Source organism: Mauremys reevesii, linkage group 19 (genome assembly GCF_016161935.1).
Source record: "Mauremys reevesii isolate NIE-2019 linkage group 19, ASM1616193v1, whole genome shotgun sequence".
NCBI lineage: Eukaryota > Metazoa > Chordata > Testudines > Geoemydidae > Mauremys > Mauremys reevesii.
In genome coordinates this window covers 23,748,708-23,985,544 of record NC_052641.1, presented here as the reverse complement: position 1 = coordinate 23,985,544, position 236,837 = coordinate 23,748,708, and the positions used below count along the sequence as shown (strand labels likewise).

The 236,837-nt window shown below is 43.4% G+C and overlaps 2 protein-coding genes and 1 long non-coding RNA gene across 13 annotated transcripts; 1 reads left to right on the top strand and 2 right to left on the bottom strand.

Moving 5' to 3' along the window:
* Positions 1-1,548: 1,548 nt before the first annotated feature.
* OLFML2A (olfactomedin like 2A) lies at positions 1,549-30,853 on the bottom strand. Its single transcript, XM_039506878.1, has 8 exons — positions 30,724-30,853; positions 11,560-11,823; positions 9,966-10,073; positions 8,348-8,533; positions 7,551-7,815; positions 6,007-6,255; positions 5,319-5,504; positions 1,549-3,098 (listed from the first exon to the last, which is right to left on the bottom strand). The coding sequence occupies exons 1-8, from the start codon at positions 30,790-30,792 to the stop codon at positions 2,497-2,499; spliced, it is 1,929 nt and encodes a 642-aa protein (XP_039362812.1). The 5' UTR covers positions 30,793-30,853; the 3' UTR covers positions 1,549-2,496.
* A 9,946-nt stretch (positions 30,854-40,799) lies between these two features.
* NR6A1 (nuclear receptor subfamily 6 group A member 1) lies at positions 40,800-222,887 on the top strand. 11 transcript variants are annotated; one of them, XM_039506643.1, is made up of 12 exons: positions 40,865-40,988; positions 74,108-74,149; positions 76,873-76,969; positions 82,382-82,441; positions 189,674-189,904; positions 199,903-199,958; positions 208,414-208,571; positions 209,535-209,762; positions 210,483-210,737; positions 217,378-217,499; positions 220,084-220,236; positions 221,300-222,887. In XM_039506643.1, exons 2-12 carry the CDS (start codon positions 74,135-74,137, stop codon positions 221,386-221,388), a joined length of 1,464 nt encoding a protein of 487 aa, XP_039362577.1. In that variant the 5' UTR covers positions 40,865-40,988; positions 74,108-74,134; the 3' UTR covers positions 221,389-222,887. The 11 variants fall into 11 exon arrangements, with proteins under 11 accessions (XP_039362575.1, XP_039362585.1, XP_039362576.1 ...); XM_039506648.1 differs by lacking the exon at positions 76,873-76,969 and adding an exon at positions 79,167-80,041 and having other exon boundaries at positions 40,916-40,988; XM_039506645.1 differs by lacking the exon at positions 40,865-40,988 and adding an exon at positions 79,167-80,041 and having other exon boundaries at positions 74,107-74,149; positions 76,873-76,973.
* LOC120386805 lies at positions 157,307-167,259 on the bottom strand. Its single transcript, XR_005589925.1, has 2 exons — positions 167,153-167,259; positions 157,307-157,687 (listed from the first exon to the last, which is right to left on the bottom strand). It is a non-coding gene; the product is annotated as an uncharacterized LOC120386805 (long non-coding RNA).
* Positions 222,888-236,837: the final 13,950 nt, after the last annotated feature.

The window sequence follows — 236,837 nt, the reverse complement described above, 5'->3', positions numbered from 1 at the left end:
GAAAGGCATTTCTGTGCAAACCTCTGTGTTAGTACCAGGCCAACCCCAGGCAGGATCAAAGCCATCTGTGCCAGAGGCCAGGACTGTTTGAGGGGGTGGGAGTCAGTGCCAATCTCTGCCCTTCTTGCCTCTGCCAGCTTTGGCTTAACCTTCCCATGAGCTAGAACTAAAATGTAGCACCTGACGCAGAAGTCGAAAGTCTGTCTGGACCCTGCTGGTGAGCCTGGGCCTGGGCAAAAGCTGACGGACCTGGGGCCCGGGCTGCGCTGGCCTCCCGGGCTTATGGCACAGAGTGGGCCAGCCGCTCGTGCCTGCACATGGCTGCCGAACACAGTAGCAATGTCTGCTTAGTGCGCTTTGTGGTGGGGGAGGGCACATCAGTACCATGGACACCCAGCCACGGGGGATCACACGGATGGCCCAAAGCACACACCGCTTGCCGGGGCCATGGGGAACTGGATGGGCATGTGGGGCTGCTCCCTCCGTCTTGCTGAGTTGTGTTACGAGGCAGCTACACAGACGCAAAATATTCTCTCAACCACTGTCCCCGGGGAGTGCGCGGTGGTGCTGCTGCTGCGGAGGGGCACTCGGTGTGGGCTCCGGCAGAGGGGGCAGGGAGCACAGTGCTGTATGCAAGACCCTGAAAGGCCAGGTTGGCAAAGCCAGCTCTTACCCAACGTCCGCAAAGGCTCTGCCCTGGGCCAGTGACAGCTAGGTCTGAGGATGGAATGCTTCTAGGAAGTTTAATTGGTTGGGGGTGCTGCCAGTCTGCTCGCTGGGTGAAGTGCTGGACAGCTGGTTTGGGCTAGTCTCTAGCTTTGAGATTCTTCTGCTCCAGTAGCCGAATTCATCTAATTATCTGCTGTGTCTTTCATTCCCCTTTGGGGTCTCTACTGCAGGCAGCCATGTCACCAGGGGCTGACCACCAGCTGTTGCTGGGCTCTGGAGTGGACCATATATCTAGCCATTCTCAGACAGGATTGAGGGAAGGTAACCAAGACTTAGACCCTGGAAGGGGAAGGGAAACAGTGGGACCCCAGGGGATGTCCTGCTACAAAGAATGCTGATGTTGCAAATTTTATGCACATGAAATACTTTGAATGTGGCAGGCTCTGGGCAGAGTGGGCACCATGCAGGCTTCATGGCAAGTGCTCTGGGCATGGGGCAGGATGCCCATGTCACCAAGCCACTCTGAGACACGGCGCCTGCATTTCTGCTTGGAGGGCTGCAGCAGGTGCTGCTCACCCTGTGAATGTAACAAAGCAACTGGCAGCAGAAAGGGGAATACAGGAAAAGGATCCTAACTCTTGCTAGCAACCCAAGATGTTCAACCCTCTGGGGTTACAGCTGCAGTGCAGAGCCAGAGCAAACCCCTCCCCCCCGCTGGACACTCAGAGATAGCTCAGTCCCTTCCAGATTTACATGCAATGAGAGCTCTGCTCACCCCACACTGGCTGGGGCAGTGGACAGACGTGGAGAAGGGAGCAACAACGCTCCAAAATCTGGCAATCGGCACCACAAGCTACAGCTTCGTACAGGAATACACGGGGTCACTATTTACAGGAGCCAATGCAGAGCATAGATCAGCGGCCGGATGGCTGATCATTTAAATAAGACCTTGCCTTATGCGGACCAGCCTGGAAATGCACTGGCACCCAGTTGCCAGCAAAGTTCCTATCCCTGGTGTCAGCACCAGGACTTACAGAAAGAGATCCCCTGGCCACTTAGGTGTGGTTACATGAGACGAGCGATTTCAGCAAATGCTGAGGTGACTTTCAGGAATGAATCTAGGAGGCTGAAACACGCTGACCATTGAATGAAAAGGGCTTAAAGCCATCGGTTGGTGATGGAGGAGACTGGCTCCAATGCTTTGTGGGGACTGAGTGAATTAATACCACCATGGCTGTGCTTCTGGTGGAGGGTGTATGGGGAATTCTTCCCCCAGCCTCCAAGCTAGGGCTGGAATGTAGGGAAACGACGTCTCTGTTACCTCCACCCACCATGTAAAATCTGCAGGCGCAATACTTTAGCACTGGACTTGGACAAGAAGGGTGGAAAGCTGAGCCCAAGATGCTGAGCAAATGGCTGGTGTTAGAAACCTAGGGAGAGATCCCATTTGCACCTTCCCCCAGCTACCACCTGGCTCTGGAGGATCCAGGGAGAATGGCTAAGGCTGATTGTAGGAGGGGAATGAGATTTGGCTGGTTGGAGAGCTCTTTGGATCCAGTGCTGGGGCAGCACCGAGGTCTTCTCCTGCAAGGCACTGATCCTGGCCAAGGCCTGGCTGCACCAGGCCAGTTTGCCTGTTTTCCGGCAACGACTGACTCGCAAAGGCTGTCAAAGGTCCGTGGCAGTGGGTGGGCGAGTGTGTGGATTTGTTTGCAGCCCAAGTACAGAAGAGGTGTGAGGCACACGGAGGCGCCTTGCCCCTGGACACACAGCTAGAAGTGCTCAATGGGGTAGGACCAACATATGCCGAGACACACGGCCCGCTGCTCAGACCACAAAGTGCAGCCTGTAGGTCACTTGGTGGCCGTTGTCCCAGGCATAGAGGACCTTCTCCTTGGGGTTGTAGTCGATCTGCGTGGTGAAGGAGTACTCGTTGAGGAAGGGCAGCTTGAGGTTGGCCTCAGTATCCGTGTGGGTGTCGTAGGCATAGGAGATCTGCCCATCCTTCTGGTTGTACACATCCACGGCATACAGGATGCCACAGACGATGAAGCAGTTCCCATAGGAATTGCGCTTGAGGCTCGTCTTCCAGGTGGTTTCCTTCTTCACGGAGAGGTCGCTGGGGTCCAGCTTGCTCAGGACGATCACCTCCAGCTGGGAGTAGTCATAGTCCACTGAGGGGTAAATGACCCACAGTCCGCTCTCGTCCACTGCAAAGTCGATGTCCGAGTGGCCCCTCCACTTCCAGGGTGTGGTGTCCTCGTACATCACGTCATGAAGCAGGGCCCAGGCAGCCACGAAGCGCTGCTTCAGGTCGTACTTGATGATGTTCTTGGTGAAGGCGCGGTTGTAGTAAAACGCCCCCTGGTAGACCACGTGGCCGGTCCCGATCCAGTTGTAAGGGAGCTTGTACAGGTTGCTCCAACGACCTGTGGTGAAAGTGAAAGCTCTTTAAGGCACAAAGACTAGGCACCTGAGCCAGGAATGGCTCCTTACCTCCCACTGGCCACATTCCCTCCCCCACATCCCACTGGCCTCTTCTGCACACTCATTTTCTGCACTGCCAGCTGACTGCTCCTACCAGACAGGCCTGAGGTGCCAACCTGCACCCACCTGTCTACATGCTTCTGTGTGCACCAGCCCTGCCTGGGCTGGGCCAGCAGGCAGAAATGGAAGCAGGGACTGAGGATGTGACTAGCTGCTGCTGCTCAGCAGAGGGTGACTAGAAAAGGATTCTAGGGAGAGCAAACTGCTTTTACCGAGGCAGTTCCAGACCCGGCCAGAGCACTCTATAAACCAAAGCCCATAAACCCGCTGGCAAAGTTCCAGCACAAGTTCCCGCCTGCCTAACAGGCACTAACCCTGGGAAGAGAATAAACCAGCTTCTGTTCAAGCCGGAAGAATCTCGTGTTTGGGGTTGTGAGCTGTGCAGCATTGATAAGGGCGGTAAGTCCTGCTACAGGCAGACTCACCACTTGCTGCCTGGTGCTAAGGAGAGACCTTCTGGGCAGGTGGGCCAGGTGGCTCTGCTCTGACCCAGGATGGTGATTCCCATGGTCCTAATGGGAGAGATTCCCTCTGGCTATTGACTCTAGCCCTGGGCAGGCTCGGAAAGAGTCTGGGTCTGTTGGTGTTTCTCATCCTGGGCCACATCCGTGCTGGATGAACATGGACAGTCTGGAGGCTGGGCTCAGAGAAGCCCCAGGATAGGTGGGGGATGGATAACAGGGTGGGAAGGCTGGGACTTTCTGAGGGGTCACAAGGTGAGCTAAAGAGCCACACCCGAGAGTCTCTTCCTGCGTTGATCTGGGCTGATGAAAGCCCCGGGTTCAGTTTGGGGCAGGTGCGGGGCTCAGACTGAGTCCCATTGGTACGGCTCCTACCACAGCCCTGCAATGGGACGGGAGCTGCTTCTCATGTTCAGCCCTGGGAAATCAGCCCCGTTTCTCTACATATCTGCAGCATCCAGGCCTCATTCCTGGGACGTTCTCCCCAGGACCCCCCAGCCAAGTGAACTCGTATAACCCGACATCCAGGTGCCAGGCCCTGCCTGATTCCCCAGGCGCTGCTCCAGTCTCCCAGGCCCTGTCCAAGCCCCAGAACTTTTGAAAGCACCAGTCTCTCTTTTATCTTGTTTCAACATGCAGACCATGTGTATGGCTCCCGGCAGCTCTGCCCTCCTGTGCTGCTAACAGCGCAGTCGTGCCAGTCACCCTGATCAGCTTCCCTAGGCTGGTTTCATCTGCTGTATGGGAAAAGCGTTTCGGTGCCTGCCTTGGCACGCAAACGCAGCTCTGGGGACGCGGGGTCTGTCGAGTGGCAGCAATCCAGACGCCATCAGTGGGAAGAGGAATCCGATACACTGGGCACAGTTAACGTTTCCAGATGTGCTCTCTGCTCTGCGAGTCTTACTGCTGAGCCCTACCACAGGCCAGCTGCAGTTTGGGAACAAGTGAGGACAGCTCCCCTCCCGCAGCCCACCCCTGCCCCTCCCGAGCAGGGGGCGAGGGAAGCATGTCAGCCATTCTCCCATGAGTGATTAGAGGTGCTACATGAATTCACTGCAGCTCAGCCTTGCCCTCTTTGTGTGCGCTCCCTGCAGCTGCCCTCGCACTGGGGTTTTCAGGGGACCCCACATGCAGAGTCACCAGTGCAAGGACCCTTGGGAAGCATATTTTACATTCTCACGCCATTAGTAGTTATACTCATCCAATCAGGAGACAGAAACAGCGCCGAGCGTCTAGCGGCTGGAGCTAGCCCCAGCCCTGCTGGATGACCGTGTGCAAGTCCCTCCCCGTCTCTGCAGCTCTGTCTGCCCTCACTCCCCTGTCTTGCCCACCGAGGCTGTGAGCTCTTTGGGGCAGGGTCGGCCTCTCACTCTGGGGTGTGCAGCACCTAGCGCAGCAGGGACCTGAACTTGGCTGGGGCTCTGGGTGCTACCAGAATAAAACCGGCGTGAGAGCCAGGCTCTAAGAACCAAGCAGCACAGTGTGAATCCCCTAGTCACGATCCCCCACCCCCAAAAAACAAACCAACCTCCAACGTGCTGAGTAATCGGGGAGGCGAGGCTAACTGGGTACGTCATTCCTTGCGGCTCTGGGGCTGTGTGGGGGAGCCCCCGCCCGGCAGGCGTCCCCAGAGCACCTCACCTTGCTTAAAGTTGTCGAGGCTCCTGAACTCCACCAGGTTGTTGCCATAGTAGTAATTGGTGACGTAGATCCTGTCGTCTCTGGCCGCGGGGTCCTTCATCCACGCCCCCTCGTTACGCCCGTAGCTGTGGTGCTTCACGGGGGGCTCCACAGACTCGATGGTGCCCTCACACTGCACTTCTTTCACTGCCGAGCCAACAAGAGCAGCTAACTGCCATGCCCTGCTCCCCCAGCCAGCGTCCACAGCAGCCAGTCAGGCCCACCCTCAAGGAGACCTTTCCCCCCCCTTGGAGAGCCTCCCCCCTTTATCCTGCCAGCCGCCTTGTTTCAATGGGCCAGACAGAGGTTCAAAACATCTGCTTCTAGGAGCCTCCCCGCGCCCCCAAGTCCAGAGATGCTGCCTTCTCCTCACCGTGTGACTGGATTTCCTGCCGCCCGCCCGCCCGCCCCAGGGACTGAGCCCCTCTAGCCACAGGACAGCTACAGCACGGACGGCTTCCCTGCCCACCCCCTACCTTCCCAGGGCCCCTCAGCCCCGCCTCGGAGGGACCACAGCTCCAGCAGTGTCACCAGGGCCCACTCAGCTACGTGCCAGTAGCGGCATGTCCACAGAGCAAGTCCCCCAGCTGCAGTCTGGGCCTGGCCCCACTTGCCCACCTGAGGGACTTGTGAGGTGCCCCCAACCCACCTTGGTTAGTGGCTTCCAGCCCCTCGGTGCCTTCAGCATTGTCCCCCATGGAGAGGACAGTGACCGGTGGGCTCCGGGTGGTGGTGCTGGGGGTCCGGGTGGTGCTGGGGGTCCGGGTGGTGCTGGGAGGCTGGGCGGTGGTGGTCTCTGCCTGCTCGCCAACTCTCCCCTGGGCCTCTGCAGCAGCATAGGACTCGGGGTTCCTCTCCTCCGGTCGGTCCATCCGAGGGCTCCCCTTCCCGGGGCTTTCTGAGGAAAGAAGCAGAGCCCTTACTGCCGTTCCCTTCCTCCGCTTGGTGCTGTCGGGCAGGGAGTGCCAGGAGGGTGGGCCGGGAGCTGTGCTGAGGAACAGGCCAGGGCTGTGGGGAGTCTGTCTCCCCCCCTCCTCCACCCCACCCCCAGTCCCTACTCTCTCCTGCGCTGAGCATCTGACTCCCTCCCTTGCCCACCCCATCCTGCCCCCTCCGAGGCAGCCCATGTCCCACCCCGCTGGGAGCTGACCTTGAAGGGGAGGAGATGCCAAGAGTCCCGCCTCTCCCCTACTCCCCCGCTGTCTTGCTTCCACAGCACACTGGGGGGCAGAGGGGCAGAGGCAAGCAGGAAGGCAGGGGAACCAGGATGCAGGGCCTGGGCTCCCCAGGTTGGATTTCTGCAGCATTTAACCTACATGCACCCTCCTTTCTACCTTCTTCATTAAACTAAACCAGCTGCCCCAGACCTAGGAAAACACTGTGGGGCTCAGAGAAGGGCTGGGCCCACGGGGCCCCAAACCTGCCCGGGAGCTGTGTAAAAATGGGGGCTGCTTCCTTCTGAAATCCCTCACTCACTCCACTGAGTGTGCAAACACGGTGTTTGAGGGGAGCAGGGAGTGCAGCGCGGGCGGGGACAGGATCAGCGTCCAGGGAACGGATTTACCCCGAGGCTGGAGGCCAGGAAACTTCCCAGTGGCTGAGTGTGGGATTTGCTTTTCAACCTTTTATGCCACTAAATGTAGGGTTGCTCCCCACAGCTTTCCTGATGCATTTTGGTCTTGTCCTGCAGCCCCCCATCTAACCCAGCCCTGGGCTCCTCGCCCTCACCCACCCATCCACAGCTCTGCTGGTGCCCAGACCTGCAGCCCCTGTTGTCCCATCCCTGGGTCCCCTTTGAGACGAGCCCGTGCCTGTCTCGGTCGCTGAGGTGGTTTTGTGATGTGCCCAAATGCTGGAACTCACTTTCTCCTGTGCCCTGAGACCAGGCCTTGAAGCCAAATCCCAAGAGGTAAATGCTGAGTGCCTGGCCCCCTGCACTTCCCTGCCCCACAGGAGAGAGCGGGGGGCACACGGGGCGGGGTGCTCACAGGAGTGGGGGACCATGCAGATGGCTCGGGGGGGGGCACTATGGCGGACTGGGGGGGAAGGGTCTGAGCTCCCCGAGGATGGGTTGCCAGGGCCTCCCAGGTACACGCTCTGGCTCCCCGGCCAGCGCAGTCCTGTCCTCTCAGCCACATGCCACGCTGGGCCTGCTGAGGTGCTTGTGCCCACTCCAAGGGGCCTGGCACTTACCTCGGTTGCTGACCAGGCCCTCGGCCTCCTCCTGCTTGGCAGCCTTATAGTAGGTGATGCCCCGGATCACTGTCTGCTGGTGGACAGAGGGCTTGGGCTTGGGGGTGGGCTGCGATGCGCCCAGTCTGACCCTCAGAACCTCCTTCTTGGGCTTCTCCATTTTCGGCAGCTTCTCCTTGGGGGCTCTCACAGCTGCCTTGTCCCCCAGGCTCTTGCGGGCGCTGGGATACTTGCTCGCCTCCTTGCCTTTGCCCCTGGCCGTGTCCTAGGAGACAGAGCCAGGCTCAGAGGCTCCTCTGTGGGCAGCAGTGGTGCCGTGTCCGGCCAGGCTCTTGCACCGAGCGGGGCCGATGGCCTGGGATCACAAAGCACCTGCTGCAAAGAGAGGGGCTCCAGGCAGCGCAGGCGGCAGGAGTCCCGCTCTGAGGGGGCTCAGATACCATGGTGATGGGCACGGGATGAACTCTGAACAGAACAGAGACTACCTGCAAGATGGCAGCGGCCAGGGCAGCGAAGACGGGACGGAAGGGAGACCAGAGTATGCAACAGGCCCACTGCACGCTGGGCTTGGCCCATGTCCAGACCTGGGGGGCCCTGACTGACTCTATCAATGGGCCAAAGGGAGTTAATCATTTAGCACAGGTGCTGCCGCCCCGGCAGTGCCACAACGCAGCAACGCAGCACCTCCTCTGGGCCCTCACTCTGCCCAGTGCGGCCCCCTCAGCTCTGCAGCCAGCGCCAAAGGGACCAGGCTGGCACCTGCGAGCGTGCGCGCGGTGACGGGGGCAGGGAGTTACCTGGGCCTTGCTCTCGGGGACGGCAGCAGCATCCTTCTGCAGCAGCTGGTAGCCCAGGTTGGAGATCTCTTTCTTGATGCTGACCATGATGTCGGAGTAGTTCTCATAGCGCTTCATCTGGTTGGCCAGGTGCACGACGCTCTCCTTCATGAAGTCATTCTCCCTGCTCAGGTTGGTCTTGATGGTCTGAGCAAGAGGCGGGAAGAGAACAGGGCGTGAGTAGCTGAGCCTGATGGGGCTTCCATCATCCTTTGGTTCAGGCAAAAGGTTTCACGTTTCTCTATAAACCAAGGGCATGAAGGAAGGAGGAAACCTATCCCACTTCCAGGGGATGACAACACTGTCTACTGGCTGGGGCAGGTGGGGCTGGGAACTAGGACTCCTGGGTTCTATTCCCAGCTCTGGGAGGGGGCTGGGAACAGGCTGGACAGGGAAGTACTGTCCTGCTCAAGTCCCAGCGCCCAGGGCCCAGTGCAAACAGCCTCTCAGCTGGGAGAGGGAGCCAGCGCTGCTAACCTGCTCAGGCGATGCCTGGCGGTGACTGGGAAGCATCACTTCTGCAGGCAGCTGAAGGATCTCTAGGTAGGCGATTCCTTTCTCTTACTCCCTGCTCATAGTCACTCCCGCCCGACACCCATAATAGCCCCCAACCTGTGTAATTGACCAGGCAGAGCACAACCCCCACCTGGGTCGTTACCCTGGTGCCTATCCCTTCCCCTGCCCTTGGCTGTGTTTGCGTCAGTTTCACTGTGAGCTCTAGGGCAGGACCCACATTTCCCCGTGTTGGTGCAGTGCCCATTTCCCTCCCCGCCATGGGTCATGGTAGTGGGGGGAGGTAAGGAACTGGCCTGAGGGGCAGCACAGCCAGGGTCCCCGATTCTCCAGGTGACAGAGCCACAACGGCAGGTTACAACCTCTGCTGCCCCAGCCCTGCCTGCCAGCCCTCAGCCACTGGGAGCGCTCACAGCCCGGCTGTCACAGCGCAGCAAGGCCCATCACTGCCCAGGTGCGGGGAGCTTAGAGCAGCTGATGCACAAGCCACCAGAACCAGCGCTGGGCGGGGCCCAGGGTAAGGGTGAGCTGCCCTCGCTCAGTCTGGCGGGTGAGCAAGGGCCGACTCCCATGAACTCCTTAGCTGCCCTGGGAAAGGATACGCTCTCACAATCACTGCACGGCCCAACACACCCGTGCTGGGCAGGGGCCAGTCTTGCAGGATCAGATTCATCCCCATGTGCAGACTGTCAATACGATCCTCTCAGCCCACCCCCTGGCCAAAGCCCGGATGCCTGCACAACTGAAGTGTGAGGCGCCTGTAGCCAGCAGCTCAATGAAACAGTGAAACTTGGCTGTCTCACATCTGCCCTGGCAACGGTGAGGAGAGGCCAGGAGAGGGTTAACTCTTCCAGTGGTTCTAATGGCCTCAGTGGAGGTTTCCATCCCCAGCCAGAGGACACGGAGGAAGGACGTTATCAGCACTCGTTTCCTGCTAGCAGTCTCTGCATCCCATGGCAGAGTGGTGGCTGGGCAGCAGTAGCAGGTGCTGGCTTTTGTGTTTGCTCATCTGGCTGCACTGCTTTGGGATGGCTCCGAAACTGCAGTGCGCGGGGTCCGCTCTTACCTCCTCCAGAGTATTCATCTGGGAGACCACTTTGTTGATGTATGAATGGACCTTCATCAAATCCATGCTGTACAGCGTTCCCTCCAGCAGGTCAACCATGGACTGCAGCTGTGAAGGAAAAACCTTGAAGCTGAATTCCAAGAGCAGCAGGTGACAGTGGGGGCTGCAGTAAACAGGGACCCCAGAAGGAAGGAAAATTCAACGTGGCTTCCTGCAGATCAAAATCACACAAGTGGGCAGAGCAACCCGAATGATATAATGCAACAGGACTCAGTGTTGGGAGCACCACGGGACTGCTACGGTCGCAGCACACGATGCCATAGATGCAAAATAGGTAGGCAGCAGCTTTGTGGGGCTGAGATGCAGTGTAGAATGCGAACCTGGTGCAGGAACCCACAGAGAGAGAATGATGCCCAGCTACCATATCCTCTGGGATTTCTCACTACCAATAATTCCAACCCTGATTTTAATTTCATGCCACTTTTCTGTCTCTCCCTGTGCCCCCACGCTGCCCACATACACACACTCCAGGGAAAGGCCCCCCCCCCCCGAGCGTTACGGAACCGAGGCAGACTTAAGGAAGGGGAAACGTGGGCTGAGGAATGATAGAGGGAGGGGACACCACAGGCACTAACTCCGATGAGTCTATAGTACTTCGGCCCGCTAGGAGCTGGGATCAGTCGTGTGCCTTGCAGTGCAGTTGCCTAGGAGCTGGAAGCATTAAAGGTGAAATGTATCCTTGGGTGGGGATGAGCCCAAGCCTGGAAACTGCCCGAGGTGACTCAGACCCTCACCGAGTGACCCTACGGCCTGGACCCTCTTTGGCCTTGGTCTGTCAGACCTTGCCCATGGGATGCGGGGCAGCCCATGCTCCTCCCTGGCCACCCCTTCGATGTGGAGCCCGGCGGGCCGAGCCGGCAGCCTGCACAGCTGCGTGGAGGGAGTGAGCAGGGCACACACTGCCTATTGTTAGCTGGTGACATTTAGCCACCAGAAGCTCTCGACCCTGCGCCGTCTCTCACGCACAAAGGCCAACAGAGCCGCAGCCTCCCGGGAAGGCACAGATCTGCTCTTGTCAGAGTCAGCGCTGCTGGGAGAACCTGCTGTCTGGTCTCTGGGGAGCAGGGATTCCTGCACCGTGGAGTCACGGCCAGCTGTCGGCTCTCCCTCCCTCATCCCAGACCTCACTGATGCCACATGGCCCAGCCCTTCCCGCCTGACGTGCCCCAGCGGGGCTGGGCCGTGAAGGGCCCTTTGTGCCGTCTGCGGATGCAATCAGCCCATGATGGCTCTGGCTGGGACCGGGAGTCAGTCTCTTTTCTTTCCAGCCCCCAGGTTTCTGCCCTCCTAAGTAATGGCCTTTTCTCACCATGGCCCTGCATGAGCCTCTAGAGCAGGAGCGCTGGAACCAGCCTCTGGTGCTGGGGTACGAAGGGTTAAACACGCATGGTGCAAGGGAGGGGGTTGCAGCTCATGCGTCCATGCACCCAGGGCCGACCGTAGCGTTCAGGGACCAGGTCAGCGTGTGGGAGCGAGCCGTGGGGCGGAGGCAGAGGCTGAGGCTGGTGTGCAAGACCTGCCTGAGCCCAGGTACCTTGAAGAGCTCCGGCGCCTGCTTCTTCAGCTTCTCCATCTTCCACTCGTTCTCGCAGGGGTTGAGCGAGGAGGGCGGGGCCGTGCAGGAGCACTTGCAGTCGGCCCCCGAGCTCACTGTCTCCACCGTGTAGAAATCCTCCACCCGCATGCTGCCATCCTTGATGCGGCTGCAGGCATCCTTGCTGAGAGGCCGCAGGATGCACTTGCAGCGGCAGTCGGAGCCCTCGGACGTCATCCGCACTTGGTCCATGTCGCCAAACACCTGGGCAAGGGCAAGAGGTGGTGTGTAAGGACAGGTGGGACTTGGCCTGTCCTGGGTCACACCTTAGGCTCTGGGGTGCATGGGGGACACTGCGGGAGGGGTCAGGAGGGAATTCCTGCCAGTGTCCCAACACCTTTGGGGTTCACCTTCCACCAGAGCCACCCCGCAGCCAGGTGCCCTGCATATCCCTCGTGTCCCCGGGCTGGGGCTCCCCCAGGAAAGTCTCGGCTCTCTGGTGCACCAACGTGGAGTCCTAAAGACCCCACCCACAAGCACGAACGAAGGGCCAAAGCCCCTACTGGAAGAGTTGCCATAACCAACCCCTTGGCCATCGCCAAGGGCAGACCCTGGCTCCTCTAGAGCCCAGGTACGAGCTCTACAGCCTGAGCTAACGGACTAGCCACCCCTGGTCCATTCCGGGGCCCGTGTTACCCCGGGGCAGAGAATCTCCTTCCCCAGCTGGCTTCTCTGGGAGGTGGGCTTCACTGGAATGCCCATTCTGTCGCAGCCCGTTCCCGGGGTGCAGGGAGCCGGTTCGTTTCTCTCGCCTGCCCAGCTCAGCCCTTTTCCTTGTATTTGTTAAACGCTGATGGGTTGGGGGAGGGCAGAGGAGCACAAGGGAGCTTGCACCTCTCCTTCCCCTTCTGACACTCTCCAGGGCCTTTCTCCTCCTCCAACAGATGCCAGGGTGGCTGGCTGGCTGGGAGTGGGGCCCTCCTCCTCTGAGTGATATCAGGGCACCTGCTGGGCGTGAGGAACAGGGATTTTCAAAGTGGCCTAACTCCCAATCTGGGCACCTAAGACCCTTAGGCTCCATCAGAACCCCCAGCCTTGGCCCTGAATGTTCAGGAGCAGGACCTAGGGAGGTGGCCGACGCCTGCTCAGTCAGCGACAGCCGCCTTGTGCAGGGCGGAGAGGACTCGTTCCTAGGCAGCTGCTCAGAGCTAAGGAGCATTATTCACTATTGCTGCTCAGCTCTGCGCAAGACACAAATACCGAGTCCCTGCCTGGAGGCTCCAGCCTAGGAGACTGGCAAATAAGCCGCTGGGAAGCTCTGAGCAAGGAGTCAATGGTTAATTCCCCTCCCCCATCTCCTCTGCTGGGGGTGTTTCAAAGGCCCCAAAGCAGTGCCTGGGAGGACTGCTGGGCGAGTTCAGAAAGCAGGAAGAGGAGATGGGAGTGTAAGGCCAGAAGGGACCCCAGCTGATCGTCTAATCTGCCCTCCTGCCCAGCACAGGTCACCGGTGCCCCTCAGCTCCCGGCCGCCATTGGCAGCAGCTTGTTTTTATTTATGAGGGACTAAGGACAGCAGCAATTCCTTGTGTTTATAAAGCATCCCCTGCAAAAGCACTCGGGCTGCTGTCCAGCAATCCTAAACCAATGGCTCATGAAGTAACCCACACGCAGCGGAAGCAGCTCATTTATACTTCTCAGAAAAGCCACCGAGAGGCTCATCCGGCCAGAAGAGCCGGTCTGAATGGGTTTCTTTTCAAACCACTCTCTATGGGTCTCCAAAAAGCCAGTTCATTCTGGTCCCTGGCTGCCCATCCGCCGGGTGCTGGGCACGGCACATCTGGTACATTTCGGGGGCTCGAGCTGCTGTTCTGGAGAAAGGGGAAAAACGTTTGTGCTCTAGGGCACGAAGGTCTCGTCATCTCCCAGGAAGGAGCCGTGTGTGTGAAATGCCCCCTGTGCACCAGGCCAGCGGGAATGGGGGGCTCAGACTGGCACCCCGAGCTCCTCCCAGTGCTGTACCTATTGGTATATAAACGTACGTCCCCTTCTGAATCAGAGGCCAGTGCCCTCTCCCCAGAGCCTGCCTGTGTCTCAGCCACGGCTGAGCCGCGCTGCATTGCGGGAACTCCTGCCTTTGACAGCTCGTCCTTACCCTACAGCCACAGCCGGTGGGTGGCCCTTGGCTGCACGTAGGGCTCTGAAGGCCTTGCTTTGGCCAACTCTGCTTCACTAGCTGTGGCCATGCTCCCCTCTTGTTCCCAGGCCAGCAGATGTCGCTTCTCGCAGCGTAATCCTGGGCACGTGTGCGGCTGTCACAGAGACGATTCCCACACACCGTGATCTAAAGCAAGGACCTTTAATCTCCTCTGATGCCCTGGATCTCACAAGATGTGGCCCTCTCTCTGCTTAGCCTGGCTGACAACATGGCACATCATCTCTGACCCGGACAGGGAAATCCACCTGCCCCAGCGTCCCAGCTCCACGGGTCTCAGCCGTTAAAACCACACAGCACCACCCCTTGCGGCTGTGTGTGCAATTTGTGGTTAGCGTTTATTTGACCTACTTCTGTGAAGCTAACTGGGCAGCATGTGCAGAAAGCGCCTGCATTCCCAGATACAAGGATACTGAGCTTCCATTTCTGTAGCACTTTTCATATGGAATGATTCCAAAGCCTTGATAAATTTAAACCAATACCAACTATACACAGGAAACTTTATTTGCCACTAAAATGCAACCACCACTGGGATAGAAATCAGCTCCTGTTTGAGAGCAAACAGCTTCATGCTACCGTTTAAGGCAGGAAGTCGAAGATCATACTGCTTCCAGCCAAGGTCCTGACTGATTCTGTTCAGTGAAGATCTCAGAGACTTTTTGGCCAGATTCTCTCTGATTTCCCCCGCTATTTCAATTGGAAACAATATTCATCATCACTTCCTGTCCTAACCTATAGTGTAGGACTGTGCGCCGCTGAACAGCTGCTATGTTTCACCCCAGAGGTGGCTGCATTTCAGTGTTGAGCAAAATGATTCCAGTATGCATCTCTGCCATTCTATATGATTTGTAAAGCACTCGGGAGGTTTGGGGGTTAGCAGGTGTTTTAGAGACATTAGGGGATATTACTGCCTTTGGAGAGATCCAGCTCTGAAACTCATTACTCCCAGTTCCCTGTCTGTAATTTGCTTTAGGAAATGGACATTCAGTATTCGTCACCTGTTAATTATTAGCACTAAACTGTGTGTCCTCCACATTCCTCACCCCCTTGCCACTTGCATGGGAATGGAGACTCCAAAGGCTTCCAATGTGGCACCTCTCTGAGGAGCATGCGGGGTCCACAGACCTCTGTTTTCTGTCAGATCCCTCTCCCCTTCCTTGGTTCCAGTCTTGCCTCCCGGGCTGAAAACCTGAGCTGGTGCCAGCAATTGAGAGTGATGTGTGCGCACACACCAATCACACAGGGCTTGGGGCCTACTCAGCCACATTCAAGCTTCTTCCAATTACTGGCCTGGAAAAGCTACTCAAATGATCTGTAGGAGGTGGAACAAGCTGCTGCTCTCACTGGCTAGCTGATGAGGTGTGACACTGGCAGAGGCGGTTTAGCTTTAAAGCATTCAGTGCAACAGGACCATGTTTAAAGACTGGTTCTGCTCAAGCCAGTGATCCAGAAAAAATGGCATGTCAGTGCCCCACATTTATCCCCCATCAGTGGCCTCTCAGCTTCAGACAGGTATTCCCAGCTGCCGGCTCAGCCCGAGTGGTGGAGCCTCGACTGACCTAACGCCTCTGCTGAACACCGTGGGCCCAGCCGTAAGGGCTCAGGAGGCAGCAGGGAGCTGGCATACCCGAGACAGAACAGAAACCAAGTGCCTTTTCCACGGCTAGGCCTGTAGGGCCAGCAGGAACAAAAACTACTGGCCATATTTTCAAAAGAGCTCAGCACCCAGTAGATCCCACGAGGGGTCCTGGAGAATGCCTCCACCTCCAAAGGGAGAACAATGGGAGTTGCTGGGAGCTGAGCGCTTTTGCACTGGAGAAAAGTCAGACCTGGCGTATTGAAATCAATGGAGCTGCACTAGTCCCTACCCATTCATACAGGGGCTCATTTTTCAGTGGGAACCCCGCTGCAGGACAGTGGCATTTCAGGCTCCAGCACTGCAGGGAGTATGCATGATTGCTAAAGGCCCGTTTTCAGACTGCTGTGTAACTCTCAAAGCCAGCTAAGCAGCAGGCCAGGCCCAGCAAAGGGCACTGCACCTTTGAAAGGACTTGCTAGTCTCAGGAGATGCCAGGGTCCCAGGCCTGGTCAGCAGAACTGGCTTCCTAGTTTAGCCGAGGCAGACTGAAAGCTTAAGGGCTGTCCCAGGCCTACAGTGTCTGCTGATGCCTGAGGAAGAGTGGGTTCCTTCACAGGGTATTGCACAGAAGCCACTGGGAGCAGAAGAGGGTATGGCGGCTGCTGCTGCACATTGCGTTCATTCCTGTGGTACAAGGCAGCCCTGCAGACAGCTATTTATAGAGAATACTGTTCAGTGGCAAGAGATACCAGAGCAAAGGCTGCTAGAGAAACGTCACGGACCAGCGCAGGGGCAGGAGGGAGTTGGAATCTTTCTGCGTTACTCAATATCATCTCAATTCACACACAGCTCTGGGTTGGCACCAAGGTAATTTTCACAACTGTGAATGAGTAAATCCCAGCCAAGGACAGAGACCAGCCTCTTCACATTGTGTTCTCATGGCCTGGAGGAGGATCTCCCCAGCCGTAGGCAGGTTCTCAGCTGGGGTAAATTGGTGCAGCTCTATGGAAGTCGATGGAGCTGGGCCCACTGTGGCAACAGAGGATCTGGCAATAGGTTTGAAGGGAGAGGAGTTAAGGGGGTATAAAAGTTTCCATGCCCTCAACCTTCATTATTTTTCTTTATTGCAATTATGGCCTAGTTACAAAAGGGTGCGTGACAGACAATTTCCCCAAGGGGGGTGTGTGTGTTTTGTGTGTGGGTGGGGGGGATTAGAATTCCTTTCCTTGTCAGTTTTAAAGCTGCTGTGGGAATGCAGCACAAGGGCCGCTCCTCTGAATAAGGGATCTGGGTCCATTACAACTGCTCTTCTTGCAAACCGTCCACGCACAGCCAGAGTGTTTTCCTCATATCCTTGTTAGGTTTCCCCAAGCCACTAACCACACCTCGTGCTACATAAAACTTGACATTTTTCATGAGTTATGTATGTAACAAGCTGCTTGACTCATGCTGAAATCAACAAAATCATGGAGCAGCCGGAGTGAGGTCCATCCCTTTCAGATAATAAAGAAGCGAGGCTCAGTAATTGGTAGGTTTCCTTACTGACCTTTGAAGAGCTCACTGGAACTCCCACCTCCTAATCCCCAAGTGACCTGCATTTCCCAGGAACCAGGCCTCACATGGCCTTTAAACAATGCTGCATTTCCTGACACTTCCCCACCCCATTGAAGCTAACAGGCCAGACCTAAAAGGTGCAAGTCTCCGGGAGTGCTGAGCTATGATGCTGACATTATTCCATGCAGCGAGCTTCACTGCTGATGTGCTTCAGTGGAGTAGCACTGCCAGGGGATTGGAAACAGATGTGCACATCTTCTATCCAGAGTCATGGGAAAACCCAGGCCTGCCCAGATACTGGAACGGCCTGGTGGGCAGCAGAAACAGCAGTGACTGAGCTGCCGTATGGGAATACCCAGAGAAGTGCCAAGAGACCACAAGGAAAGCAGAAATACCAGTGTGGGACAAGCAAGTCACCAACAGGGTCATTCAGAGTGACCCTGTCTAAGCCACTCCAGAGGAGAAAACCCAGACTTAGTAACCCGTAGGTCTATCCCGCACTTTCGGTGAAGAATCATGTGGAATGCGGGGACAGTGGGAAAAAGCCTCAGGCAAATAACTCATAAGCAAAGCCCAGCTCCGGCTGGATGGCATTCGTGACCCTTTTGTATTTGCTTCCCACAAACAGAGGGGCTGTCAGGCACCGCGGCACAAAGGCTGAGGCTAAGGTCAACTGCTCGGATATTCACGAAAGCTGCCCAGAGCCAGCACAAGGTCTAGGTACGACCTATGTCCCACTACATCCCAAAGTGCCTAGCCCTCATCCCAGCTGTGATCTGTCCCCCGACCCAGCGCTGAATTCCACTCAAATTCTGAGCTGCAGATTTGACTGTGACATTAGGCCACTGACAATCGAGCTGCACTGGTTAGCTGCACCAAGTCCAACATCCAAGCTCAAACTTCAAACACTGCCCCCAAGCCATTGGGGGAGGGGGGGGTGCAAGTCCCCAAACCATTAGGAGAATTTTCCTATCAGTTCACGAACAAAGGAGGTGAATATTTTGCTCATCTCTGTCCTCCCAGCTCCTGAGCAAGGCCAGTGTCAGAGCTGGGCTTGGGCTCAGCATTCCCTGGCTGGGAACAACAAACCCAGGACAGAGTTCCAAGGCTGCGGCCAGCTGCACTTCCTCTGGGACAGATGTCTCCATACCATGTCCTTTGCCTGAGAGGTCATTCTCATTGGGCCAGATTCAGCCATGGATCTCAGTGGTATTATGGCAGCTTGCAGTGGGGCTAGATAGAGCCCTTCATAGAATCATAGAATATCCAGGTTGGAAGAGACCTCAGGAGATCATCTAGGCCAACCCCCTGCTCAAAGCAGGACCAATCCCCAGACAGATTTTTATCCCAGTTCCCTAAGTGGCCCCCTCAAGGATTGAACTCACAACCCTGGGTTTAGCTGGCCAATGCTCAAACCACTGAGCTATCCCTCTCCCCCACCCTTTGCCTTCATCTTTTACATGAAGCAGCCTGTCGTGCAAGATGAACTTCAATAAAGAAAAGTATAAAAGCACTTCGCTTTGGAAGGAAAGTCAAATGTACAAGATGGGGAATAACTGGCTAGGTGGCAGTACTGCGGAAAGAGTCTGGGGCTTAGAGTGGATCCCAAACTGAATACGAGCCAGCAATGTGATGTGGTTGTGAAAAAGGCGAGCATCATTCTAGGGTGCATTAACAGGAATGTGGTATGTGAGCCTCGGTTGGTAACTGTCCTGCTCTGCTTGGCACTGGTGAGGTCTGAGCTGGGGCACCGTGTCCAAGCCTGGGTGCTGCACTTTAAGAAAGATGTGGACAAACTGGAGATAGTCCAGAGGAGAGCAACAAAAATGATCAAAGGATGAGAAAACCTGACCCATGAGGAAAGGTTAAAAAATTGGACATGTTTAGTCTTGAGAAAAAAAAACCTGAAAGGGGACCTGAAAACAGTCTTCAAATATGTTAAGGGCTGCAATAAAGAGGACAGTGATCAGTTGTTCTCCATGTGCACTGAAGTTAGAACAAGAAGCAATGGGCTTAATCTGCAGCAAGGGAGATTAGGTGATATTAGGAAAAACTCTCTAACTCTAGGGGGAGCTAAGCTCTGGCACAGCTTCCAAGGGAGGTTGTGGAATCCCTGTCACTGGAGGTTTTTAAGACCAGTCTGGACAAACACCCGTCAGGGATGGACTAGGTTTACTTGGTCCTGCCTCAGCACAGGTGGCTGGACTAGATGACTTCTCGAGGCCCCTTCCAGTCGGATATTTCTCTGACTGTGAGGACTCTGTCCTGGCTCACTCTGGCTCATCCTAGAGCAGTGGTCCCCAACCATTTCCGGGTGGCGGGCGCCGGACGACGAGCCACCGAGGTCCGTGGCCGGCGGATAAGCATCCGCCGAAATGCCACCGAAAAGCGGCGTCATCAAGAGGCATCGCTGCCCAAATAGCGTCATCAAGACGTGTCACCGCCAAAATGCTGCCGAAAATCAGCAGCGTTTTGGCGGTGGCACCTCTTGGTGATGCTGCTTTTCGGTGGCATTTCGGCAGATGCTTGTCCGCCAGCCAGTACGCGGGTGCACATAGATGCCCCAGCGGGCACCATTGCACCCGCGGGCACCGTGTTGGGGACATCTCTGGCTTGGTTAACCTTAGTGGAGAATCTCTCTCAGCTGATAGGCTCTAAGTTCTGCTCCTGCTCCCGCCAGGGGTGAGCAAGACTTGTACGTATGTCCCCGCCTTGGCCAAAGCATCCGAGGACCCCGGCATGGAGCGCTAGCTGTCCCCAGCACAGCCCACATGTGGAGTACAGCTGGCACCAGCAGGAGCATGCTGAGCTGCAGCAGACAGGAGAGAGAGGTGCCAGCTTCTAACTGGGTGCCAGCGTGTGAACTTGCTCTGGATCTGAGGAGCTGTGGCCGCCCAGAGCAGCAGATCTACAACAAGCATCAGCATTATCAGTGCTGAGCAGAGATGGACCTGAACTTCCGGGGAATTTGGGTTTGGATCCAAATGTCACAGCTGGCCCCTGAGTCCATGACCCTTTCTAGCAGAGACATTAAGCAGTGCAGCATAGTAAGTGCGGAGCCACTTCCTGCCAAGTCTCGCAAACTAACTTAAAGTCTTGTCCTCAGAAGAGAGATGAACCCCTCAGTAAACAGCTGGAATCTGCATGGAGCCCAGTTGGAACCATTTGTCACCCACTCTGATCCTCATCCGCTGGACAAAGCTTGCTGAAGTGGTGCCATAGCAACGGCCCTTCTGAACGGCACTGCTCAGCAGAAAGGAAATGCACCGACCTTTTATCTCTGTCTGTGGCACGCCGATCCCAAACCCGCCCTGCCCAGGAGCAGGCCAGTCTCCTAGCAGCTGTTGGGGTTTTCATGCCCTTGCCATGCCACTGAATGTTCCTGCAGAGGATCTTTAAGAACGACGTCAGAGTGTTTCAGGGAGGAGGGTAAATATTCCTCAGCTTTTAAAATGTATTTTATTTTTACAAAAGATCAGGTGGACAATTGATGGCATATGGTGTGTGTGTGTGTGTGTGTGTGTGTAGGTTAATGCTGGTGTTTGAGTGAGGCCCTGTGTGTGTCTGTGCAGGCCTCAATCAGCAAGTACTTTTGTGTGTAGCTGGCAGTGTGTGCAGAACTGTGTGTAGCTGGCAGTGTGGTGGAGTGTGGATGTGTGTGCTCTGCGGGGAGGCTGATGCAGCTGTGCATGTGCTAACATTATTTAAAGCCAGGGCTTCATGGAAAGGGGCTGAGCTGAGCTTGTCTGCACAGACCCAGCAGCCGGGGCCTTTCAGACTGACAGTGTCTAGTGCACTGGGCTGCACTGCAGGGCACTCACCAGTGAGATGGGAGCCAAGTGTGGAAAGGCAGAAATGCATCTGCTTGAAAATCTTACAAAGAGACTGGAGCCAAAACAGTGCACCGAAGAGCAGACAAGGGGCGGATCATGCAGAAGAGTCTGAGACCTGGGAAGGCAGGGATGGTGTCCAGGCTGGGGGAGTAATATCAGGGGCGGCTCCAGGCACCAGCAGGCCAAGCGCGTGCTTGGGGCGGCAAGCCGCGGGAGGCGCTCTGCCGGTCGCCACGAGGGCGGCAGGCAGGTTGCCTTCGGTGGCATGCCTGTGGAGGGTCCGCTGGTCCCGCGGCTTCGGCGGACCCCCTGCAGGCTGCCGCCGAATCCGCGGGACCGGGGACCTCCCGCAGTCAAGCCAGGGAAGGCAGCCTGCCTGCCGTGCTTGGGGCAGCAAAATACCTAGAGCCGCCCCTGAGTAAAACTCTTTTTAAAACGTGGACATGAGAAGTGGACACAATATTCCAGGACTGGTCTCACCAATGCTGTAAACGGGTAAATCCCCTGGGATGAGGAGGGGAGGGGACCTTGGGCTGGGAGACAGAGATAAGGAGCTATGGGTGGCGGCGAGGGAGACTGGGACTGGGACGAGGATCTGAGGCTGTTTGAATTTGAAACCTTTTAACATAGTTTTTTGTATGTAAAATATAACAACTTTATAAACACGCACATGGTGACCAATACAGCTACCCGCTGGGCCCAATCCATCCCCAGAGCAACTGCACAGAAGCCAACGGAGTTAATCTGATGACAAATCTAGCCATACTCCACCTTCTTTGGTAGCTGGCCAGGGCTTTTTGGCCCCCTCTCCTCTGCTACCTGCCATTGACAGCCGTCCAGTTATCTCTTCTACTGAATTAAAAGAGCCAACCCACCATTGTTTGGCTAGTGCACCGAGCGCCCAGTCCTGCACCCCCGCGCGGCTGAGCACCCCAACAGCAGTGCTGTGGCAGTGGGATGATGGCTGGTGCATGCCCCTATGGGCAGCGGAGCAAAGCTGCAGTGTTCCACTGCTGCCCTTGAAATGAATGTACATTGTGCCCGGCGTCCATGTGCGGTTTGTTCTCCTCTTGTCACTGGGCACCGGGTGTCATAAGGTGACTGAAGTGATGTCTCCCTCACTGGGCAGTCTCCCAAGGGCAAACAATGGCTGGATAACAGAGTGCCTGGGTGCTGAGCAACGACACCTGCCAGCACCTTCTCATCAGCGTCTTCAGTCAGCTATGCCCACATGAGACACCGGGATCGGGGCTGGAGCAGGTTGCCTGCCCCAGCCATTGTTCTATTTCCGGGGGACAGCTCAGCGTGGTTTGCCGCCGTTTCACACACAAGCCCTGGGGGCATCACATCCGCCAGACAGCGCCAAGGGGCTGCTTCCCTCTAATCTCCCATTCTGTGAAACTGCTGTAGGGTGTGACTCCAAGCACTCTGTTTGCTTGCTGATTGAAACTGCTGAGGCAGTAAAGCCAGGACATAGTGCTGGGGACGACACTGCAACAACAGGGTCACCATGAAGGCGGCTCCATTGTCCCTCATTACAAGTGACTAAAACCTACAGACATTGTGTATCCAGCTTCCACCAGTGCCACGAGCCCTTAATACCGGAGAGAACATTTACAGGAAGACTCACACTGGGTCAGGGAGAGCATCGGTGACCAAACGAGAGCTTTGTTAGGGGGCTTTGCTCAGAAAGCCGCCTGACCTGAATCTTACATAGCCCAGACGGCAGTGCTGGCTCTTTGACCAGGGAGCTGTAACCACGAGGGTCTGGCTCCTTAGGGGAGCAAAACCACAACTCACCCAGCGGGAGTTATTCTCCTCTAATGCCTGGCTGAGAAAACAGCGAAAGCCGGTACATCCTGCTGCTCTCACCGGTGTCGAGCAAAGGGAGGGTGGATCACACTGGTAATAAGAACTGAGCTCACCCGGGGGACAGGAATTTTAAGGGATGAATATAAGGTAGTAAGAGCCCATTCCAAGACACTGATTATCACCGAGAGGCCTCAGCCAAGCTCAGGCGCCATTGTGTATGGCCCTGTACACACACCCAGGCCCTGCTCTGAAGAGCTTACAGTCTACAAAGGGTGGGGGAAAAGGTGCATTATTATCCCCGTGCTACTGATGGGAAACTGAGGCACAGAGCAATTAAATGACTTGCCCAGGGTCTCACAGGGAGTCTGTGTCAGATCTGGGAACCGATCTGGGGTCTCAAGTCCCAGTATAGGCCCTTAACCCCAAGACCCCCCTTCCTTCCATCAGACCCTCTCTCCCTTGTGAACATCTGCAGACCACACGGGCAGGAGAGAAGTGTTTGGAAGTTCTCCAGATTTCTGGGCCCACTCGTAGCAGGTGATGTGGTGCTGACAGAGGCAGATCCATGAACAATATACAAACCTCAGACTCACTGGAACTATTTCAGCCTATCTCCAGGCAGGACTCATTAGAACAGCCAGAGCAGGGCTCAGATCCTAAGCAGGTAGAGGCCTTATTGCGATGACTCACATGTAAAGCCCTTCCCTATTTCCATGCAAATCTCACCATGTTTACACTATCACTGAGATCACCATGGCCAAGAAATTGTAACCCCGGGATTACTTTCCCCTGCGTGGTTGGGCTTCCAGTGCAGCACAGAAAACGTCTGCAAGATTCCCACAATCTCTAGTAAACAATCTGCAGTGCCAGGAGCTTTCATTCATTAAACAGAGGCAAAATGTTTCCTGTGTTTTGCATTTCAAACAAGCTTCCCCCTTTTCATCTGGAAACCCCAGAAAAGAGGAGAGTGGGGGACATGTCACTAGACAGAATGAAACCAACGGGGAGAGCTGTACATTTTAACAAGCTCTAATAAGCCCCTTGCCAGGAGTGTAGCAGGAGGAGACAATGGCAGGGGGGAGAGACGGGAGAACGCAGCTGGTCAATGGGATTCTTTTACACAAACACAACTTCTCAAGGTTCCAATATTTTCCTTGTGCGTGGCCCTCTGCCCTCCCCATGGCAATGGGGCCTGTTTATACAAACAGCCATGACGATTCATAATCCCGCAGAGGGCCGTTTCGTCCTTCCTGGCACAAACAGCCAGTGCTCCTTCCACTCTCTCAGAGGTTATTTATTTTTGCTTTAATCAACGTTGTCCATCATCTCACATGGGGGCTTGACTGACGTGGATCAGTTTGCGTGTGCGATTCAGCCGGAGGCCAGCTTCCCTCCCAGCTCTACACACACAGTGCCGACTGGGTACGCTGGGAGCTCCAGGTTTTCCAGCGTAGAGCCCATGTTTCCAATGACGAACAGAGCTGAAATTAACGAAGTGCAACAAAAATACCCCTGGAACATCTGAATCGGATCCCGCCCCTTGTTGGGGTGGATGTGGTGTCTCAATTAACACCTCCAGGGAGGAATGACTCCAGCTTCCTGTACTAAAGCCACCCACTCTCAGTGGAGGAATCGAGCAGCAGCTGGGCTGGGCTGCCCTTGTTTGCTACTAGAGCTCCGTGGCAGCTTTGTCCTTCGAGGGTGAAATTCACCCCCGGATGGAGAGCCGGACCAGCCATCGCACTTCAGTGGTCCCTAAGTGGGGCACAGGCCTTCTGCTGGCCCCTCTGCCCAGGGATGAGTTTAGTGAGTTATTACTTGCATTACAAGAGCACCAGAGGACCCAGCTGAGATCAGGGCCCCATCGTGCTAGAGACGGCCCTGCCCAACAGAGCATTGCCAGCAGATGTCTGTAGTGTACAGCTGGCCACAGCCATCACCCCTAGTGCTTTTAAACCTGTATTTGAGCAAATCACTCCCTGGATCGGGGCCCCCAGGCTCTCTCCAGCTGAGACACACAAGGGCCACTTGCCGGGAGCCCAAGGGCTGCACCAAATTTGCAGCAGCCCTTCCTACCGTACCTTAGCACAGGCAATGGACAACACTGTTCAGCTCACATCAAGATGGAGTCTGGCACATTGGGCCCTGTAGCTTCTGCTGGCCGTACCTCTGGCAAAGAGAAGGGGGACTGCAAGCGGTGCCAAAGACCCTCGTAGGCTGCCTCTGGCTGCGCTTTGCCCCCTCTACCTTTGCTGTGTAAAGGGCTTCTGGGTAGGGAACCGGGGCATTCTGCTTTCCTTTACATAGAAACCAAGGCTTTGCCTTTTAAACAGCTTCCTTCAGCCGGAACCATGTGTTCTATTTATACAACAAGGCCTCCCTATAAACAAGGAAGCCTTAAAAAAAACATCTCTCTGAAGTTTATTCCACAAAGGTCACTCAGCTGCAGTGCATTGCACCCAGCTGAGAATCCATCTCTGAGCACAGCCCCCTCCTGGTCACGTCGCCCGCTCAGAGGTGTCTGGAAGGCTGCAGCAGGCACTTGCAGAGGGGCTGAGCTCAGCTGATATCACTATAAACCCGACCCCTGTGTTCAGATGGTTGTATTAAAGGCCCCCCTCTCCCTGATAACATGCAGATAGGTCATTAAACCATAAGGGCCCTGACATAAGCAGATGCCATTTCTGCTGAAGCTAGTGGGAGCTGAACCCAACTGCACAAATGATAAATTTGGCCCAACTTTTTTCAACAACGAATGTTTGGGGAGTAAGCAGTGCCGCTGTTGGGCCCAAACCATTCCTTCTGGGAGCCAGCCGCAGACGGCTTATTTCCTATGCAACCAGCACATACGACTGAAAAGAACTGAGCCAGACAGCAAGTCTGGGGAGCCACAGACATGTGGAGTAGGATACTCTCACACGCCATTTACTCCAAATGACTTGGGTGGTTAATGGGAAAGACTAAGGTGTCCTGCACTGGTGCAAGTGTTTTTTTAGCCAGCTGTCATCCCTGGTGGCAAGGGAATCCCAGGCTGGATTTTTGTGCCCAAGAACAGAAAAAAACCAATACTCAGATTCAGACTGAAACAGAAGGAGGGAGAGAGTGTGCTCTGGGCAGGGTTCCCTTGATGGGAAGGTGGAGCACTTGCAAAGTCAAGCTGTTCAAATTGACAGTGAAGAAAGAGAAGCAACTCAGCTGTCCCCTGCGTATTGCTCACTTGGCTGCTTGTATTATTTGCTGAGGAAAAGTCAGCAGACAATGTAGCAGTGTTGAAAGAAACCCTTCTGCAATGCCTCTCTCTGCAAAGCCACAGAGAATGGGCAGTCGGAAAGGTCTCCTGGGTGTGCAAGGGGTCTGTAGACAGGACAGCGTCCAACTAATTTTAGTGAGAAGAAATTCTCATCCTTTTTGATCCCTGCACTTCACTATCGCCCCATTCCCACACCCACACCCCCATTGAGATACATCTTTGTGGCTTGCTTATTCCTGAATGGAGATGCTCCCACAGTAACAGTGGTATCACATGAGACATGGGTAAGAGCCTGGGTAAGAACAATGCTTTGTCCTGTGTCCTCTAGACATGAGAATTTGGGGGCTTTCTGGCAGACTTTTGTTACATGCTATGTACATTCTCCCATCCTGTGTAAGTGTAAGAGTAATGCAGCTAGAAGTGGAGCCAACTAATCAGTGCTCCCTCTTTACTTTGTGTCACTCATTGTTCCAGATACCTACAAGGTTGCCTTCTTCAGCAGGAGACCAGATGCCCCTCACTCTGGAGAAGTTACAGGTGGGGAACGCCACTCTAGTTAGGGTTCTCCCCTTTCTACTGCAGGACTCTAGTGACTTAGCCAAGTGGTGTTTAGGCTCTGCAGTCTTTTAGCATCAGTCCTCAGCATGAACATCTAAGAGACACCATTATTTTGAGAGGCACCCTTAGTAATGAAATCTCCCCCAGCTTCTTTTATTCCACAGGCAGGGGAATAAACACTTGTGTCGACACTTCTGCAGCACAAAGACAAGCGGCTGTACTCCCATCCCGTGCAGCTGTCGGCTGCTGGAAGGATGTTCTCATCATGTGGTGGAAACCATGTAATTCTCCTCTTCCACTTCCACCTCCTACCCAGCATTCATATGCAGGCTTAGCACAAACCGTTCAACGCCATGTCGTCATGGCCCAACAGGGTCTATGAGAGAGACTACATGCAACAGAGGCAGGCTCAATGACACCAGAAGTGGCAGCAGCGCCACCTTCATCTGCATGGTGTCCTCAGGTGCAGAGCACCTGGAAAGCTCAGGCCTTTTCTCACCAGTCCATGAGGGCAAGACCCTTCAGACTCACTCCATCTGCCTACCTTGGAGAAGAATCCCTCTTTTGTGCTGGGCATAAGGAAGCCAAACGTGACAGAGCAAGAGAATCTGCTACGTACAGCCAACTTCGAGTGCCTGGATTCCTTAAAGAGGAATCTGGAAAACTTCTCTGTTTATACACCTGCCATCTTTTGACTTATGCCTCAGAGGATGAGGTACGCAGGAGGCAGCTTGGACAACTAAATGTATTCCTGAAGCCTGGACTAAATCCTGGCTTTCTGCGAAATGTCTGTAAGTGACACATCTGGTTACCAGCTGACTAGCCAGCAAAATACTGCACAAGCTGAAACACCTGAGTGCAAGACAGGCAAAGTAGTGAGTGCACTGCTATACAGCCCTCCGCAAAGCCTATCACAGGCTAACGTGCTCCTTGCACGAGCAGGCCAGGCTGTTTCTCTTGAGATGCTGTGGGCTCTTGGGCAAGGACAATATTTAAATCCTAACCCATCTCCCATGTGGGTGGCCAATGACTGACTCCTATTAAAATCACATGAGAAGAATATTCTCATGGCTGCAGTTTTCAGCTTAATTAACTTCATATGAAAAGCAACTGAAGTCCTTAATAAACAGCAGGATGGGATTTTCAAAGGCACCTTTGGCAGTTAGGTGCACACGTCAGCAGGGTGTGGGTGGACTCTTTTGAAAAGCTCATCCAAAATCCCTATTCCCCCATAAACAACCCCCGCAAGCCCATGTTAGCAATGTTCCAGTCACTTCAGAAAGAACAGATGCCAGTACTAGCTGTGCTTTAGCTTGATGACATTAATTGTTCTGGGGCCTTTAGCTTTTGTAATTCCCCTCAGCCGTGCCGGCATTCAGTCATTCCTGTAATGACTCTGCTGCTTTGCACAGCTTCTTGTGGCGTAATTGCTACAGCCCAGTCCTGGGCAGTGGATTGGAGCAGTGTCACTGTACAACAGCAGCTCCTTAAGAGTGACAGGCAGTGGGAAATCCAGAGAACAGCGTGTCTGGTATTCGCACACAGACCTTTCCCATCCCCAGGGCTCTCCCCTCCCCCAAGAGGGAGTGTCTCAGGATGCAGGCCATTCTATTTTGACATTAAAAGGGTCTAATAACAGAGCTTACAACTGCTGACCCCAACTACTAAGGCAGGGCTTCTCAAGCTTCGTTGCACCATGACCCCCTTCTGACAACAAAAATTACTACACGATCCCAGGAGTGGGGACCGAAGCCTGAGTCCACCCTGGGGGAAGAGGGGGACAAAGCCTGACCCCGCCACTGGGGGGGCTCAAAGCTGAAGCCCAAGGGGGCCTGTAACCTGAGCCATGCTGCACAGGGCTGAAGCCCTAAGCTTGGGCTTCAGCCCAGGGCGGTGGGGCTCAGGCTCTGGCCCCAGCAAGTCTAAACCAGGCCTGGCGACCCCATTAAAACAGGGTCGTGACCCACTTTGGGGTCCCGACCCACAGTTCGAGAACCGCTGTACTAAGGGATCCTGGTACTTTCCAACCCAACAAACGTCCCCCATTAAACGACCAGCGTGTCAGTCTTTTTTTACATCTTTGCACGTGCAAACTGAGTAGCCCCTATCTCCAATTAGCCAAATACACACTTGAAAACAAGCAGCCGCTATTCTGATTCTTACTCTGTTTGGAATTTGGTCTCACACCAAACATTCAACTCCACAGTCTGTCCTCTGTGGATGTCAGGATGCTCACATACTTGCTCACACTCCTTTCATTCAAGCTTGTGCTGGTGGCAGTATGATTAAACGTTTGCTAGGGCGAAATCACTGCAACAAAGAGTTCACCTCACAATTCTGCACAACCAGCAGCCGGCATGTTTTGATAGTGGGATTATTTTCTTGTAGTTCAATTCCAGGCACAGTTTGTTTAAGCAGCTTCCAACATTTCTCCCCCCCCTCCCCCGGGAAAACTGTGTGTGAGCAGGGGGTGTTGTTTCACAATCAAAGAAAGCTCATTCCTCACTGCCTGGGCTTGCTGTGTAGGGGACTTGTGAGCGCTTCACACAGTCACAGGGTTTCGCTTAAACTAAAGCAGAATGACTAGCCTCCACAATGTTATTTTTTCAGAGGAAGATGGGGGTTCTACAGGCCAAGGGCAGGGATCAGGGATGGGTGCACTGTATTTCTCCGTGAAAGGCCTTGTGTGGGGCTCCCACTTCCAAAGACAGCTGAACAGCTCCAGAACTTATATTTGCAAATCCAGAACTAGTGGCCACTCGTGAGCCACAAGAGGTCCCAAGATGTGAATCAAGGTTTTCCTTCCCCACAAGGGGCTGAGCCTACCAGTTTTCCTTTGCAGCACAATTAAGGTCATCAAGCTAAAGTACAGCCAAGATTTGCTTTTGTTCTTTTTGAAGTGAGTGGAACATCCTCACTCAGGATTCCCCACATGCATTTAGGAGCCAACAGACCACGTGTGCGCAACTGGCTGCCTGTCCTGAGCTTACTCTGGACTCTTTTGCACTGGGCAGCCAGAAACCTGCACCCTGCACTCCCTGAGTGGAGGGTTAGTGACTGCAGAGCACCCCTTAAGTGTCTTGTGTCTGAACATCTCTCCAGCACCACAGCTGCTCTCTGAGCCCCGGGGCAGCAGGAGCTGCCGTGCAGATATAAAGGGAGAAGGTCTGCTGGGCTGGTGTGGGTCTCAGCACAAACCCAGGACAGAACGAATACAGAATGCCTCAAAGCGCAGCTCGGGACAGCCAAGCGAGCCTGATGCAATGCCACTCAGACGAAAGAGCATCGAACGAATCCTACCAACGGCAGAATCTGATTCCCAGTGATAGGGCACAGGAGCAAGTCATGCTTCATGTAAACATGCTCATGTGGGTGCCCAAGTTGGGATGAAAAGCAGTGGAATTGCCCTGATTCTGCTGCTTGGGAGAAGGCCGCATAGGGGCATTTTATGCCAGGGCACAGGCTTTCCTGCAGCTCTTTCTGGGGCAGCGCAGGGAATCGGGAGAGTGGGAACGCTGGGGCTACAAACTATGTGGTGCCATTAACCCAAACCGCAGCACGACAGCAAACCACGGCCGCTCTCGTTTGGCTCTCAGCTGTCTTGGCAAGGCAACTAATAAATCCCAATGGAATTCACTGGTCCCAAATCTGCACTTTGGTGACTCAGTCTGAATAGACTGAGAACTGAAAAGTGAAAATGGCCTGGCATGAACACCGGGGCCTCTCAGCCATGAAGGGGGCCTGGGGGGTGAAGCTGGCCCTGAGGACCATGATAACATCACAGCTTGTTCATTAGGGTCTCAGCTCATCTGGTTTAAGCAGGGAAGCACAAAATACCCAGCCCGGAGGGATGAGAAGTAAAGTCAGAGCTAGTTTATGTGTCTAAAGCACAGACACCCTGTGTTTATTCAGGGGTTCCTGGCCTGGCTTCCCCTCTTGTTCTGTGTTCGCACTGGCCTGCCCGTTCCCACGCCACCCAGCAGGGCTATTCCGCACCGCATCCGTCCCCAAACCCACTAGCCCCAAGGAGCAGCGCCACCCTCGCGGGACCCACTTCTCAGCCGCACCAGGCAGCTGCCCGCGGGCCAGCCCCGGGCGCCTCCGTCTGGGAGAACCAGGCCCCGCGAGGCGCGGTTGGCCCGATCCCCAAATGCACCTTCGCTGCAGCCCGGACACGCCTGTGGGTCCCTCCCTCGCCGGGGCCGCGGGCGCAGCGAGCCCCGTGTGGACACGCCGGGGCCCTGCCCGCTGCTCTGCCCCGCCAGCAGCGAGCGGGACGTCGGGGCTTTGCCACCGCCAGGCACCTCCCGGCTCCGGCTCCGGCTCGCCCGCCCGGGGCACCTGCCCGCCCGCGGCGCCCGCTTACCTGGCCGGCGGCCTGCGCGGCGGCGGCGAGCAGCGAGAGGCGCAGCACGGCCAGGCCGAGCGCCCCCATGGCCGCGGGGAGGTGCGGGGCCGGCCCGGCCGCAGAGCCCGTCGCTCACGGCCGCCTCGTGGGCTCTGCGCCGCCCGGCCCCTTCCAGGCGGCTCCACCGGGGGCAGCGGGAGGCGGAGCCACGAGTGACAGCCCAGGGTCCGCCGCCCCGCAGGGCTCCCGGCCCAGGGCCCGGCCCGGCCCCGCCCGCCGCTCCGCAGAGCCCGGGGACCGGGCGCTGCCCGGTGCCCCCGCACGCGGCGCCCTCGGCAGCCTCTGCCCCTGAGCCCCTTGTGTCCTCTGCGCCCATGTCCCCAGTGTCCTCAGTGTCCCCTGCGCCCTGTGCCCCTTGTGTCCCCTGTGCCCCGTGTCCCCTGTGCCCCCCTGTGTCCTCTGTACCCATGTCCCCAGTGTCCCCTGCGCCCTGTGCCCCTTGTGTCCCCTGTGCCCCGTGTGTCCTGTGTCCTTTGTACCCATGTCCCCAGTGTCCCCTGCGCCCTGTGCCCCTGTGTCCTCTGCACCCGTGTCCCCTGTGTCCCCTGTGCCCCTTGTGTCCCCTGCGCCCTGTGCCCCTTGTGTCCCCTGTGCCCCGTGTCCCCTGTGCCCCCCTGTGTCCTCTGCACCCTGTGCCCCCTGTGTCCTCTGCACCCATGTCCCCAGTGTCCCCTGTGCCCTGTGTCCCCTGCCCCCTGTGCCCCCTGTGTCCTTTGTACCCATGTCCCCTATGTCCCGTGTCCCCTGTGCCCCTGTGTCCTCTGCACCCTTGTCCCCAGTGTCCCCTGTGCCCCGTGTCCTGTGCCCCCTGTGTCCAGTGTCCTCTGTACCCATGTCCCCAGTGTCCCCTGTGCCCCGTGTCCTCTGTGTCCTGTGCCCCCTGTGTCCTGTGTCCTCTGTACCCATGTCCCCAGTGTCCCCTGTGCCCCCTGTGTCCTGTGTCCTCTGCACCCATGTCCCCAGTGTCCCCTGTGCCCCGTGTCCCCTGCACCCAGTGCACAGGGTCCGTCCAAGCACTCCAGGAACGGGCAGCTCTGGGTTCTGTACCAGAGGTGCAGACACACACACAGGGAGCCAGTCCCTATGGCTGATTGAAGGGGGGTGTCACCTCACCACAGGACAGTACAGGATCGCCCCCAGGCCCAGCGGCTATATCCTTCCTGCTGCTTCTCTCGACCGAGAAGCCCCCAAGCTGAGAACCTCTGTGTGCAGTGGCCCGAATGGAGGCCCAGTCTGCCCAGAGCTCTGCTGGAGGGTAGGGTAGGGGGTCTCTGCATGGGAGGTTATGCTGGGGAATCCCCACAGCCAAGCAAGTTTCGAGAGAGCCTCCCTATGGAGCAGGGCATTCAACCAGCAAAGCTGCTTCCAAAGGCATCTCCCAAGTGGCAATGCCCAGAGGACTGTGCCCTGCTGCTACCTCCATGGGGCCAATGCTGGTGTCACTTTTGATTCCAGGAATAAGAGCTGAGGCAGTGGGTGGTTCTACGCCTGCTACATTGGCTGCCTGTGTGTCTGTCGGACTAGGTGAACAGGCTTTTGACCACCCAAGCCAGAGGGATAATTCGTGAGGGGGCAGGCTCGTAATAGGATGGCTTCCCAACCTTGACTGCGATTTTCCTGCCCCAAACTCTGATGTCATTAAAATGCTGTTGGCTCCCTATGGAGCGTACTAGGCCTGCAGGAAGGAGCCTTTCTCCTGGGGAGCTTGTAAAGTCTGCAGGAGCAAGAACCTCTGGGTGGAAATGTTCTTGCTAGGAAAGTTTTCTGCATTGAACCTTTCCTGTATAGCTCCAATAGAAATGTCGTGCCCCAGGGATGGTCCTAGTGGGAAGGGCTTTGGGTTTGAGCTTGGTACCCCAGGTAAGCCCTATACATGAGCCACACCCCATTGCTGGCGTGATTGTTAGTGTGTATATTAGGGTTAGAGACTAACCAGGTCTTTTGCCAACAGGGGATGTGGCCGGAGATGCAGAGGATAAGTCTCAATTTTTCATCAGTTAGGGAAAGCTGTTCTGTTGACTCTCCCTTGGTCCTCCGCATGTCCCTGTCCCCATTCCTGGTGCCAAGCAGGGAGAGGGATGCATTGCTGTGGTGTTCCCATCGTCCCCTAATAGACATGTTGCATTTCAAGCCAGATGTTATTACTAACAGGGCAGTCTCACATGCAGTGAAGAAAATGACATTTGTAGCAACTGTATGCGGAAAGCCACACAGAACATCAGCTAGGAAGTGGAAGACCAACCTGAGCATGGGAGAGAGGCAGTAGGGCACCAGTCTTATAAGAAGAATCTCTGGCAATGGTCACTGATGTAAATATAATTTCACTTCTATGGAGCAAGGATTAAGAGGAACCATCCGTAACTAGCTAGATGCTAATGGAGCCAGAGGTGGCTGGGATGAACTCATCAGGCCAGAGCAACTTGATTACAGAATTATGAAATCAGCTGTTCATGGGACTGTAGTGGATATTATCTCCCAGGTATAAAAAGGCAGTGGTACAATTTTGTCTGAGAACTGCATGTAGTGGTTCGGCAGTGATCCAGCTGAGCGCTGTCACATGGAAGGAAAACTGACTCAAGGACAAGAAACAAAGGGTGACTGAGGTCCAACCTTGCATCTGGACCCATGGTTTCAGTGCAGCTTTTGTAGATTCTTGCCATTGGCTGAGTGTATGTCACAGCCATATAGCTATGGGCTTTTTCACACCAGCAGGCCTATTTCTGAACAAGGCTCTGCCAGGAATTGTCACAAATGTGGCTTTTTGCAACTTCAGGTATTTTTAAAAATAGTTTATGTCCCTGATTCAGTCAGGTACTTAACGCAGGTGCCTAACTTCAACCCTGACTACACATATGCTCCAAGTGAATAGCGTCGCTGAAGTCGACGTACATAGATCTACTTACCGCTGTGTCTTCTCTGCAGTAAGTCGACAGCTGACGCTCTCCCGTTGACTGCGCTTGCGCTCCTCATTCTGGTGGAGTACCAGAGTCAATGGGAGAGCGCTAGACTAGACGTGATAAATGGACCACCACTGGATTGATCACTGCCCGCTGATCTGGGGGGTAGCGTAGACAAACCCGAGACACCTGTTTAAGTACCATGCTGAACTGGGGCCTTAAACTATCAATTGACTGGTACTGGATGATTTTAGGCAATTTATTTTTTTTTCATGACAGACAACTTAGTATTTATTGCAATATATTGTGCCATGCTTCTTTGTTTAGCTAATATTGGGACTTTTGCATTTTTGCCATGATTTTGAATTTTTTCTCACTGCGGACAACCAGCCTTGGTAGTGCTAAACAGCAATGTGTAGAAGAAGAAGAATAGACTGATAATACTTTGCATGTATCTACCACTTCATCCACAGGGTGCTGTAATGATTGGCAATAGGTCTAGTTTTATTAACATCCTCATTAATGACATGGTAGAGGGAGCAAATGGTTCTTTAATTAAATTATAGTCAACATTGCTCATGACAAGTAACTTGTGGTTTTAGGTAAAATCAGGAAATGAATATTCTAAAAGATTTAGACTGCCATCTAGTGACTCCTTCACTTATTTATGCTTCGTCTTGTAATTTTTTGGTCTGACCAACAATTTTTGATATTTTTTGGAGAGTAGGGGTTAGAAAACTGACCATTTTTCAAAACTGGAATTTTTTGGGGGGGAGGCAAATTAAAAATGTTCTCGTTTTCAATGAAACCCCCAAATGAAAAATATTTTAATCCCCCCCCATCCTCTCTCCCTTCTTCCAGGGCAAAATAGAAAATGAAAAAAGGGAAGAAGGGGAAATTGGAAAAACAAAAAGCCATTTTTGAAACTGCAGATTTTCAATACACATTTTGAATGAGTGACAAAGCACTTCTTTTTGAAACCTGCAGATTTAAACAAGAAATCCCATTTATTTTGCAAAACCTCCCATTTTTTGACCATCTACAGTAACGTTGCTTATAAGTTTTTCCTGTTCCAGAATGGTATGTGGGTTTAACTAAGAAACCACTGGTTCTGCCTTTTCAAATGTGTAATTGGGAGGTTGGAGATATGATGGTAAAAATCAAGTTGAAATTAAAATGAGGCTTCCTTATGCATTTTGCTGCACCTTCTTCTAGTCTGACCTCCAGAGAAGACATTGATGTTTTATTATGAACCAAACATTTTAACCAAGTGCAGCCAATCCATCTGCTTCCTAGAATGGGAAGGGACACATTTGTCACACATGCTTCACTTGGCAATTAGAAGTATACATTTTACTATTAAAAATGTGTGTGGCTAAAATGTAGACGAGAGAAGTCACTGATTTTTTAAATCTCTAAATGCCATTTGAGACCTTCACATGCAATACTAACACAAAGTTGTTTGATTTTATTGTATTTTAAGTGGCTTGCTTTGGGAAGTAGCTATTTTGGAAACATTAACTAAAATCACCAGTGGGCCCTGTTCTAATTTAACAATTTATTGTCTGGGTTCTTGGAGGCTGGCTGCAGCTGTCCCTGTTCATTTCAGCTTGCTTTACATTTTAGCCAAGAAAATACCATCAGAGAATGAGTTCTCCATGTATTGGTTATAAAAGCAAAAACAGAATTTCCACCAGATTTCATAGCACAATAGAACATGAAGTGCTGAGTGCAAGAAAGGACCCCCGCCTGCTTTTTACAATCAAGTGCATTTGGGAAGGATTTTTTTTCTTACATTATTTTGCAGAAAAATAAAACTCTTGTCACACTTCAGGGCTTCCCAGGGACCCTTCCCCTTCTTCCCTGCTGAAGGATTTATCTCCTCGTAGCATTGCTTTGCGACTTTTAAAAACAGATGTAGTGTTCCACACCAGAAATGGATGCATTTCAGTAGTGGGTGAAGTGATTCCTGCCTTATGTAGCGTGTGAAATCCTTTGGGATGAAAAGTGCTTTACAAATGTAAGATTTGTTTATGTATTTATTTAGGAGACCTCTTCAAGGAATGGGATGAGCAATCCCCTTCTCAGAGAAGCAAAGGACACCTGATCAGCAATGGGGGCACCTGGTAATTTAATACCCAGTGGAGGTAACATCCAGGCGATGTTGTGAAGGCCACAAGTATAACTGGGCTCAAAAAGGAATTAGGTAAGTTCATGGAGAATAGGTCCATCAATGGCGATTAGGAGCTGGGACTCACTGACAGGGGATGGATCACTAGAAATTGCCCTGTTCTGCTCACTCCCTCTGAAATGTCTGGCGCTGGCCACTTTCAGAAGTCAAGAGCTGTTGTACTGGGTCAGGATCCTATGGTCTCTAGTGGAAGAACTGCAAGTGACAGTGGACTCTGGAGGATCTTGTGCCTAAGGAAGGGAGCGCTTCAGCTCTTTATTTGCTTCTCTAGTCCTACCAGCGTTTACAGTGTTTTGGGTCTGACAATACCAAATCGGTTCAGTTCCAGTTGGGAGTGTGCCATCTAGTGGCTTTTGTGCAGAACAGTCAAAGAACAGACAAATCAAATGGCAGAACTGCATACATAAGGAATAAAAAGATATTAAGGTCATCTATCTAATCCCCTTCAACCACTGTAGGATTGTTCCCTACTGTATGTTATCCAGTCCAGTATTTAATCACTGAGCAGTGGGGCATCCACCACTCCCTTTGGAAAACCACTCCACAGCCTAGTAAATCTTGCTGTTAAGAAATTGGTCCTGGTATTGAATGGACAGTGTTCTGTAGTTATTTGCTACTCCAGCCCCACCTTATTCATTGTTTGCAAAGTTATGCATATTTGTTCCTTTTAATATTTCCTATCAGTCACTCCCTCACCCCTTTAATCATTTGTTCTCCTTCTTCTGAGTTCTGTCCAGTTGCTGGTATTAAAGTGCCCATCAGTGAATAACTTATTTATCTTCAGCCTCACTCAGGGCCGGCCCTAGACCATGTGAGGAGTGTCTTTGGTGCCCTCCCATTTGTTAAATGTTTGAATACTTTCATTTTTATTGCATTTGTAGCCCATTTCACAACTTTGATGCACAACTTGCATGCGTGATTTATCCCTGTCATATAAGACTATAAATTTTCCTGCTAGGAACTGTAAATCCGTATTTATTCATGTCATATATAAGCAAATAAAAAACTGTTTCCTCTAAGCTTATAGAAGCTTTTTAATTTTAAGAATAACTGAAATGTACTAACATCAAGAAATTGACCAGTATTAATAGTGCTTCTTATACTGAGCTCCTGAAGGCTTCTTTGGGGGCATCTTTTATTTTCTATGAGGGAAAACAAACAGTATTAGGGAGAGCAAAATCTTTGTTCCGCAGTCTTGGAAAGTCATCAAACATTATGTGTTAATCATAGCAAAAGAAGTAAAACAGTATTTCTTTTATATTGTTTGGGGTTTGATAGATATCTATGGCATCTCATTAAATATATCCTTTATTAGTCGCTACTTACACTCTTCAAGTCTTAAAACACAAGTACACTTTCACAATTACACAATAAAACAAAGTTCACACTATTGCAGCTGGGCTCTCATTCACTTGCATTTGTTTTTATATCTCACTGGCTGACTGGTGATGCCCCACCCCATATTTACCCACAAGGGCATGGCGGACAACATTCTAGGGGAGGTTCAAGGAAAAGGTAGTTCTCAGAAAGTCTGGAAAGTTCCACGAGATTCTACAAAGATCCAGAACATTCTAGGAGGTTAGTGAAAAATCCATCCACCTACAGAATACCTAAAACATTTTACTTCAAACATTCTATTTTCTCTTTTGTTGCTGACAACAAAACAATGCCCTGAGCCCAGTGCCCCCTCAAGCTGGGTACTCCAGGTGGTCAGCTGGGTCTCCTGTCCCTAAATCTAGCCCTGGCCTCACTAATGCCTTGTAGAAATAGACTCTGACTTCCCTGGTGTGTGCTGTGATGCAAATGACTTTTCTAACCACCATAAGGCCTTGCAAGTCTTTTACTGTTAGGCCCCCATCCTGCAAATACTTATGCACATTCTTAATTTTAGGAATGTGAGTAATCCCATTTAAACCAAAATTTTAACTTATGTGTAATATTTGTACGATGTTTTCCAAGTATTTCCCTCCGCTATTGGCTGTCTGGTTTGGGGTGGTTTGTCCCTGAGTGTATTAGTGTCATTCCTCAATTTATTTCCTGCCCATATTTCTGACTTTGCCTTTTTATAGTTCTCTGTCTCACCACGGTTCAGAACCCTTCATGCTTATTATCCTAAGCAAATTGAGCTACCATGCTATTTACTCTCCTCTCCTAGATCATTAAGGAATATTTTAATTAAGATTAAGTTTAACATAAATCTATGTGGTGGTATCGCATTGTACACATATCCCATCTGCATACATTGCTATTCATCATTACCCTTCTGGGTTTTTGTACTACTTAATTTTGTACTATGGTGATAGGTGTTATGTAACAATCTAAAATAGATTGTGAGATGTATGTTGTTTCAGCTAATTTTGAGTCCATGTGACAGTCTTCTCTCTCTTTTACCATCACCTCCTCCCCCCCCGCAAAAAAACCTGCCATGCATTCTTTCGTCTGACTGTGATTTCTCAGGTTTAGACATGTATCAAGACAGCAATCTATACCCATCAGCACACACTCCCTAATGGATCACTCTACACATACAGTTAGTTACTAGCGGAAGTTGCCAGTAGGAATAGTAGAGGGGTTTCTGATTCCTCAATGAAAGCGTCAGCAAAGAGGTAATAGAGCAGATTAATCTGAGTGTATCCTTGAGCTGCCGGGCTGAGAACATGTGAACTGCAATGTAAAACATGCCAGGAAGGTTGACAATAGATGCACTGAGGCAGCTAGTGGACAAATGTAGAGAAAAAAGGAAAGAATAGTCACATGGTGTTCACTGATCTGGAAAAAGCCCTGATGGAGTTCCAAGAGAAGTCATCTGGCGGTTTACAGGGGAGAAAATGGTACCGTAGATTTGTGTGTGGCTTGCTCAAGGTGCAATGTCAACAGTCAGAACTTCTAGTGGCGAAACACAAACTGTCAGTAGAGGTGGGAGTCCATCAGAGATCACTACTGAGCCCTTTCTTGTTTATCTTTATCTTGGATACCCTCCTAAGGAAGATACAGAAGGAGGCACCTTGGGCCTGCTGTTTGCATATGCTACCATTCCATGCACTGGGGAGAAAGATAGTCTAGAAGAATATCTTGATAAGGGGAGAGATGTGCTGAAGGGACATGGGTTCAAAATGAGCAGAGGAAAAGCAATGTTTGTGGAATGCAATTTCAATAATGGGAACTCTGAAGACTTAGCCTTGAATCTAGCTGGGCAGACGGTACCAACAATACAAAGTGTCAAGTTTCTGAGTTCCAGAGTCCAGGAAAAGGTGGAAATGGAGAACAAAATTAGAGCTAGGATAAATACCTGGCTGAAATGGCGAGAGATAGGTGGTGCAGTATGTGACAGGAAGATTACCAGGAAAAGGCTATAAAATAGTGATTATCTAATTTTAATGTGTGGCACTGTATGTTGGGCAACAAAGAAGAAACATGAACAAATGATCTATTTCACAGAAATGAGAATGTGGAGATGGATGAGTGGTATAAGCAAGAAAGAACACATAAGGGATACGTACAAGAGAGATATGCTCAAAGTAACACCCATAAGAAAGAAAATGAGGGAGTGCAGGCTCAGATGGTTTGGTCACATAAAATGCAGTCCCGACAACTGCGCCAGTCAGAGAGTTCAACAGATTAAGAGTGAAGGAAAAAGAGAGAGAGCGAGCCAAGAAGAAGTGGTGGGATGTCAAAAAGGAAGACATTAGCATGTGGTGTAAAGGAGGACATGGCATTGAACAGAGAAGTCCTTTGGAGGGAGAGGACTCAGAGGGGACCCCACTCCACGGGATTAACACAAAGCCAAAGAAGAATGTATTTAGTTAATTCACAAAATTCCCTCCGGCAACTCTCAGGACGACGATGGGAGAGAGACCCTGGCCTCTCACTTCTTGTGCCTGCCTCCCACCAAAACTAACACAGTATCATAGAATTGTAGGACTGGAAAGGATCTTGAAAGGTCTCTAGTTCAGTCCCCTGCACGCCTGGCAAGACTAAGCATTGCCAAGACCATCCCTGACAGGTGTTTGTCTAACATGCTCTTAAAAATCTCCAATGATTCCACAACCTCCCTAAGCAATTTATTCCAGTGCTTAACCACTTTGACAGTTAGGAAGTTTTTCCTCATGTCCAACCCAAACTGCCCTTGCTGCAATTTAAGCCCATTGCTTCTTGTCCGACCCACCGAGGTTAAAGAGCACAACTTTTCTCCCTCCTCCTTGTAACAACTTTTTATGTATGGGCCAAGACTGGATAATGCAGCAATAAAACACTCTGTAGACGTGTTAAATGCCCAGTGAAGGTGACTCTGGGCATCAGCCCCATTGCACAGTCACCAGCTGGTTGTGCATATTCATAAACTCTATTGCATATTCATGATCTATTAGAGCAGCAAAGAATCCTGTGGCACCTTATAGACTAACAGACGTTTTGCAGCATGAGCTTTCGTGGGTGAATACCCACTTCTTCGGATTCTTCTTGCATCCGAAGAAGTAGGTATTCACCCACGAAAGCTCATGCTGCAAAACGTCTGTTAGTCTATAAGGTGCCACAGGATTCTTTGCTGCTTTTACAGACCCAGACTAACAGGGCTACCCCTCTGATGATCTATTAGCTGTGCCTATGGGCACGTGGGTCCCCAGGTTCTGCCCTTGAGGAGGGGCATCCTGGAACAATCCATTGCGTTACAAGCGTGGGGGGGTCCCTGAGGCTCACAACCACAAAAGAGGCTTGTTGGTGTCCCCCATAGGGTGGCCCTACCGCCCTTTGGGATACAGCGTTCCCCTTATGCCCAGTCATGGCCCGTGCTTGGCTGGCGCATAAGCAGGTTTGGGGGGCAGTGGGGTCTTCTCTTCCCCCCGGCCCCAGATCCCAGGTGGTGCCTCCCCGCCACGCCTGGGGACTACATTTCCCGGCATGCCCGGGGGCAGCGTGGCTGTGCGTGCTGGGGGCGGGGCTCCGCCGCCGGGCTCCCAGTCAGCGCTGCCTGCGGCTGCCGGGCTGGCTGACAGGAGCGCCCCGGAGGGAGCGATGGGGGAGCGCGGCCGCCGGGGCCCCTGAGACCCCGGCCTCCGCCATGGAGCTGGAGCAGCCCGGGGAGCACCCGGAGCCGCGCGGCGCCGCCGCCGCCGGGGGCAAGGGGTCGCCCCGCAACGGTAGGTGTCGCCGAGACCCCCCTGCCGGGGTCCCGGGGCCGCCGCTCCGCGGGGCCCGGCACGGGGTGGGGCGGGCAGGCTGCGAGCGGAGCCCCACCCCGGCGGGACGGGCGCCAGGCGGGTCCCGCGGGGCGAGCTCGGGCCGGGACCCGCGCGGGAGGGTCATGACTCCGCGGCCTTTGTTGGGGGCGGGGTTGAACTTTTGAACTTGGGGGCGGCCCGGGCTGTGTCCGCCCGGCGCGGCTCTGCCGCGGGGCGCTTGGGCAGGGCGGAGCAGCCCCCCCCCCCGCCCCGCCTCTGCCTGGGAAGCTGTAGCGGGGGCGCTGCGGGGCGAAGCGCGGGGGTGGGGGGGTTGAAGGGCTTGGGGGGCTCCCCAGCTCCCGGGACTTTGTTTCCCAGGTATTCAGGGGAGCGGGGGCCAGGCGCCGCCCGCAGAGCCTGGCTTCTTATGTCAGTTACGCTCGCTTCCTATGCCTTTGTACCCGTCATTCAGCGCTGGGTTTTAAAGAACACCAATAATGGTGATTTTTGACTCCTAACCACATTCCCAGTTCTCTTTGAATGCTTCCTTCTGCTACTTCCTCCCCTGGCCAGAACCAGCTTGAGATGTCAAGTGATCAATCTCATGTGTAAATAGTATTTGAATATTTTATAACTGTAGAGTTCAGTGGTGTTCCCTCTTGTTAAACCGTGAATCAATAAACTCTATACAAATGCAACCTTATATTGTTATGTGAAACTTGACAAAGAAACCTGTAGTAACAAATGCAAAAATCATGGGCTCTTTCTGCACGTGTGCTCAATTCTTGCACGGTAAAATTCCTTGTGGCTTATTTTGCAACAAGTTTCCTTTTATATAGAAGTCTATTATCACTGTCAGGTTGTAATACAACTCAAACTGGAGTTTAACAAGAGATACTAATCTCGGTGACCTTTTAAAAGATAATAACTTGGTTAGGTAACTCAAATCAGTAAAGTTCATAGAACATTGTAAGTGCTTGAGGTAAAGAGAATGTGACTTGTAGAAATGTGGGTGAAGTTTACTGACTTTCTTCTCTGATGAAGAAGAATGTCTAGATATTAATTCCCTCCAAAAATAAAGCAGTTGGTTTTATGCAGCTGTTTCTAAACCATACTGAAGGGGTAGGAGTATACTGTATATTTGCTAAAAATGCAAAAGAGGAAACACATTTATAAACCCTGAAATGTTTCACAATTTCACTTTGGGCAAAGCTCTCTGATTGGTTTTTATCCCTCTTAAAGGGAAAAAATAGTGTTGTGTTTTTTTGGTGTATGTTCTGTTCTACTTTACCTCTATATAAGCTGTAGCTGGTCCGGTTCAAAATTTTCTCCTTTGACATTTCTGAATTTCTAGGCTGCACGGGATTGTTCTTTGATCATGTTAGATGCTTTTTCTTCCTGGCTGTGCTGTTCATCTTTTGATTTTTCAAAGGCACAGTTTTGGACATTGTTCAATTTCCAATGTTCATTTTTTTGAGGAAAGACTTGTTAGAATATTTTCTAACTACTTCAACTTGAAATCGGTTCAGTTTAAAAAAAATAGCTAAAAGTAGCAGGTACCAAACCTGCATGTGAATTCCCCTACCAATTTTTGTGGTTTGCAATCAATTTTTTTTTTAAGAAAGTATATCTTCCCAGTGTCTGTGAAGGACCCACACAAATAAGAGAAACTGACTATACAGAGGAAACAGTTGATACTAACCAGACACACGTTGCAGTAAAATGCATAAAGAAAATAATTTAAAAAATAAACCATTTTCTCTGATTTTTGTAATAGTAATGTAGGTGTTATTTGTAACAGTAAGTTTTAAAAACAATTCAGTGGGATTTTAAATAGAGTACCCCTTCTTAAAGCTGCTAAAAACAAATCTTCCTCTTAAGGAAATACTGGATTGTGTCAAATATATATTACACCTTTAATACTTTGCCACTTCTCTAAATTAGACTTAACTTTATTATTCTGTTTTGGGAAATGTGCTACTGATGATGCACACATACAGCAATAGACAACAGTATTCAAAAATGTTTTTCCCGTGAACAAAGTTTTGCCCTTAAGCAATGCACATTTTGAATAAACTATTTTAGTAGTCTGTAATAAACAAGGTTAATTGTTTTATTTAAGGATCAGAATTGCTTATTTAAGTGTAGTAGTCTTCTTAACTGCAGCCACAGCTAGTGAGCTTACCATATTAGAAGTGTTTTGAATGGATGATATAAGAATCTATTACTTTTTTTCTTTTAATAAAATGTGAAATGCTGGCATAGTATTGAGACATTGCTTAACCTTCAGTCTTTCTAAATTCCTACAGCAGGAGTGGGAGGCGGCGGCGATTATTGACTTGTCACTTTGTAAACTGAAAAAAATCAAACAATATTGAAAATATTGAGAATCTGAATATTTTATTTCCTAATAAAGATTGATATCATTAGCTTGATTAATTCCTTGAGGTACAATATTTTGATTGTTTTAATTGCATTTTCTATAAAAATGGAATCAAGAAATTTACAGTTTCCAATTTCATACTGGGTGAAATACTAAGAATATTTTAAATAGGATTGCATTATTGGTGGCTTTAGCATGTTTAGAGAAATAAGCTCTTTATGTAGTTTGTTACTGTGGTAACCTATAAAAACTTGCATCATTTAATTAACATTTTTCATGAGTAAAGCCTTGTTAGCATATGGATGTGCAGTTGTATAACTTCAGTTAAGCAATTAAAGTTACAACTCTTTAAAGAGTATTTTGCATATTTCAAAACTTAAGACAAATGGTGATTTTTTTTCTTTACCCTTTAGAGAACATGTTCTTGCCATTGTAAAACTGAGTAGAGAAACATAGGTAAAATTCATTTATCTTCACAACTTGTTTAAATGCCAGAACATGAACTATATAAGAGAACTTAACAGTCATACAGGGCTTTGACCAAGTACCTTTATGATTACAATTGATTTTAGAAAATTGGTTTAGGGCATTATATTGTGGCATGCATTCCTTCTGAACTAATGGAAAAAAGGCTGTTGAAAATTCACTTCTAAAAACCATTTTTAAAAAGTGATTTCAACTAGCATTGTTTGTCATCACAGGGGCAATGTATAATATAATTAAAACAGTTTGTGAAAACCATTATGCCCTGCCTGTATTAATGATAAAATCTGCTAGCTGAAATTGATTTTAAAACTGTTTTAAAATTATTTCTGACCGTTATCTGTTGTAGGGTGAATAAGATCTCTAAAGACCTTTACTTCTTGATTATAGTTCTAAAACAGATGTATTTATATATTAGAAAAGTGTCAAATTTTGAATAAAACAAAGGAATTTGTTGACAAACTTCTTATTTGAATGAAGCTTAGCATGGGAAGAAAGGAGACTAGTGAATGTGTGTGTGCAGGATTTTCAATGACAATTTATTTTTTAGTTCTATAGCTTTCCTGGAAACTTCATTACATATACACCAACACATTTTTTCTGCAACTTCTCAGCTATTGACTATTTTTCATCTGAGAGAAAGCATTCAATAAACAAAGACAAATTTGTTGAGGTGTAGTAAGATCTTAATTTACTTACTCTACAACTTTTCTTTGAAGTTTTAAAAAAATGAAGCTGGTGAGTTGTACAGTGGCAATGCTATCTTCAATGTCTCTGAATAAACAAAAGTTACTATGTTGTTTTAAACAGATCAGATTTGCTTGTTGAATGTGGGTGGTTCTCTTTTTGAGAAAGCAGACCCAATAACAGAACATTGGCGTGAAAGCTGGGAATGGTATGAGAAATATGTAAGCTATTACTAGTCATTAGACAATATTTAACTCATATAATTTGATTTGAGGATATAAAAATGGAAAGTATTTTCCCTGAGCAATTAAGTTAAACTTCCTGATTTTTTAAATACTGTAATCAAGAAAATGATTATTAGGTGTCTTCTATGAATGAATATAACAATAAATTAAGGTAGCCGTGTACATTCAGCAGAGGTACAATGTCAGCAATAGCTGACATTGTAACTGTATAGTTTGAAAAACCTTGTATTGCTGATATCCTATGAAGTGCTCCAAAGTTGCAAGGTGATGAGAAAATGAGGGAAATCTTTCAGTTATGCTTTCTTAATGATAGGGAAGTAACTTAATCTTCAAAATGCATTTATGGATTGTCTTAAAATGACATTTTGTGGATGCACAATGTAAACTTCTGAATTGTTATTAAATGCCTTAACCATGTGAGTGTTTGTTGTCATGATGTAAACCAGAAACTCATTTATAACAGCATTCACCAAGAATGAGAACAGAGTTTATCCTGTTGATAAACTGATTATTTAAATAAAGCCTTTAGCAGTGTAATCTGGTAATTCTAATTAACAGGCATTTACATAAAAGACTGGCTCAGGGTTTCATCAGATGGTTGCTGGTGAGCCAAAGTGCATTCTTTCCCTCCAGCTGTATTAAACTAGCCTTTTGATCCTTCTTTTGAGCCTGTAAGCTATAGTGGTTATCACTTTGGAAAGTTAATTGAGGAGAGAAATTAGTTTTGGGGGAGGAACCCTGTCAGGTTGGTCTTCAATCTTAATATTTTCAGTTATTCAAATGAAAGAATTTCAGAGGTTTTTAATGAAGAAATGACTGCCAGTGATGCCTTATAAAAGAAAAATGTGCCGCTGACTGGTTAGGTAAAATCAAAAGCTTTAATTTACCCCACTCTATAAATAACTCTCATCCCTTGCTTGATCTGAAAAATATATTGTTGACCATAGAATTGTCTTGGAAATAAGCTTAAATTTCAGAATCTCCAAAAAGTTAGGTTGGGATTTGAAAAGGTGGAATGCCCTAGTTCTGTTGAAATTCAGTGCAAGTTGAACACCTAACTCCCTTAGCCACCTTTGAAAATCTCAACTATTTATTTCTATAGAAATGGTGAACTGATAGTTGCTTAAATGATACATTTCTAGTTAATGCTTTGTATCAATATTCATTTTGTAGGGAGATGGGCACCTTAGGTTGACTATTTAGACCCTTTCCTCCTTAAGCATGCTGAAAAACCAATTTTCTTATGTCAGACTGAGGATGAGTTGGTATGGTGCACTTTTCTTGGTAAGTTTATCTTGTAGAGTGTACATGGAGTATTTTTTAAAATATCTTGTAAATATATCCTGGAATTGTCCAGCCCTTGGGACCTAATCACAACAAATTCTCCTGTTATATTGAATCACAGAAGCTGTTCAAGGAGAAAGCGCAGATGGCAGTAGTAGTATATATTTGTCCTAGAGTCTGAGATTGTATTCAGGTTAGTGTGAGGCATTCCTTATGCACTGTTGATTGATCAGCTGGCAGGTGTAATATTGCCAAAATTGAAAAAATGCTCAGCATCGGGGTGGTTTTTTAAAATTGTGGACATTTTTGCTAAGTTCCATTGAGTTTGCATTTAGTGTTTCAAGTGACAGTGTTTCCTGAGTTCACAAGAATTACAGTAAAGTTGTGATATTTGTGTTCTTTAAAACTGCCATTCCTGGAGCTAAGTGACTACATGAGGCTCTAAACTTTCTTTTAAAAAAAAAAAAATTGTAACCTTCATGGTGCAGTGAAAAGGTGAATATATGACTGGAGTTCCCCTAAAATGCTCAGGAACCCAAACTTTATTATTTTCTAAAAATCTCTTGTTTAAGCCAATCTTGTGATTGAGGGTAGGGGTTCATGGTTTTTTGTTTTTTTTTAATTTGGGATTGACAGTGCTTAGTAACAGGCTTACTAATTTTGTTGTACAAAATTGCTCCTTCACATTTGAATTAGTTAGTTGGCTGACTTGAATAATATTGCAGAAAATTAAAAGCATTCAGTGCATAGCCTTATTCTGTGAAATGTATGAGTTAGGGAAAGCTTCCAAATAGGGACACTTTTTTTTTTTTTTTTGGGTCCATGGGTAGCTTCATTTGATGTAGTATGAAATGACTTTAAAAAAAGTAATGCAGTGTCCTTGATTTAATTTATCTGTAAGAAATGTAGTGAGCTAATTCCAGTTTTTGTGTATTACTGATTTGCAACAGAATAGCATTTTGTTTGCTGAAAATTATAAGGATAATTTTCATTTACAGGGCTAAGGATTTAGGTGCAAACTTGGGCTGAGAATAACCCTTAACGCCTGCTTTGGTTCCTGAATCCTTAATTTACTGATAGGGCTTGATCTTGCAAACTCACTTCTTATTATACCTTATTCAGCTGGTTTTGCTGCAGACTGAATTGGGACTACTTGTATAACTAAATTTGCAGGTTCTGTACACTGATGATCAAATAATTTGAAAGTAGGGCTGTCGATTAATCACAGTTAACTCAAATTAATTGCGGTTAAAAAAGATTGTGATTAATCACAGTTTTAATCGCACTGTTAAAGAATAGAATACCAGTTTAACTATATTAAATATTTTGGACATTCTTCTACATTTTCATATATATTGTGTTCTGTGTTGTAATTGAAATCAAAGTATATATTTTTATTAAAAATGTGCACTGTAAAAATGGTAAACGAGTATTTTTCAATTCACCTCATACAAGTATTGTAGTGCAGTCTTTGTTGTGAAAGTGCAATTTACAAATTAGTTTTTTTTTGTTACATAACTGCACTCAAAAACAAAGCAATGTAAAACTTCAGAGCCTACAAGTCCGCTCAGTCCTACCTCTTGTTCAGCCAATGGGGGAGGGATAGCTCAGTGGTTTGAGCATTGGCCTGCTAAACCCCAGGGTTGTGAGTTCAATTCTTGAGGGGGCCGCTTAGGGATCTGGGGTAAAAATCAGTACTTGGTCCTGCTACTGAAGGCAGGGGGCTGGACTCGATGACCTTTCAGGATCTCTTCCACATTTATGAGATAGGTATATCTCCAATCGCTAAGACAAGTTTGTTTACATTTACAGGCCCTCTTATTTACAGTGTCACCAGAAAGTGAGAACAGGCATTTTCATGGCATTTTTGTAGCTAGCATTGTAAGATATTTACGTGCCAGATATGCTAAACAGTCGTATGCCCCTTCATGCTTCGGTCACCATTCCAGAGGACGTGCTTCCATGCTGATGACACTTGTTTAAAAAAAAAAGCGTTGATTAAATTTGTAACTGAACTCTTTGGGGGAAAATTGTATGTTGCTTGCTTTTTTTTTTTAACCCGCATTCTGCCATATATTTTATGTTATAGCAGTCTCGGATGATGACCCAACACATGTTCATTTTAAGAACACTTTCCCGGCAGATTTGACAAAACACAAAGATTGTGAGATTTCTAAAGATAGCTACAGCACTTGACCCAAGGTTTAAGAATCTGAAGTGCCTTCCAAAATCTGAGAAGGATGAGGTATGTAGGAGCATGCTTTCAGAAGTCCTAAGAGAGCAACACTCTGATGCAGAAACTACAGAACCCAAACCACCAAAAAAGATCAGCCTTCTGCTGGTGGCATCTAACCCGGATAATGAAAATGAGCATGCATCAGTCCGCACTGCTTTGGATTGTTGTTGAGCAGAACCCATCATCAGCATGGACGCATGTCCCCTGGAATGGTAGTTGAAGCATGGAGGGACATATGACTCTTTAGCGCATCTGGCACGTAAATATTTTGCAACGCTGGCTACAACAGTGCCATGAGAACGCATGTTCTCACTTCCGGGTGACCTTGTGAACAAGAAGCAGGCAGCATTATCTCCTGCAAATGTAACCAAACTTATTTGTCTGAGCGATTGGCTGAACAAGAAGTAGGACTGAGTGGACTTGCATTTGTAAGTTCAACTTTCATGATAAAGAGATTGCACTACAGTACTTGTATTAGGTGAACTGAAAAATACTATTTTTGTTTTTTACAGTGCAAATACTTGTAATCAAAATTAAATATAAACTGAACATTGTACACTTCGTATTTTGTGTTGTAATTGAAATCAATATATTTTAAAATGTAGAAAACATCCTATGATTGTTTAACAGTGCAATTTAATTGGGATTAATTTCTTAATCACTTGACAGCCCTAATTGAAACACATGAATTTTGATTTTAAAACAAACCTTCTGTTACCAAAATGTAAACTTTATCTAATTCAGTCATTATGTGAACCCTTATTTTCCCCTTGAAATATTAAACCAACCCACAATCATTTGCATCTCTTAGAAGTACAGTGGTGACTTCCAGAAATGTGGAAGTGCTAATGCCAGGGTCCAGGTTGATTTCAATTTGAGTAATACGATTCTGTCTCCCTGAATTGTTGCATTAGTTGGATAATATACTCTTCAGTAGTTATTTTAAGCAATTGTGTAGTATTGCTGTCAGATGTTCCAATGGCTTTTGTGTTGCACTCCAGAAGCCATTGTATTTTGGTGCTGTGTTGAGATTTTGTAAATCTGTAAAAAATGTTAAATTAATAGTTTTAGAATGTTCCCCCTCTTAAAATTGATAAATATAGGTAAATTTAGCTTTTAATTATATTTGCTAAATCAGGCAGGTTGTACTAAAGGTAATTATTTCCTTTACTAGATTAATCGTGATTTACTGGCTGACGGCTTAGCCATCCTGCTTCCCTTTCCCAAGTTAAAATTGGAAGTGACTCTCAAGTGGCGTGAATAGCAATTCTCAGGCCTAAGATTGTTAGCAAAGATAAAGAGATGGGTCATCTAGCAGAAGCTGTACTCCAGCTACCCTCTGTACTCTTTTTGTCATGTCATCCACATACCAGAAGCAGTTTAGTCTTTGCAATAGAAAGGGTAATTGCAGAGGTTTGGGATGGAGAAGTCTGACTTTTGAGTAACTAAATAACTGTAAGATCCTTATTATCTATTCCTCATTTTTAACTGCATATTTTAGTGAGAACAGTTGAATCTGTTTTTTGTTGTTGCACATTTAAATTTGTTCTCAGTAAAGCTCTGCAACACTTCTTAATTAAATATTCCTCTGCCCCAGTGTTAAACTGTTCAGTTCCCTGCCACAGAAAACCTCATTATGTACTTCAAATGTGAGAATTCTCAGTTGTAACAACACCTGTTAACATAAAGGGTACAGTTTGAAAATGAAGCAAACTTCATAAATAATAAAGTAATATAAAACTCAACTTGCAGACTGCACTGAAAAATGTTAGTTTACCACTTCTGAGAATATATTTTTGTAGTGAGAATAAGGTGTTAAATACAAGTCAATTACTCTGTTAAGAAGTTACAGATTATTCTACACAATAGTTGCTAGGTAGAAGTCATTCCACAGGAAAGTAGCTAACTGATCTAATGTCACATCATTGTTAATTAGATTAACAGTTACAAGATCATTCTAAAACTCTGGTGTGTGGTGAAAAGGCAACAGTGTCTTAACCAAAGTTTGCTTATAGAGTCCCTGGCATCATGATTAAGGTTGAGTTTCTTTTATAGATCATCAAAATAGTACCTTTTTGTGTGTGTTGTGTACATACTTTCTGAGAATAGGCTAATTACCAAAAATCACCTGGATCTTTGGTGTTCAGATTCTTTTAGGTATAAAGAGAAGAACCAAGTTTATTTTTGCTTGTTACCATTTTTTCTTTTCCTTTTTCTGGGGTAAGGGAAGGGCACTTTTTTCTTCTGTACATCATCACTAGGCCATAAAGCTTGAGTTTTTCCCTTACCACAGCTGTCTCTGACAGGACAGAGAATGCTGATGGAAATCCTTAGTACCCTAAGGCAGGGGTTCTTAACCCTTTTCTTTCTGAGGCATTCTACCTCCCCCCTCCCCGACATGCTATTAAAAGCTCCATGGTCCACCTGTGCCACAATATCTGGTTTTCTGCATATAAAAACCAAGGCCAGTGTTAGGGGGTAGGAAGCAAGGCAGTTGCCTGACCCCGCCCCTCCCCCAGGCCATAGGGGCCCACAGGAGGTTGCATTGCTTAGGCTTCGGCTTTGGCTTCAGCCCTGGGTGGCAGGGCACAGAATCCTGGGCTTCAGCCCCAAGCAGTCAGGCTTAGGCTTTCTACCCTGGGCCCCAGCCAGGGCCGGCTCCAGACCCCAGCGCGCCAAGCGCGCGCTTGGGGCGGCATTTTGCCGGGAGGGCGGCAGGCGGCTCCGGCAGACCTTCCGCAGTCATGCCTGCGGGAGGTCCACCGAAGCTGCGGGACCAGCGGACCTCCCGCAGGCATCACTGCGGAGGGTTCGCTGGTCCCGCGGCTCGGGTGGACCTCCCGCAGGCATGCCTGCGGATGCTCCACCGGAGCTGTGGGACCAGCGCACCCTCCGCAGGCATGTCTGCAAGAGGTCCCCTGGAGCTGTGGGACCGGCGACCGGCAGCGCGCCCCCTGCAGCATGCCGCCATGCTTGGGGCGGCCAAATTCCTAGAGCCGCCTCTGGCCCCAGTGAGTCTAATACTGGCCCTGCTGGGTGGACCCCCAGAAACATGCTCGCAGCCTCCCAGGGGGCCCCGGATTTTTGGTTGAGAATCACCTAAGGTGTAAATATAATAATGCTTTAGTCTTCTCTACACAGACAGCAACTAAGACCTAGAAACAGTGATGAACAATTCTTCCCTGTCTTGAGGATGAACTAGTTGACATAGGTATCAGATGGTTGATACCTATGCTTGTGATTCTTTCTATATGTAATGCACCCATTTATTGAAAGACTAATCTTGCCTATTTTTCTAAAGTCAGTTTTTCTACCTTTTTGGACAAGAAGTAGTTGAAACTTTCTTTGGATCCCTTGAAAGTTAGTATTATGTGATAGCAGCATAGTAGTTAGAGCTCTGATATTCATTTAAACAGGGACCTTTCCTTGAAAGAGTTTGGGGAGTGGGTGAGCTCATGTCTGTAGCAAATTCACAAAACTCTTTGACAGGCCTATGCAGATGACACTGATTCTGTATGGAAACAAGGAAGTCACTGCACAGAGGCACAGTATAGTAACTCCTTTGCCCTCAGGAACGCAGTACTAATTCAGTGCTTATCAAATGGAACAAAGGGAATGTTACTTGGGAATCTACTTCATAATAAATGTTTAATGTGTAATTTAAATAGTCCTATAAAATGTCAGTGGCCAACATCATGACAGTGTTTCATAGAGCTGGGGGGAAAAAATCCAGGGCAGTAATCAGGAGAGATCTATTTGGCAAAACTGGTATACTTAGGTGAACTATTGTGAAGTTAATAAAGAGCATCAGCATAAAGTCTTGTGTTGTCTTTTAGCTTTTTATAAAGAGTGTGCATTTTTTCCTAAAATGAGATGTTTTGCAATTAAGTACAAATGTTAAATTGCAATCTGGGTTGAGATTATTGGACTTCATGGAATGATGCAGTTATAGTTTGAGCACTGAATGTAATCTCAGCCCTGTATCTGTACACATGGAGATGGGACTGCTGCCTTAAGGATCTTTGTAATCACACTTTGTACCTCACTGTTGCTCGATGACTTATGAAGTTTTAAGTCCATTTTCATCTTTTTGTTTATCTGGTATCTACTGTATTAGTTTGTCACCAACTTTGGCTTGGTTTTAGGATTCTCTGCTAATTTTGATGTGTGCAGAGGCTTTATATGTTGAGCTCTCCATATCCTAAGGAGATGGATTACACATTGTGCATCTTAAAGGTTAAGTCAAAACTCTGCATGTATTACAGAAAAAACCTTCAGGTCTGTTTGCTGGCAAGTAAAAGGGACAACCCAGCAGGAAGAGGGGCCCACATCTTGAAATATTCATCAATCATTTTCCTGGCACCAGGAAACAAATCAGTCTTTTAGTGAGTAGAACATGATCAATCATGTACTGTAGGAAATTACAATCATTTGTCCTACCCAAAATGATGTCGTCATGCTGATAGTGAGTCAGAAAGGTAGATGTCTTGGTGCTTATTGAGAACTAAAGACTTGCATATAGCTCTTGGTGTAAAGGATTTTTTAATGAATAAAATTATTTAGCATTCCATATATAAAACTTGCGTTAAGTTAAGAACTTTGACATCTTTAGAACAGGTTTTAGTCTGATCGGGAGTTTATTCTCCCTGTAGAACTCTGTTGCTGATATGTGAGATATTTCTATTTTCCTGCAATATAAAATGTTTGGATTTTTTTGGTTTGTTTTTCTCCCGTGTGTGTGTTGTTTTTTTTTAATTGCATCTAACTTTCAATATACGTGTGCTTTTTTGTCATAAGAGAATGGAGAATTCTACTCCTGTTTCAACAGTATTGCTACAAGCAGGTAAAAGGTTATTGGAAAAGAGTTCAGATAAGATGCTACAAGTTTTAATGAGTGGCTTATAATTTTGTCCTCGTACACAAATGTCTACAATAAAAACTGACAGGAATGTGACGCTGGTATTTACTACTAGAAATAACTGCCTAGTCAATTACTAGAATTCATTGGTTGGAGAAATGAGTTCCTGGGGTCTCTGCAGAGTGTGTTGTTCAGCGAGTTTTGTTTGCAAGGAAACTTTGAGGCTACTGGGCCTAATTCAGACATGTTTACGGAGTTACACCTGTTCATGCTGGGTCTGAATTTGTCCCAGTGAGTTTAAATGGTGGCAGAGAGAAGGGCTTCAGTTGACAGTTTGCTTTTAGAGATGAGGGGTTTCTTGGTGTTTAGGCCTATAGTAAGGATTCGGTGCTGTTCTCTGGCTGAAGGTGTATTTAGTTTGAATATTACGTACTACACTAAGTGAACAGTTTTGGCTACTCAGAATGATGTGTTGGTACCCTTTTTATTATAACTCGTTTTCCTTCCACTACATCACTCTTGAGAATTCTTTTTTTTTTTTATTTTTAAAAGGGTGAGGTGGAGAAAAAGAAATGTAGTAGCCACTCTGAAAGGACCTCTGCCCAGAATAGGGCACTAAATGGTTAGGAAAATGACAGATTTTTCATCTGGTAGGTGGCCTGGTGAGGAGAACGAAATGGTCTAAGCCTACATGTGTAGGTGCCTTTTGTTCCTCTTTTTCTTTTCCTCCCACTCCACCTCTCCACACTTGCAATAGTGGCCAGCAGAGCCTTCTCTCCAGTTGGGAGAGCAGAACACATGGGCTGCTCTGAGTTTGCTCTTTCTCTCTCTGTGTAGTGTCAAGTAGTGGATGGTAAGGACAAGAGATTATTATTATTTATTGGTCTGGCAGCCTGGAGAACAGGAGACCTCAACTGACTTCATACTCAAGCTTCTCTCTTGGCAGATAGCTGCAGCTACTGGGCTCGCAAAAAAACCCACTGTGCAGTCTTTGTGGAAAAGATGAGCATAGTTTTATTTTTTTGGCAATTGGAGTAGGACATTGAATGCATTTGCTTAGCATACAATGTTCTGGGCTCACTTCTGTTCACTACCATAAAACACCCAAGGGCCTAGTCATAGTCAAATATACTCAATGCACCTCTACCCCGATATAACTCGACCCAATATAACACAAATTTTGATACAATGCGGTAAAGCAGCCCTCCAGGGGGGCAGGGCTGTGCACTCCAGTGGATCAAAGCAAGTTCGATATAACGCAGTTTCACCTATAACACGGTAAGATTTTTTTGGCTCCTGAGGACAGCGTTCTATCGGGGTAGAGGTGTATTAGTTGGGGAGGAATGTGTTTTTTGTAATAAAGACATTAGAAGCTGTCACGGTATTTTCTCAACAGAGCTTTATTAAAGAGTCTTAAATTAGCAATGCATAATTGTAAGAGGAAAGCTTAATTAAAAAATACAGAATGTTAATAGACTAAGCTGCAGAACTCTGGCAGATCTTCAGACTGCAGTCTAAGACAATGTTTTACACATGTAGATATCTAGTTAGTATCCTAAACTACAGTGTGTCTGCACGTGTAATTGACAATATTTTAGTCAACTATGTAAAAAGGAATGAGTTAAAAGGTGCAACTCTTGTTTCCTATTAAAAATAACTGTCCTTGACTGTTGCCAGTGCAGATATTTAACATATTTAATAGTGAGCAAGCCAGCTGTTTTCTTTCAAAATACTGAGGGCAAAATCCCAAATCCTAGTTAGTAATTAAAAGCCTTAAAATGACCTTGAATCCAACCAAACTACAAAAGCTGTCTTGAAGTAAATTTATGGCTTTTGTTCATTGCAGAAGAGGTTAGGTAGAATTATGTACTACACTGTTTGCTAAAATATTAAGTGGTAGCCTTGGGTGAACACTGAAGATCAGAAATAATTAATAAGACATTCCATTAAAGCACAAAAGAGCAGCACAGAACGATTGCAAGCCATTTCTTTTAAAACGACTGGAAAAGTAGAATAGTTTGTGTGGAATTCAGAACCAAAGATTGTAAAATTGCTTGTTCCAGTCTTACCTGACTGGAAATAAGTTCCCTTTTAAAAACTTACATTTAAAAATGAGAAATATTAAGTTTGCATTCAGGGAGGAACCAATCAGTTTTAATAGACTTTTTAAAATAGGGAGTAACTTTTTTTTTCTAGTTTAAAAAAAAAAAACTACCACGATAGTGATGAACATTTAAATAGTATTTGTATGTATGAAAACTGTACGGGCTTGTCTAAGCTTGAAATGGTATAGTGTCACAGTTGCATTGCTTCAGTATAGATACCACTTGTGTTGAAGGGAGGGGTTCTCTCATCACCTACCGGTAAGTAATTCACCTCCCCGAGAGGCAGTAGTTAGGTCTTCCGTTAACCTGGGACTGTCTTTGCTGAGGGTTAGGTTGGTTTAATTACACCACTCAGGGGTGTGGATTTTTCACACCCTTGAGTGATGTACATAAGTGGATTTAATTTTCTAGCATAGATAGTGTTCTTAGACCTGATCTGTTGCTCTGAAAACAAACTGTCCCAGTTCTGTGGCTTTCTTCTATACTTTGGAATGTTTATTTGCAGAAGCTGATTTTCCCCACGCCCCCCCCCCCAGTTTAAAATCACTTCTGTTTGATACTAAAGGAAGCAAATAGGTAAAGAGCATTACGTCTGTTAATGTTCATATTGGATCCCACACTTCATTGTTCAGGCTGAGCCTTGAACTATTATCTTACTGATGATTAGGAGTCTTCAAATTGTCTCTGTAAGAACTAGGCTTGTCTGTCAATAGAGGAGATAACCCTTGTCCCACAGCATCATAAAGATGATAAATTGCTGAAGGATGAGCTAGAAAGCACATAGTGTAATACATGTATATGTTAAATACATATATGTCTAGATTAGCTGTTAAGATGGATTTTCAGTATACAGAATAAGAATATTTTTGGCATATGTGCACATACAGTTCTAACTGAGTAATGTGTCATGAGAATGCAATTATGAAATGATGGACAGGACTTAGACAATTGAACTTGAATTTCAAGATTAATATATCATAGCTTAGAGCCAGTAAAAATCAAACCAAAATTACTCTTGTCATATCTGTGTTAACTGTGGAAATGAATATTTTTGAAAACAAAAATAGTTGGCAATAGTCTAGGGCAGTGTTTCCCAAACGTGGGATGCCGCTTGTGTAGGGAAAGCCCCTGGCAGGCCGGGCCAGCGTTAAAATGGGGTAGAGGTGTATTTGGGATAATTTTGAGACAGTAAGGAGCAATATGTTAAACTCCTTTCTCTTCCATCAACCTAATGGCATGTTAACATGCCCAATTTAAAAAAAAAACAACACTATTAGTTTTTAACCCTTGATCTTTATTTTTGCAATTTGAGCATATAATCTGTCATTGCAAAGGCCACCAAGTGAGCAGCAGTCTGGTAAACTTTGTTGCTTTTTGCTGTACTGCAGGATGATATATTTAGGTTAAGTAACTTGAGTGTTTTTTATGTTTTTAAAGGTCCCAATTTTTAGCGTTACTAGCTTTAAAATAGGGGAGACTCCATTTTTGATGGTGTTGTGAAGAGTCAAGCGTCTTAAACCTTGTCTAGGCTATGAATTTACTTTGGTATAGCTACACCACTGAGAAACGTAGTTATAGTGACCCACCCCCAGTGTACATTTTTCTGTTAACCTAGCTCCATCTCTTGAGGAGGTGGATTACCTATGCTGATGGGGGAAGCCCGCCAATGGGCAGAGATAGTGTCTACGCTGAAGTGGCACAACTGCAGCAGTGCAGCTGTGCCACTGCAGCGTTTTAAGTGTAGACATACCCTAACTCTTGTAATCATGAGCAGTCCACTATGTTCAAAGACTGAATTATTTTCTCTGCCTGGTGAGCTATGCTTTGTGTCCTATGTGACTTTTGCTACAAGACATGCTTGCTAGTGAAGAGAAACTCAGTCCATTTCCTACTGCCATGTTTCAGCTAGTAGACTTGATGCCTACAACTGATTTCTAGTTGCAGAGAACAGCCTAACTGGTTAAGTCCATGCTAGCAAATGACAGCAGGTTGTTAAATATAATACAACATGCCATGCAAAGGTGAGTTCGAAGGGATTTTTTTATGCTGGCTTTCCTGGTTTTGTTGTGGTGTGCATTGAAGAGGAACCTGCTGCCGATTGGATGGTAGTGTATTGGACTTACTTCGCAAGCTGACCACAAGGAATTAGCAGCAGCTCTGAAGGATACTACTTGCTTGGTTCTTCTGTCTACAAAGCAAGTAATCAAGTTGGCTGAATAAATTGGCTCAGAAGAGAAAGCAGGAAGGTAGAGGAACTGTAAGTCTTTACTGTAGAGGCATGCTCTGTGTGTGTGTGTGTGTGTGTGTGTGTGTGAAATGTAGAACTGGCCCTGGATGATTAGAGGGTGTAAAAATTAATGAAATCTAAAATATATGAATAAAGAGCTGAGGAGGATAATGGGGTTTTAACTGCATGAAATTGATGGTCTTACTTTGCTAAACAGTACTTTGCATTGGTGAAATGCTTCATAAACATTAAGGTTAAATTTTCAACCTTGGCCTCTAGGTTTGGGAGCCTAACTTGGGACACCATTGGCTTGGTGATTGGAAGTAGAGAGCACCCACAATTCTAGTTGAATAGGCACTGAGGGTGGGTGACACTGCTGAAACTCAAGCCCAAAATGTCTCGGATTACGCCTCCTAAAAATGGGGGCATCCATGGTAAAGCAGTCACTTCTGAAAACTTGGCTGAATTTTTTTTTTTTAACAAAGGAAAGTGAAGTGCTGAAACTGTCATTTATCTAGGGTATAAATCTGTGGGTCTGCTGGGAATAAAAATTGGGAGTCTTGACTCCCAATTTGTAGCTCTACCACTATGCAAATATTTTAAAGCAATATGTTACAGAGATCGTCTCAGTCAGATAAAACATGGAGCAGAAAGATTAATCTTGTCACTGAACACTAGGCAGTCATTGGGCCTGTAAATATTTTGCAGAAATTATTACTTCAGCAGGTTACTAAATCATGGATCTTACTGCTTTGTTACTTAATAAAACGTGTAGTCTGAGGGTTAGAGCAATGGAAGCTGATATTTGATTTTTGTTCCTGGCTTTATCTAGGGGCGGCTCCAGACCCCAGCATGCCAAGCGCGTGCTTGGGGCAGCATGCTGCAGAGTGCGCTCTGCCAGTCCCAGGAGGGCGGCAGGTGGCTCCGGTGGACCTCCCGCAGGCGTGCCTGCGGAGGGTTCGCTGGTCCCGCGGCTCCGGTGGAGCATCCGCAGGCACGTCCGCGGGACCGGCGACCAACAGAGCGCCCCCCGCGGCGTGCCGCCGTGCTTGGGGCGGCGAAATGGCTAGAGCCGCTCCTGGCTTTATCGTACTCCATGATCTTGAATAAACCACTTAATCTCTGTGGTTCAATTTCCCCAACTGTAGAATGGTGGTGGTCTTCCCCACGAGAAGTGTTGAAGCTGTTTGTTTTTTCTAAGCTGACTTCACTCTAAGCATAAAGTTCAAGGTCTGCACCCCTATTTTCAGTGCGCTGAAGAGCTCTGCCGTCACTTCATCTTCCTGTTTCACTTCTTCCTACATATCTTCTATAATTGCTACTTTGGTTTTCTCCCACTTTACACCTTCTCTCATACACTACCTATACTGAGAACAGCTTTTTCCCATTTCCATGGATCAAGTTCCTTCTTTTGTTTCCTACAAATTACTTCCCCCTACTTCCTTTATGAAGTTCTAAATGTTTCTGAACTGTTTTGTGTATTCTGTTAGTGTAAACTCTTTTGGGTTGAAGACCCAGTGTTTTCTACATTTAATATTCTATATCAAGTGATTTCAGTCCTTGGATGTAAGGTTCTTTTGTATGCAAAGTGTAATGCAATGCAGTGCATGGTGAACTTGTTACATGTACATCCTTTTTGTAAATTTTTTTTGTTAAACAGTGCAAAAGACACTTAAGTGATTTGAATAGTATAGTATGCTTCTAAATCCGTCATCTCCATATTACCTGGAGATAATATTTGTGCAGTTAAATCTTCATGAGGATTAGCAGATGTTAGCAGTGTGGTGGCTACGTGGGGCAGCCCATGGTTAATGAATATTAGTGACTTGTTCCTTGTACCTAACAGTTCCCTGGTGTTCTCCTTTTACTCTTTAATAGTAATTGCCTCTTACTCCCTATGTCATTGTGGCATTTGTTTTGTATTTCCCCGAACCCAAGGGGTGGGTGGGGGTGTATATGGATTTAGTGCATCAGCTTTCTTATCTATGGCTTTTTTAGTGTGTTTGTAGAATTTTAGGACGATGAATTTTTAGTTTTTTCTGGTCTTGCGGAAGTTCCTCCATCTAAGATTTGAATTAATGTGTATTAACTTGCCGGTCAACATGGTTTCCAATGTTTAAGATGGGTGGACTTAGAGGTATCTATATTTTTTCTTCATTTTTATAAAAAAAGGCAATTCAAGGAAAAATGGGAATAAAAATTATTCAGAGATCAGGATTATCTACAATAGATAAAAAAACATTTTTCATCCAAAACTAGTTAATTCTAAATATCTTGTCTACTCTTCCACAGAGTCAGAATATAGCCTGGCGTCTCAAAACAGCAAGACAGTACATTTTTGTCTGTTACTGTCATGTATCCATCAAGATTATCTCATAGTAATACCTTTCATTTCTATACAGTAAGAATCAGTATGAGGTAGTATTTGATTCAGACTGCCTTAATCTTTCTAGTTTCACTTTCTGTCCAAAAACTGAACCATGCCATCCCATTTCCTTTTTTTTAAACTGGGACAATTTTTAACCTAATGTAATAGCCACTTTGAGTCGTCACACAGAAGACCAGCATAATGTTGAAATTATACAGTTAATTTTTTTCTTGCAAGTGGCCAATTTCAAAAACAATATATTATATTGTAACTCTCTCATTTCTTATTTTTTATCAGTAAACTCACTAGAAAAAGGCTTCCAGGTATGCTTACGCACACATGGCAGATTAACTTTTGTAGGTACTTGACAAAAATCACAACACTTCAAAGTTAAATGATACAAATCAGTGGTCAGGACAGGATGTAAATTAAATAGTGATGTAAAGACATAGTGAAGAAACATACATTGTGCCTGAATCGTCTAATATGGAAGATGAGAAATGAAGATAGATACTTGTAAAAGAGATTCCCTTAAGATCTAAAATTATTTCATGGACTGCAAGGAAAGCCCTTCTTAAAAAGAGAGTTGAATTGAGACTGCCTTTTGTGCTAACGTCCTTTGGGAGAAGCCTTTGATTTAATGTTTTAGAAATGTAGGTGAGAAGGAAAAAACCCCGATAAATACCTTTTGGCAAAACTGTTTTTCTTTCCTTCTCTGGCTTAGGATCTGTGCAAGCCACATGGTGTTGTAAATTGCAAGAGAATAACTTGTTAGCCCTCCACTGCTGAGCCTTGGCAATAGAAATGTCAGTCTCTTTTAATGAAGAGCACTGTGAAGCTCGCAAGTTTGTACCTTTCACCTGCAGAAGTTGTCCCAATAAAATATATTACTTTACCCCCCCCGCCATAGTCTCTTTTAATCACTTTTTCTGAAGTGATTTTGTGTAGTTAAGATTTGTTATTCCAGTTTACATTTTGTGTTTGTTGGTCAAAATCCCTTTTTAGCAATCTCATTGATTTGAGATTAGTTGGATGGTGAATTTTGAATGAACTAACATTCAGTCAAAAAACTGCATCAGAGATTCTTCTGAGAAGACAATTCATGGTAATATGATAACATATCAAACCCACAAGTAAAGCAAAACTGTCACGGATATCCTGAAGCTTGCTTTGTAACAAATTCATTGAGGCTATGTAGCAGTAATGCCATCAGACAGGAGCTCGTTCCTAAAATACTTACCTTCATGCAGCAAATTTTACATGTTGGTCTCTACTGCATTACACTGTAGAGGGGAAACTCTTGTATGCAGTCCTTAGTCTGAGTAGGTAAAAGATCAGCTTTCTGACTGCCCGGCTCTAGCCTAAGGAAGGAGAAGTCAATCTGTATCACAGTGGGGTGTTTCTTTTTAGAGTGCAAGAGCTATGTAACCACACTAAAGTGAGCAACATGTGATGAGCCTGTATGGTGGGACAAGATGCATACTGTAGCACTGTGAAAAGGGTAAAATAGTGAATTGGAGTTCTGTGGGGTCTTCAGAGTGGGTCAGACTTTGTCTAACGTGCACATATTTTTGCTACAAATTGACTTTATAAAATTCTTATGTCTGCGTGCTGATTCTGTAGTGTTATCTACAAAAGTTTCACAAACAAAATTCATCTGCCAAAGTTATCACTCATTGAAAGAGAGACCGAAGGTGTGTGTGGTGGTGGGGGCCACACACAAAAATTGATTAAAACTGTATGCCAGCTACACTTTTCTCTTCCTGTTTTGTTTACTTTTGTGTGGTGATTGTGAAAGTGCAGACTCACAGGAAACATGATTTGGAAACCAAGTTAGTTGTCGAATAAACATAACTTACAGGCTACAGCTGCTAAAGGATGAGTGATATGTGAAAGCAGGAGACTTTGTTCGGGACACACAGGAAGAGGTACTAGTGAAAAACAAAGTGAAAGGAAAATTACATTAATGTTGATAGATCAGTGAAAGTATTAACTACTGGTTACTTATTTTAGGCAATTTTGATCTGAGTTGGAAAACTAAGGGCAAAGGCACCAGCATCTTTGCAGAGGGATGAGTTTTTGATTAATAGTTGAATCAGTTTTTGAAGACATTGAGTTGTAAAATGAGTGGGTTTTTTTTTTAAAGGCATGATTATTTGACTGTAAAGAACATTATTTTGAGAGAACATTACAGGAAGCTCTTATTTGTCACAACTGAAGGCTAACTCAATCTAATGATATTTAATGTCAATATCAACCATTTCACTGCTGATCATTTTAGCAGAAGCCTCAGGCTAATATGCTTATCCACTGTTGGGTGTAGCTATAAATAGATACCAACCAACATCGCTTCCATCTTGCTCAAATTGAGCCAACTGCTGTCCTTCCCTATCCAGCTCATACATGCTTCTGCATTAGATGAGAAATGTCAGTGCTGGGTGTCAGTGGCATGCTGATAGGGCCTTACCTTCCTTAATTGACTCATGTTTAACAAAAGGTGACCAGAAATTGGAATGAAACCATTGATTCATTTCATGTAGAGTGCTGAACAGCCATCGGTTGCTGCTGACCTGAGGCTGGGATGGAGGCAGCCTATTTTGAGAGAAATGGCTCCCATTTCCAATTCCTTGAAGCATTTAGTCCCTTGGCTAAAAACATGTTAAACTTGAATCAAATCTTGTTGAGAAGGAACTTCTTGCTGTTCCCGGTTTTACAAAAAGGGGTAGATGCAGTGTGTGTTTAATGTTACTAGTGGGATTTGAGTGCAGAATAACAGATGGAGGACCAGCAGTAATGGAAAGGGAAAAACCACCTGGTAAAAGGGTTCTAGGCCATGGAATAGAAAAGCCCTTCCATTCTGTTTATGTAGGTTACTTAGGCCTATCCACACAAACAGTTGTACCATTTTGACTAATGTTTTTAATACAAATATTGTTAAATGGAACAACTGTGTGTTGACTGTTATACTGGATTAGCTTGCCCTGGTAAACTTACAGACACAAAACAAATCCAATAAGACTCATGTTAATGAGTTCACGCACACAAATTATACCTGTTTAGTTACTCACTTTTGTTAACTGGTGCAACTTCTGTGTGTAAACAGGCTCTTAGATTGTCATCTCTCTGGGCAAGGGTAAGAACCATCTTTGTCACATGTATATGCAGTGCCTAGTACAATGAGGCCCTGGTCCATACTTGAAGCCCCTATGTGCAACTGCAATACACATAATGAAGTATTTTGAATGAGCCTATCACTATACTTGGTATCTAATGAAAGCATAGTAGTGGAGGGAATATAAATTCTGTAACATACTGTGAGCCAGCCTCCTACCAAACGCACTGAGCCAAGTGACAACGGGAGGCTTGAACAGACAGTGGGGCAGAATATGCCCTTTGTGTTGCATTCAGCACTACTTGTGGAGACAAGTGAGTACGAGGAGGGCACAAAAGGATAATTGCTATTGTGTCATTATGTCAGTTCACATTTTGATGGTTCTTTGCTGCCAGAAGCACTCTATACATTTAAATTTTGTATTTGCAAAATCTGAATTTGTCATGGGGTGCCAGGTTTAGCCCATAGGACATGAATTGGATAGCACTTTAAAGTAAAAATTTAAAGGAAATAAAGATCACTTTCTATCCACAATAAGGAGATTTGTTTGTCTCAAAAGCAGTCGTATTTTTCAGGATTCTGTTAGTGTTGAGGATCCAGATCAGAGCAATATCTTGGTTATGAAGGCAAGCAAATATGTTCTTTTAAAACAAAAGTTTGTTGTTTTCCTGCTCAACTAGTAGGCAGTCATAAGTTTAAAACAAAGCCTAGCCTTAATGGTACTATAACATACTAAATGTACATCTTTAATGTTAGTATTGAGCACCTTACTACACAGTAGACACGCTATAATTGACTCAAAATAATAACAGCATGTAATATTAGCCATATAAGTATAGAAACATTAAATATATAGCAAGCACATCCTCACTTGACAGCTGTCCTTCAAAGTAGATGGTGCTAATGTACATTTTTTCCATGTCCCTTTCTAAAAATTGTCAGTTACCCCTCATAATCTATAACTATTCCCAGATTAAAAACTACATTAAATAGTAGTTTAAGTTGAGTATAGATCAATAAATTAAGGATAAAAACATTGCATGGATGTTTTAGGTCTTAAAAACAAGCCTTACAAACACAGGAAATTCAGATTTAAGATTAAATTTAAGGACAAATGTAGTCAAAGTATGGAAACACAGTTAAGGGACCCCAACAACATTAAACTTCACTCTGTAGTGATGCCATGCAATAACATGTTCAACTGTGATTAGTGCATAAATGTTTAGCCTCATCTTAGATTAAAATAACTTTGAGCAGTCCGGTGGCACCTTAAAGACTAAAAGATTTATTTGGGCATAAGCTTTTGTGGGCAAAAAACCCACTTCTTCAGATGCATGGAGTGCAAATTTTACAGATACAGGCGCAAATACATATTTTCATTCCTCCCACCCCAGTGGTATCACATGACTGCATCTTCACTAAGTGGGTTTTGGCTTCACCCTTATTGCGAGTAATAAGTGGTGGCTTGTTTGAATGAGGGAATCCTGCATTTGTAGCATCAATCCTATTGAGAACAAGAGAAAATGGCAGCCATTTTGAAATGTCAGTTGCTTATGAAGAAAACCTAATTTATGAAGACTAGCTACCAGAGATGACCATTGATCCTTAAACAAAAAAGTCTCAACTTCAAATATAGCTAATGCATGGTATTTTGGTGAGTTTTATATATAATGAAAGTTTTACTTGTAAATTCCCAGAAAATTAATTTTGTACTCTAAGAGCTATAATTTTGGAGAGGGTACTCTGTAGTCTTCATACATAAAGTGGTTGAATCCTATCTTAGAGGTAAAATGCAATTTGCCCCTAAGTATTGAACTGTAACCAGTGCTCCAATGAAAACTTGCTGTCTCACTTGTAAGCTTTAAATTAGACTGTTTCCTTACTAGCCACTTTCTTCCATGCATAGTTGCTATAGAATTGCTCCTAGGTTGCCCTGCTGAAACAAGGATCTAAGGAGTTCAGGTTTTGTACTTAAGCTTTAACAACCTCCTGCCTTAATGTAGCAGTTTTCAGATGAGTTTTGTTTTAAGAAATCCAGCAAGGTTTCTTCTTCTTTGGTTCCCAGCACTTATTAAAATGCTCTAAATCATGTGTCCAATGTGCTGAATAGTGTTGATGCTGCATATACCTACAGCATTTCTGTCAAAATAATTGTAAGTGCATCATAAACCTTCCTGTGGCTCTTGATTAGATTATATTGTGAAGGTTAGATTGTCTTCCTGCGCTCGAGCAATTTCTGAAACAGATGTTATCTGGAGTTTAAAGTCTGTTTTTGATTTTTGTTTTTATTATCCTTGATTCATTTTTTAGTCACAGTAACAGATCAAATTAGTATTATATTCACTGTTAAGGGTCAATGGAAATATGTATTGATGCAACACCAAATATGGATGGTTATTTAAAGAGGAATATTCCCACTGACATTTTTCTATGTGAAAGGCTTACCAGCCTAATTTTAGATTTCATTTTATATTGTATTTACTGTTTTTGATGGTTCTTAAAAGTAGAGTACCTCCAACAATTAATTAGAATAAACAGCAAGGAAAAAATCTGGCAAGCTTTTGAACAGTGGCTCTCAAACTTTTTTACTGGTGACCCCTTTTACATTGCAAGCCTCTGAGTGTGACACCCCACCCCTTATAAATTAAAAACACTTGTTAATATATTTAACACCATTATAAATGCTGGAGCAAAGCAGGGTTTGGGGTGGAGGTTGACAGCTCACAACCCTCCCGTAATAATCTCGTGACCCCCTGAGGGGTCCCGACCCCCAGTTTGAGAACCTCTGCTTTTGAATAACCTAAATGATTTGATTTAAAACTAATTGTGTAGTCAATTATGAGATGTTACCATCCAGCATCGATAACTTTCTAAATGAAAATGTTTTTATCTTCTGGGACAGAGCCCAAGTGTGTGCATACATGCCAAAAGATGGCAAACTTTAAAACTCTCACTTGGGAGTTGGAGCTTTTTTCTATAGCTTCTTTATGGGATATACTGAATAGTAAAGAGCAACAGTTGCTCCTTGGAGTTTTAACTCTTCATAATAAATATTTAAAGTGAATAAGAATGTCAATGTTTTGCTACAAAGTTACTATACTGACATTTACTAGGTAGAACGTCTGACTAACAATGTTTTTACGTAGGTCATATCTTTCTACACAAAGGCATATAGATGGTATTTTGGACTATAGATGCTAAGAACTTTTCCATACTCAGTACTATGGAATAAGGCTTGAAAGGAATATATTAAACCTTTTGGTTTTGCAAAATAATTTTGATTTATCTGTTCTTAAAAGGCCACTCTTCTCTTCAAAAGGGTTGTAGTTGTCCTCTCCTTTATATAGAAATGTGGGCTTTGCAACATACATATTAACCTGCTTTCCCACTCCCTATCATGGGATTGGTCAGAGGACAGTCTAGAACTTGATGGGCTGTTTCTCCACGCACTGTATTTTGTTCTGTCTTGAGTAACTCCAATTCTAGATCCTGCCCTTAGATGATTTGAGGACTAAAATTACAGTAAATGAAGTGAAAGAAACAAGTTGTGCAATGTGAGCCTAGTGCTTTAATTGATGGACTTGAGGGCTAGATATGGCCGACTTGCTCTGCTAAAGAGAATTATGTTGGATACATATTTTGACTAGGTGGGGGAATAGACTGACAGAATGGAAGGAGTGTTCCTTTGTGAAATGTTTACAAAGTAAAGTTCATATAAAAACTAAGCTATAACTTAAGTAAAATATAACACAGGCTAATCCATCTGCATTTCATTTTGAATCAGTTATGACTGAAGTTCTCATAGCCAAGAGTCTATTTAAATAAAGGCATGTATGTTTCAAAAGACTGTCTTGATTCTTGTCTCTTCATACTTTCTAATTTTTCCATTAAGGCTCATTCTTTGACGTTGCCCACCTCTTTCATAGCACAATGTTAGTTTTTCCTTACTCAGGCTTATAAATGAGAAATCACAGCAGGATTAAGGTTATGTGGTGGGTTTTTTGGGTAAGTAAAGAAAGATGTCTTAGGTTTGGACACAATTTGTGGTCAGAGCAGTCCCTCAGAGGAGGGGTAGTTGGGCCTATGCTCAGATGACAAGCCTTGGAACTACATTGTTGGTGAAGCGGAACGCAGGCCATCTGTGAAATGTGACAGTGATGAAGAGTGAAGGAGTGGTTCAGTGGGAAGAAAGTCTTCTCATTTTGTTCTTGTAGAGTGATTAATCTGACTCCTTTTTAAGGAACAAATTAGGAGAGGAAATTGCATCTGAGCGTGTGATTCCATCCTTGAACTGTAAAGTAAAAGGCTCCAAAGCATTTGAGTTGGTTATCAGGAAGAAAAAATCAGAACAAATGTGGACTACAATGTTGAGTGCAGAGAATAAACACAAAGACAGGATTACCCATAGTTGTTCCATAGCATTTTACAAGATAAAATAAACAAAATGATTGAAAGATAAACCACTGCTTGAAACTGACTAAACTCTCTTGGAATTATCCACCACTTTTGGGTGTTAAAGCCAATTTTGGCCTTTCAGATACAACAAAAATGTATGAACTTGATCCAAAGTCCGTTGACTTCAATGGGAGTTTTTCCACTGACTGTAATTGGCTAAGCTAAGAGTACATTACTAATCAGAAGTACAGGTCTGTCGCATCTTACGCGCATTTAACATGCGCGATTTCAGCTTTACGCAGTTGGCAAAAACAAAACAGAAACCCCCCCAAAAGAGGAAAAATAACAATTTTAATACTGTACCTGTAGTGTGGGCGATTCCACCCGCCATTCAACTCAATGTAATTTTGACTATACACGTTTTTCGCTTTATGCGCTAACTGCAGAACAGAACCCCCGTGTAAGATGAGACTTGCCTGTATAATATTTGAAAATGTATTCTGGGTATACGTAGCAATTAATGAATATGCCTATGTCCATTTACTTCAATGGCTGCCTGGTTCGAAGCCTGAAAGATTGACCTTTTAGTTCAGTTTTCAAATGAATGCTACAGCTTCATAAAGAGGAAATATCTTAATGGTAGTACTGAGTGATGATTTAATAAGGGTTTCTGCACCATATGTGGGCAAGAAGTGTGTGTGGGGGCGGGGGGAAGTCAAAGCAGCAGCAATACCAGTTCAAGATATTTCCATTAGTAAGGGATTAAAATATATATAAAACTGATGGAAGGATTTATTGTTTTTAGAAATGACAGCATTAGTAGTTACTTTAAATTCTTGGCACAGGCACAATAAGATATTTTTTTTTAAAATAGAACCTTAAATATTTGAGACCCAGTAAACACTGGGATCTCAATATTTGAAAGATTCCTTGAATTTAAAATCATGTCTGTGTTCCATAGCGGAGTATAAAATTCTATGAAGTTTGAGTGAGATTTCTTTTCCAGTTGTCAAAATCATCATTGCTCTGGGCTTAATGGGAGGGTTTGTTCTGTGTACCAAGGGAAAGGATTTTGCATTTCAGATTTTGGAGTCTAGTTCCTACTTTTTTTTTTTTTTTTAAATGGGAGGGAAGATAGTCTTGCGCTTATAGCACACGAGTGGGAACCAGAAGATGTGGGCTCTGTTTCAAGTTCTGTCAGACTGGCTGTGTGACCATAGATGAGTCTCCATGCCTAAGTTTACCCTCCTGTGGTGTTTGGGGCTTAATTCATTAATGTGATAGTGCTTTGAGATCACATAGTGAAAGTTTCTATATTCAGTAAATGCAAAATATTTCATAGATGACCCTATATTTTACCCGTAGATCCTCACTTCTTTTTCAGGTGAGAAGTGATGCTGTCTGAGAAGTCTTCTCTAATGTACATTTGGGGTGTTGAACTACAGACTGGCTTCTATTTACCAGCAGAGGCAAATTTGCTGTGGATGACATTTACTTCTGATATGAATGTATTGTATAGCTTGTGATTTCCAGGATAAATAAAAGCTGAAACATAACTGATCTTTTTTTAAAAACAACAACAAAATAAAACAGAAAATGACTTTAAGCATGTTTGGTTGCTGCTCTAGTACTACTTGCCAGGTTTTTATAATCTTTAAAACAAAAGAACAAAAATCTCCCCTGGGATTATTTCATATGTATGATTAAGTTATTCTGTTTTTGACTTGAAAGCCTTTAGGGTGAAAGGTTAAAGATGCGGTATGTCTTTGTTGCCATACAATGCATTTCCTTAGCCTGAAACAAGGAGATGGGTACAGTGCTATAGGCATTAATGACTAACCAGGAAATTGGAAGGATTAGTGTGCCTACATTTATTTCTAATAACCCACTTTACCCAGAGAGCATCTTGCATTCAAAATGGATGCAGCTGAAGTATAAATTCATTTGATTAAAAAAAAAATAGAATTACAGGGTTTTCAGTTCATACTTCAACATCTGTTTGTTCTATATTGAGGCACTGCATGTAAAAACTAAGTAGGTAACCGAGGTGGCTACATGAGGGTTAACCCATTGATACTTAAAGGGGAGCCCATTGATAAGGTCTGAGAACAGCAGGAGGAGAGAAACTGATCCCATTGTCTTGTTTCTGTGCTAATGAGTTTCCAAAGCTCTGGGCTCCTCTTCTACAGCAATCTGTCTATTTGAAGTAATAGTGAGTAGTGGCTCTTATCAATTACGGGTGAAGTTCTTTCCTTGTCTTTGAATGAAAATTTGTCACTAGATCTGAAAGAATCTTTCTAATTTCTCCTTGCTACAGAGTAGCTTGTGCTATTACACAGGTTAATAGTACTGTACCTGGTGCTATCTCCCTGACGCTCAGTGCCCACTATCAAAAGGGGCTTTTACTTGGAGAACAAATACTTTTATTTTTATTTATTTATATAGATATACATATTTTTAAATTCTGGGTAGGTCACATGACAGTTGCAGAATATAACTGCTCTGTTCTTCAGATGGGAGCAAGGGAATCTGTAATGCCCACCAGGTGCAAGCTGTGCAGCTTGCAGTGTGTCAGGGTATGTTCAGGGAGTTAAGTAGTATTACTGAATCCCATTATAACTCATTAGGCCTGGTTACTTGAGTTCCTCCATTTTTGCTTAGTAGTTACCCTGACTGAGCCAAGCAACTGTATTTCTGCATTGCAGGTGGGAGCAAGCCTTGCAGCGCAGGTAGACAGACGTGCACTAGCAGGGCTTGAGCTAGTGTGCTAAAAATCACAGTGTTGATGTGACTTGGGTAGCTCTCAAGCTCACTGACCCAACCCTCTGGGCCTGAGCTTTGGTGGCTAAACCTGACTCTGGGCCAGAGTCTCAACATCCACACTACTATTTTTAGTGCACTAGCTTGAGCCCTGCTAGAGTCTAACTGGGCAGGGGGTTGCTCCCATCTGCATAGTAGACTTACCCTTAGTTCTCTGATATCTCCATGTTCAGTAAGGGCTGAACTGGGGTCAAGACTCCTTCCATATAGAGACCTGGAGGTGCACCAGAGTTCTTTGTTTAGCGCATGCTGGAAGTCATTTTTATTTTAGCTAGATTACTTCTGACCACTTTATCTAGGGGGAGGAAGGAGGATTTTTTTTTTTTGGTTTAGTTTACATCTTATTTTTTTTTCTGATTCTTGGTACCAGTGGGAGATTGACCATTTGTGTTGATGGGTGGCTCTGCTGGATTAGTTTGAAATTGTCTGAGTATTTAGACTGGTTGGCTCTTCTCTAGATTTTTAATCAGAGGTAGTATAGTTTTGTGCTGCGTGTAGATGCTTTGCAAACGAGCATCTTACAGACTTAATTGCTGGAAGCTTTGAATGTATCCCTGAATGAAAAGATACTTTTTTGTTTCCCCCCTCTTACTGTATGCCCAGGTAGTATGCCAGTCTCAGTTGCCCACCATGAATAATACAAATAAATATTCCCTGCCTCTTGTTAAACTGCCTCCTTGTCTTTTTGAGGACACTGCCATTCTGTAATGCCTCTTGTTTCAAGCTATTAATAGGACTTAGTTTCTCAGGATGCTTGAGCCATCTCCTATCACACACAGTAAATAAAAAAACTTCTAGGCTTAATGAGAATCCATTTTTATGTGGGCCTTTGTCCAAGAGTGTCCTCTGGTTCTGGCTATTCACAGACTTCCCTTTATAAGCATATGTTCTTGTTCACTGGTGTGTAACGGTTGAATGGTAGCTGCTGTTTGGCGTGTGCTGGGTCAGAAGTGCCCCAGATGTCAGGGTGGAGTTGGGGGAGATGATTGGAGCATCAGTGCTGAACTCAATGAATAATGGTTAAATTGAATTTGCCAGGATATAAAGGTGCAGGAGCTCCCAAGGCAGACTTAAAGAATTATACTATGCTCAGTGCAGAACTAATAGGGCCCCTTTTAACCTTTTTAGTTCACTGGATTCTGTGGATGTCTTTCGCAAGTAATAAGTGACAGTATGTTACGTAAGCATGTTCTTTCTGTAGGTGTTGATGGAAAAATGTATTGTAAATGTGGAGTTTATATTTGTCTTTAGTCATATGTTTCAGCTGATTACCCAGAGTAAGTGGATGTCTCTTGAAATGAATTGTACCCATGTCATACTATATCTGTGTACAAAAGGGGGTCTATTCTCACTGGTGCATTTAATCCTCTTTCACACTTGTGGGGGCTAGGCAAGTATCCAGAGCGCATAACCCTCCTGAACTGCCTTTCATCTGTTGTGATGTATATTTATAGCTTGGCTGATACAAGAATTGAACTTTTAGTCTTTGTTTCTCTAAAAACATGTTTAAAAACAGCATTTCTATATGTATTCAACCATCTTTCTGTCTTCCTTTATAGGTAATTCAGCTACAGTGAGATGAATTATGGAAAGATTTGTTTTAGCAACACTTGATGTTACAATCACTTCAGTATTACAAAATTTAAGCTTTAAAAAAACAACCCAAGCTTGAAAACCTGAGTTAGAAAAAACATCTTTTTAAACTTGTCTGTATTTGATAAAGAAATCACTGAGGAAAAACATAGATCACTATGCTATTTTTTTAAATAATCACGGTTCCGAATAGAACTGCACTTATAACAGATTTTTCTCTATTTGGAGCAGCAGTATGTGCTAAATTTACTATGAAATTCTTTCCCCAAGTTTTTAAAAGTGGCAGTTTAAAAAAATTATTTGGAAATTTAGATTAAATTAGTGTGGGGGAAAATGATTAACAGGTACAGCTGGAAAAATTACATTAAAACATGACGCTTTTACTTCTGCTTTGAATGATTTCAAGTGTTTTGTCATCCAAAGACTGTTTTAGAATGGTGTCACCATATCTAAAACAAAAGCTAATGACAGAGATGGCATCCTACAAACATGAGATAATAGCAGAAGGCAGATGTGGATGGAATGAGCCACAAAGACAAAGTGCTTTTGGAATTGCACACGGCAGGAGCTAATACCATTTGTAAACATGGTGGAAAGTAGGCAGAGAGATAGGTGGTGACAACAATTGGATTTCCCTTGACACTTCTCCTTGTCTATCACACAATCCCCATACCAGGGTGGCTGAACACTTAATGCAAGCTTCTCCCTTTAACAATAGAAGCCTGAAAGACTTGTTTTGGGAAGACCAACAATAAAGTAGGAAGGGTTCCAGTGATATTGGAAAGCTGTAGAAGAGTGTGTATATGAGACTTGCCTCAGGGAGTCCATTTAACAGATAATGGTGTCACTGATTTTCAATAAACTAGTTAGGTGGCTGTGTTGATTCTGGGAACGTTTTAGCACCATTGAGATATTTTGGTTGCAGAATATTGAATTTTTATCCCAAATTGTTAAGTGTTTTTCAGTGGAGCATGGCTTTTAGCACGATCTGACTGACTTGGTTGAAACTTTGTAAAGTACTAGAATTTTTGAAAAAGCAAACAATAGTAACATCTAAAGGTTACTATGAAAGAACTAGGTCTTGCTAGATGTTGTAGTGGAGACTAAATTGTGTCCTATCTTATTGTAAGCTTTTCATTGTGGCATATGTGCCTTGTTATGTTTAAAGAATAATTATCCAGGGAAATAAAGTAATGGTTTTGGATAGGCTATTAAAAGATGGATTATGGAAACTTGTATGAGAAATCCTTACGACTTCCCACATGATTTAAACAAGACTTAGTAGCACTGCTCTTATTCTTTTTGACATGTTGCTTGAGGACACTAGCGTTTAAGTTTTAGAGCATGATGAGGTAGGAGGAGGCTAACATGAGATCTACAAAAAATAGCCTGCATTACATTATTGAGTCATCTATGGAGAAAATTCACAGAGAAAACATTTTTGTAATCATGTAGAGTTCTACTCTTCAGAAGTCCCTCTCTTCTCTTCCCTCCTCCCCATTAATATGTTTATTGACTGACTAAGAGTGGAGATAAACAATAACTTGAACTTGTAAATTATTCCCCATCTGCCTCTCAGCATGTGGCAATTTAATCAAAGAAGAAATTTCATGGGGAGAAGTATCTCACTCCTTATCTTTCTGGAAAACAATTGAGGAGAAGGGTTGCATAATCCCTGATGTGTACTCTTGTGGGACTACAGACATGCATGCTTTAGCAGGTCTGTGTTCAGATACATAACAGCAGTTCTAACAAGATGTGTAGTTCTGCTATGTACCAGACACACAATCTGAGCTTATTGTAACAGCACGTTCCCAGTGGCTGTCACTGGACTATGACTATGGGGACAGATTAAATTGTCACGTACTCGAATCAGCAGAGGAAACCTTGTGGCCCCCTCAGTTATCTTGCAAATCTGCACGGATGTATTATATATGTAATATTCCCAATAAATAGTATTTCACTGTGTTTAATATGAAGTATGGCTGTGTCTAAATGTATAACTGATATGTAGCCTAAATATGGTGTAATATGTCCTCTAAGCATCACTATTTGATACTTGATGTGATTCAGCAGCTGGATCTTCATGTATAAAGTTGAGTTACAGTAGCATTGTCTATCTGGATTCTAGAAGGTGTAATGCTTCTGTAACTATTATATCTGGTTTAATGTTGTACATGCATAACCGTTTAAACTGTTAAAAGCGGAGGTGGATTGCTCAGCCTTTTCATGGTGGAAGTAAGAAGTTTTACAAGACAAAAACAAAACATTCAGTGCTGATACTTATTTTTTCCCTTTGTAGGATTTTGTCGAGAGTCTTCCACAGAACATGATCCACCCCCTAGTAAGTATTAGATGTAAATGTTCTTGTTCCCTTCCAGAAAAGGATTAGTGCAGGAGCAGTACTCTAGTGGGTATCGATGGGATGCAGATTATATTAAAGTCTTATACTTCATGAAATGTCTAACTCTCCTTTGGCAGTAGATGCCTTTTGATTGATTATTTTGGGATCAGGAGAGGAAGGTCTTCCAGAGCTCCTTGCATGGCTAATGGCTTCCCTCCCTCTGGTTGATGTCTCCTACCACAGCTTATCAGTGCCATTCCATACAGTGTCTTTAGGGTGCTGCTGAATCAGTGGGGCATTTGGTCCCACAGAGGTGGAGTTGCTAGCTCCATTAATGCCCCTGAGGGCTGCATATGCTCTTTTTATTATGCTTGCTTGCTCTTGCTTTTATTATGCTTAGTCTTGCTCTCATGTCATAGAATCATAGAACTGTAGGACTGGAAGGGACCTCAAGGTCTTCTAGTCTAGTCCCCTGCCCTCAAGACAGGTGGGAATGCTGGGCGTGCTTGTGATCTGAACTACTCGTATGTTCTGCATGGTATCATGTCAGGGGTAGGCAACCTATGGCACACGTGCCGAAGGCGGCACGTGAGATGATTCAGTGGCACTCACGCTGCCCGGGTCTTGGCCACCAGCCCAGGGGGCTCTGCATTTTAATTTAATTTTAAATGAAGCTTCTTAAACATTTAAACGTTATTTACTTTATATACAATAGTTTGGTTATATATTATAGACTTATAGAAAGACACCTTCTAAAAATTTTAAAATATATGACTGGCACGCGAAACCTTAAATTAGAGTGAATAAATGAAGACTCGGCCCACCACTTCTGAAAGGTTGCCGACCCCTGCATCATGTTGTACTATTACTAGATTACCGAAGAGGCCTTAACTTGGATTTGCGCACATTTCTTGAATAGCTAACTGTGGCTGATACCGCAATGTTGGCTTATGCGCTTTGTGAAAATCCTATTTAGTTCAGTGATGTTTGTAGAACACCTACTTCTAAGAGTATTTTGTAATGGCTGCAAAGCTAATTGCTTTCCAAGATTTTATGGCATTTTCCCAAACCTTTTAAAGCCTGTGTTCCCAACATAGGGTGTTGAAACTACCCTCCCCTTCAATATAGTTAGAAGGGAGTGGCTGGAAGTTAAAGCCACACAAATTCAGAATAGAAACAAGGCACAATTTAACAGTGAGGTTGATTAACCATTGGAACAAACTACAAAGGGAAGCAGTGGTTTCTCCATTTCTTGATGTCTTCAGATCAAGACTGGGTGCCTTACAGGAAGATATGCTGTAGCCAAACACAAGTCATTGGGCTCAATACAAGGGTAACTGGGTGAAATTTAATGTCCTGTGACATATAGGAGGTAAGACCAGATCTAATGGTCCTTTTTTGCCTTAAATTCTATGAGTGTATTAAGAGACTGAATCCTACATCTATATTTCCTGGCATGTGACACTTCACTATATTTGAGTCCACATGTTCATGATCAATGGATACAAAAATCAAACTGTTAAACCATTTCCTCGTCATGAAATATTAAAGTAATTGATTTCTACAGGAAGTCATCTGGTAAGACTTGCTATTAAGATAACGTAATAGTAGTAATCACTTAGTGGGCCATGAATACAAATATTTCTGAGAAATCTGGGTAACTGCTTTACATTTCTGTATATTACCTGCCATCTGCAACATCATTTAGTGACCTCTAAGGAAGAGGAGTAGTATCGCCTCCAATTTACAGATGAAGAAAATTAGTGGGTGTTTATGCTAAAATGATCAGCAGTGAAATATTTAACTGTTTAGATTTGAATTATTCTAATAGGGTTTCAGAGACCTCACTTCATATAGTTGAATGCCTAGGGCCCATCTCAGAGTGACTATTTCACATTGTCTGTGGTGATAAATGACTGAATTTGCATTGATTACACTGAGGACACAGTTGAAAGTTCTTGTGGCAACCATAATGGCTAGTTGCTCAATTTTTTAAATAAAGCTTTGATTCTAGAAAACAAATGTATCATATTCTGCAGAATTGTGGACTACACAAGTCCCTAATTAGAGAGCACTTAAATATAGTATTACTAATTTAACTCAGACCCATAGCAGCTCTGGTTTTGCTTGGCTATATCAATTGATGACCAAGTCATAACACAGAGCATTTGCATGTGTGGGCCAAACTTTCAAAAGAGCTCACTTCCCAACTACTCCTACTTAGGTAGCAAAGTGCTAAGGACCCAAAATGTTCGCTTCAAAAAGTCTGGTCCATAGCTTCTGTACTAAGCTCCAGTGAAGCCAGTAGCCCTATAGCTTTTATCTCATTTGCAATCCAATGCAATACATAATTTCAAGAACAAAGTGTAGACAGGTACTTCTACACCCATTATGGGGTGTGTCAAACTGTTATGGATCTGTTTCCTTTCCATTATGTTCATAAATGGGAAGTAAGCCTGGCTCTGACATATCCCGTATTAGTGGAAGGTACTGCAAAAAGCTTATCATGTAGTGAAAAATAACCCAAATTGTCTTTATATTCATCAGGCGAGACTAGATATCCCACCATGATGGATGTATATATGTGTGTGTGTGTGTGTGTACACGCACGAATCAACTTCAGCTCTTGAGATATCCTTGGGCTGCTAGACTGTTGCATATTTCCACGTTAGCAGCATGTATGGTTGGAATGTTTAAACATTTGTTTACATTCTATATTCCAGAAGGGTTGGCATCTTAACTGCCTTCCTGCTGCTGTCAATACTTCGGATTCCTGCATTGCTTCCTGGTGTGTGGGAGTCTCTTTGCCAAACCACAGATGTAGGTGTGAGATCCTTGTAAATTTTCAACATTCTGGATACCTGATTGTGAGAGGGGGACAGTGTAACTCACATGCTGTTTTGCCTGCTGGTGTAGAAATACCCAACATCTGCTCAGAGTGCTGTGTCCTAACTCCCATAGCCGCTAGAGAGATGACGACCTTATGTAGCATTACTAAGACACTCTCAGAGTTGAGATCTTCAAAGTCCAATGCTATGTCGCAGGTTCAGGCTAAGTTCATTTCTATGAGTAGCCTCCATATATCCCTTTGATTAGCATAAGCAGGGACAAGGGCAATCAAAGGTCAAGAGAAGTTCAAAATAGCATAACCTTTTCTTGTGTTACCAGTTGGCCCGAATCCTGCAATGCTCATCAAGCTTTTCTTCAACATGTTTACTATACAGCTGTAAAACTTCAAGAACAAGGCCTGGCCTAATAGAAGGGAAGCTGGAAATCTAGCGGTTTAAGAATAGATGGTATTGCTACCTAAAACAGGAGAAATAATTGATTTATGTTATGGTACCCAATTAGGCTGTAAAGTGAGAAATGCTTAAAGCAACCCTGTGGCTTAAAGGCTGCTCTTTGCTGAACAGAAATCAGAGCAAATAGGAGGTACCGTAATAAAGGTCATCAGCTCCATGAGCTAAATTATTAATTCCTTTCATGCCACTTGGGCTTGTAAACAGTACATAATACAAGAAAACAATTGGCACTGTTCGCTTATTGGCCAGAGAAAAGGTCATAGGGTAAGTAGTTGGATTGGCAACAGCTGCTCTTCATAATCAAGGAGCTATTTTGTCCTTTTTGTCATCTTTTAGAGCAAACCTGTTTCCAAAACCGTAACTGTCTATAAATCCATATCTTCTCCACCTCATCCTCTCTTAGCTAAGCCGTTCTTGGAAGTTAAACATGTTGCATGTAATGAATTACAGGAGTACTAAGAGGGTGAGGAGGAACCAGCAGTCTTGTATATTTAAGAGCTTTGTGTTGAAAATGGAGTTTTGTGGTTTTTTGTTAGCTTAGTATAAATGATACATGCTTAAAATCCAACACTCCTTGAGAAAGTGGAGTATAATTTGTGCTTGTATACAGGAGAGCATAATAAAACATTATTGAAATTGAAACTGTAAAGTGCATAATTTATTATGATTTAAAAGCAGTATCAGGAATTTGTTTTGCTCTGAACATCACTATGCTAATTGTACAAGAATAGAAATTTTGCTCTAAATGTTAAACATTTTAATTTTTTATGTTGTACAGAACCTGCAGATTTTCTGTGTATATAAGTTTGGCATGTAGTCCACTGATTTTTCACTAATTTTGTTGTACTACTATGTGTAAAGTATTTTCAGCAATAATATGATTGCTGTACATCCTTAAACTTGTTAGATGGAACAAGAGTGCACACAGTACCTTAGCCTCAGTGTTCAAGGAAATCTACTACGAACCATAGTTATCATTGTAATAAACTATTTAATGTTATATTTGAAGGTTGAGAGCAATATCATTGTGGCATTAAACTTAACCCGTAAAACTTGTTGACTTGAAAATCTAAAACAAAGATCCTTAAAGAAATGCATACCTCTCACTGCATTTGTCTTGTAAGAGGTAGTTTTAATTTAATCAAGTAAGCTGCATATTGTGGAATGAAACTTGATAAATTATTACAGATGTTTGCAGGTATAGCTTACTGCTTTAAGTGATTCAGTTATTCAGATGTCATTTCCCTTGTGTTGCTAACCACTTCTAACTGAGACTATTCTCTGCCATCTGACTGTCTCAGAAGGCAGCTGACCCCTCCTCCTGCAAACAGCAGCAGGTAACTTAGATGGCCGTCTGTTGACCCATTACTTTAGCCTTTTTGAAAGCTAAAGGAATTGTCCCCATGCCAATTTAAATATTAGTGTGCACTTACCCCTCCAACATCTTCAGCAAATTGTCACTTTTACACTTGTGCTTAGTTTTTCATGTTACAATTCAGCAGCATATGAAGATACACAAACTGTAACAGGAGATGGTCTTAGATTAAACTTCACAGTCATCTCACATAAATCGATATATATTAAATTAGTTTATAGGTAACAAGAAGGTAATGGTATGGTTAGTGCACTTTCATAGGGCTAACACTCCTATCACTGAGAGGAGATGGGGACACACAAGGTAGTTTATATTAAACATGTTTTTTTTTTCTATCTAGAAAACTTGGAAAAATATGCTACATAACATCAGGATGTGATCATTGAGACTGAAAGTGCAGTATCACCAAGCAGTGCTCCAAAATATTGGTGTCAGAAATGCCAGCGAGAATAAACTCAGATAAAAATACTCAGCAGATCTGGGCAGTAAAATGTCTCTCCTGTCTCCCACTGGAATGTAGCAGGATGCCTTTGAGAACCCAAAGCTCCCACTAATAGTCGTCATCTCAACAGTTTTTGGTCCATGACTGCTGATTCATATAGGATGTTATCTCTGTTCTCATTCCATGTACTAAGACAAAGTAGGGGTATAAACAAAACATTCTTGATAAGTGAAGTTAGAGTAAAGTAGGGAATGAAGGGCATATAACTACAGTGCTCTGCCCACAGCGCACATCTGCTGTTTCCTACAAGAATGGTCTGTTGTAAATGCTTAAACATTCATTTGTAGCTGTAGTGTACCTCATTACTGTAGCATTTGGACACATTTCACATTACAAACAGATGTATAAACACCCACCAGGAGCAGCAATACTGTCTTTCTTCAATTGTTTTAGTCCACCAGGGAATAAATTGGAAAAATAGGAAGATAAAATGCAGGAAAGATTTGGCCAAAGACAGACCCTTGTATTGTGCTATGAAGGTATGCTGCCAGGAGTGAGTTCTGTGGTTTAGGAATGTAGTGTTGTATATTGCTGCATTGTTTTTGGTCTAAAGAGTAGATGTGGGACGTAATCTACTAGCAAGAAAACTGATACTCTGGAGATTCTCCTGCTTGATGGACTTGGGAGATCATGGGGATGTGAGGAAGAGACAAATTCAAATAACGCTACAAAAGCAGAGTCACAAACCTGTATATCCAGACCATAATGAAAAGGTAAAATATAGGAAGTATTACTGGGGCGGGGGGAAGAAATATGACACAATGCCCGGGAATCCTGGACATGCTTTTCAAAAACAAATTCCTGTTGATAGTGATTTCTAAAGTGAGAATAGAAGGCGTTATCTGATCTATGATCACAACTGAACCTATTTCTTGTAGATGGGTCCTTCCTAGATGTAAACTTCTCCAAAGTTAGGGCTCCTGTCTGGAATTAGACCCCTCTCAAACCTTGGATCCTCTTTTCCTCCCCCAACTGCATGATATTCTTCTATATCTGATACATGCTCGGGGCTTCCTTGTGCTGGAGGGAGACTACTTCTGGTGCAGCTGCTGATCAGATGTTGGGAGAGGGCCCCTGCATTATGCAGTGTTTTGAAGGGGATCTCTTTTCTGATAAGGATCCTTTTGAAGGGGCTCCAGACCCTGTTTGGATCTCATCTTCTTGACCTCTTCTGCCATTTCTAGGGCTGACCCATTTCAGAGGTTAATATGTAGAATTTAAAGCTGATGGAGCCTAGACCTTAGGAATTCTCTGCAAACTGATGAAAACATAGTTTTCAGAGACAGTTACACATGCCTGTTATCTGACTAGAGAAATGAATGCTTTGAAACAATAGCACATGTTGGTATGGAAGATAGATATCTCTTAAAGGGATGGAGGATAAAATAAAATTGCTTAAATAAAAATCCTAACTTTAGTACTAGTGTCTCTTGATACCTTGAGATATTAATAAAATGACATGAATAAATACAGTAAAGGTAACTTTCTTTTTGCTATGTAATGTCTGAAGAATAAACTTTTAAAACTACATGATGGTGACAAATAGAAGCACAAATACACAGTATGTTTATCATGGGGAGAGTGGCATTGGCTGCTGTAGTACCTACAATTGCATAACTGTTTTCACCCAACCTGTTTCCAGAGGCTCATGACTTGCTGAAATTTTCCAGTAGTCTCAGCCCAAAGACTGAGACTGTGTGTTTTTTGCATAAACTTGGAGTAAAACTGGTTCAGTTGTCTAAGTTATTGGTAAAGAGAGTGAAATACTTTTCTCCATGTGGAAGAATTGTTGAAATTCCTTTGAATACTTCTAGCCCAGCACTTTCTACTGCAGAAAGTTAAACTTGCATTGAAGTAGCCACAATTGATTATTCTGACATTTGGTTTGCATATGATTAAGCTATGACCCTCTCACAGAAGGTGTACTAAGTCCTTTTTGATATTTTTAGTAAGCTCAAAGAGTACAGTTAAGACTGTGCATGCATGTGTGGCATATTGATGTGAAATGGTTAGGGTGGGTTGCTACATTCTGTAAGGTTTAAGACTACTCTGTACAACTCCTTAAGTTTTCAGAAGGGCAAACTTAACTCCTAAGGACCTCCTGAAATTCATGGGAGCAGGAGTTCCAGCAATTTTGTCATCTCAGATTTTTGGGCAAGTCTTGATACTTAGTGCTTTTATTCAGACCCCAGCTCCTGAAGTCATGTGATGCTCCCTTTTGAAATGAATATGACTAAATTTCTAGATACTTAAACAGAAGCTTGAAAACATTAATCAGGCACAACTTAACATTGCAGCCATGTCTGCTTGAGACTGCATTCTGGGGTTAGGGTAAGTGTGGTCTCCCTTCCAGTTACATTTCAGTACTGTATGTGTATGTAAGGTTCAATTTTGAACCAGAAATGATTGCAAACATTTTAAGGGTTAGTGGCTTCCCTCCAAAGTCTCAAAACCTGGCATATAAAAATCCCATAAATACATTATTTTTAATATCATAATTTTTAAGCCAATGTCATGACTTTTGGGGTGTGACTCATGACTTCTGAAAATTTGGGATTGCAATGCACTTTCACAGGTGGTAAACTATATAGCTGAGATTATGTAAATTAGCAACATTGTAAAGATACTCTTCGTATTTTTTTAAATAAGAATCTAGAAAAATCTCTCATCTACATTTACAAGAATGTTCAGATTGCATAAATAAGCACTCAAAAGTCTTAAAATACCAAAGTGAATGTTACAATATTTTGAACAATATTTTTATGCCCATGCATGCATATACAACATGGCAGCATATATGTGTGTAGTGTCTCTCTAATTTGGAGACTTATGTCAATTGTAGGGGCTTTTAGGGAGGAAAAAATTAATGCTGAAATTTGTTTTCTCAGATATAACAAAATTGAAATTAGCCTTTATATGCAACTATCTAACATGATGAAAAGGAGGGATGGACATATGAGTGTAAACATGCATTTATTTAAAATAGAAATTGCAATATTTAATTTTGAAAGTTAAAATAAATGCAAGTGCCTAAACATTTTTTTTCTTATTAGCTACAGATGTCGAACAGATGAGTTTCTCATCTCCTGGGCTTCCCATGAACTCTGTGGGCAGTAAGTACCTTTCTTTCTCTTACCCCACATGACTAGGTTGCATTTCTTTTTCATTGACAACTTCCTTTGTTTTGAGATTGCCAGTGAATTGAAATAGTACTTCAGTATAGAAGTTTTTGAAGAGCAATGCAGTAAAAAAAAGTTCACTTAAGGAGCAGGGCTTTCCACTTTCAGGAAGAATTCTTATTTTCTTCCCCTCACAAAAGTGCCCTAGACCTGGTCTATACTAAGTTTTGCCATCATAGCTATGTGCATGATATATGTTTAACTGATATAGCTATGCTGGGGAAAAAAACCTTTAGTGTAGACTCACTTGATCTGGTACAAGCACTTCTATACCAATATAACTGCATCCACCCTATAGAGTTTGCTGGATTAACTATATCAGCAAAACCCGTCCCATGTAGACACGGTCTTGTATGCGGACATTCTCCTAGTCATACAGACCAGGATTTTCAAAAGAGATGAAGGGAGTTGGTGCCCAGGCTTAAGTTTGAATGGATTTAGGGCATTTTAACTCCCTTATGCTACTTTAAAAATAAGCCATTACTAGTGAAGTAACTGGATTCTGAAAGTCCTAAAGTTAAGATTTTCAGTCTCCATCTAGTGGTAATTAGTATATCTGAGGACTAAATGTAAGTAATCCACTAGGTGGCAATAAGTCCTTATCAGAGACAGGAGTTTATAGGTGTAAATTCTAAATATCTAATTCTAAACAGAGGCAGCAATTCAGTGCAGATTTCTCCTGCTTTAAGACAATGTATTTAATTTGTTGGAAACTCCCTGGGGCATTCTCAAAATAGGTAAACAATTAACTGGCAGTTTATTTAGAAGATAATGGTCAAATAAGTTTCAGGGGCAACCACACAAACTCAAGAGGTTCAAAGTCCAGAGATGCTCTATCTCCTTGACCTCATTGTGCTGGGGGATTGCACCTGTTTGCACCTGAGAAATCATTTCAATCATTGAAGCTTTCACACAGCAATGTAGTTTGTGGAGAGTATTTTAGCTATAATTATTTTTCGTGGCTTGAGCATTTAAAATATGCTCCTACGGCCTCACTTTCAAAAGCATATGTGGAATTTCTTGCTTAATTAGTCTATATAATGAGTGATTGCATGGACAAATCAGACTTTTGTGTGCAATTTGGTGAGGCCTGTATCTTGATTGTTTGCAAATACAAATTGGCAGTTTTACAGGTGTAGTTGTTGGAACTGCATGCGCAAACTAGGCGCACAAACTGAATGTGCATATTTTTGAAAATCAGCTATGATGATTTAAAAAAATAGTGTAACGTTTAATCTTTATTGCCCAGTGTTACTTGGATTTATGGGTGTCACATCTCCGTAAGGCACAAAGTGTATTAAGATAAATGTAATTTTATGTAATATCCTAGCATCTGGATATATTTGCTGAATGCTCAAGGTAAGGCTGCTTAATAGCAAGAATTGAACTATGGTTTTCGCATTTGTTTTTTGCATCGTGGTATTATGGGCACGTGCTTGTCAACACTTGAGCCATCTGTTTTTCTTAGTTGATCAAATGGGGAAGGCTTCCTACTTCGCTGCTTCTTTACCAAATCCATTCAGGACTTTCAGAATTATATGAATGCAGAAGAAGATAAAACTCAGAGTTCCCAGATACTTGTTTATGCATCCAAAACTTTTACTTAAGGTCTGCAGAGCACCCATTTTATCCTTGGCTTTTTGCAGCTTATTGTGCCAGTGAATTGGGCTATCCTTTTGCTGTGACTCTCCTGGGTTATTAGGCGTTTGCTTCAGATTTTTGTTTAACTCAGTGTCCCTGACTAAATTAGTTTTACTAATGCATCTTTGCAGTTGAGGTGAACATGCTTTGTGTTGTGTTGGGACTGCACCTCTTCTCTACTCCCACTGAGGTAGAGCAGAACCGTCACTGTACACTGACTGTAATTGCCTTATGGAAAGCACTGGTGTGTGTGCTGCCTTCATTTCATTGTAGGTCAACATCACTTACAATGTCCTTGAAAATGTCTAAAGGGGACAGCCATATTTTGAATGAAGATCCTCCAAATTTTCTATAGAAAGAAAGCTGTTTTAAATTGCACAAGGGCAAAAACGTTATCTAAACCCAGGAATCTTGTCATTTGTTTTGCACTTCTTGAATTTTTAAGTATGTGAAAACATGCCTACTCCCCAGCTGAGACCTTGCGGGCTGCTTTTTTGTAAAATCATGCTGAAATATTTATACCATGTTATAAATCTTCGAAAATAGGGTGTTTCACTGGAGCTGTACTGAGGTGGTGGTGCTAAAATGGAGGTGGTTACATTAAGCGAACAGGGCCTTTCAGTGTGTGAGGCTTGGGGAAAGATCCTTTAAAACTCCAATTCTGCAGAGTTCTGCCTGTGGTTATCTTTACACCTGAGCAGTCCCACTGAGTTCAACGAGGATATTAATGTGTGGAAAATTAATCACATGCATAAGTCTTTGCAGGGTCAGAGCTAAAGATTCAAAATACTGTTACAAGCATTTGAAAAGAATTTGTGTGAACAATCCAGCAGTACTGTTTAGTTTCCTGTCCCCTTGGGACGTATTTTGCTTTAGAGAATTCCAGCCAAAGGGAAGTACAGCATGTGCCTTTAAAAAGAGCAGCGCCTTCCATTTTGCTGCCTGAGAAACAGGCTCTTTCAAGGGTCTTAACCCTTTAAAAGAAAATAGTGTGTAGTTTCTTGTGGGTGTGGTAGAGGAGTGTGTTTTGACTTGTGTTTGAGATATGAAGGGACAAAATGGTCAGAATTCTTCTGTGGGGTGTGGAGGGGATTGTGAAAATCTGTTCATCTGTGTTTGGACAAATGATTTTTATTAGATTGCAGGACCTTCAGGTTCAGGCAGTTTAACAGATTGCAGATAAGACAAGTCCCATATCCTTTACTTGTGTTACCAGGTGACTAGATTTCATTAGTAAACGAGCTATCCTTGAATAAAATTATGGAAAAGTGAGCACAGCAGGAACTTCAGTCCATTTCAGGATGATCATTCATGTTGTAGTAAATAAAATGGTAAGTATTATGCACTGTTTTCACTGGCTAGATGGTAAAGCCTTTGGCCATGTGGCACTTTCCCAGTAAAGCCAGGCTTGGAGTGGCCACACCTGTGAGCACCTAACCATAGTCTATCACCAGCAGCTGCAAGAAGGGTTGAGGCCTGCTGCTCAGATCAACCAGAAAACAAAACCAAAAAAGGACTTTGTATGAATAGTTGGCTGATTGGATTCTAAGAGTAACTGGGCTGTTCCTTTGCCTTAGGAGCTCTGCAGCAAGCTTCCGGGAGACATCCCTTCTGATAAGGTAGCTGGCTTCAGCTTTCTGGGCAGGTTTCTCTGCTTGGAGCACCTCACAAACAACTAGAGGAGTAGAGAAGCAGGCAGAAGGGTGCATAAATGCCTGGGCTATCTGGGGTTAGCTGTGTCCCTCAGTTGTATTGCTTGCTTCCGAGCCACCAGCTCTGGAGGGACACAAGGGAGAGGGTTTCAGACAGTAGGGGGTAAGGGCCTTTTGGTTCATTATTTCTGAATGCTTTCCCACTCCCCCTTAAGGTGTGAGTCAGCCCTTAAGTGACTGTCCTGTTGACTGACTGTGGTCATGTGGTTGCATATGTAACATTGCCTTGCTCATTATGGTATTCAGTGGAACAACATGTATGCTCCACATGAAGGCTTCCCTTATCTTTCCCTTGAGCAGGGGCTTAGGAAACATCAAAGTTCAAGAAGCTCACTTAGAGATCATTTCAAGAGTGAGCCTTTCAAATATTGCTTATTTCTATAGCATAGCAGCTTGTGTGTGTTTCCCTTCAGATCTCTCTTCAGTGATATCTTAGGACATGGAAGCCACTCTCCTTCTGTCTTATGCAGAAGGAGGAGGGAACCCTGTAAGGGCAGGGTACACACCGTGCTGAAGGCCTGAGATTTGACAACCTTTATTAGCACTGAGCCACTACCCCTTGGAGTTCCAGCCCATGCAGGGAACAATTTCATTCAAGTGTACTAGAAGAACAGATCTCCAACACAGTATCAGCTGATCACAGTCCGAGTGCAATCAGTTATGTCCTTCAGCCCTGATAAGCCAAGATGTACCTGTGAAAGTGTTGCAAGATATCAGTGGCCTTAATGCAAGAAAAGATACCAGATCCTCAACCATGCAACTGTCCTCAGTAGACTCAGCGTATTTGATGTTAGCATCAGCCAGAATGACCGTGGTTGATGGTTTCATTACATGCCTGCAGTGACGTGCCCAGATCTGGTTCAATCCTGTGAATTCACAAATCTCTGGGGTAGCGCCATGGGTGGTGCCGGGTGGGGTCAGGGCATGCACACTTTCACCCCTTGATGGAGAGCTTGAGAGCACAGTGTGCCCAGGTATTCTTGTCCATTCTGGAGACAGGGCTGAAGCACACAATGCTGCATTTAAATGTAATGAACAACTGAAGGAAGGCCAGATCTCTGTTCGGTTGACTTTTTTCACAGTCAAACCACTTCATGCTCAGGATCTGGTACTGACTGCACATATGGAATGCCTCTAGCCACTCCAAGTCTGACTGTAAGAGGTTATAGGTTTCTGGTCTATATAGCAATACAAGTACTGTAGTATGCAGGTTTGATAGACCCTGAACTTTGTCTCAGCACAAAGATGTTTTCTGAATCCATTAGCAAGCCTTGGACTTCACATTGGAGGTGGCAAGCCCTGTTTGTCAAATGTCCAGTTTGCTGCAACTGTTTAACTCTTCATCATCAACACTCTCCATGGTACATGGGCGCCCCCCCCCCCCACATCCTGCACTGGTGATTCTGGTGACCCAGCTCCAAGGGTTCTGGAGCTTGGTCTTCTGCTATGAGATGTTCAACCCCATGGTATAGGCAGTGTCTTGGAGGGTGGGCCTTAAACTCTGTGAAACCATACTATGGGTGTTTAATAGTCTCTCTTCCTGGACGAAGGAAAGAAGGGGAGGGAGAATCTTCTGTATTCTCAAGCATTAAAAATAAGTAATAAGCTTTGTAGCAGGTGGTTAAGCAGGCAAAGGATAGTAGAGTGTACATCCCAAGTGCTGAACTCGAATTAATATGCAAGTTAGATACAATTAACTCTGGCCTTAACAGAGACTGGGAATGGTTGGGTCATTACACTAATTGAATCTATTTCCCTATGTTAAGTTCTCCTTACACCTTCTATGGGCCATCTTAATTATCACTTAAAAAGTTTTTTTTCCTACTGCTGCTGATAGCTCATCTCAATTGATTAGACTTTTCCTGTTATGCATACTTCCACCTTTTCATGTTCTCTGTATGTATAAATATCTCCTGTCTGTGTGTTCCAGTCTGTGCATCCGAAGAAGTGAGCTGTAGCTCACGAAAGCTCATGCTAAAATAAATTTGTTAGTCTTTAAGGTGCCACAAGTACTCCTGTTCTTTTTAGGCTCTGTCTTGTTCATCTGTTATACTTCCCTCCTGGAGTAGGGCCTATTTTCAGCAAAAGTCTTTTTACAAATGGAGATTAATAGGCTGTAGCTACAGCCTGTTCTCCCATGGCCAAAATAATCACTTTTTCTTCTGTTCATAATGTTCTTCAGGACAATTAAAAGTAAATGTCAGAAATGAGCTAGAATGTCCCTGCCTTGTCCAGAGATCCTGGTTGTCTTGTATCCAATTCAGGAGGCAACCACTGCTAAGTTAGACCCAGCCCACAAGAAGGATCTGTTCTCAGGGGTCAAATTCCACATGCAAACCCTGTAGCTAGATTAATTACTCTGGATATTTAAGAGGTATGAATTTAAATAGGATATTCAGCTGTTTGTATCATCTTCATTCCTGAGAAAGTATTCTATAAACAGCGCATCTTCAAGGGCCCGGTCCGTAAATGAGGCATAGTGCTAAGTATTGGTATGGATTAACCTAATCAAGACAAGGGAACATGTCTTGTTTGGAGTTGTTATAATAAAGTCTTAGTATGGGCCAAACCCTCAGATGCTCTAAAATCAAAGTGGTAGACGTTTCTAGCTAACTAGAGATGGCGGGATTGTCATCTTAACCAGACATACAATGTCCTAGAGTGTCCTTGTTTTGCAACACGACACCAATGAGATCTCCCTCTTGGGACCTAAATCTTGTATTAAATACCCTGTCTAAAGCATCCTTTTGATTTCTTGTAAAAAATGGACTTAGATTTTTTTATCTTTAAATGTTGTCATCCTGGTTTCAATATCTTTGGCGAAGAGTGTTTTCGGGGGGTAAGGTCTTACTGTGGAACAGCAGTCCCACACATCTCATGATAGCAAAGTTGTGTTAGGATTTAACACAGCCTTGATTCCTCAAACAAACCTAAGTACAAGAAATGTCTTCTATACTTTTGTGCCCACATGCAAAAGACCATTTTAAACAAAAATCCCAATCAGTGGAACAAAAACAAACGCCCCCCCCGCATAATCTTGCTGTCAAAAAAGCTCTAAAAATCAACCTTTAATGCTAAGTACCCAATTCAGAAAAATCTCTAGCTCTGTTGGCCTGCAACATCTATCATAAATAAATGAGGGTGGGGGGCAAGCTGCCAAGTGGCACACTTCAGAAGCATTCAGAGGTAGAAACTGCATTCCCCTTGAATGTTTGTGCTCGTTCATTCAGAGCCAGGAACCCTCCTGGCCTGAATGATCATTTAAAAAACAGAGATGTGTAGGGTGGCCAAATGGTCAAGTTGACATAACTTCAGTAAGTTTTAAAAATTAAGGGTATAGGCCTGATCAGTCCCTGCTGTTGGAGGGAGGGCTCTGCATCCTATGTTTACCCAGTAAATTGATACATGTTTTTAAAAAGTCTAGCCCATTCGTCCTTTGTTTCTTGGCCTGGTGACATGCTGCAGTTCGACATCCCATTGTGATGGATCTGTTAAATAGGAAATTTTCAGTTAAATTTCCCTTTCTTCTGGCAGGAAGTCTGCAGATCCAACATACCTGGCACAAAGATTATAGTTCTGACAGTTTAAGCCTTCCTCAATCTACTGTACAGGCACTAATGTATGTATATAAATAAAATATCTTTCATTGGGATGAAATTTGAATTTCCTCTGCAGTTGGAAGTGATTATGAGTTTGCTCATTACCAGTCCGACAGTTCTGTTAGGTGACAATTGGGGGAGTATCTTGCTGTGAAGAGCCCTTACCTGCTGGAGTTCAGTGCTTTCACCAGCAGTTCAACGGAGTCTCATGGGGATGCAGAAAGTGTCACTGCAACTCAGTTTGTGGGAGGGAAAATACATTTTTGGGGAGTGGTGCTACAAAATATTTGTGACAAGCAGCCACCTGTATTCTTGTCTGGAACCCTAATATAGATTTTGTAGGGCTTTTATAAATGGCTTGAATTGACTATTAAAAATCAAAACTGTTGGATTTTCTCATCACTGCATCTCCTGGAAAAAAACAAACCTGTTGTATTCACTTCTTATGAAGAAGAGTCCTGCCTGGCAGAGTCTGTTTCTTGTTGAGTCTGTCTGGCATTCTTTTTTTGGTGCCGTAGATGAAAACCTCCCAACACTTTTTTTTAGATGTGAGGTTCGTAGGTAACATTTCAAAGCTAGTTGTGATGTGTGGGAAAAATATTCTAGTGTGGCATTTAGCACTAAAGTTAATCAATTACCCATTCTTACGCTTCACTTTTCTATCAATAATATGCTTTACACAGGTGTAATTTCTCTTCAGAAACACCTTTCTTAATGCACAGCAGCATACATATAGTACAAGATGTACAATACTTTAATGCTGCATGTCAGTGAGAAATTCAGACCTATACAGAACTGTATGAGCAACAGTTTATTTTGGCCATATCCCATACTTTGTGTTTCATATGTATTTGTGGGGTATTCCCCTCATAATTCTCTTGAAGCAACATGTTGCTTGAAGATAGCTGATTGGGGGAACTGCTTCAGTTCAGTCTACTTGTGAAAAGAATCCTGAGAGGAGTGTCTGCCTTTGTTTGCAGGCTGAAGTCTGGAATCTGCCATGTTGGGGGCTAAAAGATTCTTTTTACACTGCATCAAAAAGTATGAAAGGAGCCTCTTGCTTGCAGTGTTGCATGAGAATTGGTGTCTGAAGGGTTTTAAACAAAATAGTTCATACTTTCAATGAACATACCTATGTTCAGTTATGGGGCCTACTCTCTGCAAGGGTTACAATGGCTCCTTTCATCAAAAAATTGGAGGAGTTTATAAACGTTAAACCTTACAACCTCCTTGGCAGCTAGTTGGTAAATTTCATGCAGAGAGACAGAGCTTAAGTAACTTACCTTGATGTTCCCCCAAGAGCCAGTGGCAGAACTAGGAGTCCTGATCCATCCTGTGCTGTTACCACTAGACACAGCTTTAAAAATACAGTAATCCAGAATGTAGCCCCTATTGAACAGAAAATGAGCCATCTTTTCTTGGCACAAAACACTTGCATGAATTTGCAGTCTCTTAGATATCTGGTCCGCAGTTTGCATTCATTGATCAGTGAGTTGATACAAACTAAAACCCACCGACAGCAATGAATGTTGATTGCAGCCATTAGATGCTTAAGCTGTGCAGTAGTATTTCTTCAGATACAGTCCAGTCTGTAGTTCTATGGAGTAATTAATAAAACATCAACACTGTCCCAACTTGTATTTAGCTTAGACACTCTGGTTACCATCCCAAGACCTGAAGAGGAGCTCTGTGAAGCTTGAAAGCTTGTCCCTTCCACCAAAAGAAATTGGTCCAGTAAAAGATATTGTTTCACTTACCTTGTGTCTCTTCTGTCTTCCAGGACACACACATTATTCCAATAAGGGTCTTATTACCTTGGTACAGTGTGTAAAGTACATGTAGATGGAGAAAATAGAAGAACAGTTGACTGACTAGTTCTAAAGTCTATACAAAATGCAGTAATTTTAAAATTGTTTTGCACAACCATTTTATTTTTGTGCCACAGATCTTTCAGGCATCTACCTACCTGCATTGTCTTTGAATTGTCCTAAGGCTTGACACTTAGATAAATTCTCATGGTTGCTCTGTTGCATTTAAGAACATAGGGTGGGACTTTCAAATACACCTGAATAATTCAGGTGCCTAAATCCCATTGACTTTAAATTCCTTATGAGCACACATCTCATTTAAAGATTTTTTTTGTTTTGTTTTGAAAATCCCGCCCATTGTCTCTTCACTTTTTGGCTACTAAAAAATCACGGGTGATCACAGCTGCATTTATATATGCCAACTACCCTCTATAAGTTCTCAGTTTACCCTTTCAGTCTAGCCATTTCAGAAGGCCAGATTCTGGCCAGCTAAAGATTTTCAGGCTTGATCTGTACTAGAAATGCATGCTAGTATAGCTATTCTGCAAATTGTCCTGATGTAGATGCACCTTAACCTGTCAAAAGTGCTTCTGTTGGTTATTCCAGTTCCCCGTAGCTATAATGGCAAAAGCACTTCTTTTGCTGATATAACTGTCTACACTAGGGCTTTTGCAAATGCAGAAATATAAAAAATCACACCCCCATCTGACACTAGTACACTGGCAAAAGCTTTGTGTGTAGATCTGGCCTTAATTGACAGCTATAGGTCAGTTGACCACTTTTTTGAACAAAAGAAAGGGGAATGGCTAATATGCTTTTGGAAAAGGGTCTGGCAATGATGCTTAACTTACTCATGGAGGTATTGTGATGCACACTTGGGAAAGGCAGATAATGCTTTTCATGAAAAATTTGCTCTTCTGGCTTCTGTATCAGAAGTTTGGAGTAAAACGCATTTTCTGAGACTTCATAGTTAAGACAGATCCATTTTCTTTACACCTTTATCATGATAGCCTAAAACTCCTTTGGTGCCAAGAATAAGTGTTCTTTTTTTTTGGTAAGGATGCTGCATATTAAGTGATCACTTACTGAGAAGAAATTTTATACAAATTTAGAATATTCAGAAGCAAAGACAAACATCCTCCAGAATTCGCTCCATAATTCCTAGCCTATTTCAGTTTTAAAACATAGTTTTGCTTTAAAAGGAGGGAAGGGCAGTAAAAGATGTAGTTTAATTTTTGTTGGCTCTTCAGTTGCAAAGTTCTGTAAGGGGCAGCCTGCAATGCCAGACACAGGGCATTCATTTTAAGATTGTTTGGTACAACAATCTAACTTTTAACCTAAGTAATCTCTTTATTGGCTTCCATAATCCTTGCAAAAATAACCCTATCCCTCCCTCCCACCCTCTCTGTCTCCTTTTAAAGCATTTTGTGGGTACAGTGGTATATATGACGTTCTAAGCAGGGTGGACAGGGTCCCCTGTGTCTGGTTGTTTGCTGAGGTGATTTTACACTTAACTATCCCATGAAAGGAGCTGAACTTTCTTCCCCATACAGTTGTCCTGTCACAGTGTAAGATGGAGGGACAGCTGGGTTTAGTAATATGGAATTCAGTATTCTTGGTTAATACTCCTGGTGAGCAGTTGGTGAGGATTAGGGGAAGCAGGTTCACAAGAACAAATTAAATGACATTCCAAAGCTTTTCCAGCAAAGCTCAAATTGCCAGCCCAAATGGGAAGTAGTTTTCCATTCTGAACTAGTTTGCATCACATTTCTTTTAGCACAACATTCTCAAATTTCGTTTCCAAATTTTACTGTTCATTTGTGGACATGTTATCGCTTCTGTATCAGCTGTGTGAAAAACTTTCCATTACTTTCACTCAGACTTTTTTTTGTTGAAATCCCACTTAAGGTGTTTAAAAAACCAAAACAAAAATGTAACAGTTTAATGTTTAAAACCGAAGACATCCTTTTAAAAAATACATAGATACTTATAAGGAGGGGCGGGGGTTTAGGGATCTCAACTAGTCTTTGTTCACAATGTAAAATGTTACATCATGACCTGTTAATAGCAACCAAATGTAATATATATCAAGTTCAAGTTTTCCATTTAGCAATGTGTCTGTGATAAACCTCAAGGTACAGTCAACGGTCGATGGTTTTTTCTAATTCTCAAACTCACCGACAGCGTTGAATGTTCACTGAAGCTATCTGAAGGCTGCTACGTGCATACATACGCCCTACATAGTTTCTGTGCATCTGTTTTCCCTGGGCCAGCAGTGGAAACACTGCTGAGGGATCCACATTCTTTATTGCAAGGTCTTAAATAGCAGTATTTTAATTATGAAATGGAACTGTGTAGCTGAGGGCTAATGAATCGCAGGCATGTAAGACTACAGTTCTTTATACAAAGATGACTTGGACTACTGCTTAGAATTGTTCTGAATGTTCCAATTTGTAACTGTACAGTAAACAAATGTCCTTTCTTATCCAATTAAGAAGTCTAAATATTTAAATTGGGAAGTATTTAATGTATTTTAGGCTTCATTTTAAAGTTTTTAAAGTAACTTTAAATCTATAAACCAAACTCAGGATGGAAAAAACCAAAACAGCTTTTCTTTATTTTCATTGAAAGGGTACACACACCTGCCTCAGGTCTTTGGAGAACTTTTTGTTCTGTTCCTTTTAAAACACATTTGATCTTTAGTGGCTGTGGAGGACTGAATTGAGAGCTCTTCAGAACACATCAATCTCAATTTGTCTACATGCTCTACTACAAATAACATGAAATGGGGGAGGGAAGGGAGAGACTGACCACTGCTTCCGCAGTTGCTTAATAATGGTGAGAATCAGAACTTTACCCTGAAATAGTTCCTATTGGCTCCAGTTAAAAGGACACTGTCAACTAGAATTTCTTAAATTCTTTAAAAATGTGTAAAGGCTTTTCTGCTCCGCTGTTGATGTTTAGAAATGTCTTTTGGGCACATGTGAAATCAACACCACAAAACATGCCTAGCCCAACTCTCCCTTCTTCTGTGTGTTTGCCTTTGCCTGGTACCGCTTGGGTTTCGGTTTTGTTGCTTCTGTTACTGATTGATTACCTTCTTGCAGGACCTGAGGAAGTGGGCAGGTAAACTTCAAGAGCTCCACATGAGCATTGTAGCCATGCTAGCATGAGAGAGGAAAAGCAACTATCCATCCATGAAACAGAGATTGACTTATACACAGGGTGGGATTTCCAAAAGTGCACCATGTTGGACTTTGACTTCAATGAAAGCAAGAATTAATGGATGTCTTGCCATTCACTCCAGTGGGAGCAGAGTTAGGCCAATACTGAAAGCTTTTGGAAACCCCACCCAAAGTAAACAACCTGAAAAGAAGAAGAAAAACAAGTTGTGGGTATTGCTGATTTAAAAAAAAACAAAACTTTCAGAGGGAAGTGTGATTTTCCCCCCCACCCCGCCCCCATCTCCATCCCCAAGTTATTGGTATGCCTTCAAGTTTTAGGTTGAACATGTGAAAACTTCTGCCTAGAAAGTTCATAATTTAATCTAAATCAATTACATACTTTTGTATTCAGCTTTTAGCTGCAAAAGGATTTGTTTAAATTCTCCCTAAACTGCCATATTCTTCCATCTGCCTAATTATCCTAACTCTTTCAAACTATGCAAACCAGCTGGAAGTGATCTCTGCCAGTTGCTTAAATTGTTGTATGCAGTGTTGTAGCTGTGCTAGTCCCAGGATATGAGAGACACAGGGCTTTGAAAGAAATCTGTTGCTTTACCTGCACTCACTGTGGTGCGACTACAGTGTGTGTGTGTGTGTATACACCCGTGCGTGCACACATCAATAGTCAAATAAGGATGTTATGAATTTAAAACTTGTTGTGCTTCTATTTTTAGTGGAGCACATTTACTGTAGCCCCAATGACTGTTTTTAAAAACAATCTGAATATCCAGTGCACATAGGCATAATTTGGAAAGTTAGACTGACTTAATGAGTATTTTGGCTAACAAGATATTTTAAGCCTTTTCATTTTCCTCTGTACATGGTGATTGAGTAAGATCTGCCTTTCGAAACTAATGAGGGCCTTGTTTCCAGAGTACGGTTTGGAGTATTCTAGAATTATACATTGTAAGTTTCTGCATTTCGCAAGCAACACTTACACCAAACTTCAACTGAGATACAGAAACAGTCTGCAAATCTGACACTGTTAACAATTCCCATTGTTTAGGGCACATTTGTAGCCATTGTCTGGAATGGGGATCTGGTGGAAAAAGCAAACAATTTGGACTAATAGCAACCAACACAAGAAATTAGAAGTGTCCATGAAGCTGGTGCTACAGAACCAAGTAGGTGGAACCCTTAACCATTAGCTGTATATGATAGGTGCTGTGGGCAGCATAAACTAGGGGAGCAAAGCTCAAATAAAGAAACACAAGATAGAATTTCAACCTTTAATGTTCAATTTTGGATTGGTTAAACTATATTGTTTAACTCTTCTCCTTTGTCCCATCTCCCGTATGCCAGCTCTTCTAGCTGACGTCATCTGCTTCTGGTCACTGTCGCATCTCCCCACCTCTCTTCCTGCAAGTATGATGGTCTGAAAGGTTGCCGACCCCTGGTAAATACCCTCGAAATTCAGAAGTGGTGTGCCGAATCTTCATTTATTCACTCTAATTTAAGGTTTCATGTGCCAGTAATACATTTTAACATTTTTAGAAGGTCTCTTTCTATAAGTCTATAATATATAACTAAACTATTGTTGTATGTAAAGTAAATAAGGTTTTTAAAATGTTTAAGAAGCTTCATTTAAAATTAAATTAAAATGCAGAGCCCCCCGACCGGTGGCCAGAACCTAGGCAGTGTGAGTGCCACTGAAAATCAGCTCGTGTTCTGCCTTTGGCGCCCATGCCATAGGTTGCCTACCCCTGGTATTTACTGTACATTTTAACAACCTACATTTTGTTCCTTTGCTCTGGACACTACACTAGCTCCATTTCTCTCAAGATAAAGTCCAAAGTCCTCTGTGAGCTGGGCTTAAGTTTTGACCAATATAGTTGGAGATCAAAACCCATCACAAAAACTATACTCATTAGAAACAATGGGATTATCAGTGACAAAGATAAGGTTCACAAAGGATAAGCAGTAATCTTTGCAACTATCCTGTGGTTGTGGATCTTAATTTCGAATGAAATATAAAATCCATCTTTTCCCCAGACCCCCACACATTTAGAAAAAGCAGAAACAACCAAAATCCTATTAACCTTCAGGGGTGGAGTGGGATGGGGAGGAGAACATAAAGCTGCTGTGCTACTTTATCTAATCTCTAGGGGTACTTGTATGCTACTGAGATGATCATGTTATAAACATCTAGATAGAATTCCTTTATCCTGTGTTGTCTTTGACACCCTTTTCCTCTTCCTGTTCTGACAGTGGTTCCCAAACTCTTTAGTACTCTTAACTCCATATCACTTCACACCATTGCCTTAGCAGAGATCTGTCCTTTTTTCCATCCATTTTCTTTTTTTGGTCTCTTCTTTCTTGTCCTCTCTCCTCCTCCTCCTCCTCCTCCTCCCCCCTTGCTTTGTATTCCATTCATGGCTTGCCTTCCTTGTATTCCTTTCCTGCAGTTGGGGACTTCTTCATGGCTTTGTGGTACTGTTATCTGTGCTCTCTTTACTGAGCTAATTACCTGGGGATAGTAAAGAGAAGCTTGGACTGGACAACTGCTGCCTGAGTCTATGTGAGCATCTTTGGCCATCTGCATTAGTAGCCAGGAGAATGGAGGAAAAGTAAAGGTTAGATTATCAAGGGGGTTGTAGTGGAGGACTGGGTCCAGGGTTGTATAACTTTATCTGGTCCATGACTTCATAGATTAGTGACACCCTCTAAGGTTGGGAGATATTGTCTGCATTGAACTCTGAGGATGCATAGTACACTTGCTTCGTTTGTATCCTGTTACAGAATCTCTCATATTTAATGCGTTAAAGCCAACCAATGTTGTCAATCTGCTGGCTCAGTTGATATTTAACTGGCTACTAAATACAAGTAGTAAGGCCACACAAAAACGTAAACACCTATCTCCATATATCCATTCTGTATAAACTGCTCTCTATCCCAGAACAGATTTGTGTGGTTCAACCAATCAACAAATGACTTTCCTTCTTTCACAGCTGCATCCATCAGCAAAATGATTTAAACATACTCTATATCAGACATTGTCTAATAAAAACAGCCACCACAATAAAACCGTGTTATCGCCAGCTTTGGAAATTGTTTTCCTCTGACAGCAGGTTATCCTGTGACTGTACCTGCATACAGTGTAAGATGCTAAGCTATCCCTGATTGCAGAAGCTTACATTGCAAGGTGTTGCATCTATTTATAGACACTAGCTATCAGTCAGCAACTCTCTGCTATTAGTTATTGATTCCGAATGGTCATTGCAGGTGAAAATCTTTTACAAAATTCTAATGAATTTACTGTATTGGCAGACATGCAAGAAATCTGACTGCCAAGGCAACTTGTTTTTTTGGCTATGTGCCTAGCAAACACAGGCTACTGATGCCAGCTAATTTTTATTTATATAAAATTCCGGTTTAGGGAGGCATTTAGTTACCAATTAGAAATAAAAGTAAGCTTACCAAAAAGGTATTGTAGGAAAAAGCGTGGGTCAAGGAAATAGCTTATTTTCATGTGGGATTTTAAATGCATCTTCCATGCATCTTAAGTGAATTTATCTAAAGTTGAGAGAGCTAGAAATTGCAATTCATTTGTATATAAAAATGTAGTTAGTGACAATCTTCAAACTTAACCATTTGCTATCTGGGAACTCTGTTTTTAAGAAATAAAACTTTTTTTGGGGGGGGAGGGGATGCACTGATTTTTAAAGATTCTCTTCACATTGAAATGTTTTACAGGCTGTACTAAAAATAACATTTGAAATAATCATATTTGTAACTTCTAGGAACACTGAGCAGCTCATTTCCCTCATCACTTGCACAATGGCTTTCAGGAGTCCAAGGATTGTCTTTGGAGTTCATTTGTGAATCCAAGTGAAATACAGTATATATTTTTGTATCTCCTGGAAGCAAATGGACTTAGGCCACCAATGCAGGTGGTGATTTTTATATTAATCTCAGCTCTTCAACAGGAAAGGGTTTTTGGACTAATCTGTTTATACCTTTAAATTACTATTTAATGTGTTCTAATCTGTGCATATGATCTTTACAGTAAGCAACTATAGAGGAACACAGCTTTTAAGGTTCTATTGTATTAATAAGCTTCCATTTTTAAATAAAAATTGATTCATGGAAAGTCATGTATTCTCTGGGACTGCTGACTTTTCTAAAGTGTTAAATTTAATTACAATGTATTAAGATCAATAAATTTCATCTTTGCTTTATACGATTAGCTTTGGCCAGTGTGTATTGTAGCACTGTGACACAGTTATGGTTCAGAAGACGTGCATTTTAAGTCATTTTTTTCAGGCAATGAGTGGAGAAATTGCCCCTTTAGACAGAAGTGTATTTTGCTCATTCTTAACCTGAAGATGAATATTTTTGTGGTGTTTGATTCAACAATAGCCAAACAGAATTGTTATAGCAGTAAAAAAAAACCACACATTTTTTGTTTCGTTTCCCAATCTGTTTAAAAAAAAAAACTTTAAAATTCTTCAGGATTTTGAAAACATTAACATTGCAAGAAAGTACATGCTATACTTCGTTTCCCACTAATCTTCTGTAATGCACAGAGGTTCCATATACAATTTGTGTGGACATTGATAAACTTTGGCAAATACTATACTATACTTGAAAGAAGTGTCTCAGATATGAGGCAAATAGGTAAAAAAAATATATAACACACACACACAGCTACAAGTATGCTAAAAGTAACATAGGCATGTTAAAGACATTTATTGGCACTAAATGAATTTGTCTTGTAAAGCTAAATCCAATGACAGGATCACACCTGTTGTGTGAGGCACATTCACTTGCTACATGGGATTGTTTTGCTCAAACTGTTAAAATGACTGAAATTTTTTTATACCGATTTAAGAAATACACATCAGATATACACCCTTTCTTAGAGATCAAGAGGAAGATGTCAGTAGCTGTTGGATTTGTGAATGCTTCTTACAGTGCAATAAGATTTCAGGAGACTTCTCTGCAGATGAGAAAGGTGTACAGCATAAGAGTATTTTCAAAATCTGAAAGCTTAGTTTACACTTGAAACAATTATTGTCAAAGCTATGCTTTCCTAGTGATTTACGCTGATGTGCCAAATCTTAGAGAAAGTGCCGCTTTTTAAATATTATGTTCCTTCACCACCTGAAGCTGGCCCAATGATTGTAACAGACCTTGTCCTCCACATGTGCCTTGCCATTTCTGGCTTCTTCAAAAAACTACAGTGTCTTGAATCATTTTTCCTTCCTCGTTCTCATCCCACTCCTTCCCATTTAAATTACTCTGATAAAAAACTAAGGCATTTATTTACTACTAAGTATGAAGCTACCTGTGCAAACTTGCTGGATAGCCAAAGCACATTGCTATTCATCAGGATGCTTAGTAAAAGACTGACAGTGCCAGAGCCTACTAATTACACTTCTGCTTTAGTGATACCGGCATAATTCCATGAAAGTGTAAGATATGTTTGAGAAAATGCTCTGCTTACTTAAGTGCCAAAAAGTTTGTCAAAACACTTCACTTAACTTCCAAACAGCTTTCTTTAAAGTACATTGGACTAAAACTTCATGCTAACCAGATTGTTTGTTTGTTTGCTGGAAGAATCCTACAGGACAGCAGTTGACTAGGGACCTGCTAATCTTACTAGTTAAGATGTAAGGTCAGAAGTACAAGGATTTCTCTGGAAAGTGTGTGTATGCGTGGCGGGGGGGAGCGCAGGTTTGGGATTTTTTTTTTGGACATGCATTAATAGCCTGGCCTTAGCCTCTTTCTGTGAAGTAATAACTATGCCCATTTATCACATTTATGCTGGGATCCCAAAATGTAGACAAACCATTAAGACTCACTACTACCCTGCTGTTCAGATAAGCATAAACTTTTTCATTTGGTCGGTCTCTCTCTCTCATTTATTTATTTATATATAGTGTATGTGTATATGTACACACACACACACACACACACACACACACACACACACACACACACACACACACACACACACTTTGTAAATATTCCAAAAAACACAGGCACAAAGTTTGTGATTTGCCGCAAGGTCAGCCAATGAATCAATGTCAAAAGAAAACACAAATTTCCTGATTCCCTGTTCTGAGCTTTAAACACAGTCATTATGTTTAGCCTTTAGGTGAGGTGAGGAGAGTCTTTCTTGTATGGCAAAGAGAGACTATTGTATATACTCAATCACAAGCTGGTTCGTTTATAAGATGACCCCCCTCCCCTGATGGATAAGTAAAAATGGAAAATTTTTATAACCCATTCATAAGCCGACCCTATAATTCAGGGGTCAGTAAACTTTTTGGCTCCTGGGCCATCAGGATAAGCTGCTGGGGGGCAGAGATGGTTTGTTTACCTCAAGTGTCTGCAGGCACGGAGGTAAACCTAAGTAAATAAGTGTCCCGGTGCACCAGCTGCTTACCCTGATGGGCCGGGACAGTAACTGATGGAGAAATTTTTTGGGGGAGAGAAGCTGGGAGTCAGGGGAGTAACCCCTGTGACCACTCCCCACATGACCCCACCCCTAGCCCGGACCCCCCACACTGTCCCCATCCCTTCCCACCTTATCTGGGGAGGATGTCTCTCTGGCCTGGATGGAGCTGCTCCAGGAGGCTGGGTAGCATGGCCACAGTCGGCTCCAGCGGGTCAGCCCGGGTGGCGCGGCCATAGCATGTTCCAGTGGGCTGGGCCAGGTGGCATGGCTGCAGCGTGCTCTGGTGCCCAGGCGGCACGGCCGAGCGGCACGGCTGCAGCTGCTTCGGAGGTTGGGGGGAGAGCAGTGTGGCCAGAAGCAGAGAGACTCTGGCCCCGTCTCTTCCCTTCTGACTCTGCTGGCTGTGCTGCCTCTCCATGCTCCCTCTGTTGTGGGAGGGACTGTGTCCCACCTCTCCCTCTCTGTACCCGTTCATAAGCCGACCCCCTTCTCTGGTGCTTCCCTTTTTTTACTAAAAAAATTCGGCTTATGAATGAGTATATATAGTAATTTGTCTGAAATTCCAGGCCTCCTCTCAACTGCTGATCTCGTAAAACAAAGGAAATGGTGGGTCCACTTTCTGGGTGCTTTCCTTGGTTATGAAAATGAGACACTAACACACAGGTCCTCAAACATATTTAAACACCTGTCTCCCAATAACTTCAATATTAGGCACCTAAATACCATTGAGCATCTGGGCCTCACTGATGGCACTGTTCCCTTGTGGAGTCTCTTATGCAAAGTGGCTATTTTAAGACTATATTGTACAGCAATGCGTTTTACAGATAGAAGACGGCATGGCAGTAAGGCTGAAAAGTGTGGGTTGGATACATGCTTGTGAAAATTGTCAGTCTGTGTATTTTGCCTGTGGTCTGTGGAGCAAAAACTCAACTTGCATCTGTCTGTGCAGAAAAAGGCTCGTTGAGTGTGTCTTTAATGGGGCAAGCAGCAAGTAATGTGACAGGAATGGAGATTACATGAAGGGATTTTGAAGTGATTCAGAAACTGACAGGTGGTAGAAATGAACATACTAACAAGGGCATAAGTAATCAGTTGGATTTTTCTTAAATGAGTATATGCGAGTTAGAAATGTATTGAATTAGGCATGAAGCCTGTCAATTTGAAGAAACAGTTGTGCATTTTCCCTTGAATTTAAGACTAAAATGAATTCCCATTTCCTTTCCTCCTCCTCCTTTTGTAAAGGCAGCCTGTATCTTCTGCTGCTTTGTGTTTGAGAGCTGTGTAATAATCCAAACGTGGAAATCAGCTCGTGTGCATCTCGTAAGAGCCAAGTTTATCTGTTATAGAAAATGAATGTTTATCCTGTTTGAGAGTCTGACCTACAAATAACTTTAACTGCTAGTCTATAAAGGGGTCTTTTCTGTGCCAACTAAATTAACAAAATGTTTCCTATGCATTGCACATGCATGTACATGTAGTGCATCAATAACTAGTTCTGGTTTTGTATTTGGGAAAACAAGATGGTCATCTTATACGATGAATATTTTCCATGCCAAAAGTAACTCGGTAGGATATTAAACAGCAGCTACTAATGTTAAGATATGTCTGTATTGCAGTCTTGGTGTGCTTGCAGCTTGAGTAGATACACCTGAGTTAGCTTTTATTTTAGCCCAGGTACTGGAGTCGTGGATCTATGGCAGTGTGCACTTCAGCATGGGCTATACAAACCCATCCAGTACTCAGGGTAATTACTCACAGGGCTAGCCTGTACTGACGCATGCACTGCTCTGAGAGCCACGCTTACTTGTACGGATAAACTGCATCCAAGAGTTTTAAAAGAGCTGGTTGAGGAGCTTTTTGGACTATTGATGAGCTCTCTGGACTATTAATATTAATTTCTGATCAGTCTTGGAACACTGGGAAAGTTCCAGAGGGATCTAAGAAAGCTAATGTGTCAATATTTTAACAAGGTAGATTAGAGGACCTAGGGTAATCATAAGCCTGTCAGTCTGACATCAATCCAAGGCAACATAATGCATAATGATCTGGGACCTTATTAATAAAGAATTACAGGAGGATAATTAATGCTAATCAACATGGGGTTCATGAAAAAACAGATTTGTTTGGTTAAAAATAAGTGATGTAATGAGCTTAGATTTCTGTAATGCGTTTGACTTGGAAATTCAAAACATCTTGATTAAGAATGTTTTTGTATCGTTCTAATGTCACACATGCAGTGGATTTAAACTGGCTAACTGATAATTCTCAATGTAACTGTAAAGGGAGAATAATTGAGTGTGTGTTTCTACAGTGGTTTCTTGACTCTTTTTTTTGCAATTTAACATTTTTATCAATTACTTGGAAGAAAATTTTAAATTATTACTGATGAAGCTGGCTGACCCAAAGACTGGGAGAGCAGTAAATAATGAAGAGGACTGGTCACAGATTCAGAACAATCTGGATTACTTTGTCTACTTGCATCCAGCTTACCATGTTTCAAAGTGGCCAAACATAGTCATAAATCTAAGAATGAAGATCATACTTACAGGATGGGAAACTCTATCCTGGGAAGCAGTGATTCTGAAGACTTGGGTGGCAATGGTAGATAAATTAACTGAACACAAGCTCCCAGAGGAATTTGTCACCAAAAGGGCTAATCAGGTTCTTGCATATATAAATGGGAATATGGCGTGGGAGTAAAGAGGTTATTTTACCTCTGCATTTGCACTTGTGCAGCCACTATTAGAATACTGTGTTCCATTCTAGTGTCTACAAGTCCAGAAGGATGTTGAAAAATTTGTAAGGGTTCAGAGAGGAGCCACCAGAGTGAGTGCAGTTTGGAAAACCTGCCTTATGTTGAAAGAATCAGTGAGCCCAATGTATTAACTTAACAAAGAAAAGATTAAAGGGTGGCTTGATCAGTCTGTACCATATGGGGAAAGATTGTCAGGTAGATTAGTCCTCTGTCAATAAAGGCATAAAATAATCCAATGACTGGAAGGTGAAGCTAAGCAAATGGGAATTATTCGCAGTGAGTGTAATTAACCACTGGAACAAGTTACTAAGGATTGTAGTGGATTTTCCAACACTAGAAATTTTAGGATCAAGATTGGATTTTTTTAAAGAGATGTTCTGATTCAAACAAATTAATTCAGGGATGTCCCATGTATGGCCTATTAAGCAGGAAGTCAGACTAGATGATCACACTGGTCCCTTCTGGCTTTATAACCTATGAATCTGGATTCCATGCACTTCCTAAGAGGAGAAATGCATTCACAAGAATGTGGCAATAATACACACATGAAACTGATACTGTACTTCTGTTATTTGACAAGAGAAAGGTAAATAGTCCTTCAACTGCTTTGCAATTGACTTTTGTATTAAAAAAAACAAAACCAATCCCCAAACCCTAAAATCACAAATGGATAGTGGAGCATATATGTGAAGGCTTCAGGATTACAAGCAAATCTACTTAGAAATCAAATACCTAAGATCAGTTCTTCTAGTCACTTAGCTGCTAAGAGTCAAAAGTTCTTTTTCCTTCTTAATTGGTGACCTTGCTAAAGTGCTGTAAAGATCACAGCACTTCTGTCTTGCTGTTAATGTCATCCACTCTTGCTGCAGAAACAAACCTTGAACTTGGGTCTTGGCAGGTAAAATGTTTTGAGTCACCACTAACTAACTTAATATGTAAAGGTTTGTTCCAGTAGCATGAGGAAAATGTGAAGTTTATCTGAATACAGGGAGATGACAACCTAATCCAACACTAAAACTATTCATATAGTTTGTCTATAGCAACAGTGCTTAGTTTTTGGAGCAATTGTACACTTGAACTATACTGATGTATATCCTATCAAGTGTCAAATTATTAGTGTTCCTTCTTGGGAATGATCCGAAGTGGATTTTCAATCTTCGATTTTCAGAGTTGTAATCCATTAAGCAAACTGTATACATCAAATGTGCCATAAAAATTGCTTTTTTCTCTACAAGACAATATTTTTCAAAAAAGCATACTTAACAAATCTTTCAAGGAACTTTTAGACTTTGCAGAATAGGCCTTTTTATCTCTTCATAGTATTAATTTAAGGTTAATAAATGGAATATGATACACTTTTTGTGCAAATTGGGAAGCGGAATGAGCAGCAATCCTTATTTCCCCACTCCATGGAGTGAGACTGCTTTTTAAGGTGACCAGAAAACAAGAAAATCTCTAACCACACCATATAGGCCACATGCCAACTCTGTACAGAGTTCCCACCAAAGTAATGATGTGAGAATTTATAAGAGTGCATAGTGCAGCTGCCAAGGTTCCACAGTGTTTAATTTCAGCACCATCTGTCTGCCAGAGCCTATGGTTTAACATTTTCCCTCCTTTAAGTACCATATTACAATTGCATATTTTTATGGGGTTGGGTTGGGGGTTAGAAGAAAAAAAGATTATTGTAAGAATAACATTTAATTTAAATCTGAAATGAAAGGACTTGCCTTGTGCACACTTATAAGCTCGGTAATGGTTGATTTTTCCCCAGTGATGTGTATTAGCTGTTGAGGTAATTTCTGGGTCACGTGTTCTCAGATGAAAAAGGGGCAATTAAAGCTTCTATCAGTCAAATCTTATCCCTCAAAGTAAAACTGTATTGCTGTTGATTCGAGACTATAAATGCCACATTCAACATGTGACAGATTTCCTCTCCTTCCCCCCGCTTAATGTCATGGGGGGGGGGGGGGAGGGAAGGAGTTCTATTCATTCCCAGTAGTTTGGGTTCTTGTATCATTGCTCAGTCAAGCTGTTCTGTGGAACATGGCTAGGAAGAAGCTGAAATCACGATATTCTAGTTGAGAAATAAACAATCCACAGAGGATCTAGTCAAGATGCTCGTGTGGTTTGAATCTCTGCATCATGACAAGGCTCTACGCAAAAGAAAGTGTCTCTTGTTGAACCCCTGCTCTTTCCAGCCATGTAAACCTTTATGGTTAACATTTTGCTCAACATGATGAACTAAGATCAGTCCCTTTCCAGCAGAAACATAAATATTTTCAAAAACAGAGCCTTGCCAAATGAATACAGACAACTGGGCATCAGCTGGAGGAAGCATTCGATAGTAATAAAGGACAGGACGGTTGCGGCTGAATGTGGGCATGTGCAGGTCCAGTCATACACACAGGACTTGTTCCTTGAGATGAGGTGACTCATTCACGTGAAAGATGCTTTTAATCCTAGATTTTATAGTTCTGAGAAGACCTGTAGACCCTTGACCCCTTGGTAACAATACAGTCGTATGATTGATAGTGCCTTAGCATGCTATGACATACCAAGGAACTATAAATGGCAAAATCCCCACCTAGAAAAGTGGTTTCAGGAGACATAGGGAGCCTTATCAGCGTGCAAGACTTTCCCATCAATAGGTCTCCAGGTTCTAATCCCTCAATCTCTCTGCTCCAAAAACTGTTTTCTACAGGCTGGAGAAAACATAACTAGTGTTCCTATTCTAAATCTCTGCATTGTGCTCATTCTAAGTCTCTGCTGCAAGAGGAATCAATGTTGTTAGTGCCATTGGTTGTACCTTTTTTTACAAAAAAAAATCACTTTGGCAACTGAATCATAACAATTGAGGGAAGAAGATATACAAAGTCTACTTCTCACTTTAGCCTCTTTCCAGTTGCCCACCAATAAAAGTTTTAAGGCCTTCTAAAAGATTTAATGGATGCTCTTTTCTACATCAATATAAGTAAAACTAAACCTATGCTTAGGAGGAGGAGCACACTCCAGTCCAGTATTCTTACTACTCATGACATTTTAAATTTTTATGTTGGGAGCTGTGTATTCTATAGTGTGTCAAACAGGCTGATAGCATGTGGGCAATAATTAAAGCAATGATCCATCCTTTTTATTTATTTTTATTTATATATATTTATTTAAGTAAGTGAACACAATACAAATCAGACATTAACAATGGGATACCTGAGATAAATGCTTCCTAGGAGTACAATTCTTATGCCTGTACAGCCATGCTGGAGTTCTTGTCTTGACTTCAACACAAACATCACCTGTGGCCTTATGTGAATTACTTATCTTCTTTTTTTTTTTTTGCCTCTGTTTCTCCATTAATAGAAGTGGGGAGGTGATCATGCCTACCTGTCTGACTGTTGTGAAGACTAAATTATTTTCCTCCACTATAGTGTTTTTGAAGTTTGATGTATGCGAAGCAACCTGGTTACTCTAGGAGGCCTCTGCTTGGAAATGGTAGTTTCCACATTGTGGAGAACTGGCAGAAAAGAACGATCAGATTTAGTCTATGGTGTCTCCCTGGAAAGGAAGGAAACTTCCCTCTATTCTCATGATCCAATCCAACACCTGGATCAACTAGAATCACTTTCTATCAGTCCCAAGATTTGAACTTAGGGCCTTTATAGGGGAGGAGAGGAAGAGATCTGAGCAGGTAGCCCCCAATCTCTGGAATTCATTTCTTTTGTTGTTGATCTTCAGGGTATATTTCAAACCCTATTTAGGCTTTTCCTGAATAAAATGCCTGCCTTAGGCTGCACTTTTTATGGAGTGGAGTTTGATTTGTTTTATTTAAGTTACTGTAAATATATGCCTAGAAACTCCATAAATTTAGAAAAAATATTTTCAAAGCAATCACATAAGAAATGCTAAATATTTATTTTGGTTATGTTTTGGTTCTGAAATACAATTCCAAACAAGTTATCCTAGCTAGAGAAGGAAGCTTAGATACCTTGTAACAAGAAAAATAGCCTTTTTTATAAAGGCATCTCAGCAGGGTTGGGTTTACAGGTGCGGTTTTAGTTTACTCACTGTTGCAGTACATTTGTTTCCTCATCTGAATACTCAAGGGTAACACTATTGGACTGGCAGATTATCACACACTAGCTGGGATTTGGGGTAGCCATGTTAGTCTGTATCCACAAAAACAAGCAGTCTGGTGGCACCTTAGAGACAGATTTATTTGGACATAAGCTTTCGTGGGTAAAAAACCTGCTTCTTCAGATGCATCAGATGTCTCTTGAAAATCCCAATCACTAGCACCAGAGAAGTAAACCTAAGAGTTCATCATACATTCCCGGTGAAGCCTCACCTGACCAGCTCTCATTGACTTGAGATATCAGTTGTCCCGGCTGGATATGACTCAGATTAAATTTTCCTTCCTTGGTGACATAAGAATGTTCACAGAGGGACCACTTCAAGGATTTGCTCCTGATAGCATTGATAGTGACTCCTGTGATTCTTTGGCATATAAAGTTTATTCTTTGAAGATAATGGAACTTCAGTATTCTTGAACCACACAATCTTGTAATCTTAATTCCATAGATTTCCAAATTTTAAAACCTTGGTTCTCCTGACTAGGAATAAATCTAAACTTGGACTTGTAGATCACAGAGGGAGGATTCAAGCACACAAGGAGAATAACACATCAGGTGTATTACCATCTAATAGAATTCTATTTCAGGATGTTGTTAAATACAATAAAGACCTGCCCTCCAATAGATCATTCACGCAAAGAATCAAACTACAGTTTAACCCCAACAAGCAGAAAGAAGGGGAAACCCTCTTTTCAGGCAGTTATCGAGACGTTTGCAATTTGGCAGTGTCCAGCTGGAATTCCCAGGCTCAGCTGAATTATCTTGCTAGGACAGACTTTCCCGTCATTGACCGTGTCACTCTTGGCTGTATTCTGTCAAGTTTTCCCCTCTAGTAATGGGATGGGGGAGGGGGGGAACTAATACTCCTGGAATGGAGGAAGTGGGGTATTCACAATGGATACCTTTTGTTGTAGTCTGTGATAGAGAGAAGGGGCTTCTCTGACTAGAAGAGGGGAAAGCACATTGGGAAACCACCTTGTCTTACATGACTGTCCTCTCTTCTTGGTAGTTTCACATTAGTGCCAACAGATGTGTAGTTGCAATGTGCAGTTTTCCATACACTTGCAAATATAATTACTTGCCCCATGAATGAGTCTCCTAGTGTGACAACCCTCTCCTCTGTATTTCACTGTATTCCTTCCTTGTTTCCACATAAGATTTATCTAGACCAGTTCTTGAATTCTCTGAAGTAACCTCATTTGGGGGACACTCACTGCTTATTTTCCCCTATTAACTTTATTTCTAATAATTTGCTTAACCTTTTTATTGTTAGGTATTTTCTTTGTACTAGACACACTTTAACACTAGAGGTGATTAAAAGCTTGTATTAGGAGTGGCATTTCACCTGAGTGACCAGCTCATCCTCTCTTTATGCAGTTAGTGTAGGAAGTGTCTGATTCTGGGACTTACCTGTGCTTATACCAGTCAGTTAATGTTTCCTACGTCAGTTATATCTATTTTTAAGTGCTTTAAAAAATCTTTCTAAACTATGGCTAATATAAATGATGCAGTCTATGCCCTCACTTCTGATATAAGATTTTTTCTTAAAGAATGAATACAAAATTCAACAATCAGAATGGTTCTGCAAGAATGAGAGAGATATGGAGGGAACTTTCTAGTTTAATAGTCTCCTAGTCAAGGGCCATAGAGGAATAAATATTTTTAAAAAATCAGTCACACAAAGTCTGTGGGGAGAGTATTTCTGGATACACACTCTGATCTTCTCCCACACAGCTGATTTACTCTAATGCTTCACTTAACACCTAGGTTGAAAATAAACTTGATTGTCAGTGTAGTATTCATATCCTCAAGGCATGTACAGCACCCGGTTAATGGTTTTTAATCAAGAAACAGAATCTTAGTTAAGAGTTTTGTATAGTTCCCGATACCATGTGCTAGAAGCCTTGCAACCAGAAGTGCTTCAGCATGGATAACAGTAGCTTTAGAGAACTTTTTCTAGTACACATGATGGCCTATTCTATAGGCAGATTCCTCTACTGTTAAAATGGTGTTTGACTATTGTAAAATTTATCTGATGTCACTGCATTTTTCTTGTAAAAATGTCAGTAGAGCATGAAGTCTTCTTGGGAAGATGAGAAAAACCAAGATGACTGTCGATATTCATGCGCCGCTCCCAGTTACCTAATGGGGCATTAGTGTATATCACTTCTCGGCTCTCTGAGCTAAGAGGTGAAGAAATTATCTAAAAGTCTACAGTCTCTGAACTGAAACTGCAATATCATGTTTAATTTTTAGAGAACTTTTTCATTACAAGATATATCTGCATGGAGCAGAACATGCATGGATTCTGAAATAAAAAGTAGGGGAAGGAAATCAAGTGCAAAATGCTCAAAAGAAAAAAAAATTGTCCTGTTTCCAATGGATAGAAAAACAAGTAAAGGATCAAGGTACAAAATCACTTGCATGTTCTTTAAAATTTTTGTAAGTTTATCACTTCTCTGAGACCGGGAACATTATTTCCAGGCAGAGAGAGGGGTGTGTGTGTGTGTGTGTGTGTAAAATAATGGTTACTTATTACAGCAGGTGACTGCTGCTAAATTCTACTATCCTAGTTATGTAACCAAAGTGGGGATGGGAGGCTGGGGGAGAAATTCTGGATAAGTTAGAAGCAACTTTGTAGTATTTAAAACGCTAGGGAAAACCTTAATTCTCTAGGAGCAGCTATTGGATGTACTATACTGATTGGATGGATTGTTTATAGATTCATGCCTTCATTAGGGAAAACAGTCTGCTTGAGCCATATTTTAATTGAATGTGTTGTACTTGCATAAAAATGGGACAAAGGAAGAAATGCGAAATCTCTATTGTATCTTCATATGAAGCCATCTAGAATTTTGTTTCAATGAACCATGCTAGATGTAGATTCTGGTATTCTGACTCTTGGTCACTAACACATCATTGGTCATATAAACTACAGTATTTTTTCTCAATTAGTATAGTCTCTCACAAAGTTACTAAAAGGTAAATGCATAACTGGTTGATAACTACTCTGAGAACAGTTCATCAATGGCTTGCTGTCAAACTGGGCAGGCATATCAAGTAGGGTTTCACAGGGGTCAGTCCTGTGTCTGGTACTAGTCAATATTTTCATTAATGACTTGGATAATAGAGTAGAGAGTGTGCATATAAAATTTGCAGCTAAAATCAACCTGGGAAGTATTGCAAGCATTTTGGGAGACAAGATTAGAATTCAAAATGACCTTGACAAGTTGAATTGGTCTGAATTCAACAAAATGAAATTCAGTGAAGATAAGCGCAAAGTACTGCACTTAGAATGGAAAAGTCAAATGTATGACTACAAAATGAGGAATAACTGGGCAGGAGGTAGTAATGCTGAAAAGGATCTGGGCTCACAGTAGCAACAATGTGATTCAGCTGCAAAAAAGGCTAATATAATTCTGGGGTATAGTAACAGGAATGTTACATAATGTTGTATGTAAGACACGGGAGGTAACTGTCCCACTCTACTCAGCACTGGTGAGGTCTTAGCTGGAGTACTGTGTCCAATTTTAGGCACCAAATTTTAGGAAAGATATGGACAAATAGAAATTCCAGAGGAGAACAACAAATGATAGGTTTAGACAGCCTGACCTATTAGGAAAAGTTAAAACCTGGATGTGTTTAGTCTTGTCCGTCCTTCGTGGTTTTCCCCCCCACCCACTAGACAAGAGCCTTCAAATATGTTAAGGGCTGTTACAAAGACGAGTTCTCCATGTCCACTGAAGATATTACAGGAAGTAATGGAGCTTAATCTGCCGCAAAGGAGGTTTAGGTTAGATATTAGAAAAACTTTTTAAGTGTTACGATAGTTAAGCTCTGGAATAGGCTTCCAAGGGTGGAATCTCCATCATTGGAGGTTTTTAAGAACAGGTTGGACTTGTTAGGGATGGTCTAGGTTTGCTTGGTCCTGCCTTAGCTCAGGGGGTTGGACTTGATGTCTTCTCGAGATGCCTTACATTTCCATGATTTTCAGCTATCAAGCTGTGGTAAGATCCCTTGGGGGAAAAGTTTAGTAGGAGGCCTTTATAATAAACTTCTTGTATGCAAAGACTTTAGACCAGATGAGATCTTCTGAACAAAGGAATGGGGAAGAGGCTGTGGGAAGAATTAACTTTAAACCACCTTTGCACTTTAATGTTCTCAGCCCTTCTGAGGCTTGTCCAGCCCCAACACAATTTCATCATCAGAACTGGTCTTAAGCACCGTTAACTACAACAGCCTCTGAGAGGCAGTTTTTACAGTCAAGAATGCCCAGAATGCAGTAGCACTTTGGCCATGTCCCCAGGGATGTCCACTACACTGAGGGTTGTCAAGGTGGCTGATGTAAAGGCTTTGTCAGCTCTTTGCTGTCTGCCACATTGTGCTGGATGTATTCCCTGCTGACTGGTTCTGTTGCTGGAGTAGCGTAAAGGGGTAGCAGCATAAAAAAACTGGGGTCTGTTTCTTTAAACAGTCTGTAACAAGGCTGTAACAGGTGTTAGATAAGTATTTGCAATGATGGAAAACTTTGGTATCAAGTTACAGCATTTCAGAGTATTCAAAATTATTTGAATACCCAGATATCTGGCTTCCCTATTAACAATAAATATATATTATGCAAAATTATAGAAGAACAATAATTACTATTTTATTTAAAAAAATAGTATAATTGTGAAGTGAATCATTTAGGCTGTCTAAAGATTGAGATTGCAGGAAAATACCTTTAGTGAATTTCTTGTAGCAAATAGTCTTGCAGTCTAAAATACATTTTTTTTGGTCTTCAAGTTTTTCACGATTTATGCAGAATACATATTCTGAGTCAGAAGATCCTTTTTCATCATGCATAAGTGAACACTTTTTTTAATTTATGCACTCCAAGGTATCTGCAGTTCCAAACATATAGGGGGAAAAGAGGAGGGAAGAAAGCACATAGATGACAGCTTTACCAGAGCTACGGTAGCAAATACATCACTTGTAGGCCTTAGGTGTGCTGTTATGTGGTGTCCAATGTATAGACATTGGCAGGCAGATATTACTGTGGTGTTTCTGACTAAATACATTGAAAATGTGGTATTTCAATGGCAATTTTTTCCCACATGACTCAAATGCCACTCAGCTACTGAACATGTGTATGTCTGACTATTTCTGTGCTGTTAAAATTTTTGTAAAGGAAAAACATCTTATTCAAAACATCTTGTTGCCATTAAACAAGATTTTGGGAAAATAAAGCAGTACAAATTACATCTGATGGCAATGTGAGCATCAATAGTTATTCTGTGAGAAGCAAGAGGTGTTCCCGTGTAAATATTTGATTTCCACTTGTAAACGTGTGCTTATGTAAATATTGGCTGCATACTGGTATGAAGCCCATGTAAGCAGAATGCTTTTCTTTGCTGAATTATACATTAAATTGGTGTAGGTGAGCATGGCATAGGTTAGCATGGCAAGAAAAAATACACACATGGTGAGTGTGTGTATATATGTATAAAGGCCTTGAGTCCAGCTATTTTATCCAAATACTTTTAGTTTTCTGTTTTGCTTTCCTTGTAATTATGAAATGTTGATGGGCTAACAACTGCACAGAAAGGTTTGGAAAAGAAAGTAGTGTAAAATTCACTTCACATAATTTGAATGAATGAATTTTAGAATTTTATAAGAATTGTGAATAGTCCATTAAACTTCAGATTACTGATCAGTCTTTATTTTTTTTAAACCGTAACATACAGGGGATATTAATATGGTAATCCCTCTTTTGGCCTTATTTTATTTCACAGCTGAGTGATTCGTTCTGAAAGAGTATTACTCTCTTGCTTTTACGCACCTTCATATGGTCAGTCTGTCAGATCAGAACGATTTTAGATGCATTTTGAGCCCTGGTTATCCCACCACAATGTACTTTCTATAGCGATTGCAGATGGTAATGATTGTTATGCTAGGTTTTAAATAGTAAAAGTGAGCATGTTGCTGCTGCTGATTCTGAATTGATTCAACACCTTTTCCTCCTCCATGGAGAGTTACTCAGTTGATTTTGTCTTTTATTGAAAAAGATTGGCTTTTTTAGAAAACCTTTCTACATATTTAGTTACCTATTTTTTCTGAAATACTTGTGGCATGGACTTTTGAGTATACAGATCTACATGGAATTGCCTGCTGTGAACTAAAATTCAGTAATGATCTTTCCAATTAAAAAGGGGAACCTTACTTCTCATTAAACTCTTCCAAATTCTTATGTGGCTCCAAAATGGCAGCCTACTAAACACAGGTGAATATGCTTCTTTATCTGTATCAAGATGCGAGGTTTTATTTTTTTGCTCTATGCAAGTCAAACAAGGCCATGTGTTTTCATTTGTAATAAAACTGAAACCTAATGGCACAGGACTGATGGCCAGTGTCCCTTTCAGCAGATCTGTACTGTTCTCTGATCAAGCTCTCCTTTCAGCATGTCTGCCAGGATATTTGGCGCTTCCTGCAAAATGATGCACATGTAAGACTGGAAGCTAGACTTTCTCTTAAATTTCTAACAACCATTTTGTTTGCTAAGTACAGTTGAAAATATAATGCATCCATTCATTGGATTCACCAGAAGAAATGTATTAAACAGGGCAAATAAAGCAGCTGTTAAGCTATTATGTATTTCAGGATGTATTGCTCTTGGCATATGGAGCTAATGTTTTACGTTATAATGCATAAATCTTTGGAAGCTAAAGTTATTTTAAAATGAAATGGATGATGAGCACAAGACTGTCTATCTGGACCTGCTTGGTATGTTTTTAAGAAGTAAGTGTGGTCTTTAAATAACCAAACCAAGCCATGTTTTCTTAATAGAATGGAAAAGGTTTGCTAAGGGAAACTGAACTGAGTACAGTATTTTCAATAAAACAAATAGAACAGATTCTACAGAAATCTAGGTCACGGTAACAGATGACCTATACATGGTCCTAATTTTTGATGCAACTGTCTAATCTGCTCTCAGAGTACTAGCCAGACATCATTCCTAATTGACCTTGATATTCAGTGAACAGAAAAAGCTAAAGCCACATGATAGTTGACTCTTCACCAGAAAAAAGAATCCATGGAAAACTCTGTATCAGATTCTATAACTAGAATTTAGATTTCCCTGGGCTACATCTTGCCTACAAATCTATTAACATGCTGCCATATTAAAGATCTGTATTTCAGACTCCTTTCAAAGAACCATAAATCTGAAACTCTGGGTTAAATCGAAAATAGCTTGTTAAAAACTCACCTGCTGTAACTATCCATTATTATACATACATACATACACATGCACACTGTAATTGCGTCATGAGGTACTGATATGACAGACTCTAAACAGAAGTGCCTTCCATGAAAAAGTAGGATTTTTTTGTGAAGTTAGGCACGATTTCAGTTCAGCCTGGCTGACCAGAGACCGAACGCTTCTGCAGAGCCAGAAGCATAGGGTATGTCTACTATGTACACAAGCCCAGTCAGTGACTCATGTTTGAGCCCAACCTCCCCCTTCCATCCAGACACACACATCAGTCTGACTTGGGTCAGCAAGCTATTCAGGACCCAGGTCCCAGGACCCTGGTGGGGAGTGGGTCAGAGCCTGAACCCTGCTGTGACTCAGGTCAAGCCACAGATCTGAGTCAGAAGGTCTACACAGTGCAGTATGGACATGTTAGCATGGCTGTTTGATGCAGGTCCAGCAATTGTAAACACAGGTTTACAATGTAGTGTGGATGCTCAAGCATGGGCTTGGAAACACCGACTATGTCTACGTTGCATTTTAAAACCCATAGCAGCAGGTTTGAGCCTGGGTCTACAGACTCAGGCTCATGGGACTCATGCTACAGTGCTAAAAACAGCAGTGTAGGAGTTATGGTTCAGGCTGGAGCTCAGGCTCTCAAACCCACTCCCATCCCCAGGCTTCAGAGCCCAAGCCAAAGACCAAAGAGCTCTGTGTAAACTCAAAAGCTTGTCTCTCTCATCAACAGAAGTTGGTCCAATAAAAGATTACCTCACCCAGCTTGTCTCTCTGAAGTTCTCCTATCAGTGAAATCTGACATTAGGTAGTAAGTTGTTAGTGAAAGTACTGGATAATTGCTGAATGTTTTGAAAACTAGATATCTATTTCATATCAAAGTGAGTGTGGCTTGTCTTCAGTGAAGTCAGAAGAAATTAAATAATGTGGGAAAACAATGTGGCAAGAGACCTTTTCTGAGGAATCTTAGATTTGTTGGTTCCGACTTACAGTATCAAGAATTGGTGCGGGGAGAAAAGGAAAACTTCAAATTGTAATCCATTGTTTTTAGCTGACACATGGTACCTCACTGACTCTGCCTTAATGTCTTTATAAAATGAACAAGCTAGTCATTTTCGATGTTCATCATGGTTAACTGAGTTGTCATCAAAGGACATAGCTGATGTCCTAAAGTTCATAATAACTAGTCATGATGTGGAGGAGCCTATCATAAGCAGACTCTAATAGCAAATACGGAGGCATGTTAGCGCAGTCTATGCGACTCCATGCCCATTCTTCTAATCACACCACCTACTGAACATTGTTATCCTTAATCATGTTTTGGCATCTCATCTCAGACCATGTGGAGTTTTTGTGTAAAATTGTGGTTAATCATAGATCTGAATAATGTGGTGTTGCAAAACCAAATTGTATACAATTTTAACACACCCAGTTTTCTTAATAGCAGGTCACCTTCACTGCCAACTCATTAAGGTTTTGTAACTAATTGTATTTCTATTCTCAGAACAAGTTTAGCACAATACTAAGCATATAATTTATATTTTTGGGTGTGCAGATGGTACAGTTAACTGTTTCCCAAAGGAAAGGTATAGGGCATCTTCCTCTTAACACTAAGACACAACACTTCCAGTTGACTTGAAACTTGCACTTCTTTTTAGTCATTCATGATTATTGAACATAAATGTATTACATTTATCTGTTGTATTTGTTTAAGGTCTAGGACAGCTGATGATAGTAAGACCATTTCAAGCCAGCGCATTAGACTGGAAGAATAGCCAAAACTTGTTTCAGAGCTTTCTATCAGATCCATACCTCAGTACTGCATCATAGGGCAGAACAATGCCATTAAGTTCTTTTTAGTAGAACAATAGCTGATTGCTATTTTGGAAACTGTTCTTAGTGTTTGAAACACTTGAATTATATAATAGCCAATATTCTTAATGTGTGTTTTGAAGGTTTATACATCAATTGATTGCTGCTGAGATAAATAAGTCTAAGTAAAAGTCACTTTATTGTTTTAAATGATCAAAATGTATTACTGTATCAAACACAAAACCATCAAACAGGATTCTGTATTTCAGAGAAACAGATCTCGCCCTTTTGATACTATGCAGCTGGTTCATTTTCAAAGTCTAATAACTGCTGATAGGTTTTGTTTTGTGGCTCTGGATGCCTTTATATACTTTATCCTAGAACAGACATTATTTGACTTAATTTTAAAAAGTCAGAGTTGAAAAAAAACTACTGTCTAGAAGAAATTTCTTCTAATTTTTTTTTAAAAAGCTGCCTTAGGCATGCTTTCCCCATTTGCATAGTACATAGGATTGTTTTCAGCTCCAGAATGAGTACACAGATATGTTCACAGAAGGCAGAATCTTGCCTGGAAAGTCCTTTTATGGCTTTAGTCCATAAGGAAGGAGAACTCCCTTTTGTTAGCCTGCAAGAGTCTGTGTTCTAGTCAATCATTTTCTTAACTGGTATTCCAGTTTATTGAAATATGAATTAATGGCACAGGCAGAGAAAGTAAAGATGTACTTTACAGAATACTTTTTTTAAAAGTAGTGGTTGGTTTTAAAGCCAGTCTCTTAAAAGTAATAAAAATTGGTACCAACCAGAGATGATGATAGAGGCCGTTGCTGTCTAAGAATCTCGTTACATCTATTTTGACTGACCCTTCAGGGATAGGATAGTGGGGAGAAAACCATTCAATTATTTTGTCTTGTTTCAAAATTAAGTCTCTAACAGTGCCACATATGGCTGAATTTTTTATATCCTTTTGGTTTTGTGCTTTAAAAAATAACTTTCTATATGAACCTCAGCAAAAATAAATCAGTCAAAACAGTTTGGCTGTAATCTAACCTAATTCATATAGCCTTAAGTTCACTGATAAGTAATGTGCACAATCCATTGTGCCACATTATTAATACGACTTCTTTAAAAATCTCTTCTTTTTGTAGGATTCAACTTCTGTGTACATGAAAAGTATTTATGTTCATATATCTGATGCATTAAAATAGCAGATGTAATTGACGTGATCTAGCCCTTACATTTAGGAATGTGTTGCTTTAAAACCTACCAGTACCATTTTAAAGATTAGTGATTTACTTTCTATATTGAGATAATTGTGTGATATTTTTTGTCATCCATTCTTGTTTGTCTTCAGACTGTGCAGTGGCGCTCTGGAAATAAGTACAATGTTCACTTGGCATGTAGGTGCCATGCATGCCCACACAAATATCCAGGAGATTGTTTTTGTTGTTGAAAAGCGGTAAAATGGGCTTAGTGTGCCCAATTTTAAATTTGTTCCCTGATCACATTGGTGGTCAGATTGATAAATGTGGGAGACTCTAGTGTTGTATGTTAAAAATAGTAATACTCCATGTCTTTAGTACAATTGATGACTACAGCATAAGTTTCACAACCACAGCATACTATAGTTTGAGTGTTTTTAAATAGCTGTTCTCTTGATCTGGATATATGTTAACAGCTTTCCATGCTGTATTTGAAGTGATAGGCTTTTCTACATGTGTTCATGTGTGTGAACAACTTTATCTGTGCTGTGCCAGCATGCCAGTTAATATACGCTTTTTGACTTTTTTTATATTCAAGTTGAGGATTAATTCCATCTAATGTCAAGTGGCTGAAACAGTTATAGTGACTTTTTCAGAGGGGTTAGAACATAAAGTCATAAACACTTTCTTTTCCACTCCAGACCCTCCAACCTTCCTTTGTTATAGAGGTAAAGATTGGAATTGCTTCTGGTGCTCAGCTGATGTGACAGTAGCTGGGAGCAGGCTCTTAATATAATTTCTGCTGGTGGGCTTGCTGGTCTTTATACTCAGTTCATTGATTCAGACTTGAGAGTTGTTCACCCTTCCTTTGAGGAGCTACTTCTAAAGGGTTTGGGTGTAGGGGACAGTTGGACCTGATGAACCTTTTCCCAAGTCTAAGGCTTGGCTTTTGGATTGTTTATTTCAGTAATCACCAGGCTGAAATAACTCAAATGTTCCTTTAAATAATTGACACAAGAATTTATTACACTTACCTTCTCTATAACTTTGTGAAAGCTTCTTAACTGCCTAGCCACTTCAGCTACCGATTAAATCAGATCTGTTGTAACAAGAACTTTCTAAGAAAACTGTTCATACTAGAGACCAGCGAGACCAGTGGAGAATTCATGATAGTATAAATGCTTTTTTAGTTTGTGTCTTTTAAAATCTCTCTAACCTCTTTTGGGGTTAATTAAAATCCTCAACTATATCTTGCTTTTCCAGTTGCTCTCCATTTCTGTCCACTGGGAAGTTTTCATAGTTGGAAAGTGACCATATGGACTGTGACTATAAAGCTTTTATGATATTCTAGTGGTTAAAAATGGCAGCAGTAGCTCTTAAACATGACATAGTTATGTTGCTTTTTTGTAACAGCAGACCTGCCAATAGTGCATCAAAAGCAGTAATTTCCTGTTCACTGAAGCCCCCTATCTCTCTGCTGCTTTAAGCTTTGTGTCCTATAGCTTGTGCCTGTGTGCTAACAAATCTCTATTGTCCAGTGGGTCGAATAGTGGCTGGAACTAAAGAATTGCTGTCTGGTTTCTATTCAAATCCAGGTAGTCAGATATATGAATGGACTTTCTCGAACAGCCATGTGAATAACCTCTGCTCGGCATGAAGGCTACAAACCAGGCTATGAAAGCTTAACTAACTCACAGGTTCACAGCTGCAATCTTTAGATGCAGAGGGTGGAAATGTTTTTAAGTACGCTTTTAGTACTCCTCTTGCCATTTGAAACAGGTTGATCATTTTTAATATATAGTTTTAGATTTCTGGCCAGAAGGGGATGAAATGGTATATTTCTTAAATTGGTTAAAACAATACTAGTTAAATAAACAAAAACAAACAAACAAACCCTGATTTCATTCTTTAAGAGACTGATACGAAAATGTTGAGAAAACAGTTTCTTGAGTTCACAGTACAAATTAAATCTACAAAGATAGCTTAATTGAGAATTTTCTAATGCAAGTAATCAATTAAAAAGAGTCATACTTAAAAATGGCAGTCACTTTGCACAACAAGTATACTAAAAATAAGCTAAAGACCATTTCAGCAAACATTTCATGATCTAGTGAAAACTGCAAGCAGAGCTTCACTTACTGTAAGATGAACACATCAATAGTCATGTATACAGTGGTTTCTACGAGTATTGCAAAAAACAATAAAAGTAACTCAATGAATCTGGGCAGTTTAACCAAAACAACCCCCCCGTACAAACAAATGAATGGTTATATGAGCATAGTCAAGCAGTGACGGAAATCTTGTAGGTTCCTCTCTTGCATTTTTGCCACTTGTTCCAAAAAATATTTCCGAAATAAAATTAATAACTTGCTAAGATTATTGAACATTATTATCTTTTCTGCAAGCAAAAGGGAAAGTCTGGCGTGTTAGCACCCATCCGAGTGACTGCGCTGTGTATGCCCCTGTTGTATCACAGGTAGTATGAAAGAGGGCTCTTTTATGTTTCTTTTTGTCTTAAACTCAGACAGCTTTGTAAGCAGTAGTGTGGGGATTACAAGAGTTAGACAAAAGCAGGCGCGACTGGAAAGGGGGGGAAGGCTTGGGGCATTTCCTGTCACTCAACACATTCCATCTCACTAAAATTCTCCACACCCTTTCCCCCTTGTTTTTCTAATTGCTGTTATTTAAAATTCATTTTGCTCTGGCAGAGAGTTGGTTTTTAGTGTTGCATTCCTTCAGATTGCACAAAGCACAGCTGGGGAAAATGGCTGGCATTTTGAGAAGCAAGTCACGATTGCACGCATGAGCACCTCACACATCCATTTTTTTTCTGCACAGCAGCTGGCTGACCTGTCTCGTCCACTGCTGGCCTATTGAGCGACCTGGACTGTCTGGTTTTGGCTCATGCCTTTGTCCATGTCTGGCTCAGTTCCTCTCTGTCTATATTTGCCTCCACTAACCCTCCAGGCTACAGAAGTGTTTGGTTACATAAAACTAAAGATTTAACCAGAATAAAAACTTCCAACTTTATAGAATTCTTTAAGTTTCTTCTTTTTTGAATTTCCCCCTTGCTATTTTTTTTAAGCAGACACTGTCAGGGAAACCTTTGTGTGTTCACCGTGCACTCACTGGTTTCATAACTATCTCCAGCTGTGTTATATTATGAGATGTATATAAAAAGCTTCTGTTCCGAGAACAAAGGAACACGTGCAGAAATGAGACTGGAAAAAATTCACTGACTATTTCAATACACAATCTATTCACAAGTTCTCCGTAATATCTCTAACAGGTATAATCTAAAAGAATATTTAAACAATTAAAAATCTTACCTAGTGAAAGAAACAGAGTAGTCCCAAACTGTTAGGTTAAAGACTTTTTGTAGTTGGATCTTTGTCCAAAAAAAGTTGTAGCTGGTGCAGGCATGAGAGCAACTTCTCTATAGCTCAAAATACATTTTAAGTGTAGAAATAGCACTCCCAGCCAGCATGATATTCTGTTCTGAGAAAGAAATGTAGCCATGAGTTTGTCACTAAATATGAGAGGCACAAAAGCAGGCTAGACGAGGTATTGAACTGCTCCAGATTTCCTTGCAGCCCTGTCTGCTCTACTTGAATTGAACTATATATGACCCAGATGATGGACAGAAGCAAATTTAGTCATGTGCAGGGCTGGGACACAGCCTATTTGCTGATCCCTGGCAGTGCAGGGGTTTGTCTCCTGATTGGGCTGTACCCTGATCATTGAAATGTGAAGCCCCTACCATTCAAAGGCTGTAATTCAGGAATGGCTGTTTGGGTGTCTAGTTGCCTTCACTTATAGTGAAGTGCTTTAAAGTTGTCTGTTTTATTTGGTATATTCTCTTGTATCTGAGACCAAACACCTGTCTTCCTCCCACACTATATGTAGAGTTCTATTGCAATGACATTAACTAGTAGCCTTGTAGGAATACTGAACTGTTTGTCTTCTAGGCATTTGTCAAAGATGCTCCTTTGAAACCAAATGAATTAAAGTAACAGTTCTCACAGGAATATATTTTATATTTTCATCATGGGGTAAAAGTGTGAGTAAAATTTCCTGAAATGAATATTTCCTCTTGGCATGAGAAAACGTATTGCATTTTAACATGTTGTTGGTTCAGTGAAAATGAATCTGATAATTATCTGACAGCAACTTTATTTATGCTCAGCATTTTTTTTAAAGTCTCGAAACCTCTGTCTCTTCTTCCCCCCCCCCTTTTGTGGGACTGTCACCCTTATTTTGGTCTCAAGTCACGTAGAGCAATGTCACAAGGGTGCCTTGGAAAGCTTAGTCCCCAGTGAGCTGTGATAGCCTTTAATCATGCAAGACAGTCAGGGTTTGCTCTCATCATCTTGTCTAAACTAGTGGACCCAGGATTTATTTCAAGTCTTTCTCGGCCACTGGGAAACTAGTTCATGATACGGCAGTGTCGGTTGTGAAATTTTTGTTTAGTGTATTAAAGGAGCTTCATTTATTTATCAGAGGGGTAGCGGTGTTCGTCTGGATCTGGATCTTGCGTCTGACGAAGTGGGTATTCACCCTCGAAAGCTTATGCTCCAATACCTCTGTTAGTTTATAAGGGGCCACAGGACTCTTTGTTGCTTCATTTATTTAATGAGTCAATTTCATATTTATATTTAATATCATAACAGAGTTCCAACACATAAATAAATCTTTCTCCAGACTGCTGAAAAATCAAGTATTGTCCATTTTTTGTTGGCATAATCCCATTCTATTGTTTCATAAAATGTTTCTTGTAAGGATATTTAGTATCCAGGCAACTTTCCATTTTCTCCCTTAAGAGTCCCTGTTAGAAATGCCACCTGTATCAGAATACGAGAAGGGCAGGTGAATGCTTTCTTTCTTACAAATCAGAGAGAAAGTGCTCTTAAGCATGGTTTCAAATGAGCCCACCCAATGGATCGGTAAATTCCAGTAATAAATTATTCCCAATCCATGTCCCTTCAGATTAATAAAACTGAAAGCTGCTGCCACCTCAATTTTCCCCAAACTCTATCTTGTCTGTAATCTGAATGTTTGCTGGGATAGGAGAATTGCAGATCCTGTTCTATTCTGTGTGCAGTGTATCACTGCAGAATGAGGACTTCCCAAACCAGATTTGAATTTTTCCAGTGTGAATGCAAGACTCAGGGGCTAGCAGGGAGGGAAGAATGTTACTCAGTGACTTGTTCCCCTTTTTCCATTCTTTAGTCTGGTAAAGAGGTGAGGAACATGAACATGAGTGGGACACGGGGCATGCAAATATTGCAGCCTGACCGCTGCTTCTTCCCCCATCCCCACAAATAGGTCAGTCTCCCTTGGGCACAAATGCCATGCCTTCAAGACCTTTAAGTCAGAGAAATCATTCCTTCTCCAAAAAGCAACTGAGTGGTACTCAATCTGTTGATCTGAAGGAAACAAGCAGATGTTTACATAGCTCCAGGTGGAGGACAGTGGGGAAACCAGTCACGTTTAACCTCTTTTTCTAGTCTACTAGCCATTTTCATTTGGATAGTATTTTACTGAAGTGGTTTGAAAACCTCACCTACAGTAGCAACAATGACACTAGCAGGAGCACTGATTTTCAAGTGGCTGTACCAGTTATGTAAAAGGGTTTATCCTGGTTCCTCCAGGTCTTGTCTTCAATCCCACCTTCCCATGGATTTTCTGGTAAGAGGTGACCCACTGAGCAACTCATGTCACTTGTATTCCATATTTCAAGCTGGAGAGTGAATCAGGTTTCAAAATTGATGGTTGGATGATACTGGCTCCCCATTCTCCAGTTCCTGTTATTGAATAGAAATAACTTAGGCACTGCACTCACATACCAGCTCCTCACATCTAAAGCCAATAGGTCCTCATGAAAAATGTGCACTGGCTTTTTATGAACCTGTACTCTGTTTAAAATTCAACCCCTTAAAGTTCCTGGTCTTGCTGCTTAGAACTAGTGCTTCCTTTTCTATCCTGTGCAGTGATATTTTTGGAAAGCTGTATGAATTGACATTGGTACCAAGAATCATACAACAATAATTTGTTTGTATACCTATTCATCTGTGGATCTCAAAGCACATTATGAATATTACTTTACCTCCAGGTAATTCAGTTTACTTCTCTATAAACTAGGATAAATCTGGTCTCTCTGGAGGCTGAGAGTTTTAAGTGACTTTCCTAAGGCCACACAGAAAGTTAATGGAACAGATGAATCCTTGGTCCCAGTCTTGTGCTCTAATCAATAAATGAAGAACAAGTCTGTGCTCTTCCTGTTTTAATATCTAGATCAGGTGCCTTCAGTGATGATATGTCTGTGGGATCTAGTAGTGAAAAACTGAGTTGCTTTTGGGAGGCTGTATTGTCTTCAGACTGTGGGTGAAACCCATTTCTCCCTCTGAGCAATGTGCACAGTTCTTAATATAGATTGCAATTGGATGAGGACTAGCTTGTTGTGACTTGATCTAAGACTGAAAGGTTGCTTATCTGGAGGAAGCAACTGAAATGGCAGCATTTTTATTTGCACTCTTGACTGAGTGGGAATACCTATTTGTTACTGTGGGTCACAACTTGGGTGCTTGTTGGATTCCCTGTTGCATTTGTTCTTAATCATTTTATATTACAAGGTCTGTAATGTCTCTTAGTGGTGTACCTGCTGGGGTATTGAAGTCTTTCCAATTTCAAGCTTGGATTATTCCAGTGCACTGTACCTGGTGCTACACCTTACGAACATTTGGAACTTGAAGCTGTTACAGTGTTGCTGTTTGCTTTGTTAAGCAGAGTTTCATTTCTGCTCTGGGGTCTGCACTGTCTGTTAATTGATGTCAACATGGAGGCTCACGTGTAGTGGTTTTTTAAATAAAACCATATGTGATTTGGGTCCTTCTCTCTCATCATGTGATTCTGCTGTCATTGTCAGCAGAGAAAATGGACTTAGCCGTCTGGTTTAAATGATGGGGATGATGGCAGTGAGGAGGCCCTTTATTCTGGACCCCATTATTTCTCTTCTGCAGACCATTCTTTATTTTTAGTTTAGGAGAACTACTGCAAAGCTTATTTTCCTAGGCTTTTCTGGGGAATGGAGCTCATTTTAGTGAGTGGGGATGTCCTTATCACTTTGATCTGATGAATGTGAGTAGAATTATTCTGCCCTTACTGCACTGGATATTCATTTTTATATATACAAACGAATAACCACTAAACGTTCACCAGAAGCAGGGGGATCTGAACTACTCATTAACCTTTGTTCATATAGTGATCCATACCCATATCAAATAGTTACACAGCTGTTGTTGATGTGGATGAAAGAGGGTCCCATTAATTTTCACAGGAGTAAAGGAGGTGGCACTCACTTTTGCATCGCCCCTAGTCACCCAGTGTCCTAGGATGTTCAGATTTTGCTCACAGTAAGCACACTGTTAATGCCTTCTCCCCACTCTGAATAAAAGTTCTGCCCCATCTCCCATTGCGTATAATCTGTGATTCAGTTGCAAGAAAATCACATTCTAAACAAAGCTAGACAATATGTAGATATAGAAAGCTACTCTGATGCAGCTTGTGAGGGATTTATTCTGGTCCTGGAACTTGCTGATATGCTGTACACATGAGACATGTTGATTAGGTAATGTGTTTGGCTGCTGTCAGTCACGCTCCTTGGTCAGTGTCGTCATATCTGTGTTCAAAGAACTATTCTGGTTTTGTAAAGGAAAAATTAAACCAAAATTGTCTGGGGGCTGTCTAGCCCTCTGTAGGAACAATTTCTCAATGGCTTGTGGGTCTTAATTTCTGCAAAATCCTACAGTTGGCCTTATAGAGCCGCTGTACTTTCCACACCCTGTATATACTTTCCAAGTAATTTTCTTAATGAAAAGTACTGTGCGCCAGTTTCGTTAGTGCTTTGTTCTTGTGACTTGCATCGAAAATGTGGATATAGGATCAATTTTATTGAAAAACCTAGTGTTGAGGAAAAGTTGCTGCTACTCACTATGTAAATTCAGCACTAGAAGTCTATAGAATGTTGGACCAGAATTCAGCTGCTACATTTTGGCATCTCTGTAATTTTGTACATCAGAGAGTCCATGTTAGCTAACAATTAGTGCTTCCTGCCTCAAACAATTTTTGGTCTGTTAAACAGAATAATCTCAGACATTTTAATCTTTTGGAACACACAGTCCTCTGGGGACTTCACAACTGAAATAAATGTCAGATTTGCAAAAAGGAAAAAAAACCTGCCTGCTGGATAACTAGAATAGGATCCAGAAAAGAAACTTTTTTTTTCCCTACCCTCACCCAATTCTGTTCTCTCCCGCTTGGTGATTTCCATCATACTTACACTACCCCCATGGCCATAACATCAGAGCATCTACAGTTTTAAAAGACACATTTAAAAGTAAATTATTGCTCTAGATTAGTAATAAAAGCCAGATTAAATGGGGGAACACTTCACTGTTCTCTGATGTGAGCTAAATTTAGGCTATGATGAAATGGTCACAGACAGGGAGTTCCATAGGCAAGGTCCCCTTAGTTGAGAATCTTGTGGTTCTGGAAATTTCAGTTGTGGGAATCTCTATCTTGGGTCCTAGAGGATCTTAACACAAGTGATGGGGTATGCGAGGAGGGGGAGGGAGGGAGTGTTTTTCCCTCAGATAGCCAGGTCCTTAACCTTTCAGCCATGGTTATAGATCCTAAACTTTGTCCTGTATTCAGAAGCAATCCCATTCCTCTCACCCTCCTGCACAGGCTATAGAAAAAGATTACCCCAGACCAAAAAGACAGCTAAATGATTGGTGTGGCTTTGGTGGGTTACCCAGAGGGAAGGCCTCCTATCTTCTCAAGACTGAAGACACTATCACTGCTTCCAGTACTGATGAGCTGTAGAAGACATAAAGGGGTGGAGAATATTTCAGTAAGTTTGGTGCAGATCATGTGTAAGTAGCAGAGATGGGCACAGGCGACTGATTTACATCTGAATCACCAAAGCTCAGCAAGTAGAGGAGTGGGATTTAGATAAGATACTTATTTGCCTGCTTCTTGTGAAGTCCTTGCTTGGTGTAACATTTAGCTCCAGAGATGCAAAGAGATCTTGCTGACAGTGTTAATCAGAACAGGACATACTCATGTCAACATAGGAAGCGCCTTCATTCTTGTACATACATTATTTTACCGGCTGCTTGGCTGACAAACTTCTGCTGCCCCCTGGTGATTCTTGAATGTCAGCAGAAAAAGGGCAAGACAGTCTCTGGTATTCAAGCAGCTTGGTATTTGCATTACTGATGGGTGAAATGTGCATGAGGAACTCTACAGTATCTAGGATTTGGGTGAATATAAAAGGGGCCTCATACTTGGGACACAGCATCATACGTACTATTGACAATAGTGACATAAAAGGGTGCTGTACTGCCTATCCAGGTATCGTTCAGGCCACTTGAAACTCTTTACAAAGAATAAACTGCAGTGTTCAGGCCAACATTCCTTCATCTAAAATGTTTTCTGATATCTGAGGCTGTCCCCTGCATGAATACAGAACGGAAGCTCTTCTCTCTTCAGACTGTGATGCTGGTATTTGGCCATTCTGATCCCTGACCTGTTTCTGAAGAGCGAGGATTAGGACCCGTAAAGGAGGCAATGCAGTGTAATGGCTAGTGCACTGAACTGGAAATCAGGAGATCTAGGTTGTATTCCCAGCTCTGCCATTGACTTGCTATGTGACCTTTGATTAGTCACATAGTGTCTGTTTCCTTTCCCACTCTGTCAACATCCTCTGGAGCTGTCTCCTATTTGTGTGTACAGTGCCAAGCATATTGGGGTTCTGCTGGGGACCTCTAGGCACTGTCTCAATATCAATAACAACGAAAAGAAAGCTAGTCAAGGAAGGAGTTATTCTGGAGCAAACGGGGTAACTGCTATTTAATAGACTGCCCTGACACCACTGCCTGCTAGAAAGTGTGTCAAAGAAAACATGAAGGTAAATTTATCCAAGAACACACCTGTACTAGGCCACATCCACAATCTTAAGTGACCTTCCCAAATGTATTTAGTACAAGTCTTCAGAAGACACACATTGCTTAAGCAATTGATTTGTCAGTCCCTTATACTTATTTACATAGTGGTTTCCAATTTTAAAATGCTGTGTGAACATTAATCTGTACCATACTGTGAGGAAGGTAAATGAGTTCCATTTGACAGAGATGTGATGAAATAGTCAGAGAAGTTCATTGACTTGGTCAGTGGCATGCTAAAGGCCATGCTGTAAGTGACAGAATGAGATTAAGTTCTGGAGTTCTTGGTGCTCAGTCCAGTGAACTGTTCTCTGCCTTCCTCACTTTTGTGACCTAATTTAAAGAGCTAACTTTCTAACGTATCCCAAAGCAATACAGAGGAGCGAATTCATTTCTCTTCACGTAGGCCACCAGAAACTGAGTGAGTTAGAAATTGGATGATATACCCCTAACCCAAAAATCCTAGCACCTTTAAAAGCGAGAACAATAAATGCAATACTCTCCCCAGCAACCTGCATGCATAACTTCCCTCTTGGCTAATGGCAGTCGCACATGTGTATTTGGGAGAAAATGGAACCACGAGTGTTAAGTTAATCTTTCATTGGAAAGTATCTGACTCCAGAATTTTTGAGTAAACTGTACAGTTTGCATGTAGTGATGAGTAACACACATTGGTGGATCATGCTTGCTTCTTTCTGAGCATGTTTTACAGTCTTCTGTGAACCCTCAGTCTTTGCAAGTGGAATTACCATGACCTCCTTCCTGAGTCTTCCAAGTTATTTCTTAAATACAGAAGTAGTGATAATACTCAAAACACTGCATGGACATTAATGGTGGGTTAGTGTTTTTTAACCCGTTACAGACAGGAAAACCTAAGACAAAGTGAAGTAACTTGCCCAAGGCCACACAGCATATCAGCAGAAAAGCCAGAATTGGAAGTCAGGACCTCCTGATGCAAGCCCAGTACTCATTCCTCTAGACTATCCTGCCTTTTATTAGTAGCAATGAATTGGCTTCCTTTCCACAGTTCAGCTGTGGAAGCCTCTTGTCCATGTTTCTGTAGTCAGGAAAACATTTCTGCCCCAAAGGGAGGAAAACTGCAGTTTAGCACTCTGCTGGTTTCACATTGATTGTCTTTGTTTCAGTGGCTGTCATCTTCTGTAGTCATCGGGTGGATAAAGAATCATAATGCTTCAAGAGTGAAGCACGGTCTTAAAGGGCATAAAACCTGGGCTCTGAAGTACACATTTTAACATTGCTTATAGCGTTAAACATTACCAAATTAAATTTTAATTTTGGTAAACTGTTTTCCATCTCTGCTATTGGTCTCCTTATTACAGAACAAAAAGCAGGCAGACACTTTGTACATATTTTTGCTCTGTCCTGGTTATTTCTAAGTGATTGGAATTGCAGAGACTATAACACATTCATTTTAAAGAGCTGCTGACTCTTTGCTTGCAGGCAACATTCTAAAACCTTCCATTTAGAGACCATTCTCATGATATCTTAGTGCTTTTTTCCTTTATTTTTTTTTTACTACTAAGGAAATTTGCATGAAAATAGAATAATTGTTTCTGAAGAGTTCCATCTGCTCCTGCTGATTATTCTTCAGCTGTGCTCATAATCCTCTATTTGTGAAATTTCCCACTGGAGAGATTTTCAGGCTTTTTTAAAGTTTCAGTACAAAATTTCAGAAAGTGGAAAAGTAGATGGTTTCACCAAAACTATTACTTTAGGCAACATCAGAACTACCCCACAAATCCAATCGTCGTTGTCCCTCTACAGGAACTGAATGAATAGCAAATAGACAGTAACTGTGTGCACTAGATTTAAAGTGGGAAGGCACAGGTTCATCCTCATGAAATGCCTGTAGCTACCGATCTGATTGATAAAGGAATAATCATTTATGGACAAATTGAATAGAACTCTTTACATAGGCACCAGATAGAAGATTAAATGTTGATTGGGTGCATTATAAATGCCCAGGGTAGACGGGGGAAGAGAGAGAGCGAAGCAAAATTACTTAAATGAGCCTTAACCAGAAATAAACTCCCAGATTTCTCTCAGTAGTTACTAAGGATTCATAGCATTCATCATTTAGTAGCTTTCAAAGCACTCTAACTAAATCATGAGTTTACCCTACAAATGACAGTAAGAAAATAAATCCTGCAATTCCTTATTCTTGGGATTTGAGAATCTCACATACTCATTCTGCATATATTGTGTGGGGGGCTAAATATGTTACACTGCTACTTCCAGATGAAGCAGAAGGAAATGGAAAACCCTGTGTGCTGTGAAGTTATATTTGTATTTCTGCATAGTGACAGAGGTCCTAGTAGGACAATGCAAAAGTGGGTCACAGAACTAAGCACTGCTTCCTGAGCAGCCGAGCCAGTGCAAATGTAACTTAAAGGGAAACATCACTGAAAACGTGATGAGAATGGAAGGTCACAAGGACCCTACATATGGATGATAAGCCTTCTTTTTCAAATATCATTCTAGGGGAATTAAAGATGCCAATTTACATCCTACTTTAAGGGATTGCTCTTTGCATCGTATGAGGAATTTATTAATAAACTACATGTGCAGATCAGGTTGAGTCTCTAAGTAACACAATTCTTATTTTAAAAAATAAAATAAAATAAAATTTCCCCCCGACCTCAGAGTGTCTTTTTCTTTATTAGTTTTAATTGCAGTAAAAATATATTAAAGTGCATGTGCTCAGGAATCAGGGTCTTTAGCACTTCCATGTCATTTCTTGCCCAAGGATTTATGGTTTTGTTTCTCTCCATCATGGGCTGCATTCTCCCCATATTTCCATCTCTGTTTCTGAGCTGTACCTGGCACCCTCACCATTCCGTCCCCTCATGAACCATATTGAATTGTTTTTGAAAATTACATGATGCCTCAGATGAAAGTAACATTATCCCCTTTGACTGGATTGTAAGTAAGAAAATGACTTAAGGCCTTTTTAAATACTCTTTTAAGGTTTGCTTTCAGTTTGGGCTCCCTCTGTATAGTGCTTGAAGAAAGGTCTTTGCTGTATATCTGAGGTCTCCTGGATGGCAGGTATGCTGATGCTTCTATGCATAAAGAAATGAGCTAAGCATTGTTTTACAAGTAGCTGAACCACTTCTCCAGTTGTCCTCAGAATTGGATTTGAGAACTGGCATAAACTTGTTTCATCTGTTTGAATTGCACATTGTACGTGATTTGAAAGTAAGGTGTTATGGTGGCTGTTTGCATGTAATGTCCTCAGATTTATTTGTTTTTTTAAAAAAACAATTTCAGTCTCATTATCTGGGGCGTGCTTTTTGTATGAGCAAAGCCACGATAAGGCATCACATAGGTATAAATTCAGCACTCTGCAGTTTAGTTACAAAGGAGACAAAAAATTACATGCAGCTTTCTGATTTAATTTTCTGTGACATATTGAGTCTATGTTTTAGCCTACAGAACTCCACAGCTGTGCCCTAATTCTTTTTCTTGTGATCTCAACATCACTGCCTTTTAAGGCATCGCTATTCTTGGATCTCAGCAGGACACCATGTTAGACTGTCACTGTATACTCCAGGGCATTGCCATTGTGAAAAGCAGCCGCTCATTGGTCTTTGAAATAATATATGCAAGAAAAAGTTCCTAGCTATTTAGTAAGTAGGTAACAATGCTGTATATACAAAGTACTCTGAGCTATGTTGAATCTGGTGGTACATATTAAAGTGTAGGGGAAGGGAAAGGGCTCTTTCCTGTTGGAGCAGAAGGAAAGCTTTACGTCTATGATAGTGATGTGTAATATGTATAGACAAGATTTATACCTGAGGTGACAGTTCAGACATAAGGATATGTCCTCCTTTTAGTCAGATAGTTAAGGTCACTGCTCCCAAAGCTCTTTATAATTTTTCATAAAGTGACATGTACACTCACAATACTATATAAATAATCTGACTTTTGCTGTAACACAATGCTGTATATGTAGATGCATTTTAATTCTGGTGCTACCTTTATCTAGTGGCTCCATTGCAATGTAGAATTGTTTGAGGTTAGATTTATTCATTTGAGTGTAGGGCAAGCATAATTTACTGAAGCTGGAGTAGAACTGGAAGTGTTGCTAATGGCCAACATTCTATCGTGGCATTTTTCCCCTTCTCACACCCCTATTTAGCAGAGCTGAGTGGATCTAAAGATTTAGAAAATCTCTGCATAATACAATATTCATTGGGGAAAAATGTTGCTGTTTGTTTATGCAGTGCTCTGGTGATTTTACAGCATGCAGATTACAATAAATCGAGTCCAAATGAAGTTATGGAGAAATCTACTTTCTGCTGACAAGGCATGCTGTCTCATATATGGATATTTGTTTTGTTTTCAAGATGTGTAATATTAAACTATTAGTGCAAGACTGCAAGATTCTGACTGACATAATTCAAGTTTATTAATTTAAAAAGTTAGCAACCTTGAAAATCTGGGAACATATGTAGTTGGCATTTCACAAATTAACTTCTGAAGGATCCCTCAGGCTAAGCCATAGCATACTGGACTGTGAGTGCACTGAAGGTTGCCCATGGAAAGGGACTTCAGTACATTTCTGTACTGAAGCTGGGACAGTACAAACCATGTTTCACCCTGTGTGAGGTTTATCAGTGTTGTGCAGCTGTGCCTCAGATACCAAGACCCCCTCAGCCTCCAGAGAAAAACAGGCAGAGCTGTTTATTCCAGACAACAAGCTGCCATTTGCACATACCCAGCAAAACTAGAACTAATCACACAAGAATTGTAGCAGCATGTCTGTTTTAATGGATTTCATGATTTTTTAATGTAGCTATTGATTTGGCAGTGTGGACAAAAGGAAGTGCAATCCTTCTTATAGGAAGCAACTTAGGACAAGTTTAATGGTTAGGACGGGCGATCAAAAGTCAGAATTCCTGGGTTCTCAGTATAGCTCTACCACTGATTCTTCTTGTAGTCTTGGGTCTGCCTACCTTTCTGCCCTAGGGAATACTTGCCTGTCTCTCACTGGTTATTTGAATATTTTGGCTGGGTATTACAATAGCTGGACATCTGTGATTAAACAGTTTCCCATCTTGGAACTTCAAAATCAACTCATCTTCTCTTGAGCTGCTTCAGACCAACATGCATGTCTTTGCTTTAGCCAAAGTATTTTGTTAGGGCACTTGCAAAGACACAGTCCCACAGTTTGGAGGGAACACCAGAATAATGGTTCTTTTGCCCCTTACCTGTTTTCCTCCCCTTGCCATAGGGCATGTTGACACTGCATCTGGCAGTGTGCCTCAGCCTGGGTAGACACTCACATGAGTTCTGCTTGAGCTAGCCTGCCAAGACGAGTAGTGTGGCCATAGCAGCCGGACAGCAGCTCCAGCTAGCTGCCCAGATCCAAGCCAGGTCTGAGTTCGGGTGGCTAGTCTGGGCTGCTGCCTGTGCCATGACTTCCACACTGTGTTTAGTGTGCTAGCTGGAGCGAAGCTATCACAAGTCTGTCTGCCTTGGTTGGGTGGTATGCTCCTAATTGCAGCATAGATATACCCATCGTGTCTGAACACCTCCCATTTCAGTTACAATGGCAAAGCAAGGCCTCTGGGAACTGAAGTTTCTTAATATTTGCCCCTTTTGCCACCCCTCCCCCTCACTTTCCTTAACTATTGAAAATAAGACAAGTAAACAATATTGCACATCTGCCAGCCCTTTTTTGTAAAGGAAACCCTGATTTACCATGTAGACAGCTTCCTGGTGAGACTCTGCCTCATTAGAGCCTTGACAGAGATTTGCATTGCAGTTCTAACTGTCAGTGATGTACAGAAGCAGAAAAGAGGAGTCTTCAAAAAAGTACAAGCCATTCGGAAATGTATTAAATATTGTTAATAGACTGGCTTTGTATTAGTGAAAGAGACTAAATGGATCCTACCTTGTCTATCTTTAGGTTGAATACACCTCTACCTTCAAATAACACTGTCCTCGGGAGCCAAAAACTCTTACTGCGTTATAGGTGAAACCGTGTTATATCGAACTTTGATCCTCTGGAGTGCGCAGCCCTGCCCCCTCCCCCCCCGAGCACTGCTTTACCATGTTATATCCAAATTTGTGTTATATTGGGTTGCGTTATATCAGGGTAGAGGTGTATTTGGAATCTCTGCCAAGTTACTTGTGCATCCCTCCAGTTGCCTTACACTTTCACCCTGAAAGTGTGCCTGGTATCTTCCCCATCATTTTATTTGGGATATCTGAGATGATGTGCTGTATATTTATTTGTTTTTCTTTTATTTATCTAGGATTATACAAAGTGTAATCAAAATTCACCCAATCCAGTGCTTGGGGCACCTTGACATAGCCACCACAGAAATAACTGGAGTGAATTGAACCCACAAACAGCCTTACACAACATGCCTGCTGATAAGCTGTGGCTTTTGAGTCTCTGGCTGGCTGGGTAGGAAGGGAAAGTCTCTTGGAAAGGTTTCTCCTCCTGCCGATTGTGCTGCTGTCTCTTGGGAGCATGCTGGGGCCATGGAGTTAAGATGGTTCCTTGTCTCAGGTGTGAGCGTGTGACATCTTACAGGTGTTCAAAAAATGTAGATAAGTGTTACCTCTCGGGAGCTTTTGTAAGTAACCCCCAACCCCCCATTTTTAAAGGCTAATTCTGTGGATCTTTTTACCCAAACTGTTTTGCCCTGACATTGAGTTTGTATGGGAGAGATTAGGGTTAATTTGGTTCATTTATCCATGAAATAACTCTCTGAAATGCTGATGCCCATAGGTCTATCTTGCACAAATATTGGTCATTTTCCTGAGTTGTTCAGGCCAGAGAGATTTAAAATTAGAATATGAAAAGATGCATAATAAGAAAATTGGTTTAAATAGCACATAGCACATCATACAGCCAGCATTATCTTGTGGCTAGGGCACTAGATTCTGTTTCTAGCTTCCAGAATCCAGCAGATTCTGACCTGCTGTGTGACCCTGGGCAAGTCACTTCACTTCTCTGGGCCTTTGATTCTTTCCACCCTTTCTCGGTCTTGTCTCTTCGAATGTAAGCTCTCTTACTATGCAGTGTAAGAAGTTCTGGAAATACCTTGACGTCCGCTTACTATATGAAATTTGCAGAGGAAAAGTTAGGACAAATTTTTTCTTGCATAAAGCACCTCACCCCAACTGGGGCAGTTGAGCATTGCATACAGTTCAACAATTTGAAGGTGAATTGTTAATTAAAAAGAGGTGTGGCATTTGGGTGCCTATCAAACCTTTACGGTTTCCTCACTGCTAGTTATGGACAGACTGTACGCCTTTTGAGAAGGCAGCTTAATTTCTCTCATCAGTGCTGTTCTGCGGGATAATAGTTGCAGTTTATGCTAATCACTGCTATTCTTTGAAACACACCTGCCTTAATGTCCATATGTTGCCCCTTGTCCACTATTTATACTGTAGCTATTTATGCATTTTCAGGCAGGGATTTAGTTTTGTATTTTTTTTTTTGACTTGCATGCTTTAACTACTCTAAGGTTTGTGTAGTGTTATGGTACTCTCTAAATCACAACAGAAGGCCCATAAGTAGCTTGCAATGTCATAAAACTTACCTTTATCTTTTTTTGAACTTAATTGCTTTGTTACAGAGCAGCAGACCTTAGTCTTATAAAAATGGTTAGCTTTCTATTGTCATAAGTCAAATTACTTCAATCTTGGAGTTAATCATTTATGCTGAAGTATATGATCTGGGAACATGGTCCAAAACTCTTGATAACTTAAATTGCTGACAATTTTTTAGTGTTTCTTCTAGCATGTGTTTAATACATATCACCATCATTGTAATTGTGTAATCTTTAAAATGAGAGGTCATCTCACATAATTGAGAAACAAGTTATTGTCCAGTAGGCCTGCATTTGTGCTTTTAAAGGGTAAATTAAAAGGTTATGGAATGGCTATTTGATTCTAAAGGGATTATAATGCAGTAAGTTATAGGGAATTAATGAGTAACATGGTGGGCAACCTTGTTGGGTGGACAGCTGGTTTCATTAATGATGCTTACCTTTATTATGAAGCTTGAAGAGTGATCAGTTTTTGTATTCAGGGAACTTAAGTTAACTAGTAATTGGAGCCAATGAAAAGCAAGTGTCCGGACTTCATGACTTGAGGCATATGTCTTGTTTGCTAGCATTTTTATCTCTGAGGTTCAGCACACAAGATCAAGAATTTGGATCATCGTGTAAAATCTTGAGTCCACTGGCTATGAAGAAATTACTGCCACAGAAGCACTTCATTCAAAATCTCTGAACATATGTGCATTGTGAAGACTTTCATAGCTTCCAGGAATTTATCATTGGAATATGTTTGTTGGAGATTCTACTTTTACTGTTTTAAGGGGCCGAGGATTTTGGCACCATATTACTGTGTTTGCTAACTGGAAAGCCCTGCTTGTTATCAGATGTAAAAGAAAGCAGCTGTGATTAGCTGTAATAATAATAAATGGCATGCTATGTTGACCCTATTTTTCTAGGCCGTAGGGACTCTACGTACTAGCACCACTTCCAATGCCCACTTCAGAGTGTATTGAAGAACACTTGCCCTTTCCTTCCTAGCCATTGGTGAAAGTGACTGCTGTCTCTTCTTCCCCTCCCTCCCCTTCACTTGACTAAACCAGGCCAGGATTAGGATTCTCTTGTGATCCTTTGAAGTCCTATATTGCTGATTTATGATGACATGCAGCTGTTAAACCTTGGGCTGTATTCCACTCAGATTTCACCATAAACTGGGCAGTGTCCGGATGGCTCAGGAGGGGAGACTTTGAAGGAACATTCTGGTGCAGCAAAAAGTGGTGCTGGTGATTCAGTAGGTGCCACTCTTCACTCTGGCTCAGCTCTGAATCAGTGCCCCAGCATGGTTTTAGGAGACACTATGCTGCTGCCTGGTGCCATCTTTTGGGTTGAAAACGACAACCAGTGTTCTGATTCTTTGTGGTCGTTAACATTTCTTAGCACTTTTTGTAAGAATAAGAGTGGCAAGCCCGATGTCCTGGCTAAAATTCCAGATTGTAACAAATTACCTTTGCCTTAATCATAGCTAACTGGAAATGCAGACATGGGATTCTTTTTCAGTTTCTATGCTAAATTGTGGAGCAGTATTGCTGTGCACTATAGAATGGTCTTGGTCCATCCCCAGAAGGAGGCTGCTTTTTCAGTGGTGGATGGTGTGACCCCTGTGTATCTTTTTACCAAACAAGGGTGTTATGAGGCTTAATATGCGTGTTTAAACTATTTAAAATCAACAGATGAAAGACACTATTGATAAGTGTATTGAAATAAGGAGGAATTTGTTACATTCTGACTTCTACTTGCTAAAGGATTGGTGCATATTCACATTTGCAACTCAGTAGTTACACTATAAAATCAGAATGCTAATGACTTCAGATGAGCTGTCCATGTCTTCGCTCATATTTTCAGTGTGACATTACTGAGTCCTGCATCTGTCGCCTAGGCCCATGGCAGGGAAAGCAGTGCTAAAATATTTGAAAATATGCAGATACTCATATTGCATTGTTTGGGCTCATTAATTGAAAATTATTAAATCAAAATGTCTGTAGGAATATTTAAATAGAGCTGCCTTGAGAGAGACATGAACATCTGAAGTCCTTTGTTCTGTGAATGTTTTGAGTTTCACATTAGGTATGTTGACTTCCCAATATTCAGGCTGACATTGGGCTAATGGAATTACCATCTGTTGCCAGAGGTGGAGATTGACTTCACATAAGCCTACATTAGCAACCAAGGTAGCAGTGGTATAAGTGGAATAATGTGGAGAATCAGAGCAGAAGTGAAGTTGGCACTAGCCATAGCTTAATTAAACAGGTGTGGAAGGATCATAATAGTCAGAGGTGAAGATCTATTGGATTAGAGTTCCTCCCACTTCAAAGGCATGAGTTGAGTCCCTTGCTAAAGGATGCATTTTATATTATATGGATGTTCATATGTTCCTATCTAAGAAGAAAGTAGTTTAAGCTATTAAGACAGGGTAGCGATAGGAAAAGTGATTGTCTCCACAAGAATTAACTTATTGGTGAATCTTACATTATTGCCTCTCCATTATCAGTCATGGATGTGTTATCCTTTTCATTCTAATCACATGTGCTAATTTAATACATGCAATATGTATGGAAAAATGAATATCTACGATGTGCGCATTCTTTGCAGCACTTACTGAAAGTCTAAGTTGCATGACATTTGACATGCACATGGATTTTGGTGTGAGCTAACATGCATTTTGAATTTATCCTTTATATTTGATTAACTTTTTAAACCCACTGTGTAAGCTTCTTGGGGCAGGGATTCTCTCTCAGATTTGTTTTCTGTGAAGTGTAAATGGATCCTATAAAACCAACACTTGTCATTGTGAATTTAGTGGCACTAGATGCACTAGCAAAGTATATAATGTAAAATTGTATCTGTGCCCAGTGCCAAACTTTCATTTTTAACCATGATTTACTAGAACTGAATTTGCTTTGCTGTGGATTGTAAACGCTTATAAGCACCATATAGGGAGAGAATGGGGTTTATCAACAATTTGCATATCATAGAATATCAGGGTTGGAAGGGACCTCAGGAGGTCATCTAGTCCACCCCCCTGCTCAAAGCAGGACCAATCCCCAGACAGATTTTTGCCCCAGATCCCTAAATGGCCTCCTCAAGGATTGAATTTACAACCCTGGGTTTAGTAGGCCAATGCTCAAACCACTAAGCTATAGTGTAAATTGCTATCAGCCCAGAAATGCAAAGCCATGTTACTGCTCACTGTTAATGTTAATAGGCAGCCAGTAAGTACTGCAAAGCAGGGATCTGGGCTGAGATAGAGCAGAGGGAGAACATGAACAGTTATCGACTGTGACTCAGTCTGGATAAGACACAAGTGCTGCTTGTTGACAGGAGAAAGCACTTAGAGGAATGGGTAGAGGTGATTTCTGCACCATCGATTGATAGTGCATACCTGCCTTTTGTCAAAATTATTTAGGGCCTTGGAGTCCTATTGGATCTGGTGCTGCTCCTGAATTCTCAGCGGTGCTAGGCTAAAGTGTCTATCACCAGCAAGAGTCTGTACATCCCTCTGGAATATGGATGTAGCAAACCTCATCCCCCACCTTCTTCCTGTAGGTTAGACCACCTGAATTTTGCCCATAAAGGCAGCTAGTACAGAGCAGAGCTACCTGTCTGATCATATTACACATTTGAATCTTTGCCTTGTCTTTCTGTTCACTTCCATATGCAATTCAAGGTGCTGATTAGTTAAAAACCTTTAATGGTATAGAATCCAACTATTTGAGGGGCTGCCTCACTCTGTGATCTGCTCCTTTTTTAAGTTAATAGGACTCCCATTAGCTTCAGCAGAATAAAATCTGAGTACCACTACTCTTTGAAAATCTGAGTATCACTGCCGGAGGTTCTTGTTTCATGGAGTTCAGCACTCCAAGACTGGTTGCAAGAGTTTCACAGATGAGGACTACTGACTCTAGAATTTATTACACTTGGTGATCTGTCAGACCTGGCTCCAGTGAGACTCGGGTAGCAATGTAAGTCATTTATCTGGTTCAGCTTGAAATGCACTGATCTGATCTGGAAGGCCACAGCTCTCCTGCATGAAATGCTCAAGACCCACCTCTGCTATGATGCCTATAAGAAATCAGCTTATTAATGATGGCTAGGTTAAGTAGCATTTGCAGGATAACTATAATTTAAAAAAAGTGTATAAATTGTATATTCCCCCCCATATTTGAAATCTCAAATTGTAAGCTCCTTAGGGGCGCTGATTATCTCAACCATGGGTTTGTGCAACATCCAACATGAAAGCATCCTGATGAAGGCCTGTGGGCATGACTGAAATACAAATATTATAACAATTTTTATTTAACTACTTCTGGGGATGAATCATAAAGCTTTTTAATGTTAAAAACAGGAAGTGCAGAACATTACAGTAGTGGGGAGTTCAGGAAGGCAGGATGGAATAGATAAAATATGCTTTGGAGGACTTTCTGATAGAGCACAAATTCTGAACTGCTTTATGCCGACCCTGCATTCACATTGCTTCTAAAACAGCTGTGGTTGTTTCGCAAGGAAATTTACAGGCCAAGAGGATCCAACTCACGGTGACAAGCCCTGTAAACACCAAGCCATTTGGTTTTATTTACTGCCAGCACTGAACTTCAGAACAGGACCAATGACCAATCTTATGGAGATTGCAAAAGATTAGTGTGTAGATGTACTTCTAGCCTTGAGGATTATTTTATCCTTAAATAACTTTTTACCCCAACTGTAATTAACACAAACTGTTTTCCCTATAAAAATTATTAAATGCGTCAATTCTGTTAATTGCAGATGACATTCTGTTTACAGAATCAGCATTGGAACAATGCTTTGACAATGGAAGTGCTGTCATTTCAATGAGGTATAAAATTTGAGGTCTGACTACCTTATGGATATCAAAGAGCAGTACTCTTTGTAAGAGTTGGTGCTAATCCTGGTTTCCTCAGCAAATTCTGGTGTGGATAATTGTCATCCCAGATCCTCTAAAAGTTCAGGTTTATAATGAAAAGTCAATAAAAATATTTGCCCTCATTCTGTAATTTTTATATAGAGGATAAGCAATAAATCATTTTATAGTCCAAATAGTGATTTCAGCAAAGGATAAATTTCTGAATTTAGCGAAGTAGTGTACTTATAGTTACTAATCTCATGGAGTAAATCCACCCTCTTCCCCTGTCCCACCATCACATAATCATCTGGTACATAAAATCCCAGCTGTCCATTCTGCTACACTCAGCATCTTACTGTCAGTTCAGCTGCATTTTCAACTATTGAGCTACAAACAGGGATTCAAGGACTTTTGGAAAGTGCACTTTAAAAGTAGACCAGTTGCAGATGGGTTTGTTGTCCTCTTGCTGCCTGCCCAAAGGTACATCCTGGCTTCAGATATCGTAGTGAGTCTGAGTCTATCATGTCTGGTCGAGTGGAGTAGCAGGACTGTTGTGATGGCAAAAGCTTGGCGGGAGAAGGTGTAAAAATCAATACTGCGATTCCCCCCCCCCACACCCTTTTTGGGTAAGGATCCCTGTAGTTGCAACCCCGTGAAATTTCAGATTTAAATATCTGAAATCATGAAATTTACAATTTTTAAAATCCTACTACTGTGAAATTGATCAAAATTGGCCATGAATTTCATAGGGCCCTATTGATGGTATAAGTTCATTAAGATTTTCCTGAGACAGAAGAAATTAGAAGCATCCAAAAGAAACTCTTGGAAGGCTGTGAACTAAAGTCATAGTTATGTTAAATTTAGGGTCACTTGTGGTGTATTTTAATGTACTTTGTTTTTGTCCCCCTCAGTTTTATAGTGCTTTCATTGAAAAGTAAAGTAAAATATGGAACCAGTCTTTTCAAAGAGAGGCGCAAAGGGGGTGCTCTTAGAATTGTGCATGTACCTGTTGAAACTATAAAACCTATATTTCTGTGCACAGATGGGGTAACTGTCCCTGAAAATGGGTCGGTTTAAGAATGCAAATGGAATAGCTGTAAATCTTACTATTGTGTCTTCCAATAATGTGAGGGCCCCTGTTGTTGTTGGTCTCAAGCACTTGAGTAATTCTGTACCAAAAACCAACCAAACAAAACTACCTGGAGGAAATACAAAAGCTGCCCCAAAGCAAAAAAAGGTCAGGAAATTCTCATGTTCAGGCTGTCTTCACATCGTGAACTCAACTCTCCCCTTTTTGAGTACGCACTGAAATAGTCTTCAGTTACGTGATCATATGTTATGTCCCACAAGATCCCTTGCCTCATTCAGTGCACAAGTTAGGTAGTATTCAGCAAATAAGACAGCTGCTTCATATTTTATATTTATTGTGGGGATGGATGGTACACATTGAATGAGGCCTGGGGTCTGTGATATCCCAGCCTTGTTCACCTCATAATTATTACTACTCCTGGGGAAATTCTGCACTCCTGCACGTGCACATAATTGAGCCATGCATATTTTTATTTTTTGCACAGAAAGCTTCTGTTGAAATGTTGCTGCAGTTCTGCCTTTTGCCCATCAGAGGGTGCTGTGCTGATAGAACACAGCAGCCACTCCCGGCCTGCTAGGGAAGAGAGAGAGCCTGCCTTCTCCGCAGCACCTGTCAGGCCAGTTCAGGAGACTGGCTATGCAGAGACACAGCATGGGGAGCTTGCGGGGGGGTCAGACAGGGCTAGTGCGGGAGGACAGACTGGATCAAGGGCAGAATGGGAGTGGAGGCACAGGGCCACTAGGGGAAGGGAGGTGCAGGGCCACATGGTGATGGGGGAAGGAGTGCAGAGCTACAGAGGGACAGAAGGTGGCTGAATGGGGGCACAGAGACATGGGGATGGTGGCTGAGGGGGGCACAAACACATGGGGATGGGGGAGTGCAGGGACATGTAGGGATGGGGTGGTTGAGTGGGGGCACAGACACATAGAGATGGAGGGTAGAGGGATGTGGACAGGGGGTGCAAGGACACATGGGGGTGCAGGAACACATGGGGATGGGGTAGACGTGCCTGACTGAATGGGAGAGGCTAGGGGTCAGCCAGGGTCTGCATGGGGGAAGCTCCCCAACAATCCCTCCTTCCCTGCCCCCAAAAAACAAACAAACAAAAAAACCCTTGTTCCATACTTTTCCCACCCATACCTAACAACCTTCCAAGTTCATGCCCTGGCTTCTTCCCAGCAATTTACTTCCCTCTCCCTCAGCTCCTCTGTTACCCTGACTTCCTCAAGCCTTTGCACTGCTTCTGAGGGGTGCAGGAAATATGGTTCTGTATTGTAGTTTAAATGAATTATTCAGTTCTGTATTAATATGCCTTGTAAGGAATCTATTTGTCAAAACATTTCCTGAATCTTTTTTGTTGTCTGTATTGTTACAGCCATACTTTCTTACAGGTATTTTGAAATAAACGACCAAAAATAATTGAAACTGGTGTGATTATATTGCATTATTTTGACAAATAAAATGTGGAGAATTTTAAAATATTGCGTGCAGATTTTTAATTTTTTGGCACAGAATTTCCCCAGGAGTATTAGTCTTTTCCAATCACTATCCAATTTACTTGCTTAATGAGGCAAGGGCCCTGTTAACCTATGATTTTTTCAACATGTAGATTGTATTATAATGCATACAAACAAGAAGGCAGAATTAAAATTGCTTGGGTGATGTCTTTTCCATACTCGTGAGTTCTCGTAATGTTTTTGTGTAGTTCTTTTATATGTAATTTACTGACTTAAAGGAAAAAACAAAAATTATCACGTATAACTATTTGCTAGACAGCAGTAATATGCTGTGTATAATACTACGTGCATCTGAGTTAGAACCCAGTCTCTTCCCATATGCACAGTCATGGATTATATTTTAGATGCCCTTGCATATTAAATGAAACTGCACTCACTTTTCATCTGCATGTATGGACAAATCCAAGAGAACCCCTATTGAATGGAAACGTCCATTCTATGTGTATATGCATGCAGGTGCAATGCCTGTAGAACAAACTAATCATATGCTAGTATCATAGAACACATAAGCCCCTTCAGTTTTCAGTTAAAACTGATTTTTGCCAGAAAATTCACAGGTTTTACAAAAAGTATTCAGTTTTTTTTATTTTTGACATACTTTTGTATCATTCAGATGTGTGTGGGGGGAAAAAAAAGACTTCTTAGGAAAATGCAATACATTGCATGAGATGTATTACAGTAATACATTGTCTGTATATGCAAAGCTGAAAGTTGAAATAAGGCTAGGTATTAGTCTAGAAGATGCACACAATAAACAAAGGCACGCATACATGCTCTGAACTGTGTGCACATCTGAATGTACTGATGAATCTCAAGCCCACCACGTATACATTTCAAGCTGCTAGCAGATAACAGTTTAAAGATTTGATACTCTAAAATGGGAAGAAAACAAAAATTTGTATCGGAATACATTACAGAATACAAGGAAGTATTCGAAAGCTTTAAAAAAAAAAAAACAGGTGCAAATGGTGTGGCCTAATAACTGTAAATATTATAGGCTAATAGTTCTAAGCATACAACAGTAAACTGTTTATTCAAATGAAGTTTTATTTGGAGATTTGAGATATATTTTCTTAAACTCAGAGGTGGCATTATGTGTTGAGTTCTGTTTTAGTTCTGCAGCAAACCTCATTGAATGGAATTCAAAGCATTAATCTACAGAATACTTCCCCTGCTGTCTCAGTCCACCAAAATAAACATATTTATCCAGAAAAATTGTTTTGCACTGATTTTCATCTGTTGTGGTAATAAACATAAATTTCCATGAAGAATTAAATAAAAAACTGAAAACGAAGGGCCCTGCATATAAGGTTCAATTAAAAGGTCATACATTGTGGAACAAAAAAGTTGGTCATGTTTATAAGTTTCCTGAGCACATTTATAAGTGTGCTAAGTGTCATAACGCCTCACTGATTTAGGAGCCTAAATTTCATTTGGAAAATGGATCTAGGCATTTGAGTCTAAATCCCATCACTTGTTGATAGGATTAAGACTCAAGTGCCTGGGTCCTTTTGAAAATGGGGTTTAGGCTCCTAAATCAGCAAGGCAGTGTGCCTAGAAATGCCTGAATACTTTATAAATCTGGGCCTTAGATTCCCTGTGCCTCCGTTTTCCATCTATAAAATTGGGATAATAGCACTTCTGTACCTCACAGTGGTGGTGAGAGGGTCAATATGTTAAAAGATGGAGCTGTTGGGTGTTATGATAATGGGAGCTGTATAATGTTAAATAAAAGCTTGAGCCCTTCTTCCCATTAGGAGATCCTGTTTTGAGGTTTTCAGGTGTCTCCAAACTTTAACCATTTAGGCTGAAATCCTTTCTCTCTCCCTCCCGCTCCACACCCCAACCCCCTGCCCTAGCCCGGAGCACCTTCCTGCATCCCAAGCTCCTCATCCCCAGCCCCACCCCAGAGCTCGCACCCCCAGCTAGAGCCATCATCCCACCCCTGTACTCCAGCTTCTGCCCTAGCCTAGAGCTCTCTCCCACATCCTGAACCCCTCAGTCCCTCCTGCACCCCCAGCCAGAGCCCACACCCCCTCTGCACCCCAATCTCCTGTCCCAGCCCTGCTCCATTTCCCATTCTCCAAACTCCTCGATCCCAGCCTGGAGCCCCCTCCTGCACCCCAAATCCCTCCCACCTGGGACGGGGGGGAAGGAGTGAGCAGGGATGGGGTCTCGGAGAAGGGGCAGGGCATGGATAGGGCCTTGGGGTAGGGCAGGGGATGGAGCAGGGGTGTTAGGGTTGCCACCTTTCTACTCAGAAAAACCAAACACATGCTGGCTCCCTCTCTGGGCTCCTCATCAGAGTCTTCCCCAGATTCTCCTTGTCCAGCCAGTCACAGTTGTGGCTGCGTTGTCCCACCTCATCGTAGGCTCCTTGTCCCAGTCTGTTACCACCATCCTCCCTTTCCTCTAGGTCCAGCTTTTGTTGCCTCTGCACTAGAATCAGGTAGCTTCCTCCATACTGCCTGAGCACTCGCATAGGAAACATTGATAGCACAGGAAAGACCTTTTCCCTGCTTTTGTTCTTGGTGCCCCGCAGCTGAAAGCAGCAATGATGGGGAAGGTTCTGTTCAGGCTCTGCAGCCCTGGGCTGGTACATGCTCAATACAGACTGAATCTTCTAAAAATGTAGCTGCCAGACTCTAACAAGTCTCAACTGAGCAGGTACAAACCAAGATTTTTCAGAAACTCGTAACTTGGTCAAATTTTGGGTGGATTTTCATGACCGCCTATCTGCAGCAAGGACTTGAAATTTGATGAAGCACAGATGTACTAGAGCTTCTTAATGAAATGTCCAAGACTTTTTAATATGGGCAAAGCAGTGTTTTTCCATAATCTCATACTCGGAAACAACTGAACTGCTGAAGTTTTCCAAAAAGTCAGTCTAGGGCACAAACCTGGCATGAAAACTTCAGACCAAATGGTTAAAACACGGTGATGATATAAGCAACTGAAAACAAGATCTTAATATGGGAAGTGTCGAGCAGCATTAAATACAGGTGACCCTGCTAGTTCCATCTATACTGACCAACTAAGCCTTTTACAGGCAGGAACAGCTCTGGGAACTCTGTGGGAGACTTCACTTTCTCTGCATGTATGAACTAAGTGTATGCTTGGTCTCAGTTCATTTCACCCATGGACAGATGTGTCCACAGCTCAAAAGTTTTGTTTTAATTGGTGCCCTGGTTAACAGTCTGAAGGCTTAAGGCACTGAGATTGAACAGCTCCTGCATCCCCTTGGTGTCTGCGGGGTGGGTGAAGCCTTAGGGTACGTCCATACTTACGGCCAGGTCGACGGGTAGCGTTCGACTTCTCGGAGTTCGAACTATCGCGTCTAATCTAGACGTGATAGTTCGAAGTCCGGACGCGCTCCCGTCGACTCCAGAACTCCACCACCGCGAACGGCAGTGGCGGAGTCGACGAGGGAGCCGCGGACTTCGATCCCGCAGCGTCTGGACAGGTAAGAAGTTCGAACTAAGGTAGTTCGACTTCAGCTACTCTATTCACGTAGCTGAAGTCGCGTACCTTAGTTCGACCCCCCACCCTAGTGTAGACCAGGCCTTAGAGAAAGAGAGAAGAATTACTCTCGGTAAGGAAGAGTTCCTAAGTCTTAACCCTTTCTTGGGTAATGCAAAGTGTGTTAATATGGCTAGTGACAAAAAACATTGCAACCCCAATCCAGAGAGCTTGATTACTATTTAAATAGCATCAAGTAATTGACTGCACAGATTCAGTAAGGGGTCTCTTCACTGCCTGAAGTTGTATTTGGCCACTTGAGATTGTACCAAGAGCATGCCATTTTGAAGTTGGGTTGCCTGAATTGGGAGTAGGATGGATGCATTGTAATCTAACACCCATCTTTATCAGTGCTGAATCTTGGTGATAGCTCTTTGGATTTGGCCACATTGACCATGGAATTGTTAAAAATTGCCATTTTTAAACATAGTTGCATAAAACCATTTTATATCCTGGTGTGGCCTGGCCCTCCTGACTCTGTTAATCGCATGCAGACCAAATGGGATTTATACACCATTTTTGCTGCAACCATGCTTAAATATTAGCTGTAAATACAGTTCCTCAGTCAGTGGGGACCAGGCCTGTGCCTGAGTATGCAGATTGGCATGCTGAGGAAAAGTGATGGATCAGTGTCTCTCAAATTGTTAGCTAAGCAGGCTATCTTTAATTATGAAGATGTGGCTAATTTAACCCCCCTTTTTGGATCCGTCTTGCTATTCTGCTAGAGGAATGTAGTAATATTTTTAAACCATTAACAAATGCAAAAATAATGGCATCATACCAGTTAGGTAATTATACCAGTGATATTTTAAATAACGTGCTGTCACGCTTTCTGTTCTGGGATAGTTCTCCTGTCATAATTCAACCAATTCTGTTTGGCATGCTTTGATGTTGTTAAAAATAGAATTTCAGTGACCTAATAAACAATTCTTGTTTCATTTACTTGTTTCATTCTGTTTTCTTCCTTTTTTGATCAATGGATACATGCAGTAATGGAAAGACCTGAAGTGGATTAATTTTGTTTTCCTTAGAAGTGTGTGTGTCTCTGAAGTATGGAAGACTAAATGGTATTTTAACATTTTTGTTTAAGTCCAACTTCAAAATAACCAAAGCAAGAGGATTCTGAGCTGGGGGATCCACTTTTTAAGTCTTCTCACTTAACCCCCGTGGCACCTGTGCTGCAACCCATAAGGGGTCTTATGCTGCTTTGCAAAATGGAATAACTCATCTAAATTTTCTTCAACAAACACCCCAAGACCAAACAGCAGATACAATCCATATACCGATTCGGTGCCAGCAAAAATTCTTTTTTTTACTTTGTTTTCCTGTAAAAATGCATTTTTTTCCTTCCCCCCCCCCAATTGATTGGTATTTCTCCAAGAGCTGATATTAAGAGGAAATTATCAAGCAATGCACACAAAAGAATCCAGTTTCCCTTTAGCTACCCAGCTTTGGATAATAAGTTTACAGATTGGGAATGTAACCCTGAATCTGTGTTTGGTCTTGAGAGAGCCCACATTAAGACAGTGAATTATAACCACTATGAATGTGTGGTAGCTTTCCCTTCTAGGTAATATCCCATTAACATAGAAATAAATATTTGATCTCCAAAATGCTAGTGACTTCTGCATCGATGGCATCATAAACAACATAGATATCAGGATTTAAAGATTGACTTAAATGTCTCTAATATATACAGAGGTCAGTAAAGGCAACATAACAGAAAAAGAGGCTATGTCAAAAAGTAATTAGAGCAGGACAAATGGATTGTGCAGGCACGTCAAAGGCTGTTATTTCTGTAGGCAATGAGTAGGAAAGGTGTTAATGTAATGTGACAGATCTGGAGCAAAAATGAGGGTGCAGAGAAAACAAATAGAAGCTGACCAATGGCATGATTTTAATTATGAGGTTTGATTTTAATATAATTTGATTACTCCTGAAAAATGTTTGTGTAGTTTCTTTGAAAAAATGAATTGTCTTAAAGAATGTATATTTATGATTTCAGTTTTTTAATCAAAAGGGAAATGTCCCTATTTCAGTGGTGATCTTGCTGTGTATTTATATGAATTTGAACCATTTTCCCTGTACAATTCCCCAAAAGAAACTAGGATAAATGTGTTTCACTAAAATTGTTCTGGTAAAATTACCTCTATTTTATTTCCACTAAGGTATATGTTAATTTGGGGCTTCATGCTGTCTGACCAGGGAGACAGCTGGATAGGGAGAGATGCTGTTGCCACCATTTTCAGATGCAGACTTCGGGAAAACTGAGAAAATGCTTTATTTGGCTGAAGGGAGTGACTAGTGCCAAATCTGATGGAAGGGGAGCAGAAGAATTATTGTTTAAGTCCTAGATTCTTGCTGTATCCAAAGTGTGCACAGGATATCTCGGAAGAGGAGAGGAGAGGAAGGTGCAAAAGTGACTTAAGCCACCTTCCCACTCTCCCAATCCTGGGACAAATGTGCTCAGTTCCAGTCCCTTGGCATAAATTAAAGTAACATTAAAAATTCCAGGATTTATCAGCAATACTTGTTTCTAAATGCAAATTTTCATTGTTTCTATTTCTTTGTTCTTCAGCCAAAGCTTTCTGTGGGAAAACAGGATCTTTATTACGCCTACTCTCCAGCTGCGTTCCTTTACCTTCTCTGGTATTGTCATCTTCTGTGACATCACACAGTTTATGGCAAGTAGTTGTGGTGTCACAAGCAGAGATTTATAACTTCACACGAAGAAGAAGCTGTATAGTTTTTAGGATAGCGAGTGCTGTAGGACAGAGAAGGGGTGGAGGAGAGCATCTCTCAGATCTAAAGCTATAAAACCAGATGGGTCACACCTTTATATTCAAGATCTCTTGCTTCTCTTTTAACAGTCATGTTCACAAACAGGGTTGGCAGAGACTCCTCAGATTCGCTTGTCCAATATCCTTCCTCCATTCTTGGTTCTTCCACTGCTGTAATCTCACCAGACGTCTGTCTAAACTATTTCAGAATGTCTCTCTTGATGGAGATATTACCACACTAGGCAGTTTGGCTGATAGCTCACTTTCTTCCTGTCTAATCTCACTTTCTCCATTATTAATTATGCTCTTCATTTCTAAAGAAACCTTTTCTCCATGGACCTCAGAGCATGTTACCACTGCAATTAAGCTCCACAACAGTCTGAGAAGTAGAATTATTCATAGTTTACAGGAAGATAAACTGAAGCATGAGGAGGTGGTCACTTGCTGGTGCTCAAACTGAAGTGTACGGCAGAACTGAGATTAGAACCCAGGTGTCCTGACTCATTCCTCTGCTCTAATCATAGAGCAAACTGTGTTGCTTCTCTGATATATGCTTGGTTAGAGCAAGAGCTATTAGGGAGCAGTGGAAAAATCTCCATTCATATCCGCATATGCAGAATAATTATCATGGTCCAGTCCCATTCTTGTGAAAATACAGCATGTACCAACAAATAGCATTTCCATAGGGATAACCCCCAAAGTGTACAGAGTTGAGTTTGGATTCGTTAGGGCTACATCCACAAAACTGACCTTTGTGTATTTTATACATTCCTAGTGTTTATACACATTCTCTGCACCTACAGGCAGCCGGTAGAGAGGGCAAGAGCATGCCCTCTTCGAGGGTGGGGGTGGAGGCACATGGGAAGGAAGTCTCCCTCCCACAGGAAATATCCTCTCAAGAAATCTTGCCCATATGTATCTCTGCATTCACTGAGTGAGCTGATGTGTTGGTGAGGGAGATTTGCCTCAATGCAGAATGATCATCAGGTAGGTCTCCAGCTCCAAGAATTGCTGAAGATCCATGAATAAATCCTATGTATCTTTAAGTTGCCATAGAATGTCTTATGATCTGGACCATAAAGTAACCTTGTTAGAGTACTTCACCATATAGATTAATAGATTCCAAGGCCGGAAGGGACCGCTGTGATCATGTAGTCTGACCTCCTGTGTGACACAGGCCAGAGAATTTATACAAAATAATTTGTGCAGCACATCTTTTGCAGAGAGAGAGAGAGATTCCACTGAGTGCATACACACCAACCAATTCTTTTGGTCAGCAGTGTCCATTGGGGCCACACCGGTGCATTCAGTAGCCTCCTTCCTCCATAAAGGGTGGGAGCACCCCTTTGCCTCTCAGTTCCTCCTCACCACCCACACATCGGAACTTGCAGTGTCTGCTTTTTTTGCTTAGACATTTTGCACTTTGTGCACTTCGCAGCCTTTCTTTAATGAATAAATAGTTCTTAAATAAGTGCTTAGATAGGATTAGGTTGGTGTCAGGTTTTGTTATCCCTTTTTGAGGGAAGTTGTTTTTATTTGCCTAGGAGGCACTCTCAGTACCGGGTTTACCAATACAGCTGAACATAAATTTCCAGGTTTCAAGACCTGTCCTTTATGCAAGGCTGTAGTGCTTTTAAATAGTGGGCATGCAAGGTGCTTATTGTGTCTGGAAGAAGGGCACATCACTGACAGGCCTGCCATATGGAAATCATTCTCTAAAAGAGCTCAGGGAACATTGGAATCGCCACTAAAAATGTTTCTATTGGCGGGACCAGTGTATCCCTCTTCTTATTCTGGGTTGCCTGGGGCAGAAACTTCTGAGCCCTCTTCATCAAGAAGTGCTTCTGCTGTTCCTAGACTTATACCTCAGACGTCTCAGTGGTGAAAAACTCTTCATCTGGTAGAACTGCAGGTGAAAGAGGGGGAGGGGGAAGAGCACAGAGCTCACAGGGAGAAAAAGAGGTCTCCTTTAGGGCCTTCAACTTCAAAGGCTCATAAATCCTCCTAAGCCTCAGACTAAGGATGGCTTGAGATCCAAAAAGGGTTTTTCTAGCACCCATTCAGCTATTGGAGCCCATGCCTTTGATTCTCCTCTGGTTCTCCAGAGATCACCTGGTATCCATGCCTCAGTGCTGAAGCTCCTGGGACTGATTTGTCTGGTACTGGCTACCCCGATACTGATGCCAGTAGCTCAAGTAACACCAGGTCTGTTGTACTCAGTATGGAAAACTTACCTGGCCTTACCAAAGACCTCTCGGTCTTCTCAGACTCCCCCTGTCAGCGTTGAAGTTATTTGCACTTATACTGATGGCAGTCCCAACTCTGGTACCTAGTACATCCTCAGTAACAGCTAAAACTCATTTGCTCCATGTCCCACACATACCAACTGGTACTTCCTCTCCTCTGTAGGAGGACTTTTCATTCTTGGTCTCTTAGGGTAGTAGAGAGGCTTCACCAGCTTGGTCAATGGGTTGAGGTACTCAGGCCCACTTACCTCAGCATCGATTTCAGGGCTGACTCTTACGATCAGAGGCATAGGAGCTTAGATAGGGATGCCAACCCCCTGGCACGCTCCTGCTTTATACTTTTGCACTGCTTACTCATTATTACTTTTAAATAAAAGTCCCTCCATTTCAGGTTTGCAGCACACTGGCAAGAGGCAGAAGTTTTCCAACTTCTGCCAGGAATATGACTGTTATGTGGCTAGGCTACTTGGCTCTTTAGGGTTATCAGCCTGGCATCTTTCACTGCAATGAAATGTACTTAAAAATAACATCAGCTACATATATGGGAATTGTAAGCATCAGGGAACTTTTCCTGGGCTAGTCATTGGAACAGAGGACTGGAAGTCAGAAGATCTTGTTTCTATTACTGGCTGTGCCATAGACTGAGTGAAAATACCTTTTGAGTCTGTCCGTCTGTTCAACATGGATAAGAATAGTTTCTTACCCTTGGCATTGCTGAGGTTTAATTCATTATTTGTATTTTGTATTCATCCTCTGACCGCAAATATGTGTGAACTATTATTTCTGACTGGAGGTGTTAACGCTATCCCTTGCTGTCTGATATTTCATTGTTTTGATCACTTTTTAAGTTAATTAGGATTAAGACTGCATCCTGCAGGATATACACCTGCCTCCAGTGTTTTGCTTCCTTACATTAGGCATCCCTGTGGTCCCATGGGGTAGCAACCCTGCCTTATTCACTCTCATCCATTCTTCCTGTGTGGTTTGGTGGTGGTGGTCCCTGTCAGTCTGTAGTATGCTGCCCTCTACTGTTTAATCATCAGAATCTGAATGGTGAAAGCCTAGTATGTTCAGGATCCGTTGAAACCTAATAACTTACCCAAGCTTAGCACAGAAATGATTCAAGATGTTCTGATAGGAAGTATAAAATATTGCATGTACCAGATTCAGAATGAGCTTAAATCTTAATTACCCAAGAAATTCACTATCTTATAGTAATACATCTCGCATTTCAATGAGCCCTGTGAGAGAAATAGCTGTTCCTCCTCCTGCTCCTGTATATGCATTTGTTCATCATACGCAATGTTTCCTGACTAGCAGGTTGTTTTTATTTCAGAGGTCTCTTCCTCTTGACTCTGGGAAGGCCCAGTGTCATAGATCAGGCCAGGTTAGGGTGCTCCTCACAGTAGGTCTCACCTTTTTAATTAAATGTAAATTTTGAAGACTACAAGCCTCAGTCACGTACTTTTTTTCAATAAAACGTGCACATTTATCTCATCCTAGTGATAGATGCATGAGCTATATGGGAGGGACTGCTGCTCTGTTCCAGTGAATTTCCCTTTGAGGTCATATTTCTTCAGCTCATACCTTCTGTTCTATCCTTGCATGCAGGTCGAGCCTTTAGAGAGAGCTCAATTCCCAGTTAGCTCACAAATGGGCAGTTGTGACATGTACAATGCACTGCCCGTGGCCACATTCAGACACCCAGTGCTCTGGATCAGTTACTATACTCCTGCCCAGCAAAGAAGCTGGGATTTAATCACTGCTGCTGCCTGGATTTTGGGTGAGGAAAGGACTGATAGGCAGATTTTAAGACTCTGTTTTCAGGCAGTTTATATTTGGAGCCTGTTCACCTTATCATTGTCTCACTCAATTAATTGCATCTCTCTTTTAAATGTAAACTCTGGGGGATGATGCCAAGCTGCAGAGAACAAAACTTACTGTGGCAGAACTTTAACAATATTGACTGGCTATCTGTTAAGAAATGCACAAAACAATCTGGTTCCATGTGCTCCATTTAAAATTCATGAACTAGCCACAAACTCTAATTGTATCCTACAATGGAATATTCTCTCGGTACTCTCATGATATACTTGGTATTGCAACTCTCTGCTCATTTACAGCTAAATATAAACACTGTACTGGCTCGCTTAGTGTCCATGAGCCATGTTTGCATCTCTCATTCATGTAGTGGTAGTGTGCTCACTGATTATGGGATTACTGTGGCCCTAGTGAGTGGAATCCTCATGAGGCACATACAGCAGAACTTGCGCTACAAATGTTCTGTTTGTAAACACCCCAGTATTTCAGCAGAAAAATAGACCAATCTAAATACACTTCTGTTCTCTAGAAAAACATGGTCTGCTCCATAGCCTGAGAACAAGTGCAAAGTGGACTAAATAACATTGTCAACCACCCAAAAATACTTGGAAACTTTAATTCTAATTAATCCTCACATCCTGAGAAGAGGATCCTGAGCACAGGGAAGAGGTTATCTGACTAAAGCCACACAGTGAGTGGAAGATTTGGAAGTTCCTAGGTCTTGCTCCACTGGAGACAGCTGCCTCTAAAGGAAACCTGGGCCTTAGACTGAGCTGTGGCATCAGCCTTACGGCAGACTCTGCTCTTTTTTGTTCCTAGGTACTGTATCCCTCTGGTTTTTTCCTTTTTCTCCTTGGTCCCACAAAAAGGTGATCTCTGCCCAGCCCCCACTTCCCAGTAGCAGGTTAAAGATTCAGAGTAGAAACTTGTGTCTCTCTCAGTTCTGCTTCCTCCTTGCCTATTGGTAGTGAAGCTGAGCTAGCTGGTCTGTTTTTTAAGTAGTTTGGACGTGTGTTAATTACACCGTTGATTTCTGCAGAAAGTGTTTATTAAATGTGCTGCTCCTTCGTGCGCCCGAGGGGCCTACTCCCCTCCTTCAGTCTAACCCCTGGCTGGGTATTCTCACTCCACAAGCAGTCTTGATTCCTGCTGCCCCGAGAAGCTGAGAGACCAGGACTAGCAAACTAATCCAGAGCAGGGAGCTGGCTGCTCTGTTGGTCTGTTACTGTGGTTGTCATTTAAGCTCTGAAATGAGTTTTTTATTTTGCTCTCCGCTACTGACTCCCTTCCTGTAATAAGGGTTGTAGACTGTGAAAGCTCTGACTGTAACCAGCTGGATTAATGGTTACTCCATATAAGCTTTTATATCTGTTTCAGATCTGTTGCTAGGAAGATGTATAAAACCTCAATTTTCTTCTACAGGATTTCCCTCTGTGTGGTTTGTGAAAATATCTGCAGAACATAATTGGGAGGGAAAACAATGAAGTAAATGTTTTGGTCATGAGCTTGCACCAGTGAAATCAGTGAACTTTTGCCGGGATTGGGTCCCATTTATTGGTGTTTCCAAGAGACTTATTCCTGGGATGAAACTACTGTCCCACTGCCTAAGTAGATTTCCTTGTTGTTGTTCCAGATGGCTCTAATTGCTGTTTCCTTCCCTGCCCCCACAAGCTATGTGCTTTTTCATAACAAGTGTCATTTCAGTGGGCATCTATCCCATCTCTTTTTTTTTATCTCAAGCAGCTGAGTGGGTGACTGGACATCCCTGTTTGGTGCCATTACAGGATTTGCCTTTTTACTTGTTGATGGTCTCATCTCTCAGTGCAGCAGCCTTTGTCTCTCTTGGTTTGACTTTTGACTGAAGTTTGAAGGAAAGGGGCAGCTCTTGAAGATGCTGTAATTGCTGCTGTGCTATAGATGCTAACCTAAATGCTTGTTTTACTTACGCAGCTGGCTCTTTGGGAGAAATTCTCAAGGGCTACATTAATAATAGACAGATCAACAGTAAAAATACCAGCAACAGCAGCAAGCCAAGTATAATTACTATGGCTGTGCTCAGATAAGTTAGTTACACAATAGACCCCAAAGTAACTCTTCCAGTTTTCTGTTTAGCAATTTAAAAAAATGGAAATTAACAAAATTCCCCTAGCAGCATCAAATGCAAAAGATGTTTTTTACTGGCTAACTCTTCTGCACTATTACATGTTTCGCGTGTTTTGACCAAAAATGGCTTCATTTCAGTTGTGGATAAAGTGATTTCTGTGTGTTTCTATATCAGTTTATACTTGTCATATGCTCCTTCAGGATGGAATATTCTGTAGCAAAGCATTATTAGTGCATGGTTAATTCCATAAGAGTTTGTTCATTTAGCTACTCCAGTTGGGCCATGCTATGAAAACTAAATGCTTAAATTCATGTCTGAGGAATGTACAATTCAAATTCAGTCTTGGCTTCTTAGCATCTTAGCTTAGCTGGAAAAATGGAGCACTCTGCATGCATGTGCAAGCACAGAACATATGCTTTTTTTAAATCAGAGATGAGGATCTGGCTCAAAGACTTCAGAATGTCTTTTAGAATGACTTGAACCTATCCTGCCAGTTTTCTATTACTTCCTCTAATTACCAAGCATAGAGAGACAGAATACTAAACTTCAGAAATAAGTCTCTAAAAACTTTGGTTTAGACTAAAGTCATGACGTTAAATAAAGCTCTTTTTATTAAGATTAGGAAAAGAACCGGATCGTCTGTTGATAGCAATGTAATCCTTGCAAATCTCTTTTCTTGTACTTACTCACTGAGGCAGTAAAACCATATACATCTCACTCCTAAAATTCCATTTGTTTTTTTCCTTTCCTCTAAAGGTAACCTCTCCAAACAGCACTTAACCTCACCTCTGCGTTTCTTCCTTCCTATGGAGATAGCTTCCTCTATGTGTCCCTGATCAAATCAGGGGCACAGAAATACTTATCACACCCCGCAAAATTGATTAAGAAGGAAGAGTCTTAATTTCATGTACATCAGATGGGTGTTTTTGCCAAGTTAATTAACTTAATTAATTCTCAATGCATTAAATAGTGAAAAGAGCAGATTAGTTACCAAGCTGGGTGTTTAGTTAACATTCTTTATAGATCTTTCCAAGTTTTTGTAAACCAGTTTTTCAAATGTAAACAAAGGAACATGTCCATAAAGAATGGAGAAGGGAGTTGTATATGGAAAATGGACACAATGTATATTTCATTGGAACTGAACTGTTTTCCAATGCATCAAATGAAAGCTGTAACCTCCCCAGTAATGTAGATGCGACCCTGTCAGGATCGGTGTCACTGAAACATGTTATCTATGGATTTACGAACTCTTGTCTGACAGAATTGCAAATATTTTAGTATAATAAAGCACTCGTGCAAGTTGTAGATTAGGTTATAACTCCTCACTCTAACTCTACTGGAAATACCAGATGGATGGATACCAGACAGGATCCTTTTAAAAGGAATTGGCATATGATGCGCTCACCAGGTTAGCATACTTTTTAGATTTGAAAACAACTTGCTCTCCTTCAGGCCAACAAAAGCTGCTATAGTCTGATCCAAACGAGAGCAGTTTGTAATGCTCCACTTGCATGTCACTACGATCATATCCAGACAAGAATGGCTAGGGTTGTGGATCGGAGGCTGGAATGAATTATGGCCTTTGCCTTGAAGAGTACATGCCCCACACTTGCTTTTTTGTAATGTATGTTAATAGCTTACTACTCTTCTCCATATTTTTCTGTCATTCTACAATTTAGCAATCTGTTGCATTACTTTTTGGTTACAGAAGTTGCTCTTTATATTGGTTTTAATTGATTTTTGAGGTTTTTACTACACATTTTAGAGAATTAATTGGCAGGCTGTAATCCTCCATTTTTCAAACTCAGACCTTTCCATACAAATTTTCAATACCCTGGCAGGTAAGACTCAGTTGAAATAACACCAGGAAGCAATGCCTAAATTCTGCTTTGTCACCTACCAGGCCTAAAACACCAATGGTAGTCACACAGGTAAATAAATCCCTGCCCCATTGTACATTTGTCTTTACATAATTATCAGACTTTTAGGACAAATTTTTCCTTTGACTGTGTAGCATTCAGTAGCTGTTGCATTCTGTTTGTGTTTGGAAGGTGCCATGGACGTTTCCGAACCTCTGATTCTTGCCTTTATGTATCCATTGTTAGTGGACATATCTGCATTGGTAAAGAGATATAAAAGCAAAGTCAAGAACCTGACATTTCTTTATATATAGTTTCGTAGCTGTAAACAAAAGTATTTCAGTGTTTGGTTTGGCCCTGGCCATAGTTCCCCGGTTTTTTAAAAAGAAAGTTGAAGTGTGTGGAACAAATTCACATTTTAAGTTGCTTGAAACATTCAAATGTCCTCAGTATTGTAATCCACAACCTCAACTCCATTCATTCCACAAAGGTGTTTGTGCCTCAGACAGAGGCTGCATAACAGTGTCGCATTGTTATGAAAATGAGCAAAGCTTCATTAGCACTGTGAAGGATTATGAAATGATTGGGGTTGGAGGAATTAGAGACCTGTTCAGTGGAGCTACCATGCTCCTAAAATAGGGGAGCTGTTTTGTTTTTAAGTGACGTTTTGACTATTAGGGTGTACTGGAGACTGAGACTTAAAAAAATCAACTGAGAAAGTTTAAAAACTGGATATTGCACATGGCCTTTCTTACCCATTTTAATAGGTATAACTATTTCATAGTTGCTTGAATGTGGATTATTTAACATTAACCATTTAAAATACACTTTTACATAAGAGACAGGGACAGGTCTCAAAAAGCTGTTAGACAGTTCTCAAGAAGAGTGTGTAACTCTGAAATTACACATATAGGCGTTCGTGTATAGAATCAGTTTGCATTCAGTTCAATGGTTTCTTTTTCATCTTGATTAATTTTTTTTACACAATCCAAGCCACTACAGACCTCATTCAAATAATACTGGATGTTGAAAACCTACCAACACCAGGGAAATTAAACTCCACATAAAACTTTTCCTGTCTTATTGAATGTACCAGTGCATTTTTTTTTGTGCTACAGTTAGTCATAATGTATCTTAATCGGACTTTAAATTCTATTTCTGAGTTGAGAAGAGTGTGTTGGTGACAGTCAAACTGCACAGCCATGTGAACAGCCCTTGAAATTAACACCCTTCTGGCCCCAAAAGACCGATAATGGGTAAACACACTAACAATAGTCAGATGAGTTTTTTTCATGTGTTAGCATAAGTACTATGTCTCTGAAGTTTCGTTCTTCATAATACCTTGCATTTTGGTACGTGAGCCGTGTTTAGAAGGCTTTGGAAAGCTCAAAACCCTCCATATTTCATAAGTAGCCCACTGTATGATAACAGCATGCTCACTGCACCCTACCAGTGTTTCCTTGTACTAATTCGATGCAGCATGAAGTACTCACATCAAATGAAAAAAAATACTGATCTAAAAACAATGAGGTTCCAACTCTTGAATATAGCGAGGCAGCTTCCTGGCTCTGGCTGACCTATAGGTCAGGCTGAATTAGTAGGTTATACTTGTAGACATGAGAAGCCTCAGTAGCCAAAAACATTAAAATTGGCCATTTTGATAGCTCGGGTTGTTCACTTGAGCAGAGTCCGGTGAGGTAGTGAAATGCCCCATAACCCTCCCCCTATCTCTGAAAAGAATGGATTGGGCTGTTGGATATGCAGCATGCCTGTAGGTGCAGCACACTCCAGGTGTCTTCACTGGGAGGGAGAGATATACTTAGTCCTGCCTCAGTGCAGGGGACTGGACTAGATGACCTATTGAGGTCCCTTCGTGTCCTACGTTTCTATAATTCTATGATATGAAAATCTACATGTTCTCCAGGGCTCTGCTTCCCTGTCTTCCATCAGACTAAGTGCTGTCAGCCTTTTCCAGAGCAGGCAGGCGGGCAGATGGCTTGAGCTGGGATTATACTGATAGTCTGTGTGGTCTAGTTTTCAATGTTGCTAACATTGCTATTAATGAGTGTCAGGATTTGGGGCCCGTTTTGAGGGAATTGGGACTCAGTAGAAAACACTGGCAGGTTAGGAATTTTGCCTGAGTTGTCTGCAGCTCCCTCTTTGGCCACTAGACTATTGTAGCCGCCTGCAGCACCAGTGACCCAATAGCAGCTGCCAGGCCATATGTGCTAAGAGGTAGAGACCCGGAACAGGTATGATGCAGCAGAGGCAGATGCCCAGAGCTCAGCAATAACTGCCTCACTACAACACGGGAAAGGGGAATTAACGGAGGTAGGAGTCCAGGGGAAGCTCTGTGCCTTGCAGGCTGGAGACTAGAAGTCTGCTTGGGCCTGATTTTAAAGCTTGACCCAAACTCCACTACACCACAGGAAGTCTGACCCTGACCAGAGCCTGAGAGTACAGTGGTTTTCATACCTGACCTGACCCCAATATTTATTCTGGTTGGATTGCAAAGGTCTCTAGTGGGTTGGGGGGCCAACTTGGCAACCAGCTTTATGCTGTGGTATGTCCCCCAGGCCTGCAGAAGGTCACTGGGGAAGGCTGGGCCAGGACTCCAAATCATTGCATTGGCCATGCTGCCTTCTCTCTCTCTGCACCGACTGGACAGGAAGTAGCTGTGACAAACTGCGCAGGCCAGCCTCAGATCCCTGCCCTGGGATAGGCTGGCCAGTGCCATTTGGTTCACCTGCCTGGTCATTACTGAGGCACACCCTGGGCCTCCTGCCCACTACCTGCCCTGGGATAAGCCTGGCTGGTCTGCTGTCCCCTCATCCCCTACCTCTGCCATGGGACCATCTTGCTAATCCCCTGCAAACAGTTGCGGTTGAAGGGGGGCGTGGCGGTGGGTCCCACTGATGACTTGGGATATGAACCACATGGCACCGGCCAGCCCAACCAAGGCCTGAAATGGGGGCCCAGCTTGCTCCGTGCTCAGCTCCAGACCAGGCAGCTGCTTCCTGGCCACTCAATGGGGAAAGGGTACGGTTATTATAATGTGGATGTTAAGAGCCCTTGTCCGATGCACAGCAGCACCTGCAGGCCCAGGAAAGACACCACAGCATAAAACCAGCTGCCAGAATTAGACCCTTGACTCCAACCTGTGCCCAAGAATGTAGAGTTCTTTTTATACTTGACCTGAGCCCCCTACTTGTAGTCAGGTCCTGCCAGGGTCAGCTCAAGTTTAAAGGCTCTGCTGGAGACAGGAGCAGGTGCTGGAGTGGGGTTGGGGCAGTAGAGGCTCCAGAGCTTTCTAGGGCACCGAGTGAGCTGGAGAAGACTCTGGGCATGTGATGGTGGAAAAGGGGAGTAGGTGCTGAGGTCTGCATTGGTGCATGTGCGCATTTTGTATTTGTTTAAAGGTGAATTCTAAACATTTGTAACTGTTGTACATGCAACTGAGAATAAGTGAAGGTGTTACAAAACTAGGAGATAGTTTTGGCCCAAGGGACACATCTGGGTATGGAAATTGTATGGCGGGCCATGAATGCTCATGAAATAGGGGTTTGGGGTGCAGGAGGGAGTGAGGGCTCTGGCTGGGGGTGCAGGCTCTGGGGTGGGGCCAGAAATGAGGCATTCAGGGTGTGGGAGGGGGCTCTGGGCTGGGGCAGGGGGTTGGAGTGCAGGGGGGGGACAAGAGCTCCAGCTAGGGGTATGGGCTCTGGGGGTAGGGCTGGGGATGAGAGCTTGGGGGCGCAGAAGGGTGCTCCGGGTTGGGACCAAGGGGTTCAGAAGGAGGAAGGGGGATCAGGGCTGGGGCAGGGGGTTGGGGCATGGGAGGGGATCGGGGTGCAGGCTCCAGGCGGTGCTTACCTCAAGCAGCTCCTGGAAGCAGAGGCGCGTCCCCCGTCCGCCTCGTATGCAGAGGCGCAGCCAGGCGGCTTGATGCGCTGCCCCGTCTTCAGGCACTGCTCCTGCAGATCCCATTGGTCATTGTTCCTGGACAATGGGAGCTGCAGGGGCAGCATGCGGAGCCCCCTGGTTGCCCCTGTGCATAGGAACCAGAGGGGGGGACATGCCACTGCTTCCGTGAGCCACGCAGAGCCACTGCACGTGCTGAGCGGGGCAAGCCCCCAGCTGGAGCACCGGAGCGGGGCAAACTGACGGGAGCTCGAGGGCTGGACTGAAACGTCTGAAGGGCGGGATGTGGCCCCTGGGCCATAGTGTGCCCACCCCTGAGATCCTTAAATATTCCTAAAATTGCCCCCAAAATCTTTTTTATGGTCATGGGGTAGGTGCTTACTCATCATTTTGGAGTTCTTCTCAGCTCCAAATTAAAGAGGCAGGAGCCTTGAATCTTTACCAGTTAAAAATATAAAGAGCTTTAAACAATCTGAATAAAGATAACTTCCCCTCAATTAATCGGTTTTATTTGAATGGTCATAAACCTGCTAGTTCTCCAGTCATCCTTAGAGTTTTCTTCCAAGAAAAATGGGTAGGTAAGAAACATCTATATTCTGTATTGTAAAAACCAAATAGGAAAAACCCCTCAAAACACACCATCACCCATCTTTCAGCCTACTTCATGATGTGCAAAGAAATGAAAAAGGTACAAATGCATTCATTTTTTGCAGTCTATCTTCTAATGCTCTGCACAACTGTCTCCACTTTCGTTTCCTCCTACAACTCTCAGGACCTGTGATCTGCCCAATCATCTCTTCTAACTTGTCCATACGGTGTCTTCTTCCACTACAGACTTAGGCCAGAAGGAAAATGCTGGGTCATCAGTATGAGGACAATCCTTGCAGACAGTATTGCCAATAGCCTGACTTACCCAGCACAGCTGCTTTTCCCTTCATCATTTGGTGGTAGTGTAAAGTTTTAATGACATAATATTGAGGATGGGGGGTACGTTTTCCCTTCCTGGTACACTCCTACTAGTCGATTGCTACGCTCATGCCAAAGTCCGCCTGTATTTGCAGTGTGTCCTATTGGTAAGGTGAGGGAGAAGCATGGTGAAAGGGGGGTGGGGTGGCTGCCTGAAGAAATCTTGGGTGGCTTTTTCTACCTGTTGTCTTGTTGGAGGCCTTGCCAGCCTTTCCTAAATACTCATAGAACTCTGTTTTCCCCTGCCCTTCCCTTGCCTGCAGGTTATAGCTGTGCTGTCAAGACAATAAATCAATTGCTTGCCGATAGGATTGTACCCAGGCCAGTTTTGAACCAGCACATCTGGCTTTTGCTGTTATGAGCTGGTGTTGCTTTAAAATGTAAGCCATCGGTTATAGTATTGGGATTTTTGATTTGCATTGGATTTGTGTGACAATTTAGAAACCAGCCAGAACCTTTGCCCATTCACTAGCCCTGTTCTAATGGAACAAAACTCCCCTTCCTGTCTTCTCCTGCCCACTGTCCATCTACAATCCAGCCTCATGTTTTACAGAACAATTAGAGTCCTGCAATTTTTACGTGTTCTGAGGGTTCGATGTTGCCCAATGTGAGAGACGTGCTGTTAGCAAACTGAGATCTGTGCATGCACAGAGGAAGTGGGTTGTGAGTACTTTGGAAGCCTTTATTGGCTGCCTCTTGGGCTAGTTACCCTTCCCTAGTCTTAGCTTGGCAGTTAGGGAGGTAGTTAAACTTGCTAAACTACCTTGGGAGGAATAGATAAGTAAGTGCAGAGTTCCACTTTTCCTGATCAAAGAAATATAGAAATTAGAGAGAAGAGAAAAAGACCCCACGGTCCCCCATTTCTCTGTTGCAGGACTGTTCACTCCAGGGCTATGTCCGGTGTGGTTCTAAATCTATTCCAGCTATGGTGTTTCCATGACTTCCTTTGGCAGACTGTAGTCCATTAGTTAGGTTCATTGCAGAGCTTTGCGGTGTGGGGAATGCGTTTTTAAAGTCTTGGGATTGCTTTCCTGTCTGTCATTGACCTCTTGTCTTGCATGTTTCTATCACCACCTAACCATATTACCCTTCGTGCATTGTTTGTTGCTTACTCATCATCCAAACTGCTTGTTTTTTGGATGCTTCCTGATTTGGATAGCATGAATTCAGAGGTTTATAGTAGGGGCCCTCACCTATATGGCTGTGAAGTCTGGTCAAACTCAGAAATATAGGTTTTGTAGGAATGTTTTACATTTCAATTTTTTTCATTCTGATTCAGAACAGAAACAAACGTTTTTTACATTTCTCATAAAACAGAATTTCCAAAATTTTGATTCTTTTGAAATTTCAGTTTTTGAAATTCTCAAATTGTAGTTTTTAAAAAGTTTGAAATAAAATATTTCAATTACATTGTCACTAGAAGTCATGCATAATATACATGACTTCTACTGCAATGCTAAGAAATAATGTGAAAATAGTAAAAATAAAATAAAAATGAAAATATTTCTGAAACTACATTTCTGAATTGTGAAATGAAGATTTAGAATTCTTCCAAACAAAATTTTGGATTTTTCCCAGTGTTCATTTAAAAATAATTTTCATGGTGGATTTCTTATTGAAATACTCATTTTAAAAAATGTTTTGATTTGGCATTTTTAGTCTGTTTCAAGGAACAAATTCTGTCCAGCATTACTCATTAGCAAAATAATTAAGGGCCAGTTTAATCCCACTTCCAGGTGTGATTGCAACAGCTTCCCTAATACTGGAAACACATGTATAAACTTCTTACACAACCTGGTCTATTGCTGCTTTTTACATAATGTCTTTTTTCTTTTCATATTCCTACTGAAATGCTGCTGTGACATATTCAAAGTTCCCACTCAGAATGTGCTTCTGAACAGAAGAAAGAAAAGCACACACCTTTTTTTCTTGGGGTTCAGTTTCCATATGCCATTACCTGCTGCTCTCTTCCTTTCTGCAGAGTCCCAAAACCTATTTATTTTTTCATGTTACTGTAGGTACAAAGCATTGAATCAGCTGTTGTGTGGTCACTGGAAACGAATAGACTTTTATGCCGAAGTCCTTTATGTTAAATCCAAGTCCCAGCTTGTTAAATAACCAATTTTCTGTTTTCAGGCTAATTTAAATTTTTAGTAATACAAGATCTGATTGTGACAGTAGAGAAACTGTTTTATAACGTACTCTTGAAAATGATTAACTGCTATAAATATAGAACATTCTTATTGGCACTGGATGGTTTCAGTGTTTATGAAATGGAGAAGCGGTAACTCTGGGCAGGTTTTGTGCAGCTCGGCCAATGGCTCTTCTAAGGCACTTCAGCTGAAAATACCATTTTAATTCGGTTACGTACATTGATTAAAAAACTTTGACTTGATTGTGATCGATTTAATCAATACGACTACATCAAAGAGACGTTACTTTGATTCAAAGAGTGAGAGTTCTGAAATAATTACAAGGGAATGAGATCAGTGACCTTCAGGCTACTTTCCTTCGCACAGTATCAGTGGTGAATGTCCCTGGCAAGGCAGGAACTGGAAGTCTTGTGAGCTCTAGTTACTAACAACTTCCTATTAAATATGAAATTGGGGGTTTTCCTGCCTCTCTCGGCTGCTCTTCAATCTTAATGTTAGCCCCCTCTTCCATTCTGCTTGCTGAGTCCATGTGTTTTAGCAGAGAGTGCTGTGTAGAACTGATATATTCTACAGAATGTAGATAGAGCCTTTGTCCATATGACTCAGTTTCTTACATAGGCTTGGGGCTGCAAATAACAGAGGGACATCACTGTGGAAAGTTCGCAACTATGGTCAAAAGAATCAAACAGAATATTAGTATGCATATGGAATGGGATGGTGAAAAATACAGAAAACTGTCATTGTATAAATCCTTGTTTGCACTCATCTGGAATACTGTGGTCAGTCCTGGCCACACCACCTCAAAAAGGCTATGGCAGAATTAGAGAAGTTCAGAGACAGGCAACAAGAATGATTAGGCACCTGGAAAAACTTACATGAAAAGAGATTGAAAAGACTGGGATTTTTTACTTCGGAAAAGAGACAAATAAGAGGGTGACATGATAAAATGTATATAAAATAATTAATGGTGCAGAGAAGGAAAGCAGAAAATTCAAAAGCGGTGAAAGGAAATGCATTTCCACACAATGCAAAATTAGACTCTGGAACTCGTAGCCTCAATAACATCCTGTGACAAAGCCAAAAGTTCCGCAAGATTTAAAGAGTTGGACTTTTCTATGAATTAAAATACCTAGCGTCACAATAGTTCATGCTAGAATAGTTTGGAAAGGATCTAAAACATCATGCTGTAGGGTTTAAACCTATTTTTATCTATGAGGAATTAGGATGCAACTCTCATGAGGCGCAGGTGATCCTATATCTGCCTATTGCAGGGCTTCTTGCACCTTCCTTTGAAACATCTGGTACCTCTACAGTGGGAGACAGAAGGCTGGACTAGATGGACACCACATATCTGTTCCAGTCTGGGAATTCCTTGTTCTTTTTTTATAAGTATATAAAGTGCACTGTGTTGTGTGTGGCTTTCCCCGCCCCCTGGGTTCTATACAACTTTGGGAAGTTTCTGTATTCTACCACCAAATCATCTGTGCTCCTGAGTTTTGGAGGAAATGATTTGGTGGGTTAAGCATTAAGTTTAGAATAGTCAGACTCTGGAATCACAGGCTTAAATCCTGGCATGATCTATTCATGCCTCTTAAATTTCCGAGGTGGGTAACGAGCATTCCACGAAGTTTCCTGTGTTGTGGTTCCTTCAGAAGAGACCGTAAACCACCAGAGGGGTGTGTTCCTTGGGCACGTCCGTATTTACCCTAGGGTCCTTAACCAAAACTTTCCTCTCCCAATTTTGTACAGCATGCTGTTCGCTGGTTAACTACTTTGCTCCACCTCAGAGGTAGCTGCATTTCAATACTGTAAACACAAAGGTGTCTTTTAAAGGTAGCAGGTACAGATTAGGAATAAGATTTGTTAATACTAGTATGGCAAGTATGTTAAAAATGATAAAATAAAAAGTAAAAAACCAAGATCATCATTATATAATCTCTTATTTCAAGTTAAGGAAAGCTTTCCCAAGAGTTACCAGTCTGTTTTTCCTGCTGGTAATGAATACATAAAAAAGAGAATTTCCTAAGCATTCCAGTCATTCTCAGTGCAGGAAAAGGTCATTTAGAGCTGTCCTTAAGCTTTGAAACCCTGAAGGTTCTTTCATTGCTGTCTCAAAGGTGCAGCCTGACAGCTCACAAAATAATCCACATTTCATAGAGACTTCACAAAGAATAATACATGAGGAAAACAGCTTTTGTGAATGGATATTAAGTTCTGATAACTTGCCTGGCTCTGAATGAAAGGAGCGGATAGATAACTTTTCAAGTTCTTTTGCTTTTACTTTTTTGCACTTCTATATTTTTCCCCATTGTAATAACATTTACAAAACCTTAATTCAGATTCCAGTTTATTGATGAATTCACTGTGCACTAATTGGGTGTTTTGGGAAGAAGTTACTTGTGGCTATATTGCAGCCTTTCCTTCCATGCTTGGTTTTCCGTCTGAGCTGCAGAGCCCCATCCTGTAAAATGATCTGGAGCTCCTGGCCCCATTGGTCAGGGAAAGTCACCAGTGATGGGGCTTAGCAAATATTTGCCATCCAATCACATGGCCACCTTGTGATAAATCACTGTCCCACCCTTTAATGAGGGTCCTGCTGGTGTGGAATGTTTCAGGAGGTGCCATGTTTTGGCTTAGCCAGAAAAAAGGCTAGGCTCTTGGGAGGGAGAAGGGGCTCTCTAACCTGAAGATGATCTGAATCGGACCCTCCAGCTCCTGACGTGGTGTTGGGCTTTCAGAAGCTATTTCATCTTGAATGCCTTTTTATTTCAAGTTCTTGTTAACTGAATGTTGAAAGGCTCTTATCTGTGACATCACAGCTCATTAGCATAAAGATCCTGCCTGGCTTTCTCCAGTGCAATGTCAGGGAGATGGGCTGCTCTCTGTTGCATTGTTGACATGGCTCCCTAATCTGGAAGGCAGTGAGTGGCATGATGCTTTTCTAAAAGCTGCCGGGCTTTGGGGTGGGGTGGGGGAGCGAAGGAAGCAAGATTCATACTTTATGGAAGGTAATGTATGATGCTAAGATTGTGTTTTTCAGTGGATTGACATTTCTAACAAATATATTTTAATAACTGACTTTTGTACATTGTCTTTTGTTTGGAGTAGTTTTGTGGAGGCCTGATTATTTTATCCTGGGTCTGTTGAGCTTTTAAGGACTGAGTTCAGAGGGTCTTTTTAGGTAATAATTAAATAGCCTTCAGGCCAGCAACAACATATTTTTTTCATTTTTCTCTTGGAAAGGCTTGCTATTGCCATTATCACAAATACAGATATAATGAATTCAGGAGAGTTTCGTTTCTTGATAACTGCAACTCCTGTGAGGCTTTTAGGCCTGGATCAGTCAGGTTTTATGTAATAAAATAGAATGCTTCTGTAAAGATGAGAAATGCTTTGGAATTATCACATCACTTAATCATGGCTTTTTAATTAGATATCATCAGTTCACATATTACATCTCCAGGATGTTGGGGCGAAGGGATGTTTTGAGCTAATGTCACCCTACTAGTTTTCAGAGATGTGTGAGGCAGCATTGTTAACTGAAGAAAATAAGGCTATCAGTTCCACTTAGATAACCTTTGGTAATAAACGGAGTCCATGCAAGTTGTGACCTTAGGGCTTGAACTTTCTAATCACATGACCAGCTTGTAAACTGACCTGTGAGGATGACTGTTGTATACAAAGCTTAGAGAGAAATTGGCAATAAGGATCGTGAGGTTTCACCATCAGGCTGGTGACTGTTTTGTAATATATTTCTTCATGGCTGCTACAGAACTCCTCAGCAAACTTGGAGAAGTATGAAATGGATACATGGGAAGGTAAAGGAGTTGGTTCATAACTTTGGGAGCACTATCTCAGAGTTAGGGAAATATTATGAAGGTTTATAGCAAACAGTAGCCTCAAGGGGAGGAGAGTTAGCAAGAGCAGGCAACTGCTTTTTGTGTGCAGTTTGAAGACTGCCACTAAGGTTTGTTGCAGAGAGTTGTTTTCATTATTTAAAAAAACCGCACACTTTTAAAAAGTGTAGATTTAATGCTTTTTATGTTTTACACACACATCTTAAATGCTTAATTGAATTGCAGATTATTTTTTTAACAAATTGTATTCTATTTGTTCTGTGACTTAATTTGTTTATATTTTAAATTCCTAATCCATTTGACCATCTGGAAAAGCTTTATTTAGTATTGTTAATTATTGATAGTATCAGGGTTATGTGCACTCTTGATAACAGTTTCATCTCTCCTGGGACTAATACTAGTTTACAGATATTTTACAGCTTTTTCTATGCTTAAAACCACTGGCAGTGTCTCCACTGATTAGTCTCTTTTAAATAGATTTAGTCTTACTTTTAAAAAAAAGGTACTTTGTATTAGAATAGTGTATTTGTTTTTTAAAATCATTGTGACTGAAGTTCCTCTGGGTTTTTAATCTTTTCACCTTTTAATTCTTTATCACACTAGCAAATTACACCTTTAGGTAACAGACTGCACCCATGAGAAATGTTTCCCATGGGCCTTTGCCAGTTTTTTGTTTCACTGTTTCAGAATTTCTAAACCTAAAGAAATGTAGTCTGTCAAATTTTAGTCCAAAACATAACCTTCTACTGAATTGCCACTGAGTGCTCATGAAAAAAGTTTAAAGACTTTATCAGGACAGAGAAATTGCTTAGTTAGTAAATCTGATGAAAGGAGTAAACAGTGTAAAACATCTACTAATGGAAAATGGTTACTTTGAATCTTGTGGGTATTATAACATCTGCAAAATACAGCTCCACCATCAAAAGGTGAAGCACATGTCTGTGTCATTTTGGCAAATTTCACAAGAATTCTAGGGGCTAGCATTTGTTCAAATCTCTTTGTAAAACATTTGGCTCTGATCAGTGTTCTAATTGTATTTATATAAAATTAAATGTTAAACATGTCTTTTAACTTAAGATAAATATGCTATGAGTCACTGAAGATCCTGTAGAACTCTTATGGATGACGTTTTGGAGCAGTGTACTCTTTCCTGCTCTGAATGTTTTTTGCTTTGCAGGTGAATTGTGCACAGTTTGTTTAGAATTTGCGCTGTTTACCAATAATGTTTGGTGCATATATTTACTTGATATATTGAGTGGTCTGATCAAATGAAACTGCAGGATAAATGGTTTCCTCACTTGTGTGTGCAACAGCTGTGTGAGAGGGTAAGGCAGCTAATGAGAGCCAGCACTCAAGAAATTGCCTTTTATAGATTAGTTTTTGATCTGCTGATGGTGAACAATCCTTGGGCTTTGGAAGAGAAAGTTGTTGTGTTTTTATATCAAATACACTATCTGCACTTTATTAAAAAAAAAAAAAAAGAAGCCAGCAGAGATTCCTTTGTCCTCTTTATTTTTTGATACCATACGATCAGAGGATATAATCTTTCCTCTGAAGAAACAAAAGCAATATGATATGGCATCATTTTTGGTTTGATTGGTTTCTAATAACTGGAGAAAATTAACAAAATTGCAGTGGCAAAGAAATGGTATTTTCCTTTTATGTTTTTCTTTAAATATTCTAACCGATGCCTCTGAAATTAAGACTAACTTCTGTATTTTTGTAAGACTAACACTTTTTACAGTAAAGTATTAGATTGTAAATGGTCTTTTTTAAGACTTTAGGGGCCCTGTCCATTTAAATTAACCTCTATCACAGCTGGGCATACAAATGTTTTTGTTTTAGTTCACAGAGGGTTAATTCTATTCAGGCTTTCACTATGGCAGGCCTGATCCATAGAGCAACACAATCTGGTCTTTCAGCCCTGTCAGTCGCTAGGCAGGAAGTCTTATTTCTTAAGCTATCCTTCAGAATGGGGGGTTGGGAATCTCCAGCATCTGTAAAGATCAATAACAGGGTATGAGAGACAGACCTTGGTCCATTGTGCACCCTTTTAAGATAGATGCATTCTTCACATACTGAGCCTTTCTTGGGAAGAGCAAAAAATTTATTTAAGAAAAAAGCCATGTGTTAATTGATTTTCAATTTAAATATAGCCCTCTTAAGCAAATTTATTTATTTTGGGGTGTAATTAAAGCTTTGTAATCTTATTTGAACAATGCAACAATTCAGAGTTATGGGAAGGGAATTATTCTAATCCTAGAAATTTTGAGTTTACCAGGAATTCCTTTTTCTTGATACTAATGTTTTGACTATAAAATGTAATTGTTTTGAGCCCAAATAAGGCATTTGTGAAGACAAGCAAAAGAAGAAGGAAAAAAAAATCTTTCCTTGATGACTTGTTGGTGTTTGAGACATCGCTGATGGTGTGAAGGGAGCAAGATTTTGTTAAGATTTAGGTAACACATGTGTGAGATCTCTCCCCCAAACAGCTGTTATTGGCTCTTGAAATTTAAACATGGCTAAACAAATACTTGAGGGTGCGCTATTTTGAGATTAGTTTAAACCAGAAGTAGAGAAAATATGTAGTTAAAAATGTGCTAAATCTGTTTATAAATTGTGATTTTAAGGTGCGTCATGTCTGTAATCTTTATAGATACAAGCCTCCATAATTAGAAAATTGCATTCACAGTAAATTGTACTGTATAAACAAGATGTCTTGAAACTGGTTACTTTGTATATTTTCCCTCTTTCATTCCAGTAAAATGCTTCATTCGATTGCTTTCTGGTTTGGGTACTTAGGGAGGAGGGTCAGTTCTTTCCCTTGCTCTCAGAGATCAGGTTTTTGTGCCTGCCATACTGTGAAGCACTAATTGTCACTGATAATATAAGGTAATTGTGTAGACTCTAGTTTTTATTTCCAAGCTAAATCCTTTGTAGTGAGTGGAGAGAGGTTTTTGTAACCAAACTACAAAACCAAAAGTAAATATCTAAAGAATACTCTTTAGAGAAAACTAAAAAATTAGATACTTTTGAACAGCAAATAAGAAAACTATGCTTGGACAATAACAGCATCCAGATTTTTCTCCTGGAATGCTATGGTACTGACATGCTGGGAAAACAAAAACAAGCCATACATATTCTTTGTAGCCCATATGCAACTTTTATTCATGTGAATAATACAGGTCACAGGTAATAATAAAACAAGGTGCACTTGCTTATCGATGAACATGTGACTTACTAAAAAATACCACATTTTGTATCTTGTTCACATTTATGATTTTCTTATATACACATACATCTGAGTTACTTTTTATGCTTATATACATGTATCAGCATTTTCTTTTGGCCATTCTTAGATTAGCTTCATTAAGAAATCATCTACAGTGCTGTTTGATCTTACTAGGAAAAACAACTATTAAGAAATGTAATAAGAATATCTTAAAATATACTGATTCTATTGGTTCTGCAGTTTGCATTATAAAAAGCTAAGCAAGTTGAGGTTCCTTCTGCTTTCTCACACTGTCTTATATGACACCTATGTAAAACATATAATATTGTTGTAGAATTTTTATTGTATTAAAATTTGGTATGAAACCTACCATGACCTTTGAAAACAATGAGTCCTTTAATGTGGTTTAGGGGGAGGGTTTAGTGAGGGAGTAGCCATAAAAATCTTCAGGGTTCAAGATGAGGTTGAGATTTTTGAGAGTGCTTTTGTTGTAGCAGCAACTGTTTGACTTAGCGGCTGCTACAATAGCCTGGGAGAACAAAGCTAGAGCATCCCATATGAGTTCTTTAAGCATAAGACACTTCAAGAAAATTGAACAGAAAAATGCTTAATTTCTCCCTCCCCCCAGATAAAAATGTAAAACTACGATTGATGCTTGTTTTTTAATCAACACTATATCTCACACAGCTCTGTAAAACTGAAAGACTCTTAATGTGTGTAAGCAGTAACAAAATCAAGCGAAGAGCCTTGTATTTCCTCTGAAAGTTATGATAACCTTTTATGTGTTCTGAAATTATCTGTTCAAATTTCAAGGTTGAGGGACAGTATGGAGCAGTCCCAGTGTTTTTCGTAATTGAAAAGCATGGGTAAATTTAAAGGTCATAGCTAATTCTACCATGGTCATTCTGATGTTCACTTATATAAGAATCTTGCATTAATTAGGGTGAAAATAGCAAAGGTCAGGAATCAGCAAACCCATGGGCCTCAGTGGATTGTCTAGAGGCCAGTCAGATTTCCGGCAGGATTTTTAAAACCATCAAAATATTGCTGGTGTTTGGAGGTTTTTAACTGGCTTTTAAACTATCAATTTGGTTTCAGAGTAATAGTTTAGTGTAAACAGTTGGTGTCACTTGGGCCTTCCTAAGTTCCTGCAGACTGGATTACTTGGGGAGCCATTGCATGCACTGTGCACATAGTGGATTTTATTCTGGAAATGTAACCAATTACTTAACATTTAAAGCAATCAGGCATGTGCATACTGAGGTTATTGTGGCAACGGGGTCATTCACACTACCTCACTGCTATCCATTTCCACCCTGGAAGGGTTATTCTTAGGGAAGGATCCTGATTCTTGGTTGCTTTAATCATCCCCACTTCCTTCACTCACTAGGTGACAGCTCCATTCTTTCAATGGCAGCAACAAAAAAGATGAGACTGGAAATGAGCCCTCATTTAAATCTTTAGTCATTTGTTTGCAGCCTGTGTGATGAGAGAGCCTAATGAGAGGCCTAGTCTACTGTAATCTTTTATGAAAATGCTACAAATTGTGGCACCATATATTGGTGTTCTACTTTGCCGGAGTGGTGTTAGTTTGTGGCTCCTGCTTCTCACAATGTGCACTAACCAATAGTTTTATAGATCCTTGATTGTGTCCTCAGCCTGCCTCTGTAGCAGCACTGCATGCCTAGTGGCATTCTCACTATGGAAAGGTCTCCAGAATGTAGCTATTCATTGTAACCATGGGATCTCTCCATCAGCTAAGGATTTATGGTGGTGGTGATGGGGGTGGGGTGGAGTTAGGCAAAGGTTGAGCTAAACCCCACAGATAGAGGACCCTTTTCTATCCAATGTTAATCCCCTTCCCTGTTTATCAGATAACTAAAGTAGAGATTATGCAATTCATGACTACAAAGTCATGTTTAGTAGCTTCTCTTTAGCAAGATGCTCAACTAGATTAGAAGTGTTGTCTGTGATCTGCACCAGCATTCCTTCAGCCGTCATCTTTAAGAACATGTCTAAAGTTGTCTGTCTTGTAAAAATGGGAATGTCTTGTTGGGGTGATAATGAGACCCATGAGCGCTGCTGCAGTTAGAGGTGTCAGTGGTTCCATTATCCACCCCTTTATTTTTAGAGATTTGTAACAATTGCAGTAAAATCACAGCAATAGAGACATGCATAGAGTGCAGCAGTGACTTTTTTTTTTAAATAGTGCGAAAGAAATCAAAGGTTACTTACCATAAGTTTTAGGACTGTGAACAGAGTACCAGAAATAAGTTCAGTTCGCTTAGGTCTTCCAGTGTAACTGAAAACTGATTTTACTTCCCATCCTAATATTTTTCATGATGTGATCTAGTTTCTCTTGGTATTGACAAAAGTTGCTGTGATTTCAATCCGTTAGCTAGTCCTGTTAAGCTCATGTCCTCTCTCCCCCTCCAAATTTTTCTGTTTGCAGGCACAGCAAATAACTTTCACAAGGATTCTGTGGTGCATATTATGGGATGGGATACAAGACACTGCTCTTGTTTTACATGGACTCACAGAATCTACTTCAGCAACTCTTGGGGAGACCTAGAGTTTGCTTTGTGTCAAATCAAAGAGTCTGAGCCTATGTACTGAACTCCAGGATTGATCTCTTAGCCTTTTATAAGGTCCTCTGACAACTCCTGAGGCCTAAGTTGGTCACATTCACCACAACCCCCCCTCCCCAAAATCAGTGTGTGCATATACGTCATTTGACTTCAGTGTGCCCATAAGCAGCATTAAGAGACTGACCAAACATAAGTACCTTAAATCAAGAAGGGCTGAAGCTCCATCCTTGTCCCATGGCATTAGCTTCTGGGACTGCGTCTCGTGGGATATTATGAAATTTGGTGAGAATCTCATGTCATGGTATCCCTAGTGTTTTGCTGGATCACATTAGTGTAATTGCAACCAGGGCCGACGAGAGGGGCGGGGAAGCTGGTACAAATTACCAGGGCCTGGTGGTCCGGAAGGGGACCCGGCTTCCCAGGCTTTGTTGGCCCTGTTTAGCTGGTCCGCCCATGCTGGGGGGGCCCAAAATTTTTTTTCACCGGGGCCCAAACCCGCTCTCAGCGGCCCTGGTTGCCACTGGAATTGTGTACATCGTGTCACCTCTTTCCATCTGGGATACAATTATTTCCATTGATCCCATCTGTTTGGTGGTATTAACAAGCAGAGTATTGTTTTACCTATGTATTTAGGTAGTTATCAGGATTGAACAGGAGTCCATTGTGACACTTGCCTCCAGCTGTTCCAAAAATCTGCCAGTTCGAACACCATCATGCCACAGAAGACACCTACCGGCATCCAAATGAGAACAACAGGACTCCGGTTGTCTTGTTGCTGCTTGTTTGATACACGTCATCTTCAGCAATCCATACCACCTGAGGCCAGATCCTGCAAGGTCTTGGTCATTCCTTCTGGTGAGAGGAAGGGGGACCAGGAAAGAAGACCTCTGCACCACACTGATTCAGGTGTGAGTTTTGAGCCATAAAAGTGGCTGAAAAGCAGCTTAGTGTAAACTAGAGCAGTCCTCAAAATGTCTTGACGTGGTGCAGGGCAGGGCCGGCTTTAGGACGTGCGGGGCCCTATTTGAAAGAGCTGCTGCTGAAATGCCACCAAAGACAGCGGCAGCGATTTGAGCCGCTGAGAGAGCGGCGGCAGTTCGGTGGCAGCTCAATTGGTTGCCTTTGTTTCTGGTAGCACTTCGGCAGAGGGTGCAGGGCCCGATTCCTGGGAATCGCCCTAAAGCCGGCCCTGGTGCAGGGGGAGTGGCCCTGCACAGAGCAGCAGCAGGATCAGAGGACTGCAAAGGTGTTTTTTTTAAGCAGCTGTGCACACTAACCCTGACCTATGCTCTGTGCAGTTAACCTGCACCCCAGCATCTGGCCCCTAGTGTTTCAGAAAACACTGGAATGTCCATATCCAGTAACCCATCATCATAATTGCTGCTGTTGTGTAGCTTACAGAATGAAATGAAGTTTTTGAAAGAATGGTAAAAACAAAAAAGCCTTCTGCCTATACACTCCCTGTTCCAAGCATATTCTATTTGGAAATCAGGGTGACGTATTCTGAGTTGTTTAATTACGCTGTCATCGTTCAGTTTTTAAAAATGCAAATTACTGTCCGGGTAGCATTTTAAAAAAGCTAATCAAACAAGCAGCTTTTAAATTGAACCTTAAGTTATGACAGTGATACCATAGCCCTGTTTGTTCAGAATAAAAAGAATCAAATTCCAAGGCTGAGGGGCATGGTTTGCACATCCCATTGACAAGATGTAGTCTGCATATGTGGAACAGATAAAAGCCATTTGGATACCAGAAGACAAGAGTGAGCTGGTATGGTCTGGTTTAATCTGTGAGTAAATTTTACTGGCTGAGAGAAACCCTGAAAATGAGGTTTTAATGGAAAAACTGGGTAAATTACAAAAATCCACCAAAGCAGAACATGATGTTGTCAGACACTTAATACAAGCAGCTCAGGTGGGCCTTGTTCTAATATAGCCAGAGATTACCAAGTCCCTATGTTACAAATCATATCCTAGTAGATGTGGTCAATTTTGCTGTTTACTGCAAATAAAAACCAACAACTTCCTTTTAAATTTCTTATGGTAGCTGCCTGTTTCCTTGATGGAAAATATAGATTTATCTTAGTTTTCCAGGAGTGGGATTTGTTCCTTTTTTATTATAGCTGTGCAATATATTTTTACTTACTTCATGATGAAGTAATGCAGTGATTCTCAAATGCGGCCACCAGGGGCTTTTCTTGTGGCCACAGCCTCCTGGGCGGTGAATGGGAGAAGGGGGGAAAGCAGTGGCTCCTCCCCCAGGGCCACCAGCAGGGATTGGGCCCTGCCCTCCTCTGGAGCCACACACATCAGAGAAGCAGGGAGCCAGTGAGTTCCCCACTTTCCTGGGTGCGGTGTGGCTCTGGCTTCAGGCTTAGGGTGACCAGATGTCCTGATTTTATTGGGACAGTCCCGATTTTTGGAGCTTTTTCTTACAGAGGCACCTATTACCCCCCACCCCCATCCCGATTTGTCACACTTGCTATCTAGTCACCATATTCGGGCTTCAGCCCTGGAATGGCAGGCAGCAGGCTCCAGTTGTGGGGCTTTTGGCTCCGGCCCTGGACCCTGGCTATGGATGCTGGCCCTTGGCTCACCCCCACCCCCTGTATCATCCCTGGCCCCCGCTGCCTCCCCAGCCCCTATCCATTCCCTGTGCCCCCCCCCCACACCTGCCTCCCCATTCAGGGTTTAATTTGTCTCCCGGCTTGCCAGGGCTGAGTAGGTCTGCTGTGAAAATTGATATTTATATGTTTAATATCACTTTTCACAGCCTCCCAGCTAATAAGTCTGCTGTGAAAAGTGATATTAACAACATACAAATATTGCTTTTTGCGACAGCAGACTTACTACCTAGCAAGTTTGCTTTTTTAAAAAAAGCAACCAAAAAGCAAAAGAAACAACAAAAGACAAGAATGTGCAAAGCATCTTACTTGTGTTTCTATTCGGTTTAGGTCCAGTAAAGAATAAAAACAACTGTACATTATTTTTATCATTGAGTCTGCAAAAAAAAACCAAAAAAAACCCCTCTATGTAAATAAATTACAATGATTTGGAGATGTATATGTGCATATTTATCTGTTTTCTTTCTAAAATGAATATTTTAGGAGAAATTGTCAGAGCGGCCACCAGCAAGAGTTGGTGGCTGCACTCTGAAGCCAGCAAAAAAAAATTGTTTGAGAACCCCTGAATAATGGCTGTCCTAGCTCCAGTGCCTGCCTCTGTTTTTTGGCAGGTTTAGTTATGTGTTCTTTATAAAAATTGAAGTACTCCAAATAAAAAACAAATCTGCTAAAGAAACAGAGCCTCTTTTTAAAGCAATGTCTTAGACTATTTCATTCTTATCTATAGTTCGATAGCATTCCAAAGTTCTGTTTTGTGCCTCCCCTCTCTTACTAGTGAGCTCTTAGAGCACTGCCATACTCTCCCTGGCCTTAGCTTCCAGCCATATGAAGCACTTTCTCACAATTCTGTTGCATCTTATGAAAAGCTGTTGGTTTAGGAATGGTCAAGCAACTGAATTAGCGTATTCTCCTCTTTCAGTGTGTTCTCTGACTTGGACAGCGTTGCCTGTTTGTAATCTTGCTAAGATTGCGTGTCTCTGTGCTAAAATCTTTCAAAACCCTCTGTATTCTAAGAGCAAGAGTGGTGAAAAATAGGTAGGTAGGTGGTCTGATGAGGTACTGCCTTACAGTATAATACTGTGGTCTTGGTGACCAGGGTTCAGTACTGATCTGTCGCCTTGTGCCTGGGGCCAGAAGAAGATGGGGATGTGGAGTCAGGATCCCAGGGAGAAGGGTGGTTGGTGCACTTCCTCTGACTGCCTTAGGCAGGGCTTGAAAAACTTGTTCAGTAACAACTCCTCCAAGGACCAAAACCATTAGCGCAGAAGAAAAATCCCTGTGACTACCATGCCCCCAAAACCACCTCTTTGTAATTTAAAGGAATGAAAGTTTCCATGTGGTTCATTGACAGTATTACAGATAAATAAAGTACAGTTCCGCATTTACAAAGTCATCTCCCATTTGTTGCGTCTTCTCTGCCCTTCCTGCCTTTGCTGTGCTTTCTTTCTTAGCATGCATCGTGCTGGATTGTTTCTCTGCATTGTTTTGAGTGCATGCCGTTCCCTCCTTTCCTTCTCCTGCTCTCTTCATCCCTTTACAGCCTTTCTTCCCCACTCTTTTGTTCTCTGCCTCTTTCCCTATATTTTTTCTTTCCTTTATTCTCCCTTCTCTGCTCCACCTTTCATCCTTCTCCCACTTTTAGTTTATCCCCCACTCACTTTCTGCCATCCATCCTCATCCACTGTCTTACCCCACCAGCACATGCACTCACATTCACCCACTTGCTGGGTCATGCTGGCTCCCCCTACCTTATGGCTCCAGCTGCTCTGGTCCCATCTTGAAGGCAGCAATGGCTCCTGGGCACCTCTAGTCCTGCTGAAATACAGTCATGCTACCCAGGCCACTTTGCTTCTGCTCCCGCCCCCGACACAACAGCCCTAACGTTACTCCATTTCCAGGCTTGCTGTCTTCTCTCAGAGGAAGGGGGCAGTAGCCGCAGCAGCTCTGCTCCCTGGCTTCACCTTCCAACTTGACTGGGGGAGAAGGGAAGGTGGCACCAAGGTCATTCTATTTCCCCTTCCCCTCCTGAGAAAAACAGTACAACACCTTGACTGCCCTAGGATCCTGGTTCCCATTACTGTTAACTATCTCCATAAACGGTAAGCTCTTTGGGGCAGGCACTGCCTCTTTGTTCTGTTTTTGTACAGCACCTAGCCCAGTGGGCTCCTAGTTCATGACTAGGGCTCGTAGGTGCTACTACAATATAAATAAATACTGCTCAATATCTTAACCTGATTTTAAATCAATGTGTATATAGTACATTAAAAGAATGTTAAGGTTGCAAAGTCATGCACTGAAGTTGGGAAATGCCAGAAATAAGGTTGCTCCTGCAATCTTGATTAGCACCTTTGTGCATATGTGATAGGATCTTCCCCACCATTACCTAGGTAATATGTGGCAGAGCCAGGAATGGAACTCTGGGCCTAGGTCCCAGTCCAGTGTTTTTAAAGAGAAGAGAATGTTCTTCTGCACCTGAGTTCCTTTGCCTCACTCACTGTCTTCCTCCTAGAACAAGTAATTTGATCACCTTAATAAAGACTATATCATAAATAGGCTTGGCAGAATTGGGCTTTATTTTTTATAATTTCAATGGATAATATTGATTTTTATTTATTTAAATTTTCATACTTGTGAAGAATTAAGGGAGGGTGTCAAATAATAACTATTTAATAACAGTAGATGTTGAGATTCAAAGAGTTAAAGCAGAAATTGGATATTTTGACGTGATATTGACAAAGTAAATATCCTTAAATCAAACTCTTAAATTCTGAAGCAATATTTTTCTTACCTTGCCCACGTACAGGTCTGTCGCATCTTAGGCGGAGGTTCTGTTCCGCGGTTATCGCGTAAAGCGAAAACCGTGTATAGTCAAAACCCCAAGCCCTTTAAATCCCGCCCACAGCTCCAGCGGCAGGGCCGGTGGGGGGGAGGGCATTTAAAGGGCTGGTGGAGCACTTTAAATCCCCCGTCCCGCCGCCAGAGCTGCGGGTGGGATTTAAAGGGCTCCTCTCCCCGCCCGGCCGCAGGAACTGCGGGCAGGATTTAAAGGGCTCCGCGGGGAGCCTGGTGGAGCCCTTTAAACGCTGCCCCGGCCCAGCTACCAAAGCTGCAGGCAGGATTTAAAGGGCTCCGCCAGGCTTCCCACCGCGGTGGGGAGCCCGGAGGAGCCCTTTAAATCCCGCCCACAGCTTTGACAGCCGGGCTGGAGCTGGCATTTAAAGGGCCTGAAGCTCCACGGTGGCTGGAGCCTCGGGCCCTTTAGTTCGCCCCAGGGGCTACCAGCCACCTCTGCAGCTAGGAGCCCCCGGGTGATTTAAAGGCCCTGGGACTCCCAACCACAGCTGGTGCCCCAGGACCTTTAAATCTTGAGAGGCAACACCTCTTCTACTTGAGGCTATGTCCCCTCCCGGACTCCAGGCCTTTCAGCGTAAAGCTGAAATCGTGCATGTTAAATGCACGTAAGTTTCAAGAGACCTGTATAAATTTCAGTTATTGTCAATGGAAATATTTTTCCTTGGTCTGTGTGTGTATAGTGAAATCGATGTTTACCAATATCTAGCAACAAAAATCTAATCCTTCCAAGCCAGACTGTAGTGCGTACGCACAGGGGGACTAAGGATGTAAAGAGAACCGGTTAACTGGTAAGCTTTAGTCTTACTGGTTAACCCACCTTAACTATTAACTCCCAGCTCTGGGGACGGCCAGAGTAGGCGGCCCCATCCCTGCGCCAGCCGGCATGACCCAGGCTCCTCTCGCTTTAATCAGTTAACCGATTAAATGATATAATTTAATAGTTTAAACGGTTAACTTTTAAAATATTTACATCCCCAAAGGGGGCTAAATTAAGGCTGCATGAACAACCTTTGTTGTGCCACTTCCTAACCTGAATGCTTGATTGGCACTCAGCCCAGCCACTTCCCCTACACCAAGGGGCCTAACTGTAGCTGCTGCTAATGCTTGGGCTTGTCTTCTCTATCTAGAGCAGGGGTTCTCCACCTTTTTCTTTCTGAGGCCCCCCCGAACATGCTGTAAAAACTCCACAGCCCCCCGTGCCACAATAACTGGTTTTCTGCATATAAAAGCCAGGGCCAGTGTTACGGGGCAGGAAGCAGGGCAATTGCTTGGGGCCACAGGGCCCCGAGCTTCAGACCCATATGGCGGGGCTTCGGCTTTCTGCCTTTGGCTCCAGTGAGTCTAATGCTGGCCCTCCTTGGCAGACCCCCTGAAACCTGCTCAAGGCCCCCCGGGGGACCTGGACCCCTGGTTGAGAACTGCTGATCTAGAGTTCTAGTTCCACGCCTCGGAGCAGGCTCAGTGCCTTTGTCGTGTCCAAGAACTCCACGGAGCAAGACAGGAGCCTGCTTAATTAGGGCTAAAACCCACAAAAGTTTATTCCCATATAAATTTGGTAGTCTCTAAGGTGCCCCAAGGACTCCTCGTTGTTTTTGCTGATAGAGACTAACACGGCTACCACCCTGAAACCTGCTTAGCTAGGATGACCATACATCCCGTTTTGGCCAGGACAGTCCCTTTTTTAGGCCCTGTCCTGGCCATTCTGACTTCTTCGGCAAAACTATGAATTTGTGCCGTTTGCTCTTGACAGCTGATCATCGGTTGGCAAGAGCAAACTGGAAAGATGCAGAGTTTTGCCAGAAGAGTTGGATGTGATCTCGTGTGTGGGGGGGGAGCAGCTGCACTGGAGGGAAAGCTAGGGAGAGCAGTTTGGGCTGGCCAGCCCCAGGTACGAGAGGGTGGCAGGGAGGCTAGAATCCACCCTGTGTGTGGTGGGGGAGGCCTAAGAGGAGGAGGACTCTGGGAGGATGGCAGGGGGTCTCGGACTGGCCCAGCATGCTGGAGGGAGAGGGGGGACCTCGCGCCAGCCCTGGGCAGGAGGGCTGGGGCTGACCCTGTGTGCAGGTGAGAGAGTGGGGCCTCAGGTGGCCCCACGTACAGGTGGGCAGAGGGGGGCTCTGGCTGGCCCCGCACTGGCAGGGGTGGGGACAAGCGGGAGGCAGTGAGGACTTGGGCTGGCCCCGCACAGGAGCGCAGGAGGTCTTGGGCTGACCCATTTGGTGTCCCGTTTTCCATTTGGGAAAATATGGTCATGCTAGTTAATGGAATGTTCACAGGCATTGGCAGAGTGTCTCTAACAAAATCTACTGAGCATCCGCAAATAGCTTTCAGAGGCTTATATCTTGGTCAAAATTGGGTGGATTTTCATGGGGAGAACAAAAGACATTTCTCTGACTCAAGGACTATCCTCCTAACAAATTTAAAGTTCCTCTTTCAAACCTGGGGGGAGATAGAACTCTTCAAAGAAACGGTCGGAAAAACTATAGCTCTGGCAAAACAACCTATTTTTCACTAGCATTGTACTCAGAAACAGCTGAGCCATTTTGGTTGAAATAAAAAGAAAATCGGCTTAAGGCAGAGGAAATTGCAGTCCCAACAGTTAGTTTGGTTAAATGAATAAGCAGCTGAGAACTGGTTTATAATAGAGTTTCAGGCAATCTTAACGGTCGGCATCAGTACTGTCTCTGCTAATAGTTTATAGGCATTGGTCTAACCTTTTCAGTGTGGCAGACTCCTATTTGTCCACTAATGCCCGAGCCATCAGCCCCCTCTCAGCTGTCTCACCAGTTGGAGTTGAGGGCCGCAGGCCCTCCCAAAATACTCCCAATTTCCAGATATTCTCCAGGTGGAAATTACTCTGAATACCATGTGCTGGATCTCAATCCCACTGTACACATTAACTATTAGTTATTCTATTAGTAACACTTCAAAAGATGTCAAGGGGTGACTAGATTACAGTCTGTAAGTGTCTACAGGGGGAACAAATGTATAATAATGGGCTTTTCAATGTAGCAGAGAAAGGTATAACACAATCCACTGTCTGGAATCTGAAGCTAGACAAATCAGACAGGAAATAAGTCATAAATATTTAACAGTGAAAGTAATTAACCATTGTAACAATTTACCCAGGGCAGTGGTGGATTCTCCATCACTGACCATTTTTAAATCAAGATTGAATGTTTTTCTAAAATATATATCATGGGAATTATTTGGGGGATGTTCTCTGGCCTGTGTTATACTGGAGGTCAGACTAGATGATCACAGTGGTCCCTTCTGGCCTTGGAATCTGTGATGGACTAAAAGCCAAATCAAACAAGCAGCTTTTAACTTAATCCTTCAAATATGACCCTGATATTGTAGCGCTGTATGTTCTGAATAAAAATAATCAAAATTCCACAGCTGAGGAGCATGGGATATAGTCAGTACATGTGGAACACACACAGTCCATTTGAAGATGGAAGGAGAAGAGTGAGCAAATGCCAGTGAAATGAGAGAGGATGGAATCTTGCAAAGATCAAACTCAAACTAACCTGAGCCAGTTGCACTCATAAGTGTGTGCTGAAAAGCCCCAGCTGCTGAATTCTGTGCCTACTGGCGATGCTGAATTACAACAGCTGGAAGCTGGATTAATGAGGGATTTACAGGAGCCAAATTGGGATAGATGGCAACTGATTCCCCACTTCCCCGGTAGCATACTCAGGACTGGCTGTGACAAATACGGCTTCCGCAGTTATGGGGTTAGACTGTGGGAGCAGCTGTTTAATACTCATTTACCACACTTTTCTCCCATGATTTCAGCAAAGGGGCCATCAAACAGTCTCAGTTGGACACCCAGAAATGTAAGTAGCTCAAAAAACAGGACAAACATCCATCTTACATTTGTTTTTCCATTCACTTATTAAAATTAAGTAGGGGGTTTACGGGCAAAGATCTTCTTGTAATATGTAAACACTTCAAGGAAAGCAGAAAGACTTTGGGACTGAGAGAATTTATTTTAACGAAGCAGCAGCAAGAGAACGAATAGACACTGCTGGGACTTTTTGTAAAAAAACAAAATGAAATGTCTGTCTGGCCTCTGTTCCTTAGTGATCAACATTTGGCTCAGGAAGTACTGGCAGTATCCACCTTATGAGGATCAAAAATATAATGGGCAATTGCTTTGGATGCTGATAGAATCTCTGTATAAGTGAGCTTAGATGCCTGGTCTCCTGTGCACAGTGTTAAGCTGATTATCAAGAAGAAATTGAAGGAACTAAACCCAGGCCGAGTTACAGTATGTTCCTGGTGGGAAACATTTTAAAATGCACCTAGTCATGATAGGACATTCCTGATTCAGAAAGTGTGTGTGTGTGTGTGTCTTGTTACTTTTCATTCTTGGAGCTGCTCTTCCTGAACTGGAAGTGTGGTCACGAAACATACTTGTTTGCTGTTATGTACAATGAAATGGCAAATCATATTTCTTTATTCACTGTAAACACTATTTAGAAAACAAATTTCACTTGCACCTGTTTCCAATTCCAGTTGAGCCTCCCCCATTTGAGTCATTAATTTCAGGGTCTTAGCAACACAATCGAAGAGATGGTGACTTTTTATGTGAAAAGGCTCCTACTTACAGGAGACTTATATTTCTCTAATTCAGTTAAAAAGATTGTTTCTCTGAATATTTTACACTTGCTCAGACTGAAGGTTGATGTGATTAAATTATAATTTGAAAATGGTAACAGTTTAAACATACTCAGTTCAACTCTGTACTTCCTCTCTGAACATACTTGAATAACATCTATTTTTTAAATTCAGTTTGTGTATAACAAAAAATTGTAATGATTAAAAATACGTTGTGTACATGATTTGCATGGGATGACAAGAGTTAAAGCATATTTGGCCCTGGTAGGGCCCTTCTGCAGAAAAAGGCTTTACATACAAGTTGATAGAATTATTTTAAGTACAACCGACTTCAAATGTGAAGCAAGATTTAGGTCTAACTGTGTAGATACAAGATAATGAGAATACATCTAGGTTAACAGTCAGTTGCTTTAGCCATCATTTACTTTATTTTCCTTTCAGTTTGACATCTCTGTCTATGAAAATTACTACATGCCCACTGCGATCCTTCCTGAGCCATGCATCAGCCCTATTCTGTCTCAGTGGGAACATTACCGTCTTAAGATACCAAATTTAATATGACAGCTCCTATTGCTGGGAGTAGTACAATTTACATTTTTTCATCCAAAAGCCTCTCATTAAGATTTGTAAAGGGAATTGGCTGGATTTTTTTCTTTGTGTCTTAACCTTATCATTTGTATTATAATGTTGATTTGGATTCTTGTGTGTCAGTTGCACAGCAAAGCTTTTGCTGATACTCCTGGGGTAAAACAGAGACACCCCATCTTTCTGGTGTCTCATACCTGCCTGAACAAAACACAAGCTATAACCATTCGTGTTTATATAGCAGAGATCAATGTGTATCTGTTAGCCAAATTCTCTCTGCTTTCGCTCTCGGATCATGTCTGTTGACTTAGAGCAAAGCTTTCCATGTGAAAGTCCAATTTGGCTTCTGCCAGCCACCTCCAACTCATTCGCACGGATTTATTTCTGCCATATGGAAACCTGAACACCGAAGCAAGTCTGTCATGCTTGCCAAGCTACCCACTTCACCCCAGGCATGATTCTGCATACGCCGGTTGCCCTGTGCACAGTAGTGCTGCTGTTTGCACTCAGTCTGTGCTGTATCCGCCCCGAGTTGAGTGCTATCCTCTCCTCTCACACTAATGTTGAACTAAGGAGGTAGTGCTGCGGCCCTGGCAGTGCTACTAGCACAGCACCTCAGAGAGGAGGAGCAATCTGTAGGAGGAGTAAGACACAGCATAGTATTTAAATTGATGTGCTAATGCTCCCCAGTGTCATGCCTCCAGTCTGCATGAGAATCTGGAATCCTCTGAAATCCATCATTGTCAGAATTAATCTCTTATAAACTTGTGTTTTCTTCCAAGCTTTGGACAGGTATTGGCATTTTTCTAATATGTGGCACATATTTACTGTTAATATCCGATATTGAGCAGAATGTTTAAATGAAAATTAAGATAAAATTGGAAATAAAATATGGATCTTGGAGGTAATACAATATCCATGGACCACATTAGTAAGGAAATGTCACTCAAGCCTTTGATCTCAACTCCGTTCTTTATTAACTACAGTTAAAAGAAACACATGAAACGGGATCACGGGAAGCCATGAAGTCTCTCATTTTGACACTGAAGTATGGTGATGTAAATTCTGCTGTAATGTTGCATGTGGAATAAAGAAAAATTACATTTTTGTGACATGATTAGGGTATTATAATGAAGGACAGTTATTGCAATGTAAAATAATCACTTTCCAGAATCCAAACTGCAATTTATTTGACAAGCCCTTGTGTAAGTGGGGGAATTGTCCTGCTATTGTATAAGCCAGGAAAGCTTCCCACACTACCCTGGTGGAATTGGTTAGCAAAAGGATCGGAGTCCTCGCTCCCACTCCCTTTACCCAGAGGCCTGCCTGATCTTGAGGACTCCCCTCCCACTCTCCTGTGTGGCAGTGTCCTTGTAATCTTGACAAGGCTGGGCCCAGGATTCCTGGGGGGCTCGACACCTAATCTTGTTGTGGTTACTTAGGACAGGGCAGGGCTGCCCGGGTGGGGGGGAGTGGGGCAATTTGCCCAAGGCCCTGGGCCCTGCAGGGCCCCCCACGAGAATATAGTGTTCTATAGTATTGCAACTTTTTTTTATGGAAGGGGCCCCCAAAATTGCTTTGCCCCAGGCCCCCTGAATCCTCTGGGTGGCCCTGGGACAGGGGCTAGGATGTCCCCACTCCAGGGTACTCTCTCCACTCTAGACGCTTCCCTGATCCACTGATCATTGCATATAGTTCAAAGGCAATACAATTTATTAAACAGCAATCAGTTTAAAAAATGAGGGAAAAAAGGGTAAGGTTAAAGGAAACCAGTAATCCCACTCTGTGCGCCTGGGGAAACCAAAACCAGACCTGCCTGGAGCATAGGGAAGCTCGCAGTCTGTTCCTCACGGGTGCTGCAGGCAGGACCGTCCCTAGGGTGGTGCGGGGCCCAAGACCTATCTGCCTGGGGGTGCTCCCCTTGGCTCCGCCCAGGCCCTCCCTCACTCTACCCCTCCCCCCAAAGCCCCACCCCGCCCTGCCTCTTCCCTTCCCAGTTCCACCCACTCCCCCAAGCGAGCTGCGCTCTGGCTCCTCTCCCCCAGCACTTCCTGACCCTGCGTATCAGCTGATCCACAGCAGGTGGTAGGTGCTGGGAGGGAGGAGGAGGGGCGGGGGAGTGGGAGGTGCTGGTAGGGGGGCTCCTCCTTGCCCCCCCCCGCCCACCTACATGCCATTCATCTCCCTACCCCACTTGCCCTCCTGCCTCACCTCCCCACCCGCAGGGCCCCCCAAAGCATGGGGCCTGGGGCAGTTGCCCCAATTCACTGTATCCAAGGGACGGCTCTGTCTGCAGGGATGCTGCAGGTCAAACACTTGCTCTGGCAGTGGCCACACACCCTCAGGCTCTAGGTGGCAGGGCCCTTCTCCCCAGCGTCAGCTCATCCGTTGGGTTTATGATTAAGGCCCTACCAAATTCATGGCCATGAAAACCACATCACGGACTGAAATCTGGTCTCCCCCCGTGAAATCTGGTCTTGTGTGCGTTTCCTTATACAATACAGATTTCATGGGGGAAGACCAGCATTTCTCAATTTGGGGGTCCTGACCCAAAAGGGAGTTGCAGGGGGGTCAAAAGGTTATTTTAGGAGGGTTGCGGTATTGCTATCCTGACTTCTGCACTGACTTCAGAGATGGGTGGCTGAAGAGCCGTGGCTGTTGGCCGGGTGCCCAGCTCTGAAGGTAGCATCCGCCAGCAGCAGTGCAGAAGTAAAGGTGGCAATATCATACCATGCCACTCTTACTTCTGTGCTTCTTCCTTCAATGGTGGGCAGCCAGAGAGTGACGGGCCCAGCTCTGCAGGCAGCAGTGCAGAAGTAAGGGTGGCAGTGGCAATACCATGCCACCCTTATTTCTGTGCTGCTGCCGGCGGCAGCTCTGCTCAGAGCTGGACTCCTGACCAGCAGCCGCGGCTCTCTAGCTGCCCAGCTCTGAAGGCAGAGACACTGCCAGCAGCAGCACAGAAGTAAGGGTAGCAGTACCACAACCCCCCCTACAATAACCTTGCAACACCCCCAACTCCTTTTTGGGTCAGGACCTCTACAATTACAGCACTGAAATTTCAGATTTAAATAGCTGACATCTTGAAATTTAGAATTTTAAAATTCCTATGACCATGAAATAGATCAAAATGGACTGTGAATTTGGTAGGGCCCTAGTTCTGATCCCTCTCCAGGTCTGGCCTGCAAGACCTCTTGGCTTCTCCTGGCACTGGGCCCTCAGCCAGGGTTCCCCTTGTGCTTCCCAGCTGCTCACTGCATCTGGCTCTGGACTGCTTCAGCTCAGCTCAGCTCCCTAGACTGCTCCTCTGGTTCTCGCTGGCTCTACTCTCTCCTTAGCTCAGCCCTTCTGGCCAGGCAGTTCCAGCTCACCTGGAGGACGGGACCCCATGCTCCAGACTCCCTCATTGACCTGTCTGCCTTGTTGGCCTGTCCCCATTGGCCCTGGGGATTGTTAGACTCAGGGTCTTGATCTCTTATTGGCCCTTCCCCTTTCTTTTGGTACTGGGAGAGGGCCAACCAAAAAAACACACTAAGTTTCAGTAAGGTGCCAACAGTCCCCTTATGTTTGTATAATTTTTTTGTTAAATTAACTTACTGGGTGAATGGAGCACTTCTGTGGGGTTTCTTTTTAAGGCATCTTAGACTTTGCTTTATATTACTTCCTCCTTCTCACCACCAGATCATATTAGAATTATTGCTCTTGATCTCCTCTGAAATCTAAAATTTAAATTAAAATGAAATGCTTTATTTGTTTATTATGGTTGCAAATGGGATTCCTGGAAAGTCTAGATTTAACATATTACTGAAGATTCAGGCCTGGGAGTGGAAGGAGAAGCCCCAGTATTAGCTGGTAATGAATCACTTCTCGTAATCAGTTGTTCTGTTGCCCCTTGGAAACTGAAACTGATGAGAAGCCTAGCTGTTGGATTATTGTGGTCTGGGTGAGGATAATATTAGTGCAGTTAAGAAACCTTCGTTACTTATTGCAACTCCTTTCTTTGCATTACTTGGGAAGGAGGCCAGCATCTCTCTGCTATGGTATTATCATGGTGCTGGAGTCTGGTGATGTAAATGTGATGCAATCTCGCTTGGCCACTTTTTAGGTCATTTATTTATTAGTGGGTAGCAGATGGCAGGGTTAGGGGAAATATCCAAGTGTCTGTAAGTGTACATGGAAGGGGGAGTGCAAAAGAGCAGGTACTGTGTCTCTCTGCCCTTTTTCTCTCTTGTAGTGTGGTTTTGTTTGTTTGTTTTTGATTTTTTTTTTTTCAAGGAGCAGGTTTGGCACTCCTGTCTCAGATCCTTGTGTGATGCTGAAGTCTTCAGTGGAAGACTGTCAGTTCCTTACAGGAGACACCATGTTTTATATCTCTAATCTAGCCACACCTTCCTTAGGGGCAGTAATGTTACAGAATAATGCTGTGGCTACCCAAGGACAATCTGCTGCTTGGATTTCAAACCATTAGATGCTCATTCTTTCTTGTTAAAGGTCTTCAGTGTCAACACACTTATGCTAAAATCTTCTTGAATATTTAATTTGAAATTAGGCCATTTCTGAGATTGAGCTGGGATGTCTTTCCCATGCATACTTCAGCCATATTCTGTAGCATCTCACTGGTGCTAAGGGTTGCCTTCGTGCTGTCAGGAGTATGCTGTGTGTCTGTATGCCAGGAGCTTCACAAGGCTCTGCTTTGTGGGTGTACAGTGATATAATTTTCATTGTTGTAGGCATGGGGTGCGAGGGTGGAGGCACGCATATCTCACTGAATAAGGAAGGTTTCAGATCATTTATTTTTTCAGGCATGCCATTTTCTGACTACAAAGTGTTGTTTTTCTTCCAGATGACCGGGTTGATCAGCGAACCTGCCTTATCTGTGGAGACAGAGCTACAGGTCTGCACTATGGTATCATCTCCTGTGAAGGCTGCAAAGGGTTTTTCAAAAGGAGCATTTGCAACAAGCGGGTTTACAGATGCAGTCGAGACAAGAACTGTGTCATGTCACGCAAACAGCGAAACAGATGCCAGTATTGCAGGCTGCTCAAGTGCCTCCAGATGGGGATGAATAGGAAAGGTAAAGAGAATTAAGCTTCTTTAATTGTTTAGTGTGCACACACAGGGCAGAACATTGCAGCCAGTTCCTCTGTGGACAGAAGCCATCCCTTTCTGTGAGAGGGTAGAAAGATTTCTTCTTTTGTTTGAATTTTTGATACCTTCAAAACGTAAATTTTGGTTTTCTTTAAACAGTCAGTTAAAAACTAACAAGAATATCTCTGTGCTCCCATAGGGGACTGGATGTCCCCTTCACTCATTATTTTGGTTTGGTGCAAAAGACAGTATTGGTTCAGTTTACTAACAGTGTTTGCTGTGCTCTGGGAATCTGTGCTGGATGTGGACAGTACTTGTCAAACTATTCAACTGACCTGCCTTGACACTGATGTATCATTTTGTCATTGCTAGTGACACTACACACTGGTGTCTGATTGAGGAGGCACTTTCATTTGAACTCCCAGTTTTCAGGAGTTTATCATGTTCCCCAAATTACTTTTCTGGGGTGAAAGTTTTCAAACCTTCTCATTTTCGAGGTACATTTTTTGAGAGAATATTATCTTATTTGACCACTCAAAGGGTGAGAAACTTGTGATTGCCTATTAACAGAAAAGGCAAATATCAGCATGCTTTTGTGTTATAGAGGTAGAGAGGGTTAATCCAGCTCAGGTACCGAATTTCCTCCCTACTTAAATGTAGAGCCCTGCACAGGATCTGCACCCAATCTGCATCCTCCAGGGTCAACCTGTGATCCGACACGCAATCTGCTAGCTGTCTTTTACCTGTATCCGCAGCAGCAAGCCATCTCACAAGGGCTGGGGGTGGGGAGAAGGAGCGAGGAAGAGGCAGCGCAAGGGCGGGGACTGGGGGTAAGGGGCAGAATCTCAAGGAGAAGGTGTGGTGGGGGCAGAGGGAAGGGGTGTCGCATCACATGCTGCTCCTGGGGGCCCACGAGCCATGGCACATAGCAGCAGCAGCAGCACTGTGTGTTGCATCACAGTGGGGCGGAGGGGTGGGGAGTCAGATCCCTGCCCGCTCCAATACCCATGGCCAGGGACGGGCCCTGCTGCCCAAGAGCCGGCAGGCCGGACCCAGGACTGGGAGCGCAGCCAGTGCTGCTGAGCCATGTTATGGTGGGAACTCTGGCGCTGCCCAAGGGGCCCGAGCTGCTGGACAGGAAGCGGCGCAGCGAGTGGGTGCCACTGGCTGCTGGCCCTGAGCGTGCTATGCCCCCCCGGCTGCCGAAGCCGGGCACTGCAGGCCAGGCGCCACCGGTGAGTAGAGCCCTTTGCGTTTGTATCGGCATCTGATCTACTATCCACAAAAATGGACTGTGGATATCTGCGGATTTGCAGGGCTCTGCTTTAAATGTCTTTTGTGTTTTCTGTGGGAATACAGTACTCATCTCCTGCCTTCAACTTTAGGGAAGAGAGGCTAGTGTAGACAAGGCCTGTGTGTGCTGGCTCCAAAACAGTTCTGTCAAAACACTGGAGTTGCAATGGGCGGGGGGAAATTGAGAGCTGACACCATTTTAAAAATGGGAATTAAAATTGTTCACCGTGATCAGCTCAATGAGGGTAACTGTGCAGCACTCTCCTTGCATGTTGTCTTTCACTTTTGAAATACATGCCAGCTCGTTTATGCCATGCTAAGGAAACCAATGTTTGTGCCTCCATTACTAGAATTAGAAAAGTGACTTTTGCTAAGATTGATTTTTAAAACGTAACCAAACATGGCGTTCTAGCAAGGACAAATATTTTTGGAAAGGGCAGGGGAAGGGATTTTTACTATAGTTACCATTTGTTGGATTACCCCTCCTTGAAACAGCTTTAAATAGCCATTTAAAAAATCCCTAGAGACTACAGAAAGGCCTTGAAAGTTAGGGACAGTAAAAGATTTCACGGACATCAGGAGTGCCTGACTTTTTAATCACAGGCCACAGTTAGACCTTTCCTTAATCATCCCCTAAGAATTTGCCGTTTTACACTTAAAACTTTCTTCATGAGGTGGCTCTCTTGTATCGTAATAGTTCCTGAATAGTCTGCCTCTTTTCTGCCAGGTACAGCTTCACCAGGAAGGGTGATGCAGAGTAGGAGCTCTGCACTTTCAATTTGGGGAGTTCTGTAATATAATCTCCTCCTGTAGATAAAGTGTGGAATACACTGATCAGTTTGAAAATCTGTCACATTATCTTCTAATTTAATCTGATGTGCTTGCCCCTCTACTGCCAAGGGAAAAATCCATTTGTTTTAGCTCGTGTGGTAGCTCACTGCATTTGTATCATAGAGCTGTTAAAATAATTGTGGAATGGTCACAGAAATTACAGTCCAAAAACTGACAGTCAGTGGAGGGAGAGGAGTTATGGGCAACAGTTTTATAATGGAATATTCACTTTAGACATTGTCTAAAGTAAACTAAAGTAAATCTTGGTTATACTTCCTTTCAGCTGAACACTGACAGAAGCAACTGTTCTAAAATGCCATGCAGCATCAGATAATATGGTTGGCATTTTGCTCATGGGATGACTGGTGTGTGGTTAACTGGGCCATGCAGGGTTTTTGTAATCTAGGGCACATATGATGCTCGCTTTTAATTTAAATAGAAAAGTGCTCTTGTAAAGAAGTTTTTTGATGTGGTTAATTAGCCCATCAAATCCCTGTTTTAACTTGAAAAGGATTGTTTTTACTCTTCCCTGGAATAAAGAACTGATTTTTCAAAACTAACCTTCCTAGTATGCATTTGTGTTCAGTGACACATCAACATCTTGACCATTTAAATCTTGGGAATGTGGCCTCCTAAATTTTAAAAGCAAATTTTTTTTTATTTTTTTTTTTAGTTTAGCAACAACAAACAGGAAATTGAGTAGAACTGGGTGAAGCTGTAATATAGTGATTGTTCAGGCTCGCTCCTTTGATATGCATAGAGGGTATTAGGCCTCAGAAGGCAAGTGAGTAGTCATTGTGGGAAAGGCTGCTTCCTGGATTCAGAAGCAGAAATGTCATTTCTTTTAAACCCAGCTATCAGTTCTCCTAAGACTGTTATCACTAATGTGAAAGCCACTCACCAAATTCATTCTTAGATGTTCTTACAGAACATGTTATACAGTCACTAAACCCAGAGCTCCACAAATACTGTTTTATAGTGAAACCCCTATTACAGTAAATGGTGTTTGAGATGAGATGAAAAAAAGATGCCCTGACCATTTGTGCTCATAAAAGATCCCAGGGCATTTTGCTCAGTAGGAACAAGGGTTAGTCCTGGCTAAATTTAAACTTGGAGAATGTTATGTTCTGAATGATCAAAACTCCACAGGGTTGGAGAAATGGTCAGTTCACTCTCCTGGTTGGTGTGCTTTGCCTCCTACCTTCTCATAGATGTTTCAGTGCTGAGTCTATCAGTGAGAGGCCCTTGCCACACCAGAAATGCACTACCTTCCCCTAGCAGTTGTCAAAGACATCATCAAAACTATACAGGAATCTGTTCTTTAAATACCAACCCTCAAAAGTTTAAACCTCCATTGCTCCTTGAGCGGCTGATGGGGGATTACTGTGAAGTGATGCAGGCCTCATTCCTTTTAGCTCCCACTTCATTCCAAGTCTCTGCCCTGCAATGGGCAATGGAATCCCAGTTTTCAGTGGGCTCTGGTAAACTGCAGGAATCCTTTAATCTGCCTTTGTACATAGGGAGACACCCAAGGTGTGACTGAGCTGTTGAGTGTCCCATGTTATCCACTGGAGGTTACAAAGACTGGGAGCATTTGCCTATGTTATAAGTTATCTAATGTAAACTTATCATTTATGTTCCAAGGATTCTATATTTGAAAATATTTTTATTACAAGAATTCATGTGTGTTTTTTCTGGTTCAGAAAGCATCTAAAACAATCTTTACAAAGTATGACCTGTAGTAAAGGTCTTCAGAGAGAGTTAGAATTCGAAGCACTTTGATCATGGCCCATGTGGTTTTCTGTGTTATTGCATGTACTTATTCCATTCTCTTGATTTTTTTTTTCCTTTCTCCAGTTTAATTATTGACTCCCGGCCTTATAACTGTCATCCTTGTAATAGGCCCTTCTATTTAGATACTTTTTCCACTCATTAGATTATGGGCAGAGTTGTTAGTTACACAGACAGAAGGTTTTCCAGTTGTGGCATTATGTGGGCGTAGTTGCCTTCATTTGTGATCTGCACAAAGGTACTGATCGATATCCTTCAGGGTTTTATTCTAAATGGTAAGTCTCAATATTTGAAGGCTTTAGCTGCTGTTCATTCAGAAGGCAACAGCGACATCTCCTGGCCACTGCTCGGGCATACCACATTGAAATACAGACTAGTTTTCCTTTCTTTCCTTCCTTCTCCTGGGAAACTCCATTAATTAATCTCCTTGAAGAGCAAAGTCAAATAGTCAGGGCTTTTTCTGCAGATGAAAACCAGATGTTCTCTTAGAATGGTAAAAAGAGGGTAACTGGTAACAACATTATTTATAGCTGTTTACGACACTCCAGGCTGGATGGTTTTTCAGTTGTGTGTTTAAAAAAATAAATTTAATTAAACTTGGGGGGAGGGTATTTCAAACAAGACCTGTGTAACTTATCAAATCACCATGTTCAAAGATAATTGCGGCTCAGCTGTGTTGTTATATGGCTGTTGGGTGGACAGGAAAGTTGCTCATCTTTTTACCCCGGTAGATACCAAGGTTAAAGCATAATTCTGTAGTGGCCAGAAAAGAAGTTATAGCATGATTGGACCACAAATATACTTCACAACCATGTTTAAATGTATATTTTTGTAGGGTCGGCAGGCCTCTTGGCATTCACTTGATCATTGCCTGTTAGGTTCACTCCCTCTGAGACACCTCGCACTGGCCAATGTTGGCAGACAGAATACCAGGCTGGATGGACCTTTGGTCTGACCCAGTATGGCCGTTCTTATGTGTTCAGCTTACAACTTGCCGTTTCTCTCCTGAAGAGCCTTTGACAGTGCCTCGTAACCAAGACAGGTAGTGCGGGAATGCTTGGAGAGCAGCCTGTTCTTCACCATGCATTTTCTAGCATGTAAGTCATGAAAGAAATGTTACACAGGTTAACAGAAATGTCCCCAACATGTGAACCATCACCAAACATCACTTCTACAGGCGTAGGCTAGTTACAGAACTGGTAGCACTTCAGAAGGAGTAACAACAATCTCTATTAAAAATCCCACTTAAAAGCATACTAAATAAATGATGTTTCCAACCATGATAAAAAAAAACCCTTGAGGCAGGCAAAGCACCTTGTAATTACTATTGCGTAAGGAAAGGGGGAGTCCAAAATAGGGGTGCCAAACAGCAAAAAGGACTGCTGCTTCCAGATGTACAGCATCTCTGCAGATCTCTGAATAAAGTAGTAATGGTAAGTACAAAGTATCACAAGGGCTTGATTTAGCAGCTCTTCTAAGTTAAAATGTCTCTTGTTTAAACCAAGAACAAATGCAAAGGTTTGAAAATGAATGAAATATATTTAGATCGTGTAAATCTGGCAGTCAGGTTCTGCACCAGCTGAAATTTATGCAGCACTGTCAGACAGAGCAGCCACCAAAGTTCCATAATTATCTAGCTGTGAGCTGACACAAGCATGGATAACCATTTCAAGATCTGAGGCTGAAATGGCTGTGGCCAAGGAATAGTCCTGTAATCGTAGAGATGACTTAACGTTTGAATTTTAGTGCTTCTCAAAAACTGTAAAAGAAGGCTGAACGAGACCACAGAGTGCGTTCCAGGTGCAGCAAACAAAATTTGAATGAAGAACTTAGTTTAAGATTTTCTCTGCTTAAAGTACAGCAGACTCCTGTGCATCCTCTCCGAAAATGGTGACTGCACAGTGTTGGCCTGGCAGAAGAAAATATATACAGTGGTATTTTACCCAGCCTCAAAGTGCTGAAAAAAAATCACCAGTGTCCTGAAGGAATACCAAGTAGTGTGGTGCTTGCATCAGCTAGAGCCCTGATCTGGATTACACCTTTACTATGAAAACCAGATAAGCAAACAAAATGAAGAGAAGATCCAGCTTAGGGTAAGCATTACAGTTCAGTGCTGCAGGTAGACAGAGTAGGCTCAAGAGTACAGGAGGTTGTAGCGGGTGTTTGCTCATTTGGAGACTGTAGTTGCTCTTCTGGTTCCACATGCCTATTTTGAAGGATGGCTGGCAGCTTGTCAAACCAGTTCAGCTGGGAAGTGGGCAGTGCTGGAGTGACACAGCATGCTGTAAAACACAGACCCATGTGTGTGATGCTAGCTCCCAGGCATCCTTCAGGCATTCTGTATTTCATTAACTCAGCCTGGTTTTATGGGGCTGTGGATGGAATCTTCTCTCTCCTGAGCCTAATGAAGAATGCTGCGGCTGCCTCCTTATCTGAATGCCAATCCACAGACTGCCAGACCAGAGGTGATGCCATTTTCTCTGTACAGCTTTGGCTGTGGTAGCTTCTCCCTTGCCTTGTGGTTCAGGCTGCAGGTTGGCCTCTCAAGCCTTGGGAGTCAGGTTGGCTTGACAGCTCAACCTGAGCCTCAACTTCCACACTATTGTTCTTAGCTCGCTAGCTCAAGCCTCACAAGTGAGAATCTCTCAGCCCTGGCTGCGGGGCCCGCTCTGAGCTGCAGGGTAAACATACCTTGAAGGCATAGCATTTACGAAGTGCTCTGAAGAATGAAAATGTTGGAGAACCTCTGAAACAGTGACTCACCACTGGGAGTCACTAGGCTTCACTGGGATTATTCGTACTGGGGCTGAAGTTTTGTCCTTTTATTTTATTTTTTTACTCCTGCCCCCTTAGGGCTTGGCTACACTTGAGAGTTGCAGCGCTGGTGGAGGCTTTCCAGCGCTGCAACTTAGTAACTGTCCACACCTGCAAGGCACATCCAGCGCTGCAACTCCCTGGCTGCAGCGCTGGCTGTACACCTGGTCTGCTTGGGGTGTAACGAGTGCAGCGTTGGTGATGCAGCGCTGCTCGTCAGGTGTGGCCACACACCAGCGCTGTTATTGGCCTCCAGGGTATTAGGAGATATCCCAGAATGCTTTTAACTAAATTACTCTCTTTGTTTTGTTATGCAGCCTCTCTTTGTTTTGTTGTGAACTTGGGGGAGCTGCTTATCTAAAAAACAAACTCAGCTCCTGTTTGCTGTGATCAATCTGTAAATGAGATAACCCCTGTGAATGAGGCAGGCAGGGGGATGAGTGTTTGCTTGATGAGAGAAACAGCTGCTTATCTGGTCTGCAGGCTGTTTGCAGTTAAGAGTAAGGGGTCAGGAAAATTTTCTGATTTTGCAAGGCAGGGCGCTGATACACAGTGTCGGCTCCAAAAATCCACTCTCTCTCTCTCCCCCGCTCCCTGTCACACTCCACCCCACCCCCCTCTTTTGAAAAGCACGTTGCTGCCACTTGAACGCTGGGATAGCTGCCCATAATGCATCACTCCCAACAGCGCTGCAAATGCTGCAAATGTGGCCACACTGCAGTGCTGGTAGCTGTGAGTGTGGCCACACACCAGCGCTTTCCCTACACAGCTGTATGACCAGCGCTGTAACTCCCAGCACTGCAACTCTCAAGTGTAGCCAAGCCCTTAGTGTGCACTGCTGCATGAATCATTCATCAGCCCCTGCAGAGGGAGAGTGAGGGTACCCCACAGCAGCAAGAGGCTGCTTCGTAGCTGGGATGAGTCGTCTTCCACATCCAGCTGTGTCTACGGTGGGTGGCCAGGAAAGGGATTGTGATCTATGTGACGATTCTCAGGATATTCAAGACTAAGGGTCATCTTGTTTACCCCACTCCCTCCAGCCTGAGGGAGTCTTGCTTATGCTTAACTGGCTGTCAGCTCCTTGACCGAGCCACCTGTTAGTCACTCAAGCACACTCCTCTGGGCTATGCCAGCTCTTACTTTGCCTTACAATATGTGCACCCCAGTCCTTGAGTCCCTTTGAAGCATTTCCCTGTAATAGTCAGCGACTTATCCACTGAACACTCACAGAAATTCCAGATTTTCTGCCCCAAAGACCAGTGTACACCACTGCTTGCATCCGAAGAAGTGGGTATTCACCCACGAAAGCTCATGCTGCAAAACATCTGTTAGTCTATAAGGTGCCACAGGATTCTTTGCTGCTACCATAGGTGTAGTTTGACTTCTGTATTTGGGGGGGCAGCACCAATCAGGCCAACAGGGCTGCTCATGTGTAGGTAAATTTCATGCCTGCCTGAAGCTTGCAGTTTGGGGGACAACGCCTCTCCCACCTCCCCACACTACGCCCATGGTGTACGCACCAGCTTGTATGAGTTGACTCAGGATAAGCACCTTGATCTCAGCACTGAGATAAGTTTTATAGTGAAAACAAGAATGTTTATTATCAAAAAGTCAAGATTCAAGTGATAGTAAGTATGAATAGTGGAAACAAATATGGTTACATATAAAACACAATCATGGCATGCTTTCTAGAGACTAAAGTTAGCTAACAGTCTAACCTCCTAGCTAAAAAGGTTTATCTCACCCCCAAAGTGCCTTGCAGGGTTTCAATCAAGACTGACAGATTTCATTTTCAAGAATGTAAACACACTGTCCATTTGCTTCCTACATGCAGGATATGGGGATGCCTCTTTTTGTCTTCTACTTGTATTCCCCAGTGTTCACTGTCTGTCCTCAGAGACAGGATAACCACCTGTGGCTTTTCCCTGTGCCCTGTTTCCCTGTTGATTTCACATCTCTCCACTGACTTTGTATGTAAACGAGCGCTAGCTTGCGGTGCTTAATTTGCATGCTAACAGAGACACAGGTGAATAAACACCTCTTGTCTGTTTTTTGCCTCTGCTGGAGACTCAGACCGTTGTATGGGCTCTAGGAGCCTCTTTTCTGTCTAGATATGTAACACCATACTATGTCAGTACGTGCAGCATGTCCCAGGCTTTCCCTAAAGACTTCACGTGACATTCGGTGGTAAACCAGAATGTACCTACCAGAATCAGGGCATTCCTGGAACCTGCTTGCCAGCATTAAGGGGTTATTGGATCACAATTTCACAAACTTTAAGAGGGGTTTCATCTGGAAGAATAAGCAGCAGGAGCAGTTGAAATCCTTGGGCACAATGGTCTTTTTCCCATGCAGGATTTCCCTGGTAATAGAAGAAAGAGGGGTTGTGGGAGAACAGAGAAAATGCCAAATAGAGGTGGAACTAGCTCTAAATTGAATACAATTGAGACTTTCTATAAATGGTTTGTGAGCCTTTAAGAAATGCAGCCTCACTATTTTAGAAGCCTTTCAAAGGGCTTCCTCCTTTTGGAACAAAACTGCTTAACTAGTCAGCCAGCCAGGATTTCAAGTCACTGCTTCACATACAGGCAACTTGTATGTAAAGTGTATCCTTTCCATGCTCTGTGGTGTCTCGAGGAGACCTTACTCTGTGCAATAGCAGGGATGGAAGTGTCTTGTCTTTTGCTCTGTCTGCAGCCCCACCACTAGAGGGAATCAGTTACCACTCTGACAGGACCCTGGTTTAATCCAGAGAGGTGTTTGCTATTGGTTTTGTGCACAGCACGTAGGCGTATACATCCAAGTACTAATGAAGGGGGTACACACCCTGCTGTGGAGAACATTGCCACTTCAACCAGTTCTCATTAGTGGTGCAGTGGGGTGCTTGTGCTTTCCCTTTATCATCTCTTGAGTTTTCAGGCAATTGGTGATGATATGGTACTTTGCATTTCTACGGCACCTTTCGCTCGAGGCTCTGCAATGGCTAGATAAATATTACTCTCATCTCTGCTTGCCCCTGTCAATCAAGTAAGTATTTTTGTGGTTCCCATTGCAAGTGGGAATCTCAGTGCATCCTACACAGCCTCTTCTCCCCCCCGGGAGAAATATACATAAGTTGCTTATTTAACAGAATAAAACTCAGGTTCAGTGTCTCTGTAGACAACAGGCAATTTCCTGCAGGCCAGGTGTTCTCTGTGTAATAGAATGTGAAAGAATAGTGGTGTTCCTAACCAGCCTTTTGCTCTTTCCTTTCAGCAATCAGAGAAGATGGCATGCCAGGAGGCAGGAACAAAAGCATTGGACCTGTTCAGGTTAGCGTATTTTCACTTTCCCTAATGCAGTGCTCTTCAGCTTCTGCTCTGTTTATTAGCCTTTAATCACGTGACACCAGAGCACATTTGTACACAGACACCATCATGCTACTTCTGAAAATGGGGAAGGTGAGCCAGTCATTAAGTCTTTGAAGCGGGGAAAACGTCGCTATCCTGCAGGGAGGCTGCATGTGCTCAGAGCTTCCCCTGACATCACTTCTGCTGCTGCATGAGGTAGTCATGAACAATGCACCCCAGGAAGGGGTGGAGTTGGGTGGCTATGTAGGTGTTTAGGACTGCCTTGAATGTGCTGGATATTTCTCTTTCGGATCTGTGTTGGCTTCTGCACTGCAGAACCCAGGGAGGTTACTTAGCATCTCGAGGCTCTATGCCATGGAAGCAACGAGGCCCAAGATTTAGGCCTGAATTAATTTGGTGACAATCTTCCAGCCAGCCCTGTGTCATTAAGGATGCATTCCATTTAGGCAGCAGATTTGTAAATAAAGCCCTGATCTTGCCTGGCCTCAGAGAGACAAGACATGGCCCCAGTGGGTTACAGGTTATCACCCGGCTGTCATTTTATTCATGTAATTTCTAAACTGCTTCATCAGACTATAGGAAACCTTCTGTCCTTCGTAAGTCAGGACAAACACTTCAATCCCTGCAAAGCTCCCAGTAAATCTTGCAGTGTCCATACCACAATTTCGTAAGTTGTTGCAAGTGGGGCACCCAATAAATGTCTTCCTGATTGATGAGGCAGCGTGTCTGGAGATGTCTTATAAAATGCTAGGTAATTTGGCACAATAGCTTCTGCTGAACAAGTGAGAAATGATAGCTTTTCTTGCTGCAGGCTGGAAAATGGCAATCTTAAAAATACTATTTATTTTAATAAAACAGATATAGAAAGAGCCTTACATAACATTGTCCATGGCTGTGCATCTATGAAAATCTCTATTCACTCCAGCACAAAACTGGAGTGGACAGGAGGGAAAGGAAATATGGGTTGTATACCAAAAAAAGGAGAGAGAAATATCTGAATAATACTGATCCCTGCCCAGCTGCTGCTTCTGCTGCATCTGGAACATTAATTACAAATTTCACTGCCTGCGACAATCACCTCTCTGATTTAACTGCATGTGTCTGTAGGGAAATGCTGTGGGCTGTAAGGGAGCAAAATGGTCCAGATCTAGTAATTGCTCTGCAGGTGCTAGTCCGATGTGCATTTCACTGTGTGTATGCAGTGGGTATACCTGAAGCTGGAGAATTTTGAAAGCAGTGTCCATTGTTCCGCACATGCACCCTGGCTCACCTTGCGCCTCCGACTGAGGAGATAAAGGGTAGGGCAGGTTGACTGCCTATCCGGTTCCTTCTCACCACTGCCTGATCTGGGTTGGATCTCCTGTTTCTGATGTTTCAGCTTTTTTCTTGAGCTGTGAAAGTATATTTAGATATCCCTAAATAGTTTTAGTATTCGAGAGTTTTGAAGTTTTTATCTGTCAGTTTGTGTTTCATAGTTAGCCAGTCTCTCTGACCTGGGGAGCCACCACCCCTTCCCCAGACTTTCTTTGGCTACTGGACTGTTCCCAGGGCTATGGGCTTCAAAATTTGTGCTTCCTGCCTGTGATCCTCCTATGTCAGTGACCGCCACCAGTGCTGCTTGTACTGCCTTGTGGAAGCCAACATTGCAGCAAGGTGCAGTATCTGCTGTTTGTTCTCCAGCCATACCCTGAAAGGGTGGAACTTCCCCTTAGGAAGCACCTAATGGAAAGGTCCATGAGGCCACTATCAGACTGTGGCTGGGGGATCCGTCCTGCTCCCCGTATATTGGCCTGACTCACAAGCAGCATGCCTACTTCCATGAGGTCTAAATCAGGAGCAAAGGAGTCTACCCCTACAGATCCCTCAGTGGGGTCTTGTTGGGAGAGGAGGGCGCATTCTCATAAGCAGGAGGCTACGTTTTCCTCCAAATCCACTTCAAAGAAGTCGTATGTGGCCCTCCCTAAACTGAGCACTAACTCAGCCCAAGAGAACTTAGTACATACTAAGTCTGAGGCATGATAAGGGAGCCCACAAGTCTAGGGCTTCATTGACACCACATCATGATCGGGGTACCAGTATCTTCCGAGCACAAGCCCTGAGTTTCCCCAGGCACCAATGAAGACCGATAGCCGAGAGCATTGGTTACACACAGTTCCATCTGACTTCAATGGCTTTGGCACGCTGTCTCGACTGTGGGTCTGGTGGTTCAGGCAAACAGGGCTCTTCTCACTCTGGTAAGAGATGAGACCTTTGCTGCTTCTGACGATATCTTCGCTCTCCCAGACCCTGAATCTCCCACTCCTTTGGTTCCCTCTCTTGAGAGAGAGGCTATGACTCCACCAGGGGAGCTGGCTTTTTGAAAGAGTTTGTCTCCCTGTCCATCTTTGGGCTGTAATTTCCTTCCAGTGGCAACCGTGTTGGAACTAAAATAATTTTTTCCTCATGGGGAAATGAATCATTATGTCGTCCTCCCGCAAAACACCTTCCTGGAACAGCTTGGGACCAACCTCTGCCTCATCATGCCATTGGTGCCTTAGGGACGACCACAACACCCATTTGACCCATCCTTTTGGCTACCCTGGGGGCCATGGGACCAGTACCATCTCAGAGTCACTCTGGTTTGCTGGAGAGTCACCCTTCCCTCCCCTTTGAGGGACATCTAAAGCTGCCCCCAGATTCTACTGAGGAATAGAAGTACACACTGGATCCAGCAGCAATACAAGATCAGACGAGATTGCTATCTTCATTGCCAAATGAGGTAGTGACTTCAATGTCTCCAGCCTCCTCCAATGGCTCTAAGCATTTCCAGGAACTCCTTTGTAAAATTGCTGGGGAGCTGCAGATTCCTCTTGAGGAGGTTCAGGAGCCTCAACACAAGGTCCTGAACATCCTTCAGTCCTCCGGCCCCAGTAGAATAATGCTCCTCGTTAATAAAACTATCCTGGAGCCAGCTAGGGCGATCTGGCAAACCGCAGCTACCTGCACCTCCATGCCCAAGAGGGCAGAGACATGGACTCTGGCTCAGCCAAGGTGATGGAATTTCTGTTCTTTCAGTCTCCTCCTAATTTTTGGTGGTCCAAATGGCTGTTGAGAGTTCTAGGCAGTAACACCCTTAATCTACCCTGATTGATAAACAGGGCAAAGCATCTCAGCTTATTGGGAAAGGGAAAGTATTTTCTTCTTCTAGCCTCCAGTTCAGAATAGCCAGCTACCAAGCATTATTGGCTAAGTATGACTTCCTGAACTATTCAAAATTCACAGACTCCATTGACAATCTCCCCCAGCAGGACAGAGCTCATTTCCGGCTCTCATAGAGGAAAGCAAAATGATTGCCAGGACTGCTCTTCAATCAGCAGTAGCCTCTGCACCAGACAGGACAATCATTATCAATGATAATTGATACACGTGGACAACCATACAGAACAAAGCATCTGGACATCTCGAGAGTCCAGATGCACATCAATGTTCTAGAGCTACAAGCAGTTCGAAGGGCTTGCGAAACCTTTCTCCCATTTGTTCAAGGTCACCACGGGTTCAGTGTCAGACAACATCACAACCGGCTTTTACATCAACAAACAAGGAGCCAGCTCCACCTGTTCCTTCCCCCCTGCCATGTGCAGAAGTGGTCAGTCTGTGGAACTGGTGCATTGGCAATCAGATTACCCTGTCAGTGTCTACCTCCCAGGAAACCAGAATGTGCTAGTGGACTCTTTCAGCGACACTTTGCAGTTGATCACAAGTGGGAGCTTTGTGACTCTGTGGTAAACAATATTTTTGCTCTACAGGGGATCCTACCAGGGACCTGTTCCTCCCCAACAAACTAGAAAGTGCAACATATACTGTTCTAGAGGAGCCCTGGGTTGCCACTCACAGGGCAACACTCTACTCCTTCCCTAGTCAGATGATCTGAACTATGCCTTGAGTTTTGCCAAGATTTGGCAGGAAAGGGCATGAGTTAATCTCATTGCCCTCAACTGGCTCAGATGGTTTTGGTTCCGACCCATGTCATTTTGGGCACCAATCACATTCCTACACATCCTAATCTCCTGACTCAGGGGCATTGCAATGTCAGGCCTATTTCTTCTTCGAGTGATTGCTCCTATCCATTCCATCTCAGTTCCTTCTTCCGCCCCCGTGGCGGCCAGTTGTGGAACAGTGTGCTCCCCTACCTCCACAACCCTAGTGTTTCTCCATAGTTCTAGTGTAGATAGTTTTAGTAGTTAGTTCAGTTCTTGTTGTAGTTGTATATATATTTAGTGTTTTAATAGTGTTAATAGTACGAAATTAGAGGTTTGCCCTCTTCAGATCCGGCACCATGTGCAGCACAGGTCCCCTCACGCCGCTGGACGCCCGCGCAGGCCGCGCGGCGCGCCCACGGCCCTCCCCCCTCCTCCACCTCCTCCTCCCCTCACCCCAGGCAGTGCGGTGGATTTCAGAGCCGTTCCGTTCCCGGATCATGGGACCCAGTGTATGGGACATTGGGTGCCCTGGGCGCAATGAACAGGGCCCCCCTGCCACCCAGTGGCCGAGCTCCCCCCCCTCCCCGCGCCCCCCCCGCCGCAGGCCCCGCGCTTGGGCCAGGACTCGCCTCCCCGCCGCCCGCCGGGGGTGAGCACCAACAGGAGGAGGTGCTGCCTGGCCCTCTCATCGCCTCCTCTCCAGAGAGGGCGCGGGCGGGGCCTCGCCAGGCCCCGCCCGCCCCCATTGACCTCCAGCACATCACCTTCTTCGGGGGGGGCAAAGGCCATTAACTTGCCCATAGAGGAGGTGCAAGAAGTCGAGGGGACCGCTGGTGGGTCAATCGGTCAATGACATGGACTTAAAAAAATCTAGGGCGGGAGCGGGCGGGAGGCTCTCCTCCGCCCGCAGAGAACCCTCTTATTATCCCTCCAGATACACTTTTTTATCTTCTTGTGCCTTTGAGCTAACAGAGCTAACCTCAATCCCCCCCTGAATTCAGCTGCGCTGAGGGAGAGGAGGCAAGTTCAGAACTCTGATCTGATCAAGGCGGCGGAGCAGCAGACTCAGGGGCTCGAGCGGTAGCAATCCTTTTTTTTTTTCCGCTCGCTTGCCTTCCTTTCCGGCGTGGTCTGCTATAACATCGGACAGCAGGCTCTCTGCTGGCGTGGGTGCGAGGAGGTGCCTCCTGCAGGCGGCAGGGCAGCAGACCAGATATTTCCTCATCCCCAGCCCAAAAGGAGGTCTTCGTCCCTCCCTTGGACCTCCTCCGGAGAGATATCTCTGCAATCTCAAAGCAAGTTTGGTGATGGTAACTTGGTCCATCATCCCCCTTCTGGATTCCGGAGATTTTTTGCCGCGCCATGAATGAAGGGATGCTTACTGTATTTGGCGATCCCCCCCCCCAGACCGCTTCGCTGCTTCACGGCGAGACCCACCACCAGTTTGTTTGTGTGTTTACGCCCTCCTCTCACCCCCCGAGGTGTTCACCAAGTGCCCACGTACCCCCCTATCTCGACGACTGGCTGATGCCTTCCTTTCCACGACGGCCGGTCCCCTGCGCGCGCTGCTGGGCCCATGGCTGCGTGCACCTTTGTGACGGTCACGTCTCAGACCCCACTCTCCAGCGCTCACACTCAGACGCGCCCGCGCTTGGATGGGGGCTCATGGAGAGGAGACCACACACAGGGGGCCTGGTCGGGCCAGGCTCTCCCCTGCACATCAACGCCAGGGAATTGAGAGCGATCCGCCTGGGCTTGTCTTTTCTTCACACACCACCGGGACCGCGCGTAGCGGTGTACCACGGACAACGTTCTATCTGAACAAACAGGGCCCGATCCTCCTCCCCGCAAGGAGTGCTGAGCAAGCTGTCTGTCTATGGGACCTGTGTGTAACAACCGCCGCTCTTGCTTTCTCTTTCTGTGCAGCACGCTGAACACGCCGCGCCCAGCAGCCGCCCTTCGCGCCCCCCACGAGGTCCCCTTCGCCGCCGGGGGCCCCACCATCTTCCCAAGGTGGGGATTTACCGCCTGCCTACGAGGGGGACAAGCGCTGGGCCATTTTCTCGCCGCCCGCCTGGCCGAGGCAGCACCGATCCGGATCCCATTCCCTACCGTTATGGCGGATCTCATCTCCCAGGACCTCGGCAGGCTTTGTCACTGGCAAAGTGGGAAACGCTTGCCCTTTGGTGCGATCAGCGATCCGACGGGTCTCTCACCTCCCTGGTACTGAAAGGCCAAGGTCTCGCGACCATCTCACCTGGAAGACGGCCTTCCGTGGCAATCACATCGCCCAGGCAGTATCCGAACTCCGCTCCCTTCCTCCCAAAGGTGGTGTCGGCCTTTCATCTTAATCAGGAGATCTTCCTCCCGGTCTTCTTTCAAAGCCGCACGCCTCACCTCGTGAGCAGCAGCTCCACTCCCAGCTCTTTCGCGATTGCGGGAGCGATGAAAGGCGAGCCTGTTTCATCTCAGCGGATTTCTTCCCCCATGCCGATCTTACGCACACACACGAAGAGCGCGCGCCGCCTCAGCCGCCTCCTGGGCCCACGCTCCCATCCAGGACATCTGCCACCTGGTCTTCAGTCCATTCCCCCCACCGCCTAGGTAAGGCTTGGGAATCACCTACATGGAATGGATAGAAGAAGAAAAGACGGTTACTCACCTGTAGTAACTGGTGTTCTTCGTGTTGCTCTCCTCTATATCTCCCAAACCCGCCTCCTTCCCACTGTCGGGAATAGCCGCAAGAAGGAACTGAGGTGGAATGGATAGGAGCAACACATCTCGAAGAACACCAGTTACTACAGGTGAGTAACCGTCTTTTCTCCAGAAGCCACAGATATTCCATTCATTCTGGACTATATTTTTTCCTTGGAGACAGCAGGTTTGCCTGTCAATTCATTATGGGTCTGCTTGGCAGCAATCAGTGCATACCATCTGCCTTCACAGGGCTACTTGATCTTTGCACACCCTCTAGGCCTTTCCAGAATCTGCTAGTCAATCAGAACCTTTCTGCCTATTTAAGAAAAAAAGGCTTACTGCTCAATGGGCTTGAACCTTGTTCTCTAAACTAGGCCTCCTTTTGAACTATTAGCTTCTTGCTCCATGTCTGTCCTATTCATGAAGGTTGCATTCCTCGTAGCTATCACCTCAGCTAGGAGGGTTGATGAGCTTGGGGTATTGATGGCAGGTCCTCCTTATTCTGTATTTCATAGGAACAGAGTTTCATTACACCTACACCTAAATTCATTCCCAGAGTAGTCTCTGCATTTCACCTGAACCAGTGTATCTACTTACCTGTGTTCTTCTCAAAATCTCACGCATCCTCAGAAGGCAGCATTCCCTTCACATTCAGCAAGCCTTAGCTTTTTACCTGCAGAGCAGGGAAACAATCAAGAAATCCCATAGCAGAAAGGATCAGGGGTCAGGCTATATCCTCTCAGAGAATCTCAAAATGGATCTCTGGCTGTATTTTGGTCTATCAGCTGTTTAATCTTCCCCTCATGGGGTAAGAGCACAAGCAACATCTATGGTGTCACTTCAAGAGGTGCCTCTATTTAATATTTGGAAAGCAGCTACATGGAGCTCAGTCCACACATTTGCTTGACACTGTCTCTTGGTGCAGAACTCCTTCGCTGATTGCATCTTTTGGAACAGCAGTCCTTCATTTGGCTCTGCCATCTGTGACCTAGCAATCTCCTCCCATTTGAGTACTGCTTGTCAGTCGCCCACAATGGAATGCACATAGGGACCAGCGCTTGAAGAAAAGAGTTACTTACCTTACAGTAACTGGAGCTTCTTCAAGATGTGTGGTCCCTATCTCTATTCCACTACCTGCCCTCCTTCCCCTCTGCTTCAGATCTTGTCTGATTTGCGGTGGAGAAGAAAAAGGTGGTTGGTCTGGAGAGGTGGTTGGTCTGCCCTGTACTTTATCTCCCTTGTCAGAGACGTGAGGTGAGCCGGGGCCCACGTGTGAACCAATGGACGCTGCTTTCTAAATTCTCCAGTTCCTGGCACGTGGAGCACATGTGTACTCTGTGGAATATAGATAGGGACCACACATCTCAAAGAACTCCAGTTACTGTAAGGTCAGTAACTTTCTCTTTCTGCCTCTTATTCTGGCCTCATTTATGCCATCTTCCTCCCCTAAGTAGAACCATGTTGACTTCACTTGGCTTGTACTGTTATGACTCTGGGCAGTCAGATAATTCTGTAATCCTTATTTAAAAACAAATCTCTCATTAGTAAAAAGTAGAAAAACAATAAGAAAAGCATGGAAGTGTATTTGAATGTTCCTCCCATATAAAAGACCCCTCTCACACAATTCTAGGTTTTAGTAATTTTTCCATGCTAAAGTAGCAGTACATATAGCTCCAGTGGTATGTGCAACTCAGTCTTACTTAGTTATGTACTTGGCTAGAATAAGTTTATCACTAAATGTAATAATTTTTACCCAAAAGATATCAGAGGAGGAGATTGAAAGAATTATGTCTGGACAAGAATTTGAGGGGGAGGCAAACATCTCTTGGAGTAACAATGGAGACAGTGACCATAGTTCTCCCGGGAATGGAGTTTCTGAGAGCAACCAGCCATCACCTGTTTCTACTCCGTCTTCAAGGTGGGAGTTTCCATTGAAAGAATTTCAGATGAACGTAACTCTGCCTGTATTTCCCTGAGGGCTACATTTTGGGCCAAAAGTGAAAATAAGCATTTTGTAAGTGTAACGCAACACATCTTGCAAATGCTGACCTCTTTGTGAACACATTTTAGCAAGAGACATATACACTGTGTTAGATCAATCCAGTGTGATCTGAGAGTAAAATTCTCATGAAAGAATGGCAAAGGAATGTTGGGTTAAAGGTCTTAATATTTAAAGCAGATATCTTAATCTGTTCTAATACCATTTCAGATTATGAAAATCTGAACATTTTACACATAATTTACCTTTCACAATTAATGTTGTCTGTTCACTTTCTTCCATTTCATTTGTTTTTTATGTTGAAAATGAGCTAGTCAGCATATTTGATTTTCTAATTACTTTTTAGTTTGTGTTACTCTCAGGTTTGCATCCTCTAACGCAATGTTTCAGTACTTGGCTTGCAAACACTGGAAAGAATGTTTAAATGTCAAACCAATGCACTCCCTCCCCCACAACGCGCGCACACACTTCCATTGTCAGTTATTTTAAAAATGTGAATGAAAATATTTTTATTCACAGGTTTTGTAAACCTCTTTATTCACAAACCTAAATTCTGGGCCTTTCAGTAAGTAGAGATGGAAATGCTTAGCACAAACCTTGGCTATGTGGTTTAGTCTAAGAATGCTTCTAAGCCGCAGAGTTTCTAGAAAGTCGCAGTAAATGGAACTAGCATGGAGGTCAGACTGGACATGATGCAAGTAGGAAGCAGCTGGTCTGCTTGCTCTTGATTGCTTTCACCACAGAATTTAACCAGAAGGGATTTTTCATCCCTTTTCTTTTCTATGAAGCATTCTTATTTCCATCTGTCCCTGAGCTGGATGAAAGATGGTAATGAATTAGATGGAGTTTGTCCAGTCTATTAAATAGATCTTCCCTTTTCAGTAGGTCTGTGGAGCTGAATGGATTCACTGCACTCAGGGATCAATATATTGGGACTCCAGTGTCCACGCACTATCAGTACCTACCGCACCTTTTTAACTACTCTGCTCACTCGGCTCTGATGCCTCCACAGACCCGAAGCCTAGATCCCCAGTCACATAGTCTTATCAATCAGCTAGTGTCAGCTGAGGACCTGGAACCACTTGGCACTCCAATGCTTATTGAAGATGGGTAAGTGCACGTGGTTGGTGGAGTGAAGCTGTCCTGAGCCACTCCTTTGCAATGCCGATACTGTCTCTGCACATGCACAGCATATGGAACATGTAAATTAGTGTTATTGGGGGAATACTTTTTGAGTATTTCAATTCAAAATAACATTGTATTTACAGATCTCTTCATTTTGCATGTGTATAGGTAATTAAATAAACTATGCCGGATTCTGAAGCCAGTAGCCAAAGGGTGTCACCCAAGGGCTAGAGCTGAGACTGTGATGCTAATGTCTGAAGGCTGAGAGGATCTATTTCACAAGTGAAATCACTTCTCTGTTTTTTGCATAATATTTTGCACATCTGCGGAGTACAACGTCAGCTCTCTTTGTAACTGGGAGGCAGCAGCAGCTTGTTAATGTGTCTGGTATCTAGGTCTGCAGGAGGCTTCCTGAGAGCAGAGCTGCTGGTAGAATGCGAAGATTGCTAGTTAGATTCAGTCAGCGTCTTCAGGGATGGCATTCGTCTCTGGGGAGACACACAGGTGCCAGGCATAGTACCTTTCATCACCTGCTGTCTGCGGGCGCAGGAGCAGAGAAGCCAGAAGTCAGTCTCTGTTCTCACCACTGGGTGACACTGTGGTCACCAGGAATCAAGACACACACATTTTATCTTGTTATCCTGGTGCCTTGTATTCCAATGTTTTTAATCCATTTTTATGTTTTCCCATTAACTGTGCCTGCAGGTATAAAGTGACTCAGGCAGAGCTGTTTGCGTTGCTGTGTCGTTTGGCAGATGAGTTGCTTTTCAGGCAGATTGCTTGGATTAAGAAGCTGCCATTCTTCTGTGAACTCTCAATCAAGGACTATACTTGCCTGCTAAGTTCCACATGGCAGGAGCTGATTCTGCTGTCCTCACTAACCGTTTACAGTAAACAGATCTTTGGTGACCTTGCTGATGTAACCTCCAAGTACTCTCCCTCTGACGATGAGCTGCACAGGTGAGGTGGTGGGTTAAATCTGGGGCTGTAGCAGTATCTAGTAATGGGTGTGTGTGTGTGTGTGTGTGTGTCTGTTCCTGGCTCTGCCACTGACTCACTGTTTATCCATGGGCAAGTCTCTCAGCTGGCATCTCACTTTCCCTCTTGGTATGAAGGGATTATAGTCCCCACCCTTATAAAAGATTTCAGAGTGATTTACATGCGCGTGTAGGGATCATTGCTTAAGAGAAGATAAAAAATTTTTTGGTGGGGAGCATGTGGGCAAAGTGTGGGGAGGTATCTTCCCTTTCTACTCATCTCAAAATCCCTGTGTGGGGTTGGTTGTGTGGAACACCCTCTGGATCTTCTCAGTCAGCTGCCAAAGGGTTGCCTAGGGAGTGATGCCTGCCACTCCCCAGGAGTAGGGTGCATTCCCTTTGTTCTGCCTGCAGCCCTAGCCCCTATGCTGTCCTTAGCCCGCTCCATCCCATGAAAGTCATTTAGATATTTGAAACCTTCTAAAGTCTGTTTGGGGAGGTGGGCGATTACTCAAAACTGTAATAGAAATAGACTCCCCCCGGAAAACCTTGTGCACAGGTTGGCCTCCTCTCAGTGTGCTCCATTCAGACTGGCTTGCTGAGGGATGTCATTTCAGCTCTGATCTCAAGGGTGACAGGCATAAATGGGAGCTTGAAGTCGAAAGTCTGTTACATTGCAACAGTTAAATCCCACAAAGCCTTAGTTGGTGGGAAGAATTATGAATGGGGATAGAGATCTTGTGTTAAAGGGCCCTTTTGAGATTCATAGCATAGGCTTGGTTTTCAGAGGTGCTGAGCCCCCGCAGTTCTAATTGATTTCAACTGGAGAGATGGAGACCCAGCACTTCTGAAGAGCAGACCCTAGATATATGAAATGTGCCTTATGTGCATTCCTAGCACACATGATGCTCTTTGGATCTTACAACCTACCAGCACCACTTAGGCTGTTTGTTTACACTTCATTTCACTTTGGGACTGTGAAACTAAACTAGTCCATTTCACTTTCAGTTTTGAGTGCCAAAAGTACCTCACATTAGGCACCTGAAATCACAAGTCACTAGACTAGAGGTTTGTCATAGTTTTCCCTCAAAATTTCAATCAGCTTTGCTATCACTTTTGAAAATCATGGCCCATGCTCTTGCCACATGGTTATGTTTGGATTTCCCTGTATGCAGGGATATGCTCAAAAATCTCTTAATTTAAAAAAACAATTCTATTTAAATGAGGATTTATACCTCTCGCAAGCCTCCTATTTTTATTTGTATAAAACATAAATGTAGGGTTTAAACTTGTCTCCCTTTAAGATGACTCATCTGGAGCTAGTCTACACAGAGTTTCTGTGCTAATTTACTTACCTCAGTGCTCAAACTGTGTACACGAGGCCTTAAATAATTCTCAATTGAAATATCCTTTTGAAACCCGAGAGAGGAAAAAGGGCAGGTCCTGTGAGATTTATCAGAGTGAGAGATCCCATGACTTCAGTTTACTTTTGTCACTGAAATGGCTAGTTTCATTTTCTTCACATCCGTCTGAGCATATATATAGTTCACAGAAGTTTGTCCCCGACTGTTCTGGTGGAATATGGCAGATTTCTTAAGCATTCTTCTGAAACTCTCTAAGATGCTTCAGTGCATTATTTCAAATAGGTTGCTTTTTATTAATTGTTTCCTCAGGGTTGATATTAAGATGCAATGAAATTAAAGAGCAGTGAACTTTAAACAAAAGTTTGGGGTAAAATGATCCATTTTTAGATGTTTTAACCCAATCAACCAACAAAAGCTTGCTCCTGTGGCCTTGCCGAACACACTGTAGCACGTGCAGAACCTGTGCTGTGAGGGTGAGGGAAGAGGGGCACAAATTAGGAGTAATCCCTGCACGTAGCACAAAAAAGAATATATGGCCCAAGACTGAGCAGCTGTACCCTCTAGTTCTAGGTTCATCAGTGTCATTCCTTTTAACTACTGAAGATCTCCCTTGGACAATACAGAGTTTTCCCAGCATTCTGAAGAAAAGCAGAGAGTGATAACCTAGTGTCAAGGCCAGTTTTCCCATAGAAATTCTTCCTTTCTTCACCCTAGGATTGAGAGGAGAGCCCCTTTATGTGAGGAATTACTCAGGCTCAAAGAAATACGATATAAATATTGTAAATAACCACAAGATACAAAAGCTTGTTCGCAAAGCTTCCCAGTTAGAAGCAGAATGAAGAACTTGATCACACAGCTAGTGACCTTGTTTCCACAATATTACGTTATTAATTGCTATTTCATTGTTTTTGATTACATAAATTCAATGATGTTGCAACTTAGCTGACACTGCGGAGGAAACAGTGCTATCTGATGCTCCCAGTGATGACCTGCCTTAATTCATCATCTTGGTCAGTTTTCTTTCTTCTGTAGTCCGAAGTCCCAGACGGACTCTTGTTTGGATAGCAGAGAGACTGACAGCCTTGTGACAGAACATTTGCAGGATTTACTTAACTGGCTGCCCAGCCTCCCTGTTAATATTTGACCTCCTCTGGCTCTGCCCTTGCTGGAGCTGGTCGTTGTGCCATGGTAATTATAGGATGGTAAATCTCGAGTGTCATTTTATAAATAATCAGTGATCTAATAGAGACATTCACAGTGCAGTGAGTGCAGCTTCAATGAGGAGACTCTCTGCGAGAGCCAAGCACTTACTCCTGTGCGCAGGTTTGCTTATGCTCAAGCTCTCCCTCTCAAGGCCCCAAAAGTTGACATGTGTATAAAATATGAGGCAGACCCGAAATGAAAGAGAGATAATAAAGGAGTCTTCTTAACCCTTCCAACACTGGCAATTTCTAGGCTGCCAGCCTCAGGGATGCTTTAGAGAAGATCTGTGTATTTATCCAGGGGTTAAAATAATAGATGTGTTTTGACAGTGGAATGGTTTCTTTTCATCTCAGTTACTGATTCAGCATTTAAAGTATCACTAATTGATGTTAGCAAAAAAGTGGAAATGTAGCTTTACCAGGCCATTTGGGAGAAGGAAGAATGTTGTGTGTGATGCACAGCTGGGTGCCCATTCAGTCATGCAGTCCTCTTATTTCAGAGCATTTTATTTATAGCCTAAATATCCATGTATAACAGGGCAGTAGTAATACTAAGCTGCTGTATTAGAGTGAAAGTCTTAGCAGCACTCTCCCATGTGCAGGATCCTGCAAGTGCACTCCTGTCGTCCTACCTTCTGTGGGAGCCAAGTGTCCCTGGCTGGCTCCTCCCTGACTTTTTAACAACTGGTGAGCAAAAAAGATCTAGGCTTATTAAAGATGTTCTCCCTGCCCCCCAAACCACACCTTGCCTTTTCATTTTTTATGTTTCATATTAAATCAAATGTATGGTGTTTCTTCCTCTAATCAACCTCTGCCTGGACTCTGGGATTTCACAAGTTTGATAGAAAGCTGGATTGCTGCACCAGCCACTGGCCAGCTCAGCGCTGCCCTAATGAGCATGTACTGCTCCAAGTTAATGTTGGCTTTGTAATGGTCATTTCTATCAACCAGCTTGCTTTCTGTGGTACAAACAGTGTTTATTGCATCTCCAGCAAGTAACACCAGAGGCCATCTCTTCTGAAGCAGTCACTGATGTCTTTGTTTTTAAGACCACTCTTCGTTGAAGCATAGATCTGCATGGTCCCCTCATATAAACGCATGTAACCCCAGTGAGTTCACTGGTATTACCTGGGTGTAACAGAGGGTTTTGTTTGGCTCTCTCTTCATGGTAGATCAGCTCATCGTAATGATTCTCCAATATTAAGGAATGGCTGTTGCAGTCTGAGATTCAGGTTGTCTGTTACCCAACTTAAAACTATGCTGACCTAAGATACCCTGGGACTTAGAAGGTTGTAGTTTATTTCTGTTCCTGGTCAGAACCCTGACTGCCAGTATATAAGTAGATGAAAAAATGAATAAATATGATCGACTTTTTCATGTTTTAATTCTGATTTAAACTGCTGGCAAAATGGTCTGTTTGTTTTCTAGATCTAATGTTTAAATCTCTGGAGTCTAGTAAAAATGCAAATAAAATGCATGGCAGCTTGAACATTTTACTGTTACTCCTGATAATACATAGCCAGGAATTAAACTGGTGTAAAAGCTGTGAGGCAGACAGTGTGTGGAGGAGTCAGTGCTCCAGAAGGAATAGGGCTGTGCAAAACAGAATAGCTTTGTTTGAAAAAGGGAGGAATGCATGCACAGAAAACCAAGACAGTTCTACTGCAAGCATGAGAGAAGAGCTCTCCTGGATTTATGGAAGTGACGAGTGGTTGGTAAAAATGTGCATTCTCAAAAAACAATTTAGACCCAGCAGAGGATTGTGAGTGGTCTCTGTGCTCATTAACTTCTTGAGCTTTGCAATCTTGCACCTGCAGGATTTTTAATGTCAAGTTGAGAGCAAGAAAATTGTGTAGCTTTAGATTAGCCGACAAGGCTTTCATCACTTACAATATTACTTCCCTGAAGAACTGACCTAAAGTTCAAACAGCTTGTTTTCTCTTCTCTGAGGCCAAACTCCACCATGCATTTTACAAATAACTTTGAAGTAAACAAATACACATGCCAAAATAAGATGATATTCAGTAAAAGGGATTTTATTTTTGTTCTGTTTTTGTTCAGAGATGGCTTTCTGGCTATGCTCTGATTGCGTACTGTATAATGCCAGAACACACAGCTGAAGCTTTCCTGAACGCTTCTGTCTCACTGCTGAAGATTTATGCAATGCCCTATGTCTTAAAAACTAGCCTTTAGTGCTTTAAACCACATGTAGCAGGGATGGCTACTGGCCATTTGCACAAATAGAACACTGAAATATGCACTCTGTACCTTCAGAGTCTCATGAATGTCACTTATGCCATCTTTTTGTCTACTGTCCTATGATCCAGTGACCTGCAAGCAGGGGTCCTCTCAGACTCCTCCTTCATAAATCTAGGATTCCCTACAGGACTAGGACTCTTCACTACAGAGTTTCCATTGAGCTCATTCCCAAAGCTCTTAAGAGACTGCAGTCACTGGACTGTGGTGAGCCCTTCCCAACCTACTATTACACATCCCGCCCCATTAGCGAGTTCTTTGGGCAAGTGTCCTAGCTCAGAGAGAGATCTGCAGCTTGTTGGAAGCAAGCTACCCGTACTGTGTGTGTTCTCTTGGAAAGAGTTCAGCTTCTCCTCCTGACTCTAAAGTTGCTTGGACGTTCTGTCTCTCATGCATCAAACTCCCACGTTTGCATGTAATCTCCTGCTCACCTGCTAGGTTAGAGCTCACATCTGAAGCTTTGCTCATCAGCACATATCCATGTGCCCTCCATGTGCAGTTTCATTCTGACATGGTGGGGTACTGCCATGCTGATGGAAATGGGGGAGGAAACCTGTGCCCAAATGGGACAAACAGATGACTTTTATATCACCTGTACTCGTGACATGACCACATTGTGTGACTGGTGAAAATCTCAGGTGAGATGTTCTAACACCCTATTCCTCTAGCACTGCCTGGCTAGGAGAAAAGCTCAGGCTGGGGAGGGCTGGAGCTGGGGAAGGGCTGGGAAGCTGAGTGGAGGAGGATGGCGTAATTTTTTTTCCTTCAGTACCTTAAGAACAAGTGGCTGTGTTGAAGCAGGCAGAGTGCTGTGTAATTTGATAAATGAGTGCCCTGGATACAGAGTGAAGGCCTAGGGTGTCCAGGACCAACCACCAGGTCCTTAGTACATACTGAACCTGGCCGGGCAAGCCCGATTTTGCCAAGTCTGTTCCAAGATGAGCAGAGATTGACTAGCTTATTGACTACGACAGGAGGGACTGTCTCTTCATTCCAAATTTCTAGACTGATTTCTAAATAAGAGCTTCTAAGAAAGATCAGCTGAAAGGAACAGCTACCACTTTGGAGGTTTTCCTGTCCTTGTTTTCAAACCTTCCTTTGCCCCGCAGCCTGCATTTTATGATGGACACCCTGTAATAGTGAGTAACTATAACGTAGCTGGAAGTCATATAGATTTCACCAAACTTCCTAGATGGACCTGTACAGCTGATGGGTCATAAAATACAGTGTAACTATTACTGAGTGTATAGTAATAATAATAATACTTTGCACAACCCTAGAGCTTTCTGTGTAAGGATCATCCCATTTCACAAACTAGTGAATTAAGCCTCACAACAAGCCTGTGAGGTGAGGAAATAACATCTTCATTTAAATATGGGGAAATTGAAAGAGAGGATTAGTAACTTGTCCAGGGCCATGCAAGAAGTCATTGGCAGAGCCAGGAACTTCTAATACTTGTTTCTCCCAGTCATAGCAGCCTAATACCATGACCATGCAGCACTTGTCCACAAGCAGCTATGCCAATATACACCCACATGCACCCGCAAAATCCCCATTTTACTTAAAGGTCTGATGTAACTGGCAAATATGATGTTCTGAATCACCTTGTTATCAGTTTTGCTTCTCGTGAATAGTGCCAACAGACCTGAAGCATCTGGGGCTCTGAATTATAATGCAAGGCATTAAGGTCTTTTAAATGCCATAGAGTTTTAGTAAGTCACTAAGCTCCCTACTGTTTAATTGTAAAGGGCCTCTCCTCTTTGAGTACCCTGTTGTGTGCATCTGTCTCCCTTTCCTTCAGATTCAGTGAAGAGGGAATGGAGGTGATGGAACGGCTGATCTACCTCTACCGCAAATTTAACCAATTGAAGGTCAGCAATGAGGAGTATGCATGTATGAAAGCCATTAACTTCCTAAATCAAGGTGAGTGGCGGAAGAAGGGGATTAGTCCCACGGGAGTAAATGGCTAGTCAATAAGCTAGTCAATCTTTGCTTCCTTTGGATGATGGGGAGAGAGAGAAGGGGTCCTAAATCCAAACTGAAATAGACACCTGAGCATTAAAAGGTTTTTGCTTTTGCCATTGTGCAGTTAAAGCCATATGCGGTGTGTGCTATTTCAGACACCTAAATGAAGCAATTGTAGAGGAAGTGAAAGGATTCACTTTGCTTAATCAATTTTTAATGCCTTTAATCGTAGACACCAAGGACAGTATGTGCGTCACTTTAAATACGTACCTACTTTACCAGCAGCAAAATAAGAACAGAGCAGAGTGACTGATGAAATCTTTCTAGATAAGGCCTGAATGACTGATTACCTACCAGCTGTTGTGGCAAACTTCTCACCATGCACAAGTGCATGTCATCTGAAAATACTGCTGCTCCTGGTGGAAGGGTCTAGGCCAGTGACACTCAGACCTCAGTGGTTCAGGAGCCAAATTAACAATCAGCATTACCCGAAAGAGCCACAGTCGTGTGAATTCGCTCTGTGTATGTAATTTAATTTTATTTTCCCAGCAAAATGACTGACCAAGTATCATTTTATCAATTACAATTGGCTAATAACATAGTAAAAGCATCCTGATTGGTTAATAACTTAGATGGGGTAATAATTAAATCACAGCGTTTTACTATCATGTGCTGCAAAGAACTGCAGGAGTTGCATTAAGGAGCCACTTGGGGCTTGTGAGCCTCAGTCTGGGTATCACTGCTCTAGGCATTTTCTGACAGGCGCAATCAAGACAACCAATTTGCATCACTTTTTCCCAGTTTAAGCTGTTAACTTTGTAAACCTTTGTGCGCTAAATGTTGGATAACCTCCCTGGCATTGTGTCCTGGATTCTTCATCAGTGTGTTTCCCTTCACCTAATACCTTTATCTGACATTTTTTAAGAAAGTGTGAACATGCATTTTGTCCTTTTAATATGGTGCCTAATGCAGTAATATTTTCAGGTAATGAATGGTGCCTAATACGGGACTGACTCCATTTGTGGTCACACACAGCATTTTAGAGCGGTCAGTCACTTGTGTTATGAGACTCCTAACACTTCAAAATTCATGAAGTCAGCACAGAAATAACATGCAAATGGATTCTGCAATGGTAGTCCAGGGTGGGAAGTTACTGGTCTTTTCTCTGAGACTCTACCATGCTGACAGGATTTGAAAAGTTCAGTTTCTTCAGTAACACTTGTGTATGGATCACTCCAGTCTGACACCATGGTGTGATTCCCATGTCAGTACTAATGTGTGCATGATGTTATTGCACTTCTATGAAGCATATTACCACAGTTGTGTGTTGCTTGTACATAAATGAAAAAAGCCATTGAATACCACTCGTTTCAAAAAGCAGTTCAATAAATAAGTACCACTGGGAGTTCTGTGTACCACAAGGAAATGTTCTGCTTTGCAAGGATATGCTGAAATCTCCCTCCTCCCACTGGTTATTCCAAGTGTTTTGTGCTGACACTTCAGTGTGCGCCCGCCACAGATTCCGGTTAGCTTCCCTGGACAGTTTCCTGCCACTGGATGATGGACGACTTTAGCTGTCTCCATTGTTTTCCAAAATGTATTTTCATTAACTTCCTGTCTTCTTTTATTTTGAGTTGGAGTTTGCAATTTTTTTTATGTGGACTACCTGAAAATTATTTTTAAAGGTCAGCTTTTGGACAGCAAATAAATGCTCCTTCCCTTGTATAGTATTTCTGAAGAACAATACTGAGCCTCAGAAGAGTTGCATATTTTGCCTATTCTTAATTTATTGGATCCCCTCCCATGGCATCAAGTAGTATATAAATGTCATTGATCATGCTGAAATACATTTAAAGGGACTTTCTCAAATAATTTTGCTAGCAATGAAATATCTACTTTTTCTTTGTGTACATTGCTTGACACTTGGAAATGCTAAATTTTAAAATAAAAGCTTGGCAAGTTTATAAAGCTCAAGTGGTGTAATTCCTAAACAGAAGACACCCTGAATTACTGATCTGAACACTTCCCATAGAGCTGAGATGATGTAACTAGAATCAACATGCTTCTTTCTATGGAAAATGTTATGTTGCACCCCGTGTTAGGCTTGAAAGCCTTGACATATAGCTACTTATAAAAAGAAAGTAGAGATTTAAGGTTGCTAGAGCTGTTATCTTCTGAAAGGTTCATGATCTCTGAGCATGAGCAACTTAGGACATTATATGTTCTCATCCGTGTCCCTTATGAAAGGAAGATCTTGTACCCTCACATCTAATCTGAAGTGTATATATGTAGGAGATAGTCATTACAGTATGTCCTGGAGGAGAGGGTGAAATTTTAATCCTGTGGTGACTATAAACTTGAAGTCTCTGCTCAGTAGCATTGTATAATTTAGATAGATGTTGTTAGACTGAGTTTTATAAATGGATTTGTCCTTCCATTTTACAGTTGCTGACTCGAATAGTGATGAGGGAAAAATACGAATCTGGTTTTGTTCTAGAGTTACAGCTATTCCCAGTCACTTAGTTTTTATGTTTTCACTCAGATATTAGAGGCCTGACTAATACATCCCAACTGGAGCAGTTGAATAAACGGTATTGGTACGTGTGCCAGGATTTTACAGAATACAAGTACCCACATCAGCCAAACCGTTTTCCGGATTTAATGATGTGTTTGCCAGAGATACGATACATTGCAGGTAACTTTTTGATCTCTTCTCCCAGCTGGCCCCTGTGTGAATCATTAAATCTCCTTTAAAGGAGACTTTCTTCTTTTTATAATTAAACTCCTATCTACTTGGCTGGACAGCAGTGCCAGCGTGAGACCTTTTCTATTTGAGCTTTTCTCTACCAGGATAAACCCCCCGTATCTTACCCAGTGTAATAAAGCTGGGTCTGTGTGGGACCTTTTCTATTTGAGCCTTGGAAGCCTGGCATCTGGTAAGAAGGCATATTCTTTTTTTCACAAATAACGAGCTCTCCTTAGTATCTTGATCAAAACCTCCTTAGGGTCTTAATTTCAGACCCAACTCTGAAATGTCTTCTCTGCTGCAGAAATAACCCTGATCTGTAGATGGTATTGGCCTCACAGGGAGGAGCTTGCACCGAGTCTAGAGATGGCACTTGCATACCATGGTGAAGATCACAATATAGAAGCCTAGATAGGCTTGAACAGAGTCCCCAGATCTGAACTTCCCTGGAATATGTGTTACTGAAATCTGCATGTGAATTTTCCATCTCAATGCATCATTAATTGGCTCTAGAGAAATTATTCCAGGATCTTCGTGAGAACATTTGTAGCTAAATGTTAAGATAATGGACACAGGTTATTTGGGATTGGGAAGAAATGTTCTTCCCTAGGGCATGTTGATTTGGATTTGTGTGTTTCACCTTCCTCTGTCATACCAAGCAGAATTGTCCACTGGGACCAGGTGGACACATCCCACACAATCTATTCACTGTGATTGACAGGGGAGGTTGACAGAGGTGGGACCTAGTCTTTCCCATCTTCTATAAATATGCCCCCATTATGGGGAAATCATTTTCATCTGACTTCGCCAACGCACTTAGCTTCTATTCCACTGTATAACACATCCTGTTGTTTCCAAAAGAATATCAAATATCGAATGTAGGAATTGGGTGATTTACTGTTTCTCTAAAGGTTCAAGGTGAAACCATCTCCAATGTCACCAGCTTGTTGGAGATGAGCATTTCTGAAATCTGGCTCAGGAATGGCAGCTAATTCTGATTCTTTCTTAACAGGAAAAATGGTGAATGTTCCTCTGGAGCAGCTGCCCCTCCTTTTTAAAGCCGTTCTGCATTCCTGCAAGACAAGCGTGAGCAAAGAGTGAGCCTTCATTGCCCCGAACCCATGCCTTACTCTGGTGCTTCTGGTGGGGAACTGGCTCACGTGTGAAGAGAGAGGGGAGGAAAAACCATGATCAAGGCAGTAGGGAGCTGCTGAGATAGGGCGGCAGGTAGCCCTGTCATTGTAGCAAGAATCTTTTTTGTTTTGTTTTTTGTTTTTAAACTCTTTTCCTATATATTTATTTCACGACAGAGTTGAATGTATGATCTTCAACACAGTGCACATGGTTCTGTATGAATGCAGCAGATGCATTCTCTTGCAGTTTACAGAATGTGAAGATGTTTAATGTTACAGTGTTTGTTAGGGTTAGTTCTTTTGTATTTGGGGGACTGGGGGCCGATATGACTAAGACTACCTCAATGAGAAGATGCTGTTCATGTACTGATCATTCCATGATTCATATCCAGAGTGTTTGCCTAAAGAGCAAACTGCCTCTCTCCACTGGGAGAGCTGTTAGCATCCCAAATGCTGGAGTGCATTGGAGGAGTGTGGGCATTAGAGAAGTGCCAAGCTTCAAAAAAGATAAGTGGGTGAGAAGGTGTTACACCAAAACCAGAATTTGGGTCCCCCCAGAATAGCCAGCCTGTTTATTGTTATAACCAATCTGGTCTCATTAATTGTGGGTCTCCAGGGTGGCTAAGGGAATACTTGGAGGACACACATACAGCCATGCATAAATTATTGACACAAGAAGTGTTCCAAAACAAGGCACCTTTTATTGAACAATTTCTTGACATAGTAACAATCTAAACACACATCCCTTATAACAAGTTAAAGAGCACCTCAAACCACATTGCCTTATAGCTTGAAACAATACTGAGTGGATGCTCCCTGCTTCAGATGGTCAGTCTGTCACAGATAGCTGACAGCCATTTTGAGATGTCCATTAGTTTTTACACGTATAAATCCCTTTCACAGTCAACACACATGCATACATCTATATTAACCCCCCTCTCACACACACATATGAAAACACTATACTATGCTATGCTATAACTATACCTGTTACTCTGTCTGACAAACTTACGCAGCTGACGGCACAGTATCTTTTCCTGTTTTCTTTCTCTCTCCCACTCCTCTGCTGCATCCTTCTCTTCTCCCACTGCTTACTGCTGCTTCTCCTTCATCTCACCCTCACCTCTTTCATGCCTTCCTCTGCCTTCTCTGCTCAGCTGCCTTCTCAACCTGTCAACTGCTGCTGACTTTTATACCCTACTTTGCTAACGGTCACACGTCAGTCATTCCATTTGACTGTTATTTACCTCAGTGTTATGATTTGTCATTTGTTGTTTACTACCTTCTTTTTCCTGCCAATTCCTAGTGCTACGTGACCTGCAGCTGTCAGCCAGTGGTGGAGTGACTCTTGCTTATTCAGAATGGAAGCCAGGAATCTAGGGATTTCAAAATGGAGTTTCTCTGGTATCACAAAGAGAAATGAAGTTTAGCTAGTTGACCAAAAAAAAGTCTTCATCGGTTTTCAAATGCAGCTCTCATGATGTAAATTGAGTCCCCCTGAAATTCTGTCACGAGAATTGCAGCATTCCAAGGCTTAGAAAGGCCCTCAGCCCATATTCCCCTTCCCTGGGCTATGCAGAATTTGTGTTCTCTCTCTCCAACTGATGCATGATTATTCCCTCACGACTCTCCTACCAAACTGGAATTGTGTCGTTGTAATTAATAACAGGCTTTGAATGGAGAGGCAGAAATAAGCCAGGCAGACTGCAAATAATTTAATTATTGGCTAAATGCTCTCTTAGAATCACAAACTGGAAAAGCATTCTAAGAAGCCAGGGCAATATGTGTTCTCCATGGCTAGATCTGGCCTAGTTTTTAAATCACTCCAGTGAAGAGGATTTCCTACTACAGTAGTTACAAGTAATTCACATCAGCGAACACTTCAAACCTAGCAGCTTCTGTCCCTCCTGTGGATAAAATGAATGTGACTTCTGATAAGAGATTTCAGTATCCTCTGCTATTGGGTGTCTGTTGAACCTTGGAGAACATATGGGTATAAACCAAGTCCTGCATGTACCATTTTACTGCTTGGAGGGGAGTGTAGTAGGAAAACCTGGCTCTTAGTACAATTCATGTATATTACTTCTAAATCTCCCAGAATTTAGATGTTCCACCCATAACTTCAGTCACTTGCATTACACCAAAAATACTTGAATTGCTGCTGTTCAGCTGTTTAACATGTATTACTGTCCATTAAGCCTCAGTGTCCTCCAGGGCTTCCTGTATCCACATGATTGCTAGGTGGGGAAGAGTTTCTTTCCCTGTTTCCATCATTCATATATTTATGAAATCTCACTCATTCTAACAGGCAGCCATGTTGCCTTTGCTGAATTTTCTGCTGGGACCCTTAGTTGTGAATCTGTTGTTTTGAGTGGTTACATTAGGCTGATTGAGACACTTTTGAATGTTAAAGAACCTGCTATTTTTAAACTACCTTGAGTTCTTCAGGAAACAACTTCTCTTCCGGGGTGGGAGTAACTATCCTTGCCATCCTCTGTCCAGTCATGACACATTATAGTGTATGGCACAAATTAAATATGTGGTCAGGAGAAGCAGTCTTTCCTTCTGAACAAGCACCTGCTCTCCGCTGAAGTACTGTACCTGCTAGTGGGTAGAAATGAATTGAGTGAACAGCAGCAGCATATCATTCAGTCCAACCCCAAATGCTACCTACAGACTAGTGTAATAGCAGCCCAACAGCCATTGGAACTTGCTAGCTTGGCACATCTCTTGGTTAGTCAACAGTTACTCTGTACAGTGAGTGCAAATGGGTCCTGCCTGCAAGAGATGAAGACTACTCCATCCAAAACCATCTCAGCAGAGACAAGCTGTTGACTAACCATGTAGACCAAAGGCAGTGCTGCTGTCTTTAATTCTGCTTTGTGAATCTTCCCACTTGATTTTTTTCCCTTGCTTTAGGTAGTCCACTAGCTGCTGAGATACACTTTCCTAAAATAAGATGTTACGGGTAACAGCTGCTGGGATCAGCAGAAGTCCACTTTTATATCGCTTGACGAATCCAAAGTTAGTTTCATGAATCTCATTTGCTTTCTGTTTATAAAATGAGACAGGCACATATTTCTCAGGAAAGCCTTCTGCATACAGTATATACCTCAAGTATACATGGGAAGATTTTAGTGTATCTGTTTGTTTCTAAGTTAGGAAGTATTGCCAGCTTTAACTTTCATTTTCAAATAATTCCACATGATACTTGTATTACGGGTTATCTTCTGGCTTGCTTACACATTTCAGGAATAATTTAACTGCACAGAAGTAATCTTATTCCACAGTTATTAGATGAATAAGGGTTTGTTTTAATTAGAAGATCTCTATGCTAAAATTAGAAAACTGGTTTTTGCCGAATACCTGACAAAAACATCTATTTTGTACTCTGTCCAAAATGAATTGACTCCCCAGGAAAATGCTGCGCAAGCAAATGTTCAATAAACTTGATGGGGGTAGGGGGGGATGTGCTACAACTTGCGACTGTGTAGACATTTTGATAAATGTTGATTGGCAGCAGTATCTGTTAACAAACCCCCTTGTATCGCAGTGAGCATAAAAACTGTGTTAAATTCACAAGCAAAAATGAGACTAACATACCGAACCAGAACCTAACTCGCTGGACAGTCATTAATGTCTTCTGCACCAAGTCCTCTAATGACTTGTGTTTTTTAAACAGGGTAAAGTGAATGTGTTGCATTGCAAACTCAGGTATTATGATGAGAAGATAGGAATGTAGCTAGAAATGTAGCGACATTAGGTCAGTCACTAGATGTACTTGTGAATTTGGTTTGAAGGACATCCTACAAAAGTTGGAATTTTGTCCAAATCTTCACATAACATTCGGTTTACAGGGAACCATATTTTATTTGTGTTAAATGCTAGTTGGGTGGGGATGTTCATTATCTTTGGTATCTGCTATTGCTTATCTGGCCTTCTGTCACAGAAGACTCAATCAACAATAATAATTTTTGGTGGAATTTTCTGCCAAGACAAGTCAATATTTATCTCCGGTTTGAAAGATAACTCAATTGACCCCATCCTTTCCTTCATAGTATTTGTGCAAATGTAAATCTGAAGAGTTTTTAATCCAAACAGATTTTTGGATATTAATTTGAAGTGCATATGCTCACATATTCAGAGGGACTCAGTTCACAAATGAACACGTTTAAAATTGTAATCTGCTCCAGGGAATGGTGTTACTCTGTCAGCTCAAGTGGCAAGGCCACTGCTTTCAGTGCTGAAGGTACTGGACTGAAATGCCAATGACCTGGCACCACAGGCCATGATTAAAAGCCCACTGAAGTCAGTTGGAATCTTTCCATTGGCCCTCAGGGCTGTGAATAAGGCCATAGAAGCACAACTTGAGCTGAAAGAGTAAATTTTTACTTCATTAGCTTTAGCAGTAGTAGGCTTTTATCCTCTGTGGGGACCAGCAACTAGAAGGGGACATAACTCACAAGCCAAGTGTGTCATGCCAGCAAGAAGCTCAAAGCTAGTTATATCTATACATTGTTAGTTTCATAGACACCATGGACTTTAGGTTCTCACCAAGGGGGAGGGGCCTATCAGGTTTATACTCAGCAGCACTAATACAAGGAGGCAAACTTTGAACCAGAGATGACCCTATGGCTGCTGATAGTGGGGGGTGAGCGGGGGGTGGCGCAGAGTGAGGGCAGCAGCTTCAGCAGTGTTACTGAGCATGCTCAGTCCAAGCCAAGCAGCAAATCAGGGGGGAAGGGGGAAGCAGGTAACCCTCCATGACCCTCCCCCCGTGTTACCTCTGCTTACAACCATGTATAACACATTCAGTTCTTTGTCCGTCTGTGTGACACTAAACGTTCCTTTAGCACCACTGACATCTCAAACTGTCTGTGCATCAAAAAGTCTCGTTTCTCAGGTTGGGGCATAGGCAACAAAGCACAGCATTGTCCTGCTCTCATTTCCTGCTGCTTGTCAGGTTTGTGTATTGAATTGTCTGTGGGGAAGACACGAACCTTCCATGGGCCGTTACAAAACACAGGACATTCAGGGAAGCTACCCGTGCAACCCCAACAGTGCACACACTGTGTGAAGAGATGAAATGCCTCTTCCTAAGCTGTGCCCAACCGCCTGAATGTATGAAACACAAACCCCTAGTAGGTACCATGTGTTAGGAAGAAGCTGAAGTCTTTATTACAAATATTAATTTCACATGCACAGTTACCACTCTTTGAATGTTAATATCTTGGCTGCTTTAACCCTTTCCATCTCACTCCTAAAGCCTTTAGACAATGCTGTAGAGTAACACCTGCTTTTCAGTGGTTAGTGTAGCTGTCCACTTTCCCATGTCTTCAGTTACTGAACTTTCTTATCCACTGTTGCATAGGCATAAAGACCAAAGAGCAGACCACACCTTTTGAAAACTTATCAATTAAAAGGTCTTTTCCAGATGCGGCTCTTGTGGGTTAAGTGCTCAGTGTTGCTGTGTATATATGGCAGTTTACAAGCTGAGTACTGAAGACCCTCATCATGGAAATGAAAATGGCCATACTGTGTCAGGTTTGTCAGTTCAGATATTTGTTGGCCACTCTTGAATCTGCAAAATTGGGCTGGACTCTGGCAAGATTCACTTCTTGCTTCCAGCCAGCTCAGTGCCCCAGGGGAGCCTCTTCCCAATGTTGTGGTGCTTTTGCTTCTTGTTGGAGCCCAGAAGTGCAAACACGGCTGCAAAATTGAGGTGTTGGAGGTAACCCCTCAGAGAGACTCAGGTCAAGAAGTTGGCAAAGGGCTGGGGGGTTAACTCTGCCTGATCTGTTCCTGTGTCCCTACTGAATATGTGTGTGCCTGAGCACAGGGCGGGACTCTGTTATGCACAGGGCTGACCCAGAGAACCTGCTAAAGTAAATGAGAAGGTTCACAGGAAACGGGATTTTTCCTTCTCCTGAGTAGGTAGATTGGAGACTGCTTCAGGTCTTGCTTGTTGTCTGCCCTGTATGTCTCATACTCCATTATGTTGCTGCATTACAGGATCTGTGTGCTGGTATGAACAAACTCTTCAGACTTCTGCACAAAGCAGTGATGAAGTCATTTCTGCTTATTGGTTTTAAAAGTTCAGTCCTTCAAACCAATCTTTTTTTAAAAAACTTGAATTTCTTTTATCTTTAATACTTTTAAAAAGGAAAACAACAACAAAAATCCCTCCTGTGAATGTGCTATCACCGTTGGTGGTTCTTCCTTGGTTTTGATTTGAAGCTATGAAGCTCGGTGTCTGTGACGATGTTATTTCTGTATTTCTCAGGATAAGAAGCGGCAATCATCCCTGCCACATCAAAGGCAGGAGAAGGGGGGAACTTGGGGAAGTAGTTTAAGTATGAAGCTAATTTGTAAGTTTTAGATGTTGTGTAAATCAAAGATGACAATACATAAGATGTCAGCGTCAAGCTGTGGTGTTTCTTTGGGTTCTCAATGCGTTGCTTGCGACGCGCACAGAAGCTCAGGGATATGTATTTAAATGTGACCCACTGAAACCCTAATCTTGATGTTGCAACAGTAGCTTCTTTCATGGCCTGTTTGGAAGCCCATTAGGATCTGAGTAAGCGTCTCCACATCTGGATTTTAGGAAGAAAAATCTGGCTTTGTTTGTGGGGAGTTTTTACATCAGTGGCTTGTGCACAGTCAGGAACAACAAGTAACAGTTTCCTTCAGATCCACATTGCCTGTTCTGAGCTATTGCAAATCTGTATGAAGACACCTTGAGTTACATCAGGTCAGATGCTGTGACTGCGTGGATTATAATCATTAGCGATGTCAGTCTGTCAGGGCAAACTGGTGAGAGAATACTGATGTGTTGGCAGGAGAAAATGTCCAAGATGGTTGCAAACTGCAGAGGAAATCATGGGATGGCCTGGAGGTGGCCTGTAATACCATCCCGCTTCCTCCTCCCCCCATTAAGGCTTCACTAAACTTAACAAAAATAATAAAATATAGAAATGCCCTGCCCTCCCCCACCCCAGTGTACCCAATAGTGCCCTCTGCCAATCTTGATGGGTATCTTTAATGTGACACCTAGGGCTGTTAAGCGATTAAAAAAATTAATTGCGAACACTGTTAATAATAGAGTAACATTTAAATATTTTTGGATGTTTTCTACATTTGAAAATATATTGATTTCATTTACAACATAGAATATAAAGTATACAGTGCTCACTTGATAATTTTTCATTACAAATATTTGCACTGTAAAAAAATTAAAAAATAGTATTTTTCAATTCACCTAAAACAAGTACTGTAGTGCAGTTTTTTATCATGAAAGATGAACTTAAAAATTTAGAATTATGTACCCAAAAAACTGCATTCAAAAATAAAACAATATAAAACTTTAGAGCCTACAAGTCCACTCAGTCCTACTTCTTGTTCAGCCAATCGCTCAGACAAAGAAGTGTGGTTACATTTGCAGGAGATAACGCTGCCTGCTTCTTGTTTCCAATGTCACCTGACAGTGAGAACAGGCGTTCTCCTGGCACTGTTGCAGCTGGCGTTGCAAGATATTTATATGTCAGATGTGCTAAAGATTCATGTTTCCCTTCCTGCTTCAACCACCATTCCAGGGGACATGCGTCCATGCTGGTGAAAGGTCTGCTCGATAACAGTCCAAAGCAGTGTGGACCGATGCATGTTCATTTTCATCATCTGAGTCAGATGCCACCAGCAGAAGGTTGATTTTCTTTTTTGGTGGTTCGGATTCTGTAGTTTCCACATCAGAATGTTGCTCTTAAGATTTCTGAAAGCATGCTCCACATCTTGCCCCTCTCAGATTTTGGAAGGCACTTCAGATTCTTAAACCTTGGGTTGAGTGCTGTAGCTATCTTTAGAAATCTCACATTGGTATCTTCTCTGCGTTTTGTCAAGTCTTCTGTGAAAGTGTTCTTAAAATGAACTTGTGCTGGGTCATCATCCAAGACTATTATAACATGAAATATATGACAGAATGCAGGTAAAACAGAGCAGGAGATGTACAATTCTCCCCCCAAGGAGTTCAGTCACAAATTTAATTAACACTTTTTTTTTAATTAGCATCATCAGCATGGAAGCATGTCCTCTGGAATGGTGGCCGAAGCATGAAGGGCCATATGAATGTTTAGCTGGCTACAAAAGTGCCATGTGAATGCCTGTTCTCACCCTCCAGTGACATTGTAAATAAGAGGGCAGCAGTATCTCCCGTAAATGTAAACAAAACTTGTTTGTCTGAGTGGTTGGCTGAACAAGAAGTAGGACTGAGTGGACTTGTAGGTGCTGAAGTTTTACATTGTTTTGAGTGCAGTTTTGTAACAAAAAAAATCTACATTTGTAAATTGCACTTTCACAATAGAGATTGCACTACAGTAATTGTATGAGATGAATTGAACAATACTATTTCGTTTGTCATTTTTACAGTGCAAATACTTGTAATAAAAAATAATGTGCACTTTGATTTCAGTTACAACACAGAATACAATATATATGAAAATGTAGAAAAATCCAAAATATGTAATAAATTTCAATTGGGTTTCTATTGTTTAACAGTGCGATTAAAACTGCGATTAATCATGATTAATTTTTTTGAGTTAATCACGTGAGTTAACCAATTAAGCAAGAGCCCTAGTGACAACATCATGTTCTGAGAAAACGCCCTGGGTGCTCAGAGAGCTCCTGGCATGCTGTGCTGGGTGAACAGAGGTCCCAGAACTGTAGTAACACTGGGCACTTCTACATTTCCCTCTTCAAAGCACTTTACAAACGGCTTGTGCTTTCTCCTTCAAACACATCATTCTAAACATGTAATAAATACAGTGCCAGGCTCCGTGATGGCACCCTGAGGACTCTGCCGTCACACGCTTTCTCTCTGCAGACCTCCTAGGCACTAGGTGCATTCCAAGTGCTGAGAATTGTACTGAGAGAATGTCCAAACCAGCCCTATTCCCTGATATAATCACCCCAGGTCATCTCAGGGCTTGTCAATACGGACGCATCGTATAAATCTACAACACCATCCTGCTGTGCACTAATTAGCCGCCCCTGCTCACTGAAAGGTCCCTGGTGCACTTTTCCCTACTGATGGTTGAAACAGCAGTAGGTCAAAGTACACTAGGGAACTTTTAGTGCACAGCACCATGGTCTGTACACAAACCTTGTGCGCAGCAGGTTTGTGCACTGTGCAGTGAGGTCCATACAAATAAGCCGTCAGACAGGGGCGGAATGACATCAGCAGCCATCCCCAGTCAGCAGCCTGGTGTGCCAGTATCTGGAAGCTTGAGCTTGGACTGTCCATGCTCAGAGATGTTAGCCTACGATAGGTTTATTCTCTCACTTTGGGAGAAAAGTCTGACTGTGCACTGACCGCTAACAAGTGCCTGAAAGAAGCACCGTGGTTGGGTGGAAGAAACGCCACCAAAGGCAGAAATAAACAAATAAACCAAACCACATGCCCATCATCCTCAGCAAAGCCTTTTGTGATTGTTTTCTTTCATTTTATAAAATGTCTTGTAATAGTTGATAACATTATTGACTCAATTTCCATAACAAAACTACCTCTTGTGTGACATCCTGTTCATCATCTCAAAGGGATTGTGTGAAAAACAAAATACTGCTCCTCTTTCTGTTTACATGTTTCTGATGAAAAATGTGGAGTGTAAATGTCTTGGGTTTTGTTGCTGTTTCAATTTAGTTGTTGGGTTATTGGTCCTTTAACAGTTGCTGCAGCAGCATTTGAATGTTTGGGTGACGTTTTGTGATTCTGTTGATCAGACCTGGAACTCCAAGCACCACCAAGGTGGAGACGCCTACCGGGCTGCTCAGTTTTTGCTGGAACTTCAGTGAGTTTCACTTAGGCCAAGGCCACTTTCAGGATTTCCCATGGTGTCAGCCAGCCATGTCACTGCACCAGTGCAAACCTCTAGCACACAGGCACAGTCCCCGCTAGCTGCACTGGTGCAAATCACCACGTGTCCTCAGACAGCAAGAGACCAAGAAAACCAAAGCTTTGCACTTTTCTCCAGAAGGTGCCCAGGCCTCTCCAGGTTGGTTGCTGTGCTTTGCAAGGGCTACCTGCAGCCCTTGCCCAACACCCCCCTCTGGTTTGGCTTAACACATCAAGCATGAGCCGGTTGATGCAAAATGCAGCTTTCACCAACTAAATTGAATTTTCTCTATGTCACCGGCATCTCGAAAGCCCTAGAACAGAGCCGCACATGGGGCACTGAACAGATGCATGACATGTATGCGTTGGTAGCCAGGGATTTCCTCAGAGTCCTTGTGCACGTGTTCTGTGCTACAGACATTTACAGCTTATGAAGAAAATCAGTCCAGAAACCATCCCTGTTGCATTGGCCCTTTGTCTCGCCTGTTCCATGTGGCATATCTGCAGTCAATGTGCTTTCCCCTCACATTGAGATGGGCCCTGTCAACAGATGTGCTGCAGGGGATGTGTTTTCATTCAGTCAAGCACAGCAAAACAACTCATTTTTCCCATGATCCCTTGCATAAATCAGGGAAGCAGGATGTCACCTCAACATAACTAATAGTGAGCGTTTAGCTGTTGTGTTTAACATGCTCGGAGCTGGAGTCTAGACAGGTTAGCATGGCTGGTCCCTGCCTTCCTCCCCCATGGATCCCAGCTGCACCTCGGGGGCTGGTCACACTTCCCATCTCAGGAGCTTGCTCTTGTCACTACACTATGACCAAATGAATGTTTCTCCTGGTGTGTCCTGCTTGTGCTGTGGGGCCCACCCTTCACCCACTGGTGGGCCGACGTGCAGGCTGCTCATGTCTCACCTGTCTCTGCTCTGCTTCTCTGCTCTGGGACTTGACTACCTGTGGAAATGTGACCAATAAGTGTTAAAGGCATGTTTAGCAAGTGTTAGCTGTTTGAACTAATAAATGTGAATTGTTCTGCACCGGTTGGGAGTCTGGTGTTTCCTTTTACTGACCTCCTCCATCCTGTTCTTTCTCATCACTTGCCTGTAAAGGGACTCGGTCGTGGTAACAAGGTCAAATGCTGGACTTAGGCACATTTACTTCGCAAGTATGTGATGCTGAACCTCTGCCCTGCTTCTCCCCTTCCTACTTGTGATGAGGCCAGTAGCTGAAATGTTCACGGTGTTCATGGTTCAGGGCAACTGCCTCTGTATTCCCCCTTCATGGACCACCAAGGGCACCTGCTCCCAGTTCCTGGCTCCCCATCTGTCACCTCTCAGGCAGAGACCCACGTCCCTCTCTTTCCCAACCGAGGTTTTCCAGCCCACACACTTCCTTGCCTATACTTTGATATGCCTGCAAACCAGACTACCTAAGCAGGCCAGCGTCTGCACTTTGCTTTGTCTCCAGAAGCTATAGCAGCTTACCACACAGCTCTGTAAAAGCAAGGACATTTATTCTTCAAGTGAAAGCATTACAGAGAAAACATTAAAACCAATCAAAAAACCCAAACCCACTCTTATGCTAACGAGCTTCCTAGAGTTCACCCCAACTCCAGCATTGGGCTCTAGTACATGGCAGTCCTACAAAACCCACAACTGGGTTTTCCCCATGGTGACAAGTTCATAACTGTCCCAAATTCAGAACCAGAACAACCATGAATCTTTCTTTCCTTTATATAGCTTGGGCCTTTGATCTTAACCTCATGTAACAGGTGATCGCAGACAATGGCCCACCTCTCGGTGTGGCTTCCAAAGGCTGGGTTTTTGCATAACCAGAGGTGGAGAATTTGCATTCACTTCCCCCCTAGAGATTCCCCAGGAAAACCACACTTCACACGTTTTGTTCCAAAAGTCCATTCTTGCCTGGCACATAGTTCAGTATAGTCCCTCATCTGTCACATTTCCCTCAAGAGGTTACATGCAATCCCAGCCCACAGTAAGACATGACTCTTCATTTAATACAATGGATCCCAAAGATACTTCAATAAGGTCCCAAAGGATAATGCAGGAAATTGCCATCTCTGTGGCTCCTGGGTCTGGGAAAAGCAGTCGCTCCTCCTTGTTTCACCCCAAGTGACTCAGTGCCACACAGCGCACAGACAGCAGTGTCCCCTGCCCTGAGGTGCTTACAATCTAAATAGCCCCACTGCACTGCCAGCCCCTGAGGAGGGGCCAGTCTGAGACTGAATTCTGTGTCTCTTGGAACAGGAGAGTGACAGTAGCTTTACTGCTGTGGGATTTGTGGAAGCCTTGGAGCGGGTGGGTGACTGGGATGGGGAGGAGCAGGTTACAGGCCTGGGGGAGCAGGAGAGGTGTGAATGGGAGAGGGCAAATACTAGTGGCGCCTCTGGGCTTCTGCCGAGTAATGAATACAGAAGGCCGTATTGTCTTCACAAATGCACTTTCTCCTGCTGAGCCAGGGGTAGAAAGCAGGTTCAGAGAAAACAACTTTCCCTCTCAAATCCGATCTTCTGCACTGTAATTACTGCAGCTTGTTATGAATTCCTTTGTCTTCTCTGCACTGGCTCACCGATGACAGATTTGTGTGTTTTCATTGCGAGGAGTTCAGAACATGTAACAGTTTAAATAGGCAATCGTCCCTATTGTTGGGTACAATGAAAAGAGATTCTTAAAACCAGCAAGAAGAGATTCTTGCCTTAATAGCTGCTGCAAAGCAAGAAATTAAATCCCAACACACACACACCAAAAAACCTTGACCAATGTGCTTTGGCGAGAAACTGCAGAAATCAATTAAAGATCTTTCGTGTCACTGAGACAGACAAGTACTAAAAGACGAAGAGGCGTTTTTGTATGTTCGTTTCTATAAATATTGGAGTGCGTACATTAGGGTCCATTCAGTGGTAAACAACTGCACTGTCACAATGGCATTGTGAACCACGTAAAGGTAGCAGTGCTCCCCAAATGAGCAGCTGCTCCCCCCACACTCAGGTGCTGCTTTCTTCTCTTTTGTTGCCTATGAATCACCAGCTTGATAAAAATGGCAGTTGGTCCCTAGTTGTACTGAAGACTTTGTTCTTAACACGTTTCATTTATAGGGAGATTGTCCCTTAAATGTGATATTTTTCATAATGCCCAGTCCACAGAACTGGAGAGTAGGTGAAAAGTGCCCCCCAAAGTGCCTGTCCCAAGAGCTTAATCTGGAGGCAGCTGCAGTTTTGGCAAAGAATAAATTGACTTGTATCACACGTTGTGTGGGGCAAGAGCTGTGGTCCAGTGGCCTGAGCACATGGCTAGTGGGTGGGAGGCCTGGGTTCTAGCCCCTGCCTCCAACTGTGTTTTGGCCTTGGTGAGTCACTTCACTTTAGAAATGGAGAAACAGCCCAAGTAAGGTGGAGAGGAGGATTCACTGTGCTTTGAAAAAGTGATCCAGGATCTGCTGCTCTGAGTTGTGGGTATGATATTAGTTCATTACTTTATCTCCATTTGAACCCTACGTAGCAATCAGAGCTATTGGATTTGGGTGGGAAATCTAGCTCTCAAAGGCAGCCTCAAAATTCTCTCCAGGTCTGTCCCAAGACTGGTGACCCAGCTGTTCAGGATTTTAAAATTCACCTCTTTCACCATGGGCTGCCATGTTCCTCTCTGCCGTTCCTCCTCTTGGCTTCATAGCTGCTGCAAAGTAGGAAAGGAAGGCCCCAAGAAACCCTCAACAGGTGCTTTGGAGAGAAACGGAAGAGTTAGTCTCCTGGCAAGAAGAGGCACTGTTAGTTCATTCCAATCAGATCCCGGCAACGGGAGGGTCTTGGAGCCTGGGCTCCACCCCAAGTGGGAATGTCTACACTGCTATTTTTAGCCCTATTATGAGAGCCTGAGTCAGCTGAGCTGGGCGCTGAGGCTCCTCGCTGCCATGGGGCTGTTTTGCCGTGTGGATGTACCCTTGGTGACTCCTGTCCCTGCTTTGGGATTCCCTGCACCCTTCATCCTGGGGCTGCCAGCTGTTTGTGTTCCCCGCTCGGGAATCCTGCCTGCTGCCATGGGTGAGCTTTGGAAGGGTGGAGGGAGAGGAGAGCATGTCGCAAAACTCAGTCTGAGCCAAAGGATGTTCCTGGGCTTGCTCTACCCTGGGCCCTGGGCTGGACTTCACAGCAAGCTGCAGTGGTAATTCCTACGTAGCACTGGAGCCCTTGGTTTTCAGGAAGCCCTCTCGGCAGCAGCAATAAACACGCCAGAGTATCGGGCTGGGAGAAGCTCAGCTTCACCCGCAGTCTCGTTCCGATCGTGCACCTGGCCCGATGGGTTGCTGGAATGAGCTTTTGCGTCTTGGCTCCCACTGGGTATCGTCCACAACCCCAATCCAGTATCCGCAAGTCTAGGGCTTGGCTCGACGTTGTCTTCTGAGATGATTGCGAATGCAGCAGGGTGGGGAAGGAAAGATCCAGTCCAGGGGAGTCAAATATTTTCAACTTCCTGATCTGGATGTTCCCGAGAGAGCTAATGGTGAGATTCCCTAGCAGCTGTTCTAACCTCCTCTGCCTCTAGATCTGGGGTAGAACCACACAGCCCCCAGAATCGCCAGGGGCTCTGCCTCGTCCCTTGGATGTCGCAGGTGCACTCTGGGCCTCCTTCACTTCCATCGGAGCAGCCCGGTGTTTTGCAGCTGATGATTCAGCCTGGGATGCTCCCGTGCAGCGCGTTGGTGGTGTTAGCCCCTGTCAGACGGAACTGAGAGGTGATGGGACTTGCTAAAATCACAAAGTGAATCAGTCGCAGAGCCAGGACGAGGGCCTTTGAGTCCTGACTCCCTACCTTGTGCTTCAGCCACACCCCGCCTGCCTTCTGGTGGATCTCCCTGGCTTGTGGGGAGACGCTGTCCCTTCAGCAGACCCCTTTGTCCTCTGTCCCTGCCCTACCGCCCACTGGGATGTTATATGGGCTACTGCGCCAAGTCCTCCCCCTGGTTTGTCTGGTCTGGAGTTCCAGCGTCCCGGGTCAGCCCGTGTGTCCAACTCGCAGGCGCCACACCTGCTGCTGTGCCCTGGCTATGGCTCCCTCTCTAATGCCGGGATTGATTTTCCCTGCTGAGAACAGGAATTCAAGGGAGCCAGATGTGGCTGGTGGTGTCACAGAAACAGTTCCCTTGGCAACAGGAGCCACATGAAACGCTTTGCTGTAGCAACAGCCCCTCCTGTCTCCCCGTTTCCTGTTTCTCCTGGTCCCCAGCGTGTCCAGCTAGTTTCCCCCAGGCCGGGGGCTGGCCCCAAATCTGTGGGTGTCTCAGCAGAGCCCCTGGCACAGCCCCAGCCTGCCCGTCTCATTGCTGAGCTCCAGTGCCAGGGCCCGGGCCTAGGCCTGGCCCGATGCTCTTGAAGCGCTCGGCGGCTGGTGCCGTCACCCAGCTGCATGTGCACTAGCTGAGTGCACGTGGGATCAGCGTTCGCTGTTGTGGGCTGATCACGGGTGTGTTGGGAGCTACAGCCGTAGCATTGCCCTGAGCCGCTGGGGAGAGCTGAGCCTGACG

What these genes read in the sequence shown, in the direction of transcription:
- OLFML2A (XM_039506878.1), bottom strand. Translation starts at nt 30,792, where the DNA reads ATGGGGGCGCTCGGCCTGGCCGTGCTGCGCCTCTCGCTGCTCGCCGCC. An exon ending in AGGCGCCGGAGCTCTTCAAG is followed by an intron (nt 10,074 to 11,559) that starts GTACCTGGGCTC and finishes TTTCCTTCACAG; the next exon opens with CTGCAGTCCATGGTTGACCT. An exon ending in TCCCCGAGAGCAAGGCCCAG is followed by an intron (nt 7,816 to 8,347) that starts GTAACTCCCTGC and finishes TCTGTCTCCTAG; the next exon opens with GACACGGCCAGGGGCAAAGG.
- NR6A1 (XM_039506640.1), top strand. Translation starts at nt 40,910, where the DNA reads ATGGAGCTGGAGCAGCCCGGGGAGCACCCGGAGCCGCGCGGCGCCGCC. An exon ending in AGAACATGATCCACCCCCTA is followed by an intron (nt 74,150 to 82,381) that starts GTAAGTATTAGA and finishes TTTTCTTATTAG; the next exon opens with CTACAGATGTCGAACAGATG. An exon ending in AAAGCATTGGACCTGTTCAG is followed by an intron (nt 199,959 to 208,413) that starts GTTAGCGTATTT and finishes TTTACCCAAAAG; the next exon opens with ATATCAGAGGAGGAGATTGA.